This window comes from Actinia tenebrosa, unplaced genomic scaffold (genome assembly GCF_029948245.1).
Source record: "Actinia tenebrosa isolate PJP-AT-01 unplaced genomic scaffold, QUT_ActTen_1.0 PGA_scaffold12__29_contigs__length_12842862, whole genome shotgun sequence".
NCBI classification, from domain to species: domain Eukaryota; kingdom Metazoa; phylum Cnidaria; class Anthozoa; order Actiniaria; family Actiniidae; genus Actinia; species Actinia tenebrosa.
The window spans coordinates 6,581,978-6,829,477 of record NW_028292572.1 but is presented as its reverse complement, the minus strand read 5'-3'; the positions used below and the strand labels follow the sequence as shown (position 1 = coordinate 6,829,477).

At 38.2% G+C, this 247,500-nt stretch overlaps 16 protein-coding genes and 3 long non-coding RNA genes across 28 annotated transcripts in view; 10 read left to right on the top strand and 9 right to left on the bottom strand.

Moving 5' to 3' along the window:
* Nucleotides 1-6,343, top strand: part of LOC148912142 (gamma-aminobutyric acid type B receptor subunit 2-like) — an 18,191-nt gene extending 11,848 nt beyond the window's left edge. The window contains exons 11-17 of the mRNA XM_089028544.1: nt 1-36; nt 624-728; nt 1,649-1,771; nt 2,387-2,530; nt 2,917-3,105; nt 3,607-3,745; nt 5,116-6,343. The exon at nt 1-36 is cut by the window's left edge and continues 97 nt beyond it. Coding sequence (XP_088884670.1) covers nt 1-36; nt 624-728; nt 1,649-1,771; nt 2,387-2,530; nt 2,917-3,105; nt 3,607-3,745; nt 5,116-5,240 — 861 coding nt within the window. The 3' untranslated portion in view covers nt 5,241-6,343. The remainder of the gene's footprint in view (nt 37-623; nt 729-1,648; nt 1,772-2,386; nt 2,531-2,916; nt 3,106-3,606; nt 3,746-5,115) is intronic.
* Nucleotides 6,344-25,070: 18,727 nt separating this feature from the next.
* On the top strand, nt 25,071-30,350 carry LOC116301963 (uncharacterized). Its single transcript, XR_016119491.1, has 3 exons — nt 25,071-26,011; nt 28,610-28,705; nt 30,103-30,350. It is a non-coding gene; the product is annotated as an uncharacterized LOC116301963 (long non-coding RNA).
* Nucleotides 30,351-36,616: 6,266 nt separating this feature from the next.
* Nucleotides 36,617-37,648, top strand: LOC148912141 (uncharacterized). Its single transcript, XM_089027969.1, has one exon. The coding sequence runs from the start codon at nt 36,617-36,619 to the stop codon at nt 37,646-37,648; it is 1,032 nt and encodes a 343-aa protein (XP_088884095.1).
* Nucleotides 37,649-41,720: 4,072 nt separating this feature from the next.
* LOC116302068 (uncharacterized) lies at nt 41,721-45,847 on the bottom strand. Its single transcript, XM_089027968.1, has 8 exons — nt 45,409-45,847; nt 45,154-45,305; nt 44,959-45,046; nt 44,572-44,789; nt 44,371-44,457; nt 43,879-44,095; nt 43,706-43,798; nt 41,721-43,468 (listed from the first exon to the last, which is right to left on the bottom strand). The coding sequence occupies exons 1-8, from the start codon at nt 45,845-45,847 to the stop codon at nt 42,000-42,002; spliced, it is 2,763 nt and encodes a 920-aa protein (XP_088884094.1). The 3' UTR covers nt 41,721-41,999.
* Nucleotides 45,848-49,537: 3,690 nt separating this feature from the next.
* Nucleotides 49,538-75,118, bottom strand: LOC148912139 (uncharacterized). The gene is made up of 3 exons (XR_016119405.1): nt 75,056-75,118; nt 73,705-73,788; nt 49,538-49,609 (listed from the first exon to the last, which is right to left on the bottom strand). It is a non-coding gene; the product is annotated as an uncharacterized LOC148912139 (long non-coding RNA).
* Nucleotides 67,083-67,668, top strand: LOC148912140 (uncharacterized; the record flags this gene model as incomplete). The annotated part of the gene is made up of 1 exon (XM_089028324.1): nt 67,083-67,668. A coding segment is annotated over one exon (462 nt), but the record flags the coding sequence as incomplete, so codon positions are not given.
* A 4,671-nt stretch (nt 75,119-79,789) lies between the features above and the next one.
* On the top strand, nt 79,790-102,956 carry LOC116301959 (uncharacterized). Of its 4 annotated transcripts, XR_004197796.2 has the most exons (5): nt 79,790-79,852; nt 81,259-81,342; nt 101,610-101,681; nt 101,985-102,076; nt 102,550-102,956. XR_004197796.2 is itself a non-coding variant. In XM_089028557.1 (4 exons), exon 1 carries the CDS (start codon nt 97,644-97,646, stop codon nt 98,853-98,855), a length of 1,212 nt encoding a protein of 403 aa, XP_088884683.1. In that variant the 5' UTR covers nt 97,609-97,643; the 3' UTR covers nt 98,856-99,229; nt 101,610-101,681; nt 101,985-102,076; nt 102,550-102,956. The 4 variants fall into 4 exon arrangements, 2 of the variants coding, with proteins under 2 accessions (XP_088884683.1, XP_088884684.1); XM_089028557.1 differs by lacking the exons at nt 79,790-79,852; nt 81,259-81,342 and adding an exon at nt 97,609-99,229; XM_089028558.1 differs by lacking the exons at nt 79,790-79,852; nt 81,259-81,342 and adding an exon at nt 97,609-99,229 and having other exon boundaries at nt 101,927-102,076.
* On the bottom strand, nt 91,541-101,947 carry LOC116301960 (uncharacterized). The gene is made up of 4 exons (XR_004197797.2): nt 101,624-101,947; nt 100,602-100,690; nt 100,114-100,197; nt 91,541-92,790 (listed from the first exon to the last, which is right to left on the bottom strand). It is a non-coding gene; the product is annotated as an uncharacterized LOC116301960 (long non-coding RNA).
* Nucleotides 94,342-96,578, top strand: LOC148912138 (uncharacterized). The gene is made up of 4 exons (XM_089028323.1): nt 94,342-94,750; nt 94,832-94,962; nt 95,267-95,398; nt 95,730-96,578. The coding sequence occupies exons 1-4, from the start codon at nt 94,342-94,344 to the stop codon at nt 96,456-96,458; spliced, it is 1,401 nt and encodes a 466-aa protein (XP_088884449.1). The 3' UTR covers nt 96,459-96,578.
* Nucleotides 96,715-97,583, top strand: LOC148912137 (uncharacterized; the record flags this gene model as incomplete). The annotated part of the gene is made up of 1 exon (XM_089028322.1): nt 96,715-97,583. A coding segment is annotated over exon 1 (681 nt), but the record flags the coding sequence as incomplete, so codon positions are not given.
* Nucleotides 102,957-104,299: 1,343 nt separating the features above from the next.
* LOC148912136 (sideroflexin-5-like) lies at nt 104,300-115,781 on the bottom strand. 2 transcript variants are annotated; one of them, XM_089028561.1, is made up of 15 exons: nt 115,698-115,781; nt 114,866-114,934; nt 113,976-114,053; nt 112,992-113,018; nt 112,191-112,245; nt 110,527-110,552; nt 110,282-110,335; nt 109,702-109,758; nt 109,525-109,590; nt 108,167-108,257; nt 107,287-107,402; nt 106,651-106,736; nt 105,691-105,808; nt 105,162-105,275; nt 104,300-104,626 (listed from the first exon to the last, which is right to left on the bottom strand). In XM_089028561.1, the coding sequence occupies exons 1-14, from the start codon at nt 115,779-115,781 to the stop codon at nt 105,198-105,200; spliced, it is 1,005 nt and encodes a 334-aa protein (XP_088884687.1). In that variant the 3' UTR covers nt 104,300-104,626; nt 105,162-105,197. The 2 variants fall into 2 exon arrangements, with proteins under 2 accessions (XP_088884687.1, XP_088884688.1); XM_089028562.1 differs by having other exon boundaries at nt 105,166-105,275.
* A 2,662-nt stretch (nt 115,782-118,443) lies between these two features.
* Nucleotides 118,444-136,817, bottom strand: LOC148912135 (actin-binding LIM protein 2-like). Its single transcript, XM_089028421.1, has 17 exons — nt 136,665-136,817; nt 136,413-136,514; nt 131,108-131,291; nt 130,048-130,172; nt 129,346-129,472; nt 128,647-128,740; nt 128,080-128,167; nt 126,981-127,051; nt 126,222-126,255; nt 125,894-126,003; nt 125,573-125,627; nt 125,061-125,095; nt 121,966-122,046; nt 121,025-121,061; nt 120,539-120,579; nt 119,916-119,990; nt 118,444-119,539 (listed from the first exon to the last, which is right to left on the bottom strand). Exons 1-17 carry the CDS (start codon nt 136,666-136,668, stop codon nt 119,426-119,428), a joined length of 1,377 nt encoding a protein of 458 aa, XP_088884547.1. The 5' UTR covers nt 136,669-136,817; the 3' UTR covers nt 118,444-119,425.
* Nucleotides 136,818-137,586: 769 nt separating this feature from the next.
* LOC116301956 (homeodomain-only protein) lies at nt 137,587-138,896 on the bottom strand. The gene is made up of 2 exons (XM_031711129.2): nt 138,591-138,896; nt 137,587-138,135 (listed from the first exon to the last, which is right to left on the bottom strand). The coding sequence occupies exons 1-2, from the start codon at nt 138,729-138,731 to the stop codon at nt 138,019-138,021; spliced, it is 258 nt and encodes an 85-aa protein (XP_031566989.1). The 5' UTR covers nt 138,732-138,896; the 3' UTR covers nt 137,587-138,018.
* Nucleotides 138,897-140,267: 1,371 nt separating this feature from the next.
* LOC116301978 (N-acetyl-D-glucosamine kinase) lies at nt 140,268-148,866 on the top strand. The gene is made up of 10 exons (XM_031711155.2): nt 140,268-140,464; nt 140,538-140,622; nt 141,721-141,819; nt 142,663-142,804; nt 143,649-143,759; nt 144,311-144,423; nt 144,899-144,986; nt 145,514-145,614; nt 146,034-146,112; nt 146,743-148,866. Exons 1-10 carry the CDS (start codon nt 140,424-140,426, stop codon nt 146,916-146,918), a joined length of 1,035 nt encoding a protein of 344 aa, XP_031567015.2. The 5' UTR covers nt 140,268-140,423; the 3' UTR covers nt 146,919-148,866.
* A 580-nt stretch (nt 148,867-149,446) lies between these two features.
* Nucleotides 149,447-176,156, bottom strand: LOC116301962 (structural maintenance of chromosomes protein 3). The gene is made up of 34 exons (XM_031711133.2): nt 176,028-176,156; nt 174,210-174,285; nt 173,510-173,548; nt 172,573-172,643; nt 172,394-172,465; nt 171,664-171,822; nt 170,166-170,283; nt 168,968-169,082; nt 168,539-168,599; nt 168,202-168,282; nt 167,289-167,453; nt 166,296-166,417; nt 165,158-165,302; nt 164,125-164,193; nt 163,220-163,323; nt 162,633-162,732; nt 161,843-161,979; nt 161,580-161,721; nt 160,002-160,152; nt 159,256-159,405; nt 158,755-158,824; nt 158,015-158,096; nt 157,404-157,523; nt 156,639-156,710; nt 155,929-156,112; nt 154,857-154,927; nt 154,156-154,245; nt 153,783-153,869; nt 152,919-153,062; nt 152,309-152,377; nt 152,111-152,203; nt 151,793-151,876; nt 151,286-151,463; nt 149,447-150,309 (listed from the first exon to the last, which is right to left on the bottom strand). Exons 1-34 carry the CDS (start codon nt 176,040-176,042, stop codon nt 150,131-150,133), a joined length of 3,615 nt encoding a protein of 1,204 aa, XP_031566993.2. The 5' UTR covers nt 176,043-176,156; the 3' UTR covers nt 149,447-150,130.
* Nucleotides 176,157-176,606: 450 nt separating this feature from the next.
* On the top strand, nt 176,607-192,863 carry LOC116301970 (uncharacterized). Of its 6 annotated transcripts, none has more exons than XR_016119458.1 (9): nt 176,607-176,745; nt 178,453-178,565; nt 179,162-179,335; nt 181,059-181,247; nt 181,687-181,978; nt 183,372-188,432; nt 189,360-189,423; nt 190,079-191,331; nt 191,981-192,026. XR_016119458.1 is itself a non-coding variant. In XM_031711141.2 (9 exons), exons 2-9 carry the CDS (start codon nt 178,488-178,490, stop codon nt 192,017-192,019), a joined length of 5,997 nt encoding a protein of 1,998 aa, XP_031567001.2. In that variant the 5' UTR covers nt 176,607-176,745; nt 178,453-178,487; the 3' UTR covers nt 192,020-192,863. The 6 variants fall into 6 exon arrangements, 3 of the variants coding, with proteins under 3 accessions (XP_031567001.2, XP_031567002.2, XP_088884424.1); XR_016119457.1 differs by having other exon boundaries at nt 190,076-191,331; XR_016119456.1 differs by having other exon boundaries at nt 190,046-191,331.
* A 1,590-nt stretch (nt 192,864-194,453) lies between these two features.
* Nucleotides 194,454-206,291, bottom strand: LOC148912134 (ornithine decarboxylase 1-like). The gene is made up of 14 exons (XM_089027967.1): nt 206,241-206,291; nt 204,715-204,774; nt 204,101-204,137; nt 203,039-203,115; nt 202,826-202,911; nt 201,793-201,879; nt 201,211-201,259; nt 198,943-199,031; nt 198,763-198,844; nt 197,555-197,635; nt 196,861-197,049; nt 195,830-196,012; nt 195,332-195,453; nt 194,454-194,741 (listed from the first exon to the last, which is right to left on the bottom strand). The coding sequence occupies exons 2-14, from the start codon at nt 204,748-204,750 to the stop codon at nt 194,687-194,689; spliced, it is 1,173 nt and encodes a 390-aa protein (XP_088884093.1). The 5' UTR covers nt 204,751-204,774; nt 206,241-206,291; the 3' UTR covers nt 194,454-194,686.
* Nucleotides 206,292-217,866: 11,575 nt separating this feature from the next.
* LOC116301949 (ornithine decarboxylase) lies at nt 217,867-232,974 on the top strand. The gene is made up of 15 exons (XM_089027872.1): nt 217,867-217,933; nt 220,849-220,925; nt 221,632-221,691; nt 223,220-223,256; nt 224,166-224,242; nt 224,858-224,943; nt 225,431-225,517; nt 226,530-226,578; nt 226,675-226,763; nt 227,878-227,959; nt 228,544-228,624; nt 228,842-229,051; nt 230,113-230,304; nt 231,858-231,976; nt 232,758-232,974. Exons 1-15 carry the CDS (start codon nt 217,915-217,917, stop codon nt 232,822-232,824), a joined length of 1,332 nt encoding a protein of 443 aa, XP_088883998.1. The 5' UTR covers nt 217,867-217,914; the 3' UTR covers nt 232,825-232,974.
* A 4,981-nt stretch (nt 232,975-237,955) lies between these two features.
* On the bottom strand, nt 237,956-239,530 carry LOC148912133 (uncharacterized). The gene has a single exon (XM_089027966.1). The coding sequence runs from the start codon at nt 239,528-239,530 to the stop codon at nt 237,956-237,958; it is 1,575 nt and encodes a 524-aa protein (XP_088884092.1).
* Nucleotides 239,531-247,500: the final 7,970 nt, after the last annotated feature.

The window sequence follows — 247,500 nt, the reverse complement described above, 5'->3', positions numbered from 1 at the left end:
TTTGTCACTGAATACATACACGGTAACCTGTGTCAGGTGGGATACCTTCGTTATAGACATACCTACACTCACTTTGAACACAAACACCACAACGGTTTACACCAGCAATTGTATCAGTAACAGCCACGATAACAGCAGCTAAAGCATTAGCACCAACAGCACGTAACAACAACAACAAAAACAGCGCAAGAGAAACAGCAACAACCGCACGTGACAACAGCAGCAGCAGCAGCAAAAGCAACAGCAGCAGCAACAACTGCAGCAGCAATAAAAGCAGCAAAAGCAAAAACAAATGCCGCAGCAAAAGCATAAGCAGCAGCAGAAACAGCAGCAGTAACAGCAACAGCAGCAACTAACAACAACAACAGCAAAAGCAACAGCAACAGCAGCATAATGGTAGTTCCCATCCCCTGTTGCAGCAGATTGGGTGCCTAGGATCATTTCCAATATGAGCAGCATCATTCAACAACAATAGTAGCAACAATTCAATAGTAGCAACAGCAAAAAAACAACAACAACCCGGTACAACAACAACCATCAACAGCAACATGAACTATAATAACAACGGCAGTAACAAAAATAAAAACATCAGAAGCAATCTTACGTACTTCTTTCCTCAACAGATCCAGGCCTGGTTCGTGTCTGCAGGTTTTACCTTGGCATTTGGTGCGCTGTTCTCCAAGACGTGGAGAGTACACGTTATCTTCTTGAATAAGACTGAGAAAAAAGTACGATTACAAAAAAACATCCGTCCATCCATCCATCCATCCATCCATCCATCCATCCATCCATCCATCCATCCATCCATCCATCCAACCATCCAACCATCCAACCATCCAACCATCCAACCATCCAACCATCCAACCATCCAACCATCCAACCATCCAACCATCCAACCATCCAACCACCCAACCAGCCAACCAGCCAACCACCACCATCCAACCATCCAACCATCCAACCAGCCAACCAGCCAACCAAACCAACCATCCAACCAGCCAAACCAGCCAACCAGCCAACCATCCAACCATCCAACCAGCCAACCAGCCAACCAGCCAACCAGCCAACCAGCCAACCAGCCAACCAGCCAACCATCCAACCAGCCAACCACCAACCAGCCAACCAACCACCAACAGCCAACAGCCAACCATCCAACCAGCCAACAGCCAACCAGCCAACAGCAACCAACAACAGCAACAGCAACCATCCAACAGCCAAACCAACAGCCAAACCAACCAAACAGCCAACCAGCACACACCACCAGCCAACCAGCCAACACCAACACCACCAGCCAACCAGCCAACCACCAACCAGCCAACCAGCCAACCATCCAACCACCAAACAGCCAACAGCCAACCATCCAACACACCAGCCAACCAGCCAACACCACCATCCAACTCCAACACAACACACAGCCAACCATCCAACCATCCAACCATCCAACCATCCAAACCATCCAACAATCCAAACCATCCAACCATCCAACAATCCAACCATCCATCCATCCATCCATCCTTCCACCCACCCACCCATCCCCAATCCATCCTTCCATCCCTCCTTCCCTCCCTCCCTCCATCCATCCATCCAGTTATCCATCCATCCATCCATTCTCCTTATAATAAATAATCATATTTTTAACATATCCCAATAGGTGATTAAAGACTCTCAGCTGTTCGGTCTGGTATTTGCCTTCCTCCTGATCGATGTCTTTATGCTGGTCACATGGCAGTACCTGGACCCTATGATGGTCACCACCATCGATATGATGCCACAGGTATACCATCAACACCAACAGTCATTTACTAGAGCAGGGGGAGGGGAGGTTAGGGTAGCAAGACCTGGACCCGATGATGGTCATCAAAATCAATATGATGCCACAGGTATACCATCAACACCAACAGTCATTTACTAGAGCAGGGGGAGGGGAGGTTAGGGTAGCAAGACCTGGACCCGATGATGGTCACCACTATCAACGTGCGAAATGCTTGCGTCGAGATTTAGCTGCCACTTACAGTCGTACGTTTTAAGTTGTACGGTCAATTTACGCGAAGAAATGGACCATTTTCGAGTTCCAAATTACCGCTGTGTTTCTTGATTACAGACTCATTTGCAAAGGGTTAGCCTCGAGTTTGTGCAGAATATTCATGTGTTCCAGTCAAGGTCCGTCGAATTTCAAAGTGTTCGTATTGTTGAAGTTGTGTATTCTTTACTTTACCGTTGGCATTTGTGAATATTTAAACACTGATACGAGGCTAACCCTGTGCAAATGAGTCTGTGATCAAGGAACTCGAAACTGGTCTATTTGTTTTGTCAGCATGTTGCGCGCGTAAGTTGTGAAGAACGACCGTACCCTGTAAAGTCGCAGCCTTAATGATTGTTTTTCTCGCAGACTTTAGAAGGCGGTGATCTGATCCTGATCCCTCACTACTCTCAATGTACCTCACAACATCTCATCATCTTTACTGGTGTTCTGTACGGATACAAGGGATTTTTGCTGCTCTTTGGAACCTACTTGGCTTGGGAAACGAGAAAGGCGAGTGGCCGTTATTTTTGAATGTTGATAGACTGCCTATTTCTGATGCATTCTAGTATCACTTCAAGAGCTTTTTATCGGAATTTCAATGATATTTTGCTGCATTTAAGTAGCATTTTTGTGGCATATTTACTGTGATTTATGTGTCATTGAAGTTGCACTATATTGGCATTTTAACAGTATTTTAGTAGCACTTAAGTGGCTTTTTAGAAGCATTTCAGTGGCTTTCTGTAAATTTCTTGTTCAACATTTACTCCTATTTTTAACAGGAGAACAATTAAACACAAGGGGAAAAATGAAAATATCTCTGCGGCTAATCAGAGTCTAAGAACTGTTTTTTTACGCCATCAGCCAACACATTTTTATCCTTAAATATTTTTTTCCAGGTGACTATCGCTGTTCTGAACGACTCCAAGCTGATCGGTATCGCTGTGTACAACGTTATCATTCCTTGCGTGTTGGTCATCCCTGTGTTATACGTCATCAAGGACAACGTCAGTGCGATATATGGTATGACGTCATTGCTATGCATCCTCTGTACGACTGTCACTCAATGCCTCATTTTCGTGCCCAAGGTAAGACTCTAAGACTGAGACAATTTGCATTTAAAATATGATTTAATAGAAAGTTTTCACATGACGTTACAGCGGCCATGTAGGTGGACCAATAAACAATACATTTTCTATCCTCCGGGAATGGTACGTCTGCCGAATTGGAAGAAAATCTATCGGGCGCAAATAGTTGTGCGGCAAAATAGGGCGAAAGAATAGTATTAAGAAAATGCGCTCAATAGATTTCCTTTATACTCGACAGACGACAGAATTAGGTATGATCATTTATTTACCAAGAAACTGAAGTTTCATGAAAATCCATCGATTTTTAAGCGAGCAGGAGGAGAATATTGAAAAAAACCACTGTCAGAAAATCGGCCCGTAAAGAGAAACGCGACTCAAGAATAAAATTTGAAATACACCATTAAAAACCTAAATGTCTGAGCTACTTCATGTGCTAAATTCAGAAATATCCGAGTATTTTTTAAGCGATTAGAGCGAGCTAAAAAAATTTTTTTTTCGTAGGTGATGTACATTTGCCAGAACAAGCATGCAACCAATGACGCATCTCATTTCAGCACCATCCCTAAAAAGAGCTTCAACTCTTCGTTGAACAACACTGCTTCTGAATGCTCCTCTGATACACATGTTACTTTGAGTGCTCGTAAGTACATCTAAGTAGTATTCTATTATACAAGGGATGACTGTTTGTACCCTAAAATAAGAAAGAAAGACAGATCTGTTTTATAAAACCGATTTGCTTCCGGGAAAAAAGCAGCATTTGTCAAGAGTGAAATCGTCATTCTCAAAGATTGAAACAATGATTACAACGACAGCAACAACAGTAAAATCAACAGCAATAACAGCAGCAGAAGCAATAGTTTGTCAAATATAAAAATGACAGTAATGATAGTGTATAGCTGCATTATCAGTCTCATATTTGTCAGAACAGTGACAACATCGACCAATGTATATCAATAACTAATATTGCATAAAGCAACAACAATATTTATAACAATAAAAACATCATCAGAAATAAACTAGCACACCAAGCAGTAGTAACTGTTTCAATATGCAATAGGATACAATAGGATTCAATGTTGTACTTATACGCGACTTTCATAACTCAGTTTTTTCAGATAGAGAAAATGAAGCCTTTTTACCAGAAGCTATTAATGCTATCTGAGAAAATACTTCACGAAAACTATTTCCAGAAATTTTTGTAGAATTTTACTGCATACCAAAGAAGTTATGAAAGAACGAAAATAGAGAGTTTTGTATGTATTTATCACTGGAAGCCTTGGTGGCATCGTTTTGGTGCATTTTCAAAACTTCAAATGCTCACATCTTGTAAAGGATTTATTAATTTAAGTAGAAACTCACACGCCTTATCTAAATCAACAAGATCAATGATTTAAGAGGGTTTTCACTTCGAAAACATTGATTTTTAATGTTTATGCAAATTAGCAGCAGCCAGTTATGAAGGTCGTGTATGGATGTAACCGAGTAAAGAATTGTACGCTTAACTCTGAGTGAATACTATATCTAGCCTTAAGACAGCTTATTGGGGCAGTAACCACAGAAAACAAACAAACAAACTAAAACGCACACACACAGCTAAAATAGCCACAACTAGGTGTACAATTAGTATAGCAAATGCCACCGTTCGAGAAGTTAATGAAAAATACCACGCGCATTTGATGAAAGTGGCTTAATTCCACGAGTGCATAGCACGACTTTCATCAAAATGCAAATGGTATTCTTCATTAATTTTTCGAGAACTAAGGTGGTATTTTCTAATGCATCTACAGAAAATACTGAAGTAAAAAAATTATAGCATCTGGCTCCATTATTTTTGCATTTCAAACAACTTAACACGGTAAAACGTTCTCGGATGTGTGCGACTAATTAATTGCACTGATTGAGAAAAAATGCACTGCCAATCAACCAATCAGAAACAAGCATTTTATGTAGATGTGGTATTAGAACAAAAACTTCACCTGTGTGAAGGCATTTCGTTTTTTCATTTACAAGGAGAAGATGCTTACTCATTCAAGCCGGTGAAAGAAGAGAACAACACGACCATCACCCTACCGACCAAAGATGACAACGATGACAATAAAACCGAGGAGAAAAAGACCGATACCACTTCCGGTTAGCACTTATCATGACGTATTTCCGGTTGTTAGAACTGAACACTTATCGACTCTCATCTTATCATGACGTATTTTTTTGGATTTTCTATTCTTAGTTTCTTTCATTCGCGTGCTTTTATAGAGCAGTTTTCGTATGACAGTGAAAAGGCTCAGTGCCGTATGCGTGCCTTGCCGTGACCGTATTTTTTTCTAGAATTTTGATTGGCGGGTTTTTTCTTTGCGCAATATGATTGGTCTGGCAGTGCCGTGACCTTGGCGTGACCGTGTCCACGCCGTGTTCGTGTCGTGTTTTGGGTATTTGATTGGATGGAGAGTAAATTCTTTTGCAATTTGATTGGTCTGGCGCATGCCTTGCAGCGTCACGAGCTTTTCACAGTCTGATTTTTACCCTTTCACCTTAATTTCGCCATCGAAAAATCAAACGAGTTAAGGGTTTTTCTTAAGGAATTGAATACATATTCATTGGAAACAAATTTTATTATTTCATACTTTTCCCCCTTTTTTAGTTCGTAAATTCCGTTTCTCTTTTTCCCCCGTTGATTTTGGAAGATATTTATAAGTTTTTCTTATTGATTCAACTAAATATCAGCTTAGCTTGATGGCTACGGTATTGGCTATATAACTCTACCGAAAAAATTCTCGGGCATGCGCAATACCATATAATTGGCGATACAATATAATAATCTCTAATAACCAATAAATATATAAGACAAATACTTACGAATTTTAATAGACAACGTTCGATATTTCAAAATCCTAGCATGTGTCGAGGCTTAGCATGGTGCTTCGTGTATGCTACAAAAATATGATTACCCAACACATTTACTAGTATATTTAACCAAGAGAATATGAACTAAGAGAAGGAATCCCCGTGCCCCATCATGTGCACACTTTGATGCTATTTCTAGAATCTATTCTAAAAATATCATCCAATGATATCATTTATTTGATCGTTTGACTTTCTGCACGCGCATAGTACGCGCGCGCTCTACGCTGTTTGCTAACGTTTTCTTGTGCTTTTCTTATGTTCAAATGTTCAAATCTGCCCTCAAGATGACGATGTAGGTCGAAAGCTTTGGAAAATAAATGTAAAAATACTCCAGAAAGTTGAACAAATTACTACTTCAATTTTCTGTTGTATTTGCCAAGCTTTCGACGTGCACATTCATATTCAGGGCAGAGTCGAAATAACGGAAAACCCCCAAAAACGTAAGCAAACAGAGTAGAGCGCGCGCAATAAATGCACGTGCAGAAAAACAAATGGTTTAAAAATAGCATCAAACTGTGCACATGATGGTTACAAGGCTATATAGGTAGGATTCCTTCTCTTAGTTCATATTCTCTTGATTGAACCATAGATGACGTTAATCTCCTTCGCAATGTTCGACACTTTTGAATCTAGATCATTGTATTTACATCTTCACTGCATATTTGGTTAGTTTTTGAGAGTACTTTATTTGAAAGTCTTGAATTCATGCTAAAAATTTGATGTATCGTACGTGCCCTATTCTACATGCATAGTAATAACGGGTGTTGGGTATGCGAAGTTTATATCATATACACCTATTTCGAAAATCGTTGTGGCACCAAAAGCCTCAAGCAACAAGCCAAGACCGCAGAGAACACCGGTACTTTTAGCTGTAATTAGTTTATTCATGGTGCATTTTCATGTTTTGACTTCACAAATTGCTCCAAGCAGGGCTACTTGAGATGATAATTAGTGTAGAGCTATAGCCACTTGCATAAACCATGAATAAATCAATTATAATTAAAAGTACCGACGTTCTCTGGAGCCTTGGCTTGTTACTTGAGGCTCTTGGTGCGACAACGATTTTCGAAATATGTGTATATCTGGGGTATATTAGGGTGTAATATAAATGGGCCAATATATAATGGTAACTCTGTTGTTCAGTATTTATCCTGCTTTTTAAGGTATATTCACTTAATTGCGAAATTATTATCAGGCTCAAAACATAAAACATAGAAGCTGGGACCAAAATGTATCCTGGGAAACGACATAGTTATCCTCTGATGTAATCATTTGAGATAAACAGTCGATATGAAACATGTGTTGAAAGCCTCCATGATTTCTGTCAGTGCAACAATTTATGAACATTCCACGAGTCGTATCACTAGATACGTCATAAATGTTCTTCCCATGGACCATTTCCTTTAGCCGGCGTCACATCCGGAATTTTCTTTGTAAAGACGGTATTTACGAAGGAAATTCCGGATGTAAGCCAGGCTAATTTCCTTCGGCTGACAATGATTTTTCAATTGAGTGTATATAATATATGCAATGTAAATAGCCGAAGTAGGTGCTGGAGTTTAATGGGGAAAAACAAACTTTCCTTTAAATCGTATGTGTTTCTTTTCTTCTTCTTTTTTCCTTCTTTTCCTTGCTTCCTTGAAGAAAAAGCGTTCCATTTTTCCTTCTCTCTCTCTTTTCCTTTCTTTCTTTTCCCTAAAGTGAAATGAACATCACATGCTTAAAATACGTGCGTGTCTCTTTACTGTGATACAAACACATTGGTAGAGTACAAGGGAAGCAAGCTTATTGGCACAAGGTGTAGCCAAACGTTTCTCTTGCTTTTCAAGTGCTCCACACCTACCTTGGGTGTTCATTTTACATCTGGGACACAGATATTCCTTTCATATTTCTTTTCTAGAACGTTTCAGGTGCGGAAACTCGATACGATTTTTCGTGCGACGTTGCAAGCGACGTCTCTGGCGACGTCGCAAAAAGTACAAAAGATTTCAACGCTTGCGACGTCGCACACGACGAATATCATCGTGCGAGAGCAACGTCGCACGTGTTATCACATGGTACGTCCTAGTCTTAGCGACGTCGTATGAAAAATCACGTCGTGCATGTATCCGCTTCTTTACGCCTAATTTTGCGCAAGAGTTTTTCTGTACTCAGTTTACAATAATCAATAAAACGTAACTTGGTGTTGGAACTGGCACGTGATATCCTTCAGCAACATTTTAGGTCAGTTGCAAACCCCCTTTTTCCTTTATTCTAATTAATCAGCTGAAACTTCCTTTAAGAATTAGGCTCTTTTCAAAATCAGTTGGTTTTGAAATTTAAAGCGCGCACAACGCTCGTAATCCCGCTGCAACATATCAAAGCCTGGCGCGCTTGCGCTTCGTTAGTGACGTCATACTAGACCAAACCATTGCGCGCGCTGCCGTTTGTCACAACAATTAAGATTGACGAAAGACGCTTGTACATCATGGACCGAAAAAAATAGAAAGAACAGTAAAACAATCTCTTGAAATCTTTTGAAAAGAGCGCTAAAGCAAAAGGGAAGAAGGATGGATAGAGCTCACAAAAATATGTCAATTAATCCTGAAAATTCACAAGCTGAAGTAAAAAGCAAAGTCTATCATCAGACGCCGGCCAGGAATGATGCAGAACCTATCTCGTACTGTGGCCATCATTATTTCAATCCACAATGGGTTTATCGAGATCAAGATACCCCGGCTCTCATGTACAATGATGCTGTTTATTTTACCGTTGCGGACGATGGGACGCACTACTTCCATCAGTCGTTTAAAGGAGAGTTCTATCCAGTGTTTGCTTCGACAATGGTGAGTGTTTTTCAGTGTTTTTCAGATGTAAATGTAAGTCAACACAAGTGCGCAAGCCATCATTTTTTGCTGTTAATAATAATAATGATATTTATATTCAGACAAGTAGTATAGGGGATGGGGGTTCCAGCGCAACGACCACCGGAGGATTACCCGTCTAAAGTGAATTCCTCGATTCGTACCGCGATTACCCGCATCCCGTGTTTATGTAGTTAAATATGTTAGTCTATATATGGAGTGCGAAGATTGTAAGAGAACTTTTAAGAAAGAAGTGGACTTGAAGAAGCATTTGAAGATGAAGACGAAATGTATGAGCAGCTATAATTGTGGATGTGGTAAGAAGTTTGAGACTAAGGTTAAATTGTTTTGGCATTGTCAGGATTGTGAGTATGACTACGACGATCTGAAAAGGGTCTGGAATTAGGTATAAGATATTTCCTATTATATAGATGGAATCCCAAAGCAATTTCGAAACGGTGTTAATACCCGGTAACGGTGAGATTGACGTTAGACAGTTTTGGCGTCAGTCAGAAAGGAAGGTCAAGAGAACGCTTCGAAAAGGCATAGAAGAATTAGGAGCCCTGAAAGCGAGTATAATGGTAGAAGTAAGTTTGTCAAAAGATGAGGTAACGACAACAGCAATGCTGCAATCAAAGTCACTGGTTATATTAGAGTCCACGAATCTGGATAGGTCACTCAGCGAAGCCTTAGAAGCAATAATGGAGTCGCTGTCTAACTACACGAAAGAAGGATCAGGTTGGACAGTGGAGGAGGCAGAAGGTATGGAGGTTAGCATGGCAAGGTACGTGCCAATACGAGGAGGAAATTACGTGCCCCTGCCGGTGTGGGTAGAAAGGAAGAAGGCAATCGTTAACGTAAAGAATGACGACAGCCGCTGCTTTATGTGGGCAATACGATCCGCACTGTATCCAGTAGATAAGGATCCATGTAGACCAAGCAAGTACCCAACAGATGATTTGGAGTGGGATGGCGTAGAGTTCCCAATGCAGCTGACAGACATACCGATATTCGAGCAGGAAAATGACCTAGCCATTAACGTTTACGGAGTCAGAGACCAAACGATAGTACCACTAGTGTTGTCAAAGAGTAAAGGAGAACGAATACACCTTTTCTACCACGGCGGACATTATTCGTGGGTTAAACATGTTAGCAGACTGTTTTACAGACACACCAAGCACAAAGGTAAGAAATACTTCTGCGACTGTTGTTTGTTATCCTTTACCAGCGTTAAAGCTCTAAAGGATCACGACGAAATATGTCGCGGAGTCGAAGAAGTGGCGCAACGGATCCAGATGCCCACAGATAAGAACCTATCCTACTCAGACCATCAAAAGCAGATGCAGGTGCCTTACGTGATATATGCAGACTTTGAAGCGTTGATAACTAAGGAAGAGCAGAAAAGTGGTGCCACGAATAAGGTGGGATTACACGAGATCTGCTCCTTTGGTTACATAGTAGTCAGATCAGATGGTAAGGCCGACCCTCCTGTAATTTACCGAGGTAAGAACGCAGCTAATGAGTTTCTAGAAGCATTGCGAGAAGAGGAGGAAGAGATAAGAGAACAATTAAGACGCCCAAAGAAGATGGTATTTACCAAAGAGAACCAGGAGGCTTTTACCAAGGCAAAGAAATGCCACATTTGCCAACATACGCTTCTCCAGTTTGGAAGACGGGCCAAGAAAGCGTGGGACGAAGATGGAAAGTATCTAGGAGAAGCTCATTTCAAATGTGGCAGGTATGCAAGGAAGGGGGGAAAGCCCAACAAGCCTTCCACCCACTGCATTCATTGTCATAAAGCATTCGTTGAGGATTTCTATGTGGATAAGGTTAGAGATCACTGCCACATCACGGGTAAATACAGAGGTGCGGCTCATTGGAAATGCAATATAAACTTCAAAGTAGATCCAGAAATGGAAATACCCGTATTCTTTCACAATTTAAGGGGTTACGACAGTCACTTACTCTTACAAGAAACAGACGGCTCCGAAGTAAAGTGCATACCCAACAACGAAGAAAGGTACATGTCCGTAACTGTGGGCAAGCTGAAGTTCTTAGACTCGCAGCAGTTCATGGCGGACTCCTTAGCAAACTTGGTTAAATACAACACGGAGTTCCCCATTTCCAGTCAATACGGCGCGGAAAGGAAAGGAGTCTACCCATACGAATACATGGATTCCTGGGAGCGATTCGAAGAACCCCTACCACCCAAAGAGAGATTCTACAGCACCCTAAACGAGTCCGGTATAAAGGACGAGGAGTACCAGCATGCGTTAGATGTGTGGGAAAAGTACTCCTGTGAGAATATGGGAGAATACCACGACATCTACCTACGTTCAGACGTAGTGCTGCTCGCAGATGTTTTCCAAAGCTTTCGAAAGATGGCAATGGAATACTACGGGTTGGATCCAGCGAACTTCTACACGGCTCCTGGGCTTAGTTGGAGTGCGCTTCTAAAGAAGACAAACGCGCAACTGGATCTCCTAACGGAATACGACATGTACCGCTTTATGGAAGACGGTATCCGCGGCGGTGTTTGCGGACCCAGCAGACGATACGCAAAAGCGAACAATCCCACGGTGGAGTACGACCCGGAGAAGCCAACCACATACATCTTCTACTTAGACGCAAACAACCTCTACGGTTGGGCAATGTCGCAGTACTTACCTGTACGCGACTTCGAATGGGACAACATAAAGCCCATAGAGTTTTACCTAAACGTAGGTAAAGAAGACGACAAAGGTTACGTGCTGGAGGTGGACCTGGAGTACCCAGAGCACTTGCACGACGCGCACGATGAGTTCCCGTTAGCACCAGAAGCGATAGAGATACCATTTAAGCAGCTGTCTCCGCTGCAAAAGCAAATGTGTCCCGGATACAAGCCATACAGGAAGCTAACGATGAACCTGATGGACAAGAAGAAGTACGTGGTGCATTACCGCAACCTGCAGTTCTATGTGCGCCACGGCTTACGCGTGAAGAAGATCCACCGCGTTTTGAAGTTCACGCAGGAACCATGGATGCGCTCCTACATTGACTTTAACACACAAAAGCGTACGCAGGCAAAGAATGACTTCGAAAAGAACCTGTTTAAACTAATGAACAATAGCGTATTTGGTAAGACAATGGAGAACATCCGCAAGCGCGTAAGCATAAAGATAGCCAGCACCAGAGAGGAAGCAGAAGCATACGTGTCACAGCCTGGATTCGTTAGATACGTAGAAATGTTAAACTTCTACGTGATTCACATGAAGAAAGCGAATCTATTCCTGAATAAACCCGTATACACGGGGTTTACAGTGTTAGACCTATCAAAGCTGCTCATGTATGAGTTTTACTACGACAAGCTAAAACCGAAATACGGTGATAAGTGCCGCCTCTTATACACCGACACCGATTCCTTGATACTAGAGGTGCAGACGGAAGACATTTACGAAGACTGTGTTCCCGACATCGATGAATACGACACCAGCGATTACCCACGCGACCACTTTCTTTACTCCCCTAAAAACAAGAAAGTAATCGGGAAAATGAAGGATGAGATGAAAGGAAAACCCATCGTGGAATACGTGGGCCTGAAACCCAAGATGTACAGCGTGCTAAAGCTGGACGGTGTAGAAAAGAAAGCTAAAGGCGTAAAAAAATACGTGGTTAAGAAGGACATAACCCACGATTCCTACTTAAAGGTCCTGCGTACGCGTAAGGAACAGCGACATAAAATGAACAGCCTGCGCAGCTACGGACATCAAATACACAACGTTACACAGGAGAAGGTGTCACTGTCTGCATTTGACGGTAAGAGGTGGATGTGTGATGATGGTATCCATACGATAGCATTCGGACATCACACGATAAGCAGTTCTTCTTTGACGAACCCACGCGTGGGACCATCATGAAGATAATACAAGATGGGCTGACCCTTCTTAGCTATCGCACTTCGGATCTGGTAAGTTTCCAAAGACCAATTAGGATCCGTAGCTCTTTTGGATCCTCCTTCTAATTCACCCGGCTCATAGAGATATCGAACCGTGACATCGCCTAATCTTTTTTCCTGGGGGAAGACCGCCCTCGAACTTCTGACGAAGGACTTGTGTTCCACGTGTTTCTCTTTTATGGCATCCCTGGGTTTTATTCCCGTAGCCCTGGCCGCCTCGTTGTTCAAAGCCGCGACGACCTGGGGGAGCCTCTGGGTCCATTCCCTGTTGCGTTTGGAGGGATCTTCCAGCTCTTTCCAATACTGGTACCCAAAGAGACGCTCGGCCAGGGTCTTGTTGAATCTTTCGACGATGCTCTGACCCCTGTGGTACTCTGCTTCGGCTCTTCTAATCTTAGTGTCGTGGTCTTTCAGGGTCTTAGTAACGACGCCCATGAACTCCGTCCCCGCATCCACTTGCAGCAGCTTAGGCCATTTCAAGACGCGCTTATAAATCCTACCTAGGGCTTCTGCGACTTCCCCAGAATCCTTGCTGGTTATGGGTTCGGCGTCCTTGTATCTGCTTGCGATATCAACTACGGTCAAAGCGTATCTATAGGTCTTCTTTCTCACCTTGTCGTGCGGCAAGAAAAGCAAATCCGCCTGATGAACTTCATTGGGGGTATTTACGGTAAAGCTGGGCCTGGGAATGTACTTAGGCACGGGAAGATAAACCTGCCAGATGGTTTGTTTTCTTAGCCAGTTCTTAGCCGTTTCTTCTGATACCCTGGCCGCGGTCGCGAGTTTCTTGATGGCCGACGCTCCTTTCCAATAACCTTCGGGCCCATAGTAAATCCTTTTGAGTTTGTCCTCTACGCGGCCCATTATATGAATTCCAGGACGAGATTGATCTTTCGCCCGTTGAAATCCACCGTCTTTCCGTCCACTTTAATGGTGATGTTTATGCTTTCTACCAAATTAGACAAATCATAGCTCAAAGAAATGGGAGTGTATTCTACTGGGTCAAATGGATTACCTTTGGGCAGAAACTTGGACATAAGAGAAGACTTTTCTCCATTGTTGTAACTATGGACCAAGTCGCAATAGACTTCGTAAGAGGATGCGACTTTCCATTTCACAGGTATGGCTGTGTCGGTAATTGTTTTGCCCGAGGCACATAATAAAGATCCCAATGGGTCAGACTTTCCAAAAGTCATTGAATAGTTTGGCATATTATGTTTGAGGGTCATTTCGTGCGGCAACCCCGTGGTGAGAGTATAACCGTGTTTTGCTAATTCCTTGGCCAGTGTGATTGGTGTGTAATGTCCATCGGGCAGCAATACGGCTTGATAGTTAGATCCTCCTGTATGCTCAGTGACTATGCCCCTAATCAGGTTATACCAAGAATTGTAGAATTGTACAAAGAGCAACTTATGAGTCGAACCTTATGGGCTTTAATGGGGGGATTTAAATAAGTGGTAAAGTCATTCTTGTCGCTTTCCAAAAAGACGATCATTATATTAGATACGCCAAAGCCGCGCCTCCTGCCAGCCCTGCAACTCCTACAAATACCAGCTCATTGTCTTTTTGTTTCTTAGAAGGCTGGTAGTAATTCTTGAACTGAGGCTTTCTTAACCTAAAGTCGGGGTGTGCTTGCGCATAAAGTTTGAAGGCGTAGTCTGTGTTTTCGAAGTTCTTGTGTGCCTGCATTTTGTCTTGGTAGTTCTTATCCAACCAATCCCTGTAAGCTTGTCTTTTTTCATTCCAAGCTGCCACGTCTCGCTGATATTTCTCCAGCGCTAAGTCGTGTCTCTTCCTTTCGGCGGCCAAATCTCCGCTTTTGTCGCCTCTGACTAATCTATCCAAATATTGACCACCATAATTAGCTCCAGTGAATGCTAAAGCTGCAATAACTCCACCTGCGACCACGCTAGCCATTATATATTAGAAAATCACAGAGATTTTCACGAGTTACGTCGTTGGCAGGTACTTTTCCTTCCGTAGGTAATCCTTTACCATGATAGCCCCGCCAACGGCAGCGGTCATCTTAGCAAAATTAGCGAAGCTCTTGCTTGGGTCTTCAGTAAAGTCTTCTTTGAGCACTTTCTTACCTACCCAACCAATACCCGCAACGATGGAAGTAATGATAGCTGCTTCTTCAACAGTTTTCAATAACGCGGTTGACATTATATTACAAAGCGAGAAGGTTATCACTCCATTTCAGGGATCTTACTTTTTCTAACAGCCGGCTCCACAGGTGCGTGCACGGGCGCGTGATATGTTGGTGGTTCTACCTTTTTCGTTGCCTTCCATTGTAAGTAAAGGCTACCTGCTGCTATAGCAACTCCTAACGCGCCGATGACGTACCCAGGATTAATAAAGGATTCCTCTTCTCTTTCCTCTACCTTTTCTTCTTTTTTGGCTTTGTTCTTCCTATTCATCTCCGCGAGCTTCTTCCCCGCGGCAACTCTGCCTGGAGATTTAGCCTTGGTAATCTTTTGCTCCTCTTGGGGCTGCTCTACCTTCGACTCTGGTTCACTCATTTATATCTAAGGACTTGAAGGACTTGATAAGTACTTGAGAATGACTTAAGTAAGTACTTAAGGACGACTTGACTAAGTACTTGAGGCGACTTGATCAGGTACCTCAGCAAGTGCTGCCTGGAAGACCTTTTCGACTTCTCTGTCCTTTTTGAAGTCCTTCCAAGACATCGTAAGTTCCTTCAAGTCAACGTGCTGAGCTACGTGAAGTGCCGCAGAGGCGACTGCCATTAACTTACCGCACTTCAAAGACAACCACCCGCAGGTTATCTTAAGTTCTTGGGCGATGACATAGTCATCGCTAATGTCCTTCCGTAGTTGCTCCACGTCGTCTATGGGCAGCGCAAGTCCGAGAAGCTTGGTGGCCAGCTTAATGGCTGAGTCTGCTACGGCGTCCGTGGTCTTACTTGCAAGGGCGGCCTCGTACCTCTTATGGAACTTCTTAACCTCCTCTTCTGACAACTTATTAACCTGCTCATGGGTAAGTTCCTTGCCTATCATTTCTTTACACTTCCCAGAAGACACAAGGATGTTAAGTTGTTCCTTGAGGTTGCTTTCATCTAGCTGTGTGGGGACTTCATCTAAGAGCTGCTCAATGTCCATATATGTTAATGGAATACGGAAACCTCAAAGAGAAGATCATCTTGGAATGTTGGTGCGTTTTTAGGTGCCGCATGTATTCGTGTAACTGTTCCTTGGATATCTCACCGCCGTAGTCGCTTAAGATGGTTTCCAGGTCAGACTTACTTGGAGTATAAAATACTACGAGAGAGCCTATGTTTTCCCTGAAGGGCTTAGAGACACTGGTAAGCTGCTGGGAAAGCAACCAAACGCTAATATTGTCGTGTCTGCCGCTGAAAGCGAGTTTAACGAGCTCGGAGGTGCGTCTTTTTACGTCGTCCCCGCAGGCGATGTCATCCAGTATAAGTAAAGTCTGTGTATCTTTAGGGAATTGCTTGTGCCAGAACTTCAAATGGCTGGATAACTCGTTAGGGTCTAAGATATCTACAAAGAAGTCGTCATCTTTCACTCCTATGCCCGTCCAGGTGCGGTTGTTCACGTAGGTGGGGCATAATAGCACGATGTAGTCGAAGCGGTACCTAAAGGGTCCTAATAGCTGCTCTACCACGAACTGGGTCTTTCCGCAGCCGGTGGGTCCTACTATCAAAGCGTTACAGGGCATGTGATCTGGGTTCATTATATTTTAGAAAATCACAGGGATTTTCACTAGTTGCCTTTTCTCGAAGGGAACTTGTTCCCTGATATATATGGAGCCAGTGGAAGCAGTGCAAAGAATTGTCGCCGACGCAAAAGATAAAAGAGACACCATAAAAATGCAAAGGGAGGAGATCGATCGGTTAAAAGAGCGCGTGCAGGAATTGTACGATGAAATGTGCGGCCTGAAGCGTGCAGAACGGTTTGGTGCGCTTTTGACGATGGCCGGCTGGGCGAAAGAAAGCGTGCAGGACTTCATGCGATATCCCCTGTAGAATGTTAACAATAAGGTTAAATCTTTGTTAAGTATATGTGGAAACTATTTAAAAAGTGTCTTAGAATGTTGACAATAAGGCTAAATCTTTGTTAAGGATGTGCTATTTAAAAAGTGTCTTAGAATGTTAACAATAAGGTTAAATCTTTGTTAAGTATATATGGAAAGCCCGTAATGGTTAGTAGGCGGCTTAAAATAGTAAAGTAGGGTTTGCGCAAAGAGTCTCAAATCCTATTTTTATTTTTATTTATTATTATTAAGAATAATTAAGGATATTTAATAATAATAAATAAAAATAAGAACCCCTTTGAAGGGCACGTCTTAACAAAGATTTAGCCTTATTGTCAACATTCTGAGACACTCTTTGAAATAGTTTCCAGGCATCCTTAACAAAGATTTAACCTAAACGTCAACATTCTGAGACACTCTTTGAAATAGTATCCGGGGCAAAAGAGTCCGTTAAGGACTTTATGCGGTATCCCATATAAGGGTTATTAAATCCTTATTATATATGGAGTGTGAGCGGTGTAACAAGGAGTTCAGCAGCAAGCAAATGTTAAAATACCACCTGGAAAAAAAGGTGTGCGCTAAGAAGGCACGCGAAAGACGTTGTAAGGAGTGTAATCGCCTCTTTAGCAGCGCGCAGATGTTGGATTATCACGTAGAAAACCGCGTTTGCCTAAAGAACGTATGTGAGCGCTGCGAGGAGGACAAGAACGACGAATGGCATCGACATCGGTGCCGCGGCAATTACGACCTGCTGAGCGTGGCTTGCGAGGAGCACGGCGACGTTGCTGCACGATGTTGTCCGCAGGAAACCCAAAGGAAGTTGACGCGCCGGAAGAAGGAAATCGACCAGCGCTTTGCGGAGTTTGACCTCGTAGAAGGCGTAAGGTGGGAAGATAGGGAATATTGGGAGGCAACTTGTGAGCGCTGCGGCTGTCAAAGGAGCGGTCAACATATTTGGCAGTGTTTGTATGAAGGCCAAGGCGGTTTTGAAGAGTACTTAGATCGCTTTGAGGCCTGGCATGCCGGTAATGAGGCGGCAAGGAAAGCCCGTAGAAGTTAGAAAGGACCTAAGATAGTAAGATACGGTTTGTGCAAAGAGTCTCAAATCCCATTCTTATTTTTATTTATTATTATTAAGAATATTCGATAATAATGAATTAAGGATATTTAATAATAATAAATAAAAATAAGGACCCCTTTTAAAGGTATATGCTAGCCTACGCAGCTGCCTTTCTGGGAGGCATTCTAATTACCCTTTCAATATATGGACTGTATTACTTGCGAACTACCTGCCGACTGCATTACCCCTCGTAAGCCGCGTAAAAAATACACCTGCCTTCATTGCGACAGGGTATTCTCCGAAGGATCCTTTGTGGGGCATTGGTGCTCCGCGGATCCTAAAGCGCAGCGGACTTTAGCAGACGCGCTTAACTACAAAGAGGAGATGGAGTGACTCTTCTTTCAATGTCAAACTTCCACCGGCCATTTACCTTGCCATAGCTGCGTAAGTGGGTGAATTCCTCGCCCTGAATTACGTACCGCACGCAATCCGGCGCCCAAAGGGAATATTCCTTGCCTTCTAAGTCTTTGAGGACTAACCGTAAACGGTCGATGTCTTCGAAGACGACGTAATTTTTTATTTCGTATGCTTTACCGCAAATCAGGTCACGCCAGTGTATTTGGTTGACGATCATTATATCTATGAAATATTCTTAAATGCGTTGCCCTTGTCTCCGTAGTCTTGAAGCGTTTGCAGCACCACCGACAGGGAATACGGATGCCTTCCGCGTAGTTGCTAAGGGCACGACAGATGACGTCATAATCGTTGCTAACCATGGTCAGGTAACCATTCGCGTCATACTGCGAAATTATCTTGCGTTGGTCTGCGGAGAGTATGCCATTTCCTTTCGGCGTCTTTAATTCGATGCAAAGCCCTTCATACCTTAAATGCGCGTTCAGTTTTAAGAGGTCGGGTTGACCCCTTTGATAACCCTTCCGCCAGCATTTTATGCGTTTGCTGTCAGAATCCTGCAATTCCCCTAAGCCGGGCGCTATGAGCATCTGTGGGTAGAAGCGGCGTATGTAGTCCACGACTTTCTTATGCAGGTCAAACTCATTTTCCATTTTGAAGAATAACTTGTTAGGACTATCGAACCGCCTTTCTATTTCATACTTACCTGTCTTTCTCAATGCGGGAAGAACGTCCTCGAGGACCCAATCCTGGAATGTCTCTGCCGTTGGCATCTTAGAGCTAAATATTAGTTGATACAACCCAGATTCGGTTACGTACAGGGAATTAGGCTGTGAATACGAGGGGAGGCGATTCACCTCCACTCTAAGTTCGCTAAGCTTTACCTTATACTTTTCACGAACATGCACCTTAATTGCATCTTTTGGGCGTTCGTAACCCAACGCCAGCGCCACTTCCTTTGCTTTGAAGTACAGTTTGTCGCCTTGCACTATGCATTGCAGTTTGGTGTCGTTGTTTTCGAATACGCGAAGCATTATATACCAACGATATTTTTTTATCAAAAGGATGAGCGAGTGGATCAATAGGCAACGCTCTTTAGCTGATTCATTTCTACGCTCAGTTGCGCGTCAGACACGATGAAGACGTAGCAGTTTATTTTGTCGCCGTCGCCGGCATCGGTGTTCTTGGTGCGCTTGATCTCCAATGTTATACCATCCTGCGTATTTACTAGACGCAAACCCTGCCCATGTAGGTCTTCGCCGTTAATGGTGCGCATATCAATCCATAACGCATATTTGTCCTTAAAGAATTCCTCAGGGCTAATTTGGTCGCCAAACTTGCGCATGGCCTCTCTGTACACGTCTGCGGGCTTTATCCCCTGGGAGTAGACCTTGTTTGGAACGCCGTTTATGTTGACCCCTACGTTAGTAATGTTGGGGTTGTGAAAGGCCTCGGAGTTGCGCTTACCAGCCTCATAGGGTTTGGCAAACACCAACATCAGCCCCGTGAGACTTCTTCGGGGGAGGTTAATACTTTGGTTGATAACCTCATCCGTCTTATCCAGAAAGCTAAACGTCTTATACATCACTACGTGGTCGTAAAGGAATGCCTTTCCGGCACTATATTCCATACCGGCGCTACGGGCCAGCTCTTCGCTGTATACCGTTTCGTACTGTAGCTCTAAGTTGGTAATAGAGTATGGGGTTGTTGTGGTAAGTGCAGTGCTTAGCCCACCAATGATGTTATTAGCATCTGCTAAAGTTACTTCAAACTGTAGCTCGGATAACTGTCTTGGGTAATACACACCGTGATTCGTGATTACTTCAAAGTCCAGTGGTATGACATACTTACTACCATAGGCGGTCTTTATTCGCTTTGCGTCTGCCACTGCGGTTTCTCCGCTGCCGTCAGTGGGTTGCGTTTTCGTAGGTGTGCGAACCTTACGTAGAATGACACTACCAATTCCTTGTTCTATCCTTTGCGCGCGGTCAAAGGCTGTCAACCATAAGTCTTTGTACGTGGTATACAGATCGTACCTATTTAAGTCCAGCAAGGATTCCCCGGCGAACTTTACGCGCATCTTAGAAACAATGTTGCGACCCACGTTGTTAACGATAATCCTTTCATCTGTGGGGCTTGACTGCACCGCTAGGTCAAACCTTAAAGCCAAGGTACCAGGAACCAATACTAGGTTATCCGTTAGGCGGGGCACGCCTACGTACAGGGTTTCCCCTGGCTTAGCGCTGCTGGGGGTAAAGGTGACCCGGTGAAAGGTGCGTTCTGCTTTTAGTCCGCCAACCTGCTTAGGTAATACGTTGGGATTTAACTTTGAGCTTATCATATATAATGGAAGTAGAAGGAACGGATCCAGACTTTGACCCCACCACTGAGGAAGGTCAGGCTGACATTAACGACGGTGACGAAGAACCGCTGCTTCCCACCCAACAAGTCGACGATTCCCTAAGGAATAGAATTGCAAAGGCCCTAAGACATCCCAAAGCACGCGAGTACACGTTTCCGCGTGAGCACATAGAGCTTCAAAACATGGGCGAGCCGGAAGCAGCCGCACGGGAAACCATAGAGTGGGCGACGCAAGAGCTAACGCAGCGCTATTCCCACTTTGACGTTGACGACGTAAGGCTCACAGAACGCGAAAACAAAGTCCTCATAAGCGTCCAAGACCTGAGGTTTCCTGACAAAGACCGCTGGACGAAACCACAACCCCTCTTTGATGAAAATGGTGACGTTAGGGGCGACGTCTCAAGATTGAAAGGCTTCCAGCGTGCCACTAGGAGCATGTTAGAAGGCTTGGAAGCATTGAACGAAAGGATTGCGCTAGAAAAACGCGCGATCGAACTGCAAAAAACGTTAAAAGAAAGGGAGGAAGAATACGCAAAGCAAACTCAGCTAATTGTCGATGCTGAAAAAAAGTTCGGTAACGAAAGAATGGTAGAAATGAGAAACCAGTTGGATAAAGCCCTGCGTGAAAGAGATAAAGCGCAAAGGGACCTGGAGGAGGCTAAAGGCTCAAGCGCCTCAACGGAAGCGCTGCGGGAAACGTTGGAAGAAAGGGAGGAAGAATACATGAAGCAAAACCAGCGGCTTGCCGACGCACATAGGAGGGAAGTCGAATTTAAAAATCAAGAAATAGCTGAGTTGGTAGACCAAAGAACCCGAATTCGACGTGAAAGAAATCAGACTCAAAGGGCTCTCAACCTCGCCCTGCAAGAGTTAGACTTAATTAGAGACGATACCGAAAACCTGCAAACCACCATAGCCGGCTCTTTAGTGGAAAGGCGGCGGTTAATGGCTGAAATCAATACTAAGGAGGAACAAATCCGGCAAAGAGATCAAGCCATCGAAGACCTGGAGGGGCAAATAGAGCGGCAGCAAGAAGTAATTGCGGACCAAGCTCGCCCCGAAGAGGAAAGGGAGGCTGCCCAAAGGGAATCAGAAACCCTTCAGGTGCGCCTTGCGGAATTGCGGGCTCAAAAGGAAAACCTGGAAAGAGAATTGGGACTTACCACCAAGGAAAAGGTAAAAAGAGCTCTGGTGAAGTATGGTATTCCGCTGGCATTTGCGGTTGCTATTTCGAGCGTAGTAGGAGTCATCCTATCCACGCTTAAGGCTACAGGCGCGGGCGTAAAGAAATTAGGCAATGGGCTGACGGACTTGGGAAAAAAGATGGCAGCCGGTCTTCCTGGGCTGCTGGGTTCAGTTGTTTCCTTGGCACTTAGGGCCGGCGGTGAACTGCTAAAGTTTGTGGGGAATAACATTTGGATCTTGGTCGTCGCTATTGGAGTGGTACTCCTGAAGAAGATGAGGGGTTGATCTTATCCTTGTGTATTACTGGTGGCTTATCGTCGTCAGGCGCACGGGGTGTTCTCGACTGGGGATAAGTAAAGATAGTATTCGCACCGCCTTGATAATGCGGAACTAGCGGTATGGCAGTCATAGTAGAAATGGTCTTATGATTAAAAGTAGAATCGCTTGGCGCAGCTGATTGTGAAATAACAGCGTTTATCTTAACTTCGACATTAACGTTAGATGTTGCGTCAGTATTGATCTGAAGCTTTGCGTATTGACAATTAGCTACCATGTGAAAGGTTATTGGTACTATATCGTCTAGACTATTTGGCGGTTCATATGAAAAATGAGCTGACCGTCTAGTATTTTTCAGTGTTCTGTATGGTAACAATGGATCGTTATTCTCATCTACTACTCTAAATCCAATACCATATTCCTCCCTTACGCTAATACAAATTGTGCACATAATCAATCCCAACCCACCAACCTTCACCCACAATTCCGTGTCAACCCAATTAGCATTACGCAAGTATCTATCTTCCTCCAGAAAATAAAGGAATGAATCCTCCTTAGTATGTGGGTTCATATATACCAGCAAATAAATTTGCTTCTAGAGACTCATTACCGTAAGAGTGCAAATGGTTGCGTGGTTATATTTTTCATCTCTCTGATTTTCTATGCTATTTATGCAAACGCTCCCGGTGTCATCTACGCGCATTTGCAGCTTTACCTTCCCATGGCAATCGGCGACCATATGAAAAGTCCAAACCGATAAATTCTCAGCGCTGTCGGTGTTCGGCTCTACGGAGAAATGCACAGGCTCCCTGTTGTTTGTCTTCACACGCATAGGCTGCAGTACGCCGTTGTCATCACAAAATCTAAAACCAATGTTGGCGTGACTTACTGATCCAAGGCAAATACTACAAAGGATTAACTTCTTCCCTGAGTAGTTCAAATTCACTGACATGCCCTCAACGTCCACCCAAGACGCCTGGGTGTATTTTTTCTCGCCTGTGTAAGTCGTATAAACGCAATCTACTCCAGCTACGTAGGGGTTGTTCATCGCCATATATAATAACTCAGACCAACGCCTGCGGCGGCTAAGCCGGCTTTTAGTAAGTTATGGTCATATTCCTCAGGTATCGCAGGCAGGACCTTCTTTGATGGTTTCTTAACTACGGGTAGCTTCGTTTCGTGTGACTTTTTTGGCTTCTCTACGAAGTGAGGAATGCCCTTGGTAGTATCAGAGTTCACGTCATTCACCCCAAACTTCATATCCTTAGTAGCTCGTTGAAGTTTGTTGTTGTATCCTACTACAGAGCCAGTATTTATAGATAAATTACTAGGCATTAACCAACAACCCGGGGCTACTGCATAGTCCAACCTTGCCTTAGAATTTTGTATAGCTAGTTGGTAACGCTGTACGCCCTTGCTAATGTCGCCCTCCAAGATCGAACTTTCGAATAAGATCAAGGCTTCGGCTCGCGTTTCTTCTGCGGCGCCGGTATTCCCCACTATGCTGGATCGGGTGTTTACCTGAGCTCCAAGGATAGAATACACGTAAGCTTCTATGCTGCGGTTCAAACGGGCAAGGCCGGCTTTGGTTAGTCCTTTACCTTCTGGGGGTATGAAATTAAGATATTGCTTTGTTTGCTCGTCGTTGGTAATTTTGATAATCAGTGGATTAGCTCCACCATACTTACCACCCTCGTCTTTGAACAGAGGTCCGTCTCTGACTTCCTTAGTGGTCTTAGCATTTGGTTCGAAGAAGGTGCTACTGTCGTGAGTTTCTTTATGATACCCAGTGTTCCATCGTAGATTCAATGCATGAACTTCCTTATCACTTAGCTCGTGTCCACCAATCCCCCAATAAGCCCAAATATGTCCCAAACCATTGTTAGCACCGGCAGTACATCTAAAATCCTTCCCTACAACACCGAACTCCTTACAAAGCCTGTTATAGGCCGGAACGTTGTATTTATTATCTCTTGGATAAAACGTGGCATCTCCCGGCAGCGCAATAACGCCCATTTCATGTAGTATTCGCCTCACCGTAAAGTGAAAATGAAACATAAATATCGAATTCTTCATCAAGTTTGCGCTTACCCCACAGCCGCTAGTGGCGCACCAAACCGCAAAGTTTAGTTGCTGCGGCCAATAACGCATGTTAGGACCACTTAACCATTCGTGGGCTTCTTTCGCCGTGGTATGAACAATGGGAACTTCTTTGAAGATATCTCGCACCTTTAACGGAAAGGAATGGTTGTTAGAGACCCGCATGTTCAACGTTAAGTCCAGGCTTGGGTCTTTATCAAATGAAACTGCGGGTATCGGATAAGTACCGGTACCCAGCAATAATTCCTTTGACCAACTAGGTTTAGGTTCGACATACACGGGTTTAGGCTTATGCGGTAAGATCTTAGGATGCTTCAACTGAGAGTCTATCTGATCGACCAGCGTAGGTTTCAAATCCTCATTGCTGTACATTCTTTCGCCGTTGAAGTAAATCCCATCAGGCCTCCTTTCGAACTTACTAGGGTCTGCATGCGGAAACATCTTCCTGAAGGCCCTCCAGTTCCAGTAATCCCGGTTGTCGTGATGTGGCTGCTCCTCGATATCATTCCCAAAAGCGTCGTACATTAGTATATATAATGGATGTTATACCATCAGCACCTAAGTTGTACCCAGATGTTCCCTATACTACACCTAACGAACTAAACGGCGAAAACTTTCGTCTGAATAAAGCAAACTTAATCCTGGCTTACTTGGAAGGGCAGACAAAACACTACGAAAAAGTCCGAAAAAAGTACGTCAGAACCCGGAGTACGCTACATAAGATTGCGATAACTTCAGGATCCATTTCTGTTGTGTTAACGGGCTCCGGCGTTGCTACTTCGCTTACCGGACCGGGAATAATCGTTGGAGTTCCTTTGGCCGGCGTTGGGGCAGCCTGTGGTATTATTTCTGCTGTTGCTACGGGTATTATGAAACAGTTGTCAAGCAAGATATCCAAGCATGACACGACAATAGCTCTGTCAAGGGCTAAAGTAAATACAATTACCGATCTTGTCTCAAAGGCTTTGCGTGACAGAAAGATAGACGACGTAGAATTCTCGCTTATTCTGGCCGAAGAAGACAAATACGAGAAATTAAAGACGGACATAAGGAATAAAAAAACAGTCGTAAAAGATCTTTCCGAGGAATCTCGCAAAAAGATCTACCAAGAAGCGAAAGAAGAGCTTCAAAGAAAGCTTGCTCAGTAAACATCTGCTTCGAAAAGAGCGTGACGGGATTCTATTTACATATCGAACGTCAGTCTAGAAATTATGCAGATTAAATATAATATTTTTCACATACATAAGCGTCCAGATGTGTCTGGCGTTCGCTTGTGATCGTGGGACTTTGGAGCTGGGGAGGCCTAAAGTCCCGAGTTCAAGCCTCGCTGTAGACGCATTTGGACCGGTTGCTGTGAGTGAAAAAAAGCCTCCCCACACTCACAGCAACCGTGGGGGGAGGGGTGGAAAGTGCGATTCAACCCCGCGATGGGGGGTTTCGCGATTGGAAAAGTCAGGGGGTGTCTCGGGACGCTGTCCGGAGTTCACCCTCTGGTGGGTCGTAAGAAAGATATATGTGTATGTACTAGAGGGCCTCTGGCGCGGGATGAAATAAGCCCCGTAAGCCCAAAATGCAAAAAACCCCACTGGGGATAGCTTGGTGTTCTGCGCGATGCATTCCCCAGTGGGGTTTCTGGCAAAATAAACGCCAGTTTTGCATTTTTATTTTCTCGGAATCCATCCTAACAGGGGGTGGTTGGGGTCTATTTTGTAAAATATTTCGTAAATTACGTCAGGGTAATAAGGAATATCCTTATCCAGCCGACAAAACATCCACTCGGCTCTGCTCATATCAGAAACCTCAGGAATAGACTTACCGGTAATTTCAGACAAAAGATAGGGAATAGCTTTGTAATATTTCCCTAGCTTTAATTTTTTCAATGTCTTCCGTAGACTTTGTGGGGTTGGCTCTTCTAAATGGTCTATGATTTTCTTCTTTACTTCATCGTCTAAATATACCGGTCGATAACCTTGGATATGACTCATCCAGTCCCTAAAGTATTTTATTCTCTTATAAGGTGTTTTCTTACGACCTCCATTGGCGTAATATTGCTCTCTGGTAGCATTTGGTACGGCATTACGAATATTCTTACCACACTCGTAACACTGTGCTGACGTGTCGTCTTCTATTTGCATTTTCTTACCACAACAAATATACTTATTTGGCTTAGTAGGTACAAACTTGGGTTTCAAGCACTTTACACAGAAATCATAAGCAAACTCTTTACAATCTTCGCACTCCATATATAGACTAAAATATTTAACTACATAAACACGGGATGCGGGTAATCGCGGTACGAATCGAGGAATTCACTTTAGACGGGTAATCCTCCGGTGGTCGTTGCGCTGGAACCCCCATCCCCTATACTACTCAGACACGATATTAGCAAATACTATCGATTAATATGAATCCTGATTGCAAATCCAAGATGTTTACAAGTTACTTGCGTTAGCTTACGTTTCTAATGTTAAGGTTTAGTCGAGGTGAGCAGCTTGATAGGAATGGAGACATTCATGTTTACCGTTACTAACTGCAAGCTGGTTTTTAAATACAGTCAAACCAGATATCCTGCATAATACGTGCACACATCTATTGCGAACAGTTGCTTTTCACCGAGTGATTTTAATTTACTTGAACATTAACTTGCTTACGTAAATTTTTGAAAGTGTGAAGTTTACATCCAGGATTCATGGCAACTTGCATCATCGATTATTCTTAAACCTTAGTCATTAACATATTGTGAATAGAAACCTTCGTATCTCGAAGACCCGACATTCAAATGACGAAATATTTTTACAATCAACTACCCACTATCTAAAGAATCGATTCTGAAAATATTGTGCAAAGGCTTATAAGCACTTTAAAGGACTGTCCTTTTATTAAGATGCTTGATTCAGATTCCTAACACTTTTAAAACGCTTGTAAATTCTAAGAAAATTCTAACAAAAGCGCGCGCAAACAACCAGACTCTCAAAATGCGCTTGTCTGACATCGGACCGAATCGTCTGTAGAATTATTTTTAATAGCTAAGCCAGAGTCAACAAGTCAAATTAAACTGCTTGCTATTACCTCGTGTTATTACTGACACTTTTGCTGTACTGACATGTTGATAGACGGAACTCGAATTAAGATAGCTTTGACATGTGCAATCTTATGAATATTCGAATAATGATATTTGAAATACAACGCGCGCGCTGATTTGCTGGCTATTGTCTTTGTATCAGAGGACAGAGACGCGCTCGCGCAAAATCGTTCAAAATTATTTAATAAAAGCAATATAAATCGGCTTTCTCGTGTCTCTGTACTGTGATATAAACACTTTTGGAGCTGTAGAGCAATAGCTCTTAAAACAACACATACAGTATTGATCTTATGAGATGTTGAAATGTTCTGTGCCTGCGGGAAATTTGTCCTGCATTCACGACCTTGCAATGACTGTTTTATTAGTTTTACCAGAGGCAAAAATAAATATATTAGAGTAGTTTTAGATAGCCGTTCACGGCAAACGTGTAACGCAAGATGATCAGTGAAAAATTATTTTAAGTAACTGAAAAGGAATTGCAAAAAAATCCAAGTAGTATAAAAACAAAAGGATATTTGTTTGTCATAAGAAAGTTTGCAAAAGGTAAAGTAAAATACAGGAAAACGATGAAAACGTGGTCACGTTTGCCGTTTGCGGGGAGAAAAAAATTCAATCTAAAACTCTCTGTTTTGCCTGACGGAACAAATGTGATGGTAGATCTTTTCCAAGATGCGGAAAAGCGTTAAGAGAAAGTTAAAAAAAAAAAAACTCATATCTTTTTGATCTTTCGCTGATGGTTTTCACCTCGCCCAAAGTACAATTTGGATTTAGTATGCAACATGCAGCATGCAACATGCAGCATGCAACATGCAGCATGCAACATGCAGCATACAGCATGCAGCAAACCCTTTTCACCAACTTTTTTTTGAAACAGGTGTATATTTAGAAAATTGAGGTTCCCTTTCTACGGCCTGTACTCTTATCGAACATGGAATGGCATCAGCATGTGATCCAAACTGTGCAGTGAAACCACTCACTGCGCTAACGCTAACACTAACCCATTTTACAATTGTATTCAGTGACCACGAATAATAGTTCCTAGCCGAGGCTGGAGTTACCGCGCATAGCAAAACTACAGTTTATCATGCGCGGTAACTCCAGCCTCGGCTAGGAACTATTATTCGTGGTCACTGAATAGAACTGTAAAATGGAGTATTATCTTTAGTGATAAAAAGAGCCTAGGTGGTGAAGTCACCATACTTGTCTCTCCTCTTATCGGTAAAAATCTCTTTACTGCAATATTTTTGAAAGTAAATATTTCTTCTAATAAAGATTATAGGCACCAAACTTTTTCTTGAATTGATTCACTTACAACTTTGAACTTTTATCTCAAGGACAATCAATCAAGACGACCCAAAGCATCTCATCCTCGCATTTCTGGGAAGCAGTATTCTGACAGGAACAGTGCTAACTGGACAAATCACCGTCAGGTAATTATGATAATGGTGATGATGATGATGGTGGTGATAGTGATGGTGGTGATGATTTTGAAGATGATGATGATGGTGATGATGATGATGATGGTGATGATGGTGATGTTGTTGAAGATGATGATGATGGTGATGTTGTTGAAGATGATGATGATGGTGATGATGATGAAGAAGATGATGATGGTGGTAATGTTGATAATGGTGGTGGATGTGGTGATGATGATAATAGTGATAATCATCTTCATGATGGTGATAGTGGTGAAGGTGATGATGGTGATGATGGTGGCGATGCTGATGATAATGGATATGATGATGATGATGATAGTGATGATCATGGTGATGATGGTGATGGTGATGGTGGTGATGATGAAGATACTTTTTTCTACTTTTGAAAAACTGATTCATAAAAAGGCAGATAAACTTTTCCCATCAGCATCATCTCCAGAGCATCTTGCAATTTCTTTTGCCGAATATTTCGTTAACAAGATCAAAAAAATTGAGTTTGATGATAATACTTGTGACCTTGATGTTCATCCTGAAACATTGGATAGTTATCTTACATCTTTTAATGGCATTTCTCCTGAGAATATTTCTAAGCTTATTTCCCCCTTGGTGGCGAAATCTTGTGAGCTTGATCCTCTTCCTGGCAAAATCTTAAAGAAATGTATTGATTAATTGATTCCTTCCATTACCAAGATAATCAATCTTTCCTTGTTCACTGCATCAATGCTATCTCAGTTAAAGCAAGCTATAATCAAACCTCTTCTTAAAAAGCCAACTTTGTCTCCAGAAGAGTATTCCAGCTTCAGACCAATCTCAAATTTAAAATTTCTGTCTAAGGCTATTGAGAAAGTAGTTGCCTGCCAGCTAATTAGCTAATTGAACATCTTGAGAGAAACAACCTTCATGTGACACTTCAATCAGCATATAAAAAACATCACAGTGTCGAAACAGCTCTTTTGAAGGTGCACAATGACATCTTGTGTGCCATTGATAAGCAACAAGCAGTTTTTCTCGTTCTTCTTGACCTCTCATCTGCCTTTGACACTGTAAACCATGAAATCTTGTTAAATATACTTTTTATGAAGTTTGGGATTAGGGGATCAGCTCTTAAATGGTTTCAATCCTATCTAAGTGAGAGGCAATTTTATGTGAGTGTTCAAGGGGGCACATCACCTGTGAATAAGCGATGGCAATGGGAATGAGTATGTAAAAGGGAATGGAAAAATAGTAGAAATGGAGATGTCTATGGCTATGGAATGGGATAGGAATATGGAAATTATAGATTTGAAGAATATTGGATAAGTCATATTTTATCATTAGTGAAACTTGGTGGAGAGAGATAAGAAAAAATGATATCTTATCAAAGTAAAATATATTTTATATTATTTTTTCAGATCTCTCTTGGTTTGAAACCCTGTCAGAAGAGCGTTTGTTCATCTAAACCATCTCAACCTCAGGAACGACCAAGAAAAAGAAAAGATGCTCGTTCTACAATCGTACCAATGTTTCCGGAGGCCTTTTGCTTGGGACGTCGAGAATCAAATAGCCATGATAAATTGTTGGATGACATTTTAATGAATAGAAAAATAGGTTTGAAATTTGCAGGAGAAAGTCCTGGAAAACTTCGATGAAGGTTATGATTTTGTGTAGAAGGGCCACGCCCAGGGTTAAAATGATTATTAATGAATTAATGTTATACAGATGAAGATGTTCCCTTGATTTAATCAGTATTAAAAAAGGATCTTAACTGTTACAGAACAGGGCACATGACAGAGTACAGAACAGGGTACAAAACAGGGTACAGAACAGGGCACAGGACAGGGTACGGAACAAGGCACAGAGCAGGGCACAGAGCAGGGCACAGAACAGGGCACAGAACAGGGCACAGAACAGGGCACAGAACAGGGCACAGAACAGGGCACAGAACAGGGCACAGAACAGGGCACAGAACAGGGCACAGGACAGGGTACGGAACAAGGCACAGAACAGGGCACAGAGCAGGGCACAGAACAGGGCACAGAACAGGGCACAGAACAGGGCACAGAACAGGGCACAGAACAGGGCACAGAACAGGGCACAGAACAGGGCACAGGACAGGGCACAGGACAGGGCACAGGACAGGGCACAGAACAGGGCACAGAACAGGGCACAGAACAGGGCACAGAACAGGGCACAGAACAGGGCACAGAACAAGGCACAGAACAGGGTACAGAACAGGGCACAGAACAAGGCACAGAACTGTCGGTGAGTATAATTTCAGACGAAATAATTTATATAAGACATATAAGTTAAGGGTTAAATGATGAACGCGAGTTATCTATGGGTCCCTAGCATTTGGCCTAGAAAGCCATGAGGGCGGAACTACTCTATATCGCGTTCATTATCTATCTATCTTAGAATATAATCACACTCACGATTCTGGATTATTTATGAGTTTGTCACGTCGTTTGTTCCTCTCCCAAGAAAAAAATAATCTTTCAACGTGTCGTCTTTCACCGCTGTGAGTCCAACGGGTCGGGTCACTGGTTCGAACCCTGCGGTCGCCACACGTGAATTGAGTTTGTTTGATGTGTTGTTCTCTCCTATGCTATGAGGGTTTTCTACGAGTTCTCCGGTTTCCTCCCTCCGTAAAAATCAACATGTGAGTTGAGCGTTGTGTGCATAGAATATTGAATGTAGTGGTAGTGTGTGTGAGAGAAAAGTGTCCCCAATTAGTGCGAAAGCGCTAGAACGACTAGACACATAAAAGTGATTTATTTTATTTTTTTAGCAGTATTTAAACGGCACATTTTGTAAGCTTTGGAATTACAGAAATGAAATGAAATGAGAATTTACATAGTTAGTAGCAACTTGTCTACATGCAAACACAAGGGCTAAAGTTTCTGTCAAGTTTCAATACGATTTCAGGACAGAATTGTAAGTACATTATTCAATGAAAATACACAAGTCTGATATAAAATTTTAATATATTTATTTATTTATCGAATTATATTTTGACTAGATGCAAGAGCTAATGTCAAAGACCACTAGTTCAAGAATTAAATCGTATTAATCGTATAACACTCACAAATTCAGTCTACTTCAAGATCCTTCAATGCCATGTGGATACGACGGTAAGAATCTTCAGAAACTTCTCGTTCTTCGTGTCTAACCCTTTACAATTTAATACTCCTATTCTTAGTATATTCTCTATCGGTCAGCCATTCAATTCTCATTCTGTGTCTTTTTTTCTTCCATTGAGCTCTCATTCTTCGTGTGCAACTATCTAGCTTTTAATTCTCATTCTTCCATGTTCTGTTCTCGTTCAGTTCTCTTTTACCTGTTATTTGTTCCTTTTGAACTCTGTTTATGTAAGCAGCCACACAGACAGCCTTCCCTGCTAGAAGATTATAGGATATATTACCCATGTATTCCTGATAAAGAGAGTTGATATTTTGTTTTTCTGTTGATTAATCTCTGCAGGTGGTCTTCAAAATGGATGACAGAATAAAAGATAAAGAAATAAAATAAAATAAAAAACGAGCGAACAAACCAAGCAACGAACCAACGAACGAACGAAAGAAAAAACGAACGAACGAACAAGCGAACGAACAAACGAACGAACAAACCAACGAACTAATGAACGAACGAACGAACGACAAAGGAACGAAATAACGAACGAACTAACGAACCAACCAACGAATTAATAATAATAATAATAATAAATATTTCTTATATAGCGCCTCTTCCATAAATGTCCAGTGGCGCTTTACAATAAATTCAAAACTAGATTATCCTAAAAAAATACTAGACCTAAAAAAGAAAAATTAAATCAAGAGCTAAAGTACCTTAAAATTACTTAATAAAATATTAATAAAATTGCAATAATATCCCTAAATAATTCCTAAAAAAAAAAAAAAAAAAAAATCAAAAAGTGCTCTAGTTTTTGACGTGGCTTAAATAAAATCGCTATATACCGATTTAAACAGATGCGTTTTCAATTTAGACTTAAAGCATTCTAAAGATTGGCATAGTCTTATATTCTGTGGCAGGTCATTCCATAATATAGGCGCAGAGATAGAAAATGAGCGTTTGCCATACGATTCTAAGTTATAAATTGGAACTACTAATTTCTTATCTGATGCTGATCTTAGAGTACGCCTAGGTGTGTAAACTTCTAAAAGATCAGTAATATACTGTGGTGCTAATCCAGCTAAAGCCTTATAAGTAATTAGCAGTATCTTATACTTAATTCTTTCCTTGATCGGCAACCAATGTAGCTTGAACATTATAGGTGTTATATGGTCTCTCTTCTTTGTTAGGGTAACTACTCGTGCTGCTGCATTTTGAACCTTCTGAATTCGCTCTAGCAGAGTGTTTGGTAGTCCATATAACAGTGCATTTCCAAAATCCAATCGAGACGTAACCAGAGCGTGTACTAATATCTCTGCAGATTTAAAGCTGAGATATTTCCTTATCTTGCTGATTTTCCTTAAATAATAGAAGCCAGATTTACAGATGGTTGTTACATGCGCCTCCATAGCTAAGTTAGAGTCCATGATAGCCCCAATGTTCCTCGCCTTTGAGGATGGAATGATAACATCATCGCATACAGCAGTAGAGGTTAGAGTTGGAGGGGGGCGATGTCGAGCAGATAGCACCAATATCTCCGTCTTTTCGCTATTTAACTTTAGCTTATTCGCAGTCATCCACTTATCCAATGTGCGAACACAAGTTTCAATCTTTGACTTTGCTGTAATCAGTTCACCTGGGTCAGACGTTTTAAAAGAAATATATAGCTGCGTATCATCGGCATAAAGATGAAAGTCAATGCCTAATGATCTCATGAGATCTCCAAGTGGTGCTATATACAGCGAGAAAAGCATTAACGAATTAACGAAAGAAAAACGACAAAGGAACGAACGACGAACGAACGAACGAGGGAACAAACGAACGAACGAAGGAACTAACGAACGAACGAACGAACGAACTAACGAACGAACGAACGAACGAACAAATGAACGAACGAACAAATGAACGAACGAACGAACCAACGAATGAATAAATAAAGGCGGAAAACAGGAAAATAGCTATTGGGAGAAACGGCTAAAGAAGATGGGGAAGCACGATATCGTGAAAAATAGAGAAAAGGAGTTATAAAAAGAAAAGAAAATATGACAAAAAAGATGCAAAAACGAAAGTTAAAGAATAAAAGTTAAAACAGAGTGAGAGAAAAAAAGAGCTTGAACTGTATATACATACGAATAATGACTGTAAAAAAAATGCAAAAACTAAGTGAGTTTTATTAAAAAATACTTGAAAAATACAAAATCTCAGTCGTCACTTAATGCCTCCTCTCCCCCCCCCCCCCCCCCCCCCACAACATTATCTTGAATAGGAGTCTTACAGGATAAAACAAACGAAATACCACACATTCCTACGAGAAAAAGCTGTGATTTCTTTTGTTTTACTGTTCTGCTCATTTTTAGGATAATCGTGTGAGTGACTGCACATGTCCCATCAACACCCTGACCGTCACCTTTGAGTAACACTCAAAGGATTGACAAATGAACAATGAAGGCACTCCTTATAAAGTGCTAGATTCTTTGAGGCTCGCTTCTTTTCTTGTCGTGAGAAAGAATGCTGATTCTATGAAAGAAAAAACTGATGCTCGAGGAAACGACGTGACTAAAACACGGAACGCTCGCCACCCTTTATTGATTCCTTTTTTGTCCAAAACAAAAATTCTTCCATATTCACCCAAATATGACGTCATGTATTATTTTGGGCGCGGTGTAGTCGAGTCACGTGTTATTCCCTCGGGTAGTTAAATGTACGCTTGAAAACACTTATTCAAACTGAAACAAAGGATTAAAAAAATATGCGCATAACTTACTAGTACCAAACGGTTGTTCTGAGCTGTTTTGCTGCAAGAATTAAAGCTCCTGGTTTAAACGTTGAAACTTTTAGCTAAAACTCGTTGTGTAAAAAGTGTTTACGGGACAACATTCACGGGGCTTTACACAGTGCCTTCGTCCTGCAACTTTCGACACAAGTTTCGGTGCCGGCACGAGTATAACGGAACCATGTAAAGCTTGTGCCAAAAATTTAGCTAAACGTTTGAACGTGTTAAAAGGACTTAACTTCAAAACAGGCGCGCGAAGCGGCGAAGCAACATGAGTTAATAAAGTTGATATAAACTTAAAGTGTAATAAAAAAATGTTGGCGCCGATGCGCCTTGAAACCTTTGTTTGTTCCTCTTTGTCTCGGGGTGTATTTTATTCTTGGTGGGGTGGTGTCTAGATATTATAGGATATTTTTTAACTGTTGTTTTATTTATTTATTTTTTTGTTTTCTGTTTTTATGGGTCAGACAATAAATGTCACACAATAAAGGTTCGATGTTCTTTTATTATCAACTGCGTGATCTAATAAATTGGAATAAAAGAAAAACACTTCAAACCCCCGAAAAAATTTTTGTCACAGAAAAATTGAAAAATCACACCCAAAAAACACAAAATTAAAGGTCACGTGACTTGTCACGTGACTGATTAACATAATGTTGATTTTCCCCTAAAACAAGCCTTTTTTCGAGTTTTTATTATCCACGGAGTGCTAGAATGAGCTTTTCTAGTGATTTTTCATGTTTTGGGCAAAAAAAATTGCTCAAAAACCGTCTAATTTTCGCCAAAAAATCAAATTTTTGGCGGGCTTCCTGTGTAAAGTGCTAGTATCCAGGCTCTTGGTGTCACTTGTGTTCATTTCAATCTTGTTCCCTTCGCGGTTCGACGTGTGTCAATCTGTACAAATATAAAGAGAAGCTTTTACAAGAACAAAAAAAAATTATTTGCTCGTGCTTCACCTAACAGAGAGATAAGGACACGAGAACTATGAAAGGTAAGAATTATTGTGTTTTTCTGCGTTATTCTGGCGTTTTTCCGTATTTTTAACCAGTTTAAAGATTTCGAAAGTTCGATTGACCGCTATGACACGTGTTGCCTTTGAACTCTGAGAATTCCACTTTTTCCGAGAAAAAAGCAATTAAATTTAACATAAATGTGTAATTTTGGGAAATTTTGAAACAGTGTGTAAGCTTAGTTTGAGCATATTTTCTTTTTTTTTTTTTTTACATATTTTGAATCTTTGGTTTTTATCGTTACACGAAACTTGGTTTTTGAAACTTTAAAACCTCCCCTCCCTCGTTAGAACTATGAAAATCCTAAATATTAATGTCCTAATGATTTATCTTTCTTTGTATTGCAGTCTTAAAAGTATACCTTACACGTGAAACACTCCATAAAACTGTCCAGTGATCTGTAACAAGATGGCGTCTTATACTGACATCTGAACCTCATTACCATACTGCAACCGACATATAATGGAATACTTCAGTATTAATCTGGTAATGATGGGTATAATGCACTAAAACAAGAAGCAAAAACGCTTGATAACAATATGGACTCGCCTTGTTGAGCATTGACCTGAGTATCAACCTGGGGGTGAGACCCTGTGACCTTCAAAAAAATATGGACTCACCTTAATTCTGTATAAGTATTGATCTGAATATCAACTTGTTGACTCAGCAACCTTCATAACTTTGTTGCTGTATGAGTGTTGACCTGAATATCAACCTGGTGATGACCCTGTGACCTTCATAACAATATGGACTCACTTTGTTGCTGTATGGTGTAGTATAATGGGTTCCCTGTGGTTCACAAGATTGTATATGGGTTCCCTGTGGAAACACATGCGAGGTAGAATGGCTGCAACATGGTTGTCCCACAGCCATAATAAAGAAAGTTACATCCGACCAGTTTCATTGTTTAATGTGCCATCCTAACGTTACATGGTGTCAGAATTTAAGGGATAGAATCAATCTAAGTGTTGATCAAGTTTTTTCCACAAGATTAGTTCAAAGAACTAGGAAAAAATGCCAGAAACGAGCGCTGAGGCAGCCATCGTTCAAAACCCACGTATGTCAACATTCCAGATTTCACCACCGGAAAACTTCGATTTTTCGCAACCAGCCGATTGGCCAAAGTGGATTAGAAGATTCGAGAGGTTCAGAATTGCCTCTGGGCTTGCATCAAGCGACGAAGAAAGCCAAGTAAACATGCTAATTTACTGTATGGGCGATAAAAGCGACGATATTCTCGCTACACTCACCTTGACCGAGGAGAAGAAGAAGTATAAACCAGTTCGCGAGAAATTTGAGGAACACTTTGTAAAACGAAGAAATACGATATTTGAGAGAGCAAAATTCAATAATCGAAAACAAGAGGTGGGTGAGTCAGTAGAAAGTTTCATAACTGATTTATATGCTCTTGCCAAACACTGTCAGTTCGGTGAATTGCACGATCAAATGCTCAGGGATCGCATTGTGGTCGGACTTTTAGATAGTAGGCTGTCAGAGAAACTCCAGTTAGATGCTGAATTGTCTCTGAACAAGGCAATCGATGCCGCCCGACAGAGTGAGCAAGTAAAACGGCAGCAACAAGTAGTAAGAGGTTTTCAAGACCCTAACAGTGACAAACCCAGCCAGGTAAATGCACTCACAGGCAAATCCCGTAAGTGGAAGCCTCAAAACAAACAGAAGCCTCGAGAAAAGACAAAAGAGCAGAATAAGAGCCAACAAGAAAGTTGTGGCAGGTGTGGAAAATCACCAAGCCACCCACAAAGTAAATGCCCAGCTCAGGGAGTAGTTTGCCACAAATGCAAGAAAATTGGACACTTTAAAGCTGTATGTAGATCAGAAAAGCATGTCAGAGCTGTAACAACAGAGAAGGAGTCAGTCAGAGAAGATACAGAACCAGAACTGGCTAAAGAAGAATTAGAGCCCTTTGATCCATTCCTTGGAAACATAACCGTTGGTCAAGTTGAAAAGAGTAAAAACGACCCCTGGAGTAAGGTTGTTAAGGTAAATGGAATAGAAATAAACACGACGAGCTTTACTCAATTCTGAAATAGAGAGGTCCTGCTGATGTTCTACTGTTTAACAGTAGAACACCAGCAGGACTCCAAAATTTCAGAAGAATGGTTTGATTAACCAAAGTGTTATAATCTTTACTCATCCGTCAACAAACAAATAAAGTGTTTGATGTATCAAATTATAAATTACATTAGTGGTTGAGAGGGGAAATTCAAGAAGCTAATTACAAAGTTTGTTAACGTTTATTTTTTACTCCGCCCTCATATGATAAAAAAAAATTCCTGAAAAGTGCTTAAGAACGAAACTTCTAAACGATATTTGTTTGATTCAAATTCTAACAATAAATGCGACTAAGAGTTTTGTAAGCAAGACCTATTTACAGTCTGGGCGAATGAATGCACAAAAAATGATAGCCGAAATAACTATTTTAACACTGAATATAATTCTATACATAATTATAAACTATATAACTATATGATTATATAACTATATAATTCTACTGTTTAGACAGTTCATTCGCAACCTCTTGAAAACTTGGTCTTTTCGATGGGATGGAGTCTAGAGATAGAGAAATAACTGAAGGTAATGCTTCAAAATTCAGGCTTTTATAGATAGTTTCTGCCATCTTCCCAAAACTAAACATATCGCTTGCCAAGCTTTCACCTTGGCGGCCTTCGACTATCTCCGGAGCAATATGCTGATACTTCTCCTTGTATTTTTTTTGTTCTTCTCTTGAGAGAAGTTTGGCTTTTCTTGCATTTTCAAGACGGTGACTTTTGCCAAAATCGATGACGACGGGATTATATTGGTGGTCTTTTTTTTCTAAGACAACGTTGTTTCCCTTTATGTCGTTATGCAAGTATCCGGCCTGATGGACGTGGATGATCGCCTCTGCTACTCTCCTTAATATTGCAGTCCATCGTGATTCTTGTTTAATTTTCTTAGAGTATGCAGCTTTAGCTATTGTCATGCTTGACTTGTCCCCGTGATACTGCAAAATCAGGCTATATGGCAATTGAAGGCTGCAGATGCCAAAAAGAAGAGGAAGTCCTGGATGATCACCTAGGCTTTCGATTACCTTCGCTTCATGCAATAGCTCCTCCTTTGTGGTTTCTTCTGAACCCTGCTTATGCAGCTCTTTGATGACGACATCGAGACTCCGATACTGCCCAAGGTAGCATGACCCAAATGATCCACTACCTAAAAACTTCACCCGTACCACCTCAGAACGACGGATTTCTCGTAGATTTGCCCGGGCTTGTAAACCACCAGACGAACTTGGGAGAGTGTTTCTCGATTTCTTTCCATCTTTTGCAAGCTTTCCATAACCAGCTTGCGTACACGCGTCTTTTGATTGATTTCTGTTGGACCCTTCCTGTACTTCCAAGGTTTCCGCATGCTGTCTTACTATTTCTTCAATCCTTAATCTCCTATCTTCAACCCTCGCACGTTTCGCTTGTTCCTTCTTTTTTTCTCGCCATCTACGTTTTGCTGCTTTTCTTCGTTCCTTATGACTTTTTCCTCGTTCTTGATCCATTTCAATGTCCACGGAACTATATAAAATTGACAAGCTGGCTGCCGAAATTTCGCGTTAAGAAAGCTCGATTGAGTCTAAGCTTTAAGGAGAAACAACACGTTGATCAGGATATTTTATCGTTAAGTTTTCTAAACTCTTACTACTATGAATCCGGAAACGAACAGCGGAAATGTTGGTCATTCATCACTTTTGTAATGGTCCTTCCTTTGAATAAGCGACTGAATCATCAACAATTCCGCTGTTCAACGCATCAGTTCTACAATGTCCAAGACTTATCTTAACTCATGTTCATATTGCGACAAGCAATTCAAGAGTCGTCTAGCCTTATCAAGGCACTATATCGGCAATCATCAAAAAAAAGTTCCACCTACTGTGGACTTCTTTCTAGGCCAGAAGAAGGCAAATCTTCCGGTTGTCAAGTACCTCAAGAGGTCAGATGGCTACATCGTCTGGTTAAAGGGAGTCGTAGAGTGTTTAAACTCTGCCCACGATCCACTTGTCCCAGGTCAGTACTAAACTTTTCGCTGATTTTTTAAATAACTAGTCTTCGAGGTCTCACGGAACTGGACCTACCACTTGCGATATCGTTAGGGCATGCTTCAAAATACACACTAAATGCACCTATCAATGTAAGTGGTGCTGGGGGCGGTGGGCTACAAACGCTGACTGCAGACCAGAGATATGTCAGTTAGTATTTATAATCGATTGTATTTTCCAAATTTATTTATATTTTTGTTTATATATAAAAAGGTCGTCATAGAATAATAAAGGAAGCATTGAATACTTCTAAACAAATTTTTGTGGTATGTGACCTTCATTTTGTTTGAATGCGGAAATCTTTTGGCGTTACAACCCGATGACAGATATCAAAAAGAACGTACATTGAAAGGAATACCAAACAATTTCAAAGTGAAAAAGAGTTACTATTGTCCCTGGCATAAACTGAGAATGGTTTCTTCCCTTCTAAGGCAGGATTTACAATCGCTTGAGGGTTTTTTTCAGCGCTGAGTTTAGTTTCTATAATCCATTTAGTATGTGACCGGCTGCCGGTCATGCCGGACACTTATAGTAACGATGATAACCTGTTACAGCGTAAATACGGTTAGTTATAATGATTAGAAATTAAGAATCCATAATTCCTAATAATAATAGTAATAATATTACGCTGTAGCATGACCTTAAAGGCCAAATGAACTCGATCAAAAATTATGTGGTCAACATAAACCAGACCTAATTACTGCAATTCTAAAATTTCTGCCAGTTGCATGTAGGAATTTGGTTTTTCGCTGCCTCCAGTCAAAAACATATAAGGACTGAATACCAATTTCACTGACAAGCCGTTGAAGTGTTTGACTTCGCCGGCCATAGTTAACAAGTGAGTTCGCAGAAGTTTGAGAATCGCTGTAATACTTGAATCCAAGCACGGGAAAGCGCTTATTCAATGATTCCTTTATTATTCTATGACGACCTTTTTATATAAAAATAAAAATATGAATAAACTTAAAAAATACAATCGACTATAAATACTAATTGATAGTAAACAATTGCACCTCTGTCGGAAATATGATCAGAAATTCTTCAGTTTAGACAACAATTATTTCTTCTTTAGCCGTCTATTTTTTTCGTGTTATTTGATTACCCTGAGACATTTAATTTTTTTTAAAGAACTTTGAAATCTTTCAAATCTTACATTGATAAGTGCATAACGCACGCTAACATATCCTTAGAGAAGAGTCCATGCAGCTATGCATTAGTTTCTCTTGAATTCGAGCTACTTCACCAATGAGACCCTAGCCATAAATTTAGTTTACACACACTAACATTTTAATGATCCCAAACAAATTATTGTTCTTAAAGGTAAATGGTGCCACTTTAACTTCATCAACATACCAGAAAGTTACTTCTGCCACCTCCTCAAGAAGATTGGTAGCGCTCATCTCAATGCAGTAAAAGAAACCAGGCACATGAAAGCCCCAATTTGGAAACAAGCTGCCCTTAAAATGTCTTATAAGACATATGAAAAAGATGATGTTGTTAGGGCTTTGTCTGAAGCAAAAGATGTGATGCTAGTGGTGAGGAAAGCCTTCAATGGAAGTGATGAATGCTCAGAAGAACAAAGCAGTCTAACAGGAGTTGCAGCCTTACAAGCAGCCAGACTAGGAACTTTTCAAAGAGCAACAATGGTATCAGAAATGACAATAGGACCTGGTGAAGGAAGAGCTACAAGAGAGTTTGAGTTAGTCTGGTGGCCAATATTTGACAACAGCACAAATGGGAACCTAACAATAAGAGTGCATGTTAGTAAAATTCATATTTAAATTTCATAACTGTAATTTTCACAAAATATGCAGACTCCAAAGTTCAACTAAAGGAGTTAAATGTTTTAGCTGCCATCAGTCAATGATAATCAGTCAGTACCTCTAATATTTTGGATTGCTGACAATGAAAAGCCAAATTTCAATGTGCAACTGGTTACTTCGTGGCTGTGTAATTATGAAAATCTCAGGAAGTAAAAACATATACAGTGCAAATAATCATAAAAACATATTTACAATATCCACTACGGTATTGCCATATTGTAACATCAGTTTTATTTTGAGCTGCACAAAAAATGCCATATTTACAAATAGGTTTCCAAGGAGACACCTGGAAAAATTCACCTGGCTGAATTTATCACAGATTAAAAGCTATCTCTAGCCAAGTCAGTCTGCTGTCTCCAGAATTCCATTTGAAATACAGCAGGAAAAAAAGTCTTCTATTTACAAAAAATGTATGGTACATATTCAGTTAGCATGTCTTTAAGTATAATAATTTCGTATAGGAATCATTTAGGCATCAATACGTGACTTATTCTACTGCCCAATAAATAATTTGTTGCATTAATTGTTTTCTTAAGAATCTTGATTCTTTAAAACTCCAAGAAAATTTTCCTGCTGACTGGCTACCCTTTTGGATGAAGTCACGTGCAGAAAGAATAACTCCAACCCCACAACTTCCACACCCCTCACCACTGCCTTGACTTGGCATACCAAACCTCTCGAAGTCTGCTTGTGAAGACCAGAAAGCAGTTTTGAAAGACTTCATACCTGGACCCATCATTGTTTTTATGATGTTCAGACACTTAACCATATTAGCAATAACTTTTTTGTCAGGAATCATCTTTAAACCATCATCAAACAGGAGTTTCTTGTTAGATAGGTCAGCAACTGCAAGCCCCCAGTGCATACCATTCATGTGGATTGGTACAAGGATCAAACTTATTTCCCTGAATGCAGGTCCTAACTCTTTCTGGATCTGACTCTTGATGAACTCTTTGTCATCACTCTGCAACCATGTAAAGGTCTCAGAAGGAAGGTACAAGACTTGATTGGTGGCACCTGCATCTCTAATGAAATGCTTTATGATAACATCTATTGTGAAATTGTCTAAATATCTTTCACCAACTAGGGTGGTGAAAGATTTGACATCAATTGATTTACCATCAATTTGGAGAATGGTCTTCTGCAGTTTTGTATCCCACAGAAGAGATTGGATTTTATCAATTTCATCTTGGTTCAAACCATCCCATGGGTCATGAAGCCATCCCTCTTCTTGTCGTACCTCCCTCTTTAGATTGGCAATGTCACAAAATTTTTTTAGAAGATAAACACTGTGTTGAGAAAATGTTCCCAAACCACCAACTTTGACAGCTGATGCATTCTTGCATAATCTTTCTGCTTTGTCAACAATTGTCTTGGGAGGTCGTAACAGCAGAGTACATGGATCTGTATCTACAAACTTTCCAGAAACTGGCACAACATCTGCATATAAACCATTGTTGGCAACCTTTGGTATCTTAAGCTTAGCCAGCTCTCTCCGAGTTACAGTGGATGTGAAGTACACTGCATGAGCATCAGACTGGACAACTGGTTCACTTTCGCTAGTAAGGTCTATAGCTACAGGTTTGGTTGCGGCTTTATTAATGTGTTGTGATTCTGATTCTGAGGGGGCTGCATCTGTTTCCAGGGCATCTGAATACTCATCATCCTCTAAATGGATTGTGTCTGCTGATTGGTTTGCATCTGTGGAGGCTGACCCTGGACAGGAATCACGGTTGCTTTCCCATTCTGCATGACAGTATGTGAAAGCCAATCTTGGGTCACTGGACGAGCTTACCTTCATGCCTTTATCCTTGATAAAAGTATAATCCATGGCATCTTCACCAAAGATTTTGGTAAACAATGAAATCATTTCATCAATCCACTCCACGTCATCTCTACTCCAGTTAACATTCTTTTTCTTCCACCCACAGCCACGAAAGTAGAACACACATTTTGCTGCAAAAAATACCAATACTCATTTACATAGGCTACATTTTAATGTGTAAATGCTTATAATTAAGAAATTATAGTGCTAATAAATTTAATTTCTTGACATGCTTGTGAGGGTTTCCCTAGGAGTTGTTTGGAGAAACAGGGGCTAATGGAGATCATATTGGAACAGGAGCCCCTGAAAGTAGTGCAAACATTTGTATTAAATTTTACTAACAACTCAATATTGTGATGGCTACTTACTACCATTTCCACTAGAGCACTCTCTTGCTTTGATGAACTGGTACCTCAAGAAAAGCATGCTCTCTGATAACCAATGGGTTAAGATTTGAGCAGCTTCGGAGAAAAAGCAGTATGTGTTAAATTAGGTGAGCACTAAAATGACTATTTCGTATTATTCTAATTTACTTATATACCTGATTCAGTTGCTCCTCCTTTGTCATGACAAGTCGCTCTTGAGTACAAAGCCCTGTGTACTTTATGCGATGCCTCAAATCCTTGGTTGGAATATCTTCTAAAGGATCCATGCAGTCGCAACAACATGGGAGCGTGATCAATGGTCAAGTGACCATAATCCCCAGTTCCAAGAGACACACCAAACAAATGACGTAAGCAACGGCCCCACACCTTGCACTAATTAAACAACAATAATCAAATAATAATAATAAGTTTTTCATGTCATAGAATGTTATATTTCCTTGTGTGTGCAAAAATGGAGCAAGTTTGATTTTTGGCCTGTACCACAAATTATTGATGAATCATAGTGCATGAAATTGCTTTGCCATATAATAAAAAAGTTCTGTCTCCTTATGTATAAAATGGAAAGCAAATGAATTTGCATGCATCCTTTCAACTAGCTACAAAGGGTTGAAGGTTTAACACTTGAGCTGCAACAACATTGAACCAACCTTTACATCAAACACATCAATTTGTTCATCCTCCTCTCCATCAAATTCTCTTAAGGTCTCTGCGATATTTGACCATTCAAGGAAAACCTGTAAGATGATCACATGTTATAAGTCATGAATTGTTTGATTTATATTAACACAAATTATTAAAATACAACACATTAATTTATTAGAAGAAAAATAAATAAAAATTAGGGAAACCTTGCGGAAAAGGTTTATCTGTGTTGTTGCTGCAAGTTCAGCAAAACCTTCATTGTGGTTTGACTGTGAAAAGGATGCAGGATTCTTTTCCTTTCTTCTTTTCTTTTTCTTTGGGGATGTTGGTGTGATCTTGTTCTCACAGGACAGATAGTCATTTTCAAGTTTCTCCAGTTCTTTAGACCAACTTCCCTTGGTTTCCAGCAAAAACGTTTTAAGAACTACAACAAAATAAATGAATACAATATTATTCACAAAGACAATACCCATTTATAACACACAAAAATAATTTTTGAAACTTATCAAACCTAAGACACCAGGCCAAGAACTGCACACTGCTCCCCTCCCAGGGAAAAATAAAAATAAAATTTAGTAAATTCAAAGACTTACTTTTGGTATCATTTAATGAAACGTCCTGTGTATGGGTACCAAAAGCTCTGGTAAATTTTCCTTTAACCAGGATATCCTCATTTAGGTACTGGGATAGAAATAAAAAGAAGAGGATAAAAATAAAGGAAACATCTAATATTATGCTCTGTCTCCTCCTCTTATTCTATTGGCAATATTGATAGCCATTGATATTACCTTAATAACTTCATGATAAAAAGTAATATGGTGTAAAATGACTGTACTGGCAGCATTTTTAACTCCACTGTAATACTTGGAGACCTTGTCAACTGGCAATGCCCTGGAAATAATGTCATCAATGTTATCAAGGATCTTTCTCTCGGTGGTTCCTAAAAGAAAACATAGATTTGCTTGAATACAAAATTCTTAGATCACCATAATTATACTGTAAATTTAGAGATAATCACTTGGATAAATTAAAAATTACCAGACTCTCGAACATAGTTTTTCCCGCCTCAGGACTTTGGTCAAGATGGCTTCCCGCCATTTTTCCATGAAGAGAGATCGCGTTAATCATTTCTTTCAGAAGCAAGAATTCAGAAGACTTGAAGAACGTAGATTCACCAGGCTTTTTCCGTCTCATGTCTCTCCCAAGAATTCCAAACAAAGTAGCAACAACCACCGAGTCTTTCTTTCTGGCAGAGCCAAACCATTCTAGAGGAACTCGTCTTCTCTCGCTGCATGTTAGTTCGCTTATACGGACTTCGACTATGTCCTCGGATAATAGCTCATACCAGTCGCTAATCATAAATTCTCTTATCCTGTAGCACCAGTCGCTTGATAAGGCATACCATTTCTTCAAGGGATTGAGAGAACGTCCGAAAACCTGGTTCAATTGCAGTGGACCTGGCGGTGATCGTTCTGCCGCCATGTCCACTGCTTAGAATTATTTGACTTTCGCGCGAAATCCATTTGTTTATATACGTATATTCCATTAACCATTAACTTTTTCGTTTTCATTGTGTTTCTTATTTTCCTAAAACTTGTCGATGACATACAAAATACAGCACTGTACGAAAGTATTGACATCAACAACTGAAGACTTAATTGCATTATATACCATAGTATTGTTAACCGCTGATTGATGAGCCTGCTCCCGCTGTGCATTTCAAAGTTGAGTAAAGCTCGTCGTGTCAAGATTGACACGGGCGCTGATGTGACAGTAGTACCGTTGTCCACCCAAAGGAAAATTCCAGGGAGACTGAGACAGAGCGTCGTAACGTTGAAAGGTCCAGGAGAGCTGCCTCTCAAGGTGTGTGGCACCCTTGCCGCAACACTAGAAGTAGGAGACAAGAAAGTAAAACAAGACGTTCACATAGTGAGCGATCTTAAGCAACCCCTCTTAGGACGACCTGCAATCGAAGCTTTGGGTCTAGTCAAGTTAGTACAGCCAGTAAAAGCAACAGCTATGCCACGTGGCTACAGCCAAGAGGTGTACCAGAAACACCCAAATTTGTTCAAAGGTCTGGGGAAGATTGAGAGCAAATACCATATTGAGCTAGTAGATAATGCCACACCATATGCGGTTACCACACCAAGAAGAGTAGCTATACCATTACTGCCAAAAGTGAAAGAAAAGCTAGAACAGCTCGAGAAACAAGGAGTTATATCTAAGGTGGAGAAACCTACAGATTGGTGCGCCCCTATGGTAGTTGTGCCTAAACAGAACGGAGATGTAAGAATCTGTGTAGACTTGACAAAGTTAAACGAGAGCGTCAAACGCGAACGCCACATGCTACCATCAGTGGATCACGTGCTTGCACAGTTAAGTGGAGCAAAAGTGTTTTCAAAGCTCGATGCCAATTCTGGATTCTATCAGATTGAACTTACTGATGACTCAGCTCTACTTACCACGTTCATAACACCCTTTGGTAGGTTTAATTACAACCGCCTTCCGTTCGGGATAACTTCCGCGCCCGAACATTTCCAGAAGAAAATGACTGCTATCTTAGCAGGATTGGAAGGAGTTGTCAATATGATTGACGACACATTGGTGTACGGTCGAGATCAAAAGGAACATGACGAACACCTTGAGAAAGTGCTGACAAAGTTAGAATCTGCAGGAGTAACACTTAAGAAAGATAAGTGTGCATTCTCGAAGAGCAAAGTCACTTTCCTTGGTCACATAGTAGACGAAAATGGTATCCGTCCAGATCCAGCTAAGATAAAGGCGATTGCAGACATGGAAGAACCTGGAAACATAACAGAGCTAAGGAGATTCCTCGGAATGGCGAACCAGTTAGGCAAGTTTTCTAGTAAGCTGGCCGAGACGTCCAAACCCTTGAGAGACCTACTCAGTACTAACAGGATGTGGGTATGGGACAAACCACAACAAGAAGCCTTCAAAGCTGTTAAAGAGATACTAACTAGCCATGACGCAGCATTAGCACACTACGATCCAACGAAGGAAACGCGAGTTTCTGCGGACGCGTCATCGTACGGTTTAGGCTCAGTACTGGAGCAAAAGCAGTCGGAGGGAACTTGGCGACCAGTTGCCTATCAGTCTAGAGCCCTTACGTCCTGCGAACAACGATACGCCCAAATCGAAAAAGAAGCTTTAGCAGTCACGTGGGCGTGCGAGCGCTTCAGCACATACCTGATTGGGAAAACCTTCCTGTTGATAACAGATCACAAGCCGCTCATATGTCTACTCAGTCCAGTGAAAGACATAGACTGTCTACCTCCAAGAATACAGAGGTTCAGAATGAGGTTGATGAGGTTCGATTTCCAGATTGAACATACCCCAGGGAAAAGTCTTTCATCTGCAGATGCGCTATCAAGAGCTCCTGTATCACAGCCAGAGGTCCAGGACCACAAACTCCAAGAAGATGTTAATCTGTATGCCAACCACGTGATGCAGAGTATACCAGCAACCCAGAGACGTCTGGATGAAATAAGGACTCACCAAGAGGAGGATGAAGTCTGTAAACAAATTTCAAAATACTGCCGAGATGGATGGCCAGAGAAATCTAGTCTAAAAGGCCCAATCAAGCTCTACTACCCATTTGCAGCTGAGCTATCGGTACAACAAGGATTGCTGCTCAGGGGAAGCCGCCTAGTTATACCCGCGTCCATGAGGATGGAGATCTTAGATAAGCTCCACACAGGACATCAAGGAATTGTGAAGACTCGAGTGAGAGCCAGACAGTCGGTATGGTGGCCAGGAATGAGTCGTCAGTTGGAAGAACTAGTTGATAACTGTCCAGTATGCAGAAAGTATGCTAGAAACAAAGCTGAACCGATGATAGCGACAGAGATGCCAGACTATCCATGGCAAAAGGTAGCGTCTGACCTGTTTGAGTGGAAGAAGCAGAACTATCTGTTGGTGATTGACTATTATTCAAGATACATTGAAATCGCACTGCTATCGAGTACTACCTCGCGCAACGTCATTACGCATCTCAAGTCAATCTTTGCGAGACATGGTATTCCGGAACGCGTTGTGACAGACAACGGGCCTCAGTATGCTTCAACAGAATTCGCAAGCTTCGCCAAAGAGTATGGTTTCAACCACGTTACTAGTAGCCCACGCTACGCGCAAGCCAATGGAGAAGCAGAGCGTGCCGTGCAAACAGTCAAGAGATTGTTGGAATGATCGACAGAACCCTATTTAGCACTTCTCGCTTATAGGACGACATCGCTTCAGCAAGGATATAGTCCAGCGCAACTGCTCATGTCAAGAAACCTGCGTACAACAGTTCCTGTCATCCCTTGTCAGTTGAAACCCAACGTAGTAGACTCAACCTACGTGAAACAAAAAGATGCGGACATAAAGCTGAAACAGAAGGTAAACTACGACCTCCGCCACAGAACACAAGAACTACCACCTTTACAAGAAGGAGATCCAGTCTGGATCCCGGGACTAAAAACGCAAGGAACAGTGAAAGAAGAATACGGAGAGAGAAGTTTTGTCGTAGAAACACCCAACAACACTCAAGTACGTCGGAACAGACGTCATCTAAACACTCTACCCCCCCGTGCTTGGAGAGAAGGAAGATCAAGAGCCTGTACGTGCTCCGCCAACAATGTCAGATCCAAAGAAACAGTCAGCAGATGACGATGATGGAGTAACGACAACTAGAAGTGGACGAAAAGTGAGACCACCACAGAGATTCATAGATGAGTACTAGGAACATTGAACATTATGTTGCACTTGATATTTTTGAAGATAAAAGAACTGTTAAGTCCAGAGATATAGGCATGAACTGGGACACTTTATTTTTGTTGTTTATATAACGTTGTAAACCCGGTAGGGGAGGTGTAGTATAATGGGTTCCCTGTGGTTCACAAGATTGTATATGGGTTCCCTGTGGAAACACATGCGAGGTAGAATGGCTGCAACATGGTTGTCCCACAGCCATAATAAAGAAAGTTACATCCGACCAGTTTCATTGTTTAATGTGCCATCCTAACGTTACATATGGGTGTTGACCTGAATATCAACCTGGTGATGACCCTGTGACCTTCATAACAATATGGACTCACTTTGTTGCTGTATGGGTGTTGACCTGAATATCAACCTGGTGATGACCCTGTGACCTTCATGACAATATGGACTCACCTTGTTGCCATAGAAGTGTTGTTCATATCCCAAGCAGCAGTTTATTACTAATCATCAGGTATGTAGTTTACTCTGCAGAACAATTTCATACATAAGTTAGTTATACAATGCTTTGTTGTGGCACTCTATGGGCTTCTGTATCTCAAAACCAACATGGTAGATGTCAGACAACCACAGGGTTCCCACTGTACAACATGGTCTACTGCTGACCAGTACACTGACAGCTAAAGGATAGACATGGATTATCCAGAATAGAACATTTCTAGAATGAAGTCACAACTAGTAACTACTAGCAATACAATTATACTAAACAGATAGATTCAGGTTTCTAAACAGATCTCTTTCACTTTTTCAACAGCTTGATGACAAGTATTGGTATGTGTCATCATTAGATTGTGATGACACTACATTGCATCAAGCTATTGCCAGCAGATGTATGACAGACAAGTAAGTTTAACTATTAGCTGTTATAGAATATAGAAATGCATCCATTTCATATTAGTTTTTCTATTGTAAGTACAGCACGGCAGAATTGATTTACTGAAAAAGTACTTTTTTAAGAGAAAATTTAAAAAAAATTGTTCATAATAGACCTATCCACCTTATTTGGCTTCATGTTTTCTTTTTCCAGACCACATATCCTTCTCTTGACAATAAGATTCTTTGTTTGGGTTGTATTCTAATTCCCGTGTCTTCTTGTGAGCACCCATTAAACAAAGAAATGATACTCTAGGGAATGGCATTTTAACTAAAATCAATATCTTTGGCTTCATTTCAACAGGTTGTCAGCATCTTCAGCCAAGCATCATGTTGTCATGGCGATGATGTTGTCAAGGCCTGGACAGTCAGCACACATGACAAACAAGTAAGTTTAAACATAGAACACTTCCATTACAATAAACGACAGTTTCTAATCAAAGTATTGTGTTGAAGAAATGATTCAAACTTATATCCATAACTTGGTGGATGCATGCTAAACGTGAACTATTTATTTTATAACCTTGAACAAACTTATGAATGATTCATAAACTTTTGGTTGAATACTATTCTTTCCAGTCACGCGATCAATTTTTCTCAGCCCCGGGCAGGTTTAAAAGCTCCTCTGGATGGGTTGAAAAAACGTGGGGTGTAATGTTCTACTGGGAAGAGTAGTATGCTCTATTTCATTATGACGTCACATGAAAACAATCTTTAGTTTTAACACTAAGAATGGAAGGGAGACAAAACACCAACAACTCAAGAAAACTGAAAAATTGTATTTTTTTAGAACTTAGAAAAGCAATAATTGCCACCAAATACTGTATATATTGTTAGATAAACACTGGATTATAAAATGTTTGAAACCATACATATCAGAGTTATCAATTCAGCTGAAGAATAAAAGCATTGCAAACTCTTATTGTTGTTTACCATTCTGTCTCCCTTATAAACAAGCTGTGACGTCATAGTGACACACATAGTGTTTTAGTGACCACATACATTACATGCTTGGACCTTTGTACTCAATAAAGTCCTCTTCATTAGTGTTCAAGGAGTTGTTATATAATGCCATGTGTCTTTATACATAAAGAATACTAATGAGGATGACTTTATCAAAGAAATAAAGCTACATCTTACCTTTATATGAATAGACCTAATTGGCTAACGTGTTGCTATTTACGTTACCACCCAATTCAAACCTTCTGGGAATAGAAGCGTTTGTCTCTACGAATTCAACTGTTGGACCAAAATGTTACAAGCGATGAAACTTAGTCCCATGTGATTTGAATTGGGTGGAAGCGTACATAGCAACACCTTAGCCGATTAGGTCTATAAAGATCAGTTTTCAGCATGAATCCACCCCAATTGGACTTTATCCCCACCCCTCCCAATATCAGTTCAACCCAGTTGTAATTGACCAAACTTTTTATTTTTCAAATTATTATTAATTTTCAAATGTTGAAAATAAATTTGCAGTCCTCATTTTCTGATAGGTAATTTCAAATGTAATATTTTTTGAAGCAATGTGTCCAATTCTAATGAAATATTTCTGTATCTTTTTTCTGATTTTTTTCCAAAAACAATTTGGTCCTTTTTCAACTCAATACATAGAGTGATTTTACTTCAAAAGGTATCTCTCAGCCAAAGGAAGTGTTATAGCAATTATTATTATCTTAAAGGCTTTTGTGAGTCTTGTGTTGCTGTCATGTTAGCATGACGGAAAATATAACAGGAATGCCAAACAGCCCAGACGAATTAACTTGAAGTAAAATCACTCTTGCTGGTCAATTACAACTGGGTTGAACTTTATCTCTCAAAATAAATAATGGACAATAGACGACGCAAGTGTGTTGTGTTGATGTGGTGCTTGTGCTTGTGCTTATGATCATTCGTTTGAGGCATGCTAGCAAAGCTTGACTAACCCTATTACTGTAGGCTAAGACGCTACAGGATTTTCACAATTTATGGGATTCAGGAAAATCTATCAGAATTTTTTTAGTTTGTAATTATATTAAAGTTACAATCAATGAAGTCCTTCATAATTACGAGCAACATGTTTCAGTGTAAAAAGTATGCAGTGGTCTCAAATCAATAACAATCTATTTTCATTCTTGTTTTTAAAGAGTATTGTCATTGTTTTCTGGAATGTTAGTATAACATAATTCCAGTAATCTTGAAATACAATCAGTATGATTTTCCTCTAATCCAATTTAAGTTAGCTTTGCTTGGGAATGTGTAGAGTGCAAACAACAAAAGCGATACAAAGTATTGGCAGCTTTTTCAAATTTATTATTGTAAAACCAGAAAAATACCTTCCATGTCCACTGTTCATTAATTTCACTCTGACTTAAAATTTTAGAAAATCCTTTTGAGAATTGAGAGAAAAACTTACTTATATTGTTTGCAGTCTACCAAGGATTTGCAGCATGCCTCAAAGGAATGTAATGTGTGGTATGTGTAGTTCATCCCTCCCCCCTTGTCTCATTATTTTTATTTCTCAATAGTCAAAGGGAACATTATCGTATGATAGCGGGAGGAGGGGGGGGGGGGTGGGTAAAAAGATTTGCTGGCTAGCTGGTATGTCTGTATTACACATTATCATACAATCAATCAAAAAAACAATGTAGGACATAAAAACAACCTGAACAGGAGATGAACTAGAGTGACAGCAACAATCTTTAGGATTAGAATGAGGTATTTCATCTTACCCATTAATAAAAACTCACTTTGAATAATTATGCAAGATTTGAAATCTTTTTCACCTCTATTTTTTGTCCAAGTTCAAACAAGTTTTTCAATCCATATAGTTTGCTGCAGTCACTCCCCTAGCTTATTTAAAAGGCAATTTTGGTTTTGATCATCAAAACTTGCAGTTTATAACAGAAACAGAAATGTCAGATATTCAGTAAACTATGTTCTGTAAGCCAGCTGAGCCTGTGAACCATCGTATTATTGCTAATTATCCTCTTATCCTCTGTTGTGGTTGATGTTATGACAAACAGATACAGTGACCAAAGGTGTAAATATGACAACCCATACTAAAGGTTAATGTATCTTGAACATGACACTCAAATGCAAAGACCCCTATTACATGAACCCATACTTAAGGTTAATGTATCTCTTTAACATACCTCTCAATGCCAAGACCACTATTAAGTGAGCCCATACTAAAGGTTAATGCATCTTTAACATGACTCTCAATGCCAATACCCCCATTATGTGCCCATTTAAAAAAACCCAACTACAACACTCTGTTCTCAAGTCTCTCAAGCACACTACATCTTCACTATAAATCATGATCATAAAATGCTGCCATCGTTCAATGCTTATCACTAAGAATTTACTCTGATCTATAATGAAATCAAAAGTTCTTTGTCGGCAACATAAAGGGTGTTAATTTAAGAACTGATTGCCACCTTTTTAGCATCAGTTTTGAACACAATGAATAGAAAGAGATATATATGCCACACAAAGCTGTTTGTAGACATTTTGAAAAAGGAAACTGAGCTAGCGAATTAGATAATTCTCTAAAAAGCTTTCAGTGTAATGGAAGAAAACAAACTACTAAAGTTTTCTATAGATTGGTTTCATATACGCAAGGCAAGACCTTTTCCAAAGCACATTGATGTGTGCATTTACAGAAAATAATAACCTAAAGTAGATCATCCAGCTAAATTTTACTTGAACTTGCATTTTTCACTCTCAATTAACAGTACAGTGCTTACAGCTTCCTAGAAAACAGAATTAATAGAAACATATGCAAAAACCTAGTGGGTATTTGTCTTGAAGTCTCGGCTAAAACAATTTCAGAATGGTATTCTCAAGGAGCCTGCAAAATATTTATTTGAAAACAAATATCTGACAAAACTATATTATGATTGGTGGTAAATTATTGGAAAAATAAATATAGAATTCAAAAGTTAATTTTTGCAGTGTGGAAAACCGGTTAACCTGGAGAAAAACCTTCTAGGGTCAGGAGAGAACCAACAAGCAACTCTCCTCACATATGAAACTGGGTCCAGGAATTGAAACAGCCTTTTGTAAATAACAATGAAAAATAAGGCGAATTCCCTAAGTAAACCCATTACTAACAACGATAAAGCAACACTATTCTATTCTTGGTTTTCACGTGACGTCATCAAAAAACTAAAATTAAAAGTATTGACTGCACAAAACAGTTTGTCGAATATTTTGTTTATAGCATTATAAGAATGGTCAGCGGTCGAGGAAGGAGGATGTCGATTCCCGCGCTCTTCAAATTTAGTGTTTCGGTTTTCTAAATTTGATATTTTCTTTAGCTTTTTTTTGTTTAATTACTTTTCTGATGGATCAAGAATCTATAAACACATTTTCTAAGTTACTTGATGAGAAATTAAGCCCAATAATTAGCGACCTTCGCGAACTTAAAGCGAAAGTCTCAAAGTTAGAAGAATTTGAACGATCACTTGATTTTCTAAGCAAGAAATACGATGAGTTTGATACCAAAATGAAGAAGATCGAGCTTGAAAATCATCAAATCAAGATGGAAAATACTTGTTTATCCACTCAACTTCATCGTCTATCAAACAAACTAAGTCAAATTAAGGAGGAATGCAATAATCTTGGTCAGTACTCAAGACGGGACTGCCTGGAAATTCGAGGGATTCCTGTCAGTGACGATGAAGACACTAGTGAAATTGTCCGTAAAATTGGTGATCTTGTGGATGTTAATATTGAAGTAGATGATATTTCTGTGAGCCACCGTTTAGCTGGACAGAAAAACAAGAACTATGATCCTGCAATCACAGTTAAATTCGTACGACGCGAACTTCGTGATGAATTATACCAAGCTAGAAAATATCTACGTGACAAGTCGACCTGAGATATTGGTCTTGTAAGGTTTCCAACACAGAAAATATACCTTGCAGAGAGCCTGACGCGTCATAACCAAATGCTATTCAACTGATGTCTCAAGGCAAGAAGAGAACTAAAGTATAAATATATATGGACTAATAATGGTAGAATATCGCTGAGGAAGGATGGATCTAGTCCTGTGGTCACAATCTCCAATGATCTAGACATTGATAACTTATACGAATGAAGCTAAGTAATCTTAGATGTTCAACTTTCTATGTGTCATTCAACTGATTTATTACGACACTTGAGTTCATTTAATGATATATATGATTTGAATAATTTAGATCCTGACTCTCACCTTCCAACTCAATCTAATTTTAAGTATTATTCTACCCAAGATTTTTCAGAAAACCTCGAAATTGAAAGTAGCATTTCTGGTAAATGTTTTTCGGTTTTGCACTCCAACATCAGAAGTCTAAATGCCAACATTGACAATTTTATACATATGCTTTCGGAACTAAATCATAATTTTTCTGTTATTGGTCTTACTGAAACCAGACTTAAAAGCACACCTGGAATTCCATTTAATAACTTTATTAATGGTTATAAATTCTTTTCTCAGCCCACCTTATCTCATGCAGGTGGTGCAGCTTTCTATGTTTCTGACAAATTATCTTCTTCCCTTAGAAGTGATCTTTCTTGCTCTATTAAATCTGAATTTGAGTCTCTATGGATTGAAGTAGAAAGTGATCTACATCATAATATTGTGTGTGGGGTTATCTATAGGCATCCTCATAGTAACTTTGATGTATTTTTTAATTATCTTGAAAGTTCACTTGATAAAATTAATAGAGAAAACAAATTTTGTGTAATCATGGGGGATTTTAACATTGATCTATTAAAATCCTCTTCCCATTCAGATACTGAAAATTACCTTAACACTCTTCAATCATATTCATTTAATCCTCATATACTTCAACCTACTCGCATTACCGATCATTCTGCTTCTCTAATAGATCATATATTCTTCAATTCATTAACTCACTATACTGTTAGTGGTAATATTGTTTATGATTTAACTGACCATCTTCCAAATTTTCTAATTATAAATAAATTATCAGCTCTTCCAAAAAATATTAAAATATCTAGAAGAGACTACTCTAAATTTAATGAAGCTGATTTATTAGATGAAATTAAGGCTATTGATTGGACTGAAGAATTTGAACATACCATTAATGCTTCTATGCTATTTGATATTTTTTATTCCAAACTGTCTAATGTGGTTAATAAGCATATTCCTATTAGGGAACTTAGTAAAAATGATGTAAGGCAATTATGTAAACCATGGATAACTAAAGGAATTAAAGTATCAATTAAAATTAAAAATAAACTGTATAAGAAATATATTAAAACCAAATCTTTGTATTATTTTGATAAATTCAAAATATACACAAATAAGCTTAATCACCTTATAAAATTATCAAAAACTCGATATTATAATAACTATTTTATATCCAATAGAACTAATATTAAGAACGTTTGGAAAGGAATTAAAGATATTATTGGTTTTAAACATGGATTATCTAATCTGCCTTCTAAATTACTAACATCTAATAATGTTGAGTTAACTGATTGTAAGAGTATAGCAAATCATTTTAATGAATTTTTTACTAATATTGGTACTAATCTTGCTAGTTCAGTCCCAAAAAGCAATGTATCTCCATTGAGTTATTTGCCTCAAAAGTCACTTAACAGCATTTTTCTAACTCCTGTTACACTTAAAGAAATAGAGGATGAAATAGATAAACTGAACCCTTTAAAGAGCACTGGGCCCTTCAGTATACCTGTTGCAGTTTTAAAATCTATTAAACATCTTATCTCAAAACCTCTTAAACGTATTTTTGATAACTCTTTTTCTTCTGGAATTGTTCCTGAAAGTTTCAAATTAGCTAGGGTCATTCCTGTGTTTAAAAAGGGTTCTCAAGTCAATGTTAATAACTACCGTCCTATTTCCCTTCTTTCAGTTTTCAATAGAATTCTTGAAAAACTTATGTTTGACAGACTTATTAACTTTGTCAATAAAGAAGCTGTTTTATCTCATAAGCAATTTGGTTTTCGACCAAAGCATTCCACTTTACAGGCTGTTCTTTCCATAACAGATAATATACAAAATGCTATTGAAGACAACATCTATTCTTGTGGAATTTTTCTTGACCTTAGCAAAGCTTTTGATACTGTTAATCATCAACTTTTACTCCAAAAACTAGATTATTATGGAATACGTGGGTTAGCAGGTAAATGGTTTGAATCATACCTCCATAATAGACGACAATTTACTTCTCTTGGAAGCACCTGTTCCGAAATTTTACCTATATCTTGTGGTGTTCCTCAAGGTTCAGTTCTTGGACCCATTCTTTTTCTTTTGTATATAAATGATTTCTCTAAATCATCCAATAAATTCTCTTTTCATTTATTTGCTGATGACAGCAATCTTTTTTATGCTAATAAGAGTTTAAAATCTCTAGAATTGATCATTAATAATCAATTATCTGATGTGCACACCTGGCTTTGTGCTAATAAACTTTCCTTGAATATTGAAAAATCAAATTTTATTATTTTTCATCCAGCTCAAAAGAAATTGTTATATGATGTTCAGCTTCAGATAGATAATCAACCTCTTCAGCGGGAGTATCAAATTAAATATTTAGGTGTCATGATTGATAGCCACCTTACTTGGAAATCACATATTTCATTTATTTCAAATAAAATAAAACGCAGCATTGGAATAATAGCCAAGGCTCGCCATTATGCCAATTTGGATATTCTAATTAACATATATTATTCTTTAATATATCCTTATTTAACCTATGGTATTGTAGTGTGGGGACACACTTATAACACAACACTTGATCCTTTGTTTATTCTCCAAAAGAAAGTTCTACGTCTAATGACCTTTGCTGACTACAATGCCCATACTCATCCTATTTTCATTAATTTAAAAATTCTCAAGCTTTGTGACTTGGTCTACTTTCATACTGCTGTTTTTATGCATGATTTTTATTCTGGAAATTTACCTATTTACTTTAAGTCATTTTTTCACTTGGTAAGCATGAAACATTCTTACAATACAAGATTTGCTTCTAAAACTTCTTTTTCCCTACCAAAAATTAGAACCAATTATGGAAAATTTAATATAAAATATGCTGGCTCTAAAGTTTGGAATTCTGTTGAGGAGTGCTTAAAACCATATAGCAAAGATAGGTTCAAGAAATCCTTAAAAGAAAAATTACTGCAGGCTTATTCTTCTTCTAATTAAAAAAAAATAAAATAAAATAAAAAAGTGTTATCTATACCAACTTATGAAATGATAATCTTAATAGATCAAAATTTTGTTAATTACTAAAAATTTTCTTTTTTCTATTTATTGTAACAATCTAAAATGAACTGATCCATTTCCTATTTGTCTAATTTTCTTTTTTGTTTTGTTTTTTTCTTATTGTATTTGTCAGTATTGATTATTAACTTATACTTAGTTTTAAGTAATTTTTTTTCTTTTTTTCTTGCACTATATAATTTTACTCATTCTCTTCCTGTACCAAATTTGCAATTATTTTTCATGTCAAGCTGTCTGCCTAGGTTAGCCTCATGGTTATTGCAGATAGCCTGTACCTTATAATTCGTTATATACACATTGTATTAGTTCTATTTTACTTTTTGGTACAATAAAATATGTATGTATGTATGTATGAAAAGTCCTATCAAATTAGTTTTGTATTATCGATGTTTGGTTTTAGATTTATTGCGAGTCCAATTAATTCTGTCACGCATTTTCAAAGCATTAGAAATAGGGAATTTTGATTGGAATAATACGTTTTTAACTTAGTAGATGATTGGTAACTTTATTTTTATGGTTATTGTTATTGAACATCTGAAATGTTTGCAATATAAACCTTGTTTTTAACCTTCGTGATTTGGCCGCCATATTGGTGTCCCTTAATGAGACACCAAGATGGTGGACCCACACATTTCAACTAAATTATGATCATAATCAATCGCTTGTATCTTCGTATCTAAAACTTCTTTCAGCTAGAATTTTGGCTGAGATATATAGTTTTGGCCACTCTTTTGGCCTGTGGAAGTTTTGTTTTATATAAATCCTTGCAAAATTTTTGATGACGTAGGTGAAAACCAAGAATTGTGGACATGACAACGCATTTATTTACTGCTCTATCACTATGCCAACCACATACCCACAGCTGAAGTATCATAAATTGATGTTGTGGAATGTTCAAAATAGCAAATAGGCAAAACTGAATCGAAACTGAAAAAGTATTCACTCACAACAGTGAACAACAATCGCAGGCACAAGGAAGCCCTTGAATGTGTTTAATGGCTGACATCAATGTTGGACAGCCTTTTTTATCATCAAAGCCAATTTCCAATTAAAAAATAAGTGCATATTATCAATGAATGGCCTTGACATTATCCAACACTGATGACAACCAAAAATATTAAAGGTAAGCAACAAGTAATAGAGGACAAGCATCAAATGTACAACTCATAAATAGCACCTGAAAACATCAGCAACATACACCTTTCTCATAAATGGCCACTAAACGTGGTTGGGACTAGGGATAATTGCATGGAAGCGAGGTCAGAAAGGCCTCATTAATAAACAAAGTCTACTCAGTACAACATTTTGTGTCAAAGTCATTCACCCTTACTTCAAGAGAAGCCTAAAAGGGCTTGAATTGGTAAAAGATTGTACTGAGTAGACTTTGTTTACTAGCGAGGGCTTTCTAACCACGTTTCACGGCCATTTATGAGAAAGGTCTATTACAGCATTGATCCTGCAGTTGCTGCCAATAATAATTGCAAGAATTCACAGTCACCACTTTTATGATATTGAGCAAACAGAAAAACCCTCCTAAACCCCTTGGGCATTGTATGCAGTTGCAAATATTACACTCTGATGTCATAAAGAACATTCTCATGTTAAAGGATAACTGTATTTGCACCAAGACTACTGCCATATTTATTCGACTTCCTCAACATGACCTGTTTTGTAATCCTTTTACCAGAACATGAAAGTCAACCCTTCCAGGAATAAATACAAAGACATTCATAAAAGAAGTTTGATGAAACATTGGCTGTCATGGTGTCTATATTATATGGCCCACCCATTTTGAGTATAATTTTTCTGCTCTAAATAAATCAGTGTTTGGTCATGTGACACATTTTGATCATGGCGTTTTCAAGAAATTACTGGACTGAAGGTTCTTGCCAAGTTTTACCTTCAAATACTGAATATCTTTCAATTAACAGAAACAAGAACTTATTTTATCCAAATCAATAGGCAACAGACCCAGGGCTTAACACACTTGAGACCAATATCTTTAAATGTATTTAGGTGAGAACATAAAGTAAAAGAGAAACAAAATATTATGCAGAATTCTACAAGTTTAACATGTTGATGCATGCTTTGTTTAAAGATTACTAACCCATCTGTGGTTGGTATTCAACTCTGATATGCTAACACCTGTCCACAGAGAAATACTTACCTCTGGTGTACTTCTAGATTCAATCAATACAGGATACAGGTGAGTAACTAGTATAAGATACGTTACAACATTGATAACTATAGAATCTAATAGAAGCTGTTGTATAGAAAAATATAGGTCTATTATGATACAAAGAGCAATGTAGGTAATACAATTTTGTCTACTATTAGTAGGAAAAGTAGAACATTACAAGAATAGTTGGCCTGATTATAGTTCAATACTTTGAAGGAAATGGGAAACAGTTAACTGCCTTATTCTACACAGTGAGTAGGATTTACATTGTTGACACATTTATGATCTAAGACATTTAAATTCAATTAGTAAATATGTTAATATTTTAACACTTTGTATATAAAAGCATTGTAAGATCATAAACTAGGTATTATTACTTAATTTAAGTTTAATTCTTTAGGTCATGGAAAGTCAAATTTAATCTGTTGCTCAGATTGTACTGTGCATTAAGTCAATAATAAAGGAGTATGTTAACTATTCATTATTTGAAAAAATAATATTTTAATTTCAATTACATTTTAGGAAAGGTAAACCACCATATCCCAGAAAGTAAACTGAATGCAATAAGTTATTGTAAAATAGAGGGCTCTTTAATGAGCAATGTCCACGCTTCTAGCAAGCATGTTCTTTCTTGTTCCGTCCAATCATCCTGTTTTTCAGAGGAAAAGGAAGGTCACTTGTTTCACTCGTATCTTTGGTTGCCTTTCTCTTTTCCTGTCCAATTTACTCTGTGATCACTTGAGTGAGATGAAAGTGAACTTCTTTAGGGTTGCCCTCAAACTCTGTTTTTTCTTCATTGTGGTGTCTGGATTTCCATTCTTTTCACTGCCCTTGTTTGCAAAAAAATCACTTGTTCAATAGGCTTACAATCATCGTGTCTCACTGACTATCTTCAAGCTTTATTTTCCTTCCAGTATCTGGAACTAATACAGTCTTTTCTCTGTACTTTTGTCTTGCAACAAGATACACGATGGAATTTTGACAATCATGGTGTCATGGTGTCTGACTGGACTAGGGTTGCCCTCAAACTCTGCTTTTTCTTCATTGTGGTGTCTGCATTTCCATTCTTTTCACTGCTTTGTTCGCAAAGAAATCACTTGTTCAATAGGCTTACAATCATGGTGTCTCACTGACTATCTTCAAGCTTTATTTTCCTTCCAGGGTCTTTAACCAATGCATTCCCCTCTCTCTCTACTGTCTTCTTGCATCACGATACACCTTGGAGGATAACTTGTTTAATAGGCTTACAATTATCATGTCTCCCTGACTATCTTCATGTTTTATTTTCCTCCCAGTGTCTGGAACTAATACAGTCTTTTCTCTGTATTGACTTCTTGCATCACTACATACATTGAAGGATAACTTGTTCAATAGGCTTACAAATATCATGTCTCCCTGACTGTCATGCTTTATTTTCCTCCCAGTGTCTGGAACTATTACAGTCTTTTCTCTGTACTGTTGTCTTGCATCATGATACATCGTGGAATATCACTTGTTCAATAGGCTTACAATCATTGTGTCTCACTGAATGCCTTCATGCTTTATTTTCCTCCTAGTGTCTAGAACTAATACAGTCTTTTCTCTCCACAGTCATCTTGCATGACAATACATAATGTAAGATGGTTTGTTCAATAGGCTTACAATCATCTCGTCTCACTGAATGTCTTCATTCTTTATTTTCCTCCCACTGTCATCTTGCAAAATGATACACCATGGAAGATTGCTTGTTCAATAGTTTTACAATCATGGTGTCTGTCTGACTACTTCATGCTTTATACCTTGCTATTTACCTTGGAAGATCTCTTGCCAACTGGGCTGCTTATTGGTGGAGTATTGGGTTGTCTTACCATGTACCTTCAAGGTCTTGCTTCTCTGAGTTGGGGTGTCTAGGATTACATTAGTATTTCCTCAGCATACCTTGGAATATCTCTAGGTCACTGTGCTGTTGCGTTGTCATTTCTTCAAGATGTCATTTTTATCCCCTGGATAGGGGTAACAGGAATTTCTTTATCTTTTCTCTGCATAATGTGAAACTACCCAAGACTATGTAATAGCTGTTTACATCATGAAGCCTTGACATAAAAAGTCACTAAAATGATTAAACTAAATATTAAAATTCAGAGGGGAACTGGGGCTAGAATGACCATACTATAGAATTAGCAAATGCTTCAAACATGCATACTATAAGATGACAGCAATAGTGCAATAAAAAACAGTCTTTTTTTCTAAATGTTCTGAAGTGATCATGTTCCTTTATCCTTAATCCATTTTCCATTCATTTTCATATTCCATTCATTTTCATATTCCGTTCATTTTTCTACTGTCAATCAAAATGGTATGAATGGTATGGTTTTGATGATTGAACAAGATATTGGATAAAGACTTGTACTTCACTTCATTATCAGATAAACATTTAGTGAGGTTCATTTCTTATTTTCAGCTTTTATTGACTTATGCTTAACTGAATTATGTACAGGAGCTTAATACACATTGACAGAAACAAACCTTGATAAATGATTAATAGGGCACGCCCCAGGGATTGGCTACCCCAGCTAGTGTTGGCCCCTAAAAACCCAAGGTCGTAACTGACATCAATTCTCTAGTTTTAATTAGCAACACTCCTATGTGTATAATATAGTATCTAGTATAATGTTCATTAGTGAGTTGTATCAAATTCATCATATTTTTATGATTCTAATGTCCTTTAGAAATATATATATATATCTAGTATAGTATCTTGTACAATGATCAATAGTGAGTTGCATCGAGTCCATCATATTTTTATGATTCTAATGTCCTTTAGATATATATCTAGTATAGTATCTTGTACAATGATCAATAGTGAGTTGCATCAAGTCCATCATATTTTTATGATTCTAATGTTCTTTAGATATATATCTAGTATAGTATCTTGTACAATGATCAATAGTGAGTTGCATCAAGTCCATCATATTTTTATGATTCTAATGTTCTTTAGATATATATCTAGTATAGTATCTAGTACCTTGTTCAATAGTGAGTTGCTTCAAGTTCATCATATTTGTTATGATTCTAATGTTATTTAGACATTTCTGACATATTTTGTTCAATAACTAAGTGTCCCTAATACCTAGGATATCTCTTTGGCCAATGACTAGTATAGCTACTATGTCATGGTGCTTATCAAGATATTTATTAGTTTACCATGATAGTTTATCTGATTATAGATTCTATAGACATTTCTGATATATTTTGTTCAATAACTAGATGTCTCTAATACCTAGGATATCTCTTTGACCTATGACTAGTATAGCTACTTTGTCATGGTGCTTATCAAGATATTTATTAGTTTACAATTATGATTCTAATGTTCTTCAGACATTTGTAATATATTTTGGTCAAAAACTAAATGTCTCATACACCTAGTAAATCCCTTTGGCCTATGACTAGTTTAGCTACTATGTCATGGTGCTTATTGAGACAATATCATATCATATTTGCTTAGAGCACTAGTTTAGTATGGTCATCTAGTGAAATGGGATACTTAACACAAAACATAAACTGCATTAAATGTTCAAGAACTGTATTAAACAATTTTTTCATCATATTATAATACCATTAATTTATTCAGTTTATAAATTTTAATTTGTTAGACTATAACTTTTTTAAATAAGATAAGCCAGATCATCCAATCCTAGTTTTTCACTATTAGTAATAGAGAGTAAACAATATTGTGGGTGCCATTTGTCTTATCTTCACAACAAGAATTACAGTAATATTTTCAAATTTATCAACAAGAAAAACTACCTTGAACTGACGACATCAGCTTGTTGTCAAGTTTAAATACTCAGCATCAAGACTTAAACTTCATCACTAAAGATAACACCTTCCAAACACAGTCACTACAGTCAACACCTTAAGATCAAGACCAAATCTAACCAGTGACATCTCAATCAACACAAGTTATCATTTGTGTAAACAATCACTTCAACAACATACCATACACAACAACAAGATGTCATTATTAAATGCTACAAAATGTCCATCCGAGGTGAAATATAATATTAACAATATTACCACCTTTGGAACAGCCTATGTCTACTCTTTCAGCCTCCACCTTGATTTTAATAATAATAATGTAATACTCATATGGTGCAAATTCGCATGTGAACATGATCAAATGCGCCTCACAAAACTCTTATGTTTCAACAGCTAACTTTCATCACGAGTCATCATATTGCAAATTTATGCCTGACTGCTCAACATTTAATACTACTTTGAAATGTAGTTCAGAGATGGATAATATTGGCCTAGTGACCGTCAACCTTACTTAATTTATTACAATTGATAGTCTTATTACCAGACAGACAACTCTCAACCACCATACTATCCCTATTTCCTTAGTAAAAGTGCACAAGTCACTGCCCAACAATAGCATTCCATTCATCACAGTGATGGATATCCTAATCATCAGAGTACTTCTGACCAACAACAGCATTTCATTCAACACAGAGAAAGATATCCTAATCATCCCAGTACTTCTGACCAAAAAACAACTAGTGGAAAGGATAGCTCCAAAGGAAGACTATGAAACAGTATGAAACTTTCCAACATGACCAAGAAAAATAACCAGTGAATTTATGGAAAGATTGATGATTTGATCAACGTTACTCATAAAGTTACTCATTCATTTATTTATCTGTTAAATCATTTTAACAGCATAACAATGCCAGAGCTTAGGGTCAACCAACAAAGGATTTATAATTATTCTAAATGCAGATTAAACTCTTATTTTATTATTTACTACTAATAATTTATGACTGATTTCAATTAAATGTCATAAAAAGTTTTATCAATACTTTGGAGTGGCGAGCTACAGCTTCTTTCCTCATATTATGAACTACTAATTCAACTGCTCTTGTAATGTTCTACTTTTCCTACTAATAGTAAACATAATTGTATTCCCTACATTGCTCTTTGTATCATAATAGACCTAAATTTGTCTGTACAACAGCTTCTATTAGATTCTATAGATATCAGTGTTGTAACATATCTTATGCTAGTTACTCACCTGTATCCTGTATTGATTGAATCTAGAAGTACACCAGAGGTAAGTATTTCTCTGTGGACAGGTGTTAGCATATCAGAGTTGAATACCAACCACAGATGGGTTAGTAATCTTTAAACAAAGCATGCATCAACATGTATTGTGGAACTTGGAGCCAAAAACCCTATGTTTTCATTATTCATTTTTTTAATCCATGTCTCATTATGTCAAGCACTGTGTCAAATAGCAAACCTATGCGAAATTCCTATTAAATTCAATGCAACCAAATGTGACCAATGTCAAAGGTTTTAATGAAAGCATAATACTATTTCATTGGCTGTGGCCACACTGGGGCGTTTAACTATAGTTCAGCCAATTCTAACAATTGTTAACTTCAAAACCAATGTGACCTCTCTTCTGTTTAATTAACTATTGTTAGTTGCTATGCTGGTCGTCAAGGTAAAACAATAGAACTTAAACCAAGTTAAACTAAGGTACAACCCATGGTATAGGTTCTATTAAGAAAGAAATGACCAATTGGGTTGGGTTATTTTGTGTAAGTGAAACAAGCATGTCGCGCCTATGAAGTGGCGATTAGATCTTTCCCGCCAAAACGTATATGTAGCTACTGTAATCATGGACAAAGATTCGAGCAAGTAAGTCAGTAGTGTTTTCCTTTCATTTCTCGTTTTTCTTTAGCTATAGGGTAATTTTTGGACTTCTTGATTTCTTCTTTTGGTTTCGGTTCCCCTCAAACATCTAGAGTTTTTCTCAAAATGCAGTTGCGAAGCGATCGAACTTGACAAGTATTTTTCCGCTGTATCGATTGAGAACTGACTTTACTTTAGTTGCAACAAAACCATAGCTAAGATATATTGACATTTTTCGGATTGTTTCAATTGCAACTTCGTCAAAAGTTTGCTTGTTTTTTCATATATTAATTATTCCGTTACTGTTTGCTATATAACCTTCGGGAGTTTTAGTTTCTGACTCGCTTGTACGCTTTTGTACGAATTTGTTTATTTTTTATTGTTTGGATCAATGAGAATGATTTTATCTGGCATGGAAATTCCATTGAATATTTTATGAAGTACCAACAACTAAGATTATTTTACTTAGGACCTTACAAGATCTGAGTGGCCATGGATTTGATGATTCTACTTTTTTGACTTCTGGCTATCTTCATACCAATACAAACCATTTGGCAGTACCTGCATCCACATTTCAGTTTATACCACCCGGTATTAGTCCAACAACTTCTGATATAGCAGCCTCTACCCTCCAGTTTACCGCTTCTGGTTTTGTACCTTCTGGTTTTAGGTCAGCATCTACTAATACCTCAGCCTCCACCTTACAGTTTGTACCTTCTGGTATTGGGCCAGCATCTACTAATACCTCAGCCTCCACCTTACAGTTTGCCACTTCTGGTGGCTCAACAAACAAGAGAAAGAGAAGAGCGTGGACAGCCGTAGAAACCAGTGTTCTTTGGGAAAAGTATGAGGATTTCTATATTAATGGCTCCCTTTCAAGCAAAACTTCCAAAGGAAATGGACCAGGATGGGAAGAACTTACATTACAAGTAAACAAGGCCTTAGCCGAAAGAAACATAGCTCCCCGTTCTCTCCATCCAATAAAGGAAAAAATAAACAATCTAAAATCAGAGTACAAGAGAATCGTAGACAAGGAAAGTCAGACTGGGGAGGAAACTCAAAGCAAGCCAGAGTGGTTTGACAAAGTAGATAGGGTTTTTGGAAGTAGAGATGAAATAACACCGCCACACCTGATTGACTCAAGCAAAAAAGATCTGCCACAGGAAGATGATACCTCTCTGTCCTCACTTTCACCTGCCTGTTCTATTACCGATGATGCTGAAGATCAGGAATCAGCTGCACCAAGCAAGAAGAAAAAAACAGGTGAAAACAAGAAAAAGAAAAAAGATGTTGAGCTCCTAAACATTTTGGAGAAACAGGTTCAACTTATGGAAAGTGCCCAAGAAAAAGAAGATCGAATGATGAAAGCGTTAATTGAAATGGAGCAAAAATCTGAAGAGCGACAAAAAGCTATTCTGATGGCTTTGATAGACAAACTCTAATGGACATATAAGGCATGTATTGGCTGCATTCATTATGTATGAGTTCCCTCCTCACAATTTGTAATGCCCCCTCCCCTGATAGGCCCGAAAAGTTTGACATGTCCACTTTAATTAAGAAAGTCAATCTCAAAAAAAAAAAAAAGATAGCCCCCTAAAATGGGAATATCATTTTCAGATTTCCCTAAATTTATCCTGCACCACAACACCCCCCCCCCCCCCCCACCACAACACCACCCCCCCATCTCCCCAAGCCATACATGGTGAATACATGGGAATATATATAGCTTTCCTAGGTATTCCACTTTCGTTTGAAATAGCAGCATGTATACAAAAAGTATATGAAAAATTTAACTGCAGTAATACATTTACAGTTGGGTTTATTGAGGCAGAATTCTCATGAATACATTAGACTTATGCAAAACAACTTTCCACTTTGATACATGTGGTTTCAGCATTCATGTTAGTCTTGGAAAATTCTTTATTAATAAAATCGTTTTGTAACCATGGGCAGTAATATTGCAGTTATACCAAAGGATTTGACCAAGAACATTGGTACTGGGTTCAAGTTTGCGTTGACTTTATTATGAAATCTTATTCAAAATTAAATAAACATTTGATGTTGAGTTAAACCTTTGACAACTGGTTCAAATGCTAAATAAACAATGATTGTAACTCAAATTTCCATTATATTTCTATCATATTTAGTTATACTTTACTCCAGTCCTTTAATGACACAGACCTTTTCATATGGATATGATATGATCAACCTCAATTATCAATAAGTGGTAATGATAGCAAAATTTTCTTATTAATGAGAGTCCTGAAGGGGTAAAATGGGAGCTGCAATTTGTTTGCTTTTTGGCTGGGAAAATGGGATTTCATGCATTGGGACTTCACAGATTTGGATTTGAACAAAACTATGGGATGTAAGGCTTTGTGATTTGGTCAAAATGTGAACTGGAAAATGGGGTTAGGACCCCCCCTTCAGGACCCTCAATCATGGGAAGAGAGGACTTTTGCATTTTGTTATACGTGTTATTGGGAGTTCCCTACCCTTTGCTACTGCATGCAGAAAAACTGCATAACATCTTACTGATTTATTTATTAAGCTATTTATTCAAGTTAATTGCCATCCAAGTAAGAGCGTATTGCTTCACGTATATCAGCAGCATTCCCAATATCAAACTCAAAACCACCCCATTCATCATTGTCATCATCATCATCATCATTCAGCTCTGTGTTGGTTTCCCCTCTCATAATGCAGATGTTATGTAAAATACAACAAGCGACAACAGTTTTTGGAACGTTTTTTGCATTAATTTCTAATTCCTTTCGCAGGCACCTCCACCTCCCTTTGAGCATGCCAAAAGCTTGTTCCACAACAACTCTTGACTTACTTAGAGTGGTATTGAATCTCAATTTCGACTGGTCTAAGTTTCTATTTTGATATGGCCTTACAAGCCATGGTAGACCAGGATATGCACTGTCTCCAATTATGATGGGGCCAACAGAAACGTTATGGATAACCTTATTAGGTCCCTGAAGTACCTCTCCTCTTTGGACCCTCCCATAAATCCCACTCATTCTCAGAACTCGAGCATCATGGATGCTGCCGGGAAACCCAACAGCCACATCTAAGAATCGACCATCTGCACCTACAATTCCCTGTAAATTCATCGAGTAAAAGCGCTTTCTGTTGAAGTAGCTTGCCTTGTTTTGTTGTGGAGCCTTAATCGGGATATGACACCCATCAATTGCTGCTAACACTTGAGGCAAAGGGGTGTTGGTTTCATTTGAAAATCTGTCGATAGCATCGGTTGTTTCTTGCTCACTTTGTGGGAATTTGATCCAGTCTTCATGTAGGTCAACAAGGGAATCGATCACTTCATTCGTAACTTTCATAGCTGACGATTTTCCAATACCAAAAGTAGATGCTACAGCTCTAAAACAGTTACCTGTGGAGAGTCGCCACAGAGCGACTGCCACACGCTTTTCCACGCAGATTGCTTCTCTTAGTCGAGTGTTTCTCCTTTCAATCGACCCCCGAAGTAACTGTACAAGGAAATTGAAGGTGTCTCTTGATATTCGAAATTGCTGATGCCAATATGGATCATGTTCATACACACGTTCATTAAGCATAGAATTGAACCAGAACTGAGGTCTTGGAAGGATCCACGCTCTGCGATCATTGTTACGCCTTAGTAAAGCTGCGATAATTGCTGTCATCGTCGAAATAGACAGCAATCTAAATCGCCGTGATAACTGAATAAGTCTGATATAAAAATAAATTCGCCTTTTTCGTTTTTTCTTAAATAATAGGAGAATAATCCTCAAAATTCTTCTGTCAACCATTTTGGTGTTTGACAGAAGAGCGAGTCTTTCTTGGTGTAACTATGGTTAAACCTCACATGTGTGACCTCAAAGTTGTTTAACCATATATGAAAGAGTGTAACTATAGTTTGTATTACCTCATTTAATTAAGCTTAACCTAGGTTAAACTATAGTTAAACGCCCCAGTGTGGCCACAGCCAATATCTATAGTAAACCTCAATAGTTTTGGATTCAAATATCTTGGTGAAAGGTAGCTATGAATAATTCCCAGATATCCGACTGTAATGTAGTCTGGTAGTATTCTTGGTGCAAACAGTTTTGTGCTATACCATGGCCCTATTTATATGTCCCCTAAATCAGCCCCACAATGCACTGCAATGCCAATTTTACCCAGTTTTTTCATCAAGCTTTGAATGGCTAATAACATAACTCAACAAAATGTACAAAGTAGAGCTAGTGATAAAATGCAAGCAAAAAGGTTTCAAAATTTTTTGAAATAAGTGCTATTTGTGTTGTACACAGTAATGTTTTTATTCTATTATTTTGGCTTATCTGTAACATTTCCCATGTGCCTCTTGACTGTTGTTCACTGTAGTGAAGTCTCCTTAAAAGTACAAAAGCAAATAGTTAAGGATCTTTAATATACAGATACCTTTATTGACATCTGCAACTGCTTTTTTTATATCAATATTTTTACTGGGAGAAATATTTTATTTTTTATATTTTTACTGGTAGCAAGATGATTTGAAAACTTGAGTAAAGTAAGCAATGCTAATGGATAGTCCAGATAGTTAATAAAATAAAAATCAATTTTATCTAAGTGTCTAGTCGTTGTAGCACTTTTGCACTAATTGGGGACACTTTTTGCTCACATGCACTACCACTTCATTTAATATTGTATGCACGCAACGGTCAACTCACATGTTGATTTTTACGGAAGGAAGAAACCAGAGAACTGGGAGAAACCCTTCATAGCATAGGAGATAACAACACGTCAAAGAAACTCAATTTCACGTGGCAACCACAGGGCTTGAATTAGTGACCCGAACCATTGGACTCACAGTGGTGAAAGACGACGCCTTAGCTGCGAACACCAACCATGCTAACAAGAAAATACCCATCCCCTAAAAAGCTGTAAGTGTTATGCTATCTAGAAAAACAAATAAAAAAGTCATTTATAGAACAAAGCCTATCCAGACAATAATTGTATATATTTGTTGAATTGTTTTGAACTTCATAGTATTCTCCCTATATTCTTATCAAAATATGCCGTTACATATGAAAAATAAACTTATAGTAATTCAGCAGTGGATATCTATAATATTGCATACAGGAAAGACCATTCACTTTCATTACCATATCGTAACATCCTAGTAAGCTTCCCTTGGGAATACCAAGACAATAGGGAAATTAGCACAACAAAAAAGCTACCACAAAGGATTCTAGTAGGAGAAAGACGATCGAATGAGCCACATGAGTCAATGAGTCATGAGTCAATGAGTCAAATAGGAAAATTAATAATATTTTATATTCTAGTCGTTGGAATACTGCCAAATGATCTGGGATAGGATATTGCTACCGTTTGTTATAGAAGGATTCAATGGCCACCATCTATAGCAGTGCTAAAATGCGCAGATAGACTGGAGTGAATAAACAAATCGGCAAGTATTCCTGCAGCTTTGCAGTGAGATGTTCTGATAAAAACAGGTCTTATCTCAAAACCTATCAAGTCTGTTAGTAGTAAAGATATTGCAGTTCAATTTTCGGTGCATAAAATATTGATTATCGGTTCAAATTTGAACAACATTAGACTCAAGTTGAAGTACAAGTCCAGTGAATGGTTCGAAAATTCAAAAGTTCGAAAAGTCTAAGTTGGTTGGTGTTTTCAAACAATTACCATGAGAAGAAATGGATTTCAGTTCTAGGGTAAGTTTAACAATACATGCAGCAAATCAGCAGAGAATCTAATATTAAAATTTTTCGCTAGATTACTTTCACCTGATGTTTTTGATTTACTGTGTTAGTGTTCAGTTGGCTAGACAAAGCTAGACACATGAAAAATTGGAAGGGACAGAAGCAGTCCATGGCCGCTATAATTTCAATACCGGTACCATTTTTGATAATTTTCACGAGAGACTCATGACTCATGACTCATTGACTCACCGGACTCATAAAATAGACGACCTCTTCTGGAAGTATAGGTATAACCATAGTTAATGGAGAGGAATGGTTGGGAAACCTATTGTTCTATGTTTTTGTTCGACTCTATCCACTGTTATATGACGTTGACCGTGAACAGAGAAGAAAAAGTTGCTCTTGTTGTTCATAGTATTTGGGAATATGGGAGTTTCCCCCCTAAAAAAACGTTCTAAAATACTTATTGTTATTATTTCTTAATTAATCCTATATGATTAATACAAATTGTTTATTGTAAAGAAAATTGCCTTTTTGAAAGAAAGAAAGAAAATGCTTTCTTATTTATCATCTAATAACTTAACTGCATATGCACAGAAATATTTATCCGCATAGTTTGTGGTCATCAAATGAAAGTTTTCATGTTCATACATGAAAATAATAAGGAAATGAGTATTTTTAGCCATTCTTGCTTTGGTTCATTGTGCACGGTCAGTATCACGTGATGGTACTCTTCAACCTCAAACTCAAAAAATAGCTTTGTCCTATGGAGATTCCAAACCATTTCACTCCATTAACTATGGTATAACAAGGTCATCACATTCGAGGTGTATTATTGCCAGAAATTCAGAAATTGAGAAAAATGTTAGAAAATGTTTACTCCATGCTCATGCTGTAAATGTGAGGAGTGCAAATATGGAATTTGTGTTTGCACTCCTTGTGCAAACCGTCAGTGAAAGAAAATTTTGGTGAAGTTCAAGTAATATTGAAGGGAAGTTTTCTAACCCTAACCCCAGTTAATAGCCCTCTCAGTAACAGTATAAGCCCACTAGTCTACTAATGCAAATATCCTTCCAGTTATAAGTACTTTTGGTTGAGCGCACTTGTCTACTAATCCAACACCCCTCTGTATGTTCCATTCCCTACCACAACCCACCTCCATGCTTTCTGACTTCAATATTCTTTCACTTCAATCATACACCGCCCTGTATGTTGTTTTCACTGCCCCACCCTACCCCCATTGCTTTTCGATTTAATTATATTCTTAAATCTTAATCACCCTATTGCTTTCTGACTTCATTATATTCTTACACCTTACTCATACCCTTATGTGTGCTCAATGGGCTACTTTGACGATATAGCGGCCATTTTGTCAGGGGACGAAACAAAACAAAGATGACAGAAACATATCAAGGGGGGCTCTAAAATTAATGCATTCACTACCACAATCCATGGTTTCCCACTGTCTCTATGTTCTCATAACCAATCAAACAATGCTTATATAATGATGGCCACAGGCTACATGTAAGTGCTTATGTAAGTGTATGTACTTTGAATAAAAATATTTCCTCGCCAAATCTTTCATAATTTTTTCATAAACCTTAAAGCAATTAAGTTCAATGTAAAAAGTAATAACTCTCCTGTTCAGGTTGTCTTAACACATACTTAATTAAGCATGAGAGGTGTCATCAAAGTGCTATTTTATGTTTCCATGCATCACTATAAATTGTAAGTATTTTGTAAACAAACAAAATTGATTGCATTCAGAGAAAATCAAGCATATTTCAAATGTTTAGATCCAAAATGTTTCAGTTTTGATGAGCAGCACTCACTAATGAAAACTCCCACAGCAGATAGTACTGTTTTGCTCAAGAATGTTCTATTTTCATGTGCAAGAGTAATACATATAACATACCAGCAAATACAGTTATTGAGGGAGACTGAGGACTGAGGGAGCAGGGTAAGTCAATCATAATCTTTATCAAATATTGTTCCTCGCCTGAAATTTAATTGAAGAAAAACATCATTAAGTATTTATAATTTGTTTGAAGTATTTATTTCCAGTGGCTCTGTGGCTTGTTGCTCAGCTTAGGGACTTAAATAGTTTATTTTTATTAGCTCGTTGGCTTGGCAGTTCCTTGAAAAGCACAAATTTAATTTTCATATGACAGCAACAAGCCAGTCACTTGCATTTTACCTTCAGATTGAGCTCTGCATTCTATAGTCTAGCCTTGAAGTATTAATATTTCAGTTTTGGACTATAACTTTTATACTTCAGATGTCAGCGAAACTGTCGAACTGAGACAAAAACATTTTCACTGTCACGCTTCCAAACATCTACGATTCTGCACACAAACATTAAACTTTTAGTTTTGCATTCCTCTCTTCATGTGTCAGCATCCTTTGATAATTTTCCTACAAATTATCAAAAGGATGCCAACAAGTGTAAGTTAAACAGTCCTTAATATGGATTAATATGAAAAAGCTGCTAGCTTAGTAAATCAGGTCATTGTTATAGTCACAGGAAAAGAAAACTGTATCCATGTCACGAAACCAATCAAATTTGCTTCATAATGACATACTTTCCTTTTTTAAGAGGAAAGATGTAATGTTCAACAAAAATGAATATCTAAATAAAGTGCTACTTTTTGACACAATAATAATACCTAACTGAAATATCTTTCTGAAATACCTCATTTCTTTGTTTTATTTTGCATTGAAAAATGTTTTTGTTTTTATACTCTGATAAAACATACGATGTAGCTTTTCAGCGAATCATAGCAGAAGCTCATGAAAATCTATTATATTATGAATAATGAAAAATATTGACAAAAAATTAAAATTATTGTCACAAAAAACTCCCATAAACATATATAATAAGTCAAAACGTAATAATTTCGGTGTTGGTATTATGTTCTCTAGGGAGGGGTAAGTAAGTCTACCTAATTTTGCCTTCGAAGTACGAAGAAAATACTAGGTCATAGAAATACCTTTAAAGAAATAGAAAATTGAACAAACATATTCAAAAAAGCATTAATTCACATCTTTAGGCCTGTTCGACGATTAAAAACCCCTTCCTCGAGCACAAAATGCATGTTTGAAAACAAGCTTTTACTGCAACGACAAGCGAAGTCACACGTGCCTCAAAAAATATTCGTCAACGCAACGAAAAGACAACAAATATCAGGAAAAGGCGCCTATAAAGCAGCGAATATAATTAATTTCGATATTTCAAGGGTTGTTTTAAGATTCTGAACGTTTCTTACCGTCAAAATAGCTATTTTCTTCTCTTTACAAAATTCACATTCGCCATGTTTTTCTTGTACGACGCGCGACAACCAAAAGGGCTGATGGGATATCTGTATTGTATACCCATAAAACCTTGCGCGATTATACTCAACGCAAGATTTCTATTTTATTAGAAAGATTATTTATTTTGTTGATTTATTTTTATTCCAAACAACCTTTTCCCTTATAACAAACAAACAAACAGACAAACAGACAAACAAATTAACGAACGAACGAACGAACGAACGAACGAACGAAGGAAGGAAGGAAGGAAGGAAGGACGGACGGACGGACGGAATGAATGAATGAATGAATGAATGAATGAAAGAATGAAAGAAAGAAAGAATGAAAGAAAGAAAGAATGAAAGAAAGAAAGAAAGAATGAATGAATGAATGAATGAAAGAATGAATGAATGAAAGAATGAATGAATGAATGAGTGAATGTGTATATGGTGGGATAATCTTTAGGGTTAGGGTTAGGAGAATAAGAATATATGGTTAGGGTTAGGGTTAGGGGAATATCGTTAGGGTTAGGGTTAGGGATATAAGTATATATCGTTAGAGTTAGGGTTAGGGGTATAAAAATATATCGTTAGGGTTAGGGTTAGGGATATAAAGATACATGGTTAGGGTTAGGTTTAGGGGTATAAGAATATATCGTTAGGGTTAGGGTTAGGAGAATAAGAATATATAGTAAGGCTTAGGGTTAAGGGGAATAAAAGGATATTGTTAGGGTTAGGGCAAGGATTAGTGTTAAAAAACAAAAAGCCCTATAGGCGTTTACTGGGTTGCCTATATCCTATGCACAGATACCTTGTTAGCATGTTAGTCAAAAGATAATGAATTGTCTACCAGAAAAGAAGGATTTCGTTTTACTTGTCTAAGACGATATTCTCAAAGTGTTCTCTACATAATATTAAGATATTTGGAAGGTTCTGTCCTTTTTTAGGCTATAAAATAAAAAATTTTACTTTATGCATGTCATTGTTCTTGTCAGCAAACTTTGCCTGGTAAGATAGGAAGTCATAGCTCTACTAATCATAGCTCTACTTTTCGCGGATCGATATTGCTTGAATGACTGATAGCGTCTGATAACGTCGAACGTATACAGGTTCATAAGCAACCGACTAGGAATAAATCTTTTTACACTTAAAAGATTGTCTTATTGTGGAAGATTTTTAAAAATCTAAAAAAGAAAAAAATGGATCAAAAAAAGAAAGATTTTATGTGAATAATATGGGATTCGAACCCACCAAAAGAAATTTTAAAAAAAGGCCATTCCACTGTGCCATACCCCCGATACATCCGCAGAGCTGAGGCGGCGTATGGACTTCGGACCTAACGGCTATTAAATCCTTCTGCCCTTGGGTGTACTTCAGGGAAGAGAAAGCATAATAAGATTTGTTCGAGTTTTGAGAGCGTGAGTAGGTATAATGTTTAGGTCACCCATCTAAGTGCTAACTCTCCTCGGGCGAGCTTGACTCAGCAGTATCTTGAACGACAACGATTTATCCACTGGACCACGGTTCCAGGTGAATCAGCATAACAATAGCCGTGAAAACAATACGGAATAGACTAGAATTTTAACAGTACTTTTTTCAACCGATTCCATGCGTGGCAGACATTAAAATACTGGTTAAAATAATCAAAAGCCATCGACAACTGTAACTTCTTTTATTATAAAATCAATACAGGGCCAGGCTTAAGGAAGGCTGAATAGCGCTATCCATGCACCAAAAAAATACTTAGTCAGCGGATAAAGCCTATTTAAATACTATACACTGGATAACTAAAGGGCCCTAACTCAAGATTGTCCAGTGGATAGTAACTTTATCCAGCTTTCGTACAACCGGGCCCAGATGGAAATGTGTCAAGTCAGTACAAAGTTCTATCAACTCAACCAATTGCCTAATAAACAAAACGAAATCGGGTTTTCCCCCTGAAATTGCATCTCCACTGAAGTGCATTATATTGTTTAAATACCGCGACTATTTTATTACTTTGTAGGTCGCAGTATGGGTTCAGAAACATCGAAACCGAGAGAAGACGGGAGATTATAAACCTGGCCGCTACCAACGAGCTAGTACCTCAGTTTAACAAGAGTCAATAAGCGTTTGCTATATAAAAAAAAAGACGTATCTTGTCTTTATATAATATAATTTGCAAAATGGATATTCATGGTCGATAGAAATCGATAAATCACTTAAATCGATAAAAATCGATAAAGAAAAAAGTGTGATGTCGATTTTTAACGATTGATCGATACCAATCGATATCAATCAGTCAGGTAAATCGATTGTTATCGATTTATCGATTAGAAAAATTGATACCGATTTTATACATTGACTAAATCGGGGGTTTTATAAAGCAAATGCGGGCGCAGTGCATTTTGGCTGCCGCTTTAAGGAAATTAGAAATACCAAAGAAAATTATAATTTAAGTTATAAATGAATCTTTTCCTGTATTCATGGCCATAGAAATGCCATACTTTGCGCTCCACTCTCGGTTTGTGTTCAATTTGTGAAGGCTTTAAATCAAGAACAAGCACGAAACAAATTAAATTATACTCTTTGTAGTTAAACACCTATTTTACAGAATGCCACTATATTTTTTTAAAGTTTTAAGCATCGATTTTATTTCAGACATAAATGTCTATGGAGAAGTAAAGTACGATTCTCTATAAGAAGAATTCATTTATCTGAAGTGAGCTTTTGAAGCATTTTAGTGGCTTCAAATAATTTATTCATCCAACTTGAGTTTGGAGCCGACTAGCTTGGCGAGCTTCAAGTTAAAACTGCCAAAACGCGTGTTTTCTTTCTGTAGATAGTTAGAAAATGGTCCAGAAAATTAGAATTTGGTACTCTAAAACTAGTTGATTATAAACTTGAGTAGTAAATTACGATTCTCTATGATAAAAAAATCCGAAATTATCTGCCAAAGCTGCCAAAAATTTAAATGTGTGTTTTCTTTCTCTAAAGGGCTACGTAATGCTCAGAAAATTGGTGTATTTTCTATAACCCTTTTTTTTAAATGAACTAGAGGGATAAATTACGATTTGTTTATGAGAAAAAAAGACTTATTTGAAAAGAGTTTAAAAACATTTTAGTGGCTTCGTCGTTACTCACTGAAATTTTTTTCTATCCATGAACATGAGCGTTATTTGGAGCCGACTTGGCGCTTGAGATTCATGTTAAAACTGTAAAAGCATGTGCTTTTCTTCAGTATAGGCCGACTTCCAAGTCAAAACGCGTGCTTTCTTTATGAAGATAGTTTAAAAATGGCTCAGAAAAGTATGGAGAAGTAAAGTACGATTCTCTATGAGAAAAAATTCATTTATCTGAAGTGAGCTGTTGAAGCATTTTATTGGCTTCAAATAATGTATTCATCCAACTTGAGTTTGGAGCCGACTTGGCGAGCTTCAAGTCAAAACTGCCAAAACGCGTGTTAACTTTCTGAAGATAGTTCAAAAATGGCCCAGAAAAGTATGATTATTTTTCATAAATCTAGTTGCTTATAAACTGGGGTAGTAAATTACGATTCTTCATGATAAAAAATTCCTTTCATCGATCTAAAGTAAACTCCCAGGAAACATCCAAGTCACTCAGAGATCCAAACATCCAGAGATCATTTATTTAGATATCCACAACAAAACGGGCATTTTCGACTTTATCCGAAAAGGTATACGTAATGGTTCAGAAAATTAGAATTTGATTTTCTAGAACAGTTTCTTATGAACTAGAGAAGTAAATTCCAATTTTCCAGGAGAAAAAAATACTTTTCTGAAAAGAGTTTTGAAACATTTTAGAGGCTTCCACGTCACTCACAGAGATAATTTATTCATTTAACATAATTTTGGAGCCGACTCGTCGAGCCTCAAGTTAAAACTGCCAAAACGCGTGTTTTCTATCCGTAGATATTTCGAAAATGGCCCACTGAAAAGTAGAATTTAATATTACAAAACAAATTGATTATAAACTTGAGTAGTAAATTAAGATTCTCTATGCTAAGAAAATAAATTTATCTGTTAAAACTGCCAAAAATTTAAATGTGTGTTTTCTTTCTCCAAAGTTAGTGTATTTTGTATAACCGTTTTTTAATGAACTAGAGGGGTAAATTACGATTTGTTTATGAGAAAAAAGACTTATTTGAAAAGGCGGTTTAGAAACACTTTAGTGACTTCGACGTCACTCGCTGAATTTTTTTTTATCCAACACGAGTTTTATTTGGAGCCGACTTGGTGCGTTGAGCTACCCACCGAAAACCCTTTCCCCTCTCCCCTAGCTAGGGTCCGAATACCTTTGTTTTCCACGGTATTCTCGCATTCACTTCCGATATTCTATTCTTTAAATTTGCTATGAAAATGTAAAATAAATACAATATATCAAACCTGAAATAGTTGACTAAAAGTGCATGACCCCCCCAAAATGTTTGCATAATTTCATGCAGCCACTCATTTTTGGTTGAACAAAAAGGTATGGCCCCCTTCCCATTTGCACCAGCCTACCCCCCCTCCCCCCCTCTAATAAATGACTGGTCCAAAGACTCAGGTTTAAAGTAAAATTACAATAAGGGATATGTTTTTTTGGAATAAAGATAAAGCAACAAAATAAATAATCTTTCTAATAAAATAGAAATCTTGCGTTGAGTATAATCGCGCAAGGTTTTATGGGCTTACAATACAGATATCCCATCAGCCCTTTCGGTTGTCACGCGTCGAACAAGAAAAACATGGCGAATGTGGGTTTTGTTAAGAGAAGAAAATAGCTATTTTGACGGTAAGAAACGTTCAGATTCTTAAAACAACCCTTCAAATATCGAAATTAATTATATTCGCTGCTTTATAGGCGTTTTTTCCTGATATTTGTTGTCTTTTCGTTGCGTTGACGAATGTTTTTTGAGGCGCGTGTGACTTCGCTTGTCGTTGCAGTAAAAGCTTGTTTTCAAACATGCATTTTGTGTTCGTAGGAAGGCTTTTTTAATCGTCGAACAGGCCTAAAGATGTGAATTAATACTTTTTCAAATATGTTTGTTCGATTTTCTATTTCTTTAAAAGTATTTCCGACTTTATAATATTTTCTTCGTACATTGAAGAGGTAGACTTACCTACCCCTCCCTAGAGAACATAAAACCAATACCGAAATTATTACGTTTTGACTTATTATATATGTTTTTGGGAGTTTTTTTTGTGACAATAGTTTTGATTTTGTGACAATATTTTTCATTTTTCATTATAAAATAGATTTTCATGAGCGAGAAACAAGACCATTTTTCAATTGATGGGTTGCAAGCATTCCCAAGAGAGTTAAAAGACAAAAGCGTGGCGGCCATTGTGGTGCCGTTAACAATGGATGCTAATAAGAAATCTTTTGTTTAATGGCACCAACGCTCCCTCGAGAGCCCGCCATGACGTAACGTGCAATCGAAGAATACAAAATAAAACGAAGAAATTAGGTATATTAGAAAGATATTTCTGTTAGGGATTATTAATGATCAAAAATCAAAAAGTAGCACTTATATTTAAATATTTATTTTTGTTGAACATTACATCTATCCTTTTAAAAAAGAAAAAAAAAATGTCATTATGAAGCAAATTTGATTGGTTTCGTGATATTTTGAGGGGTACAGTTTTCTTTCCTTTGTGCTGTGACTATAACAATGGCCTGATTTACTAAACTAGCACCTTTTTCCTTACCTACGATGGCGTCCATATTAATTTAGGGCCTGTTCAACTTACACTTTGGCATCCTTTTGATAATTTCTGGAAAAGAAAATTATCAAAGGATGCTGACACGTGAAGAAAGGGATACAAAACTAAAAAGTTTGATGTTTGTGTGCAGAATCATAGTTGTTTGGAGGTGTGACTGTGGCATTTTTTTGATCTCGGTTCAGCAGTTCCCTGACATCCGTAGTATATAAATTATAGTCCAGAACTGAGATATTAATACCTCAAGGCTAGACTATAGATTGCAGAGTGCAATCAGAAGGTAAAATGCAAGCAACTGGCTTGTCGCTGACATATGAAAATTAAATTTGTGCTTTTAAGGAACTGCCAAGCCAACGAGCTGATAAAAATAAACTATTTAAGTCCCTAAGCTGAGCAACAAGCCACAGAGCCACTGGAAATAAATACTTCAAACAAATTATAAATACTTAATGATGTTTTTCTTCAATTAAATTTCAGGCGAGGAACAATATTTGATAAAGATTATGATTGACTTACCCTGCTCCCTCAGTCCTCAGTCTCCCTCAATAACTGTATTTGCTGGTATGTTATATGTATTACTCTTGCACATGAAAATAGAACATTCTTGAGCAAAACAGTACTATCTGCTGTGGGAGTTTTCATTAGTGAGTGCTGCTCATCAAAACTGAAACATTTTGGATCTAAACATTTGAAATATGCTTGATTTTCTCTGAATGCAATCAATTTTGTTTGTTTACAAAATACTTACAATTTATAGTGATGCATGGAAACACAAAATAGCACTTTGATGACACCTCTCATGCTTAATTAAGTATGTGTTAAGACAACCTGAACAGGAGAGTTATTATCTTTTTACGTTGAACTTAATAGTTTGCTTTAAAGTCGACAAGTTATGAAAGTTTTTGGCAAGGAAATATTTTTATTCAAAGTACATACACTTACATGTAGCCTGTGGCCATCATATACTGTAAGCATTGTTTGTTTGGTTATGAGAACATAGAGACAGTGGGCAACCATGGGTTGTGGCAGTTAATGGATTACTTTTAGAGCCCCCCCTTTATATGTTGCTGTTGTCTTTGTTTTGTATTGCTCCCTGGAAGATGGCTGCCATATCGTCAAAGCAGTCCATCGAGCACGAAGAAGGGTTTGAGAGTAAAGTGTAAGAATATATGAGAGATGAGGCGGTACGTCTTGTGGAATGGGCTCGGAAATCATAGGAGAACATGCGTAATAGATAAATTACATGCCCTGTATGAAACAAAACGGCTGTTCTTGGTTTCTAGTTAATTTTTTACGTGACTTGAAGTTGTGAAAGGCCCATTGACCCTCTTCTTCGGTCGTTTCGTACAAGGCTCGTAATTTACCTATTACGCATATTGTTCTTGTAAGAATATAATGAACAATGGAAAGCGATTGGGTGATTAAAGTGTAAGAATTTAATTAAGTATAAAAGCAATGGTGTGTTAAAGTGTAAGAATATAATTAAGTCAGAAAGCAATGGGGGTAGGGTGGTGCAGTGAAAACGACATGCAGGGCAGTGTCGATTGAAATGAAAGAATATAATGAAGTCAGAAAGCATGGGGGTGTGGTTGTGGCAGGAAATGGAACATATTTTTTTGGATTGTGGGATTAGCAGAATTGTGGGCTCATAACCAGGTGTACCTATAACTAGAAGGATATTTCAATTATTAGACTTTCAAGCACACAAGGAGTGCAATCAACTCTGGTTCTTCGTTCGGGTACGCAAGGAGTGCAAACACAAATTCCATATTTGCACTCCTTATATTTACTGAAGGATAAATTGCAAAATGAAATGCATATGGCACTTTTGTTACTTCTCAGTCTCGTTGTCGATCTATAGTTTAGCTCTAACTCTGGCTCGTCGTTTGAGTACACAAGGAGTGCAAACAAAATTTAATTCTATATTTGAACTTCTTTCAGTATGAGCATGGATTTTACCTGCAATACTTTCAAACATTTCCCCCAATTTCTGAATTTTTGGCAAATAATACACCTTATGGAATGATAATGAAAGTTAATGTTCTTTAATTCTTATATGCAATAGTATAGAGATATCCAAGTCCCTGTTAGATTACTGTAAGTTTATTTTTCTTATGTTACGGCATATTGTGATAACAATATTGGGCTAATACTAGGACGCTCACATTAATTCAACAAATTTATACAATATATATTGTTTGGATCGGCTTTATTCTATAAATGACTTATTTTTTCTTCTTGATAGCATATTGCTTACAGCTTTTTAGGGGATGGTATTAATAGGCTCACTTAAAGAATCCTCACCAAAAAAATGTTTATGTGGTGTAATTGTTTTTCTTGAAAAAGTCTCTGTTAGAACCTTTAACTGTTATCCTCATCCAAAAACAACCTCTTGGCTGATCAAAGTCATTGCACAGATAGAATTGGAATTTAGCTGTTCTAAGGTGTTAAAGAAAGATGAATACTGAAGAACCCGGAGAAAAACAGTACAGTGTGGTTTCACTGTGTGGAACTTGCTTTTTGATTTCCCCATAGTAAAGAACCTATTATGTGAGGTTTAGCTTCTTTAATTGTTTGGATGACCAAAATATTTTTATTTTCAAATCTGTTTTTGTGGGGGAATGAGTGGTGTATGCTGCTAATGCATTGCCTTTCAAAATTGTGAGACCAATGGGTTGGGTCACTGGTTCGAGCCCTGTGGGCGCCACATGTGAATTTAGTTTGTTTGATGTAATGTTTTCTCCTGTACTACAAGAGTTTTTCTCCGGGTTCTCCAATTTTCCTCCCTACATCAAAATCAACATTCGTGTTGAGTTGTGTGTATGGAATATTTGAAGGAGTGTGTATAGAGAATACACGGCCCCACATCTTCTTTCTTTAAAGCCTACCGTGAATAAATAGTAATATTTATTTATTTATTTAAATTTACTATTGTGAGGCTTAAAACAATAGCATTTTCAGTTATTTTTAACAATGTTGATTTAGAAACCAGGTATGACTAATCTGAATGTAATTTGGCTATTTTTGTTCTTGCTGCCAACTGGCTGTTATTTTAAGCCATGTAATTTTAAGCCATGCAAAAAGTGAAGGACACCATGAGAAAAACCCTTTAATCAATCAACCAATCAGCAATCTTTATACACATGCAATTTTGAGTCCAGGAATTCAACCTGTGATCCCAGAGGTGAGTGTACTACTGCTATGTTACCTTTGATTCCCCTGTTCTGCAGTAACAGGTTACTACATACAGCTCATTCGAAAACATCTTCAGTATTATTTGATATTTGGATATAGCAGGATTTACCTGTTTTCTCATTATCGAATAACATTGGCTTCTACCTATTCCCAGTAATTAAATATCAGCCAATCAATATCTTGAGCATTTGGTAGTTCCAAAAAATATCCATTCTCCTACCACAGGTGGAATTTTGGAAATCTGAAGGAGAAGGGGGAGTTGTTTGATCTGAAATTTTAAATTAGAGGGGGAGCATCTTGGTCTTGAATTTTCAAAGGGGAGGGGGGGGGAGAATTACTTTTGAAATATGAAATGTGAAAAAAGTGGATAAACAACCTCATCTTTGTAGTTTTGGTGGCATCGTACTCTTTCAATCACATCTTAGCCACAATTGAATAAACACAACAAGCTAAGAACTCATTCATTGCTATATGGTTCAAGATCCATTCCAAAACTTTTACAGTATAGTTAAATAAAATAACAAATCATAAATTTTAGCTGCCTTGAAAGACCTTTTAAACTCAAATAATTTGGAATCTGCATGTTTGGCAAGTTTTGATAAAGCCTGCTGCAACTTTGTTGCTCATGACAATTCTTCATGCTTTGCCTGAGCCAAGGCCAGTGCTGTCTTTAGCTGTTCAACCAAAGGGTCGTCTTATGGAGGATCTTCCACCATGATAGCTTCTAGTAATTCATTCTTGTTGGCAATTTCATTATCAAGAACATGCAACAAGCTGCTGCATAATCAACCCTTCTTTCCTAACCAGATTTCAGTCGGAAGGCATAATAAAATAGCATGTATAATAGCATAAAACACATCTAAAAACTAGCTAGAATGCTTTAACGTTGACACCCTCGACACAATATGGATATTTTCTGGACTAACCATTAGTATTGCTTTCTTTAATCAAGTTTTTAAAACATCTTGCTCCCAGTAGTAATATAAGAAATAATATCTTGTGCCCAATAAAAATATTTCTATAAAAATAGCAGTTGCAGATGTCAATAAAGGTGTCTGTATGTTCAAAGGCCCTTAATTATCTTGTTTTGTACTTTTTTGGAGACTTCACCTACAGTGAACAACAGTCAAGAGGCACATGGGAAATGTTACAGATAAGCCAAAGTAATAGAGTAAAAACATTATTATATACAACACAAAATAATAGCACTCATTTCAAAAAAAATTGAAACCTTTTTGCTTGCATTTTATCACTGGCTCTACTTTGTACATCTTGTTGAGAGCACTCTTGTGTTATTAGCCATTCAAAGCTTGATGAAAAAACTTGGGAAAATTGGCATTGCAGTGCATTGTGGAGCAGATTTAGGGGACATATGAAGGGGGGCATGGTATAGCACGGTTTGCACCAAGAATACTACCAGACTACATTACAAGATATTTGAATCCAAAACTATCGAGGTTTACTATAGATATTGGAATAATATTATGTTTTCGTTACAGTCTTATTGAATTTAATAGGATTTTCGTGTAGTTTTGTTGACACAGTGTTTGACATTATAATGAGACATGGATAAAAAAAAAAAAAAAAAAAAAAAAAAAAAAGAGTGAAAACATAGGATTTTTGGCTCCAAGTTCTACAATACATGTTGATGCATACTTTGTTTAAAGATTACCAAACCATCTGTGGTTGGTATTGAACTCTGATATACTAACACCTGTCCACAGTGAAATACTCACCTCTGGTGTACTTCTAGATTCAATCAATACAGGATGCAGGTGAGTAACTAGTATAAGATATGTTAAAACACTGTTAACTATAGAATCTAATAGAAGCTGTTGTATAGACAAATATAGGTCTATCATGATACAAAGAGCAATTTAAGGCATACGATTTTTTATACTTTTAGTAGGAAAAGTAGAACATTACAAGAGCAGTTGAATTAATAGTTCATAATATGAGGAAAGAAGCTATTGTTCTCCACGCCATAGTATTGATAAAACTTTTCATAGCATTTAATTGGAATCAGTCATAAATTATTATTAGAGTATTGCATATATATGTATATTCATATTTTATTAATTCATTCATGTAAAGCGCTTTTGATCATTTTAATGTTAAAAGGTGCTATAGTAAGTTAATAAATTATTATTATTATTAGTAGTAGTAAAAAATAAAATAAGAGTGTAAGCTGCATTTAGAATAATTATAAATCCTTTGATGGTTGACCATAAGCTCTGGCATTGTTATGCTGTTAAAATGATTTAACAGATTAATAAATAAATGAATGAGTAACTTTATGAGTAACATCAATCAAATTATCAATCAATCTTTCCATAAATTCACTGGGTATTTTTGGTCCTGTTGAAAAGTTCCATTTTTTTCCTTTGGAGCTATCCTTTTCACTAGTTTTGTTTTTGGTCAGAGGTACTGTGATGATTAATATATACTTCGCTGTGATAAATGAAATGCTGTTGTTGGTCAGAAGTACTCTGATGATTAGCATATCCATCGCTGTAATGAATGGAATGCTATGGTTGGGCAGTGACTTGTGCACTATAACTAAGGAAATAGGGATAGTATGATGGTTGAGAGTTGTCTGCCTGATAATAACACTATAAATTGTAATACATTAAGTAAGGATGATTGTCACTTTGCCACTCTTATCCATCTCTGAACTACATTTGAAGTTGTATCAAATGTTGAGCAGTCAAGCATACATTTGCAATGTGATGACTTGTGATGACAGTTAGCTGTTGAAAAACAAGAGTTTTGTGAGGCGCATTTGATCATATTCACATGCGAATTTGCATCACATAAGTATCAAATAAGTAATATATACAGTATGAGTGGCCGTGTTGTATCAGATATACAACCACGAGGCGTAGACTTATCAAACGTCTAGGTTAGTTCCTTTGTGTTTCACTAAAATTTTCAAAATGAAAGTGAATTTGGCCAAGAAAATTCAACTTAAAGTTTATGCAAATGAACACAGTTTTGTATCAGATTTACAACACTCTTCACGGTCGTGATTTCTGTTGTGTTTTCCTCATGAATTATTAATGAGTTTGATAGTAATAATAATTATTTAAATCAAGACAGAGGCTGAAAGAATAAACATTGGCTGTTCCGAAGGTGGTAATATTGTTAATGTTATATTTCACCTCGGATGGACATTTTGTAGCATGTAATAATGACATCTTGTTGTTGTGTATGGTATGTTGTTGAAGTGATTGTTTACACAAATGATAGCTTGTGTTGAATGGGATGTCACTGGTTAGATTTGGTCTTGATTTTAAGGTGTTGACTGTAGTGACTGTGTTTGGAAAGTGTTATCTTTAGTGATGAAGTTTAAGTCTTGATGCTGAGTATTTAAACTTGACAACAAGCTGATGTCGTCAGTTCAAGGTAGTTTTTCTTGTTTATAAATTTGAAAATATTATTGTAATTCTTGTTTTGAAGATAAGACAAATTGTACCCTCAATACTCCAATTACTGATTGTGAAAATCTAGGGTTGGATGATTTGGCTTCTCTTATAAAGTACAAGGAAAAAATTATGAAAAAACAAAATTAAAATTTATAAACTGAATAAATTAATGGTATTATAATACAGTTAAAAAATTGTTTAATGCAGTTCTTGAACGTTTAATGCAGTTTATGTAGTGTGTTAAGTATCCCATTTCACTAGATGACCATACTAAACTAGCACTCTAAGGAAAAATGATTTGATATTGTCTCAATAAGCACCATGACATAGTAGCTAAGCTAGTCATAGGCCAAAGCGATTTACTAGGTGTATGAGACATCTAGTTATTGACCAAAATATATCAGAAAAGTCTAAAGAACATGAGAATCATAACAAATATGATGGTAAACTAATAAATATCTTGATATAAGCACCATGACATAGTAGCTATACTAGTCATAGGTCAAAGAGATATCCTAGGTATTAGAGACATCTAGTTATTGACCAAAATATAATATATCAGAAATGTCTAAAGAACATTAGAATCATAAAAATATGATGGTAAACCTATGAATACCTTGATAAGCACCATGACATACTAGATAAACTTGTCATAGGTCAAAGAGATGTCCTAATTATTAAAGACATCTAGTTATAGAAAAAAATATATCAGAAATGTCTAAAGAACAGAATCAAAAATATGATGGACTTGATGCAACTCACTATTGTAGATCATTGTACAAGATACTATACTAGATATATATATATCTTAAGAACATTAGAATAATGAAAATATGATGAATTTGATACAACTCACTATTGAACATTATAATAGATACTATACTAGATATATAGGAGTGCTGCTAAATAAAACTATAGAATTGGTGTCAGTAACAACCTTGGGTTTTTAGGGATAAACACAAGCTAGGGTACCCAGCCCCTGGGGCGTGCCCTATTAACCACTTATCAAGGTTTGTTTCTGTCAATAATGTGTATTAAAGATATTGGCACTATATTGGATATCTGAGCAGTTCCTGTACATAATTCAGTCAGTTAAGGCTAAAAAAAAAAGAAATCAAACTCTCTAAGAGTTTATCTGATAATGAATGAAGCACATGTTTTAACAAAGTAAAAACATATTTTGAGCATGCTGCCTTTATCCAACATCTTGTTCAAAAGTCAAAGCATACCATTCAAACCATTTTGATTGACAGTAGAAAAATGAATGAAATATGAGAATGAATGGAATATGAAAATGAATGGAACATGGATTAAGGATAAAGGAACATGATCACTTCAGAGCATTTAGAAAAGACTCGTATGAGTGAGTTTCAGGTATTGGCCAGTTTGCATTGTTTTTATTGCATTACTGCTGTCATCTTATAGAATGTGTGAGTGAAGCATTTGCTAACTCTATAGTATGGTCATTCTAGCCCCTGTTGCCCTCTGAATTTTTATATTTAGTTTAATCATTTTAGTGACCCTTTATACCAGGGCTTCATGATGTAAACAGCTATTACATAGTCTTGGGTAGTTTCACAGTATGCAGAGACAAGATAAAAGTAATCCCTGTTACCCCTCTCCAGGGGATAAAAATGACATCTTGAAGAAATGACAACACAACAGCACAGTGACCTAGAGATATTTCAAGGTATGCTGAGGAAATACTAATGTAATCCTAGACAACCCAATACTCCACCAATACGCAGCCCAGTTGGCAAGAGATCTTCCAAGGTATCTGTGAAATAAGAACATAAAGCATGAAGATAGTCAGACAGACGCCATTATTGTAAAACTATTAAACAAGCAATCCTACATGGTATATCATGTTGCAAGACGACGGTACAGAGAAAAGACTGTATTAGTCCCAGGTGCTGGGAGGAAAATAAAGCACTAAGACAGTCAGTGAGACACTATGATTGTAAGCCTATTAAACAAGCAAACTTCCATTGCGTATCATGATGCAAGACGACAGTACAGAGAGAAGAATGGTTCCAGACACTGCAAAGAAATTAAAGCATGACGATAGTCAGTGAGACACTATGATTGTAAGCCCATTGAACAAGCCATCTTCCATGGTGTATCATGTTGCAAGATGACAGTACAAAGAAAAGACTATTAGTTCCAGGTGCATGATGATAGTCAGTCAGCCACTATGATTGTAAGCCCATTGAACAAGCCATCTTCCATGGTGTATCATGTTGCAAGACGACAGTACAGAGAAAAGACAGTATTGGTTCCAGATGCTGGGAGGAAAATAAAGAACTAAGACAGTGAGACACAATGATTAAAAGCATGATGATAGTCAGTCAGCCACTATGATTGTAAGCCCATTGAACAAGCCATCTTCCATGGTGTATCATGTTGCAAGACGACAGTACAGAGAAAAGACAGTATTGGTTCCAGATGCTGGGAGGAAAATAAAGAACTAAGAGAGTCAGTGAGACACAATGATTAAAAGCCTATTGAACAAGCAATCTTCCATTGTGTATCATGATGCAAGACGACCGTACAGAGAGAAGGGTGGTTGGAGACACTGCAAGGAAATTAAAGCATGACAATAGTCAGTCAGCCACTATGATTGTAAGCCCATTGAACAAGGCATCTTCCGTGGTGTACCATGTTGCAAGATGACAGTACAAAGAAAAGACTGTATTAGTTTCACATGCTGGGAGGAAAATAAAGCACTAAGACAGTCAGTGATACATGCTGATTAAAAGCCTATTGAACAAGCCATCTTCCATGGTGTATCATGTTGGAAGAAGACAGTAAAGAGAAAAGACTGTATTAGTTCCAGATGCTGGGAGGAAAATAAAGCACTAAGACAGTCAGTGACACATGATGATTAAAAGCCTATTGAACAAGCAATCTTCCATTGTGTATCATGATGCAAGACGACCGTACAGAGAGAAGGGTGGTTGGAGACACTGCAAGGAAATTAAAGCATGATGATAGTCAGTCAGCCACTATGATTGTAAGCCCATTGAACAAGGCATCTTCCGTGGTGTACCATGTTGCAAGATGACAGTACAAAGAAAAGACTGTATTAGTTTCAGATGCTGGGAGGAAAATAAAGCACTAAGACAGTCAGTGATACATGCTGATTAAAAGCCTATTGAACAAGCCATCTTCCATGGTGTATCATGATGCAAGAATCACCATACAGAGAAGGGAATGGTTCCAGACACTGGAAGGAAGACACCATGACTGTAAGCCTACTGAACAAGTGATTTCTTTGCAAATAAGGGCAGTGAAAAGAATGGAAATCCTGAGACAACAATGGAGAAGAAACAGAGTTTGAGGGCAGCCCTAAAGAATTTCATTTTCGTTGCACTCAAGTGATCACAGTGTGAATTGAACAGGAAAAGAGAAAGACAACCAAAGATGGCCGTCCTTTTCCTTTAAAAGACAGGATGATTGGATGGAACAAGAAAGAGCAAGCATGCCAGAGGTGTGGAGACTGCTCATTGAATAGCCCTTTATTTTACAATAACTTATTGTATTCAGGTTGCTTTTTGGCATATGGTGATTTGCCTTTCTTAAAATGAAAAAATTAAAAGCAGTTTACAAATTGAAATATTATTTTTTAATTAGTTAATCAACTTAATGCACAGTACAATCTGAGCAACAGATTAAATTTGACTTCCCATAACCTAAACAGTTAAACTTAACAAAGTATTAAAATATTATTAACTTATTATTTAATCAACAATGTAAATCCTACTCAATGTGTAGAATAAGGCAGCTAACTGTTTCCCATTTCCTCAGGCTAATTGCTCTTGTAATGTTCTTCTTTTCCTACTAATAGTAGACAAAATTGTCTGAGCAACAGATTAAATGGGACTTTCCATAACCTAAAGAATCAAACTTAAATTAAGTAATAATACCTATTCTACTATGATCTTACAATGCTTTTATATACAAAGTATTAAAATATTAACATATGTACTAATTGAATTTAATGTCTTAGATAGTATTGAACTATAATCAGGCCAATAGCTCTTGTAATGTTCTACTTTTCCTACTAAAAGTATAAAAAATCGTATGCCCTAAATTGCTCTTTGTATCATAATAGACCTATATTTGTCTATACAACAGCTTCTATTAGATTCTATTGTTATCAGTGTTATAACATATCTTGTACTAGTTACTCACCTGCATCGTGTATTGATTGAATCTAGAAGTACACCAGAGGTAAGTATTTCAATGTAGACAGGTGTTAGTATATCAGAGTTGAATACCAACCACAGATGGGTTGGTAATCTTTAAACAAAGCATGCATCAACATGTTAAGCTTGTAGAATTCTGCATAATATTTTGCTTCTCTTTTACTTTATGTTCTCACCTAAATACATTTAAAGATGTTGATCTCATGTATGTTAAGCCCTGGGTCTGTTGGCTAGTGATTAGGATTAAGTATGTTCTTGTTACTTGAAAGATATTCAGTATTTGAAGGTAAAACTTAGCAAGAATCTTCAGCCCAGTAATTACTTGAAAACACCATGATCAAAATCTGTCACATGAGCAAGCACTGATTTATTTAGAGCAGAAAAATTATACTGAAAATGGGTGTACCACATACTATAGACACCATGACAGCCAATGTTTCATCCAACTTCTTTCATGCATGTCTTTGTATTTATTCCTGGAAGGGTTGACTTCCATGTTCTGGTAAGGGGATTACAAAATAGGTTATGGTTAACCAAGTCGAACTAGGCAGTAGTCTTGGTGCAAATACAGTTATCCTTTAACATGAGAATGTTGTTCTTTATGACATCAGCACACAATGCCCAAGGGTTTAGGAGGGTCCTTCTGTATGTTCGTTATCACAATTGATGACTATGAATTCTTGCAATTATTGGCAACAACTGCAGGACCAATTCTGTAATGTTACTAATTTTTCAGGTGCTATTTATGTGTTGTACATTTGATGTTTATCCTCTATTACTCGTTGCTTACCTGTAATATTTTTGGTTGTCATCAGTGTTGGATAATGTCAAGGCCATTCATTGATAATATGCAGTCCTTTTTTAATTGGAAATTGGCTTTGATGATAAAAAAGGCTGTCCAACATTGATGTCAGCCATTAAACACATTCAAGGGTTAATCCTTGTACCTGTGACGGTTGTTCACTGTTGGGAGTGAGTACTTTTTCAGTTTTGATTCAGTTTTGGCTATTGGCTATTTTGAACAAACCACAACATCAATTTATGATAATGCAGCTGTGGGTATGTGATTGGCATAGTGACAGAGCGGTAAATAAAATGTGTTGTAATGAAAAAATCAAAAATTTTGAACTTGACAGCATCATCACCATGACAACATGATCCTTGGCTGAGAGGCTGGCAAGCTGTTGGAAACAAATGAGACATTTGTTGAGAAACCTTAGTGTTTACTAAGCTAAGTTCAGTTTGATTTCTCTAGAATGCAAATGTTAAGACAGGGGCACTAGCGAAAAAGATTTTGCAGGTATTGTGAGTGATATTCTTTGTGTATAAAGACACATTATATAAAAGCCCCTTGAATACTAATGAAGAGGACTTTATTGAGTAAAGAGGGCCAAGCTCGTTATGTGTGTGGTCACTAAAACACCATAACAACAATAAGAAATTGCAATGCTTTTACTTTGCAGCTGAATAATTGACATCTGTTATATGTATGGTTTTCAATCATTTTATAAACTTGGGTTTATCCTTCAATATATAGAGTGCAAACAATATAACCGTGAAACTTTAGTAATACTAAATAGCACAATTTCATGCAAATTCCATTGTTTTCTATTGCCAATATTTTGTACTATTTAGTAATTAGTGTTTCACGGATTAAGAGCGACTTTCTGTAAAAATCCACCAAACGGCGGCACAAGTCAAAAAATCGATTTCGCTCATATTTTGTCCATAAGTAGCCTATAGTGTGAAATGAAACGTGCTGTAGTTAGTTTTTTAAAATATTGCTTTGTTTGGCGAGAATTTGAGAAAAACGATTTTGACCGGAAACGGCACTGAAATCGCCTTTCGCAAAGGTCAAAACTATCAGATTCTAATGAGCCTCGCGCTGGAAAACTACGGCTCTGAACCTAGTTGAAACACTATATTTTCTTTTTTAATATATTTCTTCTTAGTTTGGCATTGAAATACTTCCATAATTTTATTTATTTTCGTCTGGAGAAAATTACAAATTTAAGCTATAATCGTAAAATTGCTTGTAAACAAATCATAGGGTCTGAAAATCGCTTACGTTTTATATGTGCTCTTCCTCCAAATTGCTCAAAAACTGTCTTGTAGGCTTTATAAGACAATAATCTTCCAAAATATGCAGAAAAATCGCTGGGCAAATTATTTTGACTGAGCCGCTGGAGAGCTTTCTGATCAGCTATTTAGCAATCTTTTTGGCTCGCGGTATATTGCGTGACGTGACAAGCTTTTTCAGAAATCTCTAAAAATCGACTTCAAGAATAGTGAAATCGATGAAGATTAAGTATTTCTTTCATTTCTAGAATTTTAAGCTATTATTTGGAAAATTTTTGGGACTGTTTATTTACCTCCGAGATTATGAACCTTGAATCTTGCGTTACATTGTAGTCAACAGAAATGACCAGGGACTTCGCTGCGATTCCTGATCATAAATGGTTACAAAAGATTTTTTAATTTCTAGGCGCGCCGTAAAACATTTGTGCTTGCAGTCTTTCTTACTCAGTTTTAGCGAGCAAATTGAATATATATCAAAGATTTCGATGCATGTTTGCTATTATTTGTTTTGGAATAAAATTTCATAAATGGGATTGCTGAGTGGCAGTTTGTACATTCTAATAAGGTTCTATAACTACGCACAAAAATCCCGTGAGAATGTTGTTTTTATCACTATATTGCTAGTGAAACACTCAAAATAAATCAGTAGTAAAATGGAAGCGCACTGTTCATTTTACACGCTTGTTGGAGGGCATTGTACCTACGATCGGAGAGACAGGAAGCACTCAACAGAGATAGTTCCTTTGTTAACGTGCAAAAAAGATATTTCTTCTCACAAATCACTTTGGAACTTTCAAGATGTTGACAATGAAGTTGATTTAATTCTTGCCCGTGCATCAATATTTGAACGCTCGGAAAACATCGAGTCAATAAGCATTTGTCCCTTCCATCGCCTCACTCTTGGAATTGGATGGAAAAGAAGTAGTACCAGGTGTAGCGTTCCTCAAATGCTATCTTGTCATGCCGGTAAAGCAAAATTACCAAAGGGGGACCGAGGAATGTCAAAAGTACTCTCTCGCCAAGTAAAAAACCAAAGGGGTATTTTGATTCCAGTTGGTTCAGGTAATATCAAGTAAATCGATAACTTTTCATTCCTGAGAATAAAGACATTTAAATATTAAGATGAAATTATTTATGGTCAAGGGTTGTGCCGATCGTGCAGAGAGAAACTTCAAACCTTTACTGAAGTACAAGAAGATGAAGAACACTCGACAAACAAAAAGGAAGCAGAGGAAATCAAAGGTCTGATTGACGGAATGTACAACTTGAGTTTGGTAAGCAGCAACTAGTTTTCTTTATTCCACACCATTCAAAATACTTAGACCGCAATGCTTGATGGGTACACACCGTAGAATATACCACCAACTATATAACGACGTCCTTTCTGGATTCTGATTAGCCCGCCTATTTTCAATGGTTTGAGACAGATAAATGTGAGGCCGCTGATTCAAAGAACTTATTAAATGGGATAGGTTTGATGTTATTTTCTTCAGATAGCATTTGTATCCCATATTTCTTTCTTCAGGTCTGCTGACTCACAGTAAGTTTAAGTTAACTTGTGTGTATTTTTATATCAAGGTCGAGAAACTTCAAACCCTTGAAGTACAAGAAGATAAAGAAAACCTCCCAGTAAAGACGGGGAAACCGAGAGAACTTCCCGATTCTGTAGAAATCGAAAGTCTGATAGATGGAATAACCAACTTGAGTTTGGTAAGCGGCAACTAGCCTTCTTATTCCATACCATCGAAAATACCTAGACCGCAATGCCATACAGCCAATTATATAACCAGGCCTTTTCTGGCTTCTGATTGGCCCGCCTATTTTCAATGGTTAGGAATAAATACTGTATGCGCAAGGCCAAATTTAAAAACTTTGACTATTTCAACTACAAAAATATATCTGAAATTATGCATGGATACCATTGATGACATTTTCTTCATATAGCCTTCGTAATAGATTACCAAAAAAATATCAGTGGAGCTATCACATAAATTTTCTTCAGGTCTGCCGACTCATGTTGAGCTAACTTTTTTTTATCAAGGATGGTGACAAAAAATCAGCTGATTTCCTGGGAACTAGCACTCTAGCAGCCGAGCGACCATCATGTCTCTTTGAAGCCGATGTGCGTTTGGAAAGTTTGTCCCTGCATTCAGATATTTCAGATGATTCTACCTCGGAAGTGCGCGAGAAAGATAGCTCCAAGTATCACCTTAATAGGTTTTTGAAAAGTAGAGATATCAGCCCCGTGCGATCCTGTTTAGATAAACCGTGGAGTGAAGCTGGAGACCGGACCAAGCGATATTACGTGAGGAAAGCTAGCCAAGCCGTAGCAGCATCTTTAAACATAATAGCACCTAATGATTCTGATGAATTGTGGCATTCCCTAGTTGGTTCAAAGGCAATTCAAAAGCAGATACCGACCTCATCAAACGACGCTGAAAGTGTAGACAACGCCCTACTTGAATGCCTTGTCCAGTGTTATAATGAGGCAGATCAGTGGGATACCCGCAGACAGATACTATCTATCATGGTTGAGAAAATAAGCTACAAGAGTCTTTGCATGTGGATCCCGGATCTGAGTCGATATCGCTATCAAATCGCCAAAAAACACTCACTAATTCATGGTAAGGGAGTGCCTGTTCCAAGACCGTGTCATACGAGAATGCGTGTTCCTCAAGAAAAATTGGACCATTTTATTTGCTTCATAACGAGCCAGCATATCATCCAGGATTTGCCACTTTGGCGAGAAGAAGCTCACCCTGTCGTCTAATGAAGTAATCACAATACCCAATGTTATCAGGTCGATGGTTCCAGAACGCATTGTCAAACAATATCAGCAGTACTGTTCAGAAACCAAATTTAGTCCGCTAAGTCGGAGCACTCTTCTTCGAATTTTAGAAGTTTGTACAGCATCGGTTCGAAAGTCCCTACAGGGCCTGGATTATATTACGGCCTCTGGTGCGAAAGGCTTTGATGACTTGATGGAAGCAGTTGAAAAGCTAGGAGATCTGGGCATGGGTATGTCTTGGGCCAAAGAGAAGAAACAGCAGTTGGCGTTGTGCAAGCGTTATCTGAAAAGTGACTATAAGGTAATGGCCTACCACTAGGGAGTGGGATGGGTGGGGTAGGAGAGGCAGGGTGGTAGTAGAGTGGTCCATTAACCTCATGTATTAATACGTAATATTTCTGACCTTGACGATAGGTCCACATTTCTATGTCATCTGATGTACCAGACCACTGTCGTAAATACGCTCTAAGCGATCCAACCGCGAAAGATTACCAGTGTGCATGTGATCACATCCATGATGGCCATTGTGCACGTTGTGACCTCTTGACTTCAATCATTAACGAAATCGAGAAATCACCTGACAAGATATCTGGAACCCAAGATGAAGTAGACGACTTAACCTTCACCATTGAACAAGCAAAGCACAGCATTCTTGCTTGGAAGTCCCATCTACTTCGTTCCATTAACCAGGAGGACGCAAGGCTCGACTTGATAGATAAATTAGATGATAAATCAGTCTTTTTAGTCCAAGACTGGGCGATGAAATATTTACCCAGAAAGTATCGTGAAAGCCAAAGGGATTGGTACGGAAAACGTGGGATACCCTGGCATATCACTGTGGCGTTCAGACGTGGACAAAACAACGAGCTCGAGATGACCACCATTGTTCACATTTTTCAATCTTGTAGCCAAGAAAGTGATGTAGTCTTGGTTATCATGGCCGATGTAATAAGGCAGCTAAAAGGCGTTATGCCCAACCTCGAATCAGTGTATTTTAGATCAGACAATGCAGGGTGTTATCACTCGGCATTGACCATCGCCAACGCAAAAAAAGTCGGGGGAAAATTTGGTGTCAATGTTCGAAGGATGGACTTTTCCGACCCACAGGGGGGGGGGGGGGGGGTGGGAAGAGCCTGCGACAGAAAAGCGGCGACTATAAAATCCCATATGCGTCTATTCCTCAACGCAGGCAATGCTGTCCAGATGAAGAGAGCAATTGAATCTTCAGGTGGAGTTCCAAATGTTAGTGTCACGCTTTCGGGTTTGCCAGATACATCAGCTCTTAAAACTTTCAAGTGGGCGGGAGTCAGTTATGTCAATAACATTGAGTACGGTGAAAATGAGCTGCGCATTTGGAAAGCGTACAATATCGGATCTGGAAACCTCATTTATTGGAAAAGGTTTGCCAAAAATTGTAAAGCTGAAATACCGACTCTTCCGGTAATTGAGAGCAGTATGGCCCAAAAGATCCAGTTCGCAGCGCCGACGTCTGGAAAGAAAGTCAGTGACACACCAACAGATAACGACGAAGAAGAGTCGGACAGTGAGCTCCCAGTCAACCCTTCATTTGACAAACTCTTCTGCTGCCCCGAAGAGGGGTGCATGAAATCCTTTCAAAGGTATTCTAACTTACAGTATCACCTTGAATGTGGAAGGCATAAGAAGGTGCTGGAGCAGGGAACCCTGCAAGACAAGGCTATAATTGATTATGCAAATAAGCTCGAACAAAGTAGTACCAGGTTACAAGAAGTTGCTGTTGGTTCTTCGCACGATAAAGAGGTCAGCTCCAATCTACCGTCTCTACCGAAGGGTTGGGCCCTAAAAACCACGCGACGAGGAAAGTTCACGGCCGCCCAAAAAGTTTACCTTCTTAAGAAATTTAACATTGGTAGAGATACTGGAAGAAAACAAGACCCGTCTACTGTTGCTAAGGAGATGAGGCGCGCAAAAGATGCTGATGGTAATCGCTTGTTCCCTAATAGGAAGGACTTTCTAACAAGTCAGCAAATAGCAAGTTTCTTTTCAAGAATTGCTTCAAAAAGCAACGTTGGTTTGATTGCAGAAGATGATGATGATGGCGACGAGGATGAAGGTGTATGCAGTGCTAGACAGGAAAAGACATTGGAAGAGTTGAGAATACTAGTAACAAAGGAAATAGGCCTCAGTCATCCTATCATGTATGACACACATAATATTTGCGAACTCCTTTCCAATGGGAAACTCAGTGCTAAGTTCAGCGTTTCTGCATTACGAGATGCGTGCTTTTACTTCGACCTTGATGTTTCTGAAATCAAAGCCAAGCGAAAGAAACCGTATGTCGACAAGTTGCAGCAGTTGGTAGAATCGTGTACCTGTTATCAAGCAAAGCTAATTAGATGAATTGAATAGCTTATAAACCTAACTATGAGTATGACGAGTGTGTTTTGTTTTGTTTTTTTATCATTCACACATCAGTTCTCCTAATTAAGCATACCCAAACAGCGTGGGCTACCTGTGTTGTCGCGGATCTCTTGAGCTTTCAGTGGCATGACTGGATTAAGTTTAAATCAAGAAGTAGGGGAAAAAAAGCAGGCGAGTATCGAGGAAAAAAGGAAAGGACAGTCTGCTTGTTGTTATGAAAATATCTACTTCTGCGTGAGGCAATTTTATTGCGGACAAAAAAAAAGGCAAATTAATTCAGTGTTTACCGGGACTTTGTGCTGTCTTCACAACAATTTAGTGTAACGCAAGATTCAAGCTTCATGACGTTGGAGGTAAACAAACAGTTCAGAAGTCTTCCAAATAATAATTCGAAGTTCTATAAATGAAAGAAATACTTAATATTCATCGATTTCACTATTTTTTAAGACGATCTTTAAAGATTTTTGAAATATCGTGGCGAATTTTTATCACGTCACGCAATATACAACGAGCCAAAAAATTGCTAAATAGCTGATCAGAAAGCTCCCCAGCAGCTCAGTCAAAATAATTTGCCCAGCGATTTTTCTGCATATTTTGGAAGATTATTGTCTTATAAAGCCTACAAGACAGTTTTTGAGCAATTTGGAGGAAGAGCACATATAAAACGTAAGCGATTTTCAGACCCTATGATTTGTTTACAAGCAATTTTACGATTATAGCTTAAATTTGTAATTTTCTCCAGACGAAAATAAATAAAATTATGGAAGTATTTCAATGCCAAACTAAGAAGAGATATACTAAAAAAGAAAATTTAGTGTTTCAACTAGGTTCAGAGCCGTAGTTTTCCAGCGCGAGGCTCATTAGAGTCTGATAGTTTTGACCTTTGCGAAAGGCGATTTCAGTGCCGTTTCCGGTCAAAATCGTTTTTCTCAAATTCTCGCCAAACAAAGCAATATTTTAAAAAACTAACTACAGCACGTTTCATTTCACACTATAGCCTACCTTTGGATAAAATATGAGCGAAATCGATTTTTTGACTTGTGCCACGAAAAGTCGATTTTGGTCGATTTTTACAGACAGTCGCTCTTAATTGTTTGCACTCTATGGTATTTGGTGGCTATTATTGCTTTTGTCAGTTTTCTTTGATAAAAGTTTGAATCATTTGTTCAACGCAATACTTTGCTTGGAAACTATTGTTTATTGTAAGGGAGGTGCTGCAGTGTATGGGTAAACTTACTTGTTTGTTGTGTGTGCAGGCTGTCCAGGCCTTGACAAAAACATCACTATGACAACATGATGTTTGGCTGAAGATGCTGATAACCTGTTGAAAAAGTCAAAGATAATGATTTTAGTTTACCAGGCATTCCCTAAAGTATCATTTCTTTGTTTAATGGGTGCACATGAGAAGACACAGAATATAAATACAACCCAAACAAAAAAATGTATTTTCAATAAAAATACATGGTCTGAAATGCGAAGAGATTAAGCCAAATAAGGTAGAGAGGTCTATTATGAACAAATTTGTTTTTAATTGTCTCTTAAAAACCACTATTTCATCAAACCATGTGTGCTGTGGTCTACTTTGCCTAAAGGTCTACGTAATGAAATATAACTAAATTGATGCTCCATTTTTTTTGGCATCTGTTCTTAATGAATACAATAGAAAAACTATTTTTGAATGGATGCATTTCTATATTCTATGACATAGATAATAGTTTAACTTACTTGTCTGTCATACATCTGCTGGCAATAGCTTGATGCAATGTAGTATCATCACAATCTAATGATGACACATACCAATACTTGTCATCAAGCTGTTGAAAAAGCAAAAGATCTGTTTAGAAACCTGAATCAATCTGTTTGAATAATAGGGTGTTTGCATATGATGGCGTCATTTTACTATCACTTCTAAAATGCTTCAAAAATTTTCTTTCTGATTCAAATTTGTATTTCCTCCTGAGAATACTAAGGCAATAGGCCCTTTGCAGTTAACGGCCACGTCTCTGTACTGGACTGCAAAATTTTTGTTTTTATATTAAACTGGTGATTCTCTTTAGCTACTTGTAAAGAACTGAATGAAAACATGTGTATCCAGTGTGTTACGAAATGCACTTTTATTACGATCTCTCGAAACCGGTTGTAGAAAGTTTGTTTGCAATCAAGTAAATTTCACCCATGGGAATCAAAATGTTCATTCATTTGCTCTCAGTGAATTAATCAGCACATGATTGCTTAGCTGCAAAGGGCCTATTGGTGCTAATTGAACAACAAAGGAAAGTGTGCAAAGGATTCTGGTAGTAGTAGTAAATGACAATATAATAAGCCTGAAGCCAGATGACGTTTTACCCCTGTCTCTAGACCATAATCCTTTTCACATTGCTTTTGTTCTTTAATTATGACTATTGTTCCTGTATTCTCTAAGGAATCAAAAATTTTAATATGAAAGAATTTAAAAAACTATTATGGTATAGAGTCGGGGGTAAAACGTCATCTCACTTCAGGCTTATTCAAGTGAGTTTACAAGTTGGCACTGCATTCTACAAATGTGCTATACTGCATAACTCATCTCAGGCCTTCAGTCCTGTAAGTATACTGGTCAGCAGTAGACCATGTTGTACAGTGGGAACCCTGTGGTTGTCTGACATCTACCATGTTGGTTTTGAGAAATAATAGCCCATAGAGTGCCACAACAAAGCATTGTATAACTAACTTATGTATGAAATTGTTCTGCAGAGTAAACTACATACCTGATGATTAGTAATAAACTGCTGCTTGGGATATGAACAACACTTCTATGGCAACAAGGTGAGTCCATATTGTTATGAAGGTCACAGGGTCATCAGGTTGATATTCAGGTCAACAATCATACAGCAACAAGGTTATGAAGTTTGCAGAGTCAACAAGTTGATATTCAGATCAATACTTATACAGAATTAAGGCGAGTCCATATTTTTATGAAGGTCACAGGGTCACCCCCAGCTTGATACTTGGGTCAATGCTCAACAAGATGAGTCTATATTGTTATCAAGTGTTTTTGCTTCTTGTTTTAGTGCAGTAAATCCATCATTACCAGATTAATACTGAAGTATTCCATTATATATTGGTTAGAGTCAAGATGCAGTATGGTAATGGGTTCAGATGTCAGGTTTGGCAGCCATCTTGTTACAGATCACTGGACAGCCTTATGGAGAGTTTCACGTGTAAGTTATACTTTTAAAACTGCAATACAAAGAAAGATAAGTCATTTGGACATTAATATTTAGTTTTTTCTTGGTTCTAACGAAGGAGGAGAGGTTTTAAAGTTTCAAAAACTAAGTTTAGTGTAACGATGAAAACCAAAGATTCAAAATATGTAAAAAAATGAAAATATACTCAAACTAAGCTTACACACTGTTTCAAAATTTCCCAAAATTACACATTTATGTTAAATTTAATTATATTTTTCTCAGAAAAAGTGGAATCTCGGAGTTCAAAGTCAACACGTGTCATGGCGGTCAATCGAACTTTCGAAATCTTTAAACTGGTTAAAAGTACGGAAAAACGCCAGAATAACGCAGAAAACACAATAATTCTTACCTTTCATAGTTCTCGTGTCCTTATCTCTCTGTTAGGTGAAGCACGAGCAAATAATTTTTTTTTGTTCTTGTAAAAGCTTCTCTTTATATTTCCACAGATTGACACACGTCGAACCGCGAAGGGAACAAGATTGAAATGAACACAAGTGACACCAAGGGCCTGGATACTAGCACTTTACACAGGAAGCCCGCTAAAAATTTGATTTTTTGGCGAAAATTAGACGGTTTTTGAGCAATTTTTTTTTGCTCAAAACGTCAAAAATGATTAGAAAAGCCTATCTTAGGACTCTACGGAGGATAAAAACCCGAAAAAAGCTTGTTTTAGGGGGGAAATCATCATTATGTTAATTAGTCACGTGACAAGTCACGTGACCTTTAATTTTGCGTTTTTTGGGTGTGATTTTTCAATTTTCTGTGACGAAATTTTTTTCGTGGGTTTGAAGCAATTCTCTTTGTGTTTAGATCATTAGATCAAGCAGTTAATAATAAAAGAACATTGAACCTTTATTGTCTGATATTTATTGTCTGATTCATAAAAAGATAAAGAAAAAAACAAAAAAACAAAAAAAAAACCAAGAGTTGAAAAACACCCTTTAATATCTAGACACCCGACCAAGAATAAAATACACCCAGAGACAAAGAGGAACAAACAAAGATTTCAAGACGCATCGGCGCCAACATTTTTTTATTGCACTTTAAGTTATCAACTTTATTGACTCATGCGGCTTCGCCACTTCGCGCGCCTGTTTTGAAGTTAAGCCTTTTTACACGTTCAAACTTTTAGTTAATTTTTTTGCGCAAGTTTTACGTGGTTCTATTATACTCGTGCCGGCAACCGAAACTTGTGTCGAAAGTTGCAGGACGAAGGCACTGTGTATAGCCCCGTTTACTCTGGCGATTTATGCGGCGATTTTTGCTGCGATTTTTGTGGCAATTTTCGGAAACATAAAATCTTTTGTCTAGGAAAATCTTGGTATCCTGAATAAAACTTTACAAGTAAGTTCTTTACCATTATTTATTATGGACAGGATCGCCAAAAAAATCGCAGCAAAAATCGCCGCAAAACTCGCTAGTGTAAACGGGGCTTAACACCCCCGTGATTGTTGTCCCGCAAACACTCTATAAACAAGTTTTAGCTAAAAGTTTCAACGTTTAAACAAGGAGCTTTAATTCTTGCAGCAAAACAGCTCAGAACAACCGCTTGATACTAGTAGATTATGCGCATATTTTTTAAAAATCCTTTGTTTCAGTTTGAATAAGTGTTTTGAAGCGTAGATTTAACTACCCGAGGGAATAACACGTGACTCGACTACACCGCGCCCAAAACAATACATGACGTCATATTTGGGTAAATATGGTAGAAACCCGTGGAAGTTTTAATTTTTCTTTGGGAATAAAAGGAATCAAAAAGGGCCGTGAGCGTTCCGTGTTTTAGTCACGTCGTTTTCCCGAGCATCATTTCTTTCTTTCATAGAATCAGTATTCTTTCTCACGACACGAAAAGAAGCAAGCCTCAAAGAATCTAACACTTTCAATGCCTTTATTGTTCATTTGTCAATCCCTTTATTACTTCTTTGTTTCTTGGTGATGGTCAGGGTGTTGATGGGGCATTGTGCATTCACTCGCACGATATTATCCTGAAAATGCGTAGATCAGGAAAACACAAAAGAAAAAACAGCTTTTTTCCCCGTAGGAATGTAAGATTTCTTTTGTTTTATCCTGTAAGACTCGTATTCAAGGTAATATTGAAAGTTGGTCTTGGGTGTGTGTGTTTCTGGAGGGTGGAGGGGGTGGAGGGGGGGGGGGGGGAGGTAGGGGAAGGGGTTACACATATAATGACGACTGAGATTTTGTAAAAATCATTTTAATGAATTCACTTTGTTTTGGCAATTTTTACAGTCATTATTATTATATCAAGACCCGTTTACTTTTCCTTTCAGGTTGCTTTACCTTTAATTCTTTACCCTTCTGTATTGTGTCTTTTGTCAAATTTTCTTTCACTTTCTTACATTCCTTTTCTCTGTTATTCATTTTACTTGTTACTCCCATTTTCTAGTTTCCTTTTTCCTCTTATTTTTTTCATTCATTTTATCTCGTTTCTCCTTCCTCTCTGATCCCTTAACATTTTTCTTCAATTTTTTCATCTTTTATTCTGTCATCCATCTTGAAGACCACCTGCAAAGATCAATCAACAGAACAACAAAATATTAACTTTCTTTATCAGAATTACATGGCTACAGCGCTTCTCAATTAAAAGCGCGAAATCGTACAATTTGTCATTATGACGAAGTAGGTTTTGGTGGATGTCATTCAAGGCGTTTCCATGACATTCCATAGGCACATGCCCTTGAAAGCTGTTTTTTTCCGACGTTGTCATGGAAACACTTTGATTGACGTCCACCAAAACCTTATTTTGTCGCGATAGAAATTTGTACGATTCAGAACCGTTGATATATTTTATAATCTTCGACAAAGGAAGCATGTCTAGGTGCTAGCTTACATGAACATAATTCGAACAGAACAAAGAACATATTAAAGAGAACAGACAACAAAAAATATAATGGAATAAAATGAAATGGAATAGCCATTAACATATAGAAATATAAACCTTTGTATCTTAAAGAACCGACACTCAAATGGCAAAATATTCTCACAATCAACTATTCACTATCTAAAGAATCGATTCTGAAAATATTGTGTAAAGTTTTACCAACATTTCTTGACGTCGGTGCCATTCGTTGATTATTCAAAGTCCCTTATTGTAATACAACATAGTCTCCAATGTGTTGGATTGTATTTCTGGTTCCAAATCTGTTGTTAATATCTGTTTAAAAATATCAACATGCCAAGGTCAGATTTTTGAAGGATGCATTGTTTCCCATTTCAGACCACGTGTCATTCCCTTGAGTATAAATTCTTTGTTTGAGTTGTATCAATATTCATGTGTCTTTTCATGTGCAACTTTTAAATAAAGAAATTATACTTAAGGGAACGATAGTATGTACTTGTACAGTGTAGTGTTAGGATAGTATGTACTTGTACAGTGTAGTGTTAGGATAGTATGTACTTGTGCAGTGTTGTTAGTGTTAGTACAGTATGTACTTGTGCAGTGTTGTTAGTGTTAGGATAGTATGTACTTGTGCAGTGTTGTTAGTGTTAGGGTAGTATGTACTTGTGCAGTGTTGTTGGTGTTAGGATAGTACGTAATTTGGTATGTATTTTGTTATATCCTTTTTTACCTGGGATTCTTGAGGAAACATTGCAATTGCAAACGGCAGTGCAATACCGAACACGACAACACACACTGCGGCTTGAACCGGTAAATGGAGTTTGGGACGGATTTTCAGGAAATGAGTCCTGAAAATTAACATCATTGCTTATCAATCGGAGGTGTAAGTAGATGTGATAATATTGCAGTATTGCAAGGGAGTTTAAGTGAGGAGGGAACTGGATGTACAGGAGAGCGTTGGTAGGGAGAGGGAGGTGGGAGGTGGGAGGGGAGAAGAGAGAGATGGTAGGGTGAGGTGGTGGAGGGGTGAGAGCGATAGTATGGAGAAAGAGGTGGGTGGGTGATGGAAGAGAATGGGATGGGAGGGAAGAGATGAGAGCCATGGTAGAAAGATGGAGGTGGGCAGGTGAGGGAAGGTGATGGGAGAGGATAGAATATGGTAAGGTGAGGGAGGTGGGAGGGTAATTGAAGGCAGTGGGATGGGATTTGAGAGCAATGAATAGGGGAGAGCGATAGTAGGGAGAGACAAGAGGGAAGGTAAAGAATCAGAGAGGGAAGAGAGGAGAGTGATGGTTGGGTGAGGGCTGGAGGTGGGAGGGTGAGGAAAGGGGATTTGAGAGGAGAGAGATGGTAGGGTGAGGGAGGTTGGAAGGGAATGGGAGAGGAGGGAAGAGAGAAAGAAGGTAGGGTGAGTGAGAGAGGTGAGAGTGAGGAATGGGAGGAGAGGGAAGATAGGACAGCGATGGCAGAACAGAGAGGTGGGAGGAATTGGGAAGGGAATGGAAGGAGAGAAAAGAGAGAAGAGCGATAGTAGTGTAGGTAAATTTTGGAGAGTAAGGAAAGATGATGCGAAAGGTTGGGAAACAGAGGAGAGGGATGGTAGGGACATTTGTGAGTTTTAACTTAGCTGTGCCCTGACTTTCATCCGTCCTGACGCTGGATAAACCTGATGTTGAAAATAAAAATTTACCTTTCTAATGGTGCCATAACCAATGCTGGTATAATCAAGACTGGTGCTGGTAGGAAGATCCTGGTCAAAGCTGTCTCAAATATTGCCTTAGGAACAAAAAAAATGTAATAAATAAATAAATCTAAAATCAGGGTTTAATTTAGTTTAGTTTATTCGTCACAATTATTGTATTAATTTTACAAAACATAAATCATATAAAGAAAGAAAGAACTGTTGTGTCCTGAAAAGGAAACAGGACTCACGTCCCAATTATTGACATCCATTCCCAAGAAGTAGAGTGGTTTGCAATAATCTATGAAACTATTGAGCATAGATACAATATGCAATGTTTTGGAGCACGTTTAATCCAGGTACACAACCATTGCCCATAACCACAGACAGCTGTTCTGAAAAAGTGATGTAGAAATGACTTCGATGCAAAACTGAGGATTCTAAGGAAAAAAAAAAAAAACATGTCTGCCGTTGCAATAAAAAATATAATTTCATTAAAATTGCAACTTTTTTCCCCATTTGGTGGCCTGGAAATTCATAATTTTAAGACAAAAAGTATCACCTCAGTTTTACAAACTTTCTAGCGAGATAAGTGGTGCTGGGAGGAAGAAAAATATAAGTGCTGTATGATAGTCGTCAACATACATTTCTTGCAGCCATTTTTGATGTTCCTACAATGTTACCATCCTTGTCCTTTACGTCAATACCAGTGAACAGCTCCTGGTTCCTCATTAAGACTATGTTACAGATGTTGGCTGTAGCTGGAAGCATGGATAAATAATAAAAAATGATAGATTAAAAAAAATCCGTCCTTGTTTTACTAGGGTAGCACGTAATAGCTAGTGGCTAACAAACTGGTGGCCCTCGTTCCATGATCAAATTGGAATTTAGAAGTTGATTTTTGAGGAAGGAGGAAAACTGGAGAACCCGGAAAAAACCCTTGAAGCACAGGAGAGAACCAACGAACAACTCTACTCACATACAACACCAAACCAGCAAGACTTGAGTCTGGGTCGCATTGATGAGAGGCGAGCACTCTCCCTGCTATGCCACCAGTCGATAGATAGATAGATGGGAGAAAGATAGGGAGGATGGGATTGGTAAATAGGTTGATGGATTGATGGATGGATGGAAGGATGGATAGAGAGAGGGATGGAGGGAAGTTTAAATTGTATGGATGGGCCAATAACAGAAGGGGACAGATAGATGAGCAAGGTGGCAGATGAAAGGAAATGAATGGAAGGGGATGCAAAGAATGGATGCAAGGCATATGAATTAGGTTGAAGGAAGAAAGCAATAATAGATGCATGGTTGGATATATGGGATGGTGTGATGGAAAGGATTAATAAATGGAACTTATGGATGCACGAATAGACAGATTGAGAGAAGATGGATAGAAGTAGAGACTTATGAGTAAATGTAATGAATAGATGGATGAATGGGAATGATAGGATGGATGGATGGAAAAATGAATGGGAAGGATAGGATGGCTGGGAGGAAGGGTACAAGGATCATACAATCTTACCTGTTGCAGGATATGCCACCAATCTCTGAGCAAGGCTTTTTATCATTGGATTTGAGAAATTTGTCTTTTTTATCAAGTTACTTAAGCCAACCTGTTATAAAAAAATAAAACTGATTTTAAAACACTTTTAAATAATTTATGTTAATTCAAATGAATGCAAAATTATATTTTAGTGAGCTAATAGACTCTCTTTACAATTCAGTAGAGTACAAATTAGTATAATTCTTTGAACACAATGATAGTGGTAATGATGGTGGTAGAGGTACTAGTGATGGGTTGGTTTAGTCTTGTTTGTTCCCTTGGGAACATAAGCCTGTTATCATTGTCCTCCACCTCACTTTGTTCTCTGCTGTTTCCTTTGCCTCTTCCCATGTATTGTTTGTGATGGGGATGGTGATAATGTTGGTGGTAGGGCGATGTGGTGGGTTGATAGGGATGGTGATGATGATGGTGGTAGTGGTGTGGAGGGTTGGTGGGGATGGTAATAATGTTGGTGGTAGGGCAGTGTGGTGGGTTGATAGGGATGGTGATGATGATGGTGGTAGTGGTGTGGAGGGTTGGTGGGGATGGTGATGATGTTGGTGGTAGGGCAGTGGGTTGGTAGGGATTCTTATGATGATGTTAGGGTGGTGAGGTAGGTTGGTATGGATTCTTATGATGTTTTAGATTTTTTATAGATATATGTTTAATTTTATAGGCTATAGGATTTTATATAATATAGGTTTTAGTAGTGCATTTGAAAACGTATGTTGAATTTGTGCTTTACAAATGAAATTATCATTATTATTATCATTATGTTGGTAGGATGGTGTGGTGAGATTGGTTGGTATGGATTCTTATGTTGATGGTAGTAGGGTGGTGTGGTGTGGTGGGTTGGTAGGGATGGTGATGATGTTGGTAGTAGGGTGGTTTGGTTAATTGGTAGGGATAGTGTTGCTGTAGGGGTGGTTTTGTGCTGTGATGGGTTGGTTAGGATGATGCTGGTGGAAGGGTGAAGTGGTGTTTTGTTGTTAGTGTTGATGGAAGTGGAAAGGTGGTGTTGTGGGTTGTTGTAGGGTGATTAACTAGAAAGCATCAGCTGCTTTAATCACCCTACACTATACATACTTACCACAATTTATCATTTGTAGTATAATTTATTAATATATTTAATTTATATAAATATTTACTAAATTGTAACAATTAATTGATAATACTAATTGAGTGTAAATAAAAGAAGTTAAAAGAAGAAGTTGAAGTGTGGTGTTGATGGAGACGGAAGGATGGTGTGGTATGGGCTGGTAATGACAATGGTGATGGCAATGGTAGTCATTACTCACTGGTACTACAACTAGGAGAATTTTGGTAGCAATACTCACAGCTATTGTAACAGCGCTAGTAATAGCCCCTGTGTAACTCAACAGAAATTTGCTGATTGGAGTTGGCTACGGAAATAGAGTTAAACAAATTCAAGTTGGAGGCAAGATATACCAATACAAGAGAAAACATCCAAGAAACAAATTCAATAGCACATGTAACTGTCATATCTTACCAACCTTACTGGCATTTCTGTTGGAATAGTTTACAAGGGCATTGTGGCTCTGGTTAATCCACTGTACAAAAAAAATGTAAAAAGCAAATATATTAAAGAACAGTTATATATATAAGCAGATAAAAACGTTACAAGCCAGGACACTTTTCATGACATCAAGGTGTCTATGTTGGCCTCTGTTAATCATCCGTCAATCAAAGAAAACCTTAGAAATTGGACAGGCATCTAGTCCTATTGCAGATTAATTATTACTAGACTGATTCCATAACTCATAGTTTTCCCTCGAAAGAATGCGAATGGAAATGATCCAAATTAATCTTTAATTTGGACAGGAAAGAGAATTTGAAAATAATACAATAGTTGCTTATATGGAATTATAGAGTGATGATACAATTGAATTAAAAATACCAATGATATCAGGAAATATTATTTTTGGCTAGTAAATAAGAACCTGTTGAAAACCTTTACGCAGCTTGATTTTTCACTAAATATCAAATATATAAGGGGAAAACAGTGGTTCTTTCATGCACGTTTTGAATATGGTATTTTAAAATAATCATAAATTCAGATTGATTGACACATACCTGCCAAAATATAACTGTTTTAAGACTAGGTGCCGGAAGTAACATACCAACAACCTGAAAAGGATGATAATAATCATTAATATTACATAATAATTGAACTATTAATTAAAATGAAACTATAATATTATTAGCAAATTATGCTATTGTCAGTGTGCATTTGACTGTCATCTTCAAACTATTACTTCACTATGGTTAAGTGAAGCGTAAACCACAGAAAATAATAATGATTGTTGAACAAAACTTACTGTAATGGTTCCAAAGGGAACATATCCTGCAAAAAAAGTATATTCATATTCATTGATAAATTTTTTGTCAAGAATGATGAATATATATATAGAGGTCATCAAAAAATCCAATACTTTTGTATCTCATTTGAAAAAAACATTGAATTCTAGTTAGAATTTAGAAGTTGATTTTTGTGGGGGGAGGAAAACCAGAGAACTTGGAGGAAAAACCCTTGAAGCACGCACAGGAGAGAACCATTGAACAACTCTACTCACATATGACACCAAGCTCGACAGGATTCTAACCTGGGTTACGTTGGTGAGAGGTGAGCACTCTCATCCCCACCAATGCTTCCCATCTCATAATATTTATATAATTTATCAAGGAATGAAAACCTATGCTCTTAATCAAAGTCAAAATCAAAATCACTTAAATAAATACATATAATTAGCAAACCTAGACTCTGTCATATCAGATGTGATTAGGCCACATGTCTCTCTGTCATTTTCTAGAGGAAGTATTTCCTTGATTTGCCAGGAATTTTTCCCAGGTATTCTCCCATATATGGACTATACGGAGCTTCTTGTCATAAACAGGGTATCCAATTTCACTCAAGTTCCAAGTTCTTCCTGAGTTTTTCCTGTCATATTCAGGGTTTCTACTTTCATATTGGCCGAAACTGGTTATTATGGTCGTAAAAAAAAACGATACGTGAAATGACATGATAATTGAAACAGGAACTCAGTGCAATAAATTATATCTTTTGTCATAAACAGGGTCTACAAATTTGAGTTTTTTTGTCATAAACAGGGTACCCCTTTCAGAATCCCAGCAGAACACCCCTACCCAAATTCTGGTGGAGTACTCCCCCCCCCCCCCCCCCCCACCCTGGGAATTATTCTTTACATCTGAACTTCAAGACTGGAAGAGTGTTACTGTGCTATGAGCCGTACCGTAAAAACTTCCACAAGTTTTTGGTTTCTTTTTGACAACTTCTGGACAACTTTGAATCATGCTCTTTACCACTAACCAATTAGGTATCAACTCTTCTCTTTGACATTTTGATTTCATCACATCAATGTACGAACTCAACCTATCACAGCATCAAAGTGAAGTACGGATGCTCCAAGTGCCTTCAACCCTACAGGTTATAGTGTGCTATCCCCACAGTCATTTTGAGCCAATTCTCACAGAGATATTCTCTATTTGATGATTTAACTTTTGACAAGGATCCTGAGTTGACAGCATTTATCATTTGGTGATTTCTATAAGGGTTCAAATCCCGTTCAAGACTCAGAATTTTTTCCGAGTCTTTCAACTTGCAGCTGCATAAGTTGCTTGATATACTTCGAGGATCAGCTCAATTTGCTCCATTATAACTGCAGTTCAATATATATGGTTTATATATATTCTCATATACATATATTGAATATCTCGGCAATGAAAAGAGATATCAAAGAAAAGTAAAGGCCGTTCTTTATCTATTTGATAAGGGCTTTCAAATCAGGAAGAGAACCTGTAAGCTTGATAGGCACTTAAATTGGTTAGTGGTAAGAGTACCATAATAACAATAGTTACAAGTTGTCAAAAACATGCCCAAAAGAGAAAAATTTTTTGGAAGTGTTTACTATATGTTGGCATGCAGCACATTGAATTTTACTGAAACGGTGAAATTTTTGCTGACCTGACATCCGAAAAGGCATCAATATCTTTTTATTTGTATCTGGATGGATAATGGCCTGAAATGATAAAAAATTACAAAATGCATTAATTCAGCCTGAATGTAATTTAGGTAAAGTTAAAACTGAGTCCAACCAGTCAGCTGTTTCACCACCAGACAGCCTCAGGGGGGACCCCATCCTGGTTCAGGGTTATTGGCAGGGTTTGCGTTCAGAAATCGTTCCCCTCCACCCACCTCTCAACTTGGAAGAACTAAGGGTGTGATGGTAAGTATCTCCACCTCTTAAGGTGGCCCCTAAGGCCCCCTCATCTTATCACTACGATGAGTTTTAATAACAGTTTTATAATACACATTAAAGATATGAATCAAGTCAGTCAGTGGGTGAGTTGGACAGTCACAGTCAGTCATTAGAAAGTAGAGACAAAGTCAGTCTTATTGCCCATGGGTCACTGCCAGTAAATCAATCAGTCATTCAGGTAATCAGTTAGTCTGTCAATCAGCCAGTTGGTAGTCTGATTGGTCATTAAAAAAATAAATCAACTTTGTTTAAAAAGGATAACACTAGACACTAATTCAACTGATAAACTGGTGGATAAGGGATGGGGCTGCCATTAATTTGGTCATCCAAGCCATCTAGCCATTTGCAGATGCAATTTCAAAGGCAGCACCTTCTCCTCAGCTATCTTATCATCAGCTAACCCTGAGTGCAGGTCGGACCAGTCAGTCGGGCGGTTAGTCTTTCAGTAATCTTCTAAAATACATTTATACCCTGATGATAAAGAAAATTAACAGATGGCAACATACCTCCTTGATTCTTTTTGCTTCCCAAAGCTACAGTATGATGATAAATATCAAAATTAGGATGAAATCATAATTATTTGAATGAGCATCATATTACAAGATAAATATAAAAATATAAGAGGATACTTTTCGTGGAATTAAGTAGGGAAGAAGGTCAATGGGATTCAGAAAATTAATTATCTTAGTGCACTACAACAGACTATTTTAATAGACCTTTTTCGAGTTCCAAATCACCGCTGTGTTTCTTGAATACAGACTCATTTACTCAGGCTTAGCCTCCATTTTGTGTAGAATATTCATGTGTCTCAGTCAAGGTCCGTCGAATTTCAAAGTGTTTGTATTGTTGGAGTTGTGCATCCTTTACTTTACCGTTGATATTTGTGAAAAATTAAACACTGATGCGAGGCTAACCCTGAGTAAATGAGTCTGTAATCAAGAAACACAGCGGTAATTTGGAACTCGAAAAGGGTCTATTGTAATGTGGTTGTCAGATGGTGCTTGGTGTATTGTACCAGGTACCAGCATGATGGGAAGGGCAGTTGTGGCAAAGGGGGGAAGGAGGGGGGTGGGGGTCTACAGATGAGCCAGCTCCCCACCAATCTAATGCATAATCTAAACCTACTAATGGTCTATTACAGATCCTGTGCTCTAATTGGCTGAGCTATGTGTGGTCTATAGTCTATAAGAGACACCCACTAATATCTAGTAGTGAAAAAAATGCTGGTTTTGAGAACCAAATCACCTAATTTCAAATTTATCTGTGTCCATTTATTTCACTGATCAATAGGTTGTCAATAATGAGTCAATAATGCATGAGGCTAATGACTCTGACTGGTTTCTTTATAACAGTTATGTGATTTTTCCTGCAAATGGCCTATATATTTCCCACATGCTGCTGTGATGTGTTCCTTGGTTAGGGAGATATGAATACCAAATGAATTTACTGTTTCTTTGCTATGTTATGCTTGTTGATAACAGAAACTGTACCTCTTTATCTGTGACATTTTTATTGTGAAGTCCTTTTTGGAAATCATTCAGCAGTTGAATGGAATGTTGCAGTTTGGACTGAAATGAGATAAAAAAATCATTACTAAAGATAGATTAAATAATCGATTGTTTATTTATGTATTTAAATGATAAATTGTGTAAAGATTAGAGTATACAAAGCAGTGATGAAATGCTAATGGTACTGCCAAGGGAAGCAACCCAAAAGTTTGGATAAAATTGGAAATTTTCCACCAAAGTTTCCTTCCATGGATTTTGCAGAATTTTCGTGCCAAAACATTTGTTTTGCCTTCAAGCTTTGTTACTTTAGCAGAAGCTAGTCTTGCTAACCCCCTAACTCCCTATTTTAGTCAATTTGCGCACTTGATCACATATTGGCATGTTAACTGCACAATATTAAGGAAAAAAATATTATCATTATTATTAATTTTTCAGTTTAAAATGGCTTAAAAAGCAATGATTTTTTGGTTAGAGAGAAGGTACTAAGTGGCTGTCTAAGGGAACTACACTTCATCTCCCCCCACTACACCCCCCCCCCCCCCCCCCCACAACACCCCCTTACTCCTCTTAGTCGTCCCAAATCAAGGATCCAAATTTCACCAGAAATGAAGTTTCCAAATGTTTTGTTCCACGTTACATTTCAAGTCCAATATGCATTATGGGGGATGTGAATGCAATCAGTGAATCGCTACAAGAATATCAAAAACTTTTTCTGCACATTTTAATTTTCTGGCATATTTTCTTCGATGCTGACATCATTTGCATATGAATTATGAGATACATCTCTTGGTAAAAAAACATCCAACATGCAACAAAATCTTCACCTTTTTTTTTGTCTTACTTTAAACATTACATATGTATCATATCATTACCTCTTTAGTAAAGAGAGATCGAGGATCTGTCACCTCAAAACATCGCAGTAGTCTTCCACTGTATGTTTTCTATTAGTATGCAAGCACATGTTAAAAACATTCATTTTTACCAGAGAGAGGGGAGGGTGATGTGGTTGGTTTAATGATTTAATGATTTAAAAGCCCAATAGCCCAATAGCCCAATAGCCCAATAGCCCAATAGCCCAATAGCCCAATAGCATAACAGCCCAATAGCATAACAGCCCAAAAGCATAACAGCCCAAAAGCATAACATCCCAATAGCATAACATCCCAATAGCATAACAGCCCAATAGCCCAATAGCACAACAGCCCAATAGCCCAATACCAAATCTCATAGCACAACAATCTAATAGCACAACAATCTTATAGCACAGCAATCTAATAGCACAGCAATCTAATCAATCCAATAGCACAACAATCTAATAGCACAACAATCTAATAGCACAACGATCTTATAGCACAGCGATCTAATCAATCCAATAGCAAAACAATCTAATAGCACAGCAATCTAATAGCACAGCAATCTAATCAATCCAATAGCACAACAATCTAATAGCGTAGCAATCTAATAGAACAACAATCCAATATCACAATATTTCAGTAGCACAATCATCCAAAAGCAGAATAGCACAAAAATCAAACCGATCAGCGCTTCCCTAAATCAAGCCAAGGTATGCTCTTGCAAAAGACAATATTTTCGCTGAGAGAAATATCACGCATGTGATTGAAGCTATTTTCAGACGTACACCGCTCATCTATCGGCATTAATTTGCGTATAAACTAAAATTGTTTAATATCTTAAAGCATCTACCTGGTCAAAGCGTTGTTTTGTTAACGAAAACTGTGGATAACCAGCACTCGGTTGAGTGACTCTCCTGCTCGCTTGGTCCGCCATCTTTAAAACACAGGGCTCCCAATGGATGGGATTGTTTGCTGACCACAGGAATCCCAATGGATTGGGTCGTTGAAGCGCATCGAGCTTAATTAGCGTTAAGCATTTGATGTCGGCCGAAGCCTAAGGGTTAGGTTATTCGGCCCCCAGACCGTAGATGATTTGACTCCTTGCTATGATCAGGAGAACCGAAATTTCGCTTCTGTCTCTGAGCAGAAAGAACCCATGGACATTCTTTTCCATGTGGGATGGGTTGTAAAAACTCTTGAGCATTGCGTTCTGAAAATTTATGCGCAACTTAGCCTTCAAAATCTCAGTTCCGGTTTTAAACAAAAAGCGGAAACCAAAACCGGAAGTAAGCATCTCTTGGGGGATCCGTATGCGCATGCGTAACTAGGTTTGAGTGTCATCTTCAACGCCCTCTTTTTGAGTGCGAGAGAACAGCCTCGAAAAACATTTTATAATAGAATAGAATAGAATAGAATAGAATACCTTTATTTAAACACGATAAAATTTAAAGCTAAAAGCTTGTGGGGTCGTGCATAAAATAAATTAAATAAATAAAATATAATATAAGTATGAATCTGTAAAAATATAGCTAATTAACTTAGATAACTTTAAATATCTTATATATAATTCTCACACACATTCACATACACAAACTGCGCAAGCTATTAGACCCGCCAGGGGCAGAAAACACAGACAAATGCGGTGAACACCGTGTCAATAGGCATTCACCTCATCTGAACAGCACCCGCCACCCATAGCGAGTCCAACAGCCCGCGCAGTTACATTCACTCCATAATAAAAATAATGTTACATATATACAAAGTCCTTTTTCTAAAGCGAGACGTCGAGGCAGTAGAGTCAAAATTGAAATTTATAAAATAGTCCTTGGCACTGAGCTGTACTTTGATGTCCTTAAAATTTGAATGTGTTACCTTATCAATATTACAAATTATTAGATTCCATAGAACTGAGCCTCGATACACCAATGAGTCCTTTAAAAATCTGCTTTCAAACCTTGGAATTGCGAGAGTTTCATTTCCGCGTAAAGAATATTTACTATTGCGCTTTATAAAAATACTTTCTGATAAAGATTCTGGTAGACTACGATTGCTTGCTTTATGAAAAATCTTAAATATTTCTAATTTATAATCTAACTTAATTGTTGTCCATTTGTCAAATGCAAGTACATCAGATGACGCCATATCTTTGGGTAAATTGAAGATAATCCTAGCTGCCCTACAATGTAATCTCTCAATGGAATTGAAAATTTCTGAATTACAGCACGAACCCCATAAAACTAAGCCATATTTTACAGAGGGCAAAATTACTCTAAAGTAGAAGTTCCGTAAGATATCCTTAGGTAGAAATCTTGAACGTTTTAGCAGTTCTAATTTGTTGACAAAGTTCTTCTTTAGTTCCAACGCATGTGGTACCCAACTAAGCTTGTCGTCCACAGTCATACCCAGAAGACGCGTTTCTGAAACGTATCGTAAAACTGAGTTGCCCAGAAGCACAGGAGCTAACGGTCCAGTAATGGTCTTCCTGCTAATTATCATCACTTCGCTTTTTCCTGGATGTGGTGTTAAACGGTTGACCAAGCACCAGCTATAAACTTCTCGTAAGGCTTTATTGAGATGAGAGACAGCAATATCTGCAGATTCGCCGATACAGAAAATTGTTGTGTCATCTGCATACATATACGACGATCCTGAGACAACAACAGATGGTAAATCGTTAGCAAATAGTGTAAAGAGTGTTGGACCTAACCTAATAATATTTTATTGAATTAATAAAAAGATGTCTAGTAAATTATTTCATAGGACAGCAATATTACATAAGATGGTTGACATGGTTTTTGGTCAACTTCGAAAGCTTTCCATAATGAAGCCACATCGACCACGTACAAAAACCACGGACAAACAAAGTCATTAGACTCGCCATAAAGGATCGACCATTGCTGATGTTTTGCTCTGGTTTTTGTTTTTAAGATGTCAAAAACCACAAACTGTACATAATCCTTATTTGAAAGGGTTACAGGAATGCATAGCTATATTCTTTTCATTGAGATGGAAAAACAATCAGGGATAAGGCATGCAATGAGCTTAACATTTGACGTCACTAGAAGGGTGTGTTCAGTCACATACAAAAGCATTCCCGCCCCCTTTTGCTATTTTCTATTATACTTAATCTTATTATAATGAATAGTAAACAAGTAAATTAATCCTAACTGGTATAATAAAAGAGATGGTATTTCAGTGTAATTCAGTTAACTAGTTTTCCAACAGCTTACGTTCAAGGACAGTCGAGTTTTAACATTTCCAGCTGTTGAAGAGAGTAGAGGGAATGATAAAGTTGAATTATTTATCAATTTTAGAGACTGATTTCTGGAAAAGAAGTGACAAAGTTATTCAAACTTTACCCAACAAGCGTCGAATCAAATAATCGAGAAACACTGAAGTATAAATTGTTTTTGGAGTGGAAAAAAATGTCTGGGCATCGCGAAACAAAGCAGCTTTACACGAAAAGTCATAAACGAAAGACAAGAAGATTCAAAGGTTATGAAAAAGAAATGGATAAAGCCTTTGTTTTGATTTTCCATAATATTCTAAGACTGAATGAAGACGACGAAAACCAAGGACTCAGATATCATTCGAAGAACGATGCACAGAATTGCAAAAGATATGGTAGAACTATTGTTAGAGACAATCCTAGGAGAAATAGCTGCTGTTCTGCAGGAAATGACCAATTTTTATTCAAAGAGAATGTGGAAAACGGAGTTAGTAGACATAAGCAAGTATCATCGAAGAAAAAAGTTAGCTTTGTTGAATTGTAAAAATTATTGCTCGTTAACGACCCACAAACCCGAGTGGTAGTTACACCAACAGCAACAGCAGCAACAACAACAACAGTTATCTATACGTATTTATTGATGGCTTTTTGAATTGAACCATAAGATGTCCCAAGTGACATTTATACGAAATAATGATTAAAAATTACACTCATTCAGCAAACAACTAAAATATGCGTTTCAAAAACCCACACTGAAGTATATATTGTATTTAAACATCAAAATTTAAAATTTACAGTTAAAATTTTCAAACAAATTAAAAGCGAAATGTGTCTTAAAACTTTTCTAACGAGTTATGTTTTCGAAATTATAGATAATTTTGACGTACACACTCAATGCAAACTTATTTTAGTTTATGCACTAGTTTTGATAAAATGAAAACGTAGTTTTTCATTAATGGTTGAAAATATCTTCAATGTAAAGGGAAATTTTTTTGTCTTTAATTTAAAGGGAAAATTTTGCTTAAACTGGTTTGTATATGATTTTAAAATATTTTATAGAATTAGAGCTTTAAAAAGAAGTATTTTTATTTTTCCAATTGATTTTAGGATATTATAAAGTTATTTTCTTATTTTCATGTACTAAGAAAGACAAGTTTTGTTTCAATCTGGAGAGTCACTTCCAGTTATAATTTTGGCGCCAAAAATGTAAATTAGAACGGACCGGAAATTACGTCACAAGATTATATTTGATAAAAATATGATTATGAAGTACATTATTCCAGAAGTTAGTGTTTTCTTAGTTTTTTTCTATGATTTAACTTAAAAATGCCTATAAAATGTTGTATATCTTAGAAGAGAAGGGCTTTTTTCTTATACTGGTTTTGCTTCCACTGTGGTAGCTTGTAGAATTCTTCTCTCGGCATTGAGAAAACTTTCTGGAATTCTTCTGGCGTTAGGTAGGTCTGGAATAAAACACAAAAATAGACGTTTAAAAGCTCATAAAGAGCTATCGAAAAAAGGTCATTATTTTGGTAGTAATTGTCAGCGAATGTAAAATTATTAACAGTCAACTGACCATTGGCCAAAAAATTGTACAACTGACAATCGTGTACTCTCATCCACAACTCCTGGGCCCGGTTGTACGAAGCCTGAATAGCGCTATCCGGCGGATAAATCCTTATCCAGTGCATAAGTCGATGCTGTTATCCAATAAATTTATCCACTGGATAAGATTTATCCGTCGGATAGCGCTATCCAGGCTTCGTACAACCGGGCCGTGAAGGCTTATAAAATCCAACATGGCTGCCATATATGCGTTCTTTTAGTTCAATGTCTCACCTCAAGCATTGTCTTGTCCACGCCTTTTGGCAGTTGATAGTTGCTGGTCATGAGTTCCGAATATCGATAGTATCGCTATGGAAACACAAGTATGGTCAAAAATAGTCTTCAATAATAGGACAATCCAAGAGAATGGTTTTACTCATGAATAATGAATTAAGATCTCACTATTATCAAACCCTAAAACAACCTCTGGACTGATCTAAGTCAGGGCACGGCTAACTCACAGATAGAACCCTGAAACAACCTCTGGGCTCATCTATGTCAGGGCATGGCTAACTCACAGATAGAACCCTGAAACAACCTCTAGGCTGATCTAAGTCAGGGCGTGGCTAACTCACAGATCAAACCCTGAAACAACCTCTGGGCTGATCTAAGTCAGGGCATGGCTAACTCACAGATAGAACCCTGAAACAACCTCTGGGCTCATCTAAGTCAGGGCATGGCTAACTCATAAGTTGCATTGGAATTCTGTAAGGTTTTGCGAAGGGAGGAAAACCGGATAACTCGGAAGGAAAAACCATTTAATCAAGAGAGGTCCCTTACGAACTCTACTCATGTGTGTGGGTCAATGACCTCTACTGATGATTCATTAAAAGAATTACATAAAGTACAGTACTTACGTCGGGTTGAGGCTGTCCATCGATATTGTTGTAAGACATTTCTTTTGAAGGGAGAAAAAAATATTTTTTAAACAACAACAACGACAACAGTGCCATTCTAATGTATACCAGCTCACTATCACAGTCACTTCTAAGGCACAAGATGCAACAGGTATAGTTTGGATCAAGCAAACGACCATGTAAAAATTTGTACCCAAGCCTGACCGGAATGCACCTTGTTCCCTATCCCAGGTCTAGCTTTGATCAACACCAAATAAGGCATTTATGATAAAGGTCTTTGTACCCTATCCAGACCAGAATGCACCTTGTTCTCTATCCCAGGTCTAGCTTTGATCAACACCATATAAGGCATGATATAACAAAAGGTGTTTGCACCCAAGCTAGACCAGAATGCACCTTGTTACCTATCCCAGGTCTAGCTTCGATAAACACTACATAATGCAGGCTGACCCAAGCTAGACAATAATGCACAGCGTTCCCTATTACCATGGTAGGACGAATCTCTCTGCATCAGCTTGTCTTTCTGCCAAAAAAAAAAAAAAAAGAAAAAAAATTTTGGATTTTTACAACAAAAACGTGTCCCCCCTGCCGAACTATAGTACCAAGTACAGTGCCTTAATTTTTTATGAATGTGGAAAATGTACATGTGCCGTGCCGGCGCATTTTGATTGAATAAGCAGGAACCTTACGCGTTCGGATTGATTCAGTGGATGTCGTTATTTACTTTTTTATTTTTAAGTTTTTCTGACACGACGCTTTAGACTCAGACGTCAATTTATCCTAAAATATCTCATCTGCTGTGTTAGATATATGTTGTTTGAAAAGTTTTTGTGTGAATGAACACGGTCGTGACACGGCAAGACATACGCCAGACCAATCACATTGCACGAGAATTTACTCTCCATCCAATCAAATGCCCGGAACACGGTATGAACACGGTCACGCCAAGGTCACGTCACTGCCAGACCAATCACATTGCGCAAAAAAAAAAAACACAAAAAAAAACCCGCCAATCAAAATTCTAGAAAACATCACAGTTGCGGCACTATCCATACGGCACCGAAACGAGTGAAAAATGTATGCGCATGCTCTGAATAGTATGCAAATTAGTCAAAACATAAGTAAATTTGACTTTCAAACATGCCTGATAAATTGGACTTCACAAAATGCCAAAACGTAATGTCCATGCTTGAAAGTTAAGGCTAATTCTTTCATATTGTGTTTGTTAATACAGTATCTTGGTCTGACAAAAGTTTCCTCTCGAACGTTTTTGTATACTTGGAGAAAACAAACACTTCTATTTTCTCACTCAAAATTCTTAGAACGTGCTGAAGTGCACGCATGCGCAAACGGTTTTCCCTGGTCTACGGCACCGACTTTTTCACAGTCATACGAAAACTGCTCTAGTTTCGTCATTTTGTGCTTACGTCTTCAGTGCTGTATCGTCGAACACGAGGAGCACCTTTGATGTCCAGAGGAACTTGAATGTCACTTCTGTGGGCAGGTTTCTAGTAAAAACAGTCAAACATCAAGAATTTAAAAGATGCGTTCAATGAAAACGAGTTTAGTTCCGATATGAGGAATCAAAGGTGATGTAGCAGTAAAAAAATCTTTAGTTTTAAAAGTGTCTAGTCGGAGGGTTCTGAAGGGCAATCTCAATCTCATTCCCAGTGCATAAAATCCCATTTTCTCAGCCCCAAAAAGGCGAATCCTAGTTTCCATTTTACCCTTTCAGGACCCTCTAGTCGTTCTAGCGCTTTCACTCACACACACCACTACATTTAATATTCCATGCACACATCGCTCAACTCACATATTGTGAGTACAGTTTGTTAGGTCTCTCCCTTGATTCAAGGTTTTTTTCTTCGGGTTCTCCGATTTTCCTTCCTCCGCAAAACTTTACACCTTGATTCAATGAAAATGAGCCGATTTTCGCTGTTATGGAGAATCAAGGAAGGATAATGGAAATGCATTCACCTTTCAAATCTGGGGTCGCGGGTTCGATTCCTGGACTCCGCATCACATGTGGGTTGTGGCTACCGAGTCACACTAGGCCTGAGGTCACGTGATGCAGAGCACGTGCGGACTGTTAAGATTGTCTAATTTTGGTGTCAGTCTAGTTTGTGTTTTATAAACATGAAAATGGATTCGAACAGTCCGGAGAGAACTTTCAAATCTTAAGCCTTGATTTTTCTTTTATAATTCCCTTTAAATCTGTAAACAGGCTAATTCAATAATTTCTTGATTTATTTAGAAAACCGACCAAGAACAACGACTACAGCTATTGCACTAATAGATTTGAAGGTAAATTATACACCGTGAAAAGATGAAAAAACTTACTGACGTTTCGGACGCTAGTCCTTCGTCGGAGTAAAAGAGAAAGAAGTGGTAGAAAGGAGTGTATATATGATAGAATAAGACAAAAGAAACCAATGAGAGCAAGGTAGGCAAGGAAACAAAAACAAACAATCAAAAGACAAAAGAAAAGGTTAGTTGAAAATAAAGCGTTCATTAATCCCGTTGGGACTAAGAGTGCCCAATAGGTGAATAAGCCGCATTTCTTTGGTCTTGCGACAATCATTGTTGCCGTTAAGCAAAGAAAGACCGAAAACAATGAAGTCAGAAAGAGAATGGTTAGCTAGATTAAAATGGCGGGAAACTGGTTTGGTGGGATCGTTATTGCGAATATCATAAAGATGATTGCAAATGCGATCACCAAGACGGCGGCCAGTCTCGCCCACATACAAAAGATTACAGCGGGTACATTTAATACAATATACAACATTAGAAGTGGTACAAACAAAATGGTCAGTGATTTTAACAGTTGATTTAGGACCGACAACAGAAGTGTGAGAGACTATGTGAGGACAAGTATAACAACGTTTACGAGAACAGCGTAAAGTACCAGGCTCTTTGTTAGAGGGAAGAACTCCCTTGACCAAGAAAGAACGGAGATTACGATCACGTTTATAGGAAAAGAGAGGGCGGTTGTTGAAAATAGCAGAAGTGCGAGTATCAGAGTCAAGCAGAGAAAAGTTGCGGTTAACAATGGGTTTAATGGAAATGTTAATAGGATGATACGTAAGAGTGAAAGGAATGCGGTCATTAGAGGGACGAGTGTGAGGAGTGAGAGCGGTGGTACGATCAATAGTAGAAACTTTACGAATGGCGCGATCAATAACATGAGCAGGATAATTACGCTTAAGGAAGAAGGAACGCATCTCAGAACATTTAACAGAAAAATCAAGATCATCACTACACAAACGACGAAGACGAAGAAATTGCGAGAACGGAATAGCGTTAAGAGTGTGCTTAGGATGAGAAGACGAGTAGAGTAAATAAGAATGAGAGTCAGTAGGTTTGTAATGGACACTAGTGCTAAGACGGTCGTCATTAACACTAAGCAAGATGTCAAGGAAAGTGACTGATGTTTCACTAACCTCCTCACTCTTACGTATCATCCTATTAACATTTCCATTAATCCCATTGTTAACCGCAACTTTTCTCTGCTTGACTCTGATACTCGCACTTCTGCTATTTTCAACAACCGCCCTCTCTTTTCCTATAAACGTGATCGTAATCTCCGTTCTTTCTTGGTCAAGGGAGTTCTTCCCTCTAACAAAGAACCTGGTACTTTACGCTGTTCTCGTAAACGTTGTTATACTTGTCCTCACATAGTCTCTCACACTTCTGTTGTCGGTCCTAAATCAACTGTTAAAATCACTGACCATTTTGTTTGTACCACTTCTAATGTTGTATATTGTATTAAATGTACCCGCTGTAATCTTTTGTATGTGGGCGAGACTGGCCGCCGTCTTGGTGATCGCATTTGCAATCATCTTTATGATATTCGCAATAACGATCCCACCAAACCAGTTTCCCGCCATTTTAATCTAGCTAACCATTCTCTTTCTGACTTCATTGTTTTCGGTCTTTCTTTGCTTAACGGCAACAATGATTGTCGCAAGACCAAAGAAATGCGGCTTATTCACCTATTGGGCACTCTTAGTCCCAACGGGATTAATGAACGCTTTATTTTCAACTAACCTTTTCTTTTGTCTTTTGATTGTTTGTTTTTGTTTCCTTGCCTACCTTGCTCTCATTGGTTTCTTTTGTCATATTCTATCATATATACACTCCTTTCTACCACTTCTTTCTCTTTTACTCCGACGAAGGACTAGCGTCCGAAACGTCAGTAAGTTTTTTCATCTTTTCACGGTGTATAATTTACCTTTTCATCATTACTGTTTCATTAGAAACACCGACGCAGCTCACACTAGTTTTTAGCTAGTTATATCTTTTTAATAGATTTGAAGTGAAGCGAATCAGTAGTCGAGTTCAAAGATTGTATCTTGATTCATTCAGCGGACAATGTGACTGGACTCACATGAGTAGAGTTTGTAAGGTCTCTCCCGTAATTGAAGAGTTTTTCTCTGGATTTTATAGTTTACCTCTCTTTGCCAAAGCTAACAGAATTAATATAAGTAAGTTTGTAGACTGAAAAGGAAAGAATGAATCTTACCTCCGAAGATGGCGGGGGATTGTCACGTGATCCATCTGTAAAGAAACATTTTAAATTAGGGTTATTATGTGCCGCAGGGGGAGGAGGAAGGGGACAATGGTTATTATAAACAAAACACAAAAGCGGGCAAAAACATTAATACCCACTAGCATGGAAGCATGAATGTGGTTAGTAAGTATTGCTCTTACATACCACTTATTTATTCATTCATTCATCCTTTCTTCCATCATCCCTTCTTTTATCCATCCATCCATCCATCCCTCCATCCTTCCATTCACCCATCCTTCCATCCATCCATCCTTCCATCCTTTCTTCCATCATCCCTTCTTTTATCCATCCATCCATCCTTCCTTCCTTCCATCCCTCCCTCCCTCCCTCCCTCCATCCATCCATATATCCATCCATCCATCTTTTCATAATTGCATTTATCCATCCATCCATCCATCCGTCCAGTTATCCATTCATTCTTTCATCCATCCATTCACTCCATTTTTCATTCATTTTCTACTTACAAGACTTTGCAGCTGATGAATACTCATGATAGGAATATGGCCTGCTCTTAGTTTCCTGAAAGTAAAATAAATCATTTTATAAGCATTTCGGGGAACTCAAATAACCAGATATTTCAGACCGTTTGTCTTGCCGGTGACACTAAAAGGGTTTCCCATTGTTTTCCAATCCATCCAATCAAAACGCTGAGAAAAAGCGCTAATTGTAGATAAGTGAAAAACGTAAGGTATACTGACATGTAACACCAAAATGGTTAACCAACTGGAAAATATTCAGTGAAATCCAATGTATGTTTTATGAATGAAAAACTAATGATTTCATACCCTTGGTGGTGCTTCTTCCTCTGGAGGAGCAGTTCCCTTGTACACGTTATTCCAGGCGTTATGGCTTGCTGTTCTCGCTGGCGGTTCTGGGGCCGAATGAGTTTGACTCACTGAAAAAAAATATACAAATTCAACCCTTGCATATTACGAGCGTGGAGTAGCGAATGCCAGAGATTTGGAGCACACGCGTTTTGACTTAGAAATTCCCCGCCAAATCCACAGGTAGCCCAACAAAATACGAAAGTTTGCTGTTTGGAAGTAAATATACCTCAAGGGGAAAAACTATATGGAAAAAATGAAGAATATGTGAAACGATAAATGTCTTTACCTGTTTGAGGAGCAAGGATGATTTGATCTTTGAACTGTAAGAAAAAAGAAAAAAAAAATTATACCAGCCCCTTCATGCACGTAAAAATAGAACGGTCCCTAGTTTGGGTTAAAGAACTTTGGCGGTTATAAAACATTATAGTCAAAAAAAGTTCACTGAATAGTAAATTTTCGTCTCGTTATTCGTATCCATAATAACGGCTATTGTAATTTGTGTTTTATAAAAGAAAAAAAACTTTCTTGCTGTAGTGTGTGCAGTTATAAAGCACTTGGGGATTGGCAGAACATGAAAGAAGAGCGTTTTCTATTTTTTCCACCAAGTAGTGTAATTACAGATCTCTCGTGGCACATGTCTTAGAATGTATAATAGGATCTTTAAATACTGCTTCAGTCTATGAATGTAGACTGGGCTTTGGTGACATGATATAAAAACTTCCCGTCACTTAGCAACTACCGTAACCGAGGCCACTTAAACCAGTTAGACAAGAGAGCCAATTAAAATGTAGAATGAAAACCATGTTGTCCAGCTTTAGGGTAGTCGAGCCAATCAGAAAACTAGACTGCACAAGAATGGTAATTTTTCCACCGTTATTTTCTCGTGGGAATGAAAAAGATATGAACGAAAGGCTATTGCTTTCTGCTGCTTTCTGATTGGCTCCAATTCCCGAAGTTTAAACGTATTGTTTTCATTCTACAATTTGATTGGTTCTCGCCGGCTTAGTGGCCCTGGTTATAGTAGTCGCACTGTAATTGTACTTACTGGTCTGGCGTTCAACTGCTTCTGCTCCAGGGCTGCCTCGTCACTACAACGTGGATGCCAAATCTCATTGCCTATATATATATGCAATTATATTAGAGACGTTCTTACTTTACTGTTACTACTACACATTGTAGGGTTTAAAACAATCCAAAAACAACCTCTGTGCTGATCTGAGTCACAGCATGACTAACTCACAGATCAAACCCTGAAACGACCTCTGGGCTGATTTAAGTCAGGGCATAGCTAACTCACAGATCAAACCCTGAAACAACCTCTGGGCTGATCTAAGTCAGGGCATGTCTAACTCACAGATAGAACCCTGAAACAACCTCTGGGCTGATCTAAGTCAGGGCACGGCTAACTCACAGATCGAACCCCGAAACGACCTCTGGGCTGATCTAAGTCAGGGCACGGCTAACTCACAGATAGAACCCTGAATCAACCTCTGGGCTGATCTAAGTCAGGGCATGGCTAACTCACAGATAGAACCCTGAAACAACCTCGGGGCTGATCTAAGTCAGGGCATGGCTAACTCACAGATCAAACGCTGAAACAACCTCTGGACTGATCTAAGTCAGAGCATGACTAACTCACAGATAAAACTCTGAGAAGTGAGTGTACCACCACACAACCTTGATATTTACTTTCATACTTTTGTTTTATAGAGCGGATTCAATCAAACCGTGAAAAAAATCAAACTAAATGATGATGATGATAAATAACAATAAACTTTATTATAGTCTCAAAAACTTCTAGCTTGGCACACGTGCTTTGCTAATCGGGGAGGCCCAAATACTAACTAATAGTATCTATTTAGTGACTAATGGTTGCTATCACGCAACCAGAACATTTATTAAACAAAAGACACAAATGGTCTCTCGTGTATTTGTCTTTGTATGATGAATGTTCTGGTTGAGTGATAGCAACTATTAGTCACTAAATAGATACTATTAGTTAGTATTTAGTTTGATTTTATTTCATGGTTTAATTGCATCCGCTCTAATACAAAAATATTTCACTAAATGACAAATGCTCTATTTCCTTTTCAAAATAATAATTTTTAAAAATTCTTTAAAGAAATATTTGTGCTGCTTCTTACCTTGCAGGTACATTTCTTCCCCTTCGCCAAACACCTTATGGCATCTTGCGCACCGAGAGCAACTGGGATGGTAGTGCTTGTCGCCAGCCTAGTAAGATAAATGATTTGGCTCATTATTACAAAGGCATGGTTAACAACAACAGCAACTTGGGTGTGGCATGCGTTGCTATGGCTGCATTGATAATGACACCATTATAACATCTTTGTTTCAGACAGGGTGACACATGACAGTAGGCAACTTAGCACTTATAAATTTGTGGTCCTCTACGTTTAATGACTCTAAGTGAGATGGGACCACCCTTTTACGTGGTCATCAGAGCCACAGCAAAGGTCTAACCATTTGCAGATATTTTAGGAGCAAAGGCAGCACTTTCTACTCAGATATTTTAAGACCCTGAGTGTGAGTCCGGCTGTGGAGGCTTGAACCAACGTTCTCCTGCACAACAGACCCGTGCCCAACCAACTGAGCTAACAGGGAGGCAGTATGATGGCAGTACGTTTGGCAAGACAAACGAAAAAAAAAAAGGTTTATATAGAGTGTTGTAATTATAAAAAGCAACCACAAACCTGCAGCACTTTACCAGTGATGTAGCCCTGACAGCCAGCACACCTTACGCCAAACAGTTCTTGGTAATCTTTCTCACAGTAGGGCTTGCCTTCCCTTAAAAAAATAGTGACATGTTAACACCCTGCCGACATTCTATCAACATCCTACTGACCCCCCTTCAACACCCTACTGACCCCCCTTCAACACCCTATTAACAGCCTACTGACCACCTACCAACACCCTACTGACAACCCACCAACAGCCTACTGACCACCTACCAACACCCTACTGACAACCCACCAACACCCTACTGACCACCCATCAACACCCTACTGACAACCCACCAACAGCCTACTGACCACCTACCAACACCCTACTGACAACCCACCAACACCCTATTGACAGTCCACCTACACCCTACTGACAACTCACCAACACCCTACTGACAGTCACCAACACCCTATTGACAACCCCCAACACCCTACTGACAGTCACCAACACCCTATTGACAACCCACCAACACCCTACTGACAACTCATCAACACCCTACTGACAGTCACCAACACCCTATTGACAACCCACCAACACCCTACTGACAGTCCACCAACACCCTACTGACAACCCACCAACACCCTACTGACAACCCACCAACACTCTACTGACAACCTAATGACCAAGTACTGATAATGGTTTCAAAGCAAGGTATAATGTTAACTTACTTGCCCATGTATTCGCCAGACAACAGGGTGTGGCATCGGGTACAGGTAAAGCACCACAAGTGCCATTGTTTATTCAGGGCTAACAGGGCTTGATTACCCTTGATCTCTTCATCACATCCAGCACACCCTTAAAAAGTCAAAGAAGTAATAACAGTCAGTGATGAGTATAGTATCAGGACCTAAGATTCAAATATGTATACTGTGCCTCTACGATCTCAAAGTCCCAAGAATGGGAAGGTAGTAGTTACCCACTGTATGCAAAGGGGGGCTGGGGTGGGTACTAGTGTGGACTTACTCCAAGTAGGGCTAACATGGTGGGCTTGCACTAGATTTCTTCATCGTCAACATCATTACCATCATCATCACCATCATCGTCACCATCATCGTCACCATCATCATCACCATCATCATCACCATCATCAACTTCATCATCATCATCATCACCAACATCATCACCATCATCATCATCACCATCATCAACATTATCATCACCATCAACATCACCACCATCAACACCATCATTATCACCATCAACATTATTATCACCATCAACATCATCATCACCATCATCATCAACATCATCACCATCATCATCACCATCATCAACATCATTATCAACATCATCACCATCAACATCATCATCACCATCATCATCACCATCATCATCACCAATGATCAACACCATCATTATTTTATACTTACTATGGAGGGGCTGAGGACTATGAGCAGGTCGAGGACTTGGAGATTTCCTTGGTGTGTTAACACATTTTTGGCACTTATAGTCCTTGCCGTCATAGGCTATCTTCTCTCCATTAGGAAATGGCTGCCTAAAGAATAATAAAAATTAAAAGTTGAGCTAATTGTGTAGATCAGCCGTGGACATTACGATTAGCACGCGTGCCCTAAAACAAGAACTTTATAATTGTAAATTTATTTATTACCTTAAAAAGAATGGAACTAGATAAAAAGAAATGGCGTTTGAAAGTTAATTAAGTACATGTAGTCAATGAGTAAAGATAACTAGCTATAAACTAGTGTGAGCTGCTTTGGTGTTTCTAATGAAACAGTAATGATAAAAAGGTAAATTATACACAGTGAAAAGAGGCACTCTTTTACTCCAACGAAGGACTAGAGTCCGAAATGTCAGTAAATTTTTTCATCTTTTCATGGTGTATAATTTACCTTTTTATCATTGCTAGGCAATGAGTAGCACAGTATGATTACGTGTCAACCACTAGACTTTTCATTTCAAGTGAGATGTTTCCCAATATCTGACAACATATTTCATTTAATATTCTCTGTTTGCCACAATCAATAGAGTACCCAAGTGTGATGTCATTGTAATCCAGTCTTGAAAAGTTCATATTTGAAGAGAAAACAACTACATTTCTGTTAACTTTAAGGTTGTTACGAGTAGTAGAAATGGAAATATTGGACATTTAAGCTCCAAAAATTTCCACATATTTTCTCTTATTTTGCATTGGATCCAATCATGTTACATCCAGCCTCAAACAAAAGGAAATTTGTGGCAATATTTTCCTATTAAATTACCTATATCTTAGCCGTTTTTTGCTCTATTGCTCTGAAATTCCACACTACGTCATAGTTTTACATGCTAAAGTCCTTAAAAAGAATTATGTGACTTCATCACTTCAAAACTCTATTCATTACTGGGAAGATCTTCAATCTTTGCTTTTATGACTGCACACAGCAAACACGCATGCTTTCTATTTGTGCAATCATTATATACTTGCACACATACCTGCAATATCCACAGACGAAACAGGAGTCATGGTAAACATTCCCATGCACTGCAACAGCTTCTCCTTCAATGAACTGCTTGCAGGCATGACACTTCTGTCCGTAGTTACGATGATAGTCGTCACCACAGTAGTAGTGATCTTCATAGTCAAAGATGGGCTGGGATTTCAGCAGACAGTTGCATACTGCAGTAAAGAATACAAACATGTTATAACTACTGTATGCACCCAACGACCAAGAGAATTGGGGGTTAATCACAGGTAGCCCAAGCTTGGTTTCCGTGGTGTCCTGTTATAAGGAAATGTATGGGGATTCATCAAAAAAGTCAATAAAATCATTGAAACGTGAAATAAAGCCCCGAAATTTTACCTGATCATTGATAAAGAACATTTCTTTCGCTGTGCGTGGTTATTTTTTGAATTTAGCCCGTTTTAAGATTCCCCCCCCCCCCCCCCCCCCCACCACTAAGAAATAACTATTCCCCACCACTAAGAAATAACTATTTCTTAGTGGTGGGGAAAAAAATCTTAAAACGGGCTAAATTCAAAAAATAACCCCGCAGAGCGAAAGAAGTGTTCTTTATCAATGATTGGGTAAAATTTCGGGGCTTTATTTCACGTTTCAATGATTTTATTGACTTTTTTGATGAATCCCCATACATTTCCTTATAACAGGACACCACAGAAACCAAGCTTGGGCTACCTGTGGGTTAATAGACCTTTGTTAGCTTTGTATACGAATTGTACATTCCAGATCACATGACATTCCCTTGAGAATAGTTCTTTTATGATGAACATGTTAAAATATTTACACATGAAAGAATCAACTCCCAAGAGTGGCATCACATGGTCCAAAATGTGTAGATCAAACAACTTGATCTTTTGGCAGTTGACTACCATTTATCGAATAAAGCAGGGCCGGGTTGTACAAAGGTTGGATAGTACTATCTGCAACTTATCTACTGGATAAGGATTTATCCATCAGATAGTGCTATTCACCCTTCATACAACCGGGCCCAGGGCTTAATAATGGCAGGTCATTGGACAATGTCCAATCAGAATTGAAACTTGTCTGGTCAAATCTTTGCCTTGCCAGTCATGATCACTTTGACCAGTAATGTTAAGTCAGAAATGACGTACATGTATGATGGAGCAAAAACTAGTTTGGCCAGTGATGATGACCAGCAACTAACTGTGATCTGTAAATCATTAGACCACATCTTTAACGATTCATTTGGTTGATAGTAGTCTACTATGATTATTGTATTGCAATGTTTGTCCCAATCAGTGTGCAGCTTAAAATCTGGAATTAACCTTTTTGGCGCGAACTTGGATTGTGTTACGGTCACCAAAAAGTTCGGACATTGTTCTTGGATTCCCGTACAAATTCACTGACTTTAAAGAGAAAATATAGTAAGATTTCTTTAGTTAGCTCTCTTAACAGCAGTAGGAAAAGCTTCAATCAAGCTAGAAAAATGATCATTTACTTGTAATTAGAGAACTAACTAAACATTAACCAAGTAAATAGTTCATTTAGAGTCAGTACATTTGTACAAAAATTCGAGAACAATGTCTGAACTTCTTGATGACCATAACACGATCTAAAACAATTTATACCCCGTGGCGGCTAGCGCTGAAAAGGTGGATTCATATTGGATTATTCCATATATAGCACAACATAATCCAATCAGAATTCGAGTTTAGAAACAGTTGTTATTTTGAATCCTGAGTCTTTGATTCTCAGAAAAAATTATAGATTTTAATGTTTTAATAAAGAAGCCGTTGATGCAATCTAGGAGGGTACGTTTGAGCAATTTAGACTGTAACAGGCATCCCAGTCACTTTTTAGACAAATTTGATAGGAAATATAGGCTGTGCAAGTTCTAAATATAGGTAAATATAGGATTTTTTCCCAAAGATGTATGCACTTTATAGGAGCTAAGATAGCTTTTCGGTGACGTAACCAGGGATCGGGAGGGTGCACAGGCAATGATTTGCAGAACTAAAAAGCAATAACAAAAAAATCAGAACCAAAAAAAAAAGGGCCATTTTATCTCCTTCGCCAAATATGCTAAACAGTGTAAAATATAAATGAATCACTCAGCAGTTGTCCTATTTATAGGAAATATAGGAGGTTTTCTTTAAATATAGGCTCTTTATAGGATCCTATACAAATTATAGGAAATATAGGATATATAGGAGGTCTGGGATGCCTGCTGTAAAATCAAAGATTTACGTTGATAAAAAAAATGTTCTTTATAATCAAAGTCCACATCTTTGTTTCATAAATTAAAACAAATTAAGACATAGTGCAACTACTCCAGACTGTCCTAATCTTGGTTTGACATCTTGACAACTCTCCAGTCCTTAATGGCCTAATGCACTGTTCTTATCATTGTTTGTGAAATACATGTTTCAACATGTTCCAAATTGGTTCTCTATGTGGTGTGAACAATGAAAGGCACTGAAGATTGGATTTCAGTCCTCATACAGTGCGGAATGCTATCTGTAGATTCTATACATTCTACCTATTCTATTCTTTTAAAAAAGGTTAGAGTGCATGCACTAAAACCATGAACATTAAATAGTACTAATTAGTACTATTTCATACAGAATCCTTTGTTTTTTACTGTTTAATTATCACTATTTAGTGCTAAAAATTAGTATTTGTTTCACGGATTTAGTGTGAGCACTCTATTTTAACAAAAATCAACAATGAATATTGGTATTATGTACTCATATAGTGATTACTAAATAATTTATATACTAGATATATGCATACAAGTTCAAATTTATTGAAAAATAATGTTAATTAATAATGTTATTATTGACTCTTAGTTGTATGATCATCTTTGAACTTTATGAATTTTTATTATCAAACATATACAATTTTTATTCATTTTGTAAATAAATATATATATATTTATATCTTTTATTAGCATATACCAATATATCAATATATCATTGGTCAATTGGAGGTGAATATTGTACAAAATTCACCTCTGAATCTCGGAATATTGAGTCAGCAACAAAATGGCATCTGCAGGCAATTGTTTTGCTACAATTTACGATGAGGAAATTGAAAAATGAAAGTAAATGCCATTTCTATCAACACTAAAAAGGCAACGAAGTATGGCCTAAAAGTTGTGCTAAAAGTTTTGCGTGAATTTGTCATATAAACTGCAAGTTTCTGTTTGTTTGTTTTTATTGAATTATTATATATAAAAATAAGTTACTCTGCACACAAGTTGGTATATGCTAAAACAATTATTCGCATCAGGCTCAGTGAATATGGAGAATATTTACCTCGCTGAAGCCTCACGTATCGGTAAATATTCCCCAATATTTACTTCGCCTTCGGCAAATAATTGCTAAATATCGATACTGAATTATTTCAAAAATGATTATTCTTTGAAATACTATTGAATTATGACTTGAGTCCTTGCGGGTAAATTATATAACTTGTAGGAGCCAAGACCATGCTAAATATACTTACATGTTTTACCTATTCAATCACATTGTTAAAGTGTAAACATATGCTACTGTAATTATAAATCATGAAACAGTACTTATTACTTACAGTTAATTTATTTTTACACTAAATAGTGCAATGTCTAATGTTTTTATTGTTTTATTATTAGTGCTACTTATCAATAATAATAATAAATAATAATATATTAAATTTATATAGCGCTTAAACTATAACATATTCTAAAGCGCTTTACAAAAAGAAAAAGAAAAATACTGAATTAAAAAATATATATCATTATTTTGTCTTAAACTAATCTTGGCGTTTATCATTAATCTGATTTTTTATGTTTAAAATTAACTAAATAAACATACAATAGTCAAAACATTGCTAAAATATTTATTTTACCGTAAACCAATCTTTAAAATAATTTAAAATTTTGGCATGAAGGCAGAATTTAATGACTCTCTTCATTTTAATAACTTTTAAAATTAGCTTTGATTATAGCCTATAAATAGAAAGCATGAAATATGAACTGAGTCATAAATTTGGTAGTTCATGCATATGGTGAACAAGGTATATTTCAAAGGCGTAGCACCATATACTGTCATGCTGCGTTTAAACGGATACATACTGTACACAAACCATATACATTATGTGTGAATATTTTAAAATATTATTCATTTGGAGTATATATAAAATTAGATCATTGAGTAAGTCGTGAGTATATGCCTCGATAATTTAAGATGACTAATTGTTAAAAATATGCACAGAATGTGAGTAAATTGAGCCAGTTTTGTGTAATATTGTATAATCTTAAATATAATTCATACTAATATAGAAATTTTAACAATAATATATGTGTGGCACCTGCTAAAACCGATTGACTTGGGTTTGGACAATAAATGTATCCTTCTCAAAAGACAACAAATATATTTTTTCAACCTTGACTAGCAAATAACTAAAAACATACATCCAGAATATTTGTAAAGCGTGAGTGAAAATTACTCTAGCATGAATTTTTTTTACATTATCAAAAATAAAACTTTTTGATTCAAAATGTTAAAAATATTATTACAAAATATTTGAGAATTATTTATAATAATATGTCTTTTTTGGTAGTTATTTGCATTTTAAGATATATGAATGTGGTTTATTGAAGATATATCGTGATGGCGTCTCTTTATACACTTGAGTAGCGAGAAATCCAATCTCTGAGCTCTTTATATTTCACGATATGTCAAAAATTTAAAGTATGAACATTTCTGGCACACTTTGTGACATTAAAAGCGTCCCTTTTGCACGCTTATCTAAACTTCTCTAATGAATCTAACCATAAATAAAACAAAAATTAAACAAATCTCTAACTGGAATTTTGAAAAAACATCTCAATTTTCTAAGATTGATGATTTAGAAGATTTATTCGTAAAAATTTTAAGTAAAAAATTGAAAATTTGGATCAATTTTTAAGCTGTAATTTGAAACCAGAAAGCTCTTGTACTTGGAAAGAATGTCGCTTTTAGAGGAGTGTTTTATATGCAGGAAAGAAGCGTTACCAGGAGATCTTAGCATTTATTTTGCATAAAGCTTATTGTGTTATTTTGAAGTAGTAATAATGATTTAAATACAAAAGATTGCACACTTTACGAGGAGTAAAAAACATAAAAACAAAAATCCTGTTTGAATACAGCTAATCTTTCTCGTTCTCGAGAGATAGGGGTTTTTACAATTTGGATTTAACCAGGAAAGGAAATTCTAAGCCCGTAGTTAAAGGGAAATTATAGACAATTGAAGGTCATATTTGAAAATTATCGTAGTAAACATAAGCTTGTCTTTACCTCTGCAAGTCAAACAGTCTGAATGAAAAATATGGTCGTTGAATTTCAGAATTTCTCCAGAACAAGGCTTTCTACACTTCCAACAGAATATATCAGCTTCCCCTGCAAGGACATTTTAAGATTTTAAGAGCTTAAAAGCGAGGAAGAAGAGTCAAATCCGAGGTTAAAAATCATGACAAAAGAATTCGAATCGTTGGTTTTTGAGGCGCTTTTCGCGCGCGATTTGAAGACAAAGCAAAAATCTTCACTTACCCATGACTTGATTTACCTCTGATGGGAAGATAATTGATTGGGAATGTTAGATCAGAGGGTAAATAAACTCGTAGGATTGTTTTTGTTAGGAGAGATTGCTTGTAGAGTGTTGGTAGTGCGGAGCTTTCTTTCCCAGCCACTGAAGCGATGAGATACAATAACACTGTTCCATCCAGAATGCTTTTCGAGCGTGAGGGGTCGTCGGGGGCCGGCGAGTTGCGGGCTTTTCCCATATAGACTTCATAACAAAATGCAATAGAACGATAAATGAAATGGGAAGTGAAAGACAATGCAAATTTGAAAGGAATAGAGTGAATAGTGTTTTATTTAGGGAACTAGCGGTATTTGCGAAATTTTCATGATAACACAGGAAGCCCGAGTGTAGAAATCTATGAAGGAATGAAGGAATAAACGAATGAACGAATGAACGAATGAGGGAATGAACGAATGAACGGATTAACGAATGAACGAATGAACGAATGAGGGAATGAACGGATGAACGGATGAACGAATGAACGAATGAACGAATGAGGGAATGAACGAATGAACGGATTAACGAATGAACGAATGAAAGTATGAGCGAATGAACGAATGAACGAATGGACGAATGGACGAATGGACGAATGAACGAATGAACGAATGAACGAATGAACGAATGAACGAATGAACAAATAAACGAACGAACGAATGAAAGAATGAACGAATGAAAGAATGAACGAATGAAAGAATGAATGAACGAATGAAAGAATGAATGAATTCATCGACGAATGAACGAGTGAATGTTTTAAAGGAACCACTGGCAAGAGACTGAACGAATAAGGATTGAATCTAGGAACTTGAAACTTGAACTGAACATGAATGGAATGAAAAAAAAAAAAAAAAAAGACTAATAAATGCATAGTAACGCACGATCGAAAGTGGATACAAGGCTAGCACTAAACTTTATTCAAATTAGATCTCTTAATAAATGGAATATTTTTTCGCGGTTTCAAAGCAGTTAGAAAAGATGGCCATAGATACTAGTACAGGGCGCCATAAAACCGTCATACTTTAAAATTCGAGGCCTTCAATCATTTGGTTCGATACAAAATTTGATAAAAATTATTTTTTCCCTAAGCCAGCTCATGGTGTCGTCTTATTTTATCCTTTTTTTCCATACGTTGTACTATTCCCTTAACTTAAATACATTGAAAATCCTCCAAGTATATCAGAGTTTGTCTAAATATAGTACGTATATTTTGCTTATTTTGTAAGCACGTTTAATATTCCAGGTTTATATTATCATTTTTGCGATGATTAAACGTCGAAGATTATTTAAAGTGTACAATTGAAGTGCGTTTTAAATCCATGACTCTCATTTGCTATTTTTGACAGAATTATTCTGAGGATTGGTTAAGAATGCTGCTCTTTCTGCAATTGGAATGAATCCCTCGTCTTTTCGCCATTTTGACAACCTTGCCTCGAACCATTTCTAAAAAATTAGGAGACAATAAAACTCGTTATTTATTTATTATAGTGATGAGCTTTTTGGGAAAAGATCTCCCATGTTGCAAAAGCATATATATACCTACATTCGGCCCCCCTTTACTCCGAACTTGAAAATTAAAAAAAGGCACTCAAGAGAGATGTGACTTTTGTTTTTAACCTAGTACGATTTAAATGGCGTCTTTGAGGTTGGAAGCATTAACATTCATAATCTTTTGTCAAAACAAATAGATAGAATGAACTTCAATTATACCTATATAGGTATTACAGGTATTATATACGAATTTTTAGAAGATTGTACATGAGAAGAAATTAAAGGACCGTCGCTCAAAATGGCTTGTAAAAAACAGTTAGTTATTTGAAAAAATTCTTCGTCGCTTGAATGAAATAATTAATCCTAACATCGTCTTTTGAAATCCTCATAAAGTATTTCCCATTTACCTCTACTTCGTCGTTAGGGATTCCAATTTCAGCGGCCAAAAACCTTAATGATAAAGTATCTGGGTGGTGACTCTCTCTAAATGCATCTTCTAAGCGCTTAATCTCTTCGGGTTGGAACTTTTCTAGGATATTTTGTGCCATTTTTTCCAGATCATGTAGAATGTCGGCCTCGTGTTCAATTTTCTTTTCCCGGCTTTGGCAGATGGTTTGTGTCTGTGAGCTTGCGCGGCATCCGAATTCGTTAGATTTAGAATGCTATTTTTTCCACAGCTGCTTATGGACACTTATGCAAATAGTGTTTTCGTCTTAGATCCTCGAGGCGAATAATAAGATAATTTATATTTAAATTCGTATTTTGAAAAAGTAACGACATCTTTCATATTATATGCATTTTTCAAGGCAAAGATACTGAATTTAATACTCGTTATTGTCTATTGTTCGGCTAGAGTAAGTCGAGTATTATTCACTCGAGGGGGAACCAGTTTATAATCATTATATCTACGTTGGTTTACCGCAGGAATTAACTTGAAAGGTTTCAATAGTAACTAATAATGGATTTAAAATGACCATTGAGAAAAGGGACTCTGTAGTTAACTTCAAAACTAATTCAAAATGCATGTAACCATTTTGAATTGCGGGCTGGTCTAGGTTGATTCTACCCTTTAAGGCTGCGTTCATGATGTATGGCAGAGGGGGGCAGGTGAAAATTTGAAATGTCCAGAATGATTCTTAACACCCCCCTTAAAGTCATGCAAAACAAAAAAACAAAAACAAAAACAAAAAAACAATGAATAAATAAATAAATATATATAAAATAAAATAAACACGAAAAAAAAAAAAAAAAAAAAAAAAAAACACGATCCCCCCGAAGCAAGGCTTGTAGTTCTTCCAAAAATTGTGCATCCCCCATTTTTTGATAAAAATGTGCCCATCCCCCTTTTTCCTACCAAAATTTCCCCGATCCCCCCTCAATTTTACCAACCCCCCCCCCCCCCCCCCCCCCTCCCGCCATACATTATGAACGCAGCCTTAGTACTCAAGGAGTAAAGAACAAACGAAAAGATGGAGAAAAATTAAATATATAAACTGACGAAAGATCTGATAAACCTTACTCAATGCAAGAAAAGTGAGAAACTGCTTGGGAAAGTAGAACATATAGATTCTGGACGCCACCAAGATTTGCTACACAGTGTGCACCTTCAAGAATTCCAGTCTCTTTTTCCAGACTCGTACCCAGTCGCTTCTCTTGTCTTGTTGATCTCACGCTGTGGCTGATGAGAAGGATTTAGTGAGTTCCCGGTGCTTTGCGCACCGCGATCCGTAGCGGCAAAATTTAACGACTGGGTTAGCCTGCGTGCCTCCGAACGTGACAGAAAATTCCGGATGCAGCGCAGACTACGACTGGGTACGAGTTTGCTGTTTTTCAGACTCTGCCCTCCCCCTCTCCTCTACCATTATTTTTACCTGTCAAGCTTTGGCGGGGCACTGGATGGCTAGGAAGGGGATTAAATGGAAATTGTACTGAGCATATGCGCTTTTGATGTGATATTTTTAGTCTACGAGCAGTTTACGTATTAAGGGTTTTTATATTGTGTCAAGTGTGACGTCAAACGCAGGTCAAACGACTTCCGGTACGTCCAAAACGAAAAGCAGTTATATAAAAGATTCTTCTTACTTTTCCTTTAGGAAGTATTTGTTTGTAAAAGTTCTAACTGTTTTAGGCGGAAGTCAAATCACTGAAAACATAAATCATTCGCTTCAGTTTTGATTTCAAATGTTTTCAATTGGTCTTCCTGTGTTATCGGATTCAGTGAGAGACTAGGCTGATCCAACATGGCGGACTCAAGCAAAGTTTACTTTGGCGGAATCGAGGGGTAAAAAAAGCAACAAAAATCACTTTAAACCTCGATATTGTTGTATTTTGATCGAATATTTTAAATTTTCCAGCGGTGGAACTCGTTCAACTGCAGTGATTTTCTCGCAAGATGGAAAGATTATAGGGCGAAGCACGGGACTAGGAACCAATCACTGGGTCAGTATATTAATATGAATAATATAAGAATATTATACAATGATTTTCGTAGTCTAATTTATAATATAGGGTTATAATTATAATTTAAAGATTTCAGAGTAAATTAACCAAGCAATTGAGGGTTTTTAGTTGCGCAGTCTTGAAATCATCCTTGCTTGACTTCTGACATAGGCTTAAATTTAAAGCTTGATATCAGAATGAATTAGTGAGTTCCCAAGGCGTCAATATTTTTTTTTTTTTTTAACTTATTTAGCTTAACGAGAAGTACATATATATGTAGAATATTAAACTACCAAAATAAATGTATTATTTTCATGGGGTTTAAAAGTGGGAAGGAAGTGGGTTGGTACGTAAGTATGGTGGGGGGAGGGGAGAGGGAAATTTGGTATATTGGTTATTTGGTATATTGCAGAGGGGATGTTTGTTGGGTATAATTACTGATCTTATCAAAATCCATTGTTTTCAGTCTGCATTATCCCAACGAATGCATAGAGGAAAATCAGACATCATTTAGTTCATCCATTATTGGCTTTGTTTCTATGATAAACAAGCTGGAAAGAAAACAATTGGATTTTGATAAGAACAATAATTATACTAGATAATCACTTCAGCACGTAGCATTCGTAGGTATAATGCGTATAATGAGGGTGTAGCCCGAAGCTGCCTGCATTATACCTACGAATGCTGCGTGCCCTTAGTAATTATCTATTTAAGATTGGTGTGTGTGGAGGGAGGATTGGCAGAGAGAGTTTTAAAGAGTTGGTAAGTGGAGAGGTTTGGTAGGTGGGTACAGATAATTGAAAAAGCATGTCATTGGCCCTTTAAAATCTAGCTTACTACAGATTGAGTAAATTTCAAAGACAGAGTGACATAGCCTCGAAACCACAAGACGAGAGCCACAAGCTAGCAACAAACGCCAGGCTGATCTAATGAGTTACTGAGAGCAAGGCCTTATAAAGAGTAAAATTCTGATGACGACATAAAAATCTTCCAAAATTGTGAAATTCAGACGGAGGACATGGGATAGGCCCTTAGTATTACTCTTGATTAAAAATCTTCTAATGTTTGTTGTTAGAATGAGTTTCATTTTGATTTCAGTTGATTGGAATGGAGGAGTGTTTAAAGAGAATAAATCAGATGGTAGAAGAGGCAAAAAGAAGTGCAGGAATAGATGTGATGACAAAGCTTTTATCACTGGTTGGTGCTCACTCACATTATTAACACTATATTTCTCTCTTCGGAGTGCATGGCTTTAATATTCAGGCTTTCACCACGTAGGTTCTTTTATGACTAGGAAATTTTTTAAAACTCATGTGTCCTTCTATGTTTGTATAACGTAAAAGCTAGCTCTTTGCAAGGTAGCATGAAATAAAAACAAAGTTGATACCGACAATAGCTATTTAGTGACTAATAGTTGCTATTACTCAACCAGAACATTTATTAAACAAAAGACACAAATGGTCTCTTGTGTATTTGTCTTTGTATGATGAATGTTCTGGTTGAGCAATAGCAATTATTAGTCTCAGAATATCTATTATTTGTTAATATCAACTTTGTTTTTATGGTTTTACTGCATGTGCTCTAATGAGTTTTTAATGGATTATAGTTTGATTTTCCTTGGAGTTGGTGCAAATTTATGTGTCAAAACTCATGCATATCCTTTCTTCTCACAGAATGCTTACTGTACCTTTCTATATACACCTAATTGAAAAAACGTAGTCAGGTTTGAGGTCATATCATCGAAGCTAAGACCAAAAAGGATTTTGGGTACTCCAAAATGTGTATTATATTTGCATATAGACATGTAAAAATGCACAGTAGAGCAACCTAGGTTAACAACATGCCAAAGCCATGATGCATAAAATGTGCACAGGAAGGGAAAACTCAATACGCATGAAATTAGCATAATTGTTTGTCTTTACATACTCCCCTTTGGTCTTAGCTTTGATGATATAACCTTTTTTTGAACCCGACGTTTTTTAATTAGGTGTATACCTCTGCAAACATTTTGTAATAAGTGACTGCCATGTCTGATTTTAGGGACTTTCTCTGAGTGGCCTAGAGCAGAAAAAACAGCAAGATGAAGCTGTGGCCACAATGAAGTCTGTCTATCCTAACTGTAGTACTAGTTATCACATGTGTGTGGACACGCTGGGTGCAATATCAACGGCATCTGACTCAGGTTTGTTAACTATTCCAGGGTTAAATTTAATGGCTGGCCAGAATTGGAACCTGTCTGTCTGGTTATTTTGACCAGTAATGTTGAACCAGAAACAAGGTATGACCAAGCTAAAACTAATTTCGCTGGTCATCAAAGAATCTTAAAAGGTACAGTTACACGGTGCAACATTGCAAGCTACTGGACCATTGCAGCATGTGTCTACCCCTGAATCTTGGTGCATGCAACAAATCTGAAGGTGAATTGCGCTCTACTCTTGCAACATTGCGAGCAACAAATTTCATTGTGTCAACATGGCTGCAATATTGCGTGCAACATTTTGAAATTTCCAGCCAATCAGCTTGCACCAAATTTATAACTGCTGACCAAATATCTTAGCATAGCAGGCTGACACAAGCAATGTTGCGTGATTTTGTTGCAATGTGTATCACCCCGATTCAAATTTGTTGCTTGCAATGTTGCGCTGTGTGTCAACACCTTTATTCTCAAAAGAATGACACGTCTAAAATGGGAAAATATTTCATCCTAGCTAATTAACAAATAAAACAGCTCTTTCTGTGCTCCGTTTAGCAGTACATCATGCAGGAAGTGACGTAAGCATAAAAGATGTGTGAAGGAGAAGCACAAGCCCTGTGCAAGTGCTTCTCACACTTCTTGAGTGCTTTCAGTGCAATCCTTTGCAAAGTTCGCTGTGCCTATGAATGCATCAGCAACAGGTGTTCCATTCACTAATAAACCACTAGTTCTCAACCAATCAGAGCGCATGTACTAAGCTATATAATAAAAGGCTCTACTGTTGATATAAATTTTCTATTGATTTACATGGTCTTGTTGTGTGTGGTTATAGGTGGTGTTGTCCTTATTGCCGGTACAGGTTCAAACTGTCAGCTACTGAATCCTAATGGAGAGACGTTTCACTGTGGAGGCTGGGGTCATCTACTGGGAGATGAGGGTAGTGGTAGGTTCAATTGAAGTTTCATGGTATCAAAATGTAGTGATCTCTCGCTGCAGATTTGTAGTAAATTTCTTAGCGAACCCTTCAAAGCTCTACCTGATAGCCTCGTTTTGATGCTACGCTCATTGAAATGCTGCTGGTTTGTTGGAGTAACATGCTCAACTGCGATAAGGGCTATTAAAATCTATAGTGGCTTTGCAAGATTGTGTTATGGCAGCCATGACAGGAGGCATAACAATAGTCTTTTTACCTTGGGAAACTGATTTTTTTCTAATGTAAACCAAATTCAATTGTTCCTGCCTCCTGAAATTGCGGCCATCATGTGATGGTGTTAAGCCTCTATTCAGAATTATTTAAATTATAGGTTAAATCCTCTGCTAATGTTCATTCATTCATTCAAGTACTTAACATTCATCCATCCATCCCTCTCATCCATCCATTCATCCATCCATCCATCGGGTTCTTATGGCTTCCATCAGTCCACTTCTCAATCAGCCTTGCAATCTTGCACTAATTTATACATCATTCTTCCTCTCATCGTTGTCCATCTACAGCATACTGGATTGCCCAAAAAGCTATCAAGACAGTGTTTGATGCAGACGATGGCCTAGTGCCTCCACCCTTTGATATCACGCATGTGAAACAAGCAATGCTTAGCTTTTTTAAGGTAAAAGCAGCATTTGCATCAACAAAGCAAAGTGATAAAACCTGCGAATTAATAGTTGACATTGCAGTGATTGCACTTAGAATTTGAATCGGGACAGGTCCTCAGATGTAACTGGTAAATTTGGAGTCCCCAGTGTTGTGTTGTGGGACCTCATTAATGATAAATTAGGAAGCCCTTCTTAACACAAGTGAAGTGTGTCCTACGTACATCAAAATCGTTTTTTCTAAAAATACATGATTTCTTTATCTCACTCCCTGTGGGTATGTAAGCATTGTGCCAGAGCTGGTCATAGTATGTATCTCTTAAGGCTGGTTTAGACGGTACGATTTTCGCCTACAACTATCGTATACAACATGCTCATGTCTGTCGTAGGCGAGTTGTAGGCTTGATTTACACGCTACGACTGGAGTTGTAGGATGGTGCGAAAATCATACCGTCTAAACCAACCTTTAGGGTTTAATTTTAATGTCTTTAGATTCAAGACAAGTATGGACTCCTCGCACATGCATATCAACACTTTGACAAAGCTGCATTTGCTAAATTCTGTAAAGAAGTTGCCGATGGTCAGTGAAATGTATTATACAAAATATTATCATTATCATCATCTTCATCATCACCTTTAACACCACGATCAATCATCATCATCCAAAATCATCACCATCACCAACTTTAATTTATTATCACTCTCACCATCATTCTCATCATCATCAAACATATATTAAACATATTGGCAACCATCACTTCCCATACAGGGCTCTTCTGTGAGGTTCCCTTCACATGCACTACCACTACATTCTATATGTACAACATACATCACTCGACTCACATGTTGATCTTTACAGAGGGAGGAAAACCGGAGAAAACCCTTGTAGCATAGGAGAAAACAACACATCAAACAAACTTAATTCACATAAATTACGATCCAGTCTGAGCCGGGGCTCGAACTTGGACCACAGTGGTGAGAGGCGAGCAGTAAACCACCACCCACTAAGATCATATTTTTTATCAGTATTGTTATGTAAAGCTATTTAATACTGCGAATCCAAGCCACACTAAAATGCTGCACAATTCTGAATATTTGTTTTTCCAGGTGCCAAGGATAACAACGATCCATTGTGCAAGCACATTTTTAAGTTAGCTGGTATTGATCTTGGGAAGCATGTAGTAGCATTAGCACCCAAGATGGACAAGGTATGCGACACGTCACAATATTAGTACGGTAGATTTCACTGTTTTCATGAGAATTGATCAAAGTCAGGGCATGGCTAACTCACAGATTAAACCCTGAAACAACCTCTGGGTTGATCTAAGTCAGGGCATGGCTAACTCACAGATAGAACCCTGAAACAACCTCTGGGTTGATCTAAGTCAGGACATGGCTAACTCACAGATTAAACCCTGAAACGACCTCTGGGCTGATCCAAGTCAGGGCATGGCTAACTCACAGATTAAACCCTGAAACAACCTCTGGGCTGATCCAAGTCAGGGCATGGCTAACTCACAGATTAAACCCTGAAACAACCTCTTGGTTGATCTAAGTCAGGGCATGGCTAACTCACAGATCGAACCCTGAAACAACCTCTGAGCTGATCTAGTTTTCTATTGTTTAGTCACTTCTAGAAAGGCCAGGAGGTCTCCAGGTAGTGTGTGTTGGATCAGTGTGGAAAAGCTGGGAACTCCTTAAGGAAGGTAAATATTTGTTTACTCAATATAGTTAAATAATAAATTATATTATTATATAGTTAGGATAGTACACGCATGCTGATTGGTCGAAAACTGTGCTTTATTAGTGAACAGAGCACAGTGCTGACCCCACCTGCGCGCATGAGGTTCTACTAGATTTTGTAACTTTTTTATTTTGTGTAAATAAATTTGATATCAAAATAAAATTAGTAACTACATAATGAAACGAGCAAAACAGCTTTTTCCATGCTCTGTTCAGTAATAAAGCACTTAGGAAGTGCTGTAAGCACTCGAGAAGTGTGAAAAGCACTCGCCTAAAGCTCATGCTTCTCCTTACGCTTTTTTTGTGCTTACGTCACTTCCTGTGTCTTATTTGTTAAATAATGATGGGATGATCATGAAACCACCTCTAGGCTGAAATATGTCAGGAAGTCATTACTCGTAAGTCAAATTGGAATTTAGAATGTTAGGTTTGGCAGAGGGAAGAAATTGTGTAGAATCCGTCAAAGCTGTAGAATCTGGGGGAAAACCCTGAAATCAAGGGCGACATAAACTGACCTCATAGGATGATGAGACCCCAGAGTGAGCGCACTACCACTACAACATCCTTGATATCAATGCCTTATGTCTTGTCAGGATTTGTTCAAGCAATACGAGAAGCCGAGCCCAAGATAATCAAGTCCATCACTCTGTCTAACTTGACAGAAACTTGCGCTGTTGGTGCGGCAGCTCTTGGGGCGAAGCACACTACATGTCACTTGCCAATAGACTATGACAAGATGGTCAATAATTTTTTCACTTATCAATGTTAAAGTAGCAATTTAGAAATTTTAATGTATGACATATAATAGAGTACTGAAGTGTGACGTCATCAAATTAAAAATTTTGCAATTCAGTTTTGAAATGTGCATATTTGAAGAGAACACACCGTTGCCTACATTTCTGCCAACTTTAAGGTTGTTCCGAGCTTCAGAAATGGAGATTTTGGGTACTTAAGCTTCAAAAATTCCCATACATTTTATTTTATTTTGGATTGGATCCATTCACGTTAGATCCAGCCTCAATTAGGAGAAAATGTATGGGGATGTTTTGGTATTTAATTATACAGCTTCTCATTAATCCCATATAGGTAACTGTCCAATTATTTTCTTAATTGGACAGGTCTTGTTGATATGGGGTTAATTAGGCAGCTATATAATTAATAGGTAATGGGATTTCATGCTCCCCAATCAAGAAATAATTACTCAAAAAATTCCTCTGACTGCCAAATTGGACTCCGCCTACAGCCTCATCCAATTTTGGAAGTCCTCAGAATTTCCCTCGTTCAATTATTTCTTAATTGGACAGCATGGAGTCCTATTACATATACAAATTACCTATATCTCAGTCTTTTTTTCAATCTATGGGTCTGAAATTTTGGATCATATCATATTTTTACCTACAGTTTCTGAGAATGTCATCAAAATCCTAAATGTCTTTAAAAACAATTTCTTGACGTCATCACTTCAGTACTTGACTTCAGAGATCGGCTTAGCATAGTGTTTTAAAAGTGAAGACCTCACATTAATAACCATTATATTAACCACAAAAATATTCATTTACAACCAATGCTAGTATACTAATGAAATGTTGCCAGGTGTGCAGGAAAACAAATAATATATAATTATGATTCTACTTACACTATGGGAATATTCATTTTGTAGTGATGTAAGAAGTGTCTAAACCTTGACTCGTAGTTTGGAAATGTGTTGAAACATCCCTAAATGAGTATACAGCTGTTTCAAAAGACGTTGAAGGGGTGAACGGCAAATGGGGATCACATGACCAAAAGACACAGTCAGCATGCATTAAAACACGAATAATCCAGGCATTTTAAATGGTTTTGTTGACTATGTAAACACTATTAAAGGGGCACTTGGATGAAAATTGGAAATGACTTTAAACTTGGGTAAACCAATCTATATGGCCCCAATAGTAGCCAAGCAACATATTTCTTGACAGCCAAAAGTGGGGTATGAAAAATATCAGTTTTATTCAGCAACTAAATTGTGAGTAAATGACGTCATTTACTCAACCCTATTGTTCTTTTTCCTTTTAAACCAAAATTTCATGGCTAAACTTCACAGGCTAAAATTTTCACTAATCTGGTTTACATAATCGTAATCGAGTCATATTATCCTCAAATACTTCAGTTATTTGGACTTTCAAAAATTGGGGCGTTTTCATCCAAGTGCCCCTTTGAAATATCTCAAACAACAACTTGTGTTGTTGGCAAGAAACACAAGTCATCTCAGGTATTCTTGCATCTAGGAATGACCTCCAATTGCCTATTACCTATTACCATTCTCCGCTTCAACCTATTTTGAAATGGCTGTATGCATGCATGCATGGAAAATGCATTTTGAATGAATGCTAGTGTATGTGCATTTTATAATTTTAAACACATCTAAAATATTTAAAAAATTTAGTACATTAACACTAATGTTAGTGCATACATTACATTAGCATGCAAACAAAATACAAAAAAATGCATTTGAATGGAATATCCCAGGGATAAAATCTGAATAAACATGTAAATCAAAAAAAAAAAAAAGAAAGAAAAAGAAAAAGAAGATGAAATAAAAAAATTCTAGCAATTACAAAATTGATATAGCTGTAAGCAGGTTAAACTTACTAAGAATATTTTTTTCACAATTTTTTTTGATGATGATTTTTGATAGGCAAAATATTGATAATAAAATTACTAACGAATTAAGCCTATGTATGCATGAGTAATGTTATGTAACCTTCATTTTTCATTGTACTGAAATACCTTATTATTGATGCCCTGGAACAACCTCTGGGCTGATCAAAGTGATCAGAGCACAGCTAACTCACACTTCTGCTACCACTAAAGCTAATACTAAAGTGTTTGTATTCAATATAACTGTAGACATGTTCGGCTAAGTTGGCAAAGAAAAGTAGTCAGTTGTAGGATCTGTATTGAACCTGAAAGTACTCAAGTATTTTGACGAGCATCTCTAAATTTCTTAAAGGATTTAGAAAATAGATAATGCTACAAGGTACTACATGCACTCTACTTAAATAAAAATGATTTTTAAAAAATTTCAAAAGATATTTATTCCAGCTGTTTAAATGAAGAAAATGTTGTATCTCCCTTGCAATGCAAGAAAGGATAACCCTGGATTCTCCTCTGGAATAGACCTTAAGTTTAGGAAAATCTACATACATGTAATGCCGAGTCTAGGAATTAAACTAGAGACCCCAGAGGTGACAATCGAGTGCACTGCCACAACGCCATCACTGATTCTTAAAGTTAACACCAAAATTAAGAAAAAACTAAAACAAGATTTTTTTATTAAGATTGTTGAATGAAAAGATAAATTATTTTACACATATAAGAGCTTGATGACCAGAAGAAATATTGATGGAGAAGAGAAGATAACATCTTTGGTTATAAAAATATGCAGTAATGGCTTTCCTTACAAACATTTGAGTACACCAACCCAACTAATAAAGAGACAACTTTGGGTTGAATAGGCAAATGACAAAAAGTTGTTTTAATGTAATATATGAGGGAAGATGTACATTAAAAACCTACCAAAGAAGCACATACGTGAATTGAATACCTTAAAATACAAGCCCTTATATCCAACAAGGTGATGTAGAAATTTGAATGTTTATAAACAACAAGAACAGATAATACAAGTTATAATGTTAATACTTGGCAGCCAAACGTTGGCCAAATTTGTTTATACAGTTATGAAGTCAACAGTCCTTAAATGTGTAAGAAACATGGCCGACAATATCATGCAAATTCTGCAATGCAAAGTTACTAAGATAACCATTCTGAGTGCATATGATTTTGATCGTTGCATGAAGCAGACGCTTTTGCAATGAAAAAATTTCATGTGGCAATACTTGGAACATTTGGTTGCCGACTCCTACAAAATATTGCACAACCATTGACATGCCACAACATGTAAACTGGATTTCGTCAATAATTGTGTCCACCAGGCAGCCTTTACTTGCCCTGTTCATCATCTTCAATAAAATCTTTAGCTTGTTCTATAGTGATTGCATCGATGTGGCTGACTTTGTTACGGAACTTAACTCCATAAAATTTATCAGCAGAATCCAAGAGTTCTGGGCGAAATGTTGTAGTAATGAATTGGGCTTTGTTTGCCAAGTTTCGAATCATCTCTGGAAAGGAAAATCGTTTGCGTCAAGTAAACGAAAACTTACCATCAATAGTACTTGAGAGATGAGGCGGTAAGCCGTGTGGGATGGGCTTGGAAATCATATAAGAACATCATATATAAGAATCATATAAGTAAATTACAAGCCTTGTATGAAATGACTGAAGAAAAGGGCCAATGGGCCTTTCGCAACTTTAAGTGGCATAAAATGAGCCAGCTCTACTAGAAGCTGTGGACAGCTGTTTCTGTGTTTTCACGGTGTATCTAGTGAGCTGGTAGAATCCCACGAAATCAATAGTACTGTTACATTCTGTTGCAACCAATAAAAACGCTGCAATTTTCTCTATGCTCTCAAAAGAAATCCAAAACCTGTTTTGCTTGCCAAGAATATATCACTGTCAGTATTACTCGAAGTTTAAATTTGATATTTGAAACAATTTCGAACAATGCGATTTTTGGAGCGAGCTCCTTTTCCTTTGCTAAAAAATTACCGATAACGAGTTTAGTAATGAATATTATTCAGTAGAATAGAACTAGTCAGACTGAACGAGGGAGTTCTTTGTCTACCGCATATAACACATGTAAATTTTTCTCTTCATGACTTTAGGAATGATTTCCTAGGAATGTGAGATGCTTACAGTGCGTCACTCTCACAGCACGGAAGTGACAACATCTGATGGGCCAGCCACAGCTTGAGGGGGGAGTTATTAGTGAATAAAAATGCTTGGACACGGCACTGTTAGGGTCCCAGCACATTTGTACCGTGAGTAATAAGTTTTACAAAATCTGCTCTGTTCTGACGTTGGATGTCATGTTGCCAAATTTGTGTTATCTCAAGATACCAAAAAAACTACCCAATTCATTTAAGTGTTTATGTCGTTCCGGCTACCTGTGAAAGGATTTTGTCCTTGCTCACTCTTTTGAAAAGCAAGATTAACTTCTGAAGGCAAAAATTCTTTAATTTGAAGTCTAAAACTTACCTGCAACAGCTTTCCTAAACTGAGGATCAAGTGCTTGATCTATCTCGTCAAATAAATAAAATGGCGCTGGGTCACACTTCTGTATGGCGAAGATGAGAGCAAGAGCTACCAGGGATTTTTGGCCACCAGACAACTGGTTCATTTCTCGTGTCTCAGCTGATTTGCCGCTAAATGATACCTGATGAAGTGGAAAAAAGTATTGGGTTATGATTGGGTAATGAGAAAGGGACAAGATTAGGCTGCCGAAGGCTAGCATTAAATCGTCTTTGTTTCACGAGGGTTGCACTTAATAGCTAGTGGCAAACAAACCTGTGGCTCACTTTGCAAGGCTGAATTGGAATTTAGAAATTGATTTTTATGATGGAAGAAAACCAGAGTACATGAAGAAAAACCCTTGAATCACAGGATAAACCAACAAGCAAAAGTCTTTAACAGTGTCAAGTTCATGCAATATTGAGAACTTGTGTAATTGGATGAATAATGTTTCCTGTCAGGAGCCACACCTACCTTGATGGCTACACCAGTGAACTGGTCAACCAAAGGGACGGATCGCTGAGATCCTTGGCTTTGACTTTGACTATCTTCTTCCTCCTAAGGACAAGTAAAAGACGATACGTTTTGTTTGCATCTCAGTATGCTGATTATCGTCATCATCATCATTTTGACATCATGTCATCAATCATGCCTTCTTCATCATCAATCATGCCTTCATCATCATCACTACCATCCCCACCATTATCTTGACATCACATCTTCATTTTCATCTTGACATCAGCACCATCAATTAATCCATATCATCATCATCATAACTGTTTTTCACAGTACCTGTGTGGCTTCTCCTGGATCTGTCTTCATTACTAAGGTTCCTTTGCCGTGATGAACAAGTTTTTCAAACACTTCACTGAAATACTTAGAAACCTGGATAAATAACAGTAAGATAATACTTTTTCTTATCAAACTCTAATTTTACAAAAGCTATTTTCATTGTATTAGCATCATGTATCATCATCTATGTTTCTATACCTGTTTAAAAGTGAATAAAATAGCTTCGTGTTTTCGTTGTTCAAGAACCTCCATCAAGTCAACAATAGCCTAATATTACAAGGCAAATAAAAGTGTCAGTTAAAAGGTTAATGGTCAGCCAGTAAAGCTACATAATACCACAGTACTGAAGTTACGAATAATCTATTATCAGGGTTAGCCTAGAATATGATTTTGTATGGAATTAGTTTGAATATTCATGCATTCCAGTGAAGGTCCGTGTAATTTCAAAGAGTTTGTATTGTTGAAGTCGTGCATTCTTCACTTTAATGTTGGAATATGCGGCCGGTTGGGTGGCTAACCCTGTATAAACGAGTCTGTCATCAAGGAACACAGCAGTCTTTGACTAATTCAAAAATGGTCTGTTACATCCTGGCCTGAAGCATTTTTTGCAGGCCCAAATATTTTACAAATGCATATTTAACTTTGTGGAAGGAGGAAAACCAGAGAACCAATAGAAAACCCTTGAAGGAAGATACTCAACAAACTCTACTCAAATGTTATGACAAGCTCAGAAATCAAACCCAGAGTCCCCAGAAGTGAGTGTACTGCCCTACAAATTAGATTGGGGGAGGGGGGTTGAATTTCTTACCTGGTAGCCGTTGTCCAGTTCATCTTTTCTCTTCATTAGTTTTTCTTTTTGTTCAGAGAAGTTCACAAACTGATCCAGGGCTTTCTTGTTTACATGACTGTATTTCTTGAGCTCTTCATTGCAGTGGTGGAGTTTCTTCCATAGCTGTTAAAATACAATGCTATTTATGATATCGAAAGTGGGGAAGAATGGGAGAGGAAGACAAAAATAAAGAGCGGAAAGAATAGAGAGGTGGAAGAGGAATAATGAAGAGAAGAGAGAATGGAAGAGGAAATGGGGAAAGTAAAGAAGAGAGGCAAGGGGAAGAAAAAGTGAGAAAAAGAGAGAAGAGGGATAATGAAGAGAAGAGAGAATGTAAGAGGAAATGGGGAAAGTAAAGAAGAGAGGCAAAAGAAAGAAAATGGAAAGAAAAGGTTAGAAAAAGAGAGAAGAGGGATAATGAAGAGATGAGAGAATGGAAGTGGAAATGGGAAAAGTAGAGAAGAGAGGCAAGGGAAAAAATGGGAAAGTAAAGGTGAGAAAAGAGAAAAGAGGAATAATGAAGAGATGAGAGAATGGAAATGGAAATGGGAAAAGTAGAGAAGATAGACTGCGAGCCAAGCCCCTCTATTTCCCTTGGTCACTGTCCGTCTGTCTGTCCATGTCGATCGGTTGAGGAAGATTGGTTATGAGTCAAAATTCCCTGGGTAGGGGGCTGGGGAGGGAGGGAGAATAAAGAAGAGAGACGAGGGTAATAAAAGAGGAAACAGAGAGAGATAATGAAGAGACAAATGGAAGGAAAAAGAGAGAGAGAAAGAGAGAGAGAGAGGGGGGAGGGGGGGAAGAGAAGAAGAGCAGAAAGAAGAAGATAGATATTTAACTCACTGCTTTAAGGTTTGTCTTCTGGAACTTGTCAAAAGCATCTGCTGGTAATGAACCTAATTCTCGAATCTTTTTCATGCAATCATCTTTCTACAAAGCAAAATGCGGATAAAACATTAGTGAGTAAAAAAAAAAAAAATGTACCAACCTCCAGGTAAGAATGAATGATAATCGACAGAAACACTGACGTTCTAATCTGGTTGATCTCTACCGTGAAGTCATTTATGGGGCCTCTAGAAGGGTATCCACTTAAAGAGAGAGACCAGAGCGATGAGATATAAAAATTTTACCCCTACTGGAGTCCATCACACCACAAATGAACCCATACAAACAAGCGCTTACTATTTATCCCAAAATATTTAGCATCCCAACTTACCTTTTTCATCAAAAGACTTCGTTTATTTGCAATCTTCTCTAATGCCTTAGCATCATCTTGTATTGCTTCTAGACGAGCACGCTCTACATTCTATAAAAAAATTTAAAAAAAATTAATAGTTTTCCTTCTACGTGGAGACACAAAGACAGGGCAGAAAAACGGTTTTTGGCCTTTCACCATAAGGGCAGCTTTATTTATTTTTAAAGGCTCAATATTTTGTATACACGTTCTTTTGGAGCCAAATAGCAAAATATCAAATGCGACCAAAATTAATTTTATTGAATGCCTATTTGAGATAAAAAGCCATGTAGTAGATTTACTCTAATTTGACAAAATTTCGTCACAAGTTTCGAGCAGCAGTGACACAAATGAAACGCTTAAAAATTTGGAGTATCAAACTCAGTTAAATAAAAAAATCGTGAAAGTAGAGGGCTTTGTGTTTTTCTGCCCTGTCACACACAAAAGCTATTGCACCAAACAGTGGAATGCTTGTGCGTAAAGTTCTATACAACATTGCCAAAGAATAGTTGTGTTTTAAGGTTCAATTTTCGTTTGAAAGAAAGACTTCCCATGCAAGACCTATAATCTCTATCAGTTTTTGTAAATGATCCCTCACAAGATTGGTTTTGTTGAACTGTTTGCATTGATGTTATTGTGAAATCAAGTTCAAATGCCATATTAATAAAGGAAGTCATTTATACCTTCCATTCTTCTAGCTTAGACTGTGCTTTAGTTTTCTTTTCTCTGTGGTCATCAGATTCTGCCTCCAGTTCTAGCAGGAAACACAGATATATTAGTACATCAACAGATAGCCTACTATTACAGGTACCCTACCTGGTTAACACAGGTGAGAATGATATAATAAGAAAGACATTTCAATTATTTTATTTATTATAATGAATGATGATGATCGTTTTGAAGACATTAGGATGATGATGATGATGATGATGATGGTGACCAGTGGTGGTGGTGATGGCGATAATATTTAAACAGGACGGGGAAGCTCTTTGGTCAAATCTTGACATACTTGACAACAGTATAAATGAGAATGGTGTTTTTGATGATGATGATGGTGATGATGATAATGATGGTAGTGTCATGATATTTAAACAGGACGGGGAAGCTCTTTGGTCAAATCTTGACATACTTGACAACAGTATAAATGAGAATGGTGTTTTTGATGATGATGATGGTGATGATGATAATGATGGTGGTGTCATGATATTTAAACAGAAGGGGAAGCTCTATGGTCAAATCTTGACATACTTGACAACAGTATAAATGAGAATGGTGTTTTTGATGATGATGATGGTGATGATGGTGATGATGATAATGATGGTGGTGTCATGATATTTAAACAGAAGGGGAAGCTCTATGGTCAAATCTTGACATACTTGACAACAGTATAAATGAGAATGGTGTTGATGATGATGATGATGATAACAATAATGGGAGGTTCTTATAAAGCGCATTTATACAATGTCTCAATGCGCTTTACATTTATGACCAGTGGAGGACTTTACAGGCTTCATATTAAGCCGCTATTAGCAGCTTACAATCATGAGTGATTTGTTAGTACATTAGTGTTATGCCTCCAGACAGAGATAGGCTGTGGAACTGGGAGACAATCCCCTACTGATGATGAAGATGATAATGGTAGTGGCAATAAGTTGGAAGACAGAGATGATGAATGAAGATAATGATACCATGAAGTTGATGCATTGCAGTTATGTTTTGAATGATAATGATGGTGATGATGATGAAGATCTCTACCTTTAAGTCTTTCCCTAGCTTTCTTGATAGCTTTAGACACAGACTTCAGATCAGCTTGATGTGTCTCCAATATTTGGTTCTTGTTTTCTAGTGAGATCTCTTCCATTGCCTGAACCAGTTCGTTTCTACGTCTTATCAGATTGTTATTCAGCTGGTTTTCAAGTTCACTTTTACGTGCATCCAACTAAAAACAACACTCAAGATAAATCCATAGAACTTTTTTCTCTTAAGTCTGATATTTACTTCCAGGTGATCTTGATCACAAGGCATTGTGCGTCATCCAGGGGCAAATAGACAAAGCTTTGTTACAATAATGGTGTTGATTGACATTTACAGTTCATAACAATTAATTTGACAAGAGATAAATTTTTTAAAAAATGAACAGTTCCACAACTAAGGAAATTTCTCAAATAATTGTCATTTCAGCATCTTTGTTTTGTCTTGCTCCTCCCCTGCAGGGTAACCCACAATACCTTGCGATTCAAGATGGCCACCACGTCATCAAATTAAACCATTAAGGTGCAGTTAAAATTTCTTAAGAATTTTGCAATCAGATCCAAACCAAAATGTAAATGACAAGGTGCTGGCCATGCCACAAGTTTTTCAGTTTTTTTTTTTTTTTGAGTGGGAAATGCTATATAATGTTTACCTGCAGCAGTGCTTTAAGTCAGCAACGTATGTTTCCCATCCCACTTATGCAAAATACTTACCTCTGTTCCTCTGCCTACGGCAACTCGAACTCTTTCTTGCAGTTCATTAATTTCTTGATTTAGTCTGTCAACCTTGAGGTAATTTAAGCAGATAGTTTTAAAATAATTCATACAATGCATAGCTCTTGCCTTATGTCCACTTCATATCACTCGTTCCCACCTAATAAGTCCCTAAACCTTCCACCTTTCATCTACTTCTCACCAATGGCATCCCAAAAGCAAACAATCATTATTTTAAGTAACAAACACAGTGCTATTCATTATTGTAGATCAATAAAGGCATGACCAATACAGCAATGAGTGAATGATCCACTTATACACTGACAGACTGATTGCTGACTGCCAGACTGATTGATGACCGTCAGACTGATTGGTGGCTGTCAGCCTGATTGATGACTGACAGACTGATTGATTGATAAATGAAGGACTGACTGATTGTGACTGACAGACTGATTGATTGTGACTGACAGACTGATTGATTGTGACTGACAGACCTATTGATTGTGACTGACAGACTGATTGATTGTGACTGACAGACTGATTGATTTTGACTGACAGACTGATTGATTGTGACTGACAGACTGATTGATTTTGACTGACAGACTGATTGATTTTGACTGACAGACTGATTGATTGTGACTGACAGACTGATTGATTTTGACTGACAGACTGATTGATTGTGACTGACAGACTGATTAATTGTGACTGACAGACTGATTGATTTATTGGAGGCTGAGGTGCTGATTGATGATATGTGTTCTTTACCTCATTTTGATCTTGTGTTGTTAGCTGTGACAGTAGTTCTGTACCCAGTTCATCGTTCCAAGACTTTAATGTGTTATTCATTGCCGTCAGGTCAGTCTGTATACTTGTGAGCTTGTTTTCCTGTTGATACAAAAATACAATTAAAACTCATTATTTTCAAATAAGAAATAGCAATGGTTTGACTAATGCTTCACTGACTACTAGGTTTTGAATCAAGTGGTCCCCGCCTCCAGGACACACAGCATCTTGAAATTGTGCATCCTCTTTCAATTTTTCTTCACAGGGATAGTAGAGTTGGGAGGGTCCATTTTTAAGAAAATGAAATATCTTTTTGGTTTTAGTTTGAGTTCCTGTAAAAAGAAAAGATTCCCCCCCCCCCCAACAAGCAGCCCCTTTGACTTATAAGCAGCCCCCCCTGACTATAAGCATCCCCCTGACTATAAGCAACCCCCCTGACTATAAGCAGCCCCCTGACTATAAGCAGCCCCCTGACTATAAGCAGCCCCCCTGACTATAAGCATCCCCCCCCAACTATAAGCAACCTCCTTATGAAATACATGAAAAGGTGTATTATTTTAATCTATTAATTTTAACTATGATGTTATCCATACCCTGGCCTGTAGGGTTTGTTGTATGGTTTCTTTGTTCTGGTTTAGTGCTCGTACATCTAACTTCTGCTTATCATATGTCTCTCTACAATCAAACAATAGCATTATTAGTCAGAGTAGGGTAAGATGACCAACCACAGTGACCACGGGAAAGGCTGGAGAGAGAGCTATAACTGCTCCCCCACTTATCAAACAAATATCTGCTAAAGTCTCAGTCCCCCTTGTCTGATATATTCAATCAAGTAGATTGGGTCTTGAACCTCAGTGCTCAACACTAATTATTCAATATACTATGCAATCAGGAAGAAAGTCTATTGATTGAGTAGCCCAGATAATTTTTAATCCAAACATCCCAACATACTATGGACTAGTGAGTCCTAATCTTCACTATCCATAGTGGACGCCTTTATGTCAAGCACTGGACCTTTTGTCTTGATGACAGTGTATTACCAACACTTCTATTATGTTGAAGAAATAGAAAATGTGCATATGTGCTGTGTGCAGTTACAAAGCAGGGGATAGGTAGAACATGAGAAGTGTTAGGAGAAGCATGACACAAAGTAGAGTATTTCTCAACACTTCTTGAGTGTCCTGCCAATACCCAAGTGCTTATTAACTCCACACAGCACAGCAAGCAAGTTTTTTATCTGTTTTATGAAATGGCGCTGCTGTGTGCTCTCATAAAGCACACACTCCCAACCAACCAGAATGCCAGATTTATAAACAGTTATTTTATAATTTACCTTAGTTGTACTTGTCTTGTTTCTGCTTTTTGTAATTTCCCAAGAGTTTTTGTAATCTCACTGTCAATGGCTAGCAACAAATATCATGGTTAGACAATGATTAGCTGCATGATAAATAGAGGATATTTATGTGGGCACGCGGGGATACGAAAATTCATCTTCAAGTGTTGAAAAGATCTCTCACGAGTGAGTGTAGCGAACGAGTGAGATTTTCAAAATGAGAAGATAAGTATCTCCAAGCGCCCTTGTAATATTCTGTTTATTATATAATTATCCATAAAATCAGCTTAAAAAGCTTTTTATTATTATAAAAAAGTATTTATTTATAAGCCAATAACATGGCAACGATATTTTCACATGTGAAAATAACAGTTTTTCGAAAATGAGAAATATAGGTATTTTATGGATAATTATATGATAAATCAGTCTTTGTATGAATGTAAAGAACTTGTGCACAGCTTAAAATGAATACCGGTCCAAAATCTTTTTGATGAACCATACCTTCTAGCTGTGCTTTAATAGTGTGAACCTTTCCTTCTTCTTCCTCCACCTTTCTGCCATTGGCCCAGATTGTTTTCTGTAGATCCAGTCTTGACTTACGTGTATCGTAGTACCCTCCTGTAAGTGCACCACGCCTGCTTACCTGATCACCTATCGACAGGTCAGAAAAAATCAATAACAATCAATCAATTGTTTATTTAAACACATATCATTCAGGAGTTGGTTAAGCTTGTTCAAATCAGAAAGAAACTATTTTGCTTGTGGTGAATAAGGCAATAGTCTTAAATGCCTGTTCCCTCTTTTACTCCGACGAAGGACTAGCGTCCGAAATGTCAGTAAGTTTTTTTTTCAAGGTGTAAAATTTACCCTTTTATCATTACTGTTTCATTAGAAACACCAATGCAGCTCACACTAGTTTTTAGCTAGTTATCTCTTCTTAAATACCTGTAATAAGAAGCACTGATAGTGTGAGGGTAAAAAAGGTAAAGGCCAAGGGCTCATGTTAAATGCGCTTGAAGGTGCGGCCTCTATCCCCTCTTACTATCAGTGCTCCTTTTTAAGGGTATTTAAAGCTAATTAAAGATACACAGAACAGAGAGAAGTCGAAACAGACGTGGAGTTCCTGAGGATTGAACGATGGACCTCTAGCTCTGAAGGCCGCACACTAAACAACTGAGCTATGCCTGCTCCTGTTAGGGTGTAAAGGACACACCTTCTAGTACTTCATACATGAGATTTGCCTTTACCTTCAAGGGTGATACAGTCCAGGTTTTCACTTTTAGCAAATTGAGCAGCCACATCAAGGTCCCTACAGATCAATGTCTTGCCAAAGGCCAGTTCCATGGCTGGTTTGAGGGCTTCATTGTATTTTAGCTTATTGATCATCGGCATCACATCCTGGAATTAATGAAACAATATTTTCTAGTTATGAATAACTGTGAAAGTGTTGCCACTGCTGTCATTTTTTTCTTTGTTTGTTCTTGTTGTCATTGTTGTCGCTGTTCAGGGCTTAAGACAACATTTTCTAGGTATGAATAACTGAGAAAGTGTTGCCCCTGCTGTTATTTTTTTCCTTCATTTGTTGTTGTTGTTGTTGTTCAGAGCTTTAGGTAATGTCAAGGCAGTTGCCACGACCACCAGCCAAATTTGTTTTAGCTCAGTCATACCTCATTTCTGGCTCAATGCTTTGGTCTGACAAGTTCCAAATCTGGTTGGATACTGACAGATAACCGGACATTATTTTAAGCTTGTTGTTGCTGCTGCTGCTGTTTATGTTGTTTTTGTTTTTGTTGCTATCCTTGTTGTTGCTATCGTTGTTGTTGCTATCGTTGTTGCTGCTATGGTTGTTGCTGCTATGGTTGTTGCTGCTATGGTTGTTGCTGCTATGGTTGTTGCTGCTATGGTTGTTGCTGCTATGGTTGTTGCTGCTATGGTTGTTGCTGCTATGGTTGTTGCTGCTATGGTTGTTGCTGCTATGGTTGTTGCTGCTATGGTTGTTGCTGCTATGGTTGTTGCTGCTATGGTTGTTGCTGCTATGGTTGTTGCTGCTATGGTTGTTGCTGCTATGGTTGTTGCTGCTATGGTTGTTGCTGCTATGGTTGTTGCTGCTATGGTTGTTGCTGCTATGGTTGTTGCTGCTATGGTTGTTGCTGCTATGGTTGTTGCTGCTATGGTTGTTGCTGCTATGGTTGTTGCTGCTATGGTTGTTGCTGCTATGGTTGTTGCTGCTATGGTTGTTGCTGCTATGGTTGTTGCTGCTATGGTTGTTGCTGCTATGGTTGTTGCTGCTATGGTTGTTGCTGCTATGGTTGTTGCTGCTATGGTTGTTGCTGCTATGGTTGTTGCTGCTATGGTTGTTGCTGCTATGGTTGTTGCTGCTATGGTTGTTGCTGCTATGGTTATTGCTGCTATGGTTGTTGCTGCTATGGTTGTTGCTGCTATGGTTGTTGCTGCTATGGTTGTTGTTGCTATCGTTGTTGTTGCTATGGTTGTTGTTGCTATCGTTGTTGTTGATGCCATCGTTACTGCAGCTACTGTTACACGTGATGGCAGCCATGACAGGAGGCAGTAACAATTGAATCTGGTCTAATCTGATTTACACGAGAAATAATTCAGTTTCCCAGGGGAGAAAGACTACTGTTATCCCTCCTGTCATGGCTGCCATCATTGTTACTGCTGGTACTTTTAAATGTTTTTGATACATCAAGGAAGTGAATTAACAGATGTAGAGAACCAATGTTTTCTACAGTTTAGACTACAAGTAGATCTAGATTGTGTTTAGAATAAAGGACAACTAAGTATTAATCTAGGGAGCACAAACTTACATCTGATTTAGGGAAACCAGTAGGTCTAAACTTCAGCTTGTTCAGTGGCATAAATGTCACTTCTCCTGGCATCTTCTGACGGTTCATGGTGGATAGAATCTGAGCTGCTGTCTTGTCAGAGTCAACGATGATATGAAACAGCCTACAATGTAGAATAAAGTTAGCATTGAAATTAATCAGTCAGATAGTGTTAGCCATCCACTCTTCATGCAACTGGCCCCTGGTACACAGGTATGTAAAGTATACTGTTCAATAAATCTTACTTGTTTCCTGCTGTTACTTCAACAGCAGTGAAGAATTTCTCATCACAAGTGAAGTTCTCTATCAGAGGGCCATAAACACCTTCTAGGTTTTTATCCTGCATGATTCTCTTGACAGTCTCAATACCATTAGTCATACCCTGAAACATTAACATCAATATCTACATTATTATTTGTTTATAATTATCTATATTTTTTAGTTAATAGTTTTATATGTCTGCAATTTTAATATCGTAGGTTCTGGTAATGGAAAATTACTTCAATGTAATTTATATTGCCATAATCCCAAAAAAAATTTGTTGCTGCTGCTCTCGTCATTGCTGTTGTCGCTGCTCTTGTCATTGCTGTTGTTGCTGCTGCTGTGGTTGCTGCCACTAAAGTTGAAGTTGTGGTTGCTGTTGTTGCTACTGTCATTGCTGTTGCTGTTGTCTTTGCTGCTATTATTGTTGTTGCTGCTGCTGCTATCTTATAGTGGGCATATGTTTCCCATTTCAGACCATGTGTCATTCCCTAGAGTATCATTTCTTTGTTTAATGGTTACATATGAGAAGACAATCGTATATATGAACTATGGATACAACTCAAACAAAGAATCTTTATCTCAATAGAATGACACATATGCCTATGAGAATATATATATGAAATATATGTTTGTACTGCAGTGGTAATGTATCAAATTCTGAGTCTTTCAATTTGCAGCTGCATAAGTTGCTTCATATACTGCAAGGATCAGCTCAATTTGATAGAACGACACAGTCTGAAATAGGAGTATAGAATACCATAGTGTACTTACCCTACTTGCTGTTGCTTTGAGGTTACGCTCAGCTTTAGTCAGTTCTTCTCTTGCTGTACTGATTGTCTGTTCTATTGCAGCCTCTTGTCTCCATAACTCCCTAGAATAGATATTTGGGAACACTCAATTATGATTACTGTTATTCTTGGAGTGCAACCACATGACTCAAAATCCCTTGAGATATGAATAGCAATGAAACAGCCACCATATTGGTTGATCTAACAAGAGAAATAAATGAGGAATGCAACTGCAAATTAACAAGCAACCAACATGGCAGCTACAATGTAACATACACCCCAAGAATATGGGTAGCATGGGTGGCATTCGCGGCTAACGCGTCGTCTTTCACCGCTGTGAGTCCACTGGGCCGGGTCGCTGGTTCGAGCCATGCGGTTGCCACTTGTGAATTGAGTTTGTTTGATGTGTTGTTCTCTCCTATGCTACGAGGGTTTTCTCCGGGTTCTCAAGTTTCCTCCCTCAGTAAAAATCAACATGCGAGTTGAGCATTGTGTGCATAGAATATTGAATGTAGTGGTAGTGTGTGTGAGCGAAAAGTGTCACCAATTAGTGTGAAAGGGCCAACTTACTTTCTGTTGTTTGTCAATTCATCTCTTGATCTTTTCAGTTCTGAGTACTCTCTGTTGTTCTGTTCAATACTGCTTTTTCTCTGTTCAAGATCCTCAGTCCTTTCCTAAACATTAATGCATATGATAGAAAATTGTAAGCTACATGTATAATACTACTTATATAACAATTCCTTAGATGTAAGTGTTAAGGTGTTTAATCATGTTACTTTGAAAGTTACCAAATATGCGAATTCATGTTTTTTCAAGCAAATTTTACTCTGATCTTTCACAATCAATACACATAATCGGCTAATGTGTTGCCATGTACGTTACATTGTCTTTATGAATTCAACTCTGAAACCAACTCCCATGTGGTTTGAATTGGGTGGAAACGTTTATAGCAACATGTTAGCCGATTAGGTCTATTTTTACTTATAGGTTGTCGAACTGCGTTCATCTTAAGTGACCATCTTAAATACCATCAAGACCTTGCTCATCACCTTGAAATCCAGTAGCTCAGTTGGTAAGAGCATCTGATTAGCAAACAGAAGTTCAATGGTTTGAATCCTACCTGGAGCTCAGAATCTTTTTCTGAGAAAAATTTGCCTGAAGAAACATTACTCACATCCTCAATTTCCATTTCCCCACCTCATTAAAAATAAATGCTCAATAGACTATTTTCAAATTCATAAAATTCTGCTGTGTTCCTTGATTACAGACTCATTTACACAGGGTTAGTCTCGTATCAGTGTCTAAATATTCACAAATACCAATGGTAAAGTAAAGAATGCACAATGACTTCAACCAAAGACTGAAATTTCTCAGACTTTCACTGGAACACCTGAATATTTGAATTCTACACAAAATTGAGACTAACTCTGACCACAGAGAACTCAAAACTAGAGTATTGCAGTTATATACCGTACCCTGATGTCATTCTCAAGTCTTCGTAGTTTAGAACTCATATCTTCTATCTCAGCCTGCAATGCTTGAATCTAGACATTTCAAAAAATATACTTTTATTAGTACTAAATCAACACTAAAAAGATAATATTTCCAGGCTTTGCACAGCAGTTCCCAATAGCAGATGCAGAATTGTCATCCTGACTACAGGATTCGTGCTGAGGTAACCACTTAAAATTCAAGGACTATTCAAGGAGTATACAAGGACCTAAAAATGAATTTTCAAGGAGTATGTTCAGCTAACTATGCCAAGGTTTTACACAGTGGTTGCAAATGGCTGACTTTCAGATTTTCTGATCTTTCTGACTACATCTATTTCAGAACCATGCAAGTAATGATCAAAGCAAAAATTCAAGAGTTTTTCAAGTGTCCTTGAAAACGTGTACGAACCCTGTGACAAAGATAGCCTTGATGACATCGCATTTCATGACTACGCCATGAAACACCCTGATTGACATCCACGAAACCTCTATTTTGTCATGATTGCAAAATGTATAACTCTGCATACGCTAGTGTGCATACCATATATCCATGAAAAACTTTGCAAGAAATTGTACAATTTCGTTAGCTAACTTGTTCTCAGCAGATATATTGTATGCAGGAATGTATGTAATGCATTTTTATATGACTGGGGAAACTTACTGTGTCAGGGGAAAAACAAAATATTGTTTGTATGGAAGAAAATTGGAAATTCTAGAGGAAATTCAAGGAACTTTTTTCAAACTTCCTCCATGGTGGTGTATGGGTCATATGGAAATTCTGGAGGAAATTCAAGGAACTTTTTTCAAACTTCCTCCATGGTGGTGTATGGGTCATATGGAAATTCTGGAGGAAATTCAAGGAACTTTTTTCAAACTTCCTCCATGGTGGTGTATGGGTCATATGGAAATTCCAGAGGAAATTCCAGGAACTTTTTTCAAACTTCCTCCATGGTGGGGTATGGAAATTTTCTGTAACCACACATTCAAGGCTTTTATCATCTATATTTGTTAATACCTGTGACTCTTTCTTGGATACAGCATTATTTAGTGATCTCATCTCTTTTTTTATCCATTTATCTCGTTCTTCTTTGGATGAAAATTGGTTTTTCCTGCCCTGTTTAGCATAGAGTTCTGTTCTTCTCCTTTCACATGCTTCCAGTCTAAAAAAGTGACATTTATAATATTGTAAGTAATACTTAATACCTATTGTAATCCTACCAATAAACAACAGATAAACTATAGGACACCTGTTGACAAGCTGGAGGGCAAGGATGTCATTGGTTGAATAAATAGATGGGATTAATGGATGGATGGATGAATGATAGAAAACTAATGGATGTACGGGTGGATAGTTGGGATGGGATTAATGGATAGATAAAAGGACAGACTGATGGATGGATGGATAGATGGATAAATGGATGAATGGATAGTTGGGATGGGATTTATGGATGGATAAAAGGCCAGACGGATGGATGGATAGATGGATGAATGGATACACTTGGGATGGGATTAATGGATGTATAGACTGATGAATGAATGAAAGAAAAGGTGATTTATTTTATTTCAATAACACAGGGAGTGGTTGCCCAAATCTCCCAAGCCAAGGGCTCATGTTTAATGAAATGATTAATGCGCTCGAAGGTGCACCCTCTACCCCCTCTTACTATCAGTGCTCCTTTTTACGGGTATTTAAAGCTAATTAAAGCTACACAGAACAGAGAGAAGTCAAAACAGACGTAGCGTTCCTGAGGATCAAACTATGGACCTCTAGCTCTGAAGGCTGTGCACTAACCAACTGAGCTATGCCTGCTCCTAAAGACTCGCCAAAATACTCCGTAATTTGTAAAAATACACAGCTTTATTACATAACTACCAATGAAATATAAAAAAACTGATATCTTCATGTGTGAAAATAACACCATTGCGATGGCTATTCAAAAATACGGAAAGAATTGCCTAAAAAAGCCAAAACATACTTTATTGACAATTTATATAATAAACAGAATATTGCATGGCCGCTTGGAGATAGGAATTTTAACTTCTCGTGTTGAAAATCTAAAAAAATGCGTATCTTCGCGCGCCCATGTAATATCCTCTATGTACAGATGCTTAGCCAACTAATAATCTCTATTTATTTGTGCTGCCTATCTCACCTGTTGGCACATGTCTCTTCTTCTGTTTTGTACTGATTAAAACTTGGCAGTAGGTTATCCAATTCTTGTTGTTGTTGAGCAATAGTGACCTGAAGTCTTTCTAGTTCCAGTTTGTATTGTTCCTGTAAACATATCAAATATTTATATATAAAAGGCACACATCAAATATATGTATAGACACTAGAGAAAAATGTTTGCAAATGTGTGCATTTCAGCACATTTTCTAAAATTTAGAAGAGTTTGAGTGAGAAAGGAAATCTCAAAGAATACTACTGTAAAAATTCTGGGAGTATACTTTTGTGAGACGAAGATATTGAGTTATCAAACACAATATGTATTAGCCTTAAGTTTCAAGCATGGAAGATGTTTGCGAATGTGTGCATTTCAGAACGTTTTCTAAGAATTTAGCCTTAAGTTTCAAGCATGGACACTAAGTTTTGGTATTTTGTGAATTCCAATTTATCAGGCAATTCAAGATGTTTTGACTAATTTGCATACGGATTTACATGTAGGATGATTTAGAGCATGTGCAGACATTTTTACAATCCCTTCCTTTTTTCCTTTTATTCTTTTATTTTTTTCTTTATTTTTATCCTTATTTTTTTATTCCAACGGGTCAGGTCGCTGGTTCAAGCCCTCCGGTCACAACATGTGAATCGAGTTTGTTTGATGTGTTGTTCTCTCCTATGCTACGAGGGTTTTCTCCGGGTTCTCCGGTTTCCTCCCTCCGTAAAAATCAACATGAGAGTTGAGCATTGTGTGCATAGAATATGAAATGAAGTGGTAGTGCGTGTGAGCAAAAAGTGTCCCCAATTAGTGCGAAAGCACCAGAACAACTAGACACTTAAATAAAAGCGATTTCTTTTCTCTTTGTGATGACGTGATTCTCCGGGAAGAAATTTGTTAAGAAAAAAGTTGAATATTCCAGAACATTGTAAAAAAGAAATCTATGGCTATTACATGTTTAAATCCCTTTATAAGTTTCTGACCAACCTTGGTGGTAGCGTCGTCAGAAGCAATGTTTTCCAGATCTTTGATGTCAAGTTCCAGTTTTGTTCTCTGTTTGAAGTGTTCTTGACACTCTTCTTCCAGTTGGTGTTTTTCTGTGTTGATAATTGTCTCCCTCTCACTTAATTCCTTCAGCACATGAGAATATTTCTGGAATAGATAGAAGAATGATAAAAAACGTTCCCTTTTTAAATCAATAAGATGTTAGTGGATTGATTGCGTTAAAATTTCCAGTTTGTCCATTCGACTTTGGTAAATTACAATTTCAATTTACAGTCAAAAATACCTTGGGTCAAAATGACCAAACCGTCCTCATTTGTTCGTTTCTACTAGGGTTATGAAGAAATAGGAAACGTGCGCATGTGCTGTGTGCAGTGATAAAGCACACGGGGTTTGGTAAAACACAAGAGGTGTTATGAGAAGCACAACGCATAGCTGTGTGCTTCAGAACACTTCTCGAGTGCCGGTAATCGTGTACTTTATGACCAGCTGACACGTGTCGATCGACTAATGCCCGACTGTTGTTCGACAGTTGCCAGACTATCGGCCGTGTGTTGGCTGAGCATTGGCCAGCTATTGGCCAGCTATTGGCTGTGTATCGGCCAACCATCGGCCAACACACAGTCGACAGTTCTGGTGCTTCTTTGGGCTTTGTTGTCAGTCGATGCACGGTCAATGCACAACCAACAGTCGGCCAATTAATGGTAAAGCGTTGGTAAAGCGTTGGTGAAGTGTCGATGATTTTTTAAAGAACACCCATGCATGCTTACTATCAATTTAAACCACCCACACATGCTTACCATTAAGGCAAAGATTGACAAGAAAAGTTCTAATTTTGGCAGGAATTGTGTGATGACCAACCATTATTTTTACCACTGTACAATATAGATCAACTTACTTCTATTTTTTCACTAGCTTTTGTTGCTTCTTTCTGCAGCTCACCAGCTCTGTTTGATTCATCTTGCCTCACTTTCTCCAACTAACAACACAAATGCACATGATTTTAGTTAATACTGATTGGGCTGCCTGTGGAGTTGAGCATCATATGTAGTAGTATGTATGTGTGACACCAAAACCTAATATCAACTACAAAGTACCAGTTTGCTATCTGGAACGAAAATCACCTTGGTAACAAGCAGTCCATGTTCAAACAAAAGGTGAACTGGAATAAATGAAATCCTGTATAATTTGTTAAAAGCCTTAATCAAAATTTGCAGTAGATGCAATTCACTTACCTCCTCAAGTTTTTCTCTTGTATCTCTCAGTTCTTTGTCATGTATTGTGTATTCTAAGCACCTAAAGAAAACAAAACAAGTGGAATTGTTGGGATTCTTCAGCTCAAAACTTTGATACTTGGGAGTTAGGAACACGTGGTGGTAAAATGCTTGCTGCTCACCATTGGGGTTCTGGGTTCGAATCCCAGTCGCTGCAATGTGAGTTTCCGTTGGTTGTTTTGATTTCTAAAAATGAGAATTTTTTATCGTTTTTGTTACTGTAAAAAACAATTAGACATCAGTTTTTTATGTGTTGGTCCTCTATGCCTCATGGATCCACACTACTTTTACAATGTGATGATGTAATTTATCGTCAATAAGAGGACAGACACATAAAAAACTGATGTCTATTTTGTTAAATTGCAAACATGAACTGCATGCTTTCTGTACCTTCTCTCTTTGTCCCATTTCTGATATGCTTTGAGCTCTTCTTTCTCCTCCTCTAGTGTCTCCAGTCTTTCCTCAATATATTTGAGTAATTCTTCTATCTTTTCTTTTTTGTTTTCTGTGAATAAATGAATAAAAGAAATTGTATCTCCACCAATCACATGGTTAGAATTCACACTAACAATCAATCCTTGAGTAAGAAAAAGCTGTGAACTCTGGTGGGGAGGTGGGCTTTGGGGTAAATCGGGTATGCTTGTCATATGTCTTGGGGATAAAATTCAGCAATTTGGTATCTCACATTTGGGATTTCAGAATTTCTTAGTATCTCTTAGATGTGAAAAATTGTCCAGCCACCCCCTTTTAAAAATAGGTATCTCTTAGGGGTATTTTTGCAAATTTCTGAAGAGCATACGCCATACTTTTACCTCGGAGACCCCTCCCCTCCCCCAACCTTAGAACCCATGCGAAAACCCAGGAAACAAGAGGCAGACCCAACCAACTCTATTCGCATGGGATGTTGATTACAGAAACCAGAAGTGAGAGGCAGTGTTGTATTAGCAAAACAAATTGGTCAAAGTGACTATGGTTTGGAATGGTAAGGCCAAACAAAAAAATAGTCTGTTTCCTGTTGCGTGACCGACCCTAATTTTCTTGCCGATTTTTGCCGACCCTAATATTTTTTTCATTCCCAAATGCACCACAGGGTTCCCAGTAAGCTCATTTCCACTGTTGTATCAGTAAAAAAAATCCGACCTACCGACCCCAATTATTTTTCTCATGCAACAGGAAACACACTTATTTTTTTGCTCGGCCTCATACTATTACTGATTTTCCATTGTTGGTCTACCTGGGGTATTACCATTAAGCAGAACAATCTAGTAAGTATGACTGAGGCTTAATGGCTAGAGAATTTCTGACAGATTTTTCTCAACTACAATTGCGAGTGAATAACAGCAACCGATATTTCAGTAAATTTTAAGAGAAATTCCATTCAAATCCTTCCGGTCAGAAATTCAGGTCAACCTCTAAAGGTTATCCACAAATTCGGAATGGAATTTTCAGAAAATGATTGTACCTTTATCATTGTGACTGAAATTTCAAAATTCTTTTGATAAATGGTAAGCACCCCTTTGTTACCTTCTACAATATCTGATTATAATTATTTTACTTGTAAAACCATTAAAGGAGCACCAATGCTTACCTGAATCTTTAAGAATATGTTTGCTTTCTTCCTTCCTTTCATCGTATACTCTAGTACCTGCCACTTCTCTTAGTAATTTGAGTCTTTCATTGTCCTTAGCAACTGCTAACTGGTTAATCTGATGAGACATACACAGGTTGAATTAATCATGACTTCATTCCCCAACACGACAACAAAAACTAATTCCAACAGGGTTCGTTCTGAGGTAACCATTTAAAATTCAATGACTATTCAAGGAGTATACAAGGACCCAAAAAAGAATTTTCAAGGAGTATGTTCAGCTAACTATGCCAAGGTTTTACATGGTGGCCGACTTTCAGATTTGCCGATCTTTCTGACTAGATCTATTTCAGAACCATGCAAGTAATGATCAAAGCAAAAATTCAAGGAGTTTTCAAGGCCTTTTGCTAAAATCGTTAAATTCAAGAGCTTTTCAAGTGCCCTTGAAAACGTGAATTAAATTCAAGGAGTTTTCAAGGAGTTTAAGGAGTAGAACGAACCCTGTTCTAAAAACTAGTAAGAATTACAATTTATAAGTCCAATTAAAAAAATTTTTTTTGTCCCCACCCGTTTTATTTTTTGGGGGGGGAGGGGGGGGCTGCCTTTTTTTTTTATTATTTGTTATTGAAGGAATCTGAACAAACAAAGAGCAACAGGCATTATTTTGGCATTGTACTCAGTCCCCTTTATTGGGTCAAAAAAAGATAATTTTGATTAAACGAAAAATATGCCTGCCCACGGTATCCGATTGTTTCGCTTATGCATTGGTTTAGCCTACTGAAGTTTGCTTACATGTCAAATGCATTGCAAAAACTATCTATGAACGGTGAGACAATAAATATTCTGTAGAAAAGGAAAAAAATTTCTGCAGTAGGCGAACCAATGCATAGGTGAAACTATCCTAAACCCTGCCCACTCTCTTTTTTATAGAAATCTGGACGAGAAACTTTTTTTTTACTTGGCCTAAAGTCAACACGTGAAATACACAAAGTGATTATGATGCCGAAATCATTATACCACTGAAGAACATGTGATTGACTTAGCAAACAAAACAAGTAAGGGGACGAGGTCGAAACAATCGTCTAAAATAGGGACCTGATTTTATGAATCAAGGTGGTGTGTATTGCTACCTACCCCCTCCCCCCTCAGAGACCTGTTCAAATGCTTGATACTGGGAGTGCGTAGTGGCAATTTCTATGCACAAATATGTTTTTTAGTATACATGCAGACAGACAGTCCATTCATTTCTGTGATTTGGCTTTTAGTTTTGGAGATATTTGGGGACAAAATCTAAGATTTCACTTCCAGAGATGGTAGGTACCAGGTAACACCACCCCTCCCTCCCTAAATCAGGTACCGTGAGATGACAATTGTTTTGCCCTCATTCCTAATATGATATGTCGAGCTACATGAAACACTTAGTCTGAGAGGGAATTAAATATTGAAAAGTTGGTTTGACTGGAAAGGGGAAAAATAGTTGTTCTCTATTGAATCTTACCCTTCCTTGCTTAACAATGTAGTAAGGATTACTACGAGAAAACCCAGCACTCTCCAGCAGGTTCATCACATCAGTTTTTGTCACCACTTTTTTGTCCAGGAAATATTGGTCTTTTTTGGCTCCAATGACACGCCTCAAAGACACTTCCTCCTTTTCAATCTAAAACAATACGCATCAAAGTAAACATATAAATGCAAGCCATTGGTATGCAGACTTCATCCAATCCCAAGACAGTTTCTGGGCTGATATAGGTCAGGGCATGGCTAACTCACATATAGAGCCCTGCAATAACTTTTGGGTTGATCTAAGTCAGGGCTTTGCTAACTCACAGATAGAACCCTGAAACCTGGCTGATCTAAGTCAGGGCATGGCTAACTCACATACCCTGAAACAACCTCTGGGCTGATCTAAGTCAGGGCATGGCTAACTCACAGATAGAACCCTGAAACAACCTCTGGGCTGATCTAAGTCAGGGCATGGCTAACTCACAGATCGAACCCTGAAACAACCTCTGGGCTGATCTAAGTCAGGGCATGGCTAACTCACAGATAAAACCCTGAAACAACCCCTGGGCTGATCGAAGTCAGGGCATGGATAACTCAGAGATCAAACCTTGAAACAACCTCTGAGCTGATCTAAGTCAGGGTACAGCTAGCTCATAGATCCCAGAAACCCTGAAACAAACTCTGGGCTGACTGCAAAAGGACTAAAATGATAATGCAGTACTTACAGGAAGCCGATTATCACTGTTATCAAATATGATTTCAACATACGCAGACACAACTCTTGGTCCTGTCCCTTCCTGGAAAACAAGAAAGATTTAGACAAAAAGATTATACCATGCCACAAATCACTTATAACATGTACCAAACCATGTTTTTATAACAACCTCCATATCTCATAGCTTACATGTAGCAGGGCTTGACGTTCTTCCTGCCTGAGGTTACTGAACTCATCTGCACTCAGTACAAACTGGATTGCTGAAACAAAAAAAGATAATTAAGACCATGAAAAAAATAGTGTGTGTTTTAGGCTTCCGTGAACCAGGCAAAGTCAGGGCACAAAACTAATGCTCAGTTGCAAAATGCAAGTGAAATTTTGTGATTAGCAAGTAAGAAGAAATGGAAAGGACTGAAAAGTTTAGAACCCGCATCAAGTAACATTTGTTATTTCTGACGATCGATTGCTAGTAACTTTAAAATTTTGCTAGTGAGAACAAAACTTACTAGCAAGGTTTTGCTAGTGGGTTTAAAAGTTAATTATACAGCTTCTCATTAATCCCATATAGGTAACTATCTAATCATTTTCTTAATTGGACAGGTCTTGTTGATATGGGATTAATTAGGCAGCTATATGATTAATAGGTAATGGGATTTCATGCTCCCCAATCAAGAAATAATTAGACTCCAAAAATTCCTCTGACTGCCAAATTGGACTCAGCCTACGGCCTCATCCAAATTTGTCAGTCCTCAGAATTTTCCTCGTCCAATTATTTCTTAATTGGACAGCATGGAGTCCTATTACATATACTAATTTCATCTCCTAAAACTCAGAAACATCTACGTAGGCTTAAAATAATGGCTGGTGTCAGTCGCCTGTCATCATCACAACCCAAATTAATTCTAATTTGGTCATATCATGTTTCTTGCTCAACTTTACTGGTCAAAATGGCTGGCAAGGGAAAGATTTGACCAGACAAGCTCTAATTTTGGCCCACCATTTTTTTAAGCCCTGTACAACAAGTATTTTTGGTGCATTTTGGTGAGATCACAGGGAATCAAGCAATAGACCTTTTACAATACATTACTGTTAAGTAAGACCAAATACCTTTATTCTAATTACTTACCAAAGAAAAAGTTACTTTTTCCAGATCCATTTCGACCCACTAAAAATGAATAGGAAATAAACATTGGATTTTAAGGAGGTTTGAAACGGTCTTTTCTTGAGTGCATGCATGCTCTAGAGCCAATGACATAGGCATTGCAAAATGAATTTGCAAAAGAAAAAATATTTCCTCAAAAATTATAATATTGAAACTGAGAAAACTCAAAAACTGTATGGTGAAATTTCTTCAAAAACGTTTCTGTAAGAGGGAACTATTCCAAACAAATTTGAATGATTTTTACGAATACCCTCTTATAGAATTATATATTTTTTCATTAAATAGGAGATTACAATACATAGTTTAAATACTCCAGTTTTTAAAAAAATCACCGTTTGGTTCCCAAGTTTTTAATGGCATAACAAGGGTTCTGATGTTGTCATAGTAACCTCTTACATCATTTTTTCATGTTCATTGTGATCTTTGGCTTATGGTCTTTGGCTTTCCTAGTTTACTTGCTGTCATATTATAGCCATATCATTTTTTTAGTTCATAATTGTGAGTGTATGTAAAGTCACAAAAAAAATTTCCAGCCTCCTTGATAATAATATTTCCTTTTAATAAATACTGTTCTAAAGCATTGTGATATAATCAAGAGACCCATCCAATGAAAGATATCGTCATAGTTACATGCTAATATGATATGAGGTCTGTTGTGACTTACCTATAACATTGTGCTTGGCACTAAATGGTTCAATGATGGTCTGGTCTCGGTAACTTCTGAACCCTTGGATGATCACCTGGATTGCAATTAAAAAAACATAACCTTATTAAGGGAGTTTTCTATTAAGTCCAAATGATCGGCCTATGTCGGTTCTTAGAAATAAACCAATATGGCACGAACCAATTCACCTTTTCGGCGCTAGCCATCACGTGGTATAAATTGTGTTGGATTGTGTTACGGTCACCAAGAAGTTCGGACATTGTTTTTGGATTTCTGTACAAATGTACTGACTTTAAATGAACTATTTACTTGGTTTGTTTAGTTAGTTCTCTAAATACAAGTAAAATATCATTTTTCTAGCTTGATTGAAGCATTTCTTATTGCTGTTAAGAGAGCCAACTAAAGAAATCTATCTAAATTTTCTCTTTAAACTCAGTGAATTTGTATGGGAATCTGAGAACGATGTTCGAAATTTTTGGTGACCTGTAACACAATCCATACCATGTGACGGCTAGCACCGAAAAGGTGAATTCTAATAACTGAAAACTGACCACTTGGACGGATCGGTTTCAATTTGAAGGAAAGCTCCCCCACATTCCAAAGCTCATTAGTCTCAAGATAACTACAGTACAGGTCAGAATTTTTTTCAGGATGAAATGTGTTTGTTGCACTTGGACTCGACACATAGGCTCCATTCATACTAGTGGGATCCTACTTTACTGGTGCATTTCCTCTGTGTTTAGATTGTAAAAACTTTGGTCACCCATAGCAACAGTGTTTTTGAAGACTATTCTCACCAAGATTATCATGTTTATATGGTTTTGATCAAAACTAAGCCTGAGATAGGGAACAAAGTGCATTCTGGTCTAGCTTGGGTAGAAACATATTTTGCTCATAATGCCTTATATGGTGTTCATCAAAGCTAGACCTGGGATTAGAAAAGTGGTGCCTTCTGGTCCAACTTGGGTACAAGTTTTTTCGTTCATCATGACTCATAAGGTGCTGATCAAAGCTAGGCTGGGGATAAGTAACAAGGTGCATTCTGGTCTAGCTTGGGTACAAACCTCTTTTGTTTATCATATATTTTATGTACCAAAGCTAGATCAAAAAGGATCCTGTTGATTGAACTTAGAAAATATTCCCACTTCATCGAGATGGTAGTGGAGGGGGGGGGGGGGGGGGGGGGTGTTGAAAAAGCTATAAAATGATATCAAGAAAATGTCAATAAGAATAATTCTATTAGAACATATACGAGAACCAAAGTTTATTATAGGAACTAACATTCTAAAAAACCCACTTTTTTTGCAAATGCTAACTTCCTCATCGAAATTCAGATTTTATCAAATAATGACAGCATTAGAAGATAATCAATGTACTCTAAGTTTGAGTGTCATTTTTGAATGAAAAACTCGAAACAACCGTTGTTTACAATCAAATTATCCGTTAAGGTTTCCTCTAAATGATATTTTGAATGTTCCCGAAGATCAAATTCGACTATTTTGGAAAGTTTTGATTGGATTTGTAGAAAAGAAGAGGAGAACTTCTTTTCTGAAGAATCTAAAAAAAACGTTATAAGACTGATACTCAAGCAAAAAATATCGCACGAATTCAAATTTCAAAAATAATTTCAATGCATTTTAATTGAAGGGATGGCAATTTAACTAAAACATAACAAATTGTACTCATAATAAAATACAAATTAGCCTCTTTGAGTTTCAAATAATGACTTCATTTTTTTGGAAAAGTCAACCGACTTTGCATGGAATAAAATGCTTAAAAATTAAGTAAAAGAAACTAAAAATACCTCAAATCGCTTACCTGTTTTATATACATTGTTCTGGATATAGTTTTGGTCTACTTTGAGGTATAAAAAAGGGGGAAAAACACGTTTAAAGTGAGGAATCTTTCTTCTGGTTGTCGACTCATCTCATGGACTCCTTTGGTGTTTTTGGCGGGAGAGATTCTTCTTTGCTGTGATTGGTCGAATCCCAACACAGGGAGCCCATACATAATTTTTGTAAAAGTTTTTCTTCAATCTATATTTTTTTATGAAACAAATATTTTTTAAATGGCAAAAATTCTTATTTAATATTTTTCCTAGTACGCTACTTATGCATGTACGAATTTGGAGCTGGTTTTGTTAAAATTTTGGGTTATTTATTCTTTTTTGTATTCCTATGTATAATGCGCATATTTTTAAAATCCATTTTTAAAAGCGATGAAAAAATTGTACTTAGGAATAATAAAAAAGATAGTAAAGATAAATACAGTTTGTTTTTTTAATTTGTAAGATATTTTTGGTCATTAAAAGTGAAAGTTGGGTTAAGATTGGGGTCCCTGTGGTGCTCGTCCCAATCCCTTGGACATCAACAACAGGCGCTAATCGTTATAGATTTCACTCCAGCTTGTCTACAACTGAAAAATAGTAAGATTTTTAACCCATTTATCTCTTGCATTTTCACAAATGATCAAGTAAATGAGCCTCCGATTCGACTCCTGAGTCTCCCAAGACCTCTACTAGTAAGTCTAACCTTTGGTAAGTCATAAAATCTGCGAGAATTGACCGTTTTTTTAGTACAAACATGGCAGAGATGATTGTGTTTGTACGTTATTTGATTGACTGGTTTTCGGAAAATTATTTACAAAATACGATATAATTCAACGGATTTGTGTTCCTGATCTCATTAAAAAGGATGTTTTCTGTTAGTATGAAGGGTTAAATTAAGTTTAAGTTGTGCATAAGAGGGTTTTTTCTCTTGTGGACAAACGTGCGATCAAAGACAAAGAAACCAGAAAATCCGTACTCTACGTGTACCAGTTATTCACAACAACCACTTAACACTAGTCATCTTTCATTTTACTACGACTTACTACACTATAAACATAACCAGAATTCAATCAGAAACACGCTACTCGATCTTATTTTGACCTCGAGTAGCTATAATCACAGTTATATTTGATGTAATGTTAACTTTTAACTTGGAAATGCAGATAATTTTAGGCGCGAATTTAAAGATCTAAAATCCACAAACCTCAAAGATCAAGCTTTGATTGTGTTTTTTTGTCTTGTCAGTGTTTGAGCTGTGGCGTTTTAATTTGAACTTATTGCGTCGTATTTTTTTCGTCAAATATTTAGAATACTTGAATATTTATTCTTCATTATTAATTACAGTACATAAAATTTAAAATGTACTGATCAGAAAATAATGAAATACAAATGAAAATAAGAAGACTTACTACAAAATGTGAAATAAACAAGCTTATAAGCTTAAGCTTGTGTTAATCTTTAGGACAATATAAAGGATTCTTTATAAGCTTTGGTATTTCAACCTAAAGATATTATAGCTGATACGCAAGGCATACATGCCATAATATCACAATAATTTATCATCAATTATTTTTATTAATATATATTGTAGTCCATTATGATTTCCCTAAACGAATTTTTTATACTCATAATTGAATTTGTATTTCATATTAAAATTTGTATTTCAACGGTACAAGATTTAGGCTCACTAAGGCCCTATTTATATAGAGAAAAGTTGTCTCAGGGACCCAAGACAGCTGTAGCCCACGAGACAACTTAACAGAGCGTTTACATGGACTGTTACTTTTCCATTAAAAGCTTGGGTCTCAAGGACACAGAAAACCCAAATGGAATTTTTCTCTAGGCCAGGCTACATATTAGCATGCGTACGCATTTCATTTTTGAGCTGTTTCACCCAGAGTGAAACTTAGTTCTCTCACCTCGTCTCACCTCCCACCACGGTTACCCTACCAGCCAAGACGAGACGTCTTGCCCTTTGAATTGTTTCACTTAACCAAGAATAGTGGGGATAACTAGTAGATTACTAGCGTGGACTGCATCAGTATTTCTGAATAAAACAGCAGACTTGTGGATAAATTGAATTCATTTAGTAGTTGATTTTTACGGAGGTAGGAAAACAGGAAGCTGGAAAAAAACTCTTGAAGCACAGGAGAGAACCAGCAGACAACTCTACTCATGCCTCATCAAGGCTGGCGGGACTCGAATCCGGGTTGCATTGTGAGAGACAAGCGCTGTTAACACAACACCACCCCTGCTTCCCATACAGTATATCAATCAATGAATCCTCTTTTGGGATTTGACTACTGGCTGATGAATAGGGGTTGCTTATTTAACAGAAGTTCTACTATACAGTGTAGTAAATATAAATATTTCTTTGTAATCACTATTCGTTTACGTCATCTCATTGATTCATAGGTGAATGGTTTTGAAAAGCACATGAAGTGTTGTCAATGGCATCATCCGCTACTATTCCACCAGAGCATAATCAGTGGTCGCCATCTGATACTGTGGCACAAGGGATTGCACAGGTACAGACTGTATACATTATTTTGGCAATATAAAACATGCTTATATTCTCTGTACTATGACATAAACAATGCTGGGAGATGTAGAGTACAAGAGAAGAAAGCTTTAGAGGAATGCCATCCTGTAGTCAAGCATTTTTTCTGCTTTCATTAAGTGCTTGGAGTGTATCACTGACAGTTCAAAACAGAAGCATGTACACAAATTTTATGCAAATCAAATTTGATTTTTACTGTGGGCAGGGCTTAAATTGATGGCCGATCAGCTGTGATTATGATCACAGACCAAATTAGTTTTAACTTAGTGATACCTAATTTCTGCCTCAATGTTACTGGTCAAAATGACCAGCAAGGCAAAGATTTGACCAGACAAGTCCCAGCTCTGGCCAAACATTATCCGATGTCCAGCTGTTATTTTAAGCCCTATTAGGGAGAAAAACCCTCTTACAAGAACAACACATCAAAAAACTCAACTCACATTACAGTTCAGTCAAGAATTGAACATGTGCATGACCTCAGGCTTGAAATACATTGTGGAGATTGACAGAACCATAGCATGTCACCCATTGTTCTTATGATTTACATTATATACTTTTTTTAAGGAATATTCAAGTCAGTGGCACATATTAGAGCAACTGAAGTCGAGTGTAGCTGTTGTAGATCCCTTGGCTGATACAAGCAAAACGTCAAGAGAATCTGTTAGTCCAGGAAATATTTCTGATCAAGATCAAGAACCTACTGCTAAAAGCAAAGAAGTCGAGACAGGAGACACCGAGGTTAGACTCAACAGAAATACTTGATGTCCTACAATCACCCTTCTTTAGTTAATAAAGCAAGTTACTAGAGTATATTTTACTTTTTTCAATGCTATGAAAATGCTTTTCTGCATGACTTTTTGAAAATATTTGACTTTTGAAGGTCAAACCATTTGCAGATGTAATTGCAAAGGCATCACCTACTCCTCAGTTGAGGAGTGTTTTCCTGGATGACTCAATTGAACCACTGCCTTCCACACAACAGACCAATGCTCTTACAAACTGAGCAACCTTGCTCAGATACACCTAAGAGATCATGAACTTTATTTTAGCAATTTTTTTACTTCAAAATGTAGTTCATTTTGTTTCATTTTAAACTTTTCTCCATCCGTAATTTTTAAAACCCTTAACTAGTCTAGCTCTTTATAACTAGCTACAGGTTTAAATGTCCTTGAACAGCACATTTTGATTCATTAATTTAACATAGTATTACGATGATAATGTGAATCCCACTTCGCATCCTACTTGCAACTTATTAAATGTCTTGAAAATTCCTAGCACTTGAAATCGTGTTTCATGATCAATAGCACTAAAAAAAACCTTGAAAAAAGTATGTGCCAATAAAATTCTTTGATTACAATAATAAAAAATATTAGGGTTACACTTTGTTGCCTTCAAACAATATAATTTTGAGTTGAGGCATTTCGGGTCAATGCACTAGAGTGAAGGCATTTAACCCGTGAAATAAAAAAAATAAATGTATAATAGTCAAATAGACACAAAAGAAAGCAATATGGAACTAGGGTCTACCAATATCTATTTCACAGGTTTAATGAGTTCACTCTAAATGTATAGGAACTGAACCAAATGCAAAAATTGTTTGAAGGCGATCGAGTGTAACTCATAGCCCTAATATCTGCTATTAAAGTAGTTTGAGGTGATTTGGCTCTCTAGTACTTGAAAATATTACACAAGCTTGACTACCATGAGCTACAATTTACTGTATAGAATTGCAGTATGAATTTGAAATATTACTAATTGCAAGATTTGTATGATCCTTGTAAAGCATGATTTTGCAATGATTTAAATCCTCCTTCTGACTACTTGTAGTAATGATGAAAGGGTAAATTTTACACCATGAAAAGATGATGTTTCGGACACTAGTCCTTACTGATGTTTCGGATGCTAGTCCTTTGTCAGAGTCCTTCTTTTACTCAGACAAAGGACTAGTGTCCAAAACATCAGTAAGTTTCTTCATCTTTTCACAGTGTAAAATTTACTCTTTTATCACTACTGCTTCATTAGAAACACTCATGCAGTTTTTAGCTAGTTATCCCTACTTGTAGTAAAGTTGCTTTTAAGAACTCTATATTATTCCTGCCATCAATAGTTTGTCTCTAGGGATTTAAAACTAATCATAATTTGCAGCATTTTTATTAATTATCAACTTAATAGACCTCTTTACATTGGGGCATATTGTTTTCTCATATCAGACCACATGTCATTCTCTTGGAAAAAAATGAAATGATAAATAAAAATTGAAATTAAAAAAATAATAATAATAAGATTCTGTTTGAGTTGTATCCATATTCATGTGTCTTCTCATGTGCAACCGAGCGCAACCATTAAACAAAGAAAGGATACTATAGGGAATGATGTCTGAAATGGGAAAACATTGTGCGCAAGTTAATGAGGTATTTTATAAAACAATATGCAAACTGAATCCTATTTGATTGTTTCTCAGAAGACAGAAAAAGAATGGTTCATACTACCAGACGCTCTATCCAGTGGCCATACATCAGATGCAGGCAGTGATTCAGCCTTGGAAATCAGTGATTTGAGAAATGAGCCAAGTTATTCTCAAAGCAGTAACAGGACTACACCAAGCTCTTCTACCAAAACAAAGGAACTAAGCATGGAGAAAAAGAATGAGGTACACTTCACTTAGAATGAAACAAACAAAACACACAAACACAATAGTCCCCTTCACAGTTTCCTGCGCTATCTTGAAAGATAGCAGTGCCTTTGCATCGAAGCGAGACGAACGGTGACCTTGCAATGATAGAGACCTTTTTTTAACACCTTGGACAATTATTCACTTGTCTCTATTATTGCAAGCTCACCGTTCGTCTTGCTTCACTGCAAAGGCATTGCTACCTTTCAAGACAGCGCAGGGAACCATGAAGGGGACTATTTTACCAGGAATTGGAGATTCAAAACTAGTTCCTGGTAACCATTTATTAAGGGCAAGTAAAGCATCTTGCCCAGAGAAAGACAAAATCACATGAAAAAGTAGAATTGTTTTTTTTTTCCTTCACTATCTGCACATGAAGCAAGTTATGGCTGAAAGTTAGATATCATTTTCCCTCCAGAATGACCCTTATCAAGAGCAGTGGCATGTACTGGAGGAGCTCAAAGCCAGCGTCAAAGCCATGCAATGGAGCTCAAATGCCTCTGAATCATCCTTTGACGTCTCTCACCAAAGCATGCCATCAAGAAACAGCTCCAAGAAAGAGGATTTTGCAGAGCCTCCCAAGAGAGCACCTGTTGCCAATAGCAACCTGGTCAGTGGGTCAGTAAGCAGCTTTGGAAATACAGATGATGAGAGTAGTTTTCGGAGTGGGGTGTCGTCGAAAGCAGCTGGGTCATACATAAATAATTCAGGTGAGTTTCCTCTTCCTGAGGTAAATGAAAGAACTGTTGGCCACTCCCTTCAGTTCCATACATGTTTAGACATGCATAGACATCACAGATTCTGTCACACTCTGGCTGTCAACCCAATAGAGGTTTTGCACCATCACGTGTCCACGCCCATAATAAAGCTTGGGCTGTCTGTGGTTGGCTGGCAGAATAATAAAATCCCTTTGCTCTTTGGAATTGAATTTTTTCTCATGTAAAACAATTGTATTAGGAAAGCACCGGTGGTGTGCATGCTAATGCAGCCGCCTCTCACCAATGCGGCCTGAGTTCGAGTCCTGCCGATCTCGATGTCGTATGTGAGTAGAGTTGTTTGTTGGTTTTCTCCTGTGCTTCGAGGGTTTTTCTCCGGGTTCTCCGGTTTTCCTCCCTCCTCCAAAATCAACTTCTAAATTCTAATTCGATCTTTGGCCTTTCACTTAGTTTGGAGCCTAGCTTTGTTGTGATTGTCCCACGCTGTGATACAACAGCGAAAAGCTTTGTAGATTATTGTTCCTGCCATCTAACATGGCTGCTGTCACGTAATGGTGCAAAACCTCTATTTATTTGATCTACATGTAGTTCTTTCTTAGGTCGACATACAACGTGTCATTCCCTTTAAAATGATACTTTTTAGGTATCTTCTGAAGCATTAGTGTTGCGGAAGGAAATCATACTCAGCTCAAGAGAATGTTATTTGGTTTGAAATGCGAAAACAGTTTACGGACTCGAGCTTTGCCTTAAAAGCACCTATTGATGGTTTTCACGGAGGCCATGTTGGAGGAACTTAATAAAAGAATTGTCAATGAATTCGTTTGTTATATCCTCCAACATGGCCGCCGTGTCTTTTGTTATTTAATTCTCTTGGGAATGGTTGAAAACCATCAATAGAGCTTTTAAGTTGTGAAGTATTTCCAGGTCCAACTGCCCCAAAAAACTGCTAAAATGTAACGAATATTGTTCTCAATAACTTCACCTCAACTTGAAATATTTAGAATTTTGGACAAAAATTCCTGTCCTGGAGAAAAAGTAAGAAAACTTTTTTTATAGAACTGCTTTTTGTTTTGGACCTGGAATTCGTTTTTCTATACAATTGATAAGATAAAAAAAACTAGCTAAAAACAAGTGTGAGCTGCGTCGATGTTTCTAATGAAACAGTAATGATAAAAGGGTAAATTTTACACCGTGAAAAGATGAAAAAACTTGCTGACGTTTCGGACGCTAGTCCTTCGTCGGAGTAAAAGAGCTCTTTACTCCGACGAAGGACTAGCGTCCGAAACGTCAGTAAGATTTTTCATCTTTTCACGGTGTATAATTTACCCTTTTATCATTACTATACAATTGATACTTAAGTACAATATTGGCTTTTCTTGACCTCTAGTTGGTACTACCTCACTTCCTGTACAGCTAACGCAAACCTCGGGCTACCAAGACCAACAATCCAGATCTGCCCCATCAAGTTTTTACCAAGGAACAGCCATTACAAGTGATGCCCACCAGGCCCAAAATACTTCCTCTGATTTGAGCCTGGAGAGTGAAAATCTCGGCTTTGCTGATCTTCCTAATCGACCTGCAACTATTGGCAACTACGGTGCAAGTGATCTAGCCAATACTTCGCCGTTTGGGACGACTGGGATACCTCTACAAGCTATGAACATCCAAGTGAACACGTCTCAAAATATCATCAGCGTGCCTTCGACTTTTAGTGGAAGTGGTGGTGATGTTGCATTGATGTCTGAAGGTAGTGACACCTTGCTGTCTAAAGGGCCTATGTCAGCCAGGGAGAGACTACAACCTGATGGACGAGATGGCCCTGATGTTCTTGCAGCTCCCAAGACAGTACAACTTGTTCCTAGTCTTGTTAGCTATCCTCTAAGTGCTGGGTCATCATCCACTGATAACGCACAAGGAACAGTTCTTCAGCCTTCACAGGGAAACAGCGACCTTGACATCGCAAAATCCAGTAATTTAAGCCAAGTTGGTCAGCTCTTGGTAGGTGATGCAGCACAAAGTTCGCCCTATTCGACGTCTCAGTTATCAGGCTCTACCCCTGTAATATCCGGGGCCCTAGGAATGAGTCTCCATAGCAACACCTCTGTTGGGGTACCTCTAAGCAACGCCGTGGACAATTCTAGTGTTGGGATCGGCCCTCAGTTGACAACTGGGTTGGGGACCGAAGACTCTAACCAACCTGGATCAAAAGGAAGTGTCAACTCGAGTCTGCAATCGAGCTTTTCACCAGATCAAAATAAGGGTTCACATCCCTCCTCGTCACCAAGGCAACATGGTTCAAGTCTGACTGAAGTTCAGTCTTCTATGTCACATACTAATAGTGCTACTAATATTACCAATACCAGCTGGTTGTCTGGAGGAGTTAGCCCAACATCTCAAGTACTTATTGACCTACCAACGGGACCAACGAACCAAGGCATGGGTAGTTTTGCTCAGAACGAAATTCGTGATGCTGTGATGCAGAGAATCGAAGCTCACACCCAAATAACAGATTTCGGGAGTAAAGTCGTTCCAAAGGAGCCAACGGAGTCATCTTTTTCCTGGTCAAAGCCAACAGGTATTAGTGGAGCATATGGTACCTTAGATTCTCGTTTTGTCGGCAATGGCCAGGTAGCACCATTAAGTTCTATACCTGCTATCCCTGCGCGTTCTTACCATAGTTTACCAGATACTTCCCAAGGTTCTATCCCGAAAACAACTCAATCTATCACTACGTCATTTGATCCCACGGTACATGGAGACAGACAGACAAGTTCCAATCGCCACACCATGTACCCAAGTCAAGTGGACAGACAGACAACTCATAATGAGCTACCAGGGTCTTATGATTCGTATAGCTTAACAACTACACAAAGTTTTCCTTCGTCAACTCTTACAGGGAAATCGGCTGGCTACGTTTATAGAACAGCAGCAACACAAAGTTCTGCTCAAAATATCCCTTCTCGGTCTTCTCTATTAGAAGATCCAGGACGCTCAAGGATTCAGAAAGATATCTTCTCTCGACCATCAGCGGTAGACAATATAAGAAGTGGCCTTCTGAACAGTGAAGACGACGAACAGAGTCCTGTCTCTAAGCTACTTGGACCAAAGTTCAAGGCAACACAGGATTACCTCAATAAGCTCAGAAATGAAAAACTTCAAGAAAGTAGCTTTAGAAGCACTGGTTCATCAGACAGTGAATCTCGAGTTCCCTTGGCAAATCTTATAGAAAAGCCATTTGACAACGGCTTCAGGCAGCGAGAATCGTCCAAAGAGATTTCTCACAAATTGTCTACAAGTTCTTTGTCTGATAATAGTTATGAAAGAAAGTTGGAGTCCAAGCAAGCGTGGTCAGTTGATACGAGTGATGCATCAGAATCTCGTAGCGACAGAATGGGAAAAGAAAAAGATCAAAGCGTTAAACAACATTACCATTCTTTTGATCATCAAACCATGAGCAAAACAAAAGATACTTCTGGGAATATCTATACTCGAGATGTTCACTCAGCATCCCTTTCTCCTTACGATAAAACTACACCAAGTACTGCTTCAACTGATCAAAAATCTGCTAAAGATTCATACTTGAAATATTCCCAAGATTCTTTTCCTACGAGTAAGAACGAGTGTTTACATGAGATCCAAGAGAGTTTGTCCCGGTACGAGACTCCTTTGAGTAGCTTACAACCTGATGAAAAAGCGTGGGCCCAAGATGTTGGCCATAATGTAAATAAAAGAACACTGTACTCAACGGAATCTAACAGTTTAATGTCTTCATACGACGAAGCTGAAGACACTGATGATTTGTTAAGCTATGAGGCTGTTTTACAAGGAGATATCAGGTATATTAGACGACTTAAAGATGGTAAGCAAGAAAGGAAATCACAAGAAACGTCCAGCAAAGGGCACTTCCATTCAAGTAGCATCAACAGCAAATCAAGTCTGACACCAGAAACAACACCAGGACAGTTAACTGGAGATCTCTCTTCCATTAATGGCAGTGTAGAGTGCGATCCATTGACACGGATTCCAGTCTCTGTGGGTTCCAGCGGTTCAGAATTTCCAAGTATCGAGGAAGAGACCAAGCGGTTTCACTTGTCACTTGGTGCAGGTATTGTGAGTCCAGTTATAGAGAGTGAAAATGAGAATTACCAAAGAACCCCAGAAGAAACTTCGGACGTTGGTCCACGGGATGACGACGATGATGCTCAGCTATCCTCTGATGTAATCGAAATTGAAGATATCGAAGAACAAGAAGGACGAAAAGAAGTTCTCCACCCAAGTGAAAGAGAAAGTCTTACAACTGAATCATCATCATCCAGTACATATCAACCTTACATTCCAATCGCGCTCCGACAGCCTGCATCTACCGAACGAGATTCAGAAGTAACAGGAAACTCATCTTTGACTTATGGAGTGTATGACATAAGAAATTCTTCTGGTCCAGGAAGTACAAACAGGAGAAGAAAGGCCATGGGACTGACACCAATTCCAGGAAGAGTGCCCAAACTAATGAATGGTATAGTGTATGTATCACCTGAGTCTTCGCCCTTGCAAAGCAGCATGCAAGAGGATTTGAGTACGGATGAAAAATCATCCAAAGACGACACTTTGACCAGTCAGTCGAGGATTAAATCAAAGAGTGACGTACGAGAAAAGCATTCGACTTCTCACCGATACAGCTCCCAGGGGGGACGTCCAACAGGCTCGCGAGACAGAAGCAGCAGCTGGCATTCTGCAGAAGATCATGAATCGCGCAAGAAGAAGCCCTCTAGAGACAATGACGAAAGCTCTCGAACCCGCAGTAGAGCAAGTAGTTTTGAAGAAGCTAAAGTCATCGATGACTACATTGGAGGTCGTAAACTTGTTCAACATGGAAAATCTCGTAATGCTAAAAGTAGACCTAAAGATGGCACGCATTCAGACGAAAGTCCTTCACTAAAGGAATACTCCACTTCAACGAAAAATGCAGATCTTAATCAAATGTGGGAACGCTTTCAAGAAAGTCTTCGTTCAAGTCCTCGATACAACAGAACAGACAGCGTGTCTTCCCACTTGAGCAGGCTTTCCGCATTGCTGTCCAAGCCACTGGACACGGCAACCACAAGCTCTGAAACTGAATTCGACGGGAAACGTTTTAGAAAGCCGCGCTCACACTCGTATGGTAGCTCATCTAGTAAAGTATCTACCGAATCAGATCAGCTGTACAATGAATGGGTCAAAAGTTCTTCTCTTTCACGGCAGATTAAACTTCGGAAATTACTTGAAACTGTCAATGTTGGCGATGTTCCGACATTTCCGCGTCTACGACACAGGGATACCACAACAACTACTACTACTACGAGTAGTACGCCGAGTGACACTTCGTTTTCCGAGGCACCAGAAAGTAGAAATGCCTCTCTTGTTACTTTACCACGTTCGAATCGAGGATTTAGGAAAGTCTCTAAGACTCCGGTCCTTGTGCCCTCGAGTCAATCCAGGCGCCCAGCAGAACACGACCCCTCACGACCAATATGCATTTGTGCTATTCATAAAGAGAAACCTGCTGAACCGGCTAGAGTTGGTCCTGTTAACGATAAACAACTACATAGGCCGCGAACATTAGATGCGGCTGTCAATGTACCTTCACCGAAGACGCCTAGACGAGTGCGCAAGAAGGAAGGGTTAGTTGATGTTGGGGTGCAGACGGCAAGGGATAGTGATGAAGAACTTAATAGACAAAATATTCGTATCAAAGGTAAAAGCAGAAAGCATCTGAAAGATGAAAATAAACTCGAAAGGGTGGATTCTGAAAAGGCAACAGCTATCGGTGCATCAACGCCAAAGCGGAAAGAGCGCTATTTGGCAAGCCAGAACTCTCAAAACCAAAAACGTGTTAGCAGTGTCGATTCAAGCCTTAGGTCCCCTGAAGGCTTACAAGATACGACCCAAGAGGATTCGCGTCTGGAAAACACGAGTAAAAAAGAAAAATCTAGAAGCAGGCAACACAGAGGTCGTCTTCTTGCAAGTCAGAATTCCCCAGTTGCCAAAATGAATTCCGAATCTCAACATTCCCCATCGGGGCCTACCTGGTTTTACCCAATGACTAATCGTCACTACAGCCATCCCGCACGATCTACTAGTGTAGCGAACAAATACAGTAAACCCAATCTACAGACTAGTGTGGTCAAACCAGATAGACTTCGATCTGAAGAACAAACAACAAAAGCATTCAGCCCTCCAGCTGCTGCTCCATCAACGTCTATACAAAAGCTTAGCCTTCAAGAAGCCTTCTGCTTTGCCAAGCCTGATTTTATCAAACGATCTCGAGCGCGTTTGACGAGGATCGAACACAATAGAACAGTACGCGAGTCCGGCGAGACCAAGACTAAAGGACAAGAACGTGTTTCGAAGATGGAAATCCTTGCTGTAAGTAAGCCTTCTGTGAGCAAGCCACTTGTCAACCCCAAAACAGGTACGGAAAAGAAATTTTAACAGGGAAAACATTTATTACGATTATTTAGACAATAGTCTCTTTCACAGTTCCCTGCGCCATCTTGAAAGGTAGCCGTGCCTTTGCATTGAAGCGAGACGAACGGTGAGCATGCAATGATAGAGACCTTTTTTTAACACCTTGGACAATTATTCACTTGTCTCTATCATTGCCAGCTCACCGTTCGTCTCGCTTCGATGCAAAGGCACGGCTACCTTTCAAGATAGCGCGGGGAACTGTGAAGGGGACTATTTATTAGGTATTCCTAGGTTGAGGTAAAAACTGGGTCGAGTTTGCATTGCACTGAATTTTTGGGCTGATTTTTAGGGGATATATTTCCAAGATGGCGGGCGTCTATGTAAAGCAGCCCCACAATGCACTGCTATGCCAACTCGATCCAGTTTTCCCCTCCACCTCGGAATGGCTAGTGGTTTTGTGGAATATTGCAGTTTCGAGTTCTCTGTTACTCAGGGTTAGTCTTAATTTTGTGTAGAATACTCACGTGTTCCAGTAAAGGTCCGTGGAATTTCAAAGTGTTTGTATTGTTGGCGTTGTGCATTCTTTACTTTACCGTTGGTATTTGTGAATATTTAGACACTAATACAAGGCTAACCCTCAGTAAATGAGTCTAATCAAAAAAGCACAGCGTATCGTACGAATTAGACTAAATGGCCTACTGCTCGCGGAAATTGTTTTTAGAAGGGGGGGGGGGGGCATTTATGACAAAAGTTCCTAATGAAGGCAGGGAAAGGTCTACGAACAATGGCGGCCAATAATCAAGAGGTTGCGTGAAGTCCAATACAGAGCGATTCTAAAGGAAGTTCAAGAGAAGCAGTAAAGAGAATGAAAGTGTGCCATCATGGAAAAAAAAAACAGAGCTTAACGTTCATTTGTTTTTCTTCTTTCCAGAGAAACTTTATCGTCCAAAACCGAGACAAATGAGCAAAAAAGAAATCAAAGAGATGAATCTAAGGTATGTCTTCACACAGACAGACAGACAGACAGACGGACAGACAGACGGACAGACAATCAGACAGACAGACAGACAGACAGAGAGAGAGAGAGAGAGAGATGTCTTTTATTTAATCTCGGGAAATTTCATCAATGTACAAATTGGTTTTCATGAAAACCGAGTTCATAGGTAATATATATAAAAAATTAATAATAACGTTAAGAATATATAGACAGATTTATGAAATAAATTCTCATCTACCCCCCAAAAATATTATAGTAATTAAAGTGTTAAGGACCAACAGACGAAAGATTCCTCTTAAAAGATTTTAAATTATTGGACAGTCTGACACTTTGGGGTAACGAGTTCCACACTTTTGCACCGTCATAAGAGAGAGCTCTTTTTAAAAACTCAGTGCTGGGTTTCGGTAACTTTAAGCACTTCTCTCTACCACGAAAATCGTAGGTATTTTCTTGAAAATAAAAGAGTTCCCTTACAGATTTTGGTGCAAGTGCATTTAAAGTCTTAAACATCATTATTGCTTTATGCTCCTTTCTTCTTCTTTGTAAGCTTTTCCAGCCTAAAGAAGTTAAAATATCACTAGATCTGACATCGTAGCTGCTTTTTGTTATTATTCTTGCAGCTCTATTTTGCATTTTTTGCAATCTTTCAGCAGACGTTACTGGTAAATTATCCCATACCACGTCACAATAGTCAAACCAAGGTAAAACGAGAGCCTCATATATGGTAATAGCTGTCTCCAAGGGGATGTAATCGCGGACTCGTCTTATGCCACTCAATCCAGAGGATATTTTTTTACAAATGTAATCAATATGAGCAACCCAAGACACCCGTTCGTCAATCACAACACCCAGAGTTTTTGCTGTAGAGACTCTAGTAATTGGTTTGCTATTTAAATATATGTGTGGTTCGGAGGTAATTTTTTTCAATTTATCGTCAGAAGCAATAAACATGTGCTCTGTTTTAGCTGAATTTAAGCTAAGTTTGTTAGCTTTCAACCAGTTATGAATATTGGAAATATCAGCGTTCACCTCGTCAAATAGAGTCTTTTGTGATGTGCCACAAGTGGTGAGACTTGTGTCATCAGCATACATTCTAGCATTTGAAAATTTGACACTATTTGGCAGATCGTTTATGTAAATAATAAATAATAATGGCCCAAGGATTGAGCCTTGAGGGATGCCGCAATCGAGTGTTCTAGAGCTAGATAAGGTATGGTTTATGTAGCATCTCTGACTACGATCTGTGAGGTAAGATTTGAACCACTTTATCGACTCTTCTGCAATCCCATAATAGTATAATTTGTGGAGAAGTATGGAGTGATTTACTGTGTCAAAAGCTTTTTTAAAATCTAGGAAAGTGACACAGTTCAATTTACCTTCATCCATATTGGTAAGCCACTCCGTTGTGGCTTCTAGGAGTGCAGTAGTAGTCGAATGAAGCGGTCTAAATCCCGACTGCTTTTGAGAAAGTAAATTATTTGAGTTTAGATACTCATATAACTGGTTAAAAACTATTCTCTCGAAAATCTTAGCAATTAACAGAAAAACAGAAAGACAGACAGAAAGACAGACAGACACACACACAGACAGACAGACACACACACAGACAGACAAACAGACAGACAGAGAATCTAGGATTCTTGCGTTGCGCTACCTTATTTTAGGAATTCCGAGAAACTAGAAACTTGATTTCATTTTGTCTAATATTCTCCTTTTTATCAAGAGCAACGGCCATTTCTTGCACTACAATTCATCTTAAATCATTTCTGTAGCAGTACACTTATTCGGGTTGTTCTGTTTTACTAGACTCTATAATAACCTACCAGAAGTGAAGGCGCAGAAAGCCGATGATCGCCGCAATGCCTTCTACAAGACAAATCGATTGAGAGCCAAGCTATATGATAAGGTATGTTAGTCAATACTTGCTTCAACGATAAGGAGCGTCTAACATTAGGAAGACCATGAACTATTTTTGGAGTTAGCCAGGTTTCTCCTCTGTACTTGGGCCATCATTCATCATCATTATTCTCATCACCATCACCACCATCATCATCACTATCATCATCACCAGTATTAGCACCACCATCATCACCACCATCATCATCACCACCATCACCATCATCATCACCACCATCATCATCACTATCATCATCACCAGTATTAGCACCACCATCATCACCACCACCATCATCACCACCATCATCACCATCACCACCATCATCATCATCATCACCACCATCATCACCACCATCATTGCCATCATCACCATCATTATCATTACCATCACCACCATCATCATCATCGCCATCATGATCCTCGTTATCTTCACCATCACCATTCTTTACCATCACCATCATTATCATGATTGCCATCATTATCATCACCATCATCATCATCGGGCAAATTAACTTTTTCTGCGCCAACATTCTAATAACTACTGAAATGTGGTAAAGTCTTTCTGACAAAATATCCTAAGATGAAAAGATTGTAAATAAACTTCAAATACTTTTGTTTTTTGGTAAGCTAAATCATAATCCTAATTTGTGGTTTTCCAGCGTGTTCGAGAAAACTTGAAGAAAAGATATGCAGCCTAACAAGAACAGCATGACGTTTTGCTCGAACCCTTACCGTTACGTCCTCCTTGGCCAGTCACTCCAACGTGACGTTCTAATTGTAACCTCTTGCGTGACGTTCATCAATACCTCTTCAGACAACACTATACTTTTCTTTTACCATCAGAAGCTCGTGCAGATAAAGTATGAAAAGAGTTACGACAAAATTCTGTTTGTTTTTCTATTTCTTATCTAGATGTTTCTATATGGAAGCATAAGCGAAGCTCTTTTTACTCCTCTTGCAATTTTTACTCACTTCATAGAAAACTCTCTTCGTGCTTCCAACAAACGACATTTTGTCTGTCTTCTTAGCTTGTCTGTCGAATATTGTGAACGAAAATACTTCTACATACGCGGTCTTGAACTTCTTAAATATTTAACTTATTTATCATATCTATCTACCCATTACGCTTGAAAACGTACTCAATAATGTGAATATTTTATGATTTATAAAAAAGGGAACTAGCCGGATTGAAATCATTTGTCGATTTTTTGTTTTTATCTGATGTCATAGCCGCATTGTTGACAAGAATTTGAACAGAAGATTTTTTGATGATATCTTAAGTAATTATCTTAAGTAATAAATCAAATATGGATGCTTCGTTTTTCGATTTTCTTTTTTGTTTTGTTTGCTTTTTGTTTTGTTTTCCCGCTATTTTGAGAGTTATTGCAAACCTGGTTTCCAAAACGGGGTTTTGCCTCGTTTTTGTTTTGTTTTGTTTTGTTTTGTTTTGTTTTGTTTTGTTTTGCTTTGCTTTGTTTTGCTTTGCTTTGCTTTGCCTTGCTTTGTTTTTTCTTTCCTTTTGTTTTGCTTTGCTTTGCTTTGTTTTGCTTTTTTCGTTTTTTTTTTTTTTTTTTCGTTTTGTTTTGTTTTGCTTTGCTTTGCTTTGCTTTGTTTTGCTTTGTTTTGTTTTTTTTTCGTTTCGTTTTGTTTTGCTTTGTTTTGTTTTGGTTTTTTTTCGTTTTTTTTTTTTTTTTTTTTTTTTTGTTTTGTTTTGCTTTGCTTTGCTGTGCTTGGTTTTGTTTTTTCGTTTTGTTTTGCTTTGCTTTGTTTTGCTTCGCTTCGCTTTGTTTGTTTTGCTTCGTTTCGTTTCGTTTTACTTTGTTTCGTTTCGCGTTTCGTTTTGCTTTGTTTTGTCAAGATGTTGAAAAAGATATGAAAAACAAATTGCAACTTGGCAGTTTCAAAACGTGATAAAAACCAGAAAAACCTGTATGGAAACAAGGTTCAAAACAATTCGTTCTTTTTATAAAACTCGTTTTTCTATCATATCCTTAACGAAAGATTTTGCAAAGAATTTTTTTCTGGAATCTCTTAAATCTTTTTTCTTTTTTACCGATACAATATATGAGCGTGTATATCTAAAAATATTTTATCCCTACTCTCTGAGAGAGTCTAAAGATAAAGAACGCGTTTTATAAACGTGAAAATGAACACTATATTTATTCGTTTTTATTCTATAGTATGTAGCTATTTTACGAAAGTTGTCTTCGTAGTAAATAAACCAATTTCACTTGGGCGTAGTGTTTTCCCATTTCAGACCACATGTCATTCCCTAGAGTATCATTTCTTTGTTTAAGGCTTGCGCTCGGTTGCGTACGAGAAGACACATGAATATGGATACAACTCAAACACAGAATCTTATTCTTAGGAGAATGACACGTGGTCTGAAATGGGAAAACACTACACCCAAGGTGTTATAACGAGTCTTTTAGAAGCCAAAACCAGGCTAAACCAATCATGTTTACCTTCTGTATCCGATATATCTCTTTATGTATATATACAGAATGCTTTATCTTTGCTTTTTTCCTTAAATTTATCATGGTTATAATAATATTGAGTCGGACAACCTTTGCGAAGTAGGTTAGTAGTCTCATGTGGTTAGGGAAAGTTCATTTAATATGCCGAGGGGGGGGGGGGGGGGGGGATGAAGATTTCTCCCCAAAAACCTTATTTTTTTTACAGGCCCCCCCCCCTTGGGACTTAATTTCCGAAGTTCCCCCAAACAACCCATGAAAATGTTCAATTGAGAGCCCCCCACGTATGGATAACAAAGTTTGGTAACCCCTACCCCCTCCCCCACGTTCAACATACTTTCATCCCCCCCGGCATATCAAACGAACTTTCCCTCAACAAACTAAATGTACACAATTTGTAACTTTCTCAATTTACTCATTTCTTAACTAAAGAAAAAGTATTTTACTCTTGAATATCTTGAAATGACTTGCATTTATCTCGCAGTACTTAGTGGTTTTCGGATAGAAATAAAGATTATATTAAAAAAAAGACGTTTTTTTGGTGTGTTGGTCGTCTTACCCAAAATAACTGCAGATCGAGGACTGCTTGCTTCTGATTGGAAAAATTGGTTTATTGCACACTTATGTTCACCCAATCATATTCAAGGATTGTAACATATTTAAATAAGCATCAAACTGCATTAGCACAAATAACACTCAACACAAATGTAAATTTTCTCGCTTTCTGATTGATTTACAGCCGTGTTAAACTTTTCCCGTGTTTTTCTAGTGAAAATTTACCACGATTTGACGCCAATAGTGGGTCAAAATTAGTTATGCCCAAAATTACTTAAATGTATAGTGTAACAAGACTTACTAAGAATTCTATTCCTACCATAATGTGAAGTGCAACTAAAACTCCAAAATATCAAAATCGAATTCTTCCAAGTCCGGTTTGATCTTATCCCTGGAAAAAGAAAGAAAGAAAGAAAAAATATTTTCAGTTTTCAGTGAATGATTTTTTTAAAACAGCTTGTTTATGAGACAATTATAGTCACTCGTAACGAAATAGCCTATATACAGGAAGCCCTAAGACTTTCAGTGAAATGCTTTTTCAAAAAGCAAAAAGGTTAGTTGATCATTTCCTATTTCTAAATGTGCAGACAAAAGAATGTACTTTTGTACTTAGGGGGAGAAAATTGTCAACGCTTATTACCACCGCAAGGATGGCAGTGGGTCAGCTCAACGGAGTCGAACTGAAAGCATGTGAAGGCGCCTCTTGCAGGTGCTATATAGTCCATGTATGACCCCGGAGCACAGCTCTAACCTGCTTGAATTAATTATGGTTGATTTAAGAGGAGGGAGGAAAAACCAGAGGGCCGGAAAAACCCTTGCAGTCAGAAAAAAAAACAACTAACTCAGCTCGCATGCAGCAACTGGGATTCGAACCCCGAATCTCAAAGGTGAGCAGCGAGTATTTTACCACCACGTGTTCCTGACTCCCCGAAACCAAGTCAGGCAGTATGATAGCGGCAGCTTGTATAAACGTATACTCACCAAGTCTTGGGTGTGACATAGTAGTAGGTATATCGTTTAATGGGAAAGCCGTTGAATCCATTGCACATGGCTTGATTGTAATCACCCATGTTCACGAAATACAGCCAGTCACCAACAGAAAGCTGAAGAACAAAGTGATAAGGAAAAGAGGATGCTTTTCTAAAAGAAATACATATTTTTGTGTATTGTTTTCAAATATTTCATCTTCGATTCTTCTACCTTTCTCCTTCCCTCCCTCCCTCCCTCGTTTCTTCCTTCCTTCCTTTTTCGCTCTCTTGTACTGTTAAATTGTTTTGCATCTATTGCATTCCTCCCTCCCTCCCTCCCTCCCTCCCGCCCGCCCTCCCTCCCTTCCTTCCTTCCTTCCTTCCTTTCTCGCTCCCTTCTTTCCATTTCTTTCATCCTAGCATTTCTATCCACACTTGTTTCCTTCAACCGTTTTGCTTATATACGCTCGAATTCGTTCCTCCTTCCAACCCTTTAATGCAAATGCTTTACCTTTGGTAGCATACAATTCTTGCTGATTCTATCATTGGAGTCAAGGGTTTGTCCCCAAATGCACGAAGGAAAGAGAATATTGCTTGTAGTTCCAAGTGGTTTTGGACCAAAGTCAAAGGCTTTGTCATAATGAATTTTATGAAAGGAGCTCCAGATCCCATTGTCTATATAATACATGTAACCCTAAAGGAGTAAGGAAGCATAAATAAAAATTAGCAAACCACTTGAAAAGTTGGAACAACATACGCTGCACTGCGTGTCCACGTGCATCTCAGGAATTGTTGCTTGCAACGTTTGTACAGACCAATCCATTTGCACCGTGTGTTCACCGCAGGAACTGGTGCGAGCAACGTTTGTACAGACCAATCCATTTGCACCGTGTGTCCATCTCAGGAACTGTTGCTTGCAACGTTTGTACAGACCAATCCATTTGCACCGTGTGTCCACCGCAGGAACTGGTGCGAGCAACGTTTGTACAGACCAATCCATTTGCACCGTGTGTCCATCTCAGGAACTGTTGCTTGCAACGTTTGTACAGACCAATCCATTTGCACCGTGTGTCCACCGCAGGAACTGGTGCGAGCAACGTTTGTACAGACCAATCCATTCGCACCGTGTGTCCATCTCAGGAACTGTTGCTTGCAACGTTTGTACAGACCAATCCATTTGCACCGTGTGTCCACCACAGGAACTGGTGCGAGCAACGTTTGTATTGACCAATCCATTTGCACCGTGTGTCCATCTCAGGAGCTGTTGCTTGCAACGTTTGTACAGACCAAACCATTTGCACCGTGTGTCCATCTCAGGAGCTGTTGCGTGCACCATTGTACGGACCAATATATGGTTATGGTTATGGAAGCTTTATTTAAACAGGCCTAGGGTGGCCCATTCAGCTAAAAGCTGGTATCCAGAGTGCCCCTTTACGCTTATGCACCTTTACAAATATCGCGCACAACAGCTCTCACCTTTCCACACGTATGCAATGTCACCAATTTTTAGCAGCGCGAGATGGCTAGGCTCTAACGACTTACTGTTTCTGGGCCTCCGTCCTTGAATGTCACAAAAAGACTTTCCTGCTTTTTGATCTCTTTGACGGTCGTAACGTTCGCCACAAGAGTGTAGAGCGAACAAGCAAAATACCTCCCAGGTTCAGCAATAATCTTCACCCCACATCCCACAGGAAAGTATTTGTCAAGGGCAGAATTAACCACATCGCATATCTAGGAAAGACTCTGGTTAGTCGTCATTGAAAATTGGCGAAACATTCTGGTAGTGACACTAGAGAAAAACGTTTGCGCATTCGTGCATTTCAGCACGTGTTCTAAGAATTTTGAAGAGTTTGAGTGAGAAAATAAATGGTTTTTTTTTTCTCCAAGTATACAAAAAAGTTCGAGAGTATCCTTTTGTCAGACCAAGATACTGTCTTAACAAACACAATATGAAGGAATTAGCCTTAAGTTTCAAGCATGGACACTAAGTTTTGACATTTTGTGAAGTCCAATTTATCAGGCATGCTTGAAACTCAAGTATGTTTTGACTAATTCGCATACGGATTCAGAGCATGCGCAGACGTTTTTAATTCGTGTCTGTGGTAGTGGCATCGATATCTCATCGTCAGGGAACAGCGTATGCGATTTCACGTGGTACAGTGGAAAAATGACTGTTTTATTGCAGATATATCTAAGATGCATAATATGCGGTAATTTGGGTGTGGGAATTGTTTACCTCTTCAAAAGAGCATTTGCCCTCTTTCCCCGGAAATCCTCCCCCAATGTCCAGGATGCTGAAGGAAAAACCAACCTTTTCCTTAAAGTAAAGTTACGACAAATGGTTACATATGGCTGATTTATTCTTATGCAAGAAAAGCAAAACAATACACCGTTTTCAAATTAGTCAAATACCCCTGTGTTCCTTGATCACAGACTCATTTAGGCTCCGTCCACACGTATCCGGAAATTTTTGTATCCGCAAATTATTTTTTGCGGATACGAAAATGTTTACGTCCACACGCAGCATATTCGAATCGTTTTCACCGTCCACACGTATCCGTTTTCGTAAAATTTGCGGATACGGACACAAAAATTTGCGGACACGTGTGGACGCAACCTGTATCCGTAAAAAAAAAATTGCGGATACAAAAATTTGCGGATACGTGTGGACGGGGCCTTATACAGGGTTAGCTTCATTTCAGTGTTTAAATGTTCACAAATATCAACAGTAAAGTAAAGAATGCACAATTGCCCTAATTGACCATGACGTCACATCAAAACAATCTTCAACAATCTATTGTTTAAACGCAAAGGATCATGGTCGTCGGAGGGGGTTAAATCAACGCAAATTCACCGAAAATTGTTCTAAAACCCGTATCAATCCACGAAGAGAAGTAGAATAGCCAGCAAACGCTCAGAATATTTTTTAGTACATATTAACACATATTATATCTGAAAACCAGGCCATTTTAGATTAAACTGTTTCGCTAGGAGCAAATTTGGTTGAATTTTCTATTGGATTAGGCGATTCTATTCCCCACATATACAAGCAGTGACGTCATAGTGAATAAGGACAAATTGAACGATACAAAAACTTTGAAATTTCACAGACCTTCACTGGAATGCATGACAATTCAAAGTAATTCTATACAAAATCGAGGTAAACCCTGTAAACACAGAATTCGAAACTGGAGTATTTATAGACCAAATTCAAAACTCGCACCGATGTGAGGCTTAAGTTGTGAACAAAGGAATCTGGCGTGATTCGTGACTTTTGAATCACGCCAGATTACTTTGAGTCACGCCAGACCCCTTTGTTCACAACTTAAGCCTCACGTCGGTGCGAGTTTTGAATTTGGTCTATAGTACGGACAAGACCAGAAGAACCCTTATCGTTTCACAATAATGCCACGATCTATCTCAGAGATCAACACTCAAACTTACCCCAGTTTCAAATATCGCTTTAGCTGTCTGAATGGCCTCTCCATAAGGCTTTGCATCGAGGCTATCGGAGCCTACGTGAAAACTGAAAAAATCATTATACGACGCCATGTCATTAGTAAGAAAACGACTGGGTCACAAATTATTAGGGAGAATTTTTTCAATAGGGTTTGTGATTCTGACCTTACGCCAACGACATCCAGTCCTAGATTCTTCGCTTTCATGAGAAGACCTTTGCAATCACGCGGATTAATGCCACTCTTCTCTCCATTCTAAGAGAAACTAGAGAAATTTAGACTGGAGAAAGGTCTTTAAGGTGACTGCCTACTTTTGGAAATTGATTTAAGCTTTTCTTAAAACTTCGATTTTCCGAATTGAAATTTAATGCTGATTCCAAATCTGGAAAGAAAAATAGGGTGTCCCGAGCTCGTTTTCGAGATAATCAGCATTTAATGGAAGCCTACGCACGAGCTTTGGGAGTAAGAATTGCGCCACCGGAAGTGATTAGAAAAAAAAGATTAATAAGATAATAGTTATTTGCAGACTATATGATTGTACGAACGAAGGCTAGTCAATCCTTCTACAATAATACATGGATATTTTCGACAAAAAGACAAAGAGATTGATTTGTCATATTTTGTAGTTTCGGTGCTCTTAAAAATCTCATAAAGTCGAACAAAAATCCCTACAAAAATCTATTTTTTCAAGTGTTCCTGATTTAAACTTTTCCTAAAATGTTGATATAACCTAGATTTTTAGGAGTTTTTTCGAATGAGCTAATTAAAAAATAGAGAGTCCCGTGCAAAATTTGAGGGTTTTGCCCTGATGAAGCTCAAAACGCGTATGGTTCTTCAATAAAATCTTGTAGATCTTTCAGCGGTTTTTGAGCGCGCGCAGATCGTGGGCTGAAATCGAACGTTCAAAAGTAGGCAGCCACCTTAAGCAAGGGAGCACGGCAGACATAAATTTGTTGATTGGTATTCCTGTGGTAGTGACGTATGCTGACGAATACGGTTATCCGCTACTGCGCACGCTCCTACGCAACGACGATGACGCCATTATTTGAGCCCACATTGTGCGCGCGCACTAAAACCGTTCAAAATCGCGAATGACTTCAAAAAGACGACTTCCACAAACAGGTCACATGCGCCTATATACTTCCCTTAAAACGAGCAACTGTGTTAGAATGAGCAACAGAAATGAAAAGAGCACCTCGATATTAGGAGGGTGGCAGAGTTTTAGCTCATAACAAGCGAAACAGGAAAAATCGCATTAAATATAAAATCAAATATTTTATGAGGATTTGTATGGGAAAATATGCTGGATGGCAAAGCTTGCCCATGCAAATCCTTATAAAATATTTCATTTTGTATTTAATGCCATTTCTCCTATTTTCGACTTTCACATCCCCATAATGCCTTGCGTTTTTGGGGGGTAACCAATCAAAAAACTGTCCCAAATGGAAATGTTTCTTAATTGAATTTATACTATACCTGCTTTTATTTGTACAATACTGATTATCAGTTTATTCCAAGTTGTTTTTGCGAGTAAGATCATGAAGAGTTTTGGTCTTACAGAAAATGTATTGAGTTACGAAAAAATGTTTAAAATCTTACATTAAACGTCTTCAAGCTTCTATCTTTTTCTGTTTTTTACTTCTTCATTTTATCTTCGGATACCAAACAAGGTATTTTCAACATTGTCTGATCAGCCTTCAGCAAAACAAGTGGGTTTTTACCCTCTGGTTACCCCCCAAAGACGGGAATGGGGATGTGAAAGTCGAGAATAGTCAACACTATGAGCTGAAACTTCCTGTTGAGCTACTCTTTCATTTCTAAAGTTCGTTTTCAGAAAACTGCTCGCTTTAAAAGAAGTAGGGTCACGTGACCTGTTATTGCAAGTCGTCGAGGAACCATACACGTTTTGAACTTCAACAGGGCAAAACCCTCAAATTGTGCACAGGAATCTATTTTTTATAGTATTCTCGAAAGGTCACAAAAAAAACTTTTGACAAAATTTGAAAAAAGGACAAAAATTACCAAGCACAAGACGTGTAAAAAATTAATTTTCACTATATTCAGTCAACATTTTCCAAATCCTTTCACTTACACCTACTTGCAAGAACGTTGTCAAAAGATATTAGAACATTAGTAATTTAGGGAGAAAGGAATACTTTAAAAGACAAAAGAAAAAGTTCATCTTCAGTGATCTTCTTTTGTTTTTTAATATAATTCCTATCCCACTAAATCACTAATTTTCTATTTTCAAATGTCAACGTTCTTGCAAGTAGGTGTAAAGCTGTAAAAAGATATATAATTTAGGATTTAAGAAAAAAAAAAATTAAAAGCTTGATTACCTTTTTCTTCAAAAGTTGTCGATAAGCTTATTTTACATCGCGAATATCTCGAAAACTACCTCGGGACATGATCGAAATCAATAAATATTCTTTACCGTATCGTGTCGTGCGCTAAAGCTACTTGGTCGGAATCGTATGAGAATTCTGCAATCACAAGAATGGTAATCTTAGTTATCTTATCTTATCTTTTTGTCTAAAAGACAAGGGAGGAATGTCAGGATGATGCATCGATATATGGGAAGATATATGGTTCAATGAATGTATAAACAAACGGATGGGATGGGATGAATGGATGGATGGATGGATGAATGGGTGGATGGGTGGGTGAATGGGTGGATGGGTGGATGGATGGATGGGTGGATGGATGGATGGGTGGATGGGTGGATGGATGAATGGGTGGATGGGTGGATGGATGAATGGGTGGATGGGTGGGTGAATGGGTGGATGGGTGGATGGGTGGATGGATGGATGGGTGGATGGATGGATGGGTGGGTGGATGGATGGATAGATGGATGGATGGATGGATGGATGGATGGATGGATGGATGGATAGAGGGTTGTGTGCATGGATGGATGGGTGGATAAGTGGGTTGATTGGTGGGTGGGTGGATGGGTGGTTGGGATGGGATGGGATGAGATGGGATGGGACAGATGGAATAGATGTATGTTGCGACTCACTTAGATTCTGGACATGTTTCCTTCATCTTGTGCAGTTCTGACTCGCAGTCAAAGGTCATCATCGACACTCCACATTGTTCTGCAAACCTAGTCAACACGTACACTACACATCAGTAGTTCACATATGTAGGAATCTTATCTCTAGAACACACATGAATTATCATTTGACTAAAGCTTTGTTACCAAGTCAGAAGTTTATACGTTATATATTTAGTACAGAATTACCGAATTATGGAATTTAGTATAGACCAAGATAAAACACTGACAAGACTAATAAAGCTTTCGTATTTGTACAAAATCCGATAGATAACTTCGAGTACCTTTTCGTGGGCAGACGACGTCAGACGATAGATTTACGTTTAAATATCGATTTGCTAACGCCATAGTGAGTAAGTGACACATTTGCATATTCAGACCCCTCACAATAGCTCGTTTCTACGCTTCGCGTATCCTCGAGTTAAAAAGGTCCTGGTTCTTAACAATTCCTCGCCCTACATCGGTCTGTGTTACTTACGAAGTCCTATCTTTTATAGGGAGACTGGCCTGCATTCCCTTTTAGTCAGGGGAGTTGTCAAGGAATCAAAATATTGCATCATGACAGGGCAGATAAACGACAAACCCGCTACTTTCACAATTTTTTTATTTAACTGAGTTTAATACTAGAATATATTAAGGGTTTTATTTTGTGACAAACTGCTCGAAACTTGTGACGAAATTTTGTCGAATTAGAGTAAAGCTACTTATTAGTATTCACGAAAATGTCAGTTTTTCTGCTGATCAAAATATCACCTCTCCCAAAGTACACGGCTTTATATCTCAAATACGCATTCAATAAATTTTGGTCGCATTTGATATTTTGCTATTTGGCTCCAAAAGAACGTGTTTACAAAATATTGAGCTTAAATACGTAAAGCCGTCTTTATGGCGAAAGGCCAAAAACTGTTTTTCTGCCCTGTCTTGTATCACACTTTATAGGAACACAGGAGAACGCGTGTCCATTGATTAAACCTATGCATGAATTCAAAGGTTCTACCTGATGTGAGATAGCTTCTTGCAGAGATGAGCGTAGATTATATCTTGTGGACTGACTCCCATCTCGATGGCTAATCTAATCTCTCCCTATCAAAAAGTTACACAAAAAAAACAACATTAGAAAAGCTGTATTCTAATTTAGTTTAAAAGATTTATTTCATGCATTAAAATGAGTTCTATTAAGCGATGGTTATTCTATTTTTGAAATACCAACCTTACTAGCACAGTCAAAGCCAATTCCCAGCTTGGATAAGAGACGTACCAAGACGGGGTCAGGATTACACTTGACAGCTGTATGGAAGCAAATGATAACTCTTGACATCTAACCTACACAAATAGCGTCTACTATTGTTTCAAGTTAAGCCTGCAACTGCTCGCTTTTGAATATAGGGCTAACAAGGTTGCACAAAACTCCCAGACATTCTCTACTAGTGTCATACTCTATCAACTGAGTGCACATTCTCTAGTAGTGTCATACTCCATCAACTGAGTGCACATTCTCTACTAGTGTCATACTCTATCAACTGAGTGCACATTCTCTACTAGTATCATACTCCATCAACTAAGTGCACATTCTCTACTTGTGTCATACTCTATCAACTGAGTGCACATTCTCTACTAGTGTCATACTCCATCAACTGAGTGCACATTCTCTACTAGTGTCATACTCCATCAACTGAGTGCACATTCTCTACCTAGTGTCATACTCTATCAACTGAGTGCACATTCTCTACTAGTGTCATACTCCATCAACTGAGTGCACATTCTCTACTAGTGTCATACTCCATCAACTGAGTGCACATTCTCTACTAGTGTCATACTCTATCAACTGAGTGCACATTCTCTACTAGTGTCATACTGCATCAACTGAGTGCACATTCTCTACTAGTGTCATACTCTATCAACTGAGTGCACATTCTCTACTAGTGTCATACTGCATCAAGTGAGTGCACATTCTCTACTAGTGTCATACTGCATCAAGTGAGTGCACATTCTCTACTAGTGTCATACTGCATCAAGTGAGTGCACATTCTCTACTAGTGTCATACTCCATCAACTGAGTGCACATTCTCTACTAGTGTCATACTCTATCAACTGAGTGCACATTCTCTACTAGTGTCATACTGCATCAAGTGAGTGCACATTCTCTACTAGTGTCTTACTGCATCAAGTGAGTGCACATTCTCTACTAGTGTCATACTCTATCATCTCGGTAAGGGTGCTTCGAAAAGTCCCAGTAAATGTAAAAGAGAAGAAAGGAGTGAAAACAACTTACCATAAAATGGACGTATCCTTGGAAGAAGTTCAACCCACTAGAGACGAGTAAATTGGCAAAGAATTAATCAGGGTTTTTATAAGTTCCTTTTATATCTGAATGGTATTTGTAGTTTTGATAATAATAATAATAATAACAATAATAATAATAATAATAATAATAATAAACTTTGTTTATAGAGGATAACATTTGACAGTAATTCAACTGATAAATTTGTGGTCCTCTGTTAACGTCTCTAGTTAATTAGGGACGGGACTGCCATTAACGTGATCATCCGAGCCACGTGAAGGTCTAACCATTTGCAGATGTAAATACAAAGGTAGCACCTTCCCCTCAGTTATTTTAAGACCCTAAGTGTTGGTCCGGCCGAGGCTTGAACAACGACCTCCCGCACAACAGACCAACGCTCTTACCAATTGAGCTAGCCGGGTGGCGGTTGGATGTTGTACTAATTGATGGCGGTAATGGTCGTAAAATCTGTAAAAGTAGTTGTTGGTAGTGGAATTGGTTGATAATAGTAATGTTGCTAGCATGGCTAGTGGTAGTGGTACGATTGTTAAAGGCAGTTGTTAGTGGTGATGCTGTAATTGGAGAATTTCGATCTTTAATAATACCTTTTTATATCTTTCAGCCACTTTATTGATATCCATTGTGTAAAACCCATCGTCGTTGTCCTAAAGTGAAGGAAGCAAGGAAGCAAGGAAGCAAGGAAGCAAGGAAGCAAGGAAGCAAGGAAGCAAGGAAGCAAGGAAGCAAGCAAGCAAGGAAGCAAGGAAGCAAGGAAGCAAGGAAGCAAGGAAGCAAGGAAGCAAGGAAGCAAGGAAGCAAGGAAGCAAGCAAGCAAGCAAGCAAGCAAGCAAGCAAGCAAGCAAGCAAGCAAGCAAGCAAGCAAGCAAGGAAGCAAGGAAGCAAGGAAGCAAGGAAGCAAGGAAGCAAGGAAGCAAGGAAGCAAGGAAGCAAGGAAGCAAGGAAGCAAGGAAGCAAGGAAGCAAGGAAGCAAGGAAGCAAGGAAGCAAGGAAGCAAGGAAGCAAGGAAGCAAGGAAGCAAGGAAGCAAGGAAGCAAGGAAGCAAGGAAGCAAGGAAGCAAGGAAGCAAGGAAGCAAGGAAGCAAGGAAGCAAGGAAGCAAGGAAGCAAGGAAGCAAGGAAGCAAGGAAGCAAGGAAGCAAGGAAGCAAGGAAGCAAGGAAGCAAGGAAGCAAGGAAGCAAGGAAGCAAGGAAGCAAGCAAGCAAGGAAGCAAGGAAGCAAGGAAGCAAGCAAGCAAGCAAGCAAGCAAGCAAGCAAGCAAGCAAGCAAGCAAGCAAGGAAGCAAGGAAGCAAGGAAGCAAGGAAGCAGGAAGCAAGGAAGCAAGGAAGCAAGGAAGCAAGGAAGCAAGGAAGCAAGGAAGCAAGGAAGCAAGGAAGCAAGGAAGCAAGGAAGCAAGCAAGCAAGCAAGCAAGCAAGCAAGCAAGCAAGCAAGCAAGCAAGCAAGCAAGCAAGCAAGCAAGCAAGCAAGCAAGCAAGCAAGCAAGCAAGCAAGCAAGCAAGAAGCAAGCAAGCAAGCAAGCAAGCAAGCAAGCAAGCAAGCAAGCAAGCAAGCAAGCAAGCAAGCAAGCAAGCAAGCAAGCAAGCAAGCAAGCAAGCAAGCAAGGAAGAAAGGAAGAAAGGAAGGAAGGAAGGAAGGAAAGAAAAAATGATGATGTCGGGATGAATTGGGAACCACGTGATCTCAGTGAACGCGCGCAAAGGATTGTTGTAGTTGATCAGGCGGTCCTAGTTTCAGTTGTTTATCGGCGAACAAAGAGCTATCACATTTCACGATAATTTTATAAAAAAATTGAAAACACAATGCACCATTTCACCCATAGGTATTCGTTATAAGAAAAGGTAGAATTTTTAATGTATTGCTAGTCCATAACGTAGCTAGGAAAGCAAAGATGCAAAGTTATTTTCTCTGACTTCGGTCGCCATGTTTTCCCCCAATTAGTCTAAATTGACCGCCTGATCAGATTTCTTTCTGCGAGCTGATTGGCTGGGTTTTTGATGGACTGTCAAAACGAGATCACCTGGAAGGAAGAAGTGCAGTCTTCCTTCCATACGAGGTAGGCTAATAGATTGAACAGATTGACCAATCTAGAATAAAGAAGATGATGTACTTACCTCTCGTCCAGGTGCAGTTACCAAGTAATCTACAATGTCACGAACATCGACATTCTCAGAAATTACTATTGTTCCTAAAAACAAACAGAGAACTTAGTCAAAAAAAACAAACAAACAAACAAACAATTAAAAAAAAAATTAGTATAGGAAATCGCACGATCTCGAGTACAGTTTGGAAATTAATTAGACACGAGTAATGTTTTGAAAGTTCTTGTAATTGCACGAGCCTTTAGGCGAGTGCAGTTAAAGAACTTTCAAAACATTACGAGTGTCTATTAATTCTAAATTGTACGAGAAGATCGTGTGATTTTTTGTTTATAGTTAGCTCAACAAAATTTCAGTAAAAAATGCGAAGCGACGCCGTTCATCTTTGTCTATTTGGCGGCCGATTTTCAGTCCATCGCGCAACTGAAATGCATAAAAAAGATTAGTTCTTACGGCTTTAAAAGTTTATTTATATGTTTTTTAGGTACAAAATGATAGAAAATAATTTTGACATTGTTTTGGCCGTGTTGCCATAGCGACTTAATTCGGTACTCCTACGGAGTACAATTAACGCTATAATTGTACTCCTCTCGACCAATCACAGTCGAGTAATTTTGTTGAGTGTGCTATAAATAAATAAATTAATTGTTTAATATTTTTATTTAGTTTTATATTTACAGTATCTAACGCATATATCTCTTGGTATTTATCTATTCTATTTATCAGTATTTCTATTTATTTGTACTTGTATTTTATGCCAGGGCTCCCATCGATAGCAGAGCTTTTTATTAGTTCTGAAGGGACTACCCTGGCTTTATTTATTTTTAATTAAAGGTCTCATTCATTCATTCATTCATCAAATAACAGTAAACAAGACAGAGATTGAACTGATAATAGTATTAGCCAATCAGATTATCGCGTTCTCATGCTCTTAATACATCGTTGTGCTATCTGATTAAATTTTTATAAAGTAATAATCTAAAAAAACATATTTTTTATATAAATATTCTATTACATCAATTTATTATTTTATATGAAATATAGTCATTAGCAGTCTCAGGTCAGTCCGGAAAGTCCCCTTTCTATCTCTAGGTCGCTCTCCTGTACGTTTGTCTTTCTTCTCCTTATCGATCTTGATCCCCTCTGACAAACAAGGGCACTCCGCAGGATGGCGATTTGCTGATTGTTATTATCTTCTCGTCGGTTTTTCGGCTCCAGTCAATCTCGTACCCAGAGCCCTTATTTCTTACTGCGCATGCTCGACGAAACAATTGGGCTCTGGAAAACTCCAAACCGGAAGACCCAGATTCTGGGTTTCTCGCACATGCGCATTATGACAGACTAGGTAAATTCAAAATGACGGACGATGTTCAACGAGCATGTGAATTTGCGCTTGGAAAATTAGGTTTTGAAGATGGTTTTCAGTTAAATTAACTCCGAAAATATCTATTGGATGGACATTAATACAATTTCCATTACAAAACCGGCAAAACTTTGAAAAATCCGGCCCTACAGACTTTTTTGGTGTACTTAATTCGTGACGCCACCTTGTTTATTTTCCCTAGTACTGTAATTTTTACTTCCGGTATCTTTCTTTGTTCTCGAGAACCAATCACAGCACAGGAAATATTGGAGTTTTCCAGAGCCCAATTATTTCGTCGAGCATGCGCAGCATTGTCGGCGACTCGATGATCAAATACTTACAAGGGCACAAGATGTCGAAGACTTCAAAAGTCAAAGTTTGGACATTTCCTGGTTCTACAACTGCCGATATGAAATATCACGTCAAGCCACTTATAAATAAAAAACCAGATGAAATACTCTTACATGTTGGCACCAACAGTTTACGCTCATCCAGTTCTGCACAAGCTTGTGCTGAAGAAATTGCCGAGTTGGCCTCCCTTGTAAATAACAACTCAACAAAGGTAGCTGTCTCAAGTATCATCCAGAGAAGCGACGACGAATCGCTAAACAGAAAGGCAAAAGAAGCCAACACCATCATCAAACAGCTTTGCGAAAGGAACAACTGGAACTATATAGAACATTCCAACATCAAGCCTGACGAACATCTAAACCGGAGTGGGCTCCATCTAAATAGATCAGGAACCAAACAGTTTGCAACCAATTTTATTAATTTTTTAAAAAAGACATAGGAACTAAATGTCATGGAGCCCATAGAGAAAGGGAACAAGGGTAAGTCACGTAATTTAGACAAAATATTTGGTCGTGGTTTAACAATGGCTTCCTTAAATATTAATAGCTTAGTTGCGCACATTGATGAATTACGGGTGTTTCTCGCCGCATCTCCCGAAATTGATATCCTGGCAATCAATGAAACTAAATTAGACTCTACCATTATGGATTCTGAGTTACATATAGAGGGTTTCGATATTGTCAGAAAAGATCGATCTCAGAATGGTAGAAACGGAGGAGGCGTATGTATTTACATGAGAAACAACCTGAGTTATCAAAGACGCGAAGACTTTGATGATGGGATCTTAGAACTCATCACTATAGAAATCTTTAAGCCACGATCAAAATCATTCTTAGTTAGTACTTGGTATCGCCCTCCCAACTCACCCCTCGAGTTATTCACGACATTTGAAAAGCTCATAGATAGCATTGACAAGACAAATCTCGATTATTATTTGTTAGGTGATATAAATTGCGATCTCTTAGAACTAACGAGAACGAACCTAGCTTCATCTAATTTAATCGATATTTTGGATATCTATGGGCTTTATCAGTTAGTAAATGAGCCAACACGTGTAACGCATAACACTAAATCATTAATTGACTTATGTGTGACAAACACTCCCGACAAAATTAGTAAGTCAGGTGTGTATCATCTTGGCATCAGTGATCACTCTTTAGTATTCATGACGAGAAAAATTCATTACGAGCCGTCAAAGGCTCGCAAAATTGAGGTACGTAACTTCAGAAATTTCGATCAAGACAAATTTTTGAGTGATCTCAAACAACTGCCATGGTCAGACATTAAGTCTTACGATGATCCGAATGATATGTGGATTCACTGGAAAACCTTGCTAACCAAGTGTATTGATTCCCACCTGCCTGTTCGCCACAAGCGTGTGGGAAGGAAAAACTCACCATGGATCACAACGGAGCTAATACAGAAAATGCGGTCACGTGACCAATTGAAAAGGAAAGCAATTTCCACTGACAGTGACCTATTTTGGAAAAAATACAAAGAATCGAGAAACAGGATTAATAACGAAATTAGATTAGCGAAGAAAAAATACTTTACGGAAAATTTAGCCCTAAATAAATCTGATCCTCGGAAAACATGGCAGCTCCTTAATGATCTAAGTGCTCGAAAGGCTAGCAAATTTTCCGGCGTTTCCGAAATTAAAGTTGCCAATAAATCAGTAACCTCACCAAGTGAGATGGCCGAGATTTTCAATGAACATTTCACAAGTATAGGTCAGACTCTAGCCAACAAATTACCTCCATCTGACATTAAATTTGAATCATTTCTGAAACCTGCAACCGGTAAAACTTTCTCTATCCAACCTCCAAGTGAGCAAACTGTTTGCGACTTGTTAGGAAGTATAAAGGAAAAGAAAGCTGCAGGCTTGGATAACATACCCAACAAATTGCTAAAAATGTCCGCTTCTATAGTGGGACCATCTCTCACTGTGATTTTTCGACAATCTATTAAAATGGGCATTTTTCCTAGGGAGTGGAAAATAGCGAAAGTAACGCCTATATTTAAAAAAGGGGAGAAAACTGACCTAAACAATTATCGCCCAATCTCGGTCATTCCCACTGCTTCAAAGATATTTGAGAAGATCGTTTATGATCAACTATACGATTATTTGAATGAAAACCAGTTATTGACGGAATGCCAGTCAGTTCGTTCCCTGCACAGCACTGTCACCGCGTTGCTCGAAGCAACGAACGAATGGTCAGTTAATATAGACAAGGGACTACTTAACGGAGTTATCTTCATAGACCTCCAAAAAGCCTTCGACACCATAGATCATGAAATTCTTTTGTCCAAACTATCGAATTATGGTGTAGATGAAGGCTCACTCAAGTGGTTCCGTTCTTATTTACTGACGAGGTCTCAGCTGTGCAGTGTTAACGGAAGTCTGTCTGAGCCTTGTACTGTGAGCTGCGGCGTACCACAAGGCAGTAATTTAGGCCCACTTTTATTTCTCCTGTATATTAATGACTTACCAAATTGTTTGGCGCAAGCCATAACAAGAATGTTTGCTGATGATACCAGCATCAGCTTTCATGGTAAAAATGTAGGGGACTTGGAACCAAGCATCAACACTGAACTCACTAATATACATCAGTGGTTGTTAGCAAATAAGCTAAGCTTGAATGTAGCGAAAACGGAATTTATGATTATTGGGTCCCGCCAAAAGTTCACAGCGCAATGCGATTCCACTATTAATATTGCGATTAATGGAACTAGCGTTAAACAAGTTGATCACACCAAATCTTTGGGTGTCACTATTGATAAAAACCTTAATTGGTCAGAACATGTTAACGACATTTCGAAGAAAATCTCATCAAGTATAGGGGCTCTAAAACGTGTTCGCCCATTCATTTCGACCGATAGTGCCATCCAAATCTACGAAGCCTTGATTCTACCCAAACTGGACTATTGTAGTGCAGTTTGGGATGGATTAAGTGATAAACTATGTGTTCAACTACAAAAGCGTCAAAATCGAGCGGCTAGAGTTATCACAAGATCTAACTATGACATAAGATCTAGCCATCTCCTTGACCAATTAAACTGGGATACACTTGCAATTCGTCGTAAAAAACAAAAAGCCCTACTAATGTTTAAAACGATGCAGGAACGTACACCAGTTTACTTACAAAACCTTTTCTCCGACTACCATACTAAATACAACCTTCGAAATCATGATAAAAAACTGTCAATACCTAAGCCACACACTGAATATCTAAAACGATCATTCAGTTATAGTGGGGCAAAATTGTGGAATGACCTACCATTAAATATAAAAGAGGTCATGTCAATACGAAAATTTAAAACGGAAATTGATAGTCTATACAGTAAGAAAAGTTGTAACTAAGGGCTCCACGGCAAACATGTAAAACAGTAACTAGCTTTTTATTCGTAAATCTTTACTTTTAAATATTTTTAGGCAATCGACTGATGTTTTTACCGTGGTAAAATAAAGAAGCTTCCTTCCTTCAAAAAAAAAAATAAATAAATAAATAAGGGCTCTGGGTACGAGATTGGGCTACAGTTAACTGTCTGCAATCTGTTGATTTCCGTGTATTCTAGTGGTAAGAACCCTGAGACATCATTCAACTCCTCCGATGAATCGCCTATTGTATCTGTTCTTTCCTCGAGAACTCGCTCCGTCCCAGTCATATGCAAATCTAGATCTATTACCGTTGAATACTCCATTTTACAGTTCCATACAGTGACCACGAATAATAGCTCCTTGCCGATGCTGGAGTTTCAGCTCATAGCAAAACTACAGTTTATCATGCACGGTAACTCCAGCCACGGCTAGGAAATATTATTCGTGGTCACTGAATGGAACTGTAAAATGGAGTATTGCCATTTTCTCCTTCGACATCCAAATTATTTTGATTTTCATTCTCGGCATATTCTTGGGTAAGATAGTTCATCATTACAGTCGTAATCACATTCACAGTAGCATTTCAATCTACTATATCTGCAGTTCCTTTGTTGTTTATTTTTTCCAGACTAGCATCCTGATCACGAAGGTTTTGGCTCTTGAGCTGGGTATTCTTCGATTGCACGTTACATCATCGCGGCCATGTTGGTGCTATTTAACAAAAGATTTCTCATTAGCATCCATTGTTACCGTCGTTTGCATTACTACGCGGCCACCCCAGACACAAATCGCGTCGTGTAGTTTGCAATAGACTGCCGTCAATCAAACTTCTCATTCTACTTGGATGTACTCAAACTCATTGCAATCGCTTTCGGAACTTTCCTTCATGATATCTGAATGAGAAAGTTTGATAGAAAAGCCAACTCACTGATCCAAACGTGTATAAATGGCGTCAACATGAATGTTTGACAGAAGTCTATTGCAAACTACACGACTTTATTTGTGTCTGGGGTGGCCGTGTAGTAATGTAAACGCCGGTAATGACGGCACCACAATGGCCGCCATGTTTTTGTCTCTTAACTCTCTTGGGAAATGTTTGCAACCCATCAATATCCCATGCTGTCCCAAAGCACTTTCATAATATCTATATAGCCTCTTTTTTTCTATTTTCATTACACTCTAAAACATCCTTATTCATTCTTATTAGTCCACTTCATCTTTGGCTTTCTCGCTTGACTTGACTGGGCGGCCGAGCAGTCTCCCCACTTCTAGCTTTCGTTTGAAAGGACATGCTAAAGGTAGATTACTGCAGCCTCACTTGCATCATGAAATGACAGGTTGCACGTGTAAATGGCTAAAAAGCAACTAAGCTCTCTCTATTTGTTCCACTTACACGGAAATTCAAGTTAACAAAGACATTCCTAATAAAGTCATAACAGCCCATTTTTTATCTGTTATTAGATTCTTCGTATCTATTTTTAAAATCTCTATAATATATCCTTAAGACCATCCTATATAAATTACCGTGAACTTGCAATGCTAGATGATTGGTGAAATATTACCTGAAGTTGACATTTTTAGCATCGGTGATGGCGGTCTACGTTCACTGAAGTAGTTGTTAATCTACTAGTCAAGGCGTTTGAGTAAAGAATAATTAATGAAAAAAAACACAATAGAAATCATTGTCCCTGGAGGAGGTCGTATATCTGATACAAAATCGTCCTGATTTGCATAAACTTTGACTCCAATTTTCTTAGCCAAATTCAATTTTATCTTTAAAATTATAGTAGAACATGAATGCATACACCTAGACGACTTCGGCTCGTGGTTGTATATCTGATACAACACGGCAACTCATATTGTATATATTACTTAAAGAGATCAGCAGACCGTGTAAGTAACGTCAGATTTAGAAATAATGTAAGGTAAATTGTAAAATAATAATGATGATAATAATAATAATAATAATAATAATAATAATAATAATAATAATAATAATAATAATAATAATAAGGGACTGTCCGTTTATTATGTCACAGGGGGGTCTGGTGGTTTTCATAGAAAGTATTGTTTTTAAAAAGTTACCCCCCTCAAAAATAAAGTCTTTATGAATTTACCCCCTCCCTCCCTCCTCAGACATAATTCTTACCCCCACCCCTCCCCACAGCAAAACTTGAGTACCAGTCTCCTTCCTAAAGAAGAATCGCCAGGTTACCCTTTTTCAAGATGGCGAATTCAAAAGTCACGAACTGAAAAGCTAACATCACTTAATTGGCAAGAAAAACGGTCAGAGGTCAGAAACAAATCTCTAAAGGGAAAGTTTATTAGAAGTTCTTTACAGTCTCTCGACGTTCAAGATCTGCTTGTTTGAGGAAATTCTGAATGCCATCACTATTCACATTGGCCGCCATATTGGATTTGGGCACCACAGGAATCCCAAATCCAACACAGGAACACCAAATCCAACTTAGGAGCCCCAGATCAAACAAACCCATAGAATATATATTTTGTTATATTGATTTTACGATTTTGTTTTTCATTTCTTTTCTTTTCAGTTGTGCTTTGTTGCTGTTCCTTCTAATTTACATTTTCCCTCATTTAAAAAAATGGCCCCCCCTTAAATAAACTTTCGAAATCAAATTCTACCCCCCAAAAAAACAATTTTCATAAAATTTACCCCCCCCCCCCCACAAAAAACACCAGCCCCCCCTGTGACATAATAAATAATAATAATAATAATAATGATAATGATAATAATAATAATAATGATAATGATGATAATAATAATAATGATAATGATGATAATAATAATAATAATAATAATAATAATGATAATAATAATAGTAATAATAATAATAATAATAATAATAATAATAGTAATAATAATAGTCAAGTAAATTCAAATTGGGCACAGGGAGTAACTGCATTTTTTGATGTAAGAGTATCGCATGTTAATTCCAAGAGCAACCAAAACAAATCCACTTCTACAATCTTCAAGAATCAAGAAAGCGAAAAAAAGAGAAAGTACCAGCAAAGAGTAATCGATGTCGATATGGGAACTTTTACGCCCTTAGTTTTTGGTACAAATGGAGGAATGGGGGCAGAATGCCAGATTTTTCTAAAGCACCTTACTGAGAAATTAACCAAGAAGACAGGGGACACATATGCAAGTACTATAACATGGATTAGAACTCGATTATCTTTTGAAATAATTAAGTCAGTACACATGTGTGTCAGGGGGACAAGAACCCCCTTTTTTAAGGACAATGAATTCTTGAATGACTTTAATCTTAACGCCAATGTAGCGGAAATTTAGAAATATTTAGATTTTAATAATAAATGTATAGTTTTAATTTAGTATTATATCAGTGTGAAGAGCTGGACTCGTGTTTTGAGCTATTAATTTATTTTACAAATATGTTTTCATAGATAAATAAGTAAATATTATATAGATTTGTTATTTTATATTCATAATCTTTTCTTTTTTGTTTTATAATTATAGCAATATTCTTATCACGTCTCATATTATAATGAATTATTAGTTAATTATTATTGTCAATAAAGTTATTTTTTTTTTTTTTTTTAGTAAATTCAAACTCAATAGTACCAATAATAATGATAAATCTAATACAACACTACCAGAGTGATTTTATTTGACCGTGAAACAAATTTGTATGATTAGATTAAATTAAAAGAAAACAATGGAATTAATGTCTACTAGAGTGAAGTCACTAAACCCGTGCAATAGATATTAGATTATTTACACATTAGTAGACCCTAATTCCATTGTTTTCTTTTGTGTCTCTATTACGCGTTAACTAGTATTTTTTATTATTTCTCAATTTATACGTTTTTCTTTGTTATTCACAAGGCTTTATTTTTGTTATAACCCTCATTATAAATGCGAGGTCAATATATAGTTAGTTATTAACCCGGTTAATAACTATATTTATTATATAATTACCAATGAAATATCTATTTTTCTCTATTTCGAAAAATTGATATCTTCACACGTGAAAATAACATGTTATTTTCACGTGTGAAAATAACACCATTGCGATGGCTATTCAAAAATACACGGAAAGAATTGCCTGAAAAAGCCAAAACATACTTCATTGATAATTATATAATAAACAGAATATTACATGGGCGCTTGGAGATACGAAATTTATCTTCTCGTGTTGAAAATCTCTCACTCGTTCGCTGCGCTCACTTGTGAGAGATCTTTTAAACACTCGAAGATAAATTTCGTATCTCCGCGCGCCCATGAGTTTTAATACCCTATTCACACCTAAACGTGTTTAGTTAAACTATGTTTTTATTAGGAAAAAAATTGAGAAACTAGAATAACCTACAATATAATGAAACTTTCTAAAATATTATCAGAGCAAGACAAAGGATAGTTTACATGCATTATTTCACCAAATATTGTGCAGTGTGTTCGTAGATAGTTTTCCAAACCTGTTTAGTTAAACCACTTTAAAACATGTTTAAGCCTTGGTGTGAATGGGGTCATCGTTTTCCTGTATTTTACTTTACCTTTTACAAACCTTCTCACCAAAGACAAATATTCTTTTGTTTTTCTACTACTTGGACTTTTTTGCGATTCTTTTTAAGCTATTTAAAATAATTTTTAAATGGTCAACTGACGTTTCACGTTTGCCGTGAACGTAAATCTAAAACTCTCTAGTAAGCCTATACATCCCTCGGGCCTACGGCCCTCGGGATGTATATGGCTTATTGCCGACGTTTTACTTTCACGGGTTATATGCCTTCACTCTACCTTTGAAAAGTAGTAGACTACCTCTTTCGCCAAAACTGGCTTACTGCAATTTCATAAATATGCGAATTATGTGTCTCTGAGTTTCACGCTGAAATTTGGTTTTCACTGCTGCAAAAAGGTACCTCTCGAAGCACAGGAAAGAACCAGGTTTGATTGGCGGCAGCGTGCAGTTCGCAGACACAGTTCGCATTATTATGAAAATTAAATTGCAGTCATGAAGTCAAAATCTAAGTACACAGGGCGAAAAACGTTCTACTTTCCAAAGGTCAGCTAAGATTTCTTTACTTTATTTGACATTTTGACAATTTTATTGAGCTATACATTCTCTTACAACATGACTGTTGGTACTACGTCCCATACTTGATTGTTTTATTCTAAACTCGTACGCATAGCGTAAGGTAAAGACTACAAATAGATAAATAACTTAGTAAATATGATATAACAAATAGGATAAAACTACGAAACATTAAACTGCAAAAACGATAAGAAATAATGGAAACGAATAACTTACATTTGTGCATAAAGGGACGAACTGCGAGCACCAACTAACTAAGTATTAGCATTATAGAGAGCGTATATAAAGCATACAAAAACTCCTAAGGGACTAGGCTAACAATGACGAAATACTTAGACTGAAACGAGTGAAACAAAAGCTATAGAACACTTATATAAACAAATCTAGGACAAAGAAAACTACGCCAAAAACTTAGATCTAACAGCGACACCACAGAAACCTAGCTTGGGCTGGGCAAGTAATATTTCAAAAACGAGTGCGAGTGTTTCATTAAGGTTTCCAAACACGAGCAAACATTTGAGAAAGCACGAGGCCGTTGGCCGTAGTCCTCGTGCTTTTATTGTTTTCGAGTGATGGATATATTTCAAACACTAGTGATGGAAATATTTCTAAAAATGATATCTCAAAAACCTATGAAGTAAAATTCCTTTAAAGTCACCGGATAGAGCCCCTGATTCAACGAAAATAGTGAGGAGTTATTTTAAAGAACCCAATAAGTCATTTTCGTTGTCAGAATTCGATTTAAGCAATTCGTAATTTTCTGCAGATTTTACAATATTTTTGGGGTCTCGCCCTGGCTGAAATGTTTCCAAACTTCGTCTGCACGTTTTCGCAGCTTATAATACACTCAACAAAATTACTCGATTCTGATTGTACAAGAGAGCACAATTAAATCCCAGATTGTCCTCCGTAGAGTCCCTATTAAGTAGTGATGAAAAGGTAAATTATATAGTGTATTATAAGCAAAAAATCGCACAATCCACAATCTTCTAATAAAATTCGGAATTTATAAAAAACTGACAATATATTCAGTATTATGCTCATTATATCAATAAACAAATACAGTAAAGGCGTCTTCAAATTTCAAGTGTCCTTAATGCGGGGTTGATTTTGTATGGAATCTGTCATTCAGGTGCTAGAAATGTGTCCTTTGTACTTATTAACGGGCGTCCTTATAAAGCGGGTTAATTTAACAGAAAATGTATGGAGCTTTCGTTGGGACTTTGAAACCTGTCCTTAATAACGAGGTGTCCTTATTAAGCGGGTGTCCTTAGAGCGGGGTTCTACTGTATTTAAATCGAGTTGCGTAAGATGACAATTGTTAGACGTCAATCAGATATGTGACATATCTGTTTTATCCATTGTTGTCTATGCAAATCTTAAACAATAACTATCAAAATAAACAAGTTAGGAGCATGGATGACTGATGCAATCTCGGTTATGTAACATTTTCTACGAGGTTACAAGCAAACGCCGGCGAACAATCTCGTCCAGGTAGCTAGTTCGTAGACTGCTGGTATGGATTATAACGTAAGAGGTAAGGAAATATCTTGTTGCCTTTCTTATGATTCAATTTATTTGGTAGAACTTTTAGGAGAGGACAGATGGACCAGGAAAATTGTTAAACGCCAAGGGAAAGAAGTTTTGCGATAAACAGAATTCAGAATTCAGTCTTCTTCTTCTTCTTCTTCTTCTTCTTCTTCTTCTTCTTCTTCTTCTTCTTCTTCTTCTTCTTCTTCTTCTTCTTCGTCGTCGTCGTCTTCTTCTTCTTCTTCTTCTTCTTCTTCTTCGTCTTCTTCTTCTTCGCCATCTTCATCTTTTTTTGACTGCTTTTTTTACTTCTCCTCTTTCTTCTCTCTTTTCTCTTTATATACAACCATTATCATCACCTTCTTTTTATCCTCTTAAGTGAAAAAAAAGCTTTAATCTTCTATTGAGTCCGGTAAGACACGCAATATTAATTTTTAAAGAAGATAGAGAATTTTCTCGGAATCACGATATCATCTTTGATGTTGAGTACAATTGGTATATTACATAACCTACACTAGTAACGGCCTGAATTAATGATCTGATCATATATGATTTTACTTCTCGTTTGCTTCCTATCTTTGTTCTTCTTGCAATCAAAACGGTTTTCATCATCATTGCAAATTTAAATAACGATTGAAACTTCTTACATGAGCTAAGTAATAGTTATAGAATGACTTCACAATTGTGTGCTTTCGAACAGAATGGAAATAGTTTATTATTTCATACACTAATAAAAGTTTTTAAACTCATTATTTGAATATTGTTCGGTTCAAAGTTGTAGCAGCTTGGAAACTAAACTTAAAATTACACAGTTTCAAAGCTTTGGAACTATTAAAGTAACGACAAAATCTTAAGTAAATTTGTATCCCTATAGAAAGTTTTCCTTTGTATTAAAGTACATACCATTTAGAGTGCATACCAAAAAATTGTATACATTAGCGCAAAGTTTCGTAGGTCTATGGTCTACTGAGGTCTACTGAACTTACTAATTTGTGCAATTTCTTACAAAGTTTTCATGGATATATTATGATATTCACTCTACCAAAGTTCTGTTCTACTTTAATAGGAACTTAACACTTTCAAGGAACTGTTTTATTTTCATACAGTCAATGTCATTAACGTTGTCCATAGAAAAAAGACATTGCATTTCCATATTTAGACTAAAAGATATATCACGTGTTTCATTATGTATTCTTTGCCTCGTGTGCGTCAGCCTGAACGTTAAATGTAAAATTCAACTCGTAAATCGAAAATCCAGAATGCCCCGACCATTTAGTGAGGATTTAAGATGGAGAATGGTATTTCAGCGTTTGTTTGATGCCAGAACGTTCGAGGAAACACGTGTGTTATAGAAGTTATTGACAAACTATTATCGTTTAACTACACAACGTCACTTCTCAAAGAACAAAGAACTTATATATATATACGAATTTCTTGACGTTTTTGACAAATGAATCAACATATTCGGACTTGATTTCCTGTCTTGTTTAAGATTTATTTTAGAATTAAATTTGCCGAGATCGTGAAGTTTCTTTATCAGTTTTGCGAACGTGACATGCATTGAGTGGCTTAGCGGTGACGAAGGTGCATGAAGCCCCGTTTACACTAGCAAATTTTACAGCAATTTTTGCTGCGATTTTTTTTTTTGCGATTTTGTGCATAATAAATAATGGTAAAGAATTTATTTGTAAAGTTTTTTCAGGATACCAAGATTTTCCTAGACGAATGTCTCTTTTGAAGGATGAGACAAAAGATTTCATATTTCCGAAAATTGCCACAAAAATCGCCGCAAAAATCGCCCAAAAATCGCCAGTGTAAACGGGGCTTTTACATGGGACTCTAGGTCCCGTTCGCGCCCACCCGCTTGGCCGTTCTTTCTTGTATTACTCATGTCATTATTAGATTTTTTTTCTTTAGTCTTTTTTCTCTTTAGTTTGTTTACTATTATTGTTTGCTACTGTTGAGAAATTTTAAAGGCCAATAAAGTTGTTAAAAAAACCCCAAACATTCTGCACTTTTGCAAAAAACGTTTTAATACAATAGACCCCTTGCATGTGACGTCAAAGCAGCTCAATTTGGAGGACAAAACAGAAGAATTTCAATCTCATAGGAATAGGAAACCTATTGTTATGTCCTCCAAATTGAGCTGCATTCCGACGTGTTGCAAGAGCCGGTCTATTAGAGTTTTTAAATGCTGTATTTTTTTTAGATATATTTTTTCTTACCTTTGTCGTACTTAACTTCCTTCTCGTCCTTTCTTCTTCAAGTTCAGTTTGGTTTTTCTCATTCATCTTTGGAAGTTTGTCGTTTTCACTGAAGTACAAAAAAAATTCAAAAGAATTATTTAGTCGGTCGGTCGCTTGGTCCGTCGAAAACGTGTTCTTCAATATTATTGCAAAGGTTCGTAGTAGGTCGTTTAGTTAATCACTGTCACTGGGTAAACCGATCGGTCGGTTCATTCAGTTAGTCGGTCGATAGAAAAAGTGTGCTCCAAGACTCTTGTAAACCCTTTTTCTCGGTTATTGGGTAAACCGATCGGTCGGTTAGCCAATCGGCCGGTCGATTCATTCAGTGAGCCGTTAAACGAGAAAGAGTTCAGTGCCTTCTGTTATGGCTGCCATCACGTCAAGATGGTGCAAAGCTTCTATGACAAAACTAGCTCAGTCAGTCACTGCAGGGACGTAACCAGGGGGGGGGGGGGGGGGGGGAGGAGAACAGGGTACACTCACCCATTTTTCTTTTTCTTTTCTTTTCTTTTCTTTTTTTTTTTTTCTTGTTGGTTCTGCTTTTTTTTTTGGTTACCTTTTTTTTTTTGCAAATCATTGCCTGTGCACCTCCTCTGCAAGATCCCTCGTTACGCCCCTGCACTGGGTAAACCAATCTAGGTCGATCATTCATCATTCTTTTTTGTTTCACCTATAGGATCAGTAGTTGTGATTGAAGATGATGTCGCTTTTGAAGATCTGGCGAACTACATGGTAAACTTGCCTGGACGAGAGGTAAGCACCACATAAAACAACCAGAGTCAAAAACAATACCCAGTGATTTAGAGAATATAGACACTATTAACTTGGGGTTATTTTTTCTGCATTTCAGACTCTGTTACTCTCTTGAAAATAAGATTCTTTGTTTAAATTGTTTCAATATGGACCAGTTGCAGCATGTCGGAATGCACCGTTCTCATAATGGCTGAAAAGGGCACGAAAACAAGGTCACCCAGTCATTAGTTTACAATACAAGATACAAAAGTACATCAAATGCGTTTATAAGAGGAAAGTATAGAAATTTACCTCTTGTTTTGACCTGATTTGCGCTATCCAATTCATTCTGAATGAGCAGCCTTGCTCAGCCTTTTCAAGATGACTGGGTGACCTCGTTTTTGTGCAGTCGTCAGCCATTATGAGAATGGTATATGCAGCTCAATTTGGAGGACATAACAATAGGATTCCAATTCTCATGAGATTGAAATTCATTTGTTTTTTCCACCAAATTGAGCTGCTTTGACGTCACATGTAAGGGTACTTTTTATTATTCTTCTTATCCACGAGACCATTAAATTAAAAAATGATACTCTATGGAATGACACGTGGTCTTAAATGGGAAAACATTAAGCCTATTTAAATTAAATTGCTCTATTTTTATCTAATTAGATTTTTCAATATCAAATTAATCCAAGATTGTTTTGTTTTCATTTTAACTTTTCAGGAATCTGACGATGGATTTTATGTGATGAACCTAGACGACATTATTGAGAAATATCAAAAGGTAATACATATCCTACGCCAATTATGACATTACGACCCGGGGGGGGGGGGGGTACTCTTTCCCGTTTAGGGTAGGGATGTGCCGCTGAGCCCTCTGAACCCTGACCCTGTTCCAGAGTAAAAATCGCTGAAATTCATACCCTGTTCCAGAGCAAGATCGCTGAAAACCATACCCAGTTCCTGTATTGTGAAAATAGATGCCCTGTTCCAGAGAGGAGAGAGCGTGATTTCATATACCCTGTTCCAGAGTAGAATCGCTGAAAACCATACTCTGTTTGGCGGCACATACCTGTATAGCGAATATAGGGGAGTATCCCCCGGGCATTACGACAGACCATTTTCAAATTTTTACAATACCGATTACAGACTCATTTGCTCAGGCTTAGACTCGTATCAGTGTCTAAATGTTCACAAATACCAAAAATAAAGTAATGAATGTACAACTTTAACAATACAAACATTTTGAGAAGTCCACGGACCTTTACTGGAACACGTGATTATTCTACATAGGATTGAGGCTAACCCTGTGCAATAAAGAAATTGAAAATCGCTCAGCTGGATACTCGTATGGTAGCTCTAATTCGATCCGAGGTTTATGAATGATATATTATTACTAAGTATCTGAAGCTGTTCAATGTTAAAACGAAGCATGGAGGAAAGGGCAGTTAAAGTGCATACCTAGGGTGGTTTTTGATTCAATTTCAAAAACTCGCAACGCTGAATGGCGAATTTTATGCCAGTTGATTTATATAACAGCTTTAACAACGATTTTTTTTTGCGCAACGCATATTCAAAATGCAGTGCAATACTCTCATAGAAGCGAGGCGATGTCAAATCGCTAAAAATCGTCGCGTGTAATTTAACAAATGAAAGTCAGTTTTCTATGGGTTTGTACTGTAATCGAACATGGAATGACGTCAAAAATGATCCAAACTCAAGTGGAACCACGAGCGCAACGAGTGGTTTCACTGCAAAGTTTGGATCATTTTTGACGTCATTTCATATTCGATTACAGTACAGACCCATAGAAAACTGACTTTTATTTGTTTTTTACCATAACAAAGTCAAAAAAAATGAACAAAAAGACAAGCAAATAGTTTGAAAAAGCCGTTACATCCGCTCGCTCAGTGCGCGAGTGACAGATGTCGTAAGCACAAGTAGGTCTAGCCTCTAATCGACAATGGTTCTAAGCCAATTAGCGCGCGAGAAATTTCCAAGTTATGGTAAAAATGTTGATTTTCGAACGAACGTTGCGCGAAAAGTTGACTCGTTTAACATGTATTAAAAATTGATGAGTCGTATCGCGAAAAATCGTCGTTGCGAATCGTCCCGTGTAACATCAGCTTTAAGCCGGTTTAGACGCTACGATTTTCGCCTACAACTATTGTATACAACACGCTCGCGTCTGTCGTAGGCTAGTTGTAGGCGAAAATCGTGCCGTGTAATATCAGCTTTACGTATATCTTTGCAAAAACTTTGACATCACTTACATTACAAGGAACTCACAGTACTTCTTTTCCTTGTTTAAGTGGGTTGGCCTTCTTCCAAGGATTCGCCCATTTTACGGTAAGAGTAGAAGTATTCTTCATTCATTCCTAAGAGAATAAACAATATGCAAGTTGGATTTATGATGTCCTATCGAAGTTCAATTTACAACTTCAATTTATTGCTGATTTTTTTTAAAAAATGAGCCAATGATGAAACTAGAGAAAAACGTTTGCGCATGCGTGCACTTCAGCACGTTTTCTAAGAATTTTGAAGAGTTTGAGTGAGAAAATAAATGTTTGTTTCCTCCAAGTATACAAAAAAGTTCGAGAGTATACTTTTGTGAGACCAAGATACTGTATTAACAAACACAATATGAAAGAATTAGCCTTAAGTTTCGAGCACGGACACTAAGTTTTGCCATTTTGTAAAGTCCAATTTATCAGGCATGTTTGAAAGTCAAATTTACTTATGTTTTGACTAATTTGCATACGGATTCAGAGCATGCGCAGACGTTTTTCATTCGGGTCGCCAATGATATCTTCAGATTGCCTATTGGTGAAAATGAGAATTAAAGGACAAAAGACGTGGCCGCCATGTTGGTTGAAATGACAAAAGACACACAAGACTAACTTTCTTGTCAAAGTGAGCCAAAATGGCGGCTATGACGTCACGTGCACTATAAATTTTCTCTGCCATATTGAATAAATTTTGATAATTAACACGGAAACAAGTAACTAAACTAACTGAGCAGGAAAGTTGAAAAGGAAAACAAAAATAACTTAACGACATCCGCCGAGACAATAGAAGACCACTGCGATGTGTTACAATCGACAGAACAAGAAACTCACCGTTCGTCTCGTTTCAATGTTAATTAACATAATTTATTCAAAATGGCTGAGGAACCGTGAAGGAGACTGCTCTAGATACACATATTGAAACATCTAGAATCAGACGTTAGTCATAATGATTATTTTTGCAATATTCTAGCCGTTAAAGCAAATCCTGATCCAGTTATTGTACGTCTTTATGCCAAGATGGGCACAGGATTTGACTGTGCGAGTAAGGTTTGTAAAAAACACATAATTTTGGAGCTGGTTTCCGATAAAAAACTGAAGACAAATGGTACAGCCGCCATGTTGATTGATGTAACGAAAGAAACCAAGGCAAATCTTTTGTTAAAATCAACCAACATGGCGGCTATGACGTCACATACGAAAAGACAAAAGACATGGCCACCATGTTGATTGATGTAACAAAAGAAACCATAGCAAGTATTTTCTTAAAGTCGCCTAACATCGCAGCTATCGCATCACATGCACAACAGACAAAGAATAGAATAATTCCTAGCAAAATCAGCGCACCGCATGAGGATCAAGGATTTCCTATTCTTAGTGATTGTAATTGCTCTCGGAGTTAAAAGCAACGTCGGTTCGTTCGTTGTTTAAACTGTGAGCTCACTCAAACACAAAAAGAAAAATTGGCCCAAATGTAAGCTCAACGTTATATACGTTTTCATCTCCTACGCATTGGTGCTTCTCCTGCGAAAGAGAGAAATGATCCAAATCTCTAACGAAAAATTTGTCAGTCACATATTTGCTTTTTCATCCATCTTTCTTCCTTCCTGTCATTAATCCTTTCTTCATTTCTCTTTCTATCTCTTTCTTTGCTTCTTATTTTAGGGAGAGATAAGATTAGCCCTAGATAACGGCAGCAACCCACAGGATATCGTATACGCTCACACATGCAAAAAACTCTCTTATATCAAGTAAGTACCACGAACGCGTGTTTCATCTGAGTCAACGTTGCTGCTGGTCAGCAGAAAAACACTGTGAGGGTTTTAAAAATTATAGTTCTGACTCAGAAAATAGCGAACCAATCATCGCTGCAGCAGTTTTCTCAGTGGAATTAAAATCTTGCCCCACAAACAGCGACACAGTATTTGTTTTAAAGAGTACTACAAGGATTACGAGGCAATGTTCTATTCTTTTCGCATGACAGTAAACCATTGAAACAATTTATAATACATTTTCCGCGATCAAAGTTTCATATTCTGAGATGTTCTAGATAATTTGTTAAGCTTGTGGGACATAGCAACGGTAACTAAGAGGTGTCAGAACTATGAATAATGCTAGCCTTTGTGCAGCCCGACTTTAGTCTGGTTCACCGCAGTTACGTTCGTTTGTACGCAGGCTGTATAATACCCGTCATAGAATAAGTTTAGTGATGCATTTATTTTTCGTATTGTGGTTAAGGTTTGCAAAAGAATCTGGAGTGTCGATGATGACGTTTGACTGCGAATCAGAGCTGCACAAGATAAAGGAATTATTTCCAAAGTCTGAGTGAGTTGTAACATACATCTATTGCATCTGTCACATCCAATCTCATTCCATCTCATCCAATCCACCCACTCTCCATCCATCTACCCATCCATCCACTCTCCCATCCTTCCACCCATCCACGCTATTGCATTCATCTCGTCCATTCATCCATCCATCCATCCATCTATCCATCCATCCATCCATCCATCCATCCTTCCTTCCATCCATCCTTCCATCCATCCATCCATCCATCCATCCATCCATCCATCCATCCACCCACCCACCCACCCACCCATCCATCCATCCATCCATCCATCCATCCATCCATCCATCCATCCATCCATCCATCCATCCACCCATCCATCCACCCATCCACGCTATTGCATTCATCTCGTCCATCCATTTTATCACATCCCATCCATTCATTCATGCACCTCTATCCTTCCATGGGAAGCACTGATGGCGTTTAAGAGATCCCTTTTTCCCACCAAAGAGCAATTCTTGAACTCAGTGTTATATGTAAAATACATTTGCTTGTTGGTTCTCTCCCTGTTCCAAGAGTTTTCTGAGGGAGCTCCACTATTCCTCCCTCTGTAAAAATCAATTTCAGGGTTTCAAATCGATTGAGCGAGTGAAGAGCCACTTTGAGTATATGCCATCGACAAATACCAATATTCGATTCATTCATCCATCCTAATTATCCATCTCTCACTCCTCTTTACAACTTTTATTGGGCATCAATCAGGAAGGAAAATTACAAAACCAACATGCTACCCAAAAGGAAAGTGCGAACGGGACTCTAGGTCCCATGCTAGGCATTTCCTTTTGACTAACGATATAAATCAATAGAGAATTGTCTTGGAAAATTAATACAGTTATAGTAGTAAAAATTGATGACTAGTGAACCGAGAACGGCCAAAAAATGATCAATGGAGTTCAAACAAACAAAAGTCCCTGAGGTTCCGTTATTATCGAGTACGATGACAAGGACACTCCCGATTATATATGAAACATTCTGGTTTCTTTCATGCAGGATTTTGCTCAGATTCTCTCCAACGCTTCGCCATTCAGTCTACGATGCTGTAAGTACACAACTTTATAAAAAGATGTACCGTAGTTGGTGACGGCCTTTACTTGTTCCGCACATTAACCTGTGTTATTGTTGTTGTTTTAACAAGAATGGTCACAAATTTGGTGCTCCTCTTCGAGACTGCAGCACTCTTCTCGCCAATGCTAAGAACTTAGGCTTGAATGTCGTCGGCATAAGGTAATGATGATTTATGATTTATATAGCGCCCTTTCTATGTGGATATAATCAAAGGCGCTTTACATTGAGTTGTGAATGACAGATTGCTTTTTATGCAATTTACAAGCATGAGAGATGGTGAGTATGAAGTGTAGGCACTGAGGTAGGTCACTGCCAGGGTTTCTTTACATCCTCAGTGGTTCTTTTACGTCCCTCCTATGTTGGTTAGTAATGATGAGTGTGGAGAGACGGGACCGCCATTTAAAGTGGTCATCCGAGCCACTTGAAAGTCTAACCATTTGCAGATGTAATTACAAAAGCAGCACTTTCTCCTCAGTTATTTTAAGACCCTGAGTGTTGGTCCGGCCGGGACTCGAACCACGAACTCCCACACGAAAGTCCGATGCTCAACCAACTAAGCCAACCGGTTGGCGGTTTGTGATGTGATCTCTTTTATTTTACGAGGGATTTACTTGTGGCTAGCCACAAACGATAAAAGCAAAAATGAATAGTGATGTAATATCTGTCAGGGACTTCAAGCTGTTAAGACTAGGTGACATCACTTGCAGATGCTTGTCGCAAAGAGGAAGCTATACTATCTCATGGGTGGCATGAGTGGCGTAGTGGTTTGCCGCTCGCCTCTCACCACTGTGGTCCGGCCTCGAGCCCTGGCTCAGACTGGATCATATGTGAGTTGAGTTTGTTTGATGTGATGTTCTCTCCCTTGCTACGAGGGTTTCTCCGGGATCTCCGGTTTCCTTCCTCCGTAAAAAGCAACATGTGAGTTGAGTGTTGTATGTTGTAAATATAGAATGTAGTGGTAGTGCGTGTGGAGGGAACCTCAGGGATGAGCCCCGCATGGGGAGTGGTGGTTGTAAAATATAAGTTTTTTATAAACAATGTGTGGTCTATTGCTTGCTATCAATCACTTGACGTTTTGGAGTTTTCTATTCATATCTCAAAGGATTTTGAGTCACATGGTTGCACACACTCCATAGGCACTTTAATCTGTTGTCAATCTTTCATATCATTAGTCTTTTTGGTGCAAAAATATATGCAAATATGCATTGCGCATCATTTCCAAGCAACCATCTCATGATAATTGTGCTGATATATATTTCTTTTCCAATTGTAGTTTTCACATCGGCTGTGGATGCCATGATGCAACACCTTACCAAGATGCCATCAGAAATGCCAGACACGTGTTTGACATTGGGGTAAGATAGTCCATACCGTACGTCTAAGGACCTTGACGGGCCACGATACCAGAACACAAGCTTTATAATGAGAATTGTCCTACATTTTTATGAAATTTTTCCATAAGAATTCATAAAATCGACTATTCTCTTCTTTAAGTGTAAAACTGGCTTCTCAATTTTACTGAATTTGCATTTTCTAGTTTTGTGTCTCGTCAAGTTGGATGCGCAAGCAACCTTGAGAAAACGGTCTACTGATTCAGTAGTTGATCCAAAAGTTGATCGATTGATTGCTTGATTCATTGTATGTTATTCGGGTGTTGAATGGTACATTGGCTGATGTATTCAGAAAATCAAAGTTACCTGACGGATCATTGATTGGTTAGTTGCTTGATAGACAGGTTGGATAATTGAATAAACTGATGATTATTTGATTGAGTGTCTGGTTGACTGGTTGACCGACTGACCGACCAACCGATTGACTGACCGACTGACTGACTGACCGACCGACCAACCGACTGACCGACCAACCGATTGACTGACCGACTGACTGACTGAGTGGTCGACTGACCGACTGACTGATTGCTTGATTTCTTCATTTTAAGGAGAAACTTGGCTTTTCATTTAAAATTCTTGACATCGGCGGAGGGTTTCCTGGAAAACCCAGTCAATTCTCTTTTGAAAAGGTAAAATTAATGGCTTAATCGTCTTAACTCATTGTGTAGTTCTCTTATTGGCTGATTCCTCTTTCACGTGCGTAGTTTCTAGTAACTTAAAAACATTGCCTCTCCAGACGTTGCCCTGATGATGTGTTAGTTGTGCGAAAGGCGAAAGCTTGGCTAATAAAATGTGTAAATAAACGTGGAAGAAACACAACTTTCTAAAAAAACTATATGAATGCAGATTTGCGAAGTGGTCAACACAGCACTCGACAAATACTTTCCCGAAGGGAGTGGGGTGAAGATCATTGCTGAACCAGGCAGGTATTTTCCTATCACATCGTGTACGCTTGTGGCAAACGTTACCACGGTCAAAGAGATCAAGAAACATCATCTGGAAGAAAAAGACAATGATTGCCCTCCAGTTACATTCAATGGAGAGGACACAGAAACGGTAAGACGATATTCTGAACAAGAAATATAAACCCATTACTAGGAGTATATATCGTTCACACTGGATCTGTCAGTCATCATATTTGCAGATCAAGAAGCCTATAAGTAGCATCCATCTGCCAAACTGGGTCTGTGAGTCATCATATGTGCAGATCAGGAGCCCATTACTAGGAGCATCTATTTCCCACACTGGGTCTGTGAGCCAACATCTTCCCATTACTAGTAGGAGCATCCATCTCTTCAAGCAACCATGCTCCCAGATTAGGAGCCCATTACTAGTAGCATTCTTTTCCCTTACTTGGTCTGAGAGTCCTCATATTCCCAGATCTACAGGCCATTACTAAGAGAATCCATCTCCCATACTTGGTCTGTGATTCATCATATTCTCAGATCAAGAGCCCATTACTAGGAGCATCCATCTTCCATAATGGGTCTGTGATTCATCATATTTGCAGATCAAGAGCTCATTACTAGGAGCATCCATCTCCCATACTGGGTCTGTGATTCATCATATTCTCAGATCAGGAACCCATTACTAGGAGCATCCATCTCCCATACTTGGTCTGTGATTCATCATATTCTCAGATCAAGAGCCCATTACTAGGAGCATCCATCTCCCATACTTGGTCTGTGATTCATCATATTCTCAGATCAAGAGCCCATTACTAGGAGCATCCATCTCCCATACTGGGTCTGTGAGCCAGCATATTCCCAGATCAGGAACCCATCACTAGGAGCATCCATCTCCCATACTTGGTCTGTGATTCATCATATTCTCGGATCAAGAGCCCATTACTAGGAGCATCCATCTCCCATACTGGGCCTGTGAGTCATCATATTCTCAGATCAAGAGCCCATTACTAGGAGCATCCATCTCCCATACTGGGTCTGTGAGTCATCATATTCTCAGATCAAGAGCCCATTACTAGGAGCATCCATCTCCCATACTGGGTCTATGAGTCATCATATTTGCAGATCAGAGGCCCATTGTTAGGAGAAGCATTTCTGTCCCAGAAATTGTGACTAGTTTTTTTTTCTAGAAATGTTTTGTTTTCTATCTAGGGATACATGTATCACATCGACGAAGGAATCTTTGGTTCGTTTTTGAGAGTGCACCTTGATCCAGACCTTGACGTGTTCGAGAAACCGAAGACATTAAAGCAGCACAATGACAACATGACGTACCCCTCGAGTATCTGGGGACAAAGCTGCTGTACTCATGACTACGTCAACAAAAACTGTATGCTACCAAAGGTATATGATACAATGCATTATAAAAATAACTGTTATTAATCCCGAGTTTTGATCAGTTGGAAGCGCGTGCTTTATGAGATCACATAGCACGCGTGCGCACTTTCAGTAGCGTCATTCCTATCTAAAATAACGGTTATCGTAATTTGTATTTTATAAAAGAAATAAAAAACTTGCTTGCTGTGCTGTGTGCAGTCATAAAGCACTTAGGGATTGGCATAACACTAGAGAAGTGACTTCGCTACGCGTCGTGCTTCTCGACATTTCTCTCGTGTTCTGCCAACCTGCGCGTGCTTTATAACTGCACACAGCACGCGCGCGCGTTTTCTATTTCTTCAATAAAGTGCATACCATAAATCCTTTAAAAAACTTCGTAAGAAACTGCACAAATTAGTAAGTTCAGTAGACCTCAGTAGACTGTAGACCTACAAAACTCTACACTGATTTGTACAATTTTGTTAGTTAATTTTTTTCACGGATATATGGTATGCACTGTAATCTTTTCTTAGCCAGGGGAAACGCATTAAACATATAGAGTCAGGATGGCGTGGTGGTAAAATGCTTGCCTCTCACCTCTAGACGGGGATTACTTTGATCGTGACCCTCTGAATAGGAAGATTGAGCGAACACTCCCTGTATGATAGACGCAAAATAATAGCACTTTTCTTCCATCCAACGAGGCGACCATACTTCACATCACACGGCCGTCCTTCTTTTCATCCCCTAATCTGTAAATCAATAGCAACAGTGTTTATGAGTATATATTAATGTTTAGTATTTTTACAATTAGCAAATATAATTAATCCTGCGCGCTCATTGGTCACAATTTACGTCTTATGCTGCTTTAGTAAGAATACACAGGTGATTATAGAAAGTCTCGCGCGCTGATTGGTCAAGAAACTCACACTATCACACGATAATCACCTCGAGAGAAAATCCAAAATGGCGGCCAGCCGCTTTGTTGCTGTTACCGGGAAAAAATGCCTTTTATCTTCTTTTTTTATTTTTTTGAAAGAATCACCTCTGTATTTATACTAAAGCAATTATTTGCCTCAGGCTCAGTGATTATTGGGGAATATTTACCTCGCCGCTCGAAGACTCGCGTCTCGGCGAATAATTGTTAAACATTATAACGCACACGCCCACTTGCACGCGCACGCTCGTTTGTCGATTTGTGCTGCTTGCAGAGATAAATAAAATTTGAAAAAAACAAAAAACTCTCTCTCCGTTATTTATCAAATTCACTTTTGTTAAAAATACTCTATTAGTCAGGCTTTATAAAATATTTGAGATTTAAGGCCCGCGCTGATTGGCTGGCTACCGTGTTTATATCAGAGGACAGAAAGACGCTCGCGCAAAATCATTGGCTGCTTATGTCTCTGTACTGTTATATAAACACTTTGGGAGATTTAGGGCACTCGAGAAGCAAGAGAAGCAAGCTTGCTTCTCGCTCTACAGTTTCCAGCGTGTTTATATTACAGTACAATAACACCCGCGCGCGTTTTATATTCCTTAAATATTGGTATTTATTATACTATTATGTTATGTATCATCAGCTGTCTCCTGGTGACTGGATGTATTTCGAGAACATGGGTGCCTATACGCGTTCCGTCTCAACTCGCTTCAACGGTTTCCCGACTCACTACACCTATTACTACGTCACACGGAAAACATGGTGAGGAACAGTTTTCTTGACAGTTCCCTGCGCCATCTTGAAAGGCAACCGTGCCTGTGCATCGAAGAGCGGACGACAGTGACCTTGATGAAATGATAGAGACACAGGGAGCGTAGCGAGGTCCCGATTATGGGGGAGGGGGGGAGGGGTCATGTATAATTTTCCCGCCAAATCCAAAGGAAACCCGTATGAATTAATTACATTTTTGTGTCGAGTGCAATTTTTTGTGGGTGGGGGAGGGGGGGGGGGGGGGGGGGAGCATGTACTCCTCTCCCTACGCTAGAGTAAAAAAGGTCTCTACCAGTGCAAGGCTACCGCCGTTCGCTCTTCGACGCACAGGGACGGTAACCTTTCAAGATATGACGCAGGGAACTGTGAAGGGAAGCGATTTATATATTCTGGTGTGAATGGAATATGAGATCAAAGTAACGTTAAATCACTCTCTCGAAATTTGTTGCCATTTTTCCTTTGCTCATTCTTTCTTACCTTCTTTTTTTTCCGTTTTTTTAAATCTCAAATGTTCATTCATTCATTCATTTACTCATTCGTTCGTTCGTTCGTTCGTTCGTTCGTTCGTTCGTTCGTTCGTTCGTTCGTTCGTTCGTTCGTCCATCCTTTCAATTATGCGTTGTCATTCGGATTATTTTTTCGTCCGTTTGCCTTTATTTCCTATAGCTTTCGTCTTTCACTTTTCTTTTCTTTTCCTTTCCAAGCTCCATGTTACCCAATTTTTATGTTTATATTTTCGCTTTCCTCACCATCCTTTTCTTTTCCTCTCCAGGGAAAAAGTTAAGAAACACATGGAAGACTTTGATCTCGAGGTTTTTGACTATTCGCTCGACAACTGATCTAGCAGCAGTCAATTAACCTACGATGCACACGTGCATCCAGGACTTACAAGTGCGACTGAGAAGACATCAACTATAAATTTTTATTTTAGTTTGTAACGTTTTTTTGTCGAAATCAGCGCCAAATTCACATAAAACACGAAAAACAAATTTCCATGCTTTTTATATTAATTTAGAACTCATAACAATAAGACGACATATTAGTTGATACTTGGATTAAATAATAAACATTAGAGACCTTTAGCAAGACGTTCTTGCTAGCCCCGCAAACCTCAAACTGCAGTTCCACGTCAGGCATTTTCCATCAAACTTTCGACTTATTAGCAAGGCTTCACAACGAAGTTGTTGCTGGAAGAGCCGCCATATTAAGGTCCCGTCCACACGTATCCAGAAATTTTTGAATCCGCAAATTTTTTTTTTTTTTGCGGATACGAAAATGTTCGCATCCAAACGCAGCGTATTCGAGTCGTTTTCGAATCGTTTTCACTGTCCACACGTATCCGGAAATTTCTTGATCCGTCCTGATGCACGCTAGTGCCTAGTCCCTTTGACGGATAGTTTTTCTTATTGAGCATGCGCAAAATCGTGTTTACGTCAGCGTATTCGAAAATTTGCGGATACGACCGTCCACACGTATCCGTATTCGGAGCGTATTCGAAAATTTCCACTCTGGAGACCGTTTTCGAAAATATCCGGATACGGATACGAAAATTTCCGGACACGTGTGGACGCAACCCGTATCCGCAAAAAAAAAAAAAAAAAAAAAAAAAAAAAAAAAAAAAAAAATTTGCGGATGCAAAAATTTCCGGATACGTGTGGACGGGGCCTAAATTTCATTGATGCCGAGGGTTTCTCCGTGTTTGCAGGCGTTTTTCGGGGCCTCGTTACTAGCGGTCAGTGGTTAGCGGTAAACACGATGCTAAGGGTATCTATTTTTATTTTTGTTTCCCTCGCACGGAAAAAAATATCCACACACTTAAGTAGAGTTGTGAATCTTCAAATGCAAGCTTCAAATTTATTGATACCTTAGAACGACCTCAGACTGGGCTGATCTAAGTCAGGGCATGACTAACTCACAGATAGAACCCTGAAATAACCTCTGGGCTGATCTAAGTCAGGGCATGACTAACTCACACAACAAACCCTGAAACAACCTCTGGGCTGATCTAAGTTAGGGCATGACTAACTCACAGATAGAACCCTGAAATAACCTCTGGGCTGATCTAAGTCAGGGCATGACTAACTTACACAACAAACCCTGAAACAACCTCTGGGCTGATCTAAGTCAGGGCACGACTAACTCACAGATAGAACCCTGAAATAACCTCTGGGCTGATCTAAGTCAGGGCATGACTAACTCACAGATAGAACCCTGAAATAACCTCTGGGCTGATCCAAGTCAGGGCATGACTAACTTACAGATAGAACCCTGAAACAACCTCTGGGATGATCTAAGTCAGGGCATGGCTAACTCACAGATCAAACCCTGAAACAAGCCCTGGGCAGATCTAAGTCAGGGCACGGCTAACTTAATAGATGAATTAAAATTTACTATGTTAGGTTTTGATGAGGGACGAAAACCAGAGAACCCAGAGAAAAAACGGTCCTCAAATCAAGGGACTCTATTCCCACGAGATTTTACCGATATGCCATCCTTGATTGCCAAGTGAAATGCCTCACTAAGTTTCTCGACACGAAAGAGTTTTTTGTACTTCAAGCGACTGTATTCATCGCGCTTAAAAACCATCTTTGAGCAAAGGCAAAAGAAACTAGATTCGTCTTTAAGGCAGCCGGTTTGCGTCTAAAGAAAACTATTATGAAATACCTTAAATTCCATTCATGATTGTCCCTGTGTTGTATGACTGTGTTGCGTGACATTAGCGTAACTGTCACGATGACGAAAGCTTTCAATATTCAGTAGGGTCAAACTACAATCGACTTGCTCGCATTACAATGGTACAATGTATACAATGGATTTTTTAGTTATCTTGCTATTGCTCTTGGTCAGTACGGTTAGTACCGCACAACCAAACATTGTAATCTTTCTAGTAGATGACCTTGGCATAGGAGATATCGGGTGCTTTGGAAATGACACTATTAAGACACCTAATATTGATAAACTGGCTAGAGAAGGGGCTAGACTGACTCATAATTTAGCTCCTGAATCCGTGTGTACTCCGAGTCGGGCAGCATTTCTTACGGGTCGGTATGCGATCAGGAGTGGTTTGGCCGCTAATCCTGATAGAACCAGGATGTTCCTGTTTTTGTCTGTCCCTGGTGGGCTGCCACAGAATGAGACAACGTTTGCTGAGGTGCTGCAAGATGCTGGCTATGCTACTGGTAATCTTACATTCATATTATAGTTCGTCAATCCTTAATATTAACATTCCCCGAAACAATCATTAGGTTGATAAAAGTCAGGGCTTGGCTAACTCACAGGTCGAATTAAAATTTAGCTTGTTAGTTATTGTAGAGGAAGGAAAACCAGAGAAAGACCCTCGAATCAAGGGAGACTAGTCTCCTAAGCAGTCTCCAGTGTCGGCACGACACTATCAATCTAAAGCTAACTTATCCAGAACTTCTAAAAAAGTGTCAAGAGATCAACTTTACCATCTCTGACAGTGAAATTGAGATAATTGAAGAAGAAACAAGAAATCAAGCCAAGGGAAATGCTTTCTTCAAGCACAGAGCTGGGCGCATCGGGGCTTCCATGAGCTGGTCTGTGGCCCATACTAACCCAGCTCAGCCATCTCAGTCATTGATAAAGTCAATTTGTTATCCCCACTTGTTTAAATTTACATCAAAAGCAACTGCCCATGGAATTAAACAAGAGAGTCCTGCAATTGAAGCTTACACTATGGCAATGAAGCAGACCCACAAAGATTTCAAAGTTGAACTCTGTGGTATGATCATTGACAAGGAGCACCCCTGGCTTCATGCTACCCCAGATTTTTTGCAATCTTGTTCTTGCTGTGGAGATGGTTGTGGCGAAGTGAAGTGCCCCTATGGAATCAATAATTGTGATTTTAAGTCTTACATGTCTCAGAAAAATTCCTGTCTTGAGGAGAAAAATGGCAAAGTTCAGCTTAAGAGAGATCATCCATATTATTATCAAGTTCAGCAACAACTTAACATCACAAAGAAGAAATACTGTGACTTTGTTGTATGTGCTTTTGACAAAGACAACAAAGCAACTTTTTTCCTTGAGAGAATCTCCCCTGATTCCTCTTTGTGGTCATCTCTTCTGCCAAAGCTTACTAGAGCATGGAAGTTATGCATATTACCAGAAATTACAGCAAGATGGTATACAAGGAAATGTCACATGGCAGCCCTACCTCAAATGAAGAATGATGGAGGAGTCTGCTATTGCCGAAAGAGTACAGAAGAAGATACTATCACCTGTCATAACCTCCAGTGCCCTTTTGTGAAGTTCCACTGCTCATGCCTAGTAATTAGAAGTCCCATTCCAGCAGTATGGTACTGTCCCAACTGCCGCTTATTGCCCCAATTCAAGAAATCAAAGTCTTCCACTAAGACCGAGACAGATGTAAACAAAGCCCTTGCCTTAGATCATATATGTATTTGCAATTCTGAACCAAAGTCAAATGAAAGGCTCGAGTGTCACAACTTAGACTGTCTGCATGGAAAATTTTTCCATTTAGATTGTATGGGATATAAGAGATTGCCAAACAATGCTAAAACAACATGGATTTGCAACAGATGTAAGAATCCTATTCACAAACCTTCTACAATTAGTAAACCCCCTTCTGTGACAGGTGGCTGTACTAAATCAAATAAAGACAGTTCCGTAGACCTATCAAGTACCAACACTGTAGCTGATAGTGCTTCTACCACATGTACTTCTTCAAGTGACCAAGAGAGTGATGATGAAATTGAAATTGTAAATGTAATACAAGGCAATGCAGACAAAACTGCTCCCCTCGGGAATCTGACACAGGCTGACCTTGACACTATCAAATCACCTGTAGGGTGGTTAACCCGTAGCATAATACAAGTGGCTCACATCTGCTTAAAGCAAGTCAATCCTTTAATAGAAGGATTTCAGAGAACAACCCTTGGGCCAGTTAGAAACTTTGATGTAATGTCAAGTGAGTTTGTCCAAATTTTACACACCGGAAATGCACATTGGGTATGTATAAGTTCTGTTGGATGCTTACCAGGGGAAGTAAATTTGTTTGACAGTTTATTTCATGATATTATCGAAGACGAAGTAGAAGAACAAGTCAAAGATTTGATGGCAGACAGATTTGTTGGAATAAACCATGTACCTGTCCAGCAACAAAGAAATGGAAGCGACTGCGGTGTTTTCGCTATCGCATTTGCAACATGCATTGTTTATAATCGTGATCCCAAGGAAGTGATATTTGATGTGCCTAAAATGCGTCTGCATCTATTTGAATGTCTACAACAAGGAGCAATGAGTCCATTTCCAGAGATATAAATGAACTCTAGGCAATAAAAACTGATATTCAATGTTCATTTCAAAAATTAAACAAAGGAGGTAAAGACATGTTTAAATTTTACAAACTAAGCTGTTTATTGACATGCTTAAAATAAGACAATGATAGCTAGTAAATAATTTTTAGTAAAAAAGTTCTAGTAAAATTTTTTTAAAGTGTTGAAGTTTATGAATTGCAAAAAAAAAAAATTTAGAATCCCAGGAATGCAAACATTGACATGCTATATGGCACAGGAAAAAAACACAGAGTATCTGTTTTGTTTTTTGCATAATATATTTTGAAAGTACATTTTTCTCACATGCAAGGACCATTCAATTGCTGTTGGGACTAGCAAAGTCATAAAGACCTCACTAATCAAAGTCTACTTTGCTATAATCAGTATCTTTAACCTTACTTAAAGAGGCACTTAATGATAGGCTAAATTTTGTGAGGTAAATGACTTCAACACAAAAGATCTCCCAGATTGAGCATTCTTTGTTTTCTGCAAATATCCCTAGTCCCAACTGTATCTAATATAAGGCCATTATGAGAAAAAATCATACTGATAACCTAGTACTCTTTAACAGGTTCCATGTTTGCATTCAAAACTGATATTCTTATACTTTTTCTAAATATATGAAAATGAAAATTATTAAATATGGTTATACAATCTAATCAAATGGAACTATGGGAGGACATAAATTTACAAGAGCTGAGCAAACTCTTAAGATGTTGTCAATTAATGGAATGCTATCAGGATTGCTCATCAAGAAGTCTGTTGGTAGTGTTCCCTGTAGGATGGTAAATTTCCTGCGTAATAGCCCGATAACCCTCTCAACATGTATGCGAACATTTGCAATACCTCTAGTATGCTCGACATCAAAGGGATCGAGTTGTTTCTTTCCTTTAGTGAAAGCAGGTATTACTAGTTTTGCTCTTTTGAAAGCAACACTTTCATGAATAGTAAACCCACGATCTGCCATTACCATGTCTCCCGGCACCAGCTTCTCCAGAATCCCAGAGTTTTCAGTGAGGAATTTATCAGATGTACGCCCTCCCCAGGCTTCTGATACAAAACAAATAGTTCCTTGAGGTGTGACACCAACCAGGACCTTGATGGTGTTGTGGTGCTTGTATGATGAGAATGTCTGAGCACGAGCTAATAGATTTGTTGGTTTCTCAATAAACAATTCAAAACAATCAATTATTACAGTTGTCCTTGTTCCAAAAGAGAACTGAAAACATTGTGGCATGGTTCTTATTAGACTCTCCCTGTCTGGCCAGTGAAGAAGTGGGGATAGTCTAACATCCATAGCAGCAAGCCAAGCTTTAAAAGTTCTTGATACTGTTGGCAGGGAGACATTAAAACGGTATGCCAAGTCTTGTAAGGGAACATCAAGTCTTAATTTAATGAGAACTATGATAAACTCTTGAAAACGTGATAATACTTGGGAGCGACGAGAGACGAAGGGGGAAACATGCTCAAACACAAAATGCAAGATCTCGTAGGAGGGGAGTCCAGTGTAAAAATTTACTTTCTCATCGTCGTCTTGGAAGTCGTTCTCAGTAAATCCGTGGATAGTTTTCGTGTACATATATTCAAACTCTTCGCTTTGCGTGGAGGCTTCAAATGTTTCTGTAACTTCGGTTTGCGTGCTCGCCTCTTGTGACTTTGGCTCTTGATATTCAAAAGTGTCCAGAGAGTCACTGTCATTTGTTTGCATGTCAGTCTGGGTTTCACTCGTAATATTATCAGTTACAAAACATGACAAATCATTATTCTTACTTTCTGGACCAGTAAAAATAATGCTTCGAACAGTCTCGCCTTTCTCTTGTAAACAAAGCCTTTTCTTGGCCATTTCTTGCTCGGCTAGCTCGATTCGTTTCTTCCTGCGAGATCTTGCTCTTTCCGATCGAGCAAGCACTGTTTCAGCATCATCTTTAGCGTTCACTTTGACTTGAGGCTTTCCAAGGTGTAGAGTAGGCACCCAATCCACATTATATCGGTCCCAACTTCCTGCTGGACTCCCAGAAACAAAATGGCGACTACAAACACGGTTGTTCAGCACAACAGTTTCGGTCAAGTCTGCCCGACTTATAGCGGAAATCCATTTCGTTCTGCGTTCAATTGATAACTCCTCGGCTTCTTCTCCTTGGTTTTTAATTACTGTCGGTACTCTACAGAAAGAAATACCTTTATGTCGTCCACTTTTAGCGTTGCAATCCACGAACAAACAGAGAACCATTACGATAAACTATCATGGCCGATACCAGCGTGGTACACCAATATGGCGGCTTAGCAACCGTCGTCAAGATGTTGGTCACGTGGGTGAAAACCAAGGATAGATAGAGAACCAACAAACTCTACTCACATGTGACGCCGAATCAAGAAATTGAACCCGAGACCCCAGGGGGTAGAAATGGAGTACTACCTGATTTTGACAAACTAAATTTGAATTCCATCCGTGAATATGCTGTGCCCTGACTTTGATCAGCCTAGAGGTTGTTTTAGGGTTCGATCTGTGAGTTAGCCGTGCCCTGACTTAGATCAGCCCAGAGGTTGTTTTAGGGTTATGATAATAATAATAATAATAATAATAATAATAATAATAATAATAATAATAATAATAATTATTATTATTATTATTTATACACGATAAGTTATATACAGCGTAGCTGATGTGGTCGTGTTCTAATCCTAGGTCCTAAGTTATACTAGTCCTTTCACTCTCACCCACACACATTCTCTCTCTCTCTCTCTCTCTCTCTCTCTCTCATTCTCTCGATCTTATCTACTACTAAGCTAATTATTACATAATTTAATATTTTGACTGGAAAGAGTTATTACATCTTTAGTTGAGATATGTCCTTTTTAAGTTTAGCAGCAGTAAGGGGGACTCGCGATTGATGCCGTATATTTGCGGGTTTTACCCGGGAAATTACGAACGCGGGTACAGCAGATTTACGGGATTTCCCGCGAAAAGTCCCTTACTGCTGCTCTGTTGGGTACTGCAAACGAAGTATAAAATACGTCATATATAATGGATACCATCAAAAGTATCGAGAACAAGACTGTGCGCAAACTTAGAACCCAGGTTCTGGACAGGTTAGACGCAGACTTTGCCTTTACGACATTTATGGAAGGTAATACGGATGAGACTATGACGCAGGAAAGAGCAGAACAGATAATCGACCTAATGCCCGAGGGTAATTACCGTTTGGAGTTGACCTTTATAAAGTATCTGGACGGGGAATGGATTATTGAAAGGGGCCGCAATCCCATTAGAGCGTCTGGTAAAAAGAACCTGTTCGTCTTAAGTAAGGCTACCAACCCGGGAGCATTAGAAGGAATTGACATGTTATTCTATGAGGTTGCTTACCCTGTTACAGTGGTAATTTACGGGGCGTATGAAATGCCCACGCCAGATGTAAAGAAGTTACGACCAATGCGACATCCTGGTAATTGTGTTGGTAAGCTAGTCCGGGAATTCTTTGAAGATGCTTCCCGTGGTGGTAAGTTAACCTTAAAGCGCCGAGAAGCCATTCGAAAGTGGGAGCATTCTACCCGCAAGACTGGAGGAACCATAGCCAATATTAAGAAGTTGGAAGTGGCATTAGAGCGGCGTATACACGTTAAAGATATCACAGACGGGTTCATTTACTCTGGGACTCACAAATATGGAGGTAGAGGAGCTCCTATTGTTATCTACCAACATAATGGGCACGCTTGGCGGGAACTAAGGTTTCCTAAGAAGGTTAAGACCTCAGTCTACAAAGTATCTCCGTTAGCAGACTTGGTTCATGAGAATTCCATCTGGTTAATGGACGCAGAAGGTAGGCAATTTATGACACAAGACGGTACTTTGTATAGACCCGAAATGGAACAGCTGAAGATAGACAGCGTTTGTGAAGACCTGGGTGAAGATTTTCCCGAAGTATTAAGTTCTCGTTCCCTGGACTTCTTAGCCGCAAAGAAGCGTAATGGCTGGAAGCCGACTCCTAGCGACCTTCCAATTCCAAAAGCCTGCATAGAACATGGTCACGGAGGTCTTTGGAATATGGAATACGACGAGGACGAGTATGTCTCGCTGGATATGAAACATTGTTACCCTGCGTCTTTCAAAGGCCTAGGAGATTGTAAAGAGTATTATGACCGTTACGGACATCCGGGCAGCCAATTCTTTAGGGTAGCTTTGGATGGTACGTACGATGCCCCAGCGACAGGATTCGTTAGATTGACCAGCTGGAAGCTAAAGAAGGGATTACATCCCATAATTTACGCGTGGTATGGGAAGCATCTGCAAGAAAAGGAATGGATCCCTGTGCCGCTATTAAAGTTCCTTGAAGAACGGAAACTCCTTACGTACACTGCTCATGAGGCAATATTATGTCGTCGGGAGTTTACCAAATGGCTGCCAGAAGACAATGCTACCGCCCGCATAGTTATTGGTAAGTTCACTCAGGGCGCAAAGGAAGGGGAGAAGCACATGCAACGCCGCTTAATCACAGATAAAGGAGAATTAAGCTTCCTCGTGCAACGAGCTCACGACCAAGGTTCAATGGTGTCAGTAGAGAAGTGGGATTATTTCACAGATTCCCTGCAACAATGGAATGCCTTGTGTTACTATCAAGACCACAGACCGCAGTATTACCATCTGCGTGCTAGCATGTTAGCTTACGCCCACATTAATCTCTTAGCGATGTTGCTGCGGTTTGACAAGGAAGACATTCCAAGAGTAGCTACTGACTCTTTGTACGTCAAACCTGCAGTGCTTGAAAAGGTGCAAGAGTTCTACACCGACGACGAATTAGCAGAAAGCGGGCAATGGAGGGTCAAGGACGAAGAGATAAAGGCCTGGCGAGCAAGAGTAACCTACGACGGTAATCATACTAAAGGAACGGTAACCCCGACTGAGGAACCATTACCAAGTGTCACAGACCCCATTTCTTACCACCGCTTCTCTTATCTTTACGGAACAGGAGGCAGTGGTAAGACTACCAGAGTCCTGCAACTATTCCCTAAAGTAACCGTATTAACTCCTACACATCGTTTAGAACGCGAACTCGCCGCTAAGGGCTTTGAAGCACAAACTTACCATAGTTTCTTTCGTTGGAATGGCACTAAATGGGTCCCAGAAGCTATTCATGATATTCCTCCTGTGATCTTATGGGATGAAATCTGTACTGTGCCCTTAGAAATCCTAAAAGAGTTCGTAGACTTCCTAAAAGGTAAGTGCCAGGTAATCTTCGCAGGAGATCCTTGCCAGCCACCCCCAATAGCAGGGGAAATGCCCCACGAATGGTTAAAAGGAATGGTAGATTACGCAGAGGAAATTAACACCGATTACCGTAGCAAGGATCAAGTAAGGAACCTCAAAGCGGAACTAAGGGGCCTTACAGACGCTCAGCAATGTAAAGTACTCCGTAAGAGAGTACGAGCCAAGTCCTATGAGGAATTCATACAGGCCTGGAACCCCAAAGATGTTGTCTTAAGTAGTAAGCGTGCTTCTCAGGCCCGTATTCAAAAAGATCTGTTAAATATTCACCGCGAAAGATTCCCCACTAATCTCGTACCCGTTTGCTATAAGCCCCGAGATACCAGAATGCAGAAAAGAGACGTACGGGTACCTGGCACTGACATTACTTTAGAGAACGCAGTTACCCACGATAAAGCCTGGGTGCAAATGAAAGACGTAGAAAGGATTACTTCCCACCCCGATTGGAGACTTGGTTACTGCATGACGGTACATAGTGCCCAGGGATTAACCGTAAAAGAAACGATGTGGATCATAGACCAGCGTTTGTGTTGGAGTAACTTAATTTACACCGCCGTAAGCCGCGTAGAATACGCCAAGCAATTGAAAAGAGCTTGGGGTCCGCAACTGCGTTACGATAAGACCCCAGAAGACGTAGCCAAAGAGAACATTACGAAGAAACTCCTTCGCTACAAGCGCCACGACGAAGAAAAAAATATGACGTTCGACCTCTGCGTGGACGACGTCTATAAGAAAGGGGCAAGGTGTGCCAAATGTAACATACCTCTACTATGGAGGTTTGACCCAAATGACGATCAGCAGTTCTCCGTGGATCGTATAAATAATAAACGCGGGCATTGCAGAGGTAACGTAAGACTGACATGCCTAGAGTGCAATCGGGCGCGTGGAGCTGCGCTACTCTGAGTCTTTGGGGACTATGAGCAGCTCTTCCATGACAAATCCACGACTTGGGCCATTTAGGTAATACAACACGGGTTGCCCTTCCTTGGTGACGGACTTTGAAATCTCATACGTTTCCAAAGACCAGTTAGGATCCGTGGCTCTCTTACTGCCACCTTCGAGTTCCCCCGGCTGATAGAGGTATCTGACCACTATGTTGCGGGGTAGCTTTTTTTCCTTCAGTCCGACCGCCCTCGAACTTCTGACGTAGGACTTGTGTTCCACGTGTTTCTTTTTCATAGCATCCTTGGGTTTTATTCCCGTAGCCCTGGCCGCCTCGTTATTTAAAGCCGCGACGACCTGGGGGAGCCTCTGAGTCCATTCCCTGTTGCGTTTGGAGGGATCTTCCAGCTCTTTCCAATACTGGTATCCAAAGAGACGCTCAGCCAGGGTTTTATTAAATCTTTCGACGATGCTCTGACCCCTGTGGTACTCAGCTTTGGCTCTCCTAATTTTAGTGTCGTGGTCTTTCATGGTCTTAGTAACCACGCCCATGAACTCCGTTCCCGCATCCACTTGCAGCAGCTTAGGCCATTTCAAAACGCGCTTATAAATCCTACCTAGGGCTTCTGCGACTTCCCCAGAATCCTTGCTGGTTATGGGTTCGGCGTCCTTGTATCTGCTTGCGATATCAACTACGGTCAAAGCGTACCTATAGGTCTTCTTTCTCACCTTGTCGTGCGGTAAGAAGAGCAAATCCGCCTGATGAACTTCATTAGGGGTATTTACGGTAAAGCTGGGCCTGGGAATGTACTTGGGCACGGGAAGATAAACCTGCCAGAGGGTTTGTTTTCTTAGCCAGTTCTTAGCCGTTTCTTCTGATACCCTAGCCGCGGTCGCGAGTTTCTTGATAGCTGACGCTCCTTTCCAATAGCCTTCAGGCCCATAGTAAATCCTTTTAAGTTTGTCCTCTACGCGGCCCATTATATGAATTCCAAAACAAGATTGATCTTGCGTCCGTTAAAATCCACCGTCTTTCCGTCCACTTTAATGGTGATGTTTATGCTTTCTACCAAATTAGACAAGTCATAGCTCAAAGAAATGGGAGTGTATTCTACTGGGTCAAATGGATTACCTTTGGGTAGAAACTTGGACATAAGAGAAGACTTTTCTCCATTATTGTAACTATGGACTAAATCGCAATAGACTTCGTAAGAGGATGCGACTTTCCATTTCACATCATATGTACTGCCGTTATTTATCGTGGTACTAGTAAGACCCAGGAGTTCTACCAATGAACTGTCCTTCAAATTAACGCTTCCATTATTTTTCTTAAATGTCATTTCATGGGGTAATCCTGTGGTAAGAGTATATCCATGCTTTGCTAGCTCCTTAGCCAGTGTTATGGGGGTGTAATGGGAATCTGGCAACTTTGGTTTGTTGGCATTCACAACGACAAAGCCATTAATTAAATTATACCAAGAATTGTACAAAGAGCAACTAACCAACCTAACCCTTTCCGCGCGGATGGGAGGATTCAGATAAGTGGTAAAGTCATTCTTGTCGCTTTCCAAAAAGACGATCATTATATTAGATACGCCAAGGCCACGCCTCCTGCCAGCCCTGCGACTCCTACGAAGACCAACTCACTATTTTTTTGTTTCTTAGAAGGCTGGTAGTAATTCTTAAAGTCAGGCTTCTTTAACGCCACTGTGGGATGCGCTTGCGCATAAAGTTTAAAGGCGTAGTCTGTGTTTTCGAAGTTCTTATCCGCCTGCATTTTGTCTTGGTAATTCTTATCCAACCAATCCCTGTAAGCTTGTCTTTTTTTATTCCAAACCGCCACGTCTCGCTGATATTTCTCCAGCGCTAAGTCGTGCCTTTTTCTTTCGGCGTTAGATTCTGCGTTTTTATCACCGCTAACTAATTTATCCAGATATCTACCGCCATAATTAGCTCCTGTAAATGCTAAAGCTGCAATAACTCCGCCTGCGACTAAGCTAACCATTATATGTTAGGCAGGTACTTTTCCTTTCGTAGGTAATCCTTTAGCATGATAGCCCCGCCAACGGCAGCGGTCATCTTAGCAAAATTAGCGAAGCTCTTGCTTGGGTCTTCAGTAAAGTCTTCTTTGAGCACTTTCTTACCTACCCAACCAATACCCGCAACGATGGAAGTAATAATAGCTGCTTCTTCAACAGTTTTCAACAACGCGGTCGACATTATATTACAAAGCGAGAAGGTTATTATTCCATTTCAGGGATTTTGCTTTTTCTAACCTCCACAGGTGCGCGATATGTTGGGGCCTCCCACTTTACTTCTGGCTTCGTAGCCCGCCATTGTAAGTAGAGGCTGCCTGCTGCTATAGCAATTCCTATCGCGCCGATGACGTAGCCGGGATTCCAAAAGGATTCCTCTTCCTCCACCTTTTCTTCTTTCTTTGCTTTGTTCTTCCTGTTCATCTCCGCGAGCTTCTTTCCCGCGGCAACTCTGCCTGCAGATTTAGGCTTGGTAATCTTCTGCTCCTCCTGAGGTTGTTCTTCGGTGCCACTCATCTTATATCTAAGGACTTGAAGGACTTGACAAGTAACTTGACGGCGACTTGACAATGACTTAAGGATGACTTGATTAAGTACTTAAGGACGACTTGACAATGACTTGACTAAGTACTTGAGAATGACTTAAGACGACTTGACTAAGTACTTGACAATGACTTGACTAAGTACTTAAGACGACTTGACTAAGTACTTAAGACGACTTGACTAAGTACTTGAGAATGACTTAAGACGACTTGATAATGACTTGACTAAGTACTTGAGGTGACTTGATTATCAGCAAGTGCTGCCTGAAAGACCTTTTCAACTTCTCTGTCCTTCTTGAAGTCCTTCCAAGATGTTCCAAAGGAACCTAGTACCTCCTTCAAGTCAACGTGCTGAGCTACGTGCAAAGCCGCAGAGGCTACTGCCATTAACTTGCCGCACTTCAAAGACAACCACCCGCAGGTTATCTTAAGTTCTTGGGCGATGACATAGTCATCTCTTATGTCCTTCCGCAGTTGCTCCACATCGTCTATGGGCAGTGCAAGTCCAAGCAATTTAGTCGCAAGTCGGATAGCGGAGTCTGCGACGGCGTCCGTGGTCTTACTTGCAAGGGCGGCCTCGTACCTCTTATGGAACTTCTTAACCTCCTCTTCTGACAACTTGTTAACTTGCTCATGGGTAAGTTCCTTGCCTATCATTTCTTTACACTTCCCCGAAGACACAAGGATGTTGAGTTGTTCCTTGAGGTTACTTTCGTCTAACTGTGTGGGGACTTCATCTAAGAGCTGCTCAATCTCCATATACATTAGGAGTTAAAGATCTTTATCGAATACGGAAACCTCAAAGAGAAGATCATCTTGGAATGTTGATGCGTCTTTAAATGCCGCATGTATTCATGCAACTGTTCCTTGGATATCTCACCGCCGTAGTCGCTTAAAATGGTTTCCAGGTCAGACTTACTGGGTGTATAAAATACGACCAGGGAGGCCTATGTTTTCCCTGAAGGGTTAGAGACACTGGTAAGCTGCTGGGACAAACCAAACGCTGATATTGTCATGCCTACCGCTGAAGGCAAGTTTAACGAGCTCGGAAGTGCGTCTTTTTACGTCGTCCCCACAGGCAATGTCATCCAATATGAGTAAAGTCTGCGTATTTTTAGGGAATTGCTTGTGCCAGAACTTCAAATGGCTGGATAACTCGTTAGGGTCTAAAATATCTACGAAGAAGTCGTCATCTTTCACTCCTATGCCTTCCCAGGTGCGGTTATTCCACGTAGGGTGGGACAAAGCAGCACTATGTAGTCGAAGCGGTATCTAAAGGGCCCTAATAGCTGCTCCACGATCCGAACTGGGTCTTTTCCACAGCCGGATGGGTCTCTACTTCAGAGCCACCATTACAAGGGCATTTGAATCCCTGGATTTTCATAATAGATGGAACCAGGTGGGAGCAGTAAGAATGATTATTACCCCGGCGAAAGGGGATTATTTTAGAAACAAAAAAAAAGACACCATAGGAGAATAA

Excerpts from the sequence above, each read along its gene's own strand:
- LOC116301949 (XM_089027872.1), top strand. Across the intron at positions 220,926-221,631 it reads TAAACTTGCCTGGACGAGAG|GAATCTGACGATGGATTTTA; the intron begins GTAAGCACCACA and ends TTAACTTTTCAG. Across the intron at positions 221,692-223,219 it reads TTATTGAGAAATATCAAAAG|TGGGTTGGCCTTCTTCCAAG; the intron begins GTAATACATATC and ends TCCTTGTTTAAG.
- LOC116301956 (XM_031711129.2), bottom strand. The coding sequence starts at position 138,731 with ATGGCACAAAATATCCTAGAAAAGTTCCAACCCGAAGAGATTAAGCGC. Across the intron at positions 138,136-138,590 it reads TCCCTAACGACGAAGTAGAG|AAATGGTTCGAGGCAAGGTT; the intron begins GTAAATGGGAAA and ends CTAATTTTTTAG.
- LOC116301962 (XM_031711133.2), bottom strand. Across the intron at positions 172,466-172,572 it reads AACGTCAAGCCCTGCTACAT|GAAGGGACAGGACCAAGAGT; the intron begins GTAAGCTATGAG and ends CTTGTTTTCCAG. Across the intron at positions 162,733-163,219 it reads GAATTGACAAACAACAGAAA|GGAGTTATGGAGACAAGAGG; the intron begins GTAAGTTGGCCC and ends TATCTATTCTAG.
- LOC148912141 (XM_089027969.1), top strand. The coding sequence starts at position 36,617 with ATGCCAGAAACGAGCGCTGAGGCAGCCATCGTTCAAAACCCACGTATG.
- LOC116302068 (XM_089027968.1), bottom strand. The coding sequence starts at position 45,847 with ATGGCGGCAGAACGATCACCGCCAGGTCCACTGCAATTGAACCAGGTT. Across the intron at positions 44,790-44,958 it reads TTCATTAAATGATACCAAAA|TTCTTAAAACGTTTTTGCTG; the intron begins GTAAGTCTTTGA and ends ATTTTGTTGTAG. Across the intron at positions 44,458-44,571 it reads AGATAAACCTTTTCCGCAAG|GTTTTCCTTGAATGGTCAAA; the intron begins GTTTCCCTAATT and ends ATCATCTTACAG.
- LOC148912133 (XM_089027966.1), bottom strand. The coding sequence starts at position 239,530 with ATGGTTCTCTGTTTGTTCGTGGATTGCAACGCTAAAAGTGGACGACAT.
- LOC116301978 (XM_031711155.2), top strand. The coding sequence starts at position 140,424 with ATGGCGGACTCAAGCAAAGTTTACTTTGGCGGAATCGAGGG. Across the intron at positions 142,805-143,648 it reads ATCAACGGCATCTGACTCAG|GTGGTGTTGTCCTTATTGCC; the intron begins GTTTGTTAACTA and ends GTGTGGTTATAG. Across the intron at positions 144,987-145,513 it reads CTGTAAAGAAGTTGCCGATG|GTGCCAAGGATAACAACGAT; the intron begins GTCAGTGAAATG and ends TTGTTTTTCCAG.
- LOC148912135 (XM_089028421.1), bottom strand. Across the intron at positions 128,741-129,345 it reads TCTGGCGAATACATGGGCAA|GGAAGGCAAGCCCTACTGTG; the intron begins GTAAGTTAACAT and ends TATTTTTTTAAG. Across the intron at positions 126,004-126,221 it reads CATCCTTGCTCCTCAAACAG|TGAGTCAAACTCATTCGGCC; the intron begins GTAAAGACATTT and ends ATTTTTTTTCAG.
- LOC148912136 (XM_089028561.1), bottom strand. The coding sequence starts at position 115,781 with ATGGCGGACCAAGCGAGCAGGAGAGTCACTCAACCGAGTGCTGGTTAT. Across the intron at positions 110,553-112,190 it reads GATGCCTTTTCGGATGTCAG|GATATGTTCCCTTTGGAACC; the intron begins GTCAGCAAAAAT and ends CTTTTTTTGCAG. Across the intron at positions 105,809-106,650 it reads GTTATGGCACCATTAGAAAG|GACTCATTTCCTGAAAATCC; the intron begins GTAAATTTTTAT and ends GTTAATTTTCAG.
- LOC148912134 (XM_089027967.1), bottom strand. The coding sequence starts at position 204,750 with ATGGATATCAATAAAGTGGCTGAAAGATATAAAAAG. Across the intron at positions 201,880-202,825 it reads AAGAAGCTATCTCACATCAG|GTTTGCAGAACAATGTGGAG; the intron begins GTAGAACCTTTG and ends CGTGTTGACTAG. Across the intron at positions 199,032-201,210 it reads TTAGCGCACGACACGATACG|AATGGAGAGAAGAGTGGCAT; the intron begins GTAAAGAATATT and ends AGTTTCTCTTAG.
- LOC148912138 (XM_089028323.1), top strand. The coding sequence starts at position 94,342 with ATGGAAGCGCACTGTTCATTTTACACGCTTGTTGGAGGGCATTGTACC. Across the intron at positions 94,751-94,831 it reads TTTGATTCCAGTTGGTTCAG|GGTTGTGCCGATCGTGCAGA; the intron begins GTAATATCAAGT and ends TTTATGGTCAAG. Across the intron at positions 94,963-95,266 it reads GAATGTACAACTTGAGTTTG|GTCGAGAAACTTCAAACCCT; the intron begins GTAAGCAGCAAC and ends TTTTATATCAAG.
- LOC116301970 (XM_031711142.2), top strand. The coding sequence starts at position 178,488 with ATGGCATCATCCGCTACTATTCCACCAGAGCATAATCAGTGGTCGCCA. Across the intron at positions 181,248-181,686 it reads GCATGGAGAAAAAGAATGAG|AATGACCCTTATCAAGAGCA; the intron begins GTACACTTCACT and ends TTTTCCCTCCAG. Across the intron at positions 188,433-189,359 it reads ACTTGTCAACCCCAAAACAG|AGAAACTTTATCGTCCAAAA; the intron begins GTACGGAAAAGA and ends TCTTCTTTCCAG.
- LOC116301959 (XM_089028557.1), top strand. The coding sequence starts at position 97,644 with ATGCGTCTATTCCTCAACGCAGGCAATGCTGTCCAGATGAAGAGAGCA.